The 288,358-nt window shown below is 43.4% G+C and overlaps 1 protein-coding gene and 2 long non-coding RNA genes across 3 annotated transcripts; 1 reads left to right on the top strand and 2 right to left on the bottom strand.

The window, feature by feature from the left end:
• Positions 1-65,001: 65,001 nt before the first annotated feature.
• Positions 65,002-144,440, bottom strand: LOC115031717 (uncharacterized). Its single transcript, XR_003837370.2, has 4 exons — positions 144,235-144,440; positions 78,197-78,601; positions 76,081-76,225; positions 65,002-65,107 (listed from the first exon to the last, which is right to left on the bottom strand). It is a non-coding gene; the product is annotated as an uncharacterized LOC115031717 (long non-coding RNA).
• Pou3f3 (POU class 3 homeobox 3) lies at positions 140,604-142,253 on the bottom strand. The gene has a single exon (XM_021174074.3). It carries the CDS (start codon positions 142,241-142,243, stop codon positions 140,750-140,752), a length of 1,494 nt encoding a protein of 497 aa, XP_021029733.1. The 5' UTR covers positions 142,244-142,253; the 3' UTR covers positions 140,604-140,749.
• Positions 144,441-144,573: 133 nt separating the features above from the next.
• On the top strand, positions 144,574-188,639 carry LOC110290046 (uncharacterized). The gene is made up of 3 exons (XR_003837369.2): positions 144,574-144,678; positions 172,123-172,285; positions 188,400-188,639. It is a non-coding gene; the product is annotated as an uncharacterized LOC110290046 (long non-coding RNA).
• Positions 188,640-288,358: the final 99,719 nt, after the last annotated feature.

Raw genomic sequence — 288,358 nt, 5'->3', positions numbered from 1 at the left:
ATATTTATGTTGCTTAAACCATCCAGTTTATGGTACTTTGTGATACAAGTCACAGCAAAACAACTAGTGTGTCGGTACTAAGCTGTCCAGCAGTATCTGGCCCTCCTTCATTAAAAGGTAGACCCCTTCCTTTAAGGATTAGTATGATCTGCCTCTGAAGATCACCACAGCATGGCAATCCTGGCACAGAACTTCTTGGTCTAGTCACAATGGGTTCTTTGGCTTCCCATCTCCTCCTTTTCTCCTCAGGGATATTTTGGGATATAGCTTCCTGAGAGAGCTTCCTGTTCTCAGAGACACAACTAGCAAGAAACTGAAGATTTCTACTATTATCTATCCCAGAACGGACCCATCCTAATCAAGCCTTCCTATGGCCATAGCCTCTGTCCACATCAGAGCCAGAACCATAGACCTTAGGCACATCACAGACCTTGGTGACATCACTGTGAGATAATATTTTAGACCACTAAAATAGTACCTAATTTTTATGCAGGAATAGATAACTCGTCAACCTGGGAATTGGTTTAAAATTCAAGTTCTTCGCTCTCCCCCACAAAACTCAGGACTGAATTATTCACTTAGAGTGTATCATCAGATTCCATTACATCGTTTATTATTAAGTATTATCACAAAACACAAAACGTTATTACTTTAACTATTCTATGTGTATAATTCAGTGGCATTAGGTATAGTCTCTTTACTGTGTAACCACCACCACCATGTTCACATTTTTGCCTTCTGTCCTTGTTAGGCACTGGGGACATCATCGGTTCTCATTTGTTACATACCCAGACCACTTGAGTCATCCATTCTTTCATCTGTATGAATCTAGCCATTTTAGGAACCTTATATAAATGGAGCCATGTGATGTCTGTCCTTTTATGACTGTCTTACTTCATATAAAAGGAGCACAAAGAGCTGACACTTCAGCTACTTTGTAGCATATGCCAGAATTTCCCTGTTTTTAAAGCTAAATATTGTTCCTTTGTGTAGATGTATGTTGTTTGCCTGATGGTAAATGGATAGACATTTAGATTCTTGTCAGCTTTTTGATATTATAAATAATTCTGCTGTGGATGCAGATGTATTATTTACAAATATCTGTCTCAGTTCCAGATTTTAATTCCTTTGAATATATACCTAGTAATACAATTGAATAATTTTTGTTTTTAATGTGAATAGATTTTTTTAAAACTTCTCTCAACACAGGCAATGCCTACAGAAGAGACTTTGCATTCTATTTAAATCTACGACATGAAAAGTCTCTCATTATCTACATCCCTCCCAGCAAAATAAACAGAATGTGTAGGATAAGAAAATGTGCAATGTAAATTTCCCAGAAATAGTAAAATATTTAGGAAGCAATTTTAGTACAGAAAGGCTTTATGTCAAGTTTCTGTAGTAGTTTTAAAATGAAATCTTATCTGAGCTTTCGAATTTGTTCTCACAAGATGCATGCATATTGCCATATTAATTGAATTTTGATAGATTGAAAGTTGAAGACACTTGTTCTATTTTTACTTTTATTTATATTCTTTGGTTTTATTCACAGTGTGGCTCAAATCCATCCACTTGTGCTCTTTACCTATGAGCTGTCAATTCTGTTTGCTATGAAAGACACAACACATGCAGGGAGCTGTCAGTCAACGCTGTTATGATGCTTCCAGCATCGTTTCTCCAGACATAGTTATCAAAAATAAAACAAATCACGTACAAACAGGGGAACCAAACATGCCATTTCGCTGTGTGACAAAATACCCTCAGTATGTACAAGCTCAGAGTTGATGTGCTTGGGCTCAGTGATTCCTTAACTGTGTCTGTTTCCTTTGGACAGGCTTTGTCATTAGGAAAGATGCGTTTGGATGATTGCCTGGCATGTGCAAGGACTAGTGTTTGATTCCTAGCAGTGTATCTCCCCACCCCCACCCCCATACAAAAGCATGGCAACATTGAAAGAAGTTAGGACAATCAGGGGATAGGTTTTAAAGTAGTGCCAGAGTTGAGGTGTATAGATCATTAAGTGGAGCACTTGACACCCAAACTTGAGGACCTGAGTTTGATCTCCAGCACTTACACAAATAGCCAGGCATCGTTGTGCACACATGGAGTCCTAGCTTTGGGGAGGTGAAGACAGGAGGAAGCTTGGGCCTCACTGGCCAGCCAGCCTAGCTGAATCAACAAATCTTAAGTCCTAATAAAAGATCCTGAAATGAAAAACAAAGTGGATTGATTTGGAGGTGTGAAATCCAAGATATTCCTCAGGCTTCTATGTGCATCACATGCATGAGTAATCCTCTACTGTGTTAAAATGCATGGTATCCTGGCTCACACACACACACACACACACACACACACACACACACACACACACACACCACTGAAGGTTTAACTCAGGACCCTGTTTGTTCTAGGCAAGTGGTCTATTACCAAATTACACACCAGCCCCCAAAAGATATTTCTTTATTATGTCCATGAGCATGACTTTGGACTGGATACCAGACTCTCCTATGCCTGTGATTGATGCTGAATGGATATAAGGAAGAGCCACTAAAAGAGAGTATGTGACCAATAGGTGTTGACTAGAATACTTAGGATGCTGGGACTTTTACAAATCAAAAGAGAAATGAATATAATTGAAATCAGAAAAATAACATAAGATTTGGCAAAAATAGACTTAATGATAAAATTCCAGAAAACCAGAGCCTATATTGAAACCCTTGAGGCATAAAAGAGACTATTTCAGGACAAATGGAGGAGGTACCACTTTACACAGCAGGGAAGGTGACTTAAAAAGTGCACTGCTCATGAGACATGATGGCACCTGAAAATGTAAATAAGGGGAAGGAGGCAGCAGCCCAGGCCTGCACAGTGAGAAACATTCTCAAGTGTGACTTTTGTCAGCTTAAAGGAAGTACAGACAAAGGCAAGAGGGATCATGTGTCTCCTTCAGAAATAGGATAGGGATGCAGTCGGACTGTCGGGACAGTTATAAGACATGTAAAAAATGAAATATATACACCTAACCACACACAAGATATGTGTATCTATATATCTCTAAATATCAGACATATCTATATATCTCTAAATATCAGACATATCTATATCATTCATCTATCTACATATATACATATATATATACCAGATATAATCGATATCGTGTGTGTGTGTGTGTGTGTGTGTGTGTGTGTATCAGTGCAAACATAAAGAACATTAGATGGGGCTGGAAAGATTGCTCAATGGTTAAGAGCACTTGCTATTCCTGCAGAGGACCTGAGTTCAATTCCCAAACCCCACATTTTGATTTATAACTCTCTGTAACTCAAGGTCCAAGGGATTTGACATAATGCTCTGGCCTCCTTGGACACCAGGCATGTGCATGATATATGTACATATGTACAAGCATGCATACATACATGCAAAGGGAACAATATACATAAAGGAAAAATAAGTATTTTTTAAAGGGCATTATATAGCATTTATTGAACACTGTTCTAAATTCCTTAATGTTTTTGTATCATGTGGTTCTAAATATTTTCCCTATGGGGGAAGTTCTGTCAGTGGCGGAGGCATGGAAATGTTCAAGTTAGAAGGGCTGGGGTCACTGCCATGTGCCTGGGATCTGGAGCTCCTACAATGAAGCCAACCCTGCTTTTTGCCGAGTATGGTGAGCTTCCTCGTAGTGTCTGCACGCCAGTACCTTCCTTTCCTTTGCAGGGACCAAGTTCACCTCCGTTGCTCTATCCAGTCTTACTCTCCTGTGTCAAGTACTGTCAGAATCCTCCCTAGTGTCTACCTTAGGACATTATGTTTATCTGTCTGGCTTTGCAGTGGTCAAAAACTGACCTCCTATTTTATGTCTTCTGTGTCAGACACAGTGGTGTGTGTGTGTGTGTGTGTGTGTGTGTGTGTGTGTGTGTGTGTGTCTGTGAAATTCAAACATGGGTGCTTTCAGCTGATCACATACCACTTCTACCACGGCCTTCCCGTTTTTCTCCTTGGTGTCCTGTATCAGGTTGTCATCAAGTTCAGGTTACACCCATATTTTGGGTGGTTATCCTGAGTGGCATACCCTCATTTCCCGAGTCCTTCCCTGTATAGATGTGAGCCTCAGAACCACTCACATTTTGCTTTTTCCAGAAGAATTAGAATTCTGAAGTCCAAAGGATTCTATAGAGACCCTCCAAGAAACCAATTATTTCATGATCTGGAGACATGGCCTAGCCTGTGCAGCATTCCTGCTGATCTGGCTACCCAGCTGCCAAGAGGAAGTAGGGTGTTTCAGAAATTGAGGTTAAGAGGTTAATCTGCACAAGATCTATTTAATCTTTATCAATTTGTATTGAAACATATTTTGGAGAGGCTCTGGTGACAGGAACCATCTGGGTAGTGAGATGAAACCTGACTTTCAGAGACTTATAACTTTAAGGGGAAAGTATATTCACAAAAATATAATTCTAGAGAAACCGTGATAGAATCACAAAAGAATTGCAAAGTAATTTAAGAAAGCAAGAAGGAAAACATTACTTCTCGCCAAACGGACCAACATGACTTTGTTTCCTAAAGTTTTGCAGAGCTGCAAATCAAAATAAAGAACCCGTCTAATTAATTTCTCTACTTTGGTGCAGAACTAATTCTAAACTTCCCAAGAGAGACTCAACTATCCCATTTTTATACCTACAAAGTAGAATTTTCTGTCTCAATTCATCAAATCATGTGATTAAAAATTACCCTTCAATATCCTTAAATGACTCTTCAACATTTGCATGCCACCTTTCCGATTTCCACTGAAGAACATTCCCAAGCTATTTTCCAAGTGTTTTTCCAAAATCAAGAATCAGATCTGGTATCTGAAATTGTGTCCAATTTCAAAGATCGTCTCACTGCCGAGCATGTGATTAAACTCTTTATGAATAGGTTTTGCTGTGATTAAATTGTAAACACCTGCATGATGCTATTTTGACTTTAGACTGTCTTTAAGGAACACTCTATCCTGAGAAATATGGATTTCTTGAAATAAGCATATCATTTTTCAACCAAGCTAGTTAAGGATACATTCTTAATGACCCTTGAAGCTTAGACATACTTACATTTATATAAAAACTCCATGTTTCCTGTCACCCTAATTATATGTTGAACATACAGTAAATATACATGGCTGACCTCAGGGCAAGGAGCTGTCAAATAGTTATATTCTTTGTCATTCCACTTTCATTTGGGACGTCTGTGCCTTATAAACCAAAACTTCAATTACAAATCGACATGCCCATACTGTTTGTAGGATGATCAAATTGATAACATGAATTTGTATGGGTTCTACCTTTTTAAAACAAATATGTACACATTTGGCCTACTGTAGAAAAGAAAGACCTTCAGAAACATAATGGAACTTTAGCCATTGATATTCATTTGTGCATATGGTAATAACAAGAATGATAATGAGAGTTGGTGGGATGGGTCAGTGGGTAAATGTGCTTGCCTCTAAGCCTGATGACCTGAGTTCCGTCCCTGGAAACAGCATTTTTTTTTTAGAAAGAGAAAACTAACTCCCTAAAGTTGTCCTCTTTCTTTGATGCATACATTGTAACCTAGGCACATACACACATAAATATTTAATAAACATTGAAACAAATGTTGCAGATGCATGCCTTGCTAGTAGCAGAAAGGGGCTCTTGTTAAATGATGGGTATGACCATTAAAAAAAAAAAAAAACAAAAAAACCACCTTGCATACATTTGTGTGGCCAGTTGGAGGCAGCAAAAACAACTCTAATTAGTTGCAGTGGAAAAGGGAAATACCTTGCATTATCATTGAAAAGGAAGATGGCCTTGGCCACCGTTGAACTTCTGGAGAACCTCTCAGCCCTGCAATTTTGTTGCCTTTTCCCTTGACAGGGATAATGAAGCTGAGCCCACCTACTCTCAAACCCTGAACTCAGCTAATTTCCAGTCTCATATGAGTGCCTCTGAGAGCCCACACCCAATCACTGGAGCTCTAGATTATCATGTTAGCAATATATAAAAGAAGTTAACTGTTGAACTATTTTGCTTGCTGTTCCAGTACAGGTCATTTTTCCCAGCAGTATCTAGAACCTGCAATGTGTAGTGTGTGTGTGTGTGTGTGTGTGTGTGTGTATGCACACACATATGTATGCACACATGTTTATGAAGAACAGAGGAAAACCTTGGGTGTTCTTCCATAAGAGCTCTTTGTCTTCTTTGTTTGTTTGTTTGTTTTTAAGATAGTGTCTCTCACTGATTAGGGTAGTCTGGCTGGCATTCATCTATGCTCCCCATTTCCCCTCCCAAAATGCTGTGACTACAAATGTATCCAACTATGCTTAGATTTTCCTATAGGTGCTGGGGATGGAACACAATTGCTCATGCTTGCAAAGCAAGCACTTTTTTTTTTTCAGCTGAACCATCTCTTCAGTCTATTGACACTCCATTTCTTTTCCCTGAACCCCTAGAGACCTCTACTTTTTGTCCTTATAAATGTGACTAGGTCTGTCAGAAAAGGAATACAGGGGCTGGAGATGGCTGAACTGTTAAAAAGCATTTGCTGCTCTTGCAGAAGACCCAGGCATGTTTCAAACACCTACATTGAGCATCTTACAAATGACTGTAAGATGTCATTTCAGATCCAATGCAGTCTTCTAACCCCTGCAGGCACTATACATGTGTAGCACACATACAGGCAAGTAGGTATATACACTATCTATATTCAGATAGATAGATAGATAGATAGATAGATAGATAATAGACAGATAGATAATAGATAGATAATAGACATATATAATAGTCAGATAGATAGATAATTGATAGATAGATAATAGATAGATAGATAATAGATAGATAGATAGATAGATAGATAGATAGATAGATAGATAGATAGATAGATAGATGTATTTTTAAAAAGTGAACAAATTCTATGTAATTGTGACTGGTTTGTTTATTTCACTTAGCATAATGTCCTTGGAGTTCATCTCTGCAGTGACATGTACCAAGATTTCCTCTATTCTAAAGACTGTGCGGGTCCCATGTCACCTGAGAGTAGCCTCTTGGCAGAGAAATGTTCCAGAATCCTTAAGGCCCTGGTTCAATCCCAGCACCAAAACTAAAACCAATGGTGTACTTCTATTACACTGGCTTACTTGGCTGTCTATCTGTTGACCGGCTTATGCTTGCTCCACGTTCTCACTTGTAAGTAAGATGCAATGTGGCTACTGTTCACTTGGAAGATTTTTATTTCGATCTCATTCTCAATGTACTTGTACTTCTAGATCTAAAATATCTTAGAGAGAATACATATTTGCAAAATTTATTGGTATTAATGGAGATTTTAATTTCAATTCAAAATAATTCTGTTTTTTACATGTCTTTATAGTTTTTTTCCTATTTCCCATATTGTTGCCTTTTTATTTGGCTAGTTTTTATTATTTGCAATAAAATGTCTTAATTTCACCCTTCCTTCCTTCCTTCCTTCCTTCCTTCCTTCCTTCCTTCCTTGTATGTTCTACAAATACGTTCTATGCTGTTGCCAAGAGCATTACATCTAATCAGTAAAATTGTCAATAAGACATAAAACTCTTTCTCCCTTAACAGTAGTACATTTATTAATGTCACAAAGTTACAACATTTGACATTGTAGGTCCAAACTCCAAAAAACATATTTGTTATGTTTTATGCATTGATTTCTTAAATTATGTAGAAAAAAACCGAAGTGTGGGAGATACCACTACAACAGTACTGACTTTTAGACTCATATTTATTTTTTTAATGTATTAGTCTTAAGTCATGTAGGAAAAATAGATACAAACATATGGCGAAAATAATTAGACTTTCTTTCTTTCCCTCTTTCTGACTGTCTGTCTTTCATTTTGAGAGACAAGGTTTCTCTGTGTAGCCCTGCTGTCCTGGAACTCTTTTTGTAGATCAAGTGGCCTAGAACTCAGAGATCCACCTCCCTCTGCCTCCAGAGCTCTGGGATTAAAGGCGTAGGCTACCACACCTGGCTAGACTATCAGCTTTTTAAACTGCTCATTACCAGTTGCAGGTCATGGCTGTGGGTTATGGGTCCCTGCAGCTTCTCTGTACTTAGGGATGTCTTCATTATTCCTCAAGGCTTTCCTCAACAGCACCTTTCCCTGAGCATAAATGCTCACTTTCTGATTTCCTCAGACATGTTGTGACTTTTAAATGCCCTAGTCTTCAATACCTGGCTAAAGAGAAAAGCACAGAAAAAATAGAACATAAAAAGAATTTAAAAGTCACTGGCCCCTTATATACTCAGAAGCTGTTCTAGACTGAAGGGAGGAGACCTGACACACAATCCTACAATGACAACTCCTTTTTCTGTGCCTGTTCCTCCAGGATCAGAAGTAGCAGTCAGAAGCAGAAGCCTTTGTATTTGAAAGAGAGAGCCTATGTCCTATCCAGACTCTTGAAAAATGCATGCGCCACCAACACACGAACAGCTATGCAGTCTGAGCTAATAGTTGAAAGCTGAAATTGACCAAAGATTAACCATAATTTTCTGGAAGCTTGAGACCTTCAACGGACTCCAGGTTTCCAAAATGGCTACATCTGGGAGATCCTGACAGGATTGGTTCAATTTAATTCCTGTCATGAATGAAAAGCACATTCTCAAGGATAGTTGTTTGTCACTTAGGGCTGTATCTAGCCAGGAATCAAATGCTACAGTGAGTTAAAACTGACCTAAGACTTCTCTTAAGAAGTGATCCCTTCAGAGTAGAAGGAAGGTCCATAATATCACAAGAGCTAGGCTTTTCTAAACAGGGAGGTTGGACTCATACCTGTTTCCATCACTATATCAAATGTCCAAAGTAGTCAACTCACAAAGAGTGGCTGATGGGGTAAAACCACTCATCCGATGGCTAGGAAGAAATGAAAGATTCAAGCCCAGCATCCCATGACCTCCTTTTAAGACATGACCCTATTGACCTAAATACCTCCCTCTAGGCCTTACATCTCAAAGGTTCCACCCTCTCCCAATAACACCACCTGCTTATCAAGCCTTTAACACATGTGCCTTGGGGGACATTCAGAACCCAAGTTATCATACTGAATAAAAGGTTTCATTTTCCACACTTGTCAGTCTGATGACTTTCTTGACAATTAAATTTACTGAAGAATTTTATAGAGAAGAGAGAGGGACTTAAAACAAAATGTCCAGATGTCATCTGTTAAAAAATGTTTTATTGAGACAATAAAAATAACATCAACAAGCACTAAAATTTTAATTAAAATATGATTTACAAGGCTACTTTGCCCCACTACGAGCATTCTTATTGATAGAAAAAAAACATCGCTCATATCCTTAGGACACTGGAACACCTCATTTGACTTTTCCAGCCTTTTACCCAAGAACTGCACTCTGTTCTCTTTTCTATGCCCATGAGCATGGAATTCTCTTCAGTGCTTCCAAATCCACTGACAATATCAATTCCCCCCTTTCATTGCTGGGTACATCATTCAATAGATGTATATTATGTTCTCTCGCCTTCTGCTCCGAATATTCCAAGTATTGCATTTCTGTCAATTCATTGATTGAAGAGCTTCCCTCACAGAATGTTGACAGCTGTTTCAGACATTTACTAAATAACTCCGGCAACAGCTGCAAATGGATTGGCTAAAGAAGATTTGGAACCATGTCATTAGCATTCATCAAAGGCACACATTTCCATTGAAAATCCCCTTCGTCACAGGAGTTGAACATCAGGAAGCTGCTCTCAGGAAGCTTGCTAAGTGTCCAAAGAGGACAGACTAGTGCCTCGCTCTCCACTAGCTGGCTTGAAGCGTATTGATATATGTGCTGTTAAATAAGTTAGAATGCTGTCTATAGCTAAATTTACTTTTGTCTCCGTTGGTCATGAGCAAGATATGGAGAATTAATATGTGGATCACACATACAAATCCGGGGTTCTGGCTCACTGAGGTGGGTGCTGGTTTCATATAATGCACTATAAAGAATCAGATGGAATTCCCCAGACATAAAATGGAAGGGACCTCGGTGCGTCACCCTTTAGTTTTCTGAACACACATGGGAAACAAAAACTTAACTATTTTAGTCACCATTATGCTCAAAAGTCTACTTAAACTCTACAAGTAAACACCCAAGTACTACTGATAATTATTTAGAGTGGTGTAAAGATGGGCAACCTTTCTTTCTTCCTGTATGCTGAAGTACTTTATTGGAATGTATAATTCTTTCATACTTATAAGAATGAACTTCAGATTAAAATCCTTTGAGGATGTAAAGGAAACTACAATTTACCCTCAGTTCCTGGCCCTCCAGCTATTATAAAATGACCTTCAGCTTGAAGGGCTATTTCTCAGGGGTTGATTCCAGAGATCTATAAGTAGATGAAGCAGTGTTTGTTGCATAACTGGTTCAGGGCCTTTAAAAGAATTAGTACTCTATAAGGATAGACGATTCTCAAACATGGGTTCATATTTTAAAAAAATGCTAATACATCATTAGTTTTGAAGCTTCAGATCTGAAAATCTATACAGCCAAACTTAAGATACATAAGTGGTAGGATGGTGTGTTTATCTCAATCTGTTAGGGTCCCGGATATCAGGATTTGTTCAGATTGCTCAGTCAACAAGATCTACCTATCCTAATCTTTCCATTCTGTTTAAATGCTTCAGAGCTTGTTTTGAGCATCACTGATCTGCTCTGGCTTTTCCTAATTCCTGGATTAGGTATTGACCTCCTCTTTGAGTCTTTCTCAGTTTCCTGAACTCCTCTAATACACTGATTTTGACCTGTGTTTATTCTGTCAGCTAGCCTGTGAGCCCTTGACATGGATAATATGAGCACACTATGACATTCATCTTAATTTTTACATGATATCATTGACTAATAGTTCTCTGCTTCAGTAGCTTTATTAGGGGTCTGGTTGACATAGATAAACTGTGCCTATTTAAAGAATACAACTTGATGCATTAACAACATCCTCCCCTATGGAAACCCTCACTATGGTCATGATAAAAGGCATAGCCAACACTCCCTTCAATTTCCTAATGCTGATTGGTAATCCTTCTAAATAGCCCTGGTTCCAGACAGCAATGAGTTGTCCTCACTACAGGTTACCCTGCATTTTCTAGAATTTTACATAAATGGAATCACACTTCTGTTTGGTGATAGTGGGAAGTGGATCTGATTGCTTTAATAAAACTATTTCAAAATTAACCCATGTACTTCAATACCAATAATTTATTCTTTTGTAGCATTAAGCTATGTTCCTGGCAGAGAGTCATATTTTTGATTGATTCGCTCATTGATTAATAGGCATTTGCATGTTCTATTTTCAGTGGATATTAGTTACTTTTCTCATTGTTGTGACAATGTATCAACAAAAGCAACGTTCTGGTCCACAGTATGACAGTAGAGAAGTCAGTGGCAAAGACATGTGTTACACTGCTGATCAGATTTGTCTGCCATCAAGAAGTCATAAATCAATATATGATCAATGAACACAGACATAAGGTTGTTTCCTGTTGCCCCTTGTTACTTAAGGTGGCCGTCTCCCATGTCTGGATAGGTCCTCCGAACTCAGCACACAATGGAGGACTCCCTTTTCTTAGAGGGGCTTCCTCGTCTCTGCCTTTCCATACAAATGAGGCATTTGTAGTACTTTAAACTCCAGCCAGTGATTTTTATATTCACCCTGCAAATTCCTTCCCACTCTTCAGGGTTCATATATAGCCTTTGTTCACCCCAAATAGAATGTATGTGCACGAGCTGTTTCACCGAAGATTGTCTAAGAGAGCTGTCTCGTCAAAAAGAGCTGTAACACTAAAATCTTCAGAGGAGGTCTTCCTCAGAGAAGGCTCCCCACCACCAGCCCCAAGCGCCAGCACTCACCTCCAGCCAGACCGGATCCTGCAGCCCCCACCTGTTCCAAACTCTGCTTCATCCTTTTAGCCTGGTGTGCAGCAGCACCTGGACACCCTGAGAGGAAACAGAAGACGTGGGCCCACAGCTGGTCCCAAAATACAACCGTTTCAGGCATCATAGCTCAAAGCTTATCTCCAAAGACCCACTTCTTCCAGCCAGGTTATACTTCTGGAAGGTTTCACACTCTTCTAAAACAGCACCATTAACTGGGGACTAAGTGTCTAACCACAGGACCTTATTTGGGACATTTCTCACACAAACCACAAAAATTATCCATTTTCTGCTAAGAGTACTAAGCCTGTACATTGAATATATATATTATGCCTTCTGACGTTTTGTTCAGATCAATCTAGTGGGAAGTTTATCAGCTTTATTGACTTTGTGAATTAACCAGCTTTGGTTTCTGGGCTATTTATTGGTTGTACTTTGATTAACATTGTGCAGCTAGTTCCACAGCAACTGAAGATGCTTTTTTTTTTTCTTCTGAATTTAGAGAGTTAAAGGGAATATGATGCACTTAAGATGCTGTATATCAGCTTCCAACCATACATATCACTATTTTGTTGATTTTTTTTGAAGATTCTGTAACTAATTCTTTCTAGGATAAGCCTGAATTCACAGACAATGACCTTCACTCCTGACACGGGTTGCAAATCCAGGGGGTTCTTAAAACCAACCTGAAGTTTAATATTTGCTAGAAAGATCACAGAATGGACTAAAAGATGCTATGCACAGTTTATCATGGAGAAGGATGCAGACAGGAATTGGCCACAAAAGAAGCACCCCAAGATGGGCTGAGAAGGGCTCCAATCACAGAGATTCTGTTGTCTTCTCTGATACATAAACCAAAATTCCCTGAAAAAACCATATCTCTGCTGAAGGTTCTCCAGTTTGGCAGTGATTGTGGAGAGATGGAATGTTATCTTGAGCTATCTTTGGTTTCCTTAATAGCCATTCATTACAAACTTATATGTCATACCTACCATGTTTGTGATTATTAGGTAAAAGCTTGGGAACGTTTTAATTCAGCAAACTATTATTTTTCACAGACTCAGAGCTAAGAATTTTAGAAGATAGCATGGAGCATCTGTAGAAGAGATTCCCCCATTCTGGGGTAGCCACTGCCAGAGCTGTGACTAGTGCTTCCAATAGTACTTTGGTAAATACAACTGTTTATGACTTCCTTTTGTTTGAAGACAATTAGAGTCCATGTTATTTCATCTCCACTGGAACATGTCATTCAGATCAACCTGCATCCAATGTTTTGAGTCTTAGCCTTTTAGACCATGTTTCTATTTTCTGTGGCATACTCTTCCTGGAAAGACATGCATAAACATCTGTCCTCTAGATAGAGCACTAACATACCAAAGAAAACAACTCCCATGCTTAGCTTGGTGATGCGATGGGCTTATTTGGAGTTATTTAATTTATAGGAACATGGATGAGGGGTTAGCTTATAGGAACTTGGTGAACCTATAGGTGCTACAACATTGAAAACCCTACCCTAGTATGGGAGATGATTCATAACATCTATATACCAGGAACTCCATGCTCAATTTGCAGGCAGACTTACAAAAGTGACTCCTCTTCATCAACAATTTTCCTGATTATTGCCTGTATAAGCTCAGAGAAGAGGCTTTCAGTCTCCTAATTTTCTGAGCTTCAAAAGTCTTGTGAGTTCACTTAGCTTCCTGAGTCTTATTAACATCCTTCCTCTCTACAGCAGGGAGTGTTTCAATTCAGAGGACACAGCTACATGGTATTCTCATTGGAGAGAGAGAGAGAGAGAGAGAGAGAGAGAGAGAGAGAGAGAGAGAGCACTGTGTTTTTCCTTTGCAGAGGTCAGGGTGCATTAGTCTTCTAGCGTTGATGTGTGGCAATATGCTAGAAGATTGCTGGCCAGGAACATTCTCCCAAGCTCAGAGTCCAAAGTTTCCATTAGAGGTCTTCATTATATATACAGGATTCATGATTGATTACCCATCTGGTTCACCTACAGGGATGGAGTTAAAGATGCAAGAAGGAAACAGATCAAAGTACTGCTCCTTAGAGTCTGAAACCTGGAGACCACTTGGAATATTGAAAGTAACTAAAGCTCACAATTGAAGCATTGTTCTACTTTTATTTACTTATTTACCTTTTAAAACATACAGCCCCATGTGATCTCAAATTTGCAATCATCCTGAGAACTGGGATGACAGATGCCAGATGCAAAAAAAAAAAAAAAAAAAAAAAAAAAAAAAAAAAGCTTTTAACAAAGGAAGTGGCTAATGAGCAGTTTAAAGGTTTTCTGTGTAAATATATGGTAACCCTGTCTATAAACTTTATAAAAATATACACAGTTGTGGGTTGAATTGTGTTCCTCTCAAATTCACACTGAAAGGACAATGACCTCCTAAGCGCCAGCACTTCAAAATATGATGGCACCTAGAGACGAGGTCTTTAAGTTGGTAATTAATACAAGTTTGCTATCCATCACTTTGAGAAAACATCATGACCACAAAAAGTAACTTGGGGAGGAAATGCTTTATTTAAGCTCATAGTTTATACTCAGTCATGAAGAGAACTCACACCGGAACTAAAGGCAGAAACCCGAAGGCAGTAACTGAAACAAAGTCCACAGAGGAACACTGCTTAGGGGCTGCTTACCGTGAATTACTTAGTTCACTCTTTTATAGACACAAGCGGCCCCTGGATGGGCACCCACAGTGGTGAACCCTACCATATCCACTGATAATCAAAAGAATGTTCCTACAGGCCACTCTGGTGGAGATATTTTCTCGGCTGAAGGTCCTTCTTTCCAGATGATAACATCTTGTGTTAAATTGGGAATAGGGGAATGACAATAATTAAAATGGAGAAATCTAGTGCGGTGTGGTGTGTCTGTTGTTCTTATAAGAAAATATTAAGACAGGCACATGCTTAGAGTGCAACCTCATGGAAGCACAAGAGAAGAAAAGAGTCTCTATGCCACATTGAAGGACCTCAAGAGAACAGAGTCTCTATGCCACACTGAAGGACCTCAATAAAAGAGAACAGAGTCTCTATGGCACAGTGAAGGACCTAACAGAAATCAATTCTACTGACATCTTGACTTTCAGTTTCTGGAACCATGGGAAAATATGTTTCTATCATTCAAAGCAACCAGCTCCTAATGACACGTGTAACAAACTCACATGTTATCAGAACGTAGTTAGCAAAGGTGGCTTAGCAAGGGCATGACTCACTGAGTGGCTGGTGAGCAGAAATCAGTTAGAGCAGGCTGTTCAAAGCAGCACTCTAGAGCCAAACACCACCTTGAGAAATCTCCAAATCTGGAAGAAGCTTCGGGGGAGATTCACACCCGCATGGGAAGTTAGAGCAATATTGTGGAGCCTCGGCTGTGCCATAGACCTTCACCACATTTCCTAACCTAGGACTCTGGAATCTGCTTTGTCAAATACTTGTTTGGATGAGGAGTTGGCAACTGAGGCTAATCAGCCAAACCCTGCTCAATGCTTTGTTGTAAATACGTACTACCACTACAGAGGCCTGTGGGTATATGGGCTCAAACCCCTACTTAACACTTTCAAATACCATGTCACCAATACATAGTCATGCCTGTTCATATGACAGACCCACAACGTGAGGACTCCCCCACGTTCTGACTCAGGAGGGGCGACACCCCAAATCACTCACAAGAAACAGTCTTGATGCAAACTGCAAGAGGTTTATTCAGGAAAGACCAGTGCACTGGGGACGACTCGTATCCCACACAGGGGTAGAGGAGTCAATGATGAGCTCAAGGGGTAAGAGGTTTATAAAGGCAAAAACTGCAAACACCTGGCATTGGGCTATAGCATTTGGCAAGCTAGCAAATTTGCATAACGGGTTTAAGGAACGGTTAGAGTATTCTGTACAAACATTTCCTGAAACAATGGGGCAAGTTCTACTCCCTGCCATTAGTGAGGTCTATTTTGGACACAGGTCTAGGGGCTTAAATAATTTTTCACTCTCTCTCAGGATCTTTCACATATACCCATTATTGCTAGCTGCTTTCATACTATAGTGTCATGGTTGAATAGTTAGAAGAGAGACCCTCTAAAATCTAAAAGATGTTTGAAAGGGAGATGAATCAATCTTATAACAAAGCATACACACACACACACACACACACACACACACACACACACACCTACATTCAGAAGAAGAAACTCTTTTGCTGTTGGGTTTCAAGGCTGGGAAGATAATGGGAGAGTGGTTTGCATTCTATCAGTGTGAATAGCTATAAACTAAACATTAGTGCCTTGCACATCCTTACTTACTCTTTGTCGTCTTCCCTGCTAGGATGTTCTCCAGCTGCATCTCACTTCCGGTCTCAAGCTTTGGACTGCCCATCTCTTCATCATTACCTCATCCATTCACCTCTTTCCAGGCTTATGATACTATCAAGAAGCCAAAAGGCAGGTTACTTTGTAAATAGGGATTTGCTTAGGCTGGGTATCCTGGAAGTGCAAGATCCAAACCCAGGGTATGGGCTTTGATGAGACCCTCCAGACTGCATCTTGTCATGGAAGGAATGTGTGGCTCTAGGTGGTAAGTTTCCTATTATAAAGTCACCAAAATTGATGATTTGGTCAATGAACTGGTCTAATCTAAACCTTTTCATCTCCAAACACCACAGTCAGATTAAGTTTCTGCCCTCTCAATCTCACTAACATGAGATTTTGAGTAGCAAACATTTTTGTGAGTTCTGGGGAGAAAATTCAATATCAAACTGTGGTTTTTCATGGAAGCCAGAATCCCCTTCTGGGTTCTACACTGACCAAGCTAACTATTCCTTTGATTTAAATTTTTCCTATTGTTTTGTGGATACCAGCAACACTTGTAAGGAGGTCAATCTCTTTAGGTCCTTTGTGGGTGATTGGCTTTTTTTTTTTTTCCTATGCACACTTTATTATTACTTTAACAAATATAAAAGGAGGTTGACCAGCAGACTTTAAAAAAAAATGATACTAGAAGGAAGGCCGGCCAGTTGGCTGGATAATAAAAAGATAATAGATAGATAATTAAAAATCCAAATCATAGTACAGTCAAATCAAAGAAACTCGGACATCTCATGGAGATAAGATTTTTGTAGCAATTCTCCCAAGCTTGCAGTATATAAATTCATTTGGTGGAGCTGTTGGGCTTGCTTCATTATCAAGTGAGAGTAAATGATCTGTGTATCTCCCCGACCTCACTCTTCTCATTCTGTGGCACTGTGTGGTGATGAAATTCAGGGTCCACATGTGTGAGGCAAATGTTTGTTCACTGTGTTCCAAGCCCTTAGTGTTTGTCTTAGTCTTGAAAAGATGACATTCATTATTGTTTTAAGTTACTTGATCTTAATCATATCCAGGAGGTAGCAATTGGGTTTTAGTTTTCTACAAGTTGACGCTTTTTATTATGGTTAGAGATAAAGTTTTCATCTATACTTTCTAAAATCGACGACGTGTGCATATCACGGGCTGATGCTTTGGGATATGCTATGCTTACTGACTGCTTGCCACTAAACTTCTTCAGTCCACACTCTTCCGTTTACCACTAAATGTCGTGTGACAAAGGTCCAGACTAAAAGCTGGCGGTTTTCCTTGACTCCTAATTGAGACTTGATAATTCTCAAACATGTTTCTTCAAAAAGCAATGCAGATAAAAGATTACTCCACCTCCAGTCTCCTCAGTCTAACCTAATGATCTAACAACCTATAGAGACTCTTCCTTGTCTGCTCTCTGGTACTTCCCTTCTGTTTGTTTGTTTGTTTTTGCTTGTTTGTTTGAAGATGCTGCTGCAGGCTCAACCTTTCTGCCTTACCCTGTATGCTATGGCTTCTGACCTTGGATGAATTTACACTCTTGTGCCACTGTTTTTGCATCATACATATTTTTGTAAAATGAATATTACATTCACCATGAATTTTTTTTTTTTTTACTTTTGAAGGAGAAGTTTTGTTTTTTTTTTTTTTCCTAGACTAGTTATCCCTGGGATATGTAAGCCAAGGAAGTAGACAAGCTCATAGTCTAAGCTGGCCTGGATTTCTGTGACAGACTTAATGTGTTGTGGGGTATTCACTAGAGAAGACTTCTCAGACTTTCAATAGAAAATCTTTATTAGCTGTCTGGCAATTACACTGGGTGTTCCACATGCCAGTGAAGCCCTGTAGCCTTTTTCAGGGTGAGGTTTTAAGCACAAACACCATGTCTTGGGTTAACATATTTCAGTTAACAAGAATAGTTAGCCAGAAGCAGGGGTACAGAAGCCAAAAAGCAAGGTTAGTAGATTTAGAGACTTTCCTATAACTATGGACTTTGATGGATTAAGCCTTTCTTTCAATTTTGGCAGGTGGTTCTGTCTACTACTGAGTTTTACAGTAGGATTGGCACTTCCATCATGGGCTCAGTTGTGCTAAGGTCTGGGGCCTTATTACATGTGTTCTCTCACACATGACTTCTCTCTGGACACACAGATGTTGGTACTTCAGCCTCTTTCCTTCTCCAGACTTCTTTCCTTCTTCTTCTTCTTTTCTTTTTTTTTTTTTAAACAAAACAAAACAAAACAAAACAAAAACCTGCTGTCTGTGTGATGATTTACCTGGTGTCACCTCCCAGCTTCTAGAAGCTTTCCTTCTATCTGAATCCATGGAGTGCCAACAATACTTACAGTACTTAGATAGATAGGGTGAATTCAGGAAGCGGCCTCACCTAGAACTGGAAGAACAGAGGGGAAAGCCTGAGGTTTTGTAAACCTAGACACAGGCCTGTGAGGAAGTATGTAAGCCCGAGGTTGGCATCTCAGAAGAGAGAAAACAAGACTGGTCGAGACCTCATACACTTTACCCCCATCCACCTTGGCATGACTATGGCTGCCCTTGTTCAGCTCGTGTTTAGGCCGTCATGCTGGAGAGACTTCATGGGTGTAGCTTTTGACATTACAAAGAGACAGCCTCACAGGAAACTCCCCAGTCCACCACAATGCTCCCTGAACTTACTTCCTCAGCATGCCCCACTCATCTGCCTGAGGCTTTGCTGCACGTGGGACCCAAGAAAAAGGCACGCCAAGTTCCTTTCACCCTGCTCTTGGGGCTTTACATCCACGAAGATCCGAGCGGAGTGGAGACAAAGAGCAGTCTTCCCCAAGAGCACATGCTCGCTGCTGCTGGAAGATTTTAACCTGTACTCTTTGTTTTCCAGGGGCTTGCGAGAAGGATCTCATCCCTGGGGCTTGTGGTTTGTCGCTCTGTCAACCCAGGATTTGTTTTGCTGTCCTCTGGCTGTGCGCGGTACAGCTCTGAAGGGAAAGGCTTCCACGGTGCAAATGTAACACGGAACAACCAAGCTCACACAAGATGGTGTCTGCTTCTCCCCTTGTGTGAGAAGCAGCAAAGATCTAAACAGGAAGCAAGCCTTATGTAGTGTTTCTTGGTGGGTTGGGGCGGGGGGGGGGGGTTCCAGGGTGGCCCTGGGATTGGAGGGATTATGCGGCCTGATTTTGGGGTAAGATCAGGGATTTGTGAGAGTTGGTAAGTTTTTTTTTTTTTTTTTCTACTTGGAAGTGGATTTGAACCTTCCATCCTACACAGTAGATGAGAGTTCTTTTTGTTTTTTTTTTTCTTTTTCAAAGAAACCTTCCAGTATTCACAGTTCAGTTTGTCCCCTTAGGAAAGAAGAAGCAGTTTCTGACAAAAGTCAGCTGTCTCCCCGTCCTAGCATCCCTCTACACTGGGGCAGTGAGACAGGGCGGTGAGGCAGGAGTGGATGGGTGGGTAGAAGAGCACCTTCATAGAGGCAGAGAGGAGGGGCTATGAGATGGGTTTGCGGAGGGGAAACCGGGAAGGGGGGGAACAACATTTGAAATGCAAATAAATAAAATAACCAATTTAAAAAATCTAAAAATAAAATAAAATAAAGGTACCATTGCTCATTAACATAAAAAAGTCAATTGAAAAAGTCATCAGATAAAGATTGCTGTAGTCAGTGTCGCTTTAATGGGAATAAAGAGAAGGAGGCCTTTTTGGTGTTAATTTAGGGCATGCCTGCTTTTTTCCCAGAGGGCAGTCATTGTCTGTAAGAAGCAATCCCACAACCAGGCCACTGGGGCTGGTCAGGAGGGTGCCCTGGTCTGCTCCTTGTCTGGTTCTCCTGGAAAGGCTGCCTCATTTGCTTCAGGCTGAGGTGGGTGAGGCAGCTCAGGACCCATGTCCTCACCTAGGTGCCCTTCCTCAAGAGCAGTTGTTTCCAACGTTGCTAATGCTGCAGCCCTTTAGTGCAGTTCCTCATGTTGTGGTGACCCCCCTTCCCCCATCATAAAATTATTCCGTTGATACTTCATAACCATAATTTTGCTGCTGTTAGGAATTTTAATGCAAATATCTGAGTTTCTGGTTGTCTCACACCACTCCTTTGAAAGGATCGTTTGACTCTCACTCCCACACAGGTTGAGACCAATGGTCTAAAGGCCAGGCTGGGCTTGCTCGTAGGTGACAAGAGGGCTCCCTGCTCCAAGAGTTACATATAGCAACAGGATGAGCTCCAATACATCTAGCCTCAACTCTTCGATGGGTAATGAGCATGCCAGATTTGTAATGCGAGAAGTAGGGAGATTAAAAGTCATGGGTGATGTGTGACTAATTTTAGTAGTTTATACAACGTTTTAACATCCTCAATATCTCCTTCTCCACTGTACTGAGAGACAGAAAACAGGATATTGGCAGGAGCCACACCAGTATACATGACAAACCTCACATTATCTCTTTGACTCTCCAGTAAGAATGCCCTGAGAATCGGACATCTCTACTCTGGACAAGGGCAGTCAGTGAGACTAGGAAAATTAGCAATTAACATTAACTACGTTTTTTTCCTCCTTGCCTCATGATATCAAACAAATTGGTCTTTTGTTTTCTTTTACAACTATCCTGTTTTAGAGTCATTTAATCTGGACTCAAAACATTCGATCACAGCTGAAGCTGTGATTGAAGCCATTTTGTAGCACCAGATACTACAGATTCGAGGTCAAGTCCAGAAGCCATGGAGATGCTCTATGATACTTCATGTGTGTCTGGCGCCCCATGTGGCAGGGAGGAGCATTTTCCACTCATGCTCTTAAAAACAACATTGCTGCAAACTCACAGCACTTCAGATTTTAAGAAGGCAGCTGAGTTTTTCCTGACATGTATCCATTAAGAGAAACTTTGAAAAGGCAAATTCTAATCGCACAGAAGTGGGCTTTGCCTGGCTCTCATGTGTGCAGGTGAAGGTTCAGCCTAAAATAACATGGCATAGCAAAATGTTGCCTAATTATTTAAGATGGTTTATTTTGAAACGTTTTCATGGTCTCACTACATAAACAAATTAGCTGGGAACAGCACATTTTTACCCATTTCCCTCCACCCACTCGTGTGGAAGAGCAAGTATATTTTTATAACTTAAGAAATTAGTTATTTTTCTCAGGCAAATGAACGGGTGGAATTTTCAAGGCATTTTCCATTGCTACACCTGCATCCTGGGCAGCAGAAAGAGCCTCTTTGTATTTCAGGAAGAAGGGAAACACCAACCACCGAATACCCCCTTGGCTTTTGCACAACGATGCTATTAGTATGATATGTATTTAAATCATTGAGTTGGGCCAGCGTTTAGGCGTGTGGCCAGTGCATAATCACTGACATTATTGCTGAAGCAGCAAGATAATGCAACATAAGACAGTCGGTGATGAATACTTGATCCAGTCAGTGTACATTTTGGTACTTCCTTAAATACGAGCTCTGTCGGTATCTCTGGATCGATGAGAGAACTGTGCAAGTTATTAGTGAAAGACATAACAAGGACATCCTTTGTGGCTTTGAGTGCGATGCGATCACATTTCATCGTGTTGCTGGGGAGGTCCAGTCTAGTGGCAACTGTTGTTTCATTGCCTTCCTGAGATATAACCCTGTGAGTAGACGCAAGCTGAGGCCACAATCCACAGAGGGAAGTCAGGCAGGAACTCAAGGCTGAAACTTGAAGGAAAACCTATTTGCTATTCTCTGTGCTATTACCTCCTAGCACAGGAACTCCCTCACAGCCAAGAAAGTGCAGTAGGGACAGTGCATCATGCTGTATGCTTGCTGGCTTGCTCATAGGCTCCTGGTTAGAGCTACCTTTCATATATAGCCGAAGAGCAACTGCCAAGGGAATGGTACTGCCCAGAGTGGACTGTGCCCTCTTACATCAACTGAGATAATCAAAGCAATCCCTCACAGGTATATCTACAAATCACCCTGATAAAGATTAACTGGGACTTCTTTTTAAAGCCATTCTAGGTTGTGTCTAGTTGACAATTTGGTGTTACCTAGACACCCACGGTTTTACCAGCTGGACTGCTGAAGTAAGGCTGTTGGATACCATTGCCACATTCCGGTTAATTACAATTATCAGACAGTTGCTTCTTTTGGAGCTTCTTTTGAGCCTTCTCAAAAATCCCTGTTCTGTCTTCAGCCCACCCTACTGACCAAGCTGACAATGACCTCTGCTGTGCAACTGAAGATGTGTTGTGAATGTTCATTGTCATGGCTGAGTTGTGGGTGAAGGGACTCTGCCCAAGCTAGCCTGGAAAATATGGCTTGCCCTTTTCCCCCATTCCCTCTGCCTTGCTAACACACACACACACACACACACACACACACACACACACACACACACACACACACCAGTTAGATTTATTCTTAAAACTAGCTACCAGGATCTATTCCCTTGTTTGGCCACTTCTTCCTTCTGAGGCTGACTTCCAAGGTCCAGCTATCAAAGTATTACAGTCCAGCAATCAAAAGCCCCCTTTGACTCATCTAATTAACATGCCCAACTAAAATTAAACAACTTCATCCTAACACAGGATTTCCCTCCATACTTTTATAAACTGCCATTTTCCCATGAACTGCATCTGTCTTATTCTCCTCCCTTGTTCCCCTCTCCTTCTCTTTCATCCTCTCTCTCTCCTGTCTTTGTCTATTATTCCTGGCCCTTTATTCCATAGGGGCAAATAAACCTCCTTTGTGCTGAGCCTTTGTCTGTGGGTGTGTGCCCCTCTACTGGTCTATCTAGGAGACACCTCCTTGAGTCCCGCTACAACCCCATACTGTTCTGCCAGTACTGGCAGCTTTGCCTTCCAGTACACAGATATAAGATCACAGTCATCTCTAACTTCCTCTCTGCTGACCCTTGTCCCAACCCACCAGGAAATCCAGTGTGAAAAGTAGAGTTCCCTTGTCACAACCTACACTGTACATCAATTTGATGTAAGCCACTCTTGCTTCATCTAGATTGTTATCGTAATGTCCTAAAGTCCTTGTTTACATTGCTGCCATCTTAAAATGTTAGTGCCATATGTCATTCCACTACTCAAGATCTTCTAGTGGCTTGCCTATTGCTCAAAGGCGGGGGGGGGGGGGGGTGGAGCTAGTTTATGAAAGCCTTGTAGGATTTCATGACTTTTATGCAACGGTTTCCTCCAAGATTGAAACATTCTATCCTGCAGGGAAGTTCCTGTTGCAGGGAAGCAAACAGTTAAAAATAGCTTCGGAAGTCCCTGAAACTGACCGGCTTCACCAAGTCCTGGCATAAACCAGTCAAGCTGCCAAGAGTCCTTCTCAGGGAAGTCCAGCTACCAAGGCTCTTAGATGAGCCAAGTTGCAAAGAAGGCTCTGAGACAAGACCTGCTGCCTGGGAGAAGTAGAAACTATCCAAGCTATGTGGAAGAGCTTTAGCCCAACTGCTGAGTCACCTGGAAAGGATGCTCTCCAACCTGTTAAGCTGTCTACAGGCTGTGTCGTGTGTTGCAGGTTTCCAGCGTTTGTGAGCTGTCACTAATGCTGGGGTGAGATTTGGTGATTCAGCTATCTTGGAGTCATTTCTGCCCCTGCAAGTAACCATTCCGTCCTCTTTCTGTAAGCAACCCCAATAAAACTCATGGTTCCTCCAACTGGACTTTGGTGGCATCCATACTTTTGTTTATCATGGATGGGCTCCACAGCTAGGGTGAGTTGACTGTGTGTGTTGCATCTCCTCAGGAAAAGTCTTGTCACGTGGCAATGGTCTTTCCTAACATTGTCTCCTGTTCTGTCCTCTTTGCCAGCCTGTTCCAGTATTCTCCATTATTTATTCACATGCTGTTTCTGAATATACCTGACGTGTACATGTTGGGCTTTTGACTTTTCTTCTCCATTCTGCTGGGTCTCAGATTTTTCATCTCTAGTTAGATAGTCATGAGGTCTCATTATTCCCTCAAGAATATGCTCAAGACCATAACACAGCCTTCTAGTATCTATATCTATGCCCATAATCAGTGCTGCCATCAGCTTTGGTCAGCGGAACTTCTCTTTTGCAGTGGTGGCCTCAGAGATTCATAAGTGGCCAAAGTACTGAGAATAAGTGACTGTTAAATGCCTACTATAAGTGGAACACCTGTATCCTCCAAAGTTTGAGGGATGTTGCAGAACCAGGGGTAGAAAGAATATAAGAGCTGAGGAATGAAACTTATGGGCCACCTCATTTCTTAAGGTTGGTGGGACAGAGAAAGAGAGAGAGAGACAGAGACAGAGAGAGACAGACAGAGAGTAAGAAAGATTTTCTTCAGTAGTGTAGGCCCTGGTAAGGTGCTCATGCTTCTATAAATAAACCCTTACCAGCCCGATTGCAAATTACTGGGTCAGACTTTTTTCAAAAAAAGCAATGAAAACGGAAGCTAGATTGGAAGAGGTAAGGAAATATTAGTGAGGGTGGGGGAGGGGAGAGGATGGGAGAGGGGTGTGTGGAGAGGAATATGATGAAAATGTAGTATGGATGTATATGAAAATAAAACATATTGTATATAATTAATATACACTGATGAAACATTTAAAAGTGTGCTCAGATGCTTCTCATTGATGCTTCTCTGGACCACCAAGAATCTGGAAAGTTTCTGCTCTTCCCTTTTCTACTTATTTATTTACTTAAAATATAGTTGCACCGTTTACCTCTTCCCTTCAACAGCTTACATACTATTTCCCCTCAAACTTATGGTCTCTTTTTCTGTAATTGTTGATACACACACACACACACACACACACACAAATTCAGGGAACATCTATTTTATTTTTTTTGCAAAACATTTAGCCCTATGTATCATAGACTTATTGTTTTATTTATTGTTTGTCCTCAGTTGAGGTGTAGGACTTGAGACGTGTGAACACACAGGATATTTTTTTTCATGGCTACATCTCTAGTGCAAAGAACACATAGTAGGCACTCAGTTAATGCATGAATGAATGGTCTGTGTGAATGAGCGCATACATTTCCTGTGCCTAAGCTCATAGCCTTTACTCATGCAAATGAGCGATAAATGTGCAACTCTGCCCTTGAATACCTTGCCAATGATAAAAAAAATTAAGTCAGAATCTCTGAAATGATTATTGCTGTAAATATAACCAACATATTATGCTGCCGTTCCATGAAATGTAAAGTAAACATTATTTCCGTTGGAAAGGAAGCTGGTTATTTGCATTAAGCCCTTGCTCACCTAGATGTTGAAGGGTAATTAAGGGGGCCAAGCGTTGTGCCTGGAGAACCTGAAGGCAGCCTAGATCTTAATTTTGAGTCAATGGCTTGATTATATCAATTTGTCATCCTTCTGCTTTTATTCCTTGCTGAATGAAAAATGAGCTGAATTTAAATTTTTTTCTTTTACACAATTTCCTGCACGAAGAAAGTTTTGAAATTCAGGAAAAAAATGTGTCTTTTTTTTTTAAGCTCCCTTTAAGTATGAGCTTCTTACCTGTGTGTAGCTTGAGTGCAGAACGAAATTTCAATGATGCCTTTGTGGTTGACAGGTAACTTGACACAGGGAGAAAGGGAGTGTGGCTGGTTGGCTGGTGCTGGGGTCTCTGCTTGGCTGTGAAATTTCAGTGCTCTCCCAACATTCTAAAGTTTTCAGACTATAAAACATGAAGATGAAAAATTGTCACCTTTTCATAAAAACATCATCGTGTTTTATAAACGAAGGCCCGTAAAGTTATTTTTGGGTTATTGTTGAGTTATTTTAAAACCCAAGGAAGACAGATCCAATTTTGACATGGAGTGCTATTATGTATTTAGCAAGTGGGTCTTGGAACCGTGGCTCTGTGTGGAACTGACTAAACTCAAGGCTATGGGAAAGGAATATCAGCATGTGTCCTCTTTGCTCATACAGAGGTCTAGAGCCACCTCTACATCTGCATACTCTAAACTACTTAACACACTCAGGGGTTTACATCATTTCTAGATTACACGGTTCCTTACTTTAGAAAACCCTCCATGTCCTACCCTAAGCAAGGACGTGTAGACCACATCTTTAGACAATGCAAAAGAATCACTTTACTTTAGTTTTGAACCGGAGAGTAATGGCAGGGCCGGCGATGGTAGTAAGTGTGGTAGTGATTGATGGTGGTGCCTTTGTGCTCTAGATGGTGGTATCATTAATAACAGTGCTAACTTGGTGGCAGCGAGCAATAGCATTGGTGATGTTATAGTGATGTTGGTGATGTTTGTGGCGATGGTTGGTGATATTGGTGGCAATAGTAGCGATGATAACTGTGGTGGTGATGACATTAAAATGTTTGTCCTGGCCCCAATTCCCCTCCCCTAAGGTGATCTGGCTCCATTCTGAAAGTCTGGCTCCAATTAATGAGTAATTATCCTAAGAGCCAAAACTCTGGATCTCAATATTTTGACATATTTTATAAATGGTTAGAAAATTAAATCATCAGTAAAGAAAGCATAATGACAAAAGTATTTTAAATGGATTTTCAAATTGAGTAAACTGCTACATTAGCGAGAGGTTCCCGAATAATGAAAATATATTGTGTACTGGACAATGATGGGGTAGTCTTTATGTTCCTGTACTTTCTCTCCTTGTCTCTCTTGCTTTCTTCTGTTTGTTCTCCTGTTCTCTTCCTCACATACCAAGTGAGCAGAAATAAACTGGTATCGATATAATTTGACACTTGTCTAATTTCCTTGGTCAGTGTGTGTTCTTGCCTGATCCATGAGTCTTGCGGGCTTTTAGCTGGAAAATCCCTTTCCAGGCCGTTTGTTCTCAAACGCTCCATGCTCCCGAGTGTAGCCCGAAATATGGATATTATCTGAGTTTATACAGGCTGAGAAGTAGCTATTATCTCAATATGACAGTAAAACAGTTGATTACTTCCTGAAGCACCACTTTAAATCAAGAACCTCTCTAATAAAATCTTTTTAAAATTCTTTTAAATTATAGAACATGGAATTAACCAGCCTCTACACACTGTGCAGGCCTCTCCCAGGCTCAATTCTGAAAAGTCTCCTTTTTGCCCCGAATGGCATGGAGCCGGAAAATGCAGACCTAACACTCACTCACTGAAATTTTTGTGAGAAGTTGTGGGCCCTGTGCCTAACTTGACCAATTATTCAGGGACCAGCTTTACATCTGTTTCTTACCTATGGCCCAAAGCAGTAAACACTCCTTGATCCCATTAAAGCACAAACGCTGACAGAAAAGAGCTCGTGGAAGTTCTGTGTCTGATAGTCCCACTTAGGTTTTAGGTCTCTATTTAAACTATTTAAACTTAAAACAAAAACAAACAAACAAACAAATGAAACAAACAAACACACAAAAACAACCAAGACTAACTCCTAAGAGTTGGCCATTTTCTTCTGGGCATTTTCAGGGTCACTAGGCCAGACACTTCCATATGACAGTGGCTTAATTGCATATATTGGGCTTATGTTTTTAGGTCTGATGAATTCTGTCACTGCAACTGCTGCATTTAGAATCGAGCTCCCAACCAGGTGGCGATGGTGCACATCTTTAATCTCTGAGTTCAAGGCCAGCCTAGTCTACATTGGAAGGTCCACAGAGGGAAATCCAGGACAGCCAGGGAAAGCATGCCTCAAAACAAAACAAAACAAAACAAAACAAAACAAAACAAAACAAAACAAAACAAGAATCCAGCACCCAGCCCAGCAATCACGGAGGCTGATTTGTCTTGGAAGAACTTGCTCACACCACTGTACAGGGCTGCGTTCCGTCAGAGTTGTTAATAACTGTCTAAGTAAACCCCGGAAAGTGTTTGTGCAAGGGATCCCTGCTTGCTTTCGGTTAATACTTAAGTGTTAATTATGACACAGTCACTAGTTTATGAAGTCTTTCCATGTTTTCTACTTACAGCGCCTGCTCTCTCTGCCTGCTCACAGGGCTGGATAAAGCATCATGCTGACGTGAGTCTTGGGTGTGTCTGGTACTTGCCTCCTTATGGCTGCATGTTTATGTTCCCCTAAAACTCACATGTTGAGATCCAGATCGTCCATATTTTGTTTTTAGCCATTGGGATGTGATTAATCACAAAAGCAATGTCCTTGTGAGTAGAATTAGTGCCACTGTGAAGCTGTCCCCAGAGCACTCTCCTGTCTCTTTCACTCATGAGGATGGAGAGGGAGCCCATCGTCTATGAACTCGGAAGTGAGCATTGTCAGGCAACAAATCTGCCAACATCTGGATCCTGGAGTTGCAGGTTCCAGAATGCTGAGAAACAGCGCACCGCTGTTGTTTAAAAATCACCTAGTTTATGTTATCTTGTAATAGCAGCCCCAAACAGACTAAGACAGTGAATGTGCATGCAAATGTAATCTCTCCTTATCTGGTATAAAATATTCTCCCCAGCATCTACGCTAACGAGAATATCTGAAGATAGAGGATGAAATATTCATGACATAAAGCACAGAGCTCTGAATTTAAAAACATTTTGGCATATTTTAGGGAATCTAACAAGAAGACGAATTCTTTGCTGAAAACGAGAATCTCCATGTTCATCCTGTACATGGGAAGGGAAGCCTTTCCCCTTTCCCATCATGCACTGTGCCGCATGCTCTGTGGGACAACGTGCTACATGGCTCATGTGTGGTCAGGCGCCTGCTATATTGATTGACAGAATCCAGACACAGCATCAAAGGGCTTTAGCTTTCTTTGGTTCCAGAATGCAGTCTAGGTCCTATGGTGGCATCACATACGATGCTTAAGTGTCGTAGGAAGGAAGGTTGTTTTTCATTTTTATTTTTCCATGACTCTGGAGGTTTTGAAAGTAACCTTAACAAAAGAAAATAACATTAAATAAACAGTTCTCCTCTCATGTATACAAACTAGTACTGGGAGCACCAGACCAAAGGACAGCATCTCTCAATGATGTTGAAGGATGGAGAGTGGATAGATGAGAGAGCTTCCACCGGCAGACCGCATCAATAAACTTTGAAATGCGGAGGTGCAGGCATGTTACATAGTTCAGGATCTGCCGAGGCACAGAGCTGATTTGAGGCAGAGGGTAAATTCATGCTTTCAATGTTGGCAGCTGATAGTAAGTGTGAAAAAAAGGAGTCAGGGTTGTGAGAAATTGAGCATAGTGTTAAGGTCTGGAGCAAGTTGATTCTTAGGTATAAAGTTGGCTGATAGAGCTCCTCCAAACCAGGAGATGACGATGCCTTTTGTTGTGTGTGGTTTTGGAGTTGTTACTGGGGGGTGGGGCGGGGCTCATGAACACTAAACTTGCACTTGACCACTGAACTACATCTCTAGTTCTGCTGTGGCTCTTGAAGATAACTGGGACTAACAATATGTTTTTATGCCAATAACTTACTTAGCAGATGTTCATTAGATATCCCATATGTGCCAGGCCTACAGTAGGTACTAGGAATGTATTGACTAATTGACTATCTTTCTGGTGGTGGGGGGGGGGGTGGAAGAAGATATCAACTAAATAAATGTCCTTGAGTTATGAATTATGATTGGGCTCTAAGATTGTAAGGGACTAAGAATAAAATTGGAACGATGATTATGGTAGTTGAATTCATGTGTCTAGATTGGAGGGTAGGGTGTGGCAAAGGTAGCTTTTTGAAGAAGTGACTCTTGACCTCAGAGTTAAAGAATGAACAAGGGTTTGATGTGCAAGACATGCAAGAGAGATTTGAGAGGTGTGAGACAGGAGAAGGCAGCAGGTATCCAGCTAGCACAGAGTTGACAAGAGCGAGCTGCCCAAAGGCAGTTATCATCCAAACATTGATGAGACCATGCAGGATCGTTAAGCTCTGTTCAAAAATTCTGACTTTATTCTAAGTGAAATGGAAACTTCGGAGAGCTTTTACAAAGTGGGGAATGGTGGGGGGTTCCTACCTGAGTTTCTCAGTCTGGCCACTGTACAGAGAGCAGATAGGGAAGACAAGTACAGTGGTTTAATTTATGTGTCAGCTTAACTGGGATAAGGAAGGCCCAGACAGCCTGGAGTGCATCAAGCCTGACCATGCATGTGATGGCATTTGCAGAGACTAGCGTCTGTCTCAATATTCCCTGTGATGAAGACCTGCGATCAACAGTGTGGGTGGGTATCATCCACTCAGCTGTGGCTGAAGTCATGACAAGACAGTAGAAAAATGAACATGCTGTCTTGATTTGAGCAAGGATATCTGTTCACTCCTTCAGACACTGGAGCTGCTTAACCTTAGGCTTTTGGACTTAGACCAGGACATACATATGTACCATCTGGCCACCCTCACTGCTGGACCTTAGGGTTAGGTTGATACTGCATACTGCATAGGCAGCTCTCCTGCTCTCCAGCTTGCTGAAGACCTTTCACAGACTCCATACTTACATGAACAAATCCCTCGTGATCTCTTCTCACTTGAGTGTATGTGTGCACACGCACACACACGTGTGCCTATGTATATAATTCTGATTTTTGTTCCATTCATTCATTGGGGATGAAAGATCATCATGACTCAGTTCATAGATTCAAATGATAATCTTCTCTGGGAACATCATCACATGAAGAAAACCAGGATGTGTGTGCATGTGTGAGTGTGTGTGTGTGTGTGTGTGTGTGTGTATATATCTTACTGGTTCCTTTTCTTTGGTGGACTCTGCTATGACCAGGTGCAAGATGACTGCAGAAGTCCAGGTAGGAAAGCTGACAGCAGAGAGAGATGTGATGTGGTGGAAAAGGAAGGAAAACCCAGGTCTCCACATTTGTTCCTGCATGATAAACTGGGAGCGAATCAGACAAGCACCCCACTGTTCGATAGTTTCTTGCACTGAATGGTCAGGGAGTTAGTTAAGCATTGAACATGACATGGTGATGAGAGGAAAGACATGTGAGGGACTCCAGCTATCCAAATGGTGACTGACAGCATGCCCTTCTTTTTAAATGAGCTGTTGCCAAGTAGGCTCTCTCTCCATCTCCCTGTTGAGCAAGTGCATACAAACAATGCCTTGTTATCAGTTGTTAGCTCCTTTTCTACGTGCTATTGTTGGTGAGGCTCTGTTGCCATACTTTCTATCTGCCCAATGCCCTTTCAAGAAACACCTGGTTCACTGTTCAGTTCATGGATTCAAACGATAATCTTCTCTGGGAACACCATCACATGCAGAAACCAGGGATGTGGGTGCGTGTGTGAGTGTGTGTGTGTGCATGTTGTGTGTGTGTGTGAGTATGTGTGCACATGTGTGTGAGTATGGGCACATGTTGTATATGATTTCCAGCAGTCCCCTTCCTTCTCATAATGCATCTGGATTCCTTTCCAGTACCAACTCCAAGAGATCCAAACAATCCCATGGTTAGAACTTGGAATTAAAAGCAGGGGAAAGATAGAGTGGGACTGTAAAAATACTCCACTAATAGTGAGGAAAATGTAAATGAAAAACACTTACCAAGAGACGCCTTTTATAGCACCTACATTATTACACTAACAGAAGTAAATTGTATTTTGATTGTGGCTGGTTGAAAACCACATCCTACACGGATGAGGTATATAATCAGCTTAATCAGTTGCTGATCCCAGGACAATTTCATCTCAGAATATTGGGAAAGTGCAAATAACACGGAGTTTATTCCATTCTTCTTAGTAATTTAAATGTCACTTTGTTAAATGAACTTGAAGACAGATTTGCATTCCTTGAATTCAGGGTTTCCAATGATAATCTTACCACCTTTTCCCCTTCCCGTACCAAGACAATGACTTGATATACACAAAGCAAGCAGTTACATTCAAAACGCCTTTCTCAGATGAGTGTCTTTGGTGCAATGGTTTCCTTTTGTTTGGGGGGTTTATGGTGTCAAATGTTTTCAGAAGGCTTAATAAATATGTCACTTATTAAACTGCTGTCTCTCAGCTTCCTCTTACCCTTGTGTGGTTTGGTGATGCTAGGCTCAGATGTGCAAAGCATGCTTGGCTCCTTGCTTCCCTATTAGCCATTGCCTGCAGGGACTTAAGGGATGGGGAGAAGGATGGAGTCCTTTGGTGATGAAAGGGACCTGGCTACTTCCTTTGCTTCCTGTTCCTGCAGAGAGTCATGCCCTCTTGACTACCTCTGCAGGCAGTGGCAGCTTTTTACAGTGACGACAACTGAATTTAGTGCAGAGATTTCCCAATACATGAAACAACCAGCTTCATCCTAGCCCACTGGAGAGGCCAGGGCCTCGGTAGGCACCTCTCCTCAGAAGCTACTTAGCCTCTAGTGCTAGAAGAGGGAGAACCTTTCAGCAGCGGCTAACCCTTTAATATGCTAGTGTTCCCGTCCCACTTTTCCAGCTTTTCAGTATGTAGGGTGTGTGTGTGTGTGTTTGTGTGTGTGTGTGTGTGTGTGTATGCTTTTACTTTTGATGTCACTACAGTTTTTAGCTAGTTGATGTGGCAGCTTTCTTTATTTAAAAATGTTATTATATTGGGTGGGGGATATTTGCCACAGCACATGTGGGGAAGCGAGGAAAACATTTAGTAATTTGTTCTGCCCATCCACGCTGTCTCTGTCCTAGGGATGGAACTAGAGAGGGGACTCTGCTATAGGCCTTGGATGCTGGCTGACAACATGTATAGTGTTTGGTGGAAAACTAAGGTTTTCTTAATAGACTCTAAAAGGGTTTTTATCTCCTGACAGGCTGTCAGTTTTAGCTAACAGCAGGATGTTTGGATGGATACAGAGGTTGGGGCAAGGGATGGCTATTTAGCAGGCCTCAAACACCCCTAGATAAACTGTAATTAGACTCTGGAATTGCAATATCCCAACTTCTCCACGTCGCTGAAGTTTGAATCAGTCAGTCAGCCCATGCAGACAGCCTCTTGGCAGAGTATGCATTCCGCACTACTCTTTATCATTAAATCATCGCTACTTGAATAGCTTAAATATTTTCAGTTCCCTAGTAGTCACTGGATAACAAAGCCACCGTGTGACTGTCACTTGGAGGCTTTGAGTCTTCAAAGCCCCCAAGACTGCCTGGAATAGGACAGGTCTCTCTGGACTGTAACCTGCAGTCTTAGGTATCCAAGATCATCGAGGGCTTCACGGCAGTGCTACCAAAGCCCCAATGCAACCCTGAAGCTCTTAGCCTTGTGGTTAACAAGCTGCAAAAATCCAAATATTTTTGTTTGTTTGTTACCTTGACACAAACTACTGTCAGACAGGGAAGAGGAAATTCAGTTGAGAAAATGCCTCCATCAGATTGGCCTGTGGGCAAGTCTGTAGGGCATTTTCTTGATTAATGATTGAAGTGGGAGGAACCAGTTGACAGGGGTATCCCCCCCCCAGGGAGGGTATATATGAAAGCAGGGTTGTATATGAAAGCAGGCTGAGCCAGCCATGAACAGCTTGACTTTAGTTTCTGCCTCGACTTCCCTCAATGGACTGTAATCTATGATATGTAAATCAAATAATCGTCTTTGACTCCAAGTTGCTTTTGGTTGATGTTTTCCCCAGCAAAAGAAATCAAACTAGAACACACTCTGAAAATAAAATACTAAAAAAGAATTAGTGTACATACACACACACACACAGGACCTAGTTCAGACATATGTCAAAAAAGTCATTTCTGCCCATAGCTTCTCCACTAGAGACTGGATAATTTGGTGGCTTCCAGTTCCCACATCTGAAAATACTTGGTAGAAATTCTAGTTTTGGGTGACTATTTTTTTGACAATTGACTGGGAGTGTTGGGGACAGCTCAGGACTTGCTGTCTGATCTGCGGACATAAGGAGCTTTCCCTGACCCAGAGCCTACTCTTGTAGCCTTAAGCCTGATGAAAGTGACAGGCAGGTTTTTGGAGATTAGTGGCCATGGAGGCCCAGGTCTCTGAGAGAGGCACTATCTCGAAAGCCAAGATGAATGGCTTCTGATGAACTAAACCTGGGTTAGTCTCTGGCCTCCACATACAACCACATACACACATACACATGTGCATACTCATAAACATATACCTGCACAATGCAGTAAATACCTATCCACATAAATATTACATAATAGACAGACAGACAGACAGACAGACAGTAAATAACTCAACAGACACTTATTGGGCTGAGAATATGTGTTAATAGCAGAGCAATTACCTGTCATATGTTAGGTCTGAAGGAAAGTGTGGTGCCTTGAATAGAATTGGGCCCTTAGGCTCGTGTATTTGAATGGCACTGTTTGAGAAGGGAGTGGCACTGTTTGAGAAGGATTGAAAGCATTGAGAGATGTGGCCTTGGAGGAAGCCTGTTACTGGGAATAGACTATGAGGTTTCAAAAGTCCACCACAGACCAAGCATCTCTCTCTTTCCCTCCTCCTTCCCTGCCCCTCCCCCTCCCCACGGATCAGGATGTAGCTCTCAGCTACTGTTCCACTACCTGCTTTCGTGCCTTCATAGTCCCCTGCCATGATAATGGACTAAACCTCTGAAAACTGTAAGCAAGCCCCAAATTAAATGTTTTCTCTTATGTGAGTCGCCTTGGTCACAATTTCTCTCCACAGCAATGGAACACAGAAGTGAAAGTGACTGAGATGAAAAAGAAAATCTGAGTGGCTTGTGGGGGAGTGTGTACTGCTTGGTCACCTTCTCCTCTCTGAGCATGGACATTTTGTGTGGAAGTCACTAGAGAGAAACAATGAGAATCTCTCTGAGTCTCGGGGATCTGGGGCAAGCTGATCCCCAGCAGAAATTCAGATGAGAGAATATGGAGAGGAAGATGGATTTGAGACAAGTGCTTCTACAGTTGGCCTCTGGTTCCTTTTATCTGAGTTGAGACCTGAACGTATGAGATGCTGGGGGTAGGTCACTCAAACCCACCCAAGAGCAGACAGAGGATCTCCTGTACATGCAGTGCTAGGGCACCAACGTGCTGGCCATAGCTGACCCATTGAGAGAGGAGACTAGGCAGGCCTGGACCTGCCTGCCCAAGAGTGCTTGTGTGAATGCTTCCTAGTGAGGCAGTGTGCTGCCTGTCTCTGGCTGGTTTTTATTGTGATCAGTATAGCATGGGATGGAAGCAGGGGGTCCAGCTTTCTGCAGAGCCTTCTATTGCTTCCACCACTGACTCTCAATGGGGGGCATCCTGGTGAGAAGCTAGGAGATTGCTTGACTAGCTGTTCTTTAAAAAGAATCCACCCTGCACATAAGGAAACACAAAAACAGCTTCACTTGTAGTGGTTAACTGCATGTGAAGACCATTCAGAATCCTGCGACTGGGGCCGTGGAGTTAGTAACTGCATCGAGCTTATTAATGGGTCTCATACATGCGTAAAGCACAGAAAAAAAGCAGGAAAGGATGCCTCAGGATCTAATAGAATGTGTTTGACAATACCTGAGCTTAAAAGGTGAGGGGTGGGGTGGGGGAGGGGTGCACATGGAGGTATGTGAGCCTAGATATGTAGATGTACAGAAAGTAAAGAAAGAAGAGAGGAAGGGAAGGAGAGAGGAGGAGAGAGATGGGAGAGAATAAAGTAAGCATTAGAGAACCTGCTGGATCAGCTATCACGTAGGAGCTGGACTTTCATGGAGACACTGGCTTAGCAGGATCAATTCTGATCGACTATACATCCTTTGTTCACTTTTACCTTCTAGATGATGTCCTATAACATTTCAAAGCAGCCATAAGTAGAGAACTGTGAACAAGCTAGCCTTTCTAGCCACCCATCAGTTGGTGAAATGTCAGGTGAAATGTCAGGTGAAAGACTGAATGGACACTTTCCCAGCTGAGGCCAAAAGCCAGATAATTTATCGTTTCTCTGTTTTCACAGTCCCATGTATTTTTGTTGTATAATAATCTAGAGGTCAAACTGCTGTCCTATTGAAGACTCCTGTTTTTGAGGCTGCTGGAGAGAGGGAACTGGGATGGGTGCCTTGCTTGTGAGAGACCAATTTTTTTTTGGAGGGGGGGCGGTTCAGGCTCCATCTTAGAGAGCCTGACCTAAATTTGAAATCAAGCAAACTAACAGGCTGGTACCTAGCACCAGTTTCTAGGTTATTCTCTCAACAGATTTGCACACCCAGGTTGCAAGCCCACCCCTGCCTAACAACCACCAATCAGGAGGAAAGCAGAAGTTTATGGTTTGGCTTCCAGTACCAGCCGATTATGTCAAAAGCCACAATGGCCTCTAATTAGATCCTTGCCAGGCTAAAAACACTCACCCTTCACTTGCCATTTTCTATAAAGCCTTGTCCCGATGAGTGTTCGTGGTTTTTCTCCACCAGAACTGTTCTGTAGGTCAGCGGTAAGTTTAAGTCCAAGCTCAAGCTTGTGAATAAAGACCCTGTGTGATTGCATTGGATTGGCTCCTGATTGGCTTTTCGGGGTTCATGAATGCTTCCTGGTGCTACATTTGATGATATTCCTCTTTCTTGTAGACATCAGTGCATTTTACCTTTTGACAGATGATAAACCTAGCCCTTCTCTCTTGTGGACACTCATCCACCGTGACCTTAGATTCCCCCTGGTGCTGCAATGAGGATTATAATATTCCAAGGATTGGCTTCTCATAATTGGTCACTCCAGTTCTTGATCTTGCCTATGACTTGTCTGCTACACAACGTTGGTCTGATATGGTTGCTTTCCTTCTTACAGTCTCATAGCAGATGGTATCAGACTCTCATACTCCCATTTCCATGCTCCAAATGGTTGGATTCCATCCTAAACATCTTAAGCGACCAGCCTTACAACCTGCAGAGTCTACACCTGGGAGGCTTGATGATCCGCTTCATCCATCTCTTTGCTCATTCCCTTCTCAGTCATTCTGATGCCCAAGACTTAGAAGGTGAGATTTGTCCCTTGCGTACCCAGGATCATCCCATATGCTAAAGGAAGTCCTCATCTTGGCTGCCTCTCCCTGCTAATCACTCTAGGCAATCCTCTCAGTCTTGATCTCCCTGCAACACTAGAAGGGAACCTTTCCTCTTTCTTGAGGGGTCTGGTCTTGTGAGCCTTGGTTTGATGTGTTTAGGAGCTCTGGTGTCTACTTTGATGGTTCACATATATCTGTCAAGGCCTCCAGACTGCTGCTTGCTGGAGACAAGTCTTGCTTCCACTCTTACTTTTCTATTTTTACTTTCACACCCACTGTGCTTTTCTAATTTGGCTCTTTGGGGCCGTTGATTTGGACTAGAGCTTAATATGCATTATTTCTTATTCCCAGATTTTGGTGGGATTGTTGTTATTGTTGCTTATCTTTTGGCTAAGCAATATGCTGCTGGTTTGAATATTGTCCAAATCACTAAAGACCCATGTATTGAAACCTTGGTCCCTGTGATAGTTTGTATATGCTTGACCCAGGAAATGGCACTATTAAGAAGTGTAGCCTTGTTGGAGTAAGTGTGTCACTGTGGGTGTGAGCTTTAAGACCCTTGTCCTAGCTGCCTGGGAACCAGTCTTCTCCTAGCTGCCTTCAGAGCGAGAAATGGAACTCTCAGCTCCTCCAACCCTGTGTCTGCCTGGATGTTGCCATGTTCCTGCTTTGATGATAATGGACTGAATCTCTGAATCTGTAAGCAGCCTCCAATGAAATGTCATTCTTTTAAGAGTTGCCTTGGCCATGGTGTCTGTTCACAGCAGTAAAACCCTAACTAAGATAGTTCCCAAGATGGCACTGTTAGAAGGCAGTGACGCTTGTTGTGAGGTCTTCAGGTAACTGGGGGGCATGTCACTGGGAATCTAGCTTTGAGATTCATGGCTTGTTAGGCAAGTGATTTGCTCTACTGTGCCTTCCTTCTGTGCTGAGACCCAAAACAATAGTGCTCCTTGACTTTAGAATGGTATCTCCAGAACTATTGGGGTGAAATGGACCTTTCCTCTTATAAGGTAACTGCCTCTGGTGTTATTTGTACATAGTAACACGAAGCTTATTAATACATGGTCTCCAGACCCCTTGCACTGAACCTGATGCTTAACAATGAGGACTCTCAGTAGCGTTTCAGAGGTTTGAGAATCCTTTTATCAATTCTCATTCTCCTCCTCTTTCATTTCACAAAAACCACACTTTCATATTGCCGTGTCAGAGAACGAGGAGGGCTTTAAAAGGGCCATAAGCTGGTGCACATAGAGAATATTGCTGGGATTTAATGTATCTTTGCCTCGATATATTAAATGCATCATTTAGAATGTCTCACATTATTTTGTATTCTGAAAGGAAAAAAGTCTCTCAGATGTGAAAGACAGCCATTAGATGTTAAATGCTGCTGACAGCATCTTACAGGGTGTGTGGGAAGTCACAATTTGGAGACGTCATCTGGCTCTTCCTGGAGAATGCACCCTGAATTTGGTGATCTCTCCACTTATATAAATGTTATTACCTTACACAATGATTTAGAAATAGCCTCACATATAAGAGAAACTCATGTTCAAGAGGGGCCATGAAATGATCTCAGTGCCTTTACCAGGGCAGAGGTCAGAGCCGGTGGAATTTTCTTGTTCTTCTCTTTTTAAAAGAAAGGTCTCTCTAAGTCTCCCTGGCTGGCCTGGAACTCAGAGAGACCCACCTGCCTCTGGCTCCTGGATGCTGGAATTAAAACTATCTATCATGTGCTCAGAGGTGAGCTGGTGATTTTTAATTAGAAATCTCCTATAATATGTTCCTGTAATCATCTGCAAAATGTCACCTGTATTTTGCACAGTGCTTTATAAGGAACACAGGCATAAGAGGTGCTGACTCAGATGAATGTTTGAATTCTAGCATTATGTTCAGCCTCTCAATATTAACTTTTTTTCTCTAGTGGTGTATTATAATCCTGCACTGCACTACCACAATCTTCCCTGCCATTTCTACTAGTTACAAACGATTCCCAGTCTAACCAGAGCTTCACTTCAAACTGGCTACCAATAATAAACGTCGTGACTCAATAGGCGATTCTCAATCATGGTGGACTCCATTGCCTGAGCAGCACCCACCCAATATCTTTCTAAGGGAAGTAAGGCAGGTGTCTTATGCCCATTTTATATTCAAGACGATGGCTAAGAAAAAAGGGGCAAAAGTGAGGAGAGGCTCTTCCCAAGGAAGGAGAAATAGAATATAGTCTTACAAAGAGATAAAGTGGAAACCAGGGTTAAATGAGGAGGGAGATCAGAGGAGACGGTAAAGGACGGGATTCTAGGAGGAAGAACACCAAAGGCCTTTTGAGAAGCCATACAGAAACTTAGTACTATAGAAACTTCCTAAAATATATAAATATGTGAAAGGAATTTAAATGGAGTCACCATATAATGGGGCTGAAACGACCCAGCTAGACATCTTATACCACCAAGTAAAACCTCCAGGGCCGGGAATGAGTTATATTTTATTGCATTGTTGGTCAAGGAGGTTCCATAGATCCCCCTTCAAATACAATACATTATTGTAATTGGTTATAATATAATAAATATGTATTCATATTTTATACTATATAACATATAAGGTATAATAATGTATTATATGCATTATATATTACATAAAGGTATAATAAATATAATAATTTATTATAATATATAATAAAAAAAGTTCTGTCAGCTCTGATTTCTGCTCTGGAAAAGGTGCCGAGATTATTTCATGGCCCCTCTTGAACAATTGGTTTAAATACAATAGACATGGTCACTGGTTACCATCTACATCCTGACAATAAATCCCTATTGTTGATGGCATTACTTACGTATGTCATCAGACATGGAGAAATTGAGCTTGTGCCTCGCTCAAAGCATTGCTCATACTGACTAGAACTCCCGGTGCTGAGAGGCACAGTGCATCCTACCATAGGCAAAGACATCTTCTGCAGGCCCTGCAAGATATGCTGGTGCAGTCACGGCACAAGGGTGATGGGGGTGACCAGCCTCTGTTTAAAACTTGGATTTCAAGCCCACTCCATGAGATAAAACCCAGCAAGTGGACAAGAACCTGAGTCTAGACAGGTCATGAGCCTAGAGGAAGATGTACTTTTATTATTCTGTTTAAGGAACACAGCAGTAAAATGATTCCTAATGCCATACACTTAAGCCCCCTAGGTCAGTACATTGATCAAACCTCACCAGAGAAGTTTCTCCTTTTGGTAGAGGGTAATGAAGACAGGGATCTAAAACTGTATAATATGCAGACTGGAGACTTTGGAGCAGTCCTAAATGGGATGCCTCCATCAAGGCCCTCCCTTCAAGGTTCAGAGATTCATGGAAGAAGACACATAAAGATTGTAAGAGCCAAGGGTGGTGGATGATTCCAAACAAATGTCATCTTGCAGGTACAACAGGGCTGGATATGTGCATGAACTCAGAGATTGTGACAGCGTGTTCAAGACCCACACTGAGTTCAAACCAGATAAAATCCTAGCGCTGAGCAGAAGACACAAAGCTCCACCCTTTATCAAGAAACAATTGTGGGGCTGAGGAGATGGCGGTGTTAAAAACACTGGCTGCTCTTCCAGACGACCTGGTTGAATTCCCAGCATCCACGTGGTAGCTCACAGCTGTCTGTGACTCCAGTTCCAGGTAGCCCAACACCCTCACACAGACAGACATACAGGCAAGCACCAATGTACATAAAATTAAAATAAAAAATCTAATTAAGAAAATAATCTATTTGCAATGGATACTTGCTGGGAGACAAAAACCATTGTTCTCCAATGGAGTGACACTGGGTATATTCACCACACTGCAGGACAGTCCCATGCCTGTCACTGGCCTGCAAGAAGCTGACTCCATGATTTTTTTGTGTGTGTTTTTTGTTTAGGGTATTTTTTTAGCTTATTCGTTTTTATTTGTTTGTTTTTGTTTTAATTTTTTCAGAGAGATGAGGAGGAAAGGGGAGAGAGAGACAGAGAGGGAGAGAGAAGGAGGGAAGGAAGGAGGGAGAGAGAGTAAGAAAGAGAGAGAGAATAAATTTGGACAAGTAGGAAAGTGAGGAGGATATGGAAAAGTTTGGGGGGAGGGAAAGAATATGATCAAATATATATTGTATAAAATTATTTTTAAATAACAAGAGAAAAAGAAATACGCTCCTGTAGTAGCAAGATGGCTCAGAGGGTAAAGGCACTTGATGATAAACTTGATGGTCTATGTTCAATCCCTCATCCACTATGACAGAAGGAGAGAATTCAGTTCCTAAAGTTGTCTTGTAATCTCCACACATACACATACACATACACATACACATACACATACACATACACATACACATACACATACACATACACATACACATACACATACACAAACACATACACATACACACATATATACACATACATACACATACACACATATATATACACACATGCATACATATATACATACATACATATGTGCATGCATCTACAAGGAGTGGTAGGAATGGAAGAATATGTGTGTGTATGTATAAGTGTTGTTATGAATGTGTGAGGTATGTGCTTGCAACTGCACATGGACATGTGTGTGAGCTTGTGGAGGCCCACCGTTGACATTATGTGTCTTTGTTCAATCATTTTCCATCTTTATTTTTTGAAACAGGATTTCTCATTGAAACCAGAGGTCATCAGTTTGGTTATGATGGCTGGCCAATGAGCTTTAAGGTCTGCCTGTCTTTGCTGCAGTGGTCCTCAAGGCAGGGGTCACAGGCACATGAAGCTATGCTCAGCTTTCACATGTATCAGTCTGGGATCCAAACTCTAGTCTTCCTGCTTGCCCCACAGGCACTTGGCTGGCTGAGCCATCACCCAGATCTCACTTTAACATTTTAAATGAAAGAATAAATCTAGCCAATGGTTAGTAATGGCTTCTGAGATGCAGCTGATGGAACCAACACTGTAATGGGTAAATCTGTCTGACAGTGCCTAAACCTATTTATCAAACTCACTATCACATAAAAGGGGTAGTCATATGTCTTCTGATTCTACAAAACAGAAAGAGCCTGACACTGACCTAAATCTTAACTCTCTAAACTTAACAAACCAGTGTGCAGGAAACACAGGACACAAAAGAGACACACTGAAAACCGTGATCAGTGTGTGGCGGTACAGCCTGTAATGTCAGCACTTGGAAGTCTAAGGCAAGAGAATGACAAGTCGGAAGTGAGCCTGGGCTATACAGTCAGCTCCAAGATGCTCCAGACTGCATTGTCACAAATGTGCAATGTGAATCACAAGGGTGGAAAGTTCTCTGAAGCAAACAAGATGGTTTTCTCAACAGATAAAATAGAACAACAACAAGAACAAAAACGTCGTGTGGGGGAGGGAGAGAGATCAGTCACTAAAGAAACTTTGAGCCAGACGGTGGTGGTGCACATCTTTAATCCCAGCACTTGGGAGGCAGAGGCAGGCAGATTTCTGAGTTCCAGGACAGCCAGGACTACACAGAGAAACCCTATCTTGAAAAACAAAAACAAAAACAAAAACAAAAACAAAACAAAGTAAACTAAATAAACAAACAAAAAAAGAAACTTTGAAGACTTAATCAGATAATGTAGTTTGAGCCTTGTTTGAATTCTGATTTGGAAAAACTTGTACGTATTTACTCTATTTTAAATTAATTAACTAATTAATCAAATACTATATGCCCACATGTCTGTGTATGTATTTATTACTCTATCTATCTATCTATCTATCTATCTATCTATCTATCTATCTATCTATCTATCTATCTATCTTTAGTATATGCCTGTGTGTGTGCATGCTAGGAATTGGTTCTTTCCTTCTACCATGTGGGTTCCAGGATTGATTTCAGGTTTGTCAGGCCTGATGGTAAGCACCGCTTGCTAGCCCATGAATAAATTTGAATAGTTATAAACCCAGGTAGAAACTTCTAATGGTAATCGGAATTTGAATGTATCAAAGACATTCTAATTTTGTTGCATATAATAACGATAAGTATCTTCCAGGGATGTTTTTTGAAGTGGTTATGAATGAAATTATATGATGAGCATGGTAATCCACTCCTTCAGAAGCTCAGAGCCAGCCTCTGCTACATAATGAGTTTGAGGCCAGCCTGGGACCCTGTCTCAAAAAAAAAAATGTATGTGGCTATGTGTATGCACCTTTAATCCCAGCACTTGGAAGGTAGAGTCTTTGGGAGTTCAAGTCTAGTCTGGTTTATATATTGAGTTCCAGCTCAGCCAGGGGTGCACAGTGAGACCCCGTTTTGTTGTTTTAAAAGTACACCAATATCTTGGAATTTCCCTTATATAATCTAGTGCAAAGAAATTAACATCCATGTATTGTAGAACAGGCATTCCTAGAGCTTCCTTCTCCAACTGAGAAACTGTCTTATGGAAGCATCAAGGCACAGTGGGAAATTTATGACCTTTGCTTACTAGAGTCTCTTCACTCAGCTCAGCACAGCCCAAGTAAGGACCTTTGCACTGTAGCTGACCTTGTGGCACACACTTATAATCCAGCACTCAGAAGCCTGAGGCCAGAGGGTTACAGGTTTGAAGTCAGCGTGACCCTGTCTTAAAACAAACAAATGGCAACAGCAAACAATCTCTTTGAATTCCCACTGCTCCCTGGGAAACAAGAGGAAAAAAAGGAATTGCATGTAATATTTTGTCCCAACAAGGGACCACTGAAACAATTCGCATGTCTTGCTTGAGTTTAGGCAACAAAGGCAGCAGAGCACTGGGGTTCAGTGAGCCTAAGAACAGCATAAATGAGCAAGAGAGTCTCACCGACAAGAACCAGGATGGAGCTCCTAAGGAGAAACGGGCAGACTTATTCAAGGAGGATAAACACATGCAAGAGCCCAGGGAGCATAGAGTCCAGAGAAGTCTCAAACCATCATCAAGTCTCTAGCCAGACTGACAAGGGAAAATTCACCAGAGCAATGGAATTAGACTTGAGCAGGTGGAATGAACAAAGGCAAAGACACACCATTCAAAATCACCGAGTGAGACGCGAAGACTCACAGAGATGGATGAGCAGGGTGAGGAAAGCCTACAGCAAGATGGGAGAGCAGCATTCAGACAAGCGCATGCGTCCTGTGAGTTCCAGAAAGAGAGGAAAGAAAGAAATGACCAAAGAGCCAATGTAAAGAAGTGGCATCCAAGACCTTCCTAATTCTGTTAGAAAAGGGGGAAAAAAAAGATATCCAAAATCAAATCAAGAAAGTCAAGGAACTTCTTCAGAGAGGATGACCCGAAAGAATCCCACACTGTCGCTCAGAATAATCAAAACGGCCAAGAAGTGAGACAGAAGATCAGTAATGAGAGAAGCAACTTGTATACAAAGGGGCGTCTACAGCATTATTTAGCAGATTTCTCAGCAGAAACCTACAAGGGCTGGAAGAAAGGAGAACAGTGTATTCGTATTTAAAATGCTGCCAACCAAGAAGAGTATACTCTCTAAAATTACATATCAAAAGTGAAAGTATAAAGGCCTCCGGAAAACAGGCTAAGAAAATTCATCGACCCTAGAACTCCCTGATAAGAATGCTAAAAGAAATTCTTCAAGTTGAAATGAAAAGACATTACACAGCAACATATAAAAATATTTTAAAATACAAAGCTCAGAGCTGAGAGATGGTTCAGCAATTAAGAACACTGGCTGCTCTTCCAGAGAACATAGGTCCCATTGCTGGTACCCACATGGCAGCACACAATTGTCTGTAACTGGAATTCCAGAGGATCTAACGCCTTCACGCAGACATACATGTATGCAAAATACCAATGCACATGAAATAAAAATAAATCATTAAAATATTTTTAAAAATAAACCTAATTACTAAAGGTAAATATGATGAAAACAAACACCAGGTATAGCACAGTAATAATCATGCATAAACCACTTGATATAAAATAAAATCTCAAAAACTAAAGATGAAAAAACTATAAAACTATGTTAACAGATACAAGCACCTCTGATTATAATTTATCACCTCACTAATACAAATTCTATATGAGAAGGATGTAAAAGAATTGAGTATTTAATCAAAGTTATCAGCTTAAAATGGGTTGTTACAAAGTATTTTATAATAGCCTCGTGGCAACTTTAAAAAACTTTATGGTAGATGTATGGACAGAAATGAAGAAATAATCAAAGCATTTTACCACAAAGGACCAAGAAAACACACACACACACACACACACACACACACACACAAAAGCAATAAAACAGGAGAAGAGACTGCAAAGTCACCATGGCAGACAAAAGGTAATTAGCAAAAATGTAAATAGTATTTTCCAATCAAGTTTCTTTTAAATGTAAATGAATTGGTTTCTTCAATCAAAAGACATTAGAGAGGCTAGGTGAATTTAAAAAAAATCTAACCATTATTATTATTTTTTTTAATAGAGATTTGCGTCAGGATTAAAAACCAAGGACACTGCCCGAGAGATGGTTCAGTTTTTAAGAACACTGGCTGCACTCTCAGAGAACCAGGGTTTGGTTCCCAGCACCCATATTGGTCAGTGCACAGGCACCTGTAACTCCAGCACCAAGATATCTGCCACCTTCCTCTCAATTCCTCTCAGACACCTGCACTCACATGTAAATAGGCATACAGAGAAAGAAATACAATGAATTAAAAAAAAATTTCAGGACACATATAAAGATGGGAAAATATTATTTCTATGTAAATAATAACCAAAAAGCAAGGAAGAGCCTCACATGATATAAAAAGGGTTTATGTTAGAAACTGTAAAAAGTTTTTTTTTAAAGAATGCTCTATAATGATAAAAGAATAATTTCTCTAGGAAATTATTGCAGTAACACTAATGTTTGCATATAAAATCAGATCATCCAAATAGTAAAAAGCAAATGTTGACAGAACTGCAGAGAAGCAGAGAGAATATCAGAATAATACAAAGCACGGTGGTGGCCTATTCTCAATCATGGATAAAGAAAACAGGTAGAATTCGAGCAAGGAAGCAGGACTGACTGACAGTGGAGACCAGTTGAATTTAGCAGACATACATAGCATGCCACATGACAGAGAAATACACATTCCTCTCATGTATGCAGAACATTGTCCAAGACCATTATTGTAAGCCACGAAACATGCCCCGTTTGTGAGAAGACTGCGATCACAACAAAGATCTTTCCCAGTAATCATGGAATAATAATCAGTGAAAGCAAAACTGTAAAATTTACAAATATATGAAAGTTGAACATCCCTGAAGAAATTAATGCTCCCATGAGGAAGCTCCAAGAAGAGCTACAAGGAATGACAGAACAAAGCTGCAGACCTCACACTTTTAAAAGTGTTGCGAAGTTGTAATAATCAAAACAGCATGGCATTGATGTAAAGATGGACCTGTGAAGCAGTGGAGTGTCAGAGGGAGCCCATAAATAGCCCCTGCATATTTATGGTTAAATCACTGGCATAGTTGCCATGACCACCAAGAAGGACAGTCCCTTCAGCATGCTGCTGGGAGCCTGGGCACTTATGCAAAGGGGAACAGCTAGGAATTCACCTTGTGCCCTGCATAAAAGCTAGCTGAGAATGAATTGAAGACCTAAAGATAAGACTTGAAACTATAAAACTCTTAAAACAAACCCTAGACATAGACATCATGATGTCCAAGTTTGGCAATGACTTCACAGCTCTAACCCCAAAGGGAAAGATAACTAACTGGGACTAAACAAAACTTGAAAACCTTTGTATAACCAGGGAAAAATTATCCAAATAAAGGACAACCTTCAGGATAAGAGAAAGTATTTGCAAGGCATATGTTTCAAAGTGGGGTGGCCAGGACATAAAAAAGAACTCCCAGGGCTCAACAGCATAAGACGAAAAACTCTATTTTTAAAATGGAGTAGTTATCAGAATAAAGATTTCTCCAAAGAAGATATACAAATGGCAATAAACACTCAAAAAGGCATCATCGTTAATTATGATTATCAAAACCATAATGAGCTATCACCTGCTACCTGTACAGAAGGATATTACAAAAACAACAAGAAATGAAGATCTGGGCCTAGTGGCATATGCTTAAGATTCCAGATATTTGGGAAACCGAGGTGGGAAGATTATAAATTCATGAACTTCCTCATCTACAGAGTGAGCTTAAGACTAATCTGGACAATGTACAATGATCCTGTCTCAAGGTAAAATTCAGAATTAGAAAGATAGTTTACTGGTAGAACACTTACCTGGCATATACAGAGAGAGAGAGAGAGAGAGAGAGAGAGAGAGAGAGAACAGAGAAGCTGAAACACGTGTCCATGGTTTCTATGAATTTAATATCGCAATCATAAGTAACAGGGTGGTGATAGAATTAAAGCAAAATTACCACATGACCCTGTGTCTCAGTTACCTTTCAGTTGAAGTGACAAGATGTGAACCAACTTGTAGAACAGTATATTGGGGCTTGAATTACAGTTCCAGAGGATTAGAATCCATGACCATTATAACAGGGAGCAGGACAGCAGATAGTCAGGCATGGTGCTGGGGCAAATAGCTATGAGCTTTCACCCTTATCTGTTATGTAAGAGAGAGAGAGAAGGAAGAAGAAGAAGAAGAAGAAGAAGAAGAAGAAGAAGAAGAAGAAGAAGAAGAAGAAGAAGGAAGAAGAAGAAGAAGAAGAAGAAGAAGAAGAAGAAGAAGAAGAAGAAGAAGAAGAAGAAGAAGAGAGAACTGAGAATATGTGGGCTTCTGAAATCTCAAAGCCCACCTCCAGTGACCTCCACATCCTCCAACAAGGCCACACCTCCTAATCCTTCCCAAACAGTTCCACCAACTGCTGACCAAACAATCAAACACAGGAGCCTACAGGGATGGGAGGTGGGGGTGGGGGTAGGGGGTGGGGGGACTCATTCAAGGCACACACCCTGCAATCCCACTTCTGGCTCAGAGATACTTGTGTAACCATATTTACTGCAGAGCATTTTCAGAATGTCCAAGAGATGGGCACAGTCCACCTACAGACGAAGGGATAAAAGATGCATGGGTGTAAGCTACGCGTCAAATGAAATCTCCTTCAGCTTTCGAAAAGAGGGAAATCTGTCCCAAGTTACACGAAGAACCTTTGGGACATTTTGCTAAGTAAAATAAGACACACACACACACATACATACACACACGCGTGCACACACACAAAAATAAATACCACATGATCTACAGCAACCAAACTCATGGAAATAAAGAACAAAGTGGAAGCTGCCTGGGCCCGAGGGGAGGAGGTAGCTGTTTGGAGGCTATAGAGGCGGGATGGGTCCTGGGATCTGCCGTACAACAAATACAGATGGCTGGCAATATGGCGCTGAGTGCTTAGAGCCCTTACTTGGGGGAATTGTACGCTGGGATGAATTGGCACAATTTTTAAAAACTCCAGTGTGTTAGGGTGTGGGTGACCACTAAGTAGGGTATACTTGTTTGGCCTTTTGTTAATAATCAATTCTTGAATTTGGATGATGAATAGTGGGGGTCTCATTGTTTTGTAGTTTTGTAGGTATTTTATAATAAAACTTAAGACGATTCTAAATAAGTTCTTTGCTTATGGTGGGAAGGACAAACTTCTCTCCAGTTCGTTGAATTAAAAAAGGGAAGGGCTGTTCTGCTATAAAATCTAAGTCCAAACATGTGCTGGGTGAGTGGAGAGGGCAGGGTAGAGTCCAGGCGGGGTGGGGAGTTCAGACTCTGCCTCTGTCCTGAAATGGCCTGTGCCTTGTCGTGCAGCTGCAGCTCACACCAGATGGACCTTGCTGACTTCACCGAGCCAGGTCTTTCTGCTGAGAATTAGCCAGTGCAAAAGTCAGAAAATTCTTCTTAAAATGCACTGTCTTTCCATTCATTTCCCTTTCCCAGAAGTCAAAGGTTAATCCTTATAGAGGAGAATTTGTATCTGTTGCTAGAATTTATATGCCAGGAAATTTTAATAATCTGTTCACAGTAAGACCTGGAAATCCAGCCACACATCTTTGGAAGAAGCAAATCAGAACTGGTGTAGGATCTGCAGGGGACTTAAAAAAAACCTGTATGACTTAAAATAGTCATTTTTAAATGTTTTTATTAGTATGTATTATGTACAATTATATAATAATGGGTTTTATTATGGTATTTTCTCATGTACATAAGTGTATTTTTATACATTCACTCATTATACATTCATGTTTTTAAGCTAGTCTCCCTTCTACCTTCATGTCTTTGGGACCTCTCTCTCTCTCTCTCTCTCTCTCTCTCGTGATCTGATGAATTTCAGCAGGGTTGCTTATGGGAACAAAGGTGTGAGAGTATTTACAAGATCACAGACATCTTACCAGTGGCTGTGCTGCAAATTCCTCTCCCTTTTATGGCAACCATTGACTGCATAGAGATTCTCTGCCGACGGGTCCCAATCTTGTGCCGATAATCATAGCTGTGAGTTCAAGCGTACAACTGCCACGTTAACCCTAGAGGACAGTATTCCCAATACGCCCTCTCTTCTCTCTGCTTTTACACTCTCTCCCATGGTTTTCCCTGAGCTTGGAGGCGGTGATTTGGATGTCCCATTTGGAAGTGAGCATTAGGTAATAATCACCCATTCCCTTCTGTTTGTGCAGTTGTGAGTCTCTGACGTTGCTTGCCCATTGCAAAGCTGAGATAGCACTGATCTAAGCACATAAACAATTATTGTAAGAGGTGATTTGACAGGCAAATTCGTGTCTGTTTGGCAAGACAATAGCAGTAGCTTCCCTATGAGAGTTCATGAATTTTTCTACCTGTGAGCTTTCCACCAGGTTTATAGCATCAGGCATGAAGTCTCGGGGAGCAAGCCTTGAACCCAATAAGGAACAGGTTAGTTATATACTATTTTCTAACAGGCACTTTTTTTTTTCTGGTAGAGCATCATGGCACATAATGTTTACAGCTGAGTGAGCTTACTGTTGACAAGTCTCTCCCACAGCCCACATAGGAGCCTCTGGCACAACGGGGATGGCCAGCAAGAAAGAAGCTCCCAGCTCAGTTCCCAGGACCAAAGCATGAACCTGCTTATAGCAATGGAGTCTCACCATCTAGTCTGATGGCCAATCCACAGCAATGCCAACAGGCTAGCCATTGTTGGAGGAGCCTCCGGAGTCTCCCCGATTGAGGTAGCTCACCCCTTGCATGAAGACTTTTATTTAATAACCTATGGCTTCTGAGAATAAGAGTTGACATTCTTAAAAATAAATAAATAAATAAAAAGGAATGCTCCCTTACCTACTCTGCGGCATTAGGCTGTGATTCCCCTTCGTGAACTTTCCCCCAACCTAGAGTTTGAAATGCCACAGCATTCAAACATTTAAAGATTTTTAAATCTCTTGGAATATTTATGTCTTTAAACCAGGCCTCTTTACACGTACCCTTAGGGCCAGGTGCATCCAATGGTATCTCTGAGTAAGGCCCAATTCACAACGGTCAACTTATGTAAGAGATTGTGAGTCCATCACCATCACCATCACCACCATCATCACTGCAATTCAATTTTGAAGTTTTATAGCATCAACTTTGTAGATATCGCATCACAATGTCCAAAGATTTGAAACACTCTAAATCCTCATCTAGTTATCAAGTTCTTGGGAGTAACTCTGGATCATATGGTATTGTTCTGGCTTCAGTTGGCCTCACTAAATCTCATATTAAAACGTATCCCCTATTGTAAAGTATTAAACTGCTGTTTGGAGATATATCTTTTGGGACATAACTGATATTAACAGAGCTCAGAAGAGTGGGGCCATAATTCAGTGTTTGTGCCTTTGAAAGAAGAAAGAAACTCAAGCTAGCAAGCTTGCTCTGCTCTACCATTAGATGGCCTCGTCCACACGGGGATGCCAGAGGAAGGTGCTCGCCAGGTGCTAAGCAGATGGAAGCACCAAGCTAGTGGAATGCAGAACAACGAACTAAAAGAACTTCTTTCCTTTATAGACACCCAGGACATGGTATTCAGTTATTACAAGAGAAAACAGACTAAGGTAGACTGCTGAGGAGTCGGTGAATTTGCCATCCTCCCACTGCTACAGGGGCAACACACTTCTACTCTTAGATAAATATTGTGAAGCTTAAAATCGTATTTAGCTCTTGACTAGGAACAAGCAAAATGGTAGCGAGAGCCCAACAGCTGTACTGAGTCTGCGCATTCTGCTCCAGTGTTTGCTTTAATCTGCAGACTGTCCCATGGGCACAGCCATGTTCTAATAATTCAACGTCAAAAAGATGGAACGTATGCAGTCGTGCTTGTGTGTGTGTACATGTTCATGTGTGTGTGCATGTTAGTGCATGTGTGTAGAAAGATGTGTGTGCTTGTGTGTGTGTGCATGTTAGTGCATGTATGTAGGAAGATGTGTGTGCATGTGTGTGTGCATGTTAGTGCATGTGTGTAGGAAGATGTGTGTGCATTGTGTGTGTGTGCATGTTAGCATGTGTGTAGAAAGGTGTATGTGCATGTGTGTCTGCATGTTTGTGCATGTGTGTAGGAGGATGTGTGCCATGTGTGTCTGCATGTTTGTGTATGTGTGTAGGAAGATGTGTGTGCATGTGTGAGTGCATGTTAGTGCATATGTGCAGGAGGATGTGTGTGCATGTGTGTGTGCATGTTAGTGCATTGTGTAGGAGTATGTGTGTGCATTGTGTGTGTGTGCGCATGATAGTGCATGTGTGTAGGAGGATGTGTGTCTGCATGTTAGTGCATGTGTGTAGGAGTATGTGTGTGCATGTGTGTGCATGTTAGTGCATGTGTGTAGGAAGATGTGTATGCATTGTGTGTGTGTGCATGTTAGCATGTGTGTAGAAAGGTGTGTGTGCATGTGTGTCTGCATGTGTGTGTATGTGTGTAGGAAGATGTGTGTGCATGTGTGTGTGTGCATATTAGTGCATGTGTGTAGAATATGTGTGTGCATTGTGTGTGTGCATGTTAGTGCATATGTGCAGGAGGATGTGTGCGCATGTGTGAAGAACTGATGTTGAGTGATCTCCTCAATTACTCTCCACCTTGTTTTTTTTTTCAACTTTTAATCATTTCTTTTAAACTTTTTAAACTTTTAACTTTTTTGTGAACTTCACACCCTATACCCCAATCCCACACTCATCTCCTCCCTCATCCTGCCCTCTACGCTTGAAACCTCCCCCAATCGATGAAGGAAAAGTCTCACCATGGAAACTGGAGTATGTCTCAGTGTGTCTCACAGTTTACCCTTTTGCCCACATTTCTTTGCTTGCGGATGCTCGTTTCAGTGACTCTGGTCTGGTTCGAGGTCTCTGGCTTCAGCTATGCTGTCAATACTGGACTTTCACTGGGAGTCCTTCCTGCTGTTGCCTTGGGTCATGGAGATCCTGCAGCTTTGGATCTGCAGGAGAGGCCCCTTCACACACTCCAGCATTTCAGTGGATGTGCATCCACACATGAACAATTGATTTTCCTGGTTTTTCTAACAGTATTACCATATTTGTTTTAAGAAAAACGTTTCACCCTAAATCATCATGATAATTATTTTAAAGTAAAAAACATGTCATTTCAATTTTTCAATTTTTAAAAACATGTGTGCATATATGTGTGCCTGTTTGCCTCTGTGTGTGTGTGTGTGTGTGTGTGTGTGCCACCAGTGTGCAGGTGCCCACGGAGGCCAGAGGAGACAGTTAGATCTCCTGGAGCTGGAGTCGCAGGTGTAAGTTGGTATACATGCTGGGAACTGTTTATTGTTTTGTTGTTGTGTTTTTGTTTGTTTGTTTGTTTGTTTTGTGATAAAACCAAAGGCAACTTAGAAAGGAAAGCGTTTATTTTGCTTTTATTTCCCGGGCAAAGAATTGGAAGGGGGAGCTGGAACTGAGACCATGGAGGAACATTGCTTATTGGCTTGCTCCTTGGGCTTATGGTCAGTTATCTTTCGTATCCCTCCTAGGGTTGGTATTGCTTTCAATGGCCTGGGCCCTCTCACTGCCAATTATTAATTATGGAAATAGCCCCTACAGGTTTGTCTACATGCCAGTCTAATGGGGGCATTTTTCTCAGTGGAGGTTTCTCCTTCCAGATAAGCACGGCTTATGTCAAGGTGACATACAGCTAACCAGAACAAGCAGCGAGTGCCATCTCTCCAGCACCCCTCCCCCACAGCCAGCTAAGCAGATCCAACGAGCCCTGCACTGGCACTGCAAGCACCCTGGGCTGCCCAGTCGTTTCTGGAACATTGAGAATGTCATCGTGCTAGCTTCATGGAACACCGGTGAGTCTGTGGGCAGCCAGCTGATCTTGGCTGTGAATGCAGCTGTCTTCAGAGATCTCTAGACTCCAAAGAAGTTCTTCTAAGTGTGACAAGAGGACACTCAAAGAACAGTGCACGGCACTGTTAGAAAAACTGGGAAAATCAATTGTTCGTGTGTGGATGCACTTGCAAATATGCATATGTGGAGAGTTCAGAGGTCAGCCTCAGGGTTGGCTCTGGGTGTATACACCTCCTTTTTTGTTTGTTTGTTTTTTGTTTTTGTTTTCATTTGACAATCTCTCTCTGGTCTGGGAGGAGTTGCTGACTATTCTAGGCTAGGGTTTATCCTGTCTCTGTTTCCCCAGTGCTTGGACTAGGAGCAAGTACCACCATGACAAACTATTGTTACATGGACTGAACTTAGTCCTCATGAACTGAAGACTGAACTCAGGCCACTGTGCAAACACACTTGGCAAGTACCAATGCTCTAACTCCCCAGCATCTGGTCAAATCAATTGAGTTTGTGATGGCTTGTATATGGTGGTCCCTGGGAGTGCCACCATTAGAAGGTGTGGCCATGTTGGAGTAGGTGTGACCTTGTTGGAGTAAGTGTGTTACTGTGGGCATGGATTTTAATTCACTAGTTCTAGCTCCCGGGAGGCCAGTATTCTGCTAACAGCCTTCAGATGCAGATGTAGAACTCTCAGCTTCTCCTGTACCATGTCTGCCTGCATGCTGCCATGCTCTCATCATGATGATAATGGACTGAACCTCTGAACCTGTAAGTGAGCCCCAATTAAATGTTGACTTTTATAAGAGTTGCCTTGATCATGATGTCTGTTCACAGCAGTAAAACCCTAACTACGATAGCTTTGAATTATTATATTTGCTAATCAGAAAAGGGTATGTCCTTTTCTGTTCACAACCATCAGCTGGGTCAGGTAGCAGATGGTCAGAGATCCACTGGGCTTGGAATGTAGAATGTTTATTTTATTTATTTATTTATTATTTATTTTGGGTTTTTTGAGACAGGGTTTCTCTGTTTAGCCCTGGCTGTCCTGGAACTCACTTTGTAGACCAGACTGGCCTCGAACTCAGAAATCCACCTGCCTCTGCCTCCCAAGTGCTGGAATTAAAGGCGTGCGCCACCACTGCCCGGTGAATGTTTATTTTTTTTAAAAAGAAAATTTACTGGAAGGAAAATGTAAATCACTTGTAACAAACTACTATGGCTACAAGTTAGATGAGTAAGACAGCTTGGATAATGGGGAGTTTTGGGATGGGAGGACAGTCAGTTCCTAAGGAAAGTACTTGTTTCTGTACTGGTTCTGGGAAGGGTGTGGTGCTGCCTAGAAGGTCATGATAAGATTTTGTCTAAAGATTTTTATAACATTTGGTAACGAAACAGCTTGCCATCACTGTTGTTGCTTTGTAGCTAGTATGGTTGTGTTTGTTTGGTTTGGTTTTGAGACAAGGTCTCTATATAGCTCAAGCTGGAATCAAATTCACAATCCTCCTGCCTCATGCCGGGATTACAGGTGTCTCACCCAGCTCCTCCTGACTCTTTTCATCAACAAACACCCTTGGGCCTTGTAATCAGATTAGGATAACTAGGAGCTTTTCTCTAACAGGTCGTTTATCTAATAGTATTGCATTTATTTTAATGTCAGTCTTGATCATAGCGTTGTAGGGAAAGTGGAAGGCGGTACGAGGGAGTGTTCTATGCTGCTTCTCCATGAGCCCGATGGGATTTTAAGATAACAGGTGTGAGTGTAAATATATATGTAGGCCTAGATACACGGAGTGTGAAAATATCTCTTTTACAAAGAGTGCGGTAGGATTTAGGCTACAAAATTTCGATTCCACCTGGATGCTGTCTCTTTGCCCATCTCAAATGTCAAACCTACCCCGGGAAATATTCGAAGAAGGGGCTTTGAAAACTGCATTCCTGTGCTGAGCACACTCCTTGCTCCCTCCTGGAGCACTGTCTGGTCCTGTGGATCAGTTCTGATCTCCCATTGTGGTGTGTCTGCACCTGGCATTGTGGGGCAGAGCCTTGCTCCATCCCTTTTATGTTCCAATCATGCTGCATTCCGGCCACCCATTGAATCAGGTCTCTATTGCATTTCACACTTGGATTAACTCAATCATGCAAATTATGTCAAGCCCAAAAGAAATCAGGCTGTGGGCAAATAAGAAATGCTAATAAAAATAGAAAATACGGCTCACAGAGCCGATGCTCCTTTATGGAACTGCTACCCGTGGTCTCCAGACTCACAGGCTCTGGCCCAGTGCAAAAGGGAAGGATAAACAGGGCTTAATTCTAATATAAGTAAAAAAAAAAATCACAATGTAAATTAGATTTCCAAATCTTGATGTATCTCTTCACAGAGAATAAACTGGTTTCATGAAGATTAGCAGGGTAAGAATCATACCTGGAGCATTCCTTGAAACACTCCATCCGTCCCAAGATGAGATCTCTAGAGGATTGTTTATAAGTTGACTCCTCCCACATCTATGCCCCTGACCCCTACTCAGCTATGTGACCCACCCCCCCATTCGAAATGTGCTGCAGTAGGAACTTCTATCACGCTAACAGTCCTCCAGCGTCCAGTTAAAAGGAACTCTCACAGTTCCAAAAGCTCTCCTGACCGTCCTCAAGTGAGCTCCGTCTTGCTTTGGTGGCTTTTAACATGCATTTGTGTTATTAGAGCTGTGTTTGATACTGGGTAACTTGTTTAAAAAAAGAAACCTACTCAGTTTACACCTTTGAAGGGTGAAAGTCCACGACCAGGTGTTTCTACCTATTTGGCTGCTAGCAAATGCCCTGGCTTCGCCAGAACCTTGTAGAGAAAGGAAAAGGTCCATGTGTGACCTTGCTTTATAGCAGCCTGCTTTCTAGAGAATTGACTCCCTCCTGGGATAACCAGCACCGCACCACAGTGCTGCCGTGTCCTATCCTAACTGCCTCGCATTATAGGCTCCACTTGAGAGATTTATCATTGTGATTCTACAGTCCTACCCACCTAGCCCGCAGCACGTGGACCTCGGGGCATGCACTCTACACAAATGCAAGCCACTGCTGTCTTAGAAAAATCTGTTACTTTACCTAGGGCCGGATAAGCATCCGAGCTCCTTGCTGCCTGACACACAGGTTTGCCACTGGAGAAGCCAGGCTTCCTGACTAGCTCCTGCTAGCTCTGGCTTATACCCACCACCAAGGGTGCTCAGTGAACATTTCCAGAAGAATTGATTGGAGTTTGGGTCTTATAGGAAGACAAGATAATCAGTGTTTCTGGCTCCTAGCTGAACTGTGTGTGCTCCATACTCGGGAGATGTGGTTTCAATTCTCTAGAGGTACAGAAAGAAAAATGACCCACCGTGCGAGTTTCTAAACAAGAACCAGGAATGCGCACAGAAATGCTGCGAGGCACAGCTCAGCTAATCTGCAGCCCTGAGGGTGAACCCAAATGCATAGCAGGCGCTTGGTTCTGTCCCCTGCTCCCTTCTGAGCTGTTGCTCTCTCAGCCTTAAGCTTCCTTTGAGGCTTTTGCCTACTTTAACTTTCAAGCCCCTGACTTAAGATATCTAGCCTACACCGAGAGTTTCCCATCAGCGCTAATGTGGGTGAGATTTATGCTTATTGAGTGCAGAGCCAAGATTTCAAACTTCTCTGTATCAGTCACAGCAGCCAGACCAGAATGGAGTCCAGAATGATGAGTTCAATCGTCATCCAACCAGTGAGCAGGCCTGGCAGGAGCCTTCTGCAAATGCCTTCCCTTCCCAGCGCTCTCCTGGCAGACAGCTTGGGAACACTGTGGGAGAAAGGCTGCAGTTTCCAGCAGACACTTCTTTCCTGGAAGATGGATGGCAACGTGGGATCATCCTAACAGCTATGGCAAGAGGAACTTCCTGTATGCGTCTGACAGGACACACGCTGGGTTTATTCCATTTACACTCATCATTTCACCAAATCCTTATGTACCCCTATAAGGAGTGTGCTAAGGATCCTATACACTGTCACACAAAAGGAAGGAAGGGCTGCTTTGGGGATCTCAGGAACACGAGTCTCACAACCCCTGAATGAGCGGGAAAACCTGCCTTTCCCTTGGCCCTAATATTAACTGTAACTATACCAGAAGCCAAAGCAAAGAGTTTGAAACCTCGATTTCCTCACAAACAGCAATTGTTCTAAAGAAAGGGGCCAGGAGATGCTGTCTCTGTCTTCTGGGTTGCTGTAATCAGTTTGAGTTGAGGATGGTCTTTTCCCTATAATTGGCCAAGAAGCTAAGGAGTATTTGATAGAGGGCTATACTTGTCTGATTGACTTCAGGCACATCCAAACAGTCTACCAGGGTATCCCTCTAAGATATGTCTGCAAGAGCCGCACAGCAGCTCAGAGAGCTGTATAAACGTTAAATCTTGGAAAAGTTATGCTAGCAGATTCTACCGGAGCTCCCCAGCTTTAAGTTCCTGCTTCCCCTCAAGGAACACTATGTCAGATATCAACAATAAAATTATTAATGACGATCGCTTTTCACTTAAACCAAGTCACTTATACGGAATTGCACTAGGTAGGTTTAAAAACAGGTTCACAGTCTGTCTCTCCTTGGAGGTGACTGGCGTGTCTTTTTCTCTATTCAAACTTAGAGAAAATGCCCAAGCTTAGAAGCAAACTTACTTCTCCAGGCTTATTGGAACTCAGAACACATCCCCTTGACAGACACAACAGGGATTAATGAGCCATGGCCAGAAGTTTGATTTTTCTGTCAAGTGCTCCCATCCGTTTTTAATAAACAGAAGAACAACAGCAACCTCACTGCCTGCTCCCCGTCGCATAAGTGGGGCTGCCTGCTCCTGGTAGCCTGTGTGGAGAGCGGCGTTCGGACGGTAAATGATGGACGAATGCATTTATGAGCCCCTTCGGTCCGCTTCTCCTGTGGCTGGCTTTTCCCCCAAGTTCCATTTCTCTGCCTCTATTCAATGTGGGCGGCCCAGAGCTTTGCCAAGGGAAATCGTCAAGTGCGATATCACATTTACAGCTAAACGGCTTCAATTTCGTGCCACTGGGGCACTATCTGTGGTGTAAAGCTGCCAAAATACCCACTGTTTTCCCGTTAAGCCACGCTGGGTACTTTCACAGAAGCCTGCTTCCTGGGAGGACAAGAAGTTGAGCCAGAGTACAGCTACCCTGCAAACAGCAGATCATAGGAAGCAGGTAGGGCTGAAGAGCAACGCCTAGCAACATGGCCCTCCTCCTCCAAGCTTGTGAGGCCTCATTTGATCTCAGTTAAACTGTTGCCAGTAGGTTTTACGCTGTTCACTGTCACTGAAAACAAAAAAACAAATCTCATTGCTCACAAAAGCAATGTTTCTATTGTAGAAACAACAGAGTGGTATTTCTCTTTGCTCGTTATTTCTTCCTTCCTTCTTTCCTTCTTTCTTTCTTCCTTCCTTCCTTCCTCTCATTATTTTACTCTTTCTATTTTTGGTCTTGCAAGACAAACTGGGATTTTTCAGGGGAGACCTCTTTATTCCCCGAGAGCCTGGCTGAGAATGGCTGCCTTAAGCCATACTGACCACAGGATGTCCCCAGCGTTCCACGGAAATCCCATGGAAAGGACATTTACCTGGTAATGCAAAAGTTGTTTCTTAAGGAAGAAAGGTCAGAGCATAGAGAGATGGTCACATCTTCCGTTTCATACCAAGCTGGCTTTGCAGAGGCTGCCTCAGCACCACTGTCGAACATCCCAGCATCATGAGTTGAGGTTGTCCTTGAAGTAGAATGTGCCATCTACAAGCAAAGCCACTAAACCTAACAGCCCAGAGCTGATATTTAATCGCCCCTGAAGAGAAGTCACCCTGAGGCAGAGTTAATAACCAATACCAGACCTTTTTTTTTTTCCTTCACTTTAATTTTCTTTAAAAGCTTCATGCTCAAGCAATGTGGTGACCAATATCTGATGAAATTATATGCTGTTCAAGATGTTCCTTGAGCTGACACATTTATTAAATCCCAAAACGAGCGTCTACAAGAACTTAACAGAGGAACATTGGAAAGGAGCATGAACGTGAGTGTAAAGTTATTGTTGAGTTAAAATAAGATCTTTAAAACCTTAAACGAGATGTAGGATAATCAATCCATCCCTCTACCGCACAGTTTCAGGGGTGATAGAAGAACGCCACAAGAAGACTTCCAGGCTGCCACGAACAAGACATTAAAGGGAAGATTCCAGAGGGAGACGGCACATCCATCAGCCCTTTTGGAGGCTGGGTATAGAACTCATAGAGCTTATGAAATATCCATGTTCTCCTATTTAAGAGGTAGATTACCCCTTTCAGTATGGGGTCTAGTCATCAAAAGACCAAGGTAGCTTGTCAGTTTCCTCCCTGGCTTGGACAAATCTCAATTTAAGCAGCCCTCAACTAGTTTCTGTTATCAAAGCTTCCTGAGTTGAATGAAACCCCAAGTAGATTATGATAAAATTCCTTTGTGCTAACTTAGCCTAGAAGAGTCTGGTTCCACCAGGAGCCTGTCAGAGAACCCAGGGGCGTGCCTTAGGGAAGATATGCAAAGGGCCTAGGTGGTGTCTGCTTCCCTCTTCATTCATTTATACACCCAGCTGTGCAATGCTGAGTAACTGTCATTCCCAAATACTAATGAGAAACCATGCTTTTCCTCACACAGAGGCATTCATGGTCTTCACTGCACCCACTCTGAGTCCCTGACTGCACCTGGGAAAGAGCCTTTAAGGAGGACTTTACACCTTGGTCAAGGTCACTGGTGTGGGGGTCACATCCACTATGGCTGGTTTCCATTAAGAAGAGGAGGTGGTGACATCACTATGCACGGAAAGGTGGGAATTTGTAGCTAGGAAGTTGTGGGAGAAGGCATTGGACACAGGTAAGGCCTCAGGTGAGAGTAATCTTGAGAGCACCCTGATCTTCTTCCAACCCCTCTCTGTATCCATGGCAGTTCTAGAAAATTAATCTAGAGGCAAGATGTCCAGTTTGGGCAAGCTAGCTGTGTAATAGTACCTGTTGTAATAATTAGCTGTGTAATAATACCTGTTGCAGGCTCTTGCGTTAAATGCAGTTCATGACTTAGTAATAATAATGGCTGCAGACAAAGTGAATGCAAGAATCCGACCCACCAAGAGCTTTACACATATACACTTGTTATATTGGAGGCAACTATTCTGGTTGAAAAATTCACTTTTACAAGATAAACTGGGGTAAAAAACTCTGCTCCTCCAGACACCTACACCCATGCTCACTCCCAGAGCAAAGGACACTACCTTTAAAACCAACAGCAGGTAGGGGAAGGAGGAAAGGCAGGAGAGAGACAGAGTCCTTTCCTCCTTAATGTTCTGTTTCATACAATAATTTTAGAAATGCGCATTGTGTTTTAACCATGTATGGGTGGATTTTAAACAGGGTGCACGTCTTCAAGCAAATAAACCAGCTACCCTGGAATGAAACTTGGTGCCCACTCTGTTAATTATAGGGTCACATCCTTTCTCTGTTTCAGGGCACTTGTGTGTCTCGAAATGTTTACCTTCCAAATTACCTAGTGTTTTCAATTCTCTATAGACTGCACCACGTGAACCACGTGATCAAAAGTGAGCAAGAACAGTCAGCCTTCCGAGAGAGGTCTGTGATGTGAGCACCAGCCTGGTTGGTGTCAGAGCCACAGTTTGTGGAGCTGCCCAGGGTATATGCACTGCTGGCTCATTTTGTTCATTGGCTCTTTCAGCACTTTACTGTCTCCTGGGTGATTTGGAGGCTGTGTCTGAGAGTCTTCCTCCCACTCATTCCCACTTCCTCCCACTATGCCCCTATTGCTGCATCTGGCAGGTATACCTGGACAGAGCCACAATGGAAGTCCTCCTTCCTACAGACTCTGATGTCTGAGGTTTGGACCATGAGTGTGACTTGTCAGCCTTTGCTGTGTGTGCAGGACCCACCTGGAGCCGACATGGCTCAGTGCCCAGGGTCCTTACCACATGGCACATGGCTTCATAGAAATATCTGATCTCTCTCTCTCTCTCTCTCTCTCTCTCTTTCTCTCTCAGATGATAGGTAATTATTCTAGTCACAAAGGGATTTGTTACTCTAAAAAGGATCCTCTATAGAGCTTCCTTCAAAATCTAGGCAGCTCACTGTGTGGTTGGGGACTGCGATGGTTTTATGGGGATTCTATTGCTATTCTTAAAAGCTCACAGATTTTTTTTTAAAGGGAAAGGGAGCTGAGAAGATATCATGACTTATCAGGTAGGTTAAAACATTACTTTCTCCAAAGTAAGCCTTTGAGAGAGTCATGACTGAAGAAGAAAGGGTGGACCATCACTTCTCTGAACTTGAGCTTACTGCCCAGTGGACACACACCCAGAAAACTATCCAATTTTCACAGGTCAGAAAACCAAGTTCTGTAGAAGCTGGGTAACTTTTGTGAGGCCAAGTTCCTCAATGACTAAACCCTCTGTGAGCTTAGAAGAAAAGGAGGAGGTAGAGGAGGAGGAAGAGAAGGAAAAGGAGGAGGAAGAAGAGGAGGATGAGGAAGAAGAGGAGGAGGATATTTAAGGTATTAGCTTGGAATTGAAAAGTCAAAAAATAGCAACCACACAGCTCCTGACTCAAAAATAGAGAAATTGTGTAATAACTGAAAATGGAGTTTTAAAGTTCAGTTTGGCAGAGTTTTAAGGGGCCATTTAGGAGGAATCAAAACTCTTATTTTTTTTAAAAAAGGGACTGTCTTCCTCTCTAAGGTATCAACAACAATATGAGGTGAGGAAGGGAGTGGACAAATTGATAAATAAAGTAAACACAAAGAAAATGTATATAGTCTTGACAATTGTAAAGCATACCTTTTAAGGGTAAGGCAAAACCCCATTATTGGTTGGTCACAACCATTTCCAGCTACGATCTCATAGGATGCATATGAGCTCTCTATGTCCTGTCTTCTTTATAACAAGCAGACAGTCAACACAGTTTGGTGTTTAAATAGCTTTCCTCTGGTCGTTGGTCACCTAGGTCTTCCTTTAGTTTAGTAAGTCTGTTGCAAGGGCTGGGGAGATGGCTCAATGGTTAAGAGCATGTGTTGCTCTTGCAGAGAACTCAGGTTCAAATCTCATCACTCACGGGTGATTTGTAAACATTCCTAACTCCAGTTCCAGGGGACCTGATACCCTCCTCTGAACTCCATGAAACTAGGCATGTATACAGTACATATACCCACATGCAGACAAAGCACTCCAGACATATAAAATAAATACATCTTTTAAAATTTGAAAATTAATTAGTCTGTTTCTATAAACCATCTCTGGGCAATGCATGGCAATATTTAGACTTCCTAGTATATGATAGGAGGTTCCTGGGGCTTGGTAAAGGATTGCCTGTTCAGAGATGGGTTTTCATAGGGTTAGGCTGGAAGTATCTACCTGGTTTTGGCATCTACGGTATTTTACTTTCTATGCAGCTGAAGGGAAGTAAATGATTTATAAGAATCACAAAGCATAACACAAGGCCCCACTAGGTGCCTGGCTCCTTGACTCAGTTACCTGATGCTGTTCTGGATGCTAACTTCTGTGACTGCATAGTTACTTCCAGGAACTCACCTGGGTTTCTTTATTGTTCTCAATGCACAGTACAGTTATGCTCAGCAAGCCTTCCTCTGTGTGTGTGAGTGTGTATGTGTGCAAGTATGTGTATAAGTGTGTGTGTGAGCCTGTATGTGTATGAATGTGGGAATGTGTGTATGGTGAATGTGTGTATGTGTGAATGTGTGAGTGTGTGAGTGTGAATGTGAGTATGTATGTGTATGAGTGTGTGTGTGTTCACCCTTCTCCTCAGGAGTGCTCTGGCCATGTCCCTGGAGGGAGAATTGTATATCTGAGAGCAGGTGTAGGGTGGAAGACGAGGCCAGTGAAGGGCTTCTATCAACCTTTGGTGCCTTTTCTAGCACAGTGCTCCCACTAATGAGCAGAGCCCACTAATGAGAAGAGGCTGGGTCTCTCCTTTTCCGGAGACTGAGCCCATTACCCTTTGGGTCCCCACCAGTCTGAAGGCAGCAGGCCTGCTTCCCAAATGGATGGCTTCCAGCTCAGTGTACCACTCCCATTCCTGGTGCCAGTGGCCGTGAATAACCTCACTTTTGTGCTTTTTAAAAAATATTTCTCTACCCCAGTTCTTTACACACACACACACACACACACACACACACACACACACACACAAGCTTGGTGGCCCCATGCGGTGATATTTCTTGAAATGTTAGATTCTTTCTTCCTCTATTCCCCCTCCAGTTCTGGAAGCATTTTGTTTCTGTACTGCTTTGTGAATTGGGTACTGAGTCCAGATCCTTGGGGCTTTAAAGTTGAATTAATTATTAAACAGGAAGGGGGCAGTACTTTTAGCAGGCGCCAAGTAACTAACTATACTTATACTGCAAGCTGGCACCGCTCCGCTATCCTGTGCTGCGGTTTGCTGAAGGCAACTGGAGATTTTGATTCTAGTTTTAATCATGCATTCTGTATGTTTTGGGGCAGTGCAGAGTTGGCAAGCACAGGGCTAGGAAGCCAGTCTCCATCACCTACAGACCATTTTGACCGAAACAGGGCTTTGGGGTTTTGTTCTCTTTTGTTCCTTTTTAAAGAAATCAAAAATTCTTTGCCAGTTCATAAATCAATCTAAAGTTATCCACTTCCAACTGGTTATTTTTACCAGAGACAGGGTGGGCTTCTCTCTCTCTCTCTCTCTCTCTCTCTCTATATATATATATATATATATATATATATATATACACACACACACACACACATACATATACATTATACATGCATATGTATATTTCCCTTCTGGAATTAAAAAAAGTATTCTTGTTGACAATTATTTATATATATACACATATACACACACACACACACACATATATATTTATATATATATAATTTTTCCCCTTCATTGAAAATAGTGGGGTGTTTTGTTTGTTTCCCCCCAAAAGCCATTAGAAGGTTGACTTTGACTTTTTTGCTTTGTATTATGATCCCTTTTTATTGATGTGGGGGGGGGAATAAGTGGACCAGAACGAGTCTTGTCTTTAAAAATGAAGATATGCCACAGTATTTCTTGACTTCCCGAATGTAGACATTGATACTTCTCACAAACTCACATTCCACTAGATCTGCTGGTCGAGCCGGTCCCAGATGCGGCCGCGGCGTGTATGGGGACCAGGCATGTATGGGAAATGACAGAGTCCTGTGAATGCAGCTGTGTTAGTGTTTCCCAGGGAACCCAATCCTGTTTTCAAGGTGATATAATAACAGCCTCTGGTAGCGAGGACAAGCTCTCTGACTCTGCCCGAATCGCCTTGCCCGCCTGATTTTCACCTGGCCTCTGGCTCCAGGGCATGCTTCACCAGGCAAGCTGAGGTCCCTCAGGTCTCACCCTGCGAATGCATGGTGGTGGAGACTGTTGGGTGGAGGTGGGGGTGGGGGCGGGGAGGAAGAGCTCTTTTGAGTGCAGCTGGGTGCGTGGGCCTGGGTGTGAAGCAGCCTCAAGAGGAAAGAGAACAAAGATTTGGTTAAAAATTTAGATTCATGCTTATAAATTTGGAACATGGGGGAGAGGGAGCGAGGAAGCAACACGCCCCATTCTAGACCCCTCTCAGCCGACTGCTGATAAAGTGTATGTGAACAGACCCCTCGGAACGAAGCAGCTCTTCCAGGTTGCCCCTCAGCACAGGCCTCGACAAGCTACAGTACACATACCTTAGAACGCTTTCAAACTTGCAAGATGTTCTGTGAGCCTGGCTAGCCAAGTACTCCTTTGCAGAGCTTATTTTCCCTCCTGGAATTAAAAAAAAAAAAAAAAAAAAAAGTATCCTTGCTGACAATTCTTTCCTCTAAAAAAATATGTAGTTTTGCACCTCCTATATATTATCTAAATCTTGACTGTATAGTTTCCAACAGCTAATACATTTCATTATAATAATCCAATAAATGTAGTTACTGTGAACCAAACCATGAGGCCTAGTAGCTGCTTTTGAAAGATTCCTTAAGAGCTAAGGTTAGGTATCCATGGTAGAGCACTTGCCTCACATGGGATGGGGCCTGCGGCTCAGTCTCCCTAGTACTGGAAAAAAAAAAATCAGTTACAAGAAATCAAGAAAATGTATACCTTTGAACCTTGAAACTGAACCTTTCAACCACTCCTTACACTTTGGGCAGCAACATTTTATTCTATTTTGCCTTAGGGCTACGGCTATGGGCTCCTAGCCTGGCGTGTCCAGCTTGTTCTTGGTATTTAGGGTTCTGTGCTGGTCACACTGGGCTCATTATGCTCCTCACCATAGTAACTAATTTAAGAGCCATCTTGAAAACAGTATCTTTCTCCTCAACCAGTACTTGTAAGATTCACGTGTTGAGGGGATGGAGATGGCACATGCACAGGTTCTCAGTCTCATTCCCCCCTCCTTTTTTAAAAATGTATTCAGAACTGGCTTTACAAATTAAAAGAAAAATTAGATTACTGATCCTTGATTTAGCAAAGGTCCTGGTCTCTCACTCAAATGTGGCTCCTGCTCTTGTCCCTCACCCGATTGAGATTTCCAATTCAAAAATAAAAAGAACACCGACCGCCTTAAATCCACCAGCATAGCAGTAAGTTGTTTATTTGTTTGTTTGGGGTTTTTGTATTTTTTTCATGGCCTAGCGCTGGTAACTGAGAATCTGTACATTTCTCTAAGGAAAGTGTTACACTGTTGGTTGTTGTATAATGAGAATGTTTGTTTAGGAATATTTCGTTTGAGACTTCCTTCCAGGGGAGGGCCTCTTGTCTTACCATAGCACCCTGTGGAAGTGGAAAAACAGCTTCACTTAGCTGGGAACAAAACTAGCAGACAAAAAACGATAACCCTCTTCACACAAAAAAAGTAACTTTAATGTCATGGAGGATATTAATCATGCATGCATTGATTTTTTTTTAAACAGTTTCCTTCCCTTACTTTTAAGGATAATCAAAAAAACAACATGCATACCAATTTATGTTTTCCTGGGGACTTCCTAGGCTGACTGCTAGAGAGAAACGAAGTTGGAAAGTGTGTTTCTGTCTGACCACGTCAACTGTGCCCTAAAAGCCGACCAAGGTCTTCCTTTCCTTGAGATCAGTCGCTGGCCGGGCTATAGTTAGCCTTCCTAGCATGATGCTCCCAGCTGTAGACGATTTCGGGCTTCCCTACTGAGGTCCTGGGTGAGTCCAGCTACTTGCCAAGAGGCTGGCTGAGTCTGCAGGTGTATGAGCTACAGCCCTCGGCAGGGCTGCCTCTGCCTTCCCCTAAGGTCTCCCAGCCTTTCTGCAGTCCAGATGGTTCCAATTGGAGGCCTACACTCCACGCCGAAGCTGTATTGAGTTTCTTCCCTGAAACCAACAAACCCTGTTTCAGCATTTTGCTTGGATTAAAATATTTGTCCCTTTTTTTTCACAGGGCAGGAGGAGGGCTGCCGATGCCTCCGAAGGAAGGAAATCATTACAGGCCCTACAGAAGTAGGGCATGTGCTACAGCTGCTCATAGTTTGAGAGGAAGAAACATCGGACCTCAAACCTGGAACACGACTCTTTCAAAATGTTTGTGAGCTGCCCAAGAAAAACATCCTCCCGAGTCTTATCTAATAAGCGTGATCTCTAATCGCCTCAGTGTGTGCCCGGCTTTCCTTAGGACTTTGCACCTCTTTCCCGGAGCTCAGGAGAGGCTGGGGCAGAACACAGAGAGCCTTAATGAAGGGGATTTAATAGTTTGTGTTAAAGCTAATATGGTCCATTAGGAGCTGTCATTTTTATAAACAATGAAGATATGTTACCCTCTTCTGGGGTGGAAAGCTATCCCTCGAAAGACCTTGTAAACATCCAGTAACGATCTGTGGACCACGCATGACCGGCAATTAAAGTACTGCTCAGAAAGCACGGTTTCCCTCACATATTTGGTTTCTTGCTAAATAAACTCATAAAGATCATACATGTGTAAGCATACACTTACGTTAGAAACAACAACAACATGAGTGTGTGTATTTCATTAAGGAAATTAAAGGACTGTTATCTCGTCAGTGACTCTGGTTTAAGCTCAAGGAGCATCGGCAGGAATTGTTAGTTTAGTTAAGAGACCACTTTTCAGTCTTGATTCTCATGGTTCTGAAACTTTAGGAAGACATAAGATTAAACATCCCCAGTGCTCAGCAAGGCACAGCTCTGACCCTTAATGGCCATAAATAAAAAAGAATGTCCTCAAAACTTGTTACAAGATACCTGGGAGATTTAGTTTGTAGGTGCAGCAAATTCCAGGGGAGACCATGGCCTTTGAGAGGGAAGGAAGGCGCTTGAAAAGCTGAGGTTTCAGCAATCCTCTGACTTTGTAAATAGAATTTGCTCCTTTTGGCATACAAACACGCACATGCACGTGCACGCATCCTTTTTTTTTTTTTTCTCTTAAAGACAAATGATTATTTTTCACAGATTCCAAGTTTGACAGAATCTGATAAAAAATTTGTATAAACCTTAACATTTCCCATTATGCATAGATGTGAAAAAGACAGAGATTGGCCTGGGTTAAAAATCATTCTAGTTGTTCACATATACTTGAAACCTCAAGTGACAAGATTTTTTTTTTTTGGTGTTTTTGTTTTGTTTTGTTTGTTTTGTTTTGTTTTTGAGGCAGCCTCAGGCAGGAACTTGCTATCAAGGAAGGAACAAAACAAAAGCAGATTACAAATCCCTCCTAACAAAGCAAAATCAAACTGCAGATCAATAAGTGCAGCTGGGTTTAAACTGTTTCCTTATAAAAGCCTCAAAAAAACTTTTTTGAATAATAGGCTAAAGGCTGAACGTTCATGCTTTGGAGCAAGCCCCTTCTGGAAGAATCTCTCCTCTTCCTCCAGGGAGCCGCTCTTAGGAAGATCTGCGGCTGCTTCTCTTCCTTCTTTTTGCTGAGCCGAGCCTTGTGTTGTGGCTGGAAAAGGCTGATAATGTGGCTTCCAGAGGAAGGGAAAGGTGGTCTTTGATCTGTACCGAGAGCCCTACATTTCAGCAGCCTTGCCTGCTTCCCACAGCAGGGCTCACTCTCTATGCTCATCCATGAATGATCTGTGAGATAGATGCTCAAACTAGGGTGGCTCTGCTTACAGGAAGTTCAGCTTAGAGTCTAAAGAAAAACCCTAGCCTCCAGATTGTTGAAGCAACAACAATAACAACAACAACAACACCTATGCCAGGCTTGCTGTTTAGGTGGGGACCTAGTCAGGGACTTTGACACAGCGCTCCCAGCATCCTCCTTCATCAGCGACTGAATTCTATCTGGGCTTTAAACCGGAGAGAGGAAAGAGAGCGCACCCATTGAGTGAGCCGGTGTTCAGCTTATTCACATATGCTCCAAATGGTGCAGAGATAAGCAAAAGGCGTTCTGGTGTGGGTTTTTAATGATTTCATTATCACCAGACAAGAATTGAAAGATCGACCAGATGCTATTCGGAAGATAGAGATGCCAGATTAAAATTAATAATAATGATAATGATAATAATAATACACGTGCCTCCAGTAAACAGTTGAGGCAGACCAAGGAGACCCTTGGAGTTAGTAGTTTTGTTTTAAAAGAAAGATTGCAATTATTTGAAAAAAAAAATGGAACTTTTGGAAATTTTGATTTTGCTCTGCCTCTCCTCCTCTCCGGGAGTTTTAGGGCACATTTCAGTCTCAGCAAGTGGGGTAATAGAGTGAAGCCCAGCACATCTAACCTAGTTGCACAGAGGCCTGACCAGTGAGTGAGTGTTGCCCACAGGTGTTGCCTACCAGCAGAAGTTGGAGAATAAAGATTCCTCCTGTCCTCTGACCTTGTCCGTGCACTGCCTCCCATGATGCCCTCCTTCATGTGACATGTTCTGTACTGTGTACAAAGTGCCCAGCTGAAGGAAGTGAGTTTGGTTTGTCCTCACTGGGGAGATAATTGACTATCTAGAAAATGGGTTTATGGTCTATTTTGGGGAGGGGAGGGGAGAATAAACATCCTCTGAGTTATCATCTTCAAATCACTCAGTTAACCATGGTGTATTATTGGGCGGTGATCTTAAAGGTGAATGTAACAACCAGACAAGCCTGCATGGGAAGCCTGTGTGGTGGTACGTGGGGAGTTTGCATGATGATGCATAATAAACTCGCATAGTGACTCACGTGGAGCTTGCATGGTTTTCATGGGGAACTTGTATGGTGGGGCAGGGGAAGTTTGCATGGTGATGTATGAGGAGCATGCATGGTGACTCACGGAGAGCTTGCATTATCATGATAGTATAAATAGACTCAAAGACTCAAAGCCTGGTTTTCGATATACCTTAGCAAACATTGCTCAAAGAGGCCCTGTGTACTGTGAAATGAGGGAAGAAAAACCTCATTCTAAGAGACAAGATGTTTTGTACAACATGGTAGTTTCCAACTGGGCTGTTACAGCCCATCCCAAGCTGCCCTCCAGTTCTGCTAGGGTACCACCCTCCAGTCCAAAAGGAGACCTGGAATTGAGCCTGCAGAGTGCATCACTGTATCACCGTTTGGTCTAGCAGTTACTTCTGCCTGGTCTTTTCCTGACCCACAAGTGTTTGTTTCACAACCTTCTTCTCAGATCAACTTTGTAACCGCCTGTACATTTCACCAACACTTTCTGACCTCCTAGGCATCTCCTTCTGTGCCAGATTTTACACAACCATGACAAAAATAGGTTTTCTTGCTGAAACTTTTAAGTTGTCACTTTTTATAAGATTTGAAAAACTCTAACAATACCCATTTACCTTTTGGCTTCCAAAACTTTAATATTTATTTATTTATCTATTTATTTATTTTTATTATAGGCATCTTCTATTGTCTACAGCTTGTGTAGCCCCTGGAGAATAACTTCTTTAAATAGCCAGAAGCCAGCCAAACATTGAGGTGTGGTCTCCGATCATGAAGGTCCAGCTATGTGACCTACCTAACAGCCAATGTTTCTGTGTTCACTCGATTGACCAGAAGGGCACAGCCTCAACCTATGGACTCCTACTCACTGAGATATTGTTGAAGTTTTGTGTGCTTGTAGGACATATTTTACTGTGAAGCAGCAAATTAGCTTCTTTGATTCAAAACCTACTTACAGTGTGTGCCAAGCACACGGCAAAACACTGCTCACACAAGCACATCAGCTGGGAGAAGGGTCCGCTCAGCTTTTCTTGTTTGTGTTACTAATTGGAAACAGTGGTAGTGCATCTCCCTTACACCCGTGGCATCATTTTTCTTCAGGATTTACACTGTTTCAGGTTTGAGAGCAGGATCATCTCCAGTGGACAACACTCGAGCATCTATTAGTAGAAGAATGGAAACTTAGAGGGTAAAGCAGTGTGGTTTGGGGCCCTCCTCATGATTTCTGGCAAAAGCCAAACAGTCTATCTCACATCTATGACTTGCTCATTATGAGTGGAGTCTTTCTTTTTTATTCGATATTTTCTTTATTTACATTTCAAATGTTATCCTCTTTCCTAGTTTCCCCTCTGAAAACCCCCTATCCCCTCTTCCCTCCCCCCTCCCCCTGCTCACCAAGCCACTCACTACAGCTTCCTGGCCCTGGCATTCCCCTATACTGGGGCATAGAACCTTCACAGGACCAAGGGCCTCTCCTCCCATTGATGACTGACTAGGCCATCTTCAGCTACATACGCAGCTAGAGCCATGAGTCTCCCCATGTGTTTTCTTTGATTGGTGGTTTAGTCCCAGGGAGCTCTGGGGGTACTGGTTAGTTCTCCTATGGGGCTACAAACCCCTTCAGCTGCTTGGGTCCTTTCTCTAGCTCCTTTATTGGAGACTCTGTGCTCCATCCAATGGATGGCTGTGAGCATCCACTTCTGTATTTGTCAGGCACTGGCAAAGCCTCTCAGGAGACAGTTATCTCAGGCTCCTGTCAGCAGGCTCTTGTTGGCATCCACAATAGTGTCTGGTTTTGGTGGTTGTTTATGGGATGGATCCCCAGGTGGGGGCAGTCTCTGGTCATTCCTTCAGTCTCTGCTTCACACTTTATCTCTGTAACTTCTTCAATGGGTATTTTCTTCCCCTTCTAAGAAGGATTGAAGCATGAGTGGAGTCTTTCTTGCCTTTGAGTCACCACGGAGTCTCAGTACTTCTTGCCCAGACAACTTTCTAAAGATTTTTGTTTAAATGATAACTTTGATACAGGGCTGGCAAGCACTGATTAATTCTGGTGAGTACCAGAACTTTAGCTTGTCTGATGGGATGCTTGTCTAAGCGTGCACAAAGCCCTGGATTCAATTCCCAGCACCATATAACCAACCATAAAACCCTCATAGTGTGACACTTGGCACTCAAGATAAATTCAGGAGGATCACAAGTTCAAGGCCATTACTAGCTACTTAGGGAGTTCAAGGGCACTCTGGGGTACATGAGGCACTGCCTCAAAAACAAAATATCTTGTGAAATGAAGATTATTTCATCAAATTTGGGACTTCTTTATCTAAGCACAGGCTGCTAGTACTCATTTTGCAACTCGTCTTAATTAACCCCAGAGCAAATCTGGTCCTTCCACTTTCAGACAGTCTCTTCGTTTTAAATGCCCAGTTCCCCTGTGCTTATTATATTTACATTCTTGTGGGGTGCGAGAGCTTTGTGCGTGTGCATGAGTGTTCGTGTACATGTGCACACGTGTTGCTGTGTGGATGGTGAGATTTCAGAAGGACAGGAGAATATCTGTCTCCTCCTCCTGCTTGTCTCTTCCTCCTGTTTCATCACGAGTCTTGTTCTCACTGAATAGCTATTATCATAGGGGAGCCTTAATAAATGTCAATTTCCTGGCAGACTTTTAGGCAAAATTATTATGAGATCAGTAAAACTTTTAACTGGAAAGGAAAGATGGGTGAAAGTGCCAAATACAGACTAATGCCAGGCTAGTTCAACTTTGGATGTGCACATTTAATTAAAAAAAACTAACACAATGAAAGAGATTAGTAATTTGTTGTTGTTGTTGCTGTTTTTCTTGTTGTTGTTAGTATTCCTTATGTTTCATACTTGCATGCACACTGATGCCATTCACTCCCAATGAGTGGTTATAAATTTTCAATGTCCCAATTTTAAGTAGGGTTGGCAATGGGGAGCTACATAACTTGTCATTAGATAGTGTAATCTCCAGTTTCAGTGTGTGTGTGTGTCTGTGTGTGTGTTGAAGGTTATTCAATCACACATATGATATCAGTTGGCCATTTTATTTGTTCATAGTTGGATAGAAATTTAATTTAAAATTTTTTATGTTATATTCCCTTGCCAGGCAATAGAGCCATCATACCAAACAACAAGCTAGAAAAGAAGCAGGATCTTTTCTGAGGGGAGTAGATCTGAGGGAGAGGGGAGGTGGGGGGAAAGAGAGACTGGGGCAGGAAAGGGAGGGAAAACTGTGGTTGGGATATAATATATGAGAGAAGAATTTTTTTAAAAAGAATTTAAAGCAAAAAGAAAAATGAAAAAAAAAAAGGAGGCATCACCATTTGTCTTACAATCAAAGAAACGTCCATCATTGAGGAAATAAAGAATCTCCAAGCATGCATGAGAGGTTGGAAGACAAAATGGCCGCGCCATCCAGAAAGATGGAGTGGAGCCAATACATTGCCACCCAGAATCCTTAGAGAGGTTTGGGATTTGAGTTTTGAAACTCAGGCAGCTCTATGGAAGTCTAAAAGAGAGTAAAGAGTGTGTTCGAACCCACTCATCCACGCAACAGCTGAAGTCCGCAACTGGGGAGGAAAGGATTATTTTGAGAGAGGCACAAGATGGAGCACTATTAATCCACTAAGAGACTCCTTACCACAAAATTCTGGGAATGCCTGGTCCTTGGAAGGCATAGCTAACGCAGTTCATAGACACAAAGTAAAATTTCTCACTTGGAACAAATCCAGGCTTGTATACATCTGATGCTATTATATTTATCTAGTAGTCAGAAAAAGAAGAAACACCCCAACAAGCTAAATAAAAATATACATCGTTACTATTTTCGTAAGTCCAGTCAAAGGGATGAGTCTAACTTGGGCCTTTGAGAGGCACACTGTGCTAGAAAGTAACAGTAGGAATTGCCTGGCTTGTTGTCTGAATTAAATACAAATTTACACACCCAAATGACCAAAATAATGAAAGTGATAGATTAGTGTATTGAGGCATAATCACTGTGGGGAATGCAGAACTTACCAGAAGCTGATTTTGAGACAATTGCTTGTAATTAAAGCTGTGCTGGTTACAGAGAGAGAGAGAGAGAGAGAGAGAGAGAGAGAGAGAGAGAGAGAGAGAGGCAGTCCTTTGTGTATAACACCAATTAATGACTTTTTTCTCCCGGTGGTGAATAGTTTTTAAATGCCTGTGCAGCTATTTATATCTGACCATGTTTGGAAGTGATAGGAGGTAGATTTCTTAGCAGCCTTCCTAGGATTTCTATTTGCAACTATACTTTGCTGTTGGTTTTCCTTAACTCCATCTTAGAAGTAACAATGACATTCGGGAGATTCTAACATATGAAGGGTGTTGAGATTCCTTCTTCCTTTACAATTAGTAAAAATAAGTAATAGGGCTACACGGTTGTTATCAATTTCTCTTGCTATCATCCGAAGCCGAACAGTGATTGAATTGTGAATAAACTAACTGTTGTTCGGGAATAGCCAGTATCCTTTTCCTATAAATACCCCCCCCAAAAAAAATCTGCATTTGCTTACCCTCAGCCCTGTGAGCTCAAAACAGGTAAAAGAGGCAGTTACGGTGGCTGTTGTTTGTGTCAACAAATGCTATTCTTTCTGGAAGTGAGCCACAGTCAGCTGTCAGAGAGTGGTTATCCCATCCAGCTGTCCTCCCCAATATCAAGGGTGCGGCTCTTCCTCTTTTAGTGTTCTGAGGACTGGTGGTGTAGAAAAGCCACATCTGATCACAACATTTGTTTCTTCCTCCTCCTGACTACTAAGCAAGTTCTGCATGTCTTAGCACCAGGCAAGTTCATTATTTACCGTGTGACTATGGAATGCCTTTCTTGGTGTGGTCTCTATGCGAATACATTCAAAGATTGGGCAACTGAAGCAGCTGTGGTGGTCATGTGGGGATGGGGAAGAGTAGGAGAGTGAGCTACTGGAAAACAAAGCAGAATAAATGTGAATGTGAAGTTTGGAGCTCTCTCTCTCTCTCTCTCTCTCTCTCTCTCTCTCTCTCTCTTGCACCCCTGCAGTGATGGCTGTCTGTTATTGTGACTAACAATGCAAGGCAAGAAGTTACAGGCCCAGCCTCTGTTTCTGACTTTATTCTGATTACTAGAATGTTTAGAGATTTAGCTACCTCTGAGTCCTATCTCTAAATCTACACCAAGGCAATTGTGGTGGTTATGGTAACATGGGTGTTACTTGGAGAGATGGCCCAGTGGTTAAAATATCTTGGGTAAAGATATTTTAGAGTCAGTGAAATGGCTCTGATGAAGGTACTTGCCGCTAACCCTTACAGCCTGAGCTCAATTTCCAGAACATACACAATGTACACAGAGAAGTGAGTTTTGCAAAGTCTTCGTCGTGCACACATCTGCAATAGCATGCACATGCTCAAACATACATGCATGTGCGCACGCGCATACACACCCACACACAAAAACAAGTGAATGTTAAAAAAAAATATTTTAAAAAAGAAAACTTTACAACGCCAATGCAAAGTGATTGATTGGTCATGAGCCTTTGACATTGCTATCAATTGTAGTTTTAAGTAATAAAAACATAGTTTTTCATCGTGATATTGAGTCTCAAGTACTTCCTTTTTACCAATATCCTCTTTAGACTGAGACGTTAGGATAGAAGGTCCAACTAAGTCTAACCTGCACAGGGCAGTCTCTTCTACAGGTACATATGCAGAGATGCAGAGCTTTTATTTATTTATTTATTTATTTATTTATTTATTTATTTATTTATTTATTTATTGGTCTGTGGAAAAGAGCGTGTTAGAAGAAAGAAGGTAAAGTTTACCTTTGTGTCTTCCTGTAACATTTGAACTCTTGCTATGCACCACTACAATCCCAGGCATTAACAGGAATGCACTCTTTAAGTGACTCAAAGATCACTAAGCTCAGGGGGTGAAGAGGGAGAAACGAACGACTCCACCAAAGAAAGTCATGAGCATTACAGTGGCTATGGAAGTGGCTCTGAGTCCCACGCCAGCTCTGAACACAGAGCTCCCTAAAGAAGAGACTCTGGTGCAGAGATCTAGGCTCAGTGACCACTGGTGCTGGGCACAGATCTGGACGTTAGTGATCTCTGAACTGTGCGCAGGTAGGGAGAAGCTGGAGAAAGCTGGGGGAGGGGAACCGTGATCAGAATATACTGCATGGAAAAGGAAACTATTTTCAATTTTAAAAAAGTCTTATCATTTAAAAAGAAAACCACTCCTGGATGTAGTGTGGCTAGTCTTTAATCCTAGCATTTGAGAGGCAGAGTGGCAGGGAGATCTCTGAGTTCTAGACCAGCCTGGTCTACATAGTGAGTTCTAGGAAAACTGGGTCTACACAAAGAGACCTGTCAAAAACAAAAGGAAAGTGCTGATATTTGGTAGAGAGTTAAATCCCTGTTTGTTTTTGTTTGTTTTTCTTATCTCTTCTTTTCTCTGTCTCATCTTCGTGTTAGTGACCGTAGGAAGCCTATTTAGCTCTTAAAGACTAAGCATTTGTTCACACGATGACACCTAACCCTAAGGTGACATAGTATTAAGAGGTACAGTTTGGGGAGGTAATTAGGCCATGAGGGTACAACCTCAAGAATAGGATTCGTATCTGTATTTAGAGGCCATGCAGAGCCTTCTTTTCCTTCTCGGTAACATCCATGTGGCAGAAAGGCTCCTCACAGGACGCTAGGTTTGCTGGTTCCTCCATCTTGGTCGTTCACCGTCCCTCCGCAGCTGTGAATGATAAATATTATTCAGGCCGCCGATCTGCAACATTTTGTCACAACCACCTAAACTGATTAAAACTCTGGACAAAACATTATTTTAAACCAACGCATATCAGGAAATTCTTGGAGTCTGATCCCTTCATCAGCTCCATTCTTCCGGGTTTTTTTTTTCAGAGCGAGGTTCAAACTGATTCAGGGATGGGTTCTCTCATACAATTGTGAAGAGAAATTAAGAGTCTTTCCTCCTTGTCCCAGTTTCTCTGTTAAATTATTACTAGTCAGTTCACTTTCCTTTGTTTTTTTTTGGAACATTTGATTTCTGTCCTGCGCCTCCCCAGGGGTTGCATGAGGCTCATTGGTCGCCACAGTTCGGCATCTTTCTGGGAGGGCGTGGCTTGGTACACTGGCCTCTCCATCTCCCTCTGTTGTGTTTTAAGGATTAGCAGGAGGGTGCAAATTCATAGGACCCAGAGCACTAGGAAACGTGTGACTTCTTCCCCACTAATATGCAGTCAGCTGACTCATCTTCCCAGACCAGGTTTCTTTCAGAACCCGTTCCCATTCTCTTTGGTCATCCGCCTTCAGTCTGTTCCCCTCTTGTATTCCTCAGACTGCATCGTTAATTGCCCCATCTTTAAACTCCATGTTTGCTTTCTTCTGATTCTGAATTCCTGCAGCTGAATTTCCTTTTTCTGTTATTATAACAGAAACTAGAATAACTAGAATTTGTTTCACAATAACTAGAATTTGTTTCCCCCCCGGCTTAAGCTCTCTCTTTCTCTACATTTTCATTTTGTCCTCAAATCATTTTTTTAAATATTCTTTTCCATATCTTCCTTGTCTTCCTTGCATTCTTAGAGTGGTTTCAAGTCAGTTGCTACTATTTTTTAAAAGATTTATTTGTTTATTTTATGCCTATGAGTAAACTGTCAGTGTCTTCAGACGCACAGAAGGGGGCATCAGATTCCATTACAGATGGTTGTGAGCCACCAATGGAATTGAACTCAGGACCTCTGGAAGAGCAGTTAGTGATCTTAACCTCTGAGCCATCTCTCCAGCCCCCAATTGCTATTATTTTATTGATGTGAATTCATTGTACAGAATAATGGCTTCCTTGCCACATGCTCACACGTGTGTGCGTCATTTACTTTGATCTTATTTACCCCCCCCCCTTTATTCTTTCCTTCCCTTATTGGTTCCCTATTCCGTATTCAAGGCTTTCTCTGATTTTAAAGTCTAGACGCTACAGCTGAGACAAAGTATGTGATATCTGTCTTCCAGAGCCTGGCTTATCTCACTAACTCATTGTGTTCCAGTTCCATCCATTTTCCTGAAGATTATGTAATTTTGCTACTTTTACTAGATGAGTAACCCAAATATATTGTATTATAATGTGTTACAATATTGTCATTATTTTTCCCTTAAGTGGATCATATTTTCCTGTTTCTTTGTATATCATGATTTTTACTGTTCTACTCAAAACTGGACAGTTGAATCTAAAAATTCTGGAAATCAGGTTGTCCTTGTTCCAGAGGATTTACTGAGCTTATTTTTGTGTTTGTTTTAGATTTATTTTTATTTTTTATATATACACACACAAATATATATATATATACATACATACATGTATATGTATATATGTATATATGTATACATATACATACATATATATATATATATATATATATATATAGAGAGAGAGAGAGAGAGAGAGAGAGAGCTTATAGAGATCAGAAGCATCAGATCCTCTAGAGTTGGAGTTATAGACAATTTGAGCTTCCCAACATAGGTGTTGGGAACTGAACTCGTCTTCTGCCATGGCCATGGTTATACATATTCTCCACCTGAAAGCAGCTGGGTATGATGTGTCTATGGCTTGAGAGCTGATCCCATTACACCCTAGTAGCGTGACCATTGAAATTGAGTTAGGCAAATTGATGTGTCTGGAATCCTGAATACAAGTTCTGGATATACTCACCAAAGGGAAGAGGATCAGGTTCTTCTTCCTACTTCCTGCCCCTCCTGTGGCATCCTGGATGTAGACTGAATGCTCTGAGAGGAGACTGATGACTCACAGTGGTTCAGAGACACCCACAGTCTTGGGTCACATCCCTCCTGGCAGTTACACAAGTGAGACTAAATGTCTCTGTGACTTGAGTCACTCTTACTTTGAATCCCTTTCAGGTAAGAGCTCTATGTAGAGTGTGGTGGTTTGAATATGCTTGGCCCATAGGAAGTGGCACTCATAGGAGTGTGGCCTTGTTGGATGCTAGTCTTCTCCTGTTTGCCTTTGGAACAAGATGTAGAACTCTCAACTCCTCCTGTGCCATGCCTGCTTGAATGTTGCTTGATGATAATGGTCTGAAGGTCTGAATCTGTAAGCCTGTTTCAATTAAATGTTATTATAAGAGTTGTTTTGGTCAGGGTGTCTGTTCACAGCAATAAAACTCTAACAAGACTTAGAACATTCCTATATTGAACAGAATCTGGATATAGAAGTGCCTAAAAAATCCAGTAGGGGCATCATAGTAAAAACCAGGTTTACAACCCAGATATGAAGGCCATAATGACAGTGTCCTTCCAATAGCTTGGCAAATTGCTTCATCCTTTTCAGTAATCTGGGAGTCAGATCATCACCTGACCAAGTCTGAGCTCTAGGGGAAATGAAATCATGGTGGATAGCCACGGTTCTTTGGTGTTTGGTGCTTTTATTTATTTATTTATTTATTTTAATAATACCTAAAAAATAGAAAGATGATGGATTCAGGCAAGAGATGGCTAGTTGACAAGAGGTGATAGAAGGGGATTTCTTATGGAAAAGAACAAAAGGTCTGACAATCAGAGCCCCCCTTCTGGGTGGGCTGAGACTGCTCTTCCTGGCAGGAATGAAGCCTTTGTAAGCAACACTAAGAGGCTTAGAGGAGATATACTGGTCACACCTAGGGTCATTTTCAGGCATTCTGCTTTTTCCATTTAGGACATTTTTGTTTGTTTTGTTATTATTCTTTTTTTTCCCAACTGAGAAGGAAAAAGTGATGTAGAGTAGAGAGAAGAAAAAGGAGAGAGGGGAGAGGAAGAAGAGAGGGGGAGGGAAGGAGAGAGTGAGCTAGTGCAGTGTTGGGCAGGAAGTAAATACATTCTCTTCCTTGTTAAGTCTCTTGCTAGAGCGTATTTCAAGATGTAGTCACAAGCTTAAAAGGAGAAACGGAAAGAACACATGGCTAGAAGCTGAAAATCTCAAAGGCCTCACATTGGGAACTCTTGGCCATTGGTTGAAGAGTCTTACCTGAAATGCTGAGCTCAAAGGAATGAGTGAACTTTTAAGGGAAGTATATGGTATGAGAAATCAGATGATGCCCTGGCAGTGCCTATGGTCAGTTAAGGCCTTAAGGCTCAGACCTCTGAAATGGCATTGGCAGGAAGTGGTTTGTGAGAACAGGAAGCTTTGTGATGTTGGCGAATGCATGACCACTGGACCCTCTCATTGTCCTCCTTCTAAGTGACCCTGGAGGTACATTACAATTCTTTTGTGTATTAGCTCCCTTGAGATTTCTTCAAACAGTGCAATGAACTTGAGAGTTACCCAGCATACACCACAATGAATTCTATTAATATGTGCAAGTGATATGTGTTAAGAAAATACACAAGTTGCTGGGTACTGTGGTGCATGCCTTTAATCTCAGTGGTCTGGAGGCAGAGACAGGTGGATTCCTGAGTTCAAGGTCAGCCTTGTCTATGTAGAGACTTCCAGGACAGCCAGGGCTACACAAGAAAACCATGTCTCAAGAAAGCAAAACAAAACAACCAAACACAGGAAATAAAAAACATAAGATAAGAAACATAAGTAAGTAAAAATTATTTGAAAGCTCAATACAGAACCAATACAACATTTTATAAACTGCTTTTTAAATATGGAGGATCATCCAAATTCAATTGTGTGGGACTGGGCATGGATAGATATGTAAAGGACTCCAAGGGAGTAGCTATTCTAGGTTTGAAAGAGCCCAGCACCTTAGGGATGACTATCTATAAGGGAAAGGGGGACCTCACAAAATCCAGGAGCAAAAGCAAAATGGTTTTCTAAAGCTCATGATTAGGTCTCAATTAGCATGGTGGTGTTAGAAATAATTTTTACGAGTGAAATGAATGATACTTATGATTTGTGGTTAGCTTGAGGGATTTGGGGTTCTTCCCACGTCTCTGGGGATTTGGTATTGTTGACCCCTGTGCCCTCACAAAAGTAGTCTCTGATGAATTTGGTATGCTGACTTCCACTTGTGTGTAACTCATACAATGAACCTTTCCTTTAGAATTGAGAACAGAGAGTGGGTGCTCCCCTAACCTTGTCTGAATTAGTCTGGGGAATTTTTTCATTATTTATTAGGCTGAAAATGTTTCTGCTACACTTTGGCCAGAGACTTGCTTCCAGTGAAAGAAAGGGCAAGGAGTGGGGAGGAGACAGACAAACAGCCTTGATCTATATTCTACTGCTCGATGTGGCTCAGATTCATCCAAAGACCTTGACATTTTGGAACTACTAAACTCTCACAGAGAGAGTCAAAAGATTGGTTTGAACATCAGGAAAGATGCTGGCCACACAGTCTATTAGATACGGGGGATTCTGTGAACACTTAAAGAGAGTGATATGCCTCAGGGAACAAATTTTCATTTGATTAGCCTAACTTGCTCTATGTCTCTCCAAAAGTGAATTTAGATAGGAATTACTCTCTTGTGATAGCTCAGATACCCAAGTTCTTGCTTCTGGGTCTGCTGAGATCCCAGCCTCCTACAACCTTCACCATAGGCTCCCTGACCTCTGAGTGACCCTGCTGCTACCCACACCTACCACATTATACCATACCTATAAGTTGTGGCTACTGCCACCTGAGGCATAGGCCATGCGGGTACTTCTCTTTACCCACAGGACTCTGCAGGAAGGTCCGCACCTTCTGAAACTGAAACCTTGAAGTGGTCCACCCTCACCACCATCTTAGGACTTCTCACCCTATCTGCTGCTTGTTCTGATGGCAAACCTCCTTCAGAGATCAGAACTTCAGTGGGGAGAGGGGCTGAAGGGCAACGTCTCTTTTCCTTTTCCTTCTCCCCTGTAGAAACTGCCACATGACAAGGCTCCCCTTAATCTTTTCACTAAGGCTCAAGTCCCCATCTTCTTGATTCTGAGTCAGCCTGTATCATTTGATGGCAATGCAGACAGTCCTAGACTTAGACTTGCCCAGTTTACAGTGATTTATCAACTTAACTGTCAATTGAAATGTATACACATGCAATGAGTCTGTTTTTAACTACAGTTTGGGATTCAAGAATCCATGTGAACTTGGTTCTCCCTACATCCCCATACCTCTCTCCCCTGACAACTGGAGCAGGAGTTGTCCCCAACTCTGTTGACTGCCTGTGGATCCTGTTTCCCTAACTAGGCCACCTTGTCTGGCATCAGTGGAAGAGGATGTGCCCTGTCTTGCAGTGACTTGAGCTGTCAGGGTGAGTTGGTTCCCAGGGAGGAGGAGGGGAGGAAAAGGGGCTGAGCAAGGGGGTGTGGCTGGGAGAAGAGGGGCAGCTACCATAGGGCTAGGAAGTGAATAAATAAATATATTAATGGAGAAAAAAAGAAAGAAGACATGTGAACATGAAATCATTCAAATGCCTTATAAAAAGGCTATGTGTTAAGTGGGCTATTCAAGGTAGGTAGGCTGAGCTGTGATGTCCTGTAGGTAAGGTATATTAAATGCATGTCTAACTTATTATATTTCCAACTTTATCCGACATTGAAACGTACCAGAAAAAAAGTATCAGGTCCAGGCATGCCCTGGGTCGTCAGTGATAAGGCACCGTACCCTACTCTTTTCTAAGACAAAAAAAAAAAGAGAGAGAGAGATATTTTTTTTTCTTCTATACATGCTTTTGAGGCCTGGCTTGAAATGGTTAGTTCATGTGGTAAATCAGACCAGGAGCAGTGCTAGGAGTGGAGGGAGGTACACGGAACCGTAACACACAGAGAAAAGCTTCATGTTAATAATTAGCCAGCCCTCTGTTAACAAGTGGATTCACACCATTTACAAGGATGAACCCAAGAATGTGTTGGAAAACAGCCTCTCCAAGACACATTGGGACAGAGCCGTTTGTAACAGATTAACAAATTCTGGCCAACAGACCAGATATTCTGTTGTTTGACAAACTTAATAAAACAGAGACACTCGCTGATATTGCTTTCCCACTAAACAGAAATATCCCAGGAACATATGCGGAAGGATAAATAAGAATGTGGCTTTGACAGAGGACTTGGAGTGAAAGCAGAATGTGAGGGACAATAACAGAGCTGTCTGTCTTTCCCCACACTGTGTAACGCCTCCCTGGCCTATAAAACCTGAATGATCTATGTGAACAGTCCTCTGCTCAGAGACACGGGTTGTGTACATATCCAAGCGAGTGTTCCTCCCAGTTCAAAGATGGTTCATAAACGTGTGCTAAGCCTCTGTCTGTTTTTGAAGTCCATGGAGATAAGAATGACAGGAAGGTGTGTATGCACTGGGCTTGTGTGTAGTTACTGCACAGAATCCATGTGCGTGTCCATGTCCCACGGCTTAGAGAGGTTCGAGCATCACAGTTCTGATTTTCGACTTGGGAAGCCAACATGAGTCACATACATCCTTACCAAGTGCTCCACCTAAGTTCCAAACCTTACTCTATCTGTGTCAGATCAGATGGCTCCAATCTTCTGACAGCCTGTGCTCCAAGCACAGAAACCTGGGGAAAGTAGCACCCTATTCTTAACAGCTAACCACAATTCTCAAAGCTCACCTCTGGTCTGCATGTCAGAGAGCACGACTGCCTAGGGGCCTGTGGCAGTGGCTCAGTGCTTGGGCTATTTGAAGCTTTTAAAGTCTGCTCAGGAAGCCCTGTGACATTTTTCCTCTCCCATCCAGGTAAATGAAGTAATAATTCAAGTGTGGAAATTTATGGGATGAAAACTACAGTCTGGAGATGAGTAATGCTTGAATGTGTTCCAGAACCTTCTGTCCAACACCAACCCAGACGACTTTGCAAGGTGACACAGGCATTGGAGCTGTAAATGTCACACACTTCAGAATCATAAGCTGACATCACTGTGTCTTTGTCCTAAGGAGAGGGGGCAACAGGATGATGGCTCTCTGCAGCTTGTCCCCACCCTGACTGCTAAGCATTATCTCCAGCATACTGGATGCCTCCTGCTGGTGCTCAGTCCTATTGTGGTTAATCCCAGTTAATGATCCCAGCTACACCACAGCCCTCAGAGCTGTTGTTTTGTTACATCAAAATAAGAGAAGACAAAACACTGAAGTTAAGTAAATTCACATTTTGAACCTTCATTTCTAACCTTAAAGAATAAGGGAGAAAAACAATCCTTTGGAATTGTGAAAGGAAAAATGGGGCCAAGACACCATGTCCTGAGACTGACCAGTCCCCCTACACCTACCTGCTAGAGACCCTGCAGGGATTCTAACATACCCATCCCAGCCAGATATTCTGCTATTCTTTATTGTTTGAGAACTTCCTACATGCATGTCTTGATCAGACTCATCCCTCACTCTCTCCCCCTCCACTTCCTCCTCTATCCTTCGTACCAAGCTTCCTTTCCAACTTTGTGCTCCTTTTTAAACCTGAGTCTATTTAGTGATGCATCTATGTGTCTGGATACAGGGACATCTACTAGAACACCGGTAGCCTCTAAGGGCCTGTATCCCTGAAGAAAATTTCCTTTCCTCTTCCAGCATCCATCCTACACGTATGTTTAAGTGTTCTTCTAAATGGCATCCAGTGGTTTTGGGTGGGGAATGAAAGGACTTCCTAGAAGGTCCACCTGTTCCTGAAGATGGAGCAGCCAGTGACTGCTATCTCTCAAAGCCTGCCCCAGTGAAGCTGCACCTTCCAAACCTTCCCAAACAGTATTGCCCACTGGAGACCTAGTCTTCAAATGTCCACGTCTAGGGGTGGGGCATTTCTTATTCCAATTACCATGTCTTAGTTAGGGTTATACTGAGTTGAACAGACACCATGACCAAGGCAACTCTTATAAGGACAACATTTAATTAGGGCTTATGGGTTCAGAGATTCAGTCTACTATCATCAAGGTGGGAGCATGGCAGCATCCAGGTAGGCATGGTGCTAGAAGAGCTGAGAGTTCTCTATATTGTTACAAAGGCAAAAAGGAGAAGACTGGCTTCAAGGCAGCAAGGATGAGAGTCTTAAAGGCCATTCTCACAATGACACACTTCCTCTAAAAAGGTCACACCTACTCCAACAAGGCCACACCTCTTAATAGTGCCACTCCCTGGGCCATGCATATTCAAACCATCACACACTACAATGCCTATCTTGGGATAAAAAGAGGAAAAAAAGTCACATTCTTTCTCAAATTGGGTAGATTCCATTTTCCAATACAACCCAAAATTACTTATCCACTAACTCTGAACAAATTCAAGGACAATTCTTCCACTTAGCAGCTTTGAGCTTCAATTGCAGTGGTAATATCAGCTAACAATATTTACCTTGTCTTTGGTAGTCTGCTAAGCATTTACAAGTCACAGGAAGTTGACAGTAACTTCTCATTTAATCCCTCAAGATCCTACCATGTGTGCATTGAGCCATTAAAGGAAGCCCATGATTATGTGGCTACCCACAGGAGAGGCGAACAGGTAGGAGAAGGAGAGAGAACTTGAGGGGGTTCTTTTATTTTTCCTTTTCTGCTTGATCATAGGCTGGAGAGCACTACACATCCACACTTTGCTCTTCTGAGTCTTAGGGGAGCTGGTGAGATATAGAACCACCACCCTTGCACAACCCCGACCTTATGACTCCCATGTATGACAGCACAGTTCAAAGCAGACCTGGGCCGAATAACCACATCCCACATACCTCACTTCCTAAGTCTCTAGGATATATCATTTTTAGTACTCAGCTCTACAACAAAGACCATTGTAGTTTCCCAGGATACGTTATTATTATCAAACCTAAGTTATTTGTTGCATGTAAACATTACTTTTAGACCACCCACAATATCAAAAATGACTGAGTTCTGGAAATTCAGTGCAATATTTGGTTAGACCTTTTAAAATTCCTTATGTAATGTCCAACAGAGTCAAATCTAATTTTTATAGAATAAATTGGACCCAAGTTCTATAAAAATAGATTTTCAGAGAAAATGGGAAATTGACAATTTCCCTAAGAAGTTCCTATGAAGAAGTAGTGTCTTCCATTTGAATAATGACAACGAAATCAGGCATTCCTGTATTCTTTCCTTTCCCCTTTATTAATGAATTAGAATACACAATTGATTTAAAATTAAATAAAAATCTCATAAGCATCATTCACATCTTCATTACCAGTCACTTGAGCTTTGTAAAACTGGATTTCCATTTAAATGGCTTCATGTCAAAATGGGAGTTCACTGCGGCTGGTGGGAAGCATCTGAGAGGTAGCCTGACCCTGTTCAACCTGCAGCCAGGGCAGTGAGTGCAGACCGCAGGAGTGGGCTCAGCTGGTGGAGACAGCGGTTCAGCTGCAAGAAGGAACACCTGGGGCCACAATGAGCTGGACCAAGGAAACAGTCAGCTGCCTGCAGGGTCGGAGGCTCCTGACGGTTTCCCTCAGGATGCTGCCTCTTGTGTGGATACACACCCTTGTGTATGAAGAGCCTTCTTTGTTTCCCAGGTTGTCATAAGTAAGACTGTAACAAACCTGCTTCTGCCCAGATTTCCAAAGGGACTTTGGAACAGGTGGGACCATGGACATAGCTTTTCCTTCACTAGGCAATTTGGAAATTCTCAGGCAGGAGGATGGGCTCAGACTCAGACTCTGGGGCTCCAGTTTTGAGGAAATTTTTGCTTCATGATTCACCAACCACATTGGAAATGTGAGAACACAACGATACACTGTTAATTCTTTTCTAATTCTGACTCTGCTTTCAAGAAGTGACAGCTTTCAGAATAACTAAATAATTTCTAGCGTCAGGTTTTTTTTCCCCCCAATATTAGTGTTACATGTGAAACCTGGCTTTTCATCACCCATCTGGCTCTCTAGGAATCTTTAAAAAGTAGAACTTTAAAAAAATAAAAAAATTTAAAGGAATGTCTTAGAGTATAGACTGATGATATCCACTTAGTCTACTTTATAGAATTACTCACAGGCCATAACTACCTAAGCATCATTTTTTTAAGACTTTATTCATTATTTTATTTATTATATGTAAGTACACTGTAGCTGTCTTCAGACACACCAAAGGAGGGCATCAGATCTCATTATGGATGGCTATGAGCCATCATGAGGTTGCTGGGATTTGAACTCAGGACCTTCGGAAAAGCAGTCAGTGCTCTTAACTGCTGAGCCATCTCTCCAGCCCCAGCATCATTTTTTTGAATCAATATACAAAATTTATTATAATCAGTCCTGAAGAAGAATGTGTGCCCAGGCCTATAATCCTGGTACACACAGACAGAGGCAGGTAGATTGTCACAAGTTCCAAGTTATATCTAGGTATTATTATTTTAGGTTTAATTATTTATGGAATGAAATTAAATATTTTAGCATAATTGCTGTCTGTGTGCAGTGTTCAGGCTAGGGATGGACTCTTGCATTCTCCACTGTAGACCACTAGGAAGACTTGACTGAAGCCACACTGAAGCAAACCTGTTTGGAAGCACAGCTAGAGAGTGGGGGACCCTTCTTATTCTTGATGAGCGTTGATCCCAAGATCAACTTTCCTTACTTGCTTATGTCTCATCAGTAGCTCACATAGAATCCCACAGTCACAGGGAACTCCACCATTCCCGGCTACAGGCAGGCCAGTGCAAGAGTTCTAGGCTGCTCATTTGTCCTTGGAACAGGTGGTCACAAGCTTTGAGCCTCAAGCCAGATCTGATGGCTCGGACCTATAATCTATGCTAGGGAGCAAGGGAGAAAATTCACTGTCTTTGTGGTCAAGGGGCATTTTAAGAAATTAACCACCAATCATTTATTGATATGCCTAAATGTCAAAATACGTGCTTCAAAGATAATTGTCTTAAGTAGGGGTTCCATTGCAATGATAAAAGCTCATGACCAAAGGCAGTTTAGGAGGAGAGGGTTTACTTCACTTACACTCCCAAGAACACTCTATCACTGAGGGAAAGTCAAGGCAGGAACTCAACCAGGGCAGGAACCTGGAAGCAGGAACTGATGCAGAGGCCATGGAGGGGTGCTGCTTACTGGCTTGCTCATTGATCTATGGATCAATATGGTGGGGGATTTTTCTCAACGGAGGTTCCCTCTTCCAAATGACTCTGGGTAGTGTCAAGTTGCCATAAAACTAGCTAATCATACCCAATGCCAACTTTTTAAAAAATACTTATTTTTATTTTATGTATTTTGCATGTCTGAGGGACGGCTTTTGCCTGTACAATAATTTTGTGCATCATGTGCATGCCTGGTTTATGTAGAGGTCAGAAGAGAGTATTGGATTCCCTGAAACCCAAGTTATAGATGATTGTGAGCCACCATGTGGGTACTAGGAACTGAATCCAAGCCTTCTTGGAGAGTTGCAAATGCTCTTAACTCCTGAGTCACCTCCCCAAAATCTATAATCTTGACTTAAAAAACAAACAAACAAACAAACAACAAAAACTATAGCTGGGCAGGGTGGAGGTGGATCAGAAGAGGTAGGCAGATCTCTGAGTTTGAGGCCAGCTGGGTCTACAGAGAGAGTTCCAAAACAACCAGGGCTGCATAGAGCTTTACTTCCTCAACATGGGAAAACTCTCTCTCTTTCTTTCTCTCTCTCCCTCCCTCCCTCTCTCCCTCTCTCCCTCCCGCCCTCTCTCCCTCTCTCTCTCTCTCTCTCTCTCTCTTTCTCTCTCTCTCTCTCTCTCTCTCTCTCTCTCTCTCACACACACACACACACACACACACACCAGTGTATGCAAACTCTCACACTTACTGAAGTATCCATATCATATATCATGCTTTTCAGTAAGACCTCAATGAAGAGTATTACTAAAATAAATCAGTCAAAGCTTCCTCTTATCTATACTGATACTACTCAATCTTGCTTCAGAACTACTAATTAAAAAGAATTCACGTAACAAATTGAGAAAACTCTGAAAGATGCTCTGTTATGATATCACAGGCTGTAAGAAAGCTACCTCTGGCAGATATGTGGACAAGGGACATTGAGAAGTGGGTAGACACCAGTCTGTGGCCCAAAGTAAAGGAGGTGGCCCAGGGTGACTTAAGGGAAATGGGCATATGTTCTCTCTGCATTTAGATGCAGGAAGAACCAGCAGTTCTTGCTAACAGATTGGTGTGAGGGATGAGTAGGAGGAAGAATGAGGCTGTAACTCAAAAGATTCCATTCACAATTGAAAAACAAACAAAAACACAAAATGTCTAAGGAAAAATCACTGAGGAAATATCCAAAACCTAGGTGACATAAACTCCAAATATTTTCTCAGGAGTTTAAAGAAAAAAGTAAGAAAGGAAGAAAACTAAAAAAGGTGTGTGTGGTAGAGTAGGCTTCGTACTTACAGATGAATACGGATGGTTTAAGGAAATCCAACAGTGTGGTTTAATTACAACAGAACTTAAAAATGACAAAAATGCTGCCAAGGTTCATCTCTTCAGGGTGAAGTTAGGTTAACTCTGGCTAAAGTAAAAGGGACAACAGCAGGAAATAGTCTCCACCAGCTACTAAAATGCAAAATGAAATCACAGTAAAGAAAGGTGTAGAAATTCACCACTTAGGAACAAATAAATGGATTCCATGGATCAAACAGCCCGTCTGGGATGAGACCTAAGTACAGACCCAAAGCAGGTAACTTGTGTTACTATATATATGTGTGAGACGTAGCTGGTTCTTTGACATATAACCAGTTGGAGAAATGGCTCAGCAGTTGAGTTTTGCTGCTCTTCCAGAGAAGCTGAATTCAGTTCCCAGCACTGTCAGGGTGCTCACAACCTCCTGGAGGCCAGGGGAGCTGGTGCCCTTTTATGGCCTCTGCAAGCATCTGTACTGCACACAGGTCTCTCTCTCTCTCTCGCTCTCTCTCTCTCTCTCTCTCTCTCTCTCTCACACACACACACACACACACACACACAAATAAAATGAGCCTTTACAATAATAATAATGAAACATATAACACAGCGTCACTGTTTTAACTTAGAGTGAATTCAAATGTATCAAAGACAAAAGTAAATGAATACCTTTACAATCTTAGAGTAAGGACACACTTTTTATGCATAATACAAAATTTTAAAGCCATGTGAGTAGCTCACATGCAAACTCAAACTATGTAAATATAGAAACCTGCGTGTATGCCAAGAACCAAGCAAGCAAACAAAAACCTCAAAGTTAAGATTTAACTGAATTCATCAAATTCTGGGGTTTTAAATCCCATCTATTTGTTCAAAGTTTCCCAAGGATAACTGCAGCCAAATATCTGAGGGGTTGGATCGTGTCCCTTAAGAAGCCTTGTTTATATCCTACCCCCAGCCCCTGCAAATGTGACCATATATGGAAGAGGGTCTTTGAAGATGTAATCAAATTGAGATTTGATCATACTGGATTGGGATGGGCGCCAATTCACCAAGAATGTCCTTAGGAGAGAAACATTTGGGCAGATGGGGACACACACACACACACACACACACACACACGGAAGGGAGAAGACCATGTAAAGAGGATTGTAGAAACCAGAGCAGTGAGGACGTAAGATAGGAAACACCCTAGTTACTGAAAACCATAGAAATAGTAAGAGAATCGAGGGATGAATTCTTCCTTGGGAACTCAAAGGAGTGGCTCTGCCAGTACCTTGATTTCAGACTTCTGACCTCCATAACAGAAAAGGAGGGATTTCTATTGTTTTGAGCTAATGGTGGTGATTTCTTATACCTTGGGAGTATGCACAGTAATGTCTAATAGGCATGTTGAATTTTATTATAACAAACTTCCTCTCCGGTTCCTTATTTATGCACACATAAGTAAAATTAAACACAACACACATGAAACATTACTATTTGAATAGAAAATGTCCCTCTGAAGCTTGAACTATTGTTTCCCAGCTGGAGAAACTATTTCAGGAGGCTGAAGACACTTTAATCTTTGCTTCTCTATCCACAGTGATATAAATAGCCTCTGACACACCAACTTACCACAGTGGACAAGACGGCTCAGCCATGCCTTGCCTCATGTTAGCCTGAAAACCTCCAAAACCATGAGCCAAAATAAACCTTTCCTTCCCTAAGCCGTCATGTGTATTGTGTTTACAGTGCTACAAAACAAAACAAAACAAAACAAACAACAAAACAGTTACAGTAGTGAATCCTGGAGAATGAAAATAAATGTACTGGTACTTTATCCATATCTACATGGTATTATTATGACAGAAGGCAATTCCTTCCTTCCTTCCTTCCTTCCTTCCTTCCTTCCTTCCTTCCTTCCTTCCTTCCTTTCTTTTTTCTTCCTTCTTTTCTTTTCTTCCTCTTCCTCTCTCTTCTTCCTCTTCTTCTATTTTTTTTTTTTTTTGAGACAGGACAGACTATGGATAGTCTTGGCTGTCCTGGAACTTGCTCTCTAGATCAAGGCTAGCCTTGAATTCACAAAGATCCTCCTGCCTCTGATTCTCTGACAACTTCTGAGTTCTAAAGGCCTGTGCTACTACCACCCAACTAATAGAATCCGATTTCAAGGAGTCTAATTACATGGGTAAGTCTGGTGTCATGTCATGAGCAGAACTCACTACAGTCCTTTGTGTAACGTACAGACTTACTGTTTTGAGATGAACCAAAAATACCTGGCCAGCTCCAGGCTCCAAGAGGTGTAGGTAACCATTTCCAAATCCATCCTTGCCACAGCTGAGCCATGTCTCTGATTGTGCTAGGTAAATAATAATGTAACTGATTCTAGTTTTCATTGCTATATTAGTGAGAGTTCTCTAGAGGGACAGAATTGATGGGAAAAACATATACATTAAAAGAGGTGACTTGGTGGTCCAGTGTTTGAGAGATCTCAAGGGTCCAGATTAATTGAGACTGCTAGTTCTCCTACAGGATTGTCCTTCTCCTCAGCTTCTTTCAGCCTTCCCTAACTCAACAACAGGGGTCAGCTGCTTCTGTCCATTGGTTGGGTGCAAACATCTGCATCTGACTCATTCAGCTGCTTGTTGGGTCTTTCGAAGGGCAGTCATGCTAGGGCCCTTTATGTGAGAGCTCCATGTCCTTAGTAATAGTGTCAGGCCTTGGGACCTCCCCTTGAGCTGGATCCCACTTTGGGCCTGTCCTTGGACCTTCTTTTCCTCAGGCTCTCTCCATTTCCATCCCTGTAATTCTTTCAGACAGGAACAATTATGGGTCAGAGTTGTGATTGTGGGATGGCAACCCCATCCCTCACTTGATGTCTTCCTGCTGGAGGTGGTCTGTATAAGTTCCCTCTCTCTACTGTCAGGCATTTCATCTAAGGTCCCTCCCTTTGAGTCCTGAGAATATCTCACCTCCTGGGTCTCTGGTGCATTCTGAGGATTCCCCAACATCCTATTTTCCGAGGCTGCCTTTTTCCATTCCTTCTGCTGGCCCTCAGGGTTTCAGTCCTTTTCCCTCACCCAATATCAGATCAGGTTTCTTTCTACACCCTACTCCCACCCCCATCCACTTTCCCTCCCAGGTCCCTCCCTCCTTTCCCCCTTGTGATTGTTTTCTTCTCCCTCCCAAGTGGGACTAAGGTGTCCTCACTTGGGTCCTTCAGCTTATTGACCTTTTAAGTTCTGTGGATGATATCTTGATATCCACGTGGAAACAGGGGTTGGGGAGGAGGTAAGGGATGTGGCACACTCAGAGGGTGGCTGGTGGGGGACTGGAATAAAACATGGAGTGTAAAAAACATAAATTTTTTTTTAAAAAAAGAGGTGACTTATAGTCTGTGGTTGCTCTTGTCCAACAATGACTCTCTCTCTTTAGGAAGGTCAAGAACCTGGTTGTCATTCCATTCACAATGGAATGACAACCAGGTTCTTGACCTGGGATTCCAATGTGGACTGTTCTTCAGTCCACATTGGAATCCCAAAGAATCAGGTTCTAACACCAGCAAAGTAAAGTCTCAGCAGCAGGGTAGATGAACTTGTTTTAGAGAATGAGGGAAAGCAGGCAAAATGCAAAAGCTTCCTTCTTCAGTGTCCTTTTATGTGGGCTGACCCTAGAAGATGTGGCCCAGATTTAGGGAAGGTCTTCTAATGTCAATCTATATTTAGGGTGGGTCTTCTAACCTCAAATGATCCAATCAAGAGACTCCTTCACAGATAGGTGTGCCAGGATGTTTGCACTTTAGATGAGCATTTTAGTTGATTTCAGGTGCAGTGAACCTGACAACCGAGGTTAACCTTCACAATCACATTGACTCCTGACTCCTGAGATCAGAGCACAGTTAAAAACGTATGTACTATTTATTTCTGGAACTTAACATTTAATTCTTTTGGATAACAATCAAAACTATGAAAGTGGGAACCTTCAATATAAAAACTGACCAAAAATATCAAATAGTAAAACCCAACATAGCAACATTATTGTTTAAGTCTGATATGTCTTCACAGGATCCTAGAGCAATGGCTCCATTCTTGGCAGTTTTCAGTTTTTTTTTTTAACACCTGTGTCATGGGTTCAACTGGGAGGATGGCCTGAGGAACTCATCAAAACCAGGGTCCCAGCCTTCCTCCTTCCTAAACCACATTGCCTAGCACTGTCTACCAGCCTGGCTGCCAATCTCTTCCGCACCTATTCCCCAGCCCACAACACCATAGTCTTAGGCACTCTAGCTTCTCTCTCATGAAAACTTGGGATGCATGAAGAACAGACACCAGTAGATCCCCTCAGTGTTCATTCTAGTCTGCCTTTCTTCAAGGCTTGCTAAGGACATCTGTGCCAAATTATATATCATATTATACCATGGCCTGGATAGGCAGGATCTCTATGCTAGATTTAGATGGGAATTATTTTACTTGGTCTTTTTATTGTCCTTTCTGTCTAAGATAAATAGAAACAGTCTCCCCTGGAAAAGTATCAAAATATAGAGAGAAGGGAGGGAGGGAGAGATTCTCATACATTTTATTATAATCCAATACTGAAAGTGTAAGCCAAACAAACTTCTTCCTCCCCAACTTGCTTTTTTGGTCATGGTGTTTCGTCACAGCAATAGAAACCCTGACTAAGATGCTATGGTTTGGTTTTACATATAGTAGTTTCTCCTTATCTTCAGGACACAGTTCTCAAGATCTTAATGGATGCCTGAAACCAAAAATAACACTGAATATGTTCTATTTTTCTACACAAATGTTGTTCTATTAAACTAACTATAAACTAGGCTCAGGAAGAGATTAGCAACAATGATTAACACATGCAGGGCAGGAACTCAAGCAGGGCAGGAACCTGGAGGCAGGAGCTGATGCAGAGGCCATGGATAGGTGCTGTTTCCTGGCTTGCTTCACATGGCTTGCTCAGCCTGTTTCTTATAGAACCTATATCCACCAGCCAGGCATGGCACTACAATAGGCTGAGCTCCATTGATTACTAATTGAGAAAATGCCCCACAGCTGGATCTCATGGAGGCATCTTCTCAGCTGAGGCTCCATCCTCTCTGATGACTCTAACTTGTGTCAAGTTGACCCACCAAACCAGCCAGTACACAACACTTCTCGAGATTTTTTATTTTACCTTTTTAAGTCTTACTCTACACTTGGGTTGCCAGTGGTTCTGACAGGGTGACAAGACATCTAATTGTTACAGTCTATATGTCTGGATGAACTAATGATGTCTGATTGCTATTCTGTGTAAGTCTGGATGAACTAATGATGTCTGACTGCTATACTCTGTAAGTCTGGAAGAATGAATGATGTCTAACTAGATCACCTAACAGGACTTTTCCCATTCACTCTTAGCCCAGAGTAACTGACCCTCTAGCAGTCCCTCAACAGCAATTGAGGAAAGGTTATTCCTTTTATGTGTCACTTGGGGCCACCAAAAAACATCGACGTTCCAATTGCTAACAACTTAAGTCTCCTAAAAATGCCAGCTTGGTGAAGCATTACAAATGTTACTCTCCCCACGTTACCCCACCAAGTTCTAGTCCATATAAGATAAAGCCCTCTGGAATGTTCTTGATGAAGCTCTCTGGTATGCTCCTCAATGCAGAAACCCGAGGCTATACAGAGCTTCCAAGCTGGATTCTTTCTTCCTTTGGCTTTCAGTCATTCAAACTCATCACAGGTTTTCCTTGGGCAAGATGGACCCAGAAATGCTGTGAGCATTGGAGCAAAGTCTGAGCATCTGCATCTTAGCCTCACTGATTCAGGCACTAGCCCGAGTGGGAAGCTGCCCTCCCAGCCCCCACCACACAAACAGTTTTCTAGTAGAAAGGTTAAAGAAAGGAGAGGCTGAATGTATTAACTGTCTCCTCAGCCCTGCTGCTGCCTGACTTCCTTTGGGCTCAGCAGACGGATATTAGGCGCCAGACACATATGCAGGGTGCCATTTGCGTGTCTGTGTTAAAGTTGACTTAATTAGGAGGGTTTACCTCAAACACACGCTTAAACGGATTCTCCTAGCGGTGTAACATTCTTGTCTACTGCCTATTGCTTTGCTGAAAAAGAGAAGAGGAACACAGAAAGTGGGCAGCCGCTCCGAAGCCGTGTTTACATGCATTGATGTGCAGCAGAGAAAGAAAATGGGACTGGGGTCGAGCGAACTCCTGTAGGATAAATAGAGATAAATAATTCAGATTCTCATTATCATAGAGGCATATAGCTTCAGTGCATGGGAGCATCCTGCCTTTGTTGAGAATTGGTATGCAGAAGGTATTCAGAGCTATAGCATGTAATCTAGCATTAATATTAACATAAATCCAAGGCAGGAATTAGCAATATTTCTAAAGTCTTATAGGATAACTGAATTCACACTATATTGTCTGGTCCTCCTGGGCATTTTAGTAATCGGATAATAGAAATGTTGAAGTAGTTGAGATGTTCTTTATATTGCTCTGTGAAAAGATCTTAACACAATGTCTTTAGCAGACAGTTTTGATAGAATGTGTTGAACAAAAAGAAATATGACTATTTTGGTTATATGGGTATGTTTCATTAGCTCAGCCTGCAGCGATATGACATTACATTCTAAAAGGAATACAATTAATAACAATGAGAGATTTTTTTCTCTCTCTTTCAAAGAGTGTAGCTGGAGTATTTGAGCAAGGTGTCAGGGCAATTAAGCCAAGGCACCGCGTTACCTTTGTCTGAACACCAGCAACATCACCCTGCCTCAATGCATTGAATAGTTATTTCTTTAGCAGAGAATTTGTAATTTATTTTGATGTTTCCTATAATTCAGACCACTACAATATAAAAACGATTTTTTTCAGGTAAGAAAAAAAATCTTTTAGAAATTAACCTTTCCTTCACTTGGCATAGCTTCCACAGTTTTTTTTTTTTTTTTTCCCTAGAAGGGAATAAATGACTGCAGGGAAAACTCACACAGTAACTTCTGGGGATTAAACTGAATCGAGTGATCCTATTGGTAAAGCAGCGGGGACACACAGGACAATCAGATGTGTGTGGGCCTGTGCCCCATGGAAGAGCAACCCAGGGGGAAAGTTGTACTTTGAGACTATTAAAATCATCACCCCAGGTATTATTTTATTCAGTATTAACCTTTATGCTTTGTGTTAAATGACAGTGAAGGCTCTGAAACATGGGGATTCCCTAGAGTCTCAGTTACTGAGATTTCTTTTTGTCTCTAAAGGGGTTTTACTCCACTCTGCAATGCCAAAACTGTTCCTGCTTCCCTTCGCTGGTCAGTTTTAATAGGTGTAACGATAGATAAGATGTGTTGAAACATGAAAAGTCTGCTTTTTGAAAACAGATGACGAAGAGGATTGTTTAAACTCCCATTTCTGCATGCCCAGTCTGCTTCAAGCTTCCAGAGCCATGGCCGTTTGGGCAAGGAGAGACTGCGGGTGATGGGGAGTAGGAGGAGAGGGAGGGGAACAAACCCATCAATCATTTCTGCTCACCTAAGTTTACCCTGATGGACTTTCCTTGGTGGACATACGGAGCTGTAAGCAGGCATCTAGAAACACCACTATGAGTCTAGGCCTTGGGGTATTAATACCCAACTCCATTTCCACACATGAGTGATGTATTAAAATGTTGTAGGTAATAAATTGTTAATCTGAGAGGCTCTAGGTGGTTTCTTACTCACACAGAGACTTAGTTAATGTAACACCTCGATCATCACTCTGACCGCCTGTTACTTTCTGGGTTATTTTCCTTAGCCATCCTAAAGCAATCAGCTCAACTGCCAACTCCCTCTGCCTGTAACTGCTGCTTAGATCCTGCATATATGCAGATGCACACACCCCTTCAGACAATTAAATCACACCAACCTGCTAGGGGACAGGAGGCCTCCGTGTGTTATGTGAGCAGCCCCCTCCCCCGTTAAGTATTATTGACAAATCCATCAAGGGCAGTGATGCATTGCCTTCTGCCTTACCTAGAAGGACACTAGGGCAACGGTGACATGCTGTCACCGTGGTAACTGCGGCTGAAGTGAACAGCCTGTTAGGATAGGTGACCTCTGTTGGCAGTGCGCCTAGAGATGTAGCACTCACCCGGCTGCCATGTCACGGGGACCCCAAGGAACAGCCCGGTGCCCTCAAATTGATTCATTAGGCCTTAAATGTATCGATCGCTCCAATTTGCAGGAATTTATTATATTGATATTGGACTGATTAACATTTTGTGCCAGACCGGTTCGATATGTGCTTGTAACAGCTTTTAATGATTAATTGACTTTTATGATTCCATCTCAGGGCTGTCAGTGAGCTGTGAACTGTGGGCAGGCCTGTTCCTTCACTGTCTCTCCAGTGGCACAGGGCAGTGATTGAATACCTAGGAAATTAGTGTCCTTGCTGTCTCATTTTATGAAAGATAAATGCTATGACATTTAATGCAGACCTTAATTTAGAACAGAACTAAGCAGATCATTTTGCAATTTAATCATAAACAGGTAAATATCAAAACTTGTTTAGCATTTTACGAGTTAAGCACACAGAAAACGGAGGCGAGGCAGGGAAGGCGACAAGGGAGCCGGCAAGAGGCAAAATAAAATAACGTGGGTTGGAACTGCACGGCAATTTAATAATCACGTAATTTATTAGGGGCAACATCTGAGCCCATTTTTCAGCCCAGAATATACTGCTCTCATTCACTTGGTGGCGAGCCCAGGGCGTGCCGCTTGGCACAGGCTGAAAAGTTAGCATTTACCTTCAGGGCTGCAGGCAACCCTGCAATATTGCCTGGTGAGTGGAGGAAAATACATTGACTGATTTGCCACAAAAGTAAATAGCAGGAAAAGGTACGGGCTCCAGTTTAATATGTGCCCCTGACATGTAATAACGGGAATATCACACTCAACGTGGTTTATGTGTTACCTAAAACAACCATAAACATTATGAAAAGACGGTGGGAGCAATGAGATCTCATTGTGCTCGCTAACAACAGAGAGAGAGGAGGAGGAAGGCTGGGGGATGCCAACTCACACCTCTCGCATTCATATTTAAAGCATATTTTCTGCCTTTCATTTTAATTAAAAGACTTAAGTTAGGTGAAAACTGTCTAAACATCATGTCAAATTATTCATGTTTGTACATATAAGGAATGAGAAGAAATGGTTCTGTGCAGGCTTCTTCCTTTACTGATGAATATTTTTTTCTTCCTTGCTGTGCGGAGTGAGGACCCCTTTATCTGATGTGAGGTTGTCAGGTGATGTATAATATAACCATTTGCAGTGTACATATTGTTGTGGCCCTTGTCTGAGGTCTGCGAAGCAGATTTCCTTTCTCCAATTCTACGATGTTGGAAAAAAGAATTGGTAAGTCTTTCAGCCCTGGACCACAGAAACACCCCCAAATATCTCATGGTTTTGATCACTTCTCAGCTGAGTCTCCATGCCTCACTCATGACCTGGGATTTAGACCTAATATCACTTCTACTGGAAGGACGGCTTTCTTCCTCCTGTGATTTTTTTGGTCCAATAATAAGAAAGAATTAACTGGGTTCCTGGATGTCTGTGTTCCTATACACATCCCTGCATATGCATACACATATACACACCAGTCTTTGAATATGTGACTTTGTGGTGAGGCTTCTCTGTCTGGCCAAGGTTATGAGCCATGCTTACCAACAGTAGCCCTTGGCTATGAATGGCACCATGATCCCACTCTTCTGTGCCCAAGACCCAGCTAGGATGTCTTTTTCTGTATTGAGACCCAGAAAGCACAAACACCCCATTTTAGCTGAATCACAGTCTCAAACAGCAGAAGGCATTTTCAATAAACCCTTCTTTTGACTGGCTTCCAGTCTTTTCCCTTTGGGGCCATTCTTTGCTGAGAAGTCTTCAGCAGGCTGGGGTTATTTCTTTATGCTAAACGCAGTTTTGCTGTGGAGCATTTTGTCTGGTCCAGCCCCACACGAACTGCCAATAGATTGTAGCAGGACCGATGTGGATAATCTCTAGAGAGCTGAGCTTCATGAGGAAGTATCTGCTTCCCTCCATTGTACCAGCATACTAGTTGCCCCATGTACAGAGGGAAGACATGGGTTGTGTTCCCTTTACTCATAGAAAAGGCCATCCTTTTGGCACCTACACCTCCAGCCTCTGCTACGTCTGTTCCTCTCCTTTCTCGTTGAGCTGGTTAGCTTTTCTCATGTCCCCGGCTGGAGTTTATGTCACCAATGCTTTGGGAGGTGGGACTACATGGAGGAAGCATGCCACACCCACACCATGAGTAAAGGGGATGCATGAGAATCCTCAGTGGCAGAGAAGAAGTTTCTGGATACAGATTTACACTAACCCCCATGATCCTAGAAGCAAGTGGAGTGTGTAAGGGAGAGTACTCAGAAGTGTCCTTCCTTCTTGGGAAATAAGTCTTTCTGTATATTAAGAATACTGGTCCTCAAGGCAGCTTCCCTTAAGGCAGAGCCAAGGTGACCCAAAGTCGTGCTCTGCCCTCATTCAGTTAAGTAGCAGATGTGTGATACAAGCAAAGGTGTAGACATATTGTGTGTGTGAGGGTTCTGACAGTTTCCCCCCTCGAGAAGGGCTCATCCTTTGGGGTATCTCAGGAGAATCACACACTCATCTTCTCCCTCTTGTTGGAACCCAGATCTCTTCACCTGTTCAAAATGTATCTGTTTCAGCCACCAGGGAGGGTTCCAAGACCCACAGAACATACTCTTGGCTCCTTCTTTCCAAACACTAGTCGAATGGCTTTTTGTAACTCTTATCTTCTGGTTCTGCTGTCAGCTGAAAGTCATACTATTATAATAAAGTTCCATGATAAATTTAAGAGTGGGAAAAATGTATGAATTCCCCTATGTGGGCAGATGGAATACACTTTCTCCTATTCTGTGCTTAATAATCTTCAAAATGCTTATCTTTCAGTAAACATTTTAATTCAGGCAAAGAAAGGTATAGGGGTAAGAGATGTCTGACTCCAAACTTAACATCCAAGGGAAATATTCAAAAGCAATACCAAGCCAAACCCAGGGTTATTTTCTTTCATTATTTATTTTTTTAAGATTGATCTGTAGAGGCTGAAGAAATGGCTCAGCAGTTCGGACCCATGTTCAATTCCCAGCACCCACATGGTGGTTCACAGCCATTCATAACTTTAGTTTCTGAAAATTCAATGCCCCCTTCTGACCTTCAGGGCACCAAACATGTGTGACATGGTACACATACATACACACAGGCAAAATGCTCACATATAAAATAAAATGAGTAAATCTAACTTTAGAAAGATATATTTTTTTTAAGTTTTATTTGTGGCTAGGATGTGATGGTGCACACCTTTAATGTTAGCATTGGGAGGCAGAGGTGGGCAGATCTGAGTTCAAGACCAACCTGGTCTACAGAATGAGTTCCAGGAGAGCAGAGAAACCCTGCTATCAAAACAGAACTAAGAGACAGAGACAGACAGAGACAGACAGACAGACAGACACACACACACACAGAGAGAGAGAGAGAGAGAGAGAGAGAGAGAGAGAGAGAGAGAGATATTTGAATTATTTGTGTATGCGTATGTGTGTAGCTATATGCCTGAGTATGCAGTTACCTACAGAAGCCTGAAGAGGGCTTCGGATTCTCTGAAGCTGGAGTTACCAGCAGTTGTGAGTCACCTGCCATGAGTGCTGGGAACTGAACTTGGATCATCTGAAAGAGCAGTAGGCATTCTTAACAAGTAAGAGCTGAAAAATAAGTTTAACAGTATATATTTAAATATTTTATTTTATGTGTGTGTGTGTATTTTGCATGTATGTGTGTCTGTGTACCATGTGCATGTTTGGTAGCTATGACGAGGGTGTCAGATTCCCTGGAACTGTTGTTACAGAGGGTTGTAAGCCACTCTGAGGGTGCTGGGAATCGAACCTGGGTCCTCTGCTAGAAGAAATGCTCTTAACCACTAAGCCATGTCTCCAGCCCCATAAAATATTTTTCCCATAGATTTTACTTACGAGATCTAGGAGGGACTAGCATGGTATAGTTTCCTTCTCAATCATAGCATACACAAAAGGCACAAAGCACACTGCATATTCTTGAAATGTTAGCACCACATCTTTTACGTTTTTATATTAACATTTCTGACACTGTTGTAATTACACTTGACAATTATTACCTTCTAAATTGATGGCATGAAAATTAGATAAACATGGTTCCAGCACTCAAATGCCTGAGGCAGGAGGATCAAAATTTCAGGCCAGTTTGGGCTACATAGACTTTGTCTCAGGAACAATATAAAAAATTTTGATGGAATAATCCATCATTGATTTGAAGACTTACTTTGTTTATTCTATAGTCATTTTTGTATATGTCTAATCCAAACAGAGAGATGTCTAAATTAGTAGCTTTTCATCGTTGTGACCTAATTCTTGACAGGACTAACTGAGGGGAAGATATATGTCTGTTTGCTCACCGTTACAGAGGGCTTCAACCTATGGAGACAAGGAAGTCATGTCTCTCTCTCTCTCTTTCTCTCTCTCTCTCTTTGTTCTGGCCACCAGACCACATGGTGAGCTAGGAAACAGATACAGAGAGGGGACCAGACAGGGTAAAACCTTCAAACACCTCCCCTGGGGACACACTTCCTCCAGATTGGCCCCTCTTCCTAAAGGTTCCATAGCTTCTGGAAATAGTACAACCAGCTGGCAGGCAGGTGTTGGAAATATGAATCTGGTGCAGACATTTCCATTTAAGGAATGGCATCATTAGTCTTCCTGGGCGACTACGGGAAAGGCCCACAGGACTACAGGACCTCTGAATAAAGAGAACTCATCACTTACAGTTTGGGAGGTTAAAGATCCACTCTCAGAGTATCTGCGTGGTTCAACTCTGGGGAGGGACCTCTGCAGGTCTGCAGACCTCTTGGCTTCTCATTTGATCGGCTGAGATTCTCCCTAGTTCTCTGGCCTCCTAGGACCACATTAATCACCTTTCTGAAGGCTCCACCCTGACATTAATCACCTGTCCCAAACCATACCTCTAAAAGGCATCATACCGGGCTTTAGATGCCAACATATGAATCTGGGGGAACATGAACAGTCAGAGTTGTCTATAACATTTAGGACAATTTTTTTTTTCCTCAGCTATTTTGGAAGCCACATACGCTGTAGCTTAAAACCTAGCCAAGTTTATCTCCTCGTCTTTCTTCACAAGGCCTTAGAAAGGAAGCCTCTATTGGCTTCGATGTTGTGGCCTTTGAAGAAATGTTGAGAGGTTGGTGTACATTTCTAAAAATCTCATCTTGGTGTGAGTACACAGAAAATGTTTCATTTGGAATCGTGTCTCAGGTGTCATCTAAATATTTCAACAGAGTGCAGGCTGAAGATCTGACTTGCAGGCCACCACAGCCCGATGCTCTATTTCTCCCTGGCCCAGTCATTCCTTTGAATGAGGCTGAAGGACACCTACCTTTCCTGCCTTCTTTTGTATACAAAGCCAGCCTTGCCTGGCTCTGGGTCAGACCTGTGTCCTTCTGGGGAATGTCCAGTGTGCTCTGAAGCTATGTGAGCTGGCAGGCAGTGTTTCTGGGGATGGTGTAGCAGGATGTGTGGTAGCTTTCTCTGCTTCTAGTTCTTCTCCTTGATCTGAGAGGGAAGGTAAAATGAGAGAGCTTCCTTTGGACTCTCTCCCAGGTGTGGCTTTACTGGGATGCATCATTCCTGTGTTCCTGTTAGGTTTGGGGTGCAGAGGCCCTCAGTTCTGGGTAGAGGGATTCCTAGGAGCTTCTTCAAGAATAAAGACTTAGCATGAGCTAGGAAATTGTTTGGGGTTTTGCTTTCAACCCTGACTAGCATGTAGCCTTGGGTGGCTCACACATGTCCTTGCACATACGCCCCCACTGTGCCTCCCACCCTGGTTTACTTCCATTGTAGGATTGCTGGGTGTTATTACGATTCAGGTGTACTTTTAGGTGTATGAGAGAGAAGAGAGGGGTGAGGGGAAGAGGGAAGGAAGAACGCTGTGCTGCTACATCAGAGGACAACCTCAGGCATCATTCCTTACAGAACACAGGGTCTCTTGTTCACTACTATACGTACCCCACATTAGCTAGCCTTACGAGGCTCTAAAGACCTTACTATTGCCATCTCCCATCTTGCCATGGGAAAGCAAGGATTGCAGACAATGTAGGCGACTGCATCTAGCTTTTACATGGGTCTGGGGATCCAAACTCAGGTTGTCAGGGCTTATACCACGCATGCTTTTGCCACTGAGCCATCTCCTTGGCCCAATACTTGGGTTTCAATAGCAAGACTATATAAGTAAAGAAATAAACAGGGTTATTCAGAGCAGCACACTAGCTACTTCTTACTATGACAAAATTAAAAGGAAATGAAGGGTTTGTTTTAGCTCACAGTACCAGGGTACAGTCCATAATGGCAGGGAAATCTTGGTGGTAGGAGCTTGAGGAGTTAAATACGAGGGCAGCAGGTTCCGAAGCACCATGAGTAATGGGGGAAGTCTAGGCTAGCTCTGTAATTCAGGTCTGAGACAGATGATTTGATGATAAAGTCTCAAATTTTCCTATGAGGTGGTGTCCATACCATGAATGAATGAGGTGGTTAAACAAAGAAAAACAGAGTAAATTTTAAGGCACGGGATGTTTGTCACAGACTTACTTCTGACAGACAGGACATTATTTCATATGACCTATATCCAAAGTTGCTGGATTATTGGGGATTGTTGTTCCCACATCCTTTGTGCTGTGCCAGGATGTAGGGGAATTTTAGTCTAGCAACGTGGCTGCTCTGGTAAGGCATAACATCCAAAGATATGATCCAGCCAGAATGTAGATACACCCTGGATTACAGTATGATATTGCTGGAAAATAGACAAGCTCTTAGTACACACCTTTAATCCCCAATGGTGAAGGTAAGGTTAGTCTGTAGAAAGAAGCAACCATGTTTGAAAGTGACGTCTAGCAGAGGGGCAGACAAAGTGACAAGTCAGAGAAAGATCTGACAGAATAAGTCAGAGATAGGATACACCAGACTCAGCACAGGGAAGAGAGGCTACTTAAGAGCAGAGCAGAGCAGAGCAGAGCGAGCAAGAGAGAGAGAGAGACAGAGACAGAGACAGAGAGAGACAGAGAGAGACAGAGACAGAGACAAAGCCAGAGAGACAGAGATTGAGAAAGGTGTTGTAGGTTGTGTGTATGTATGGCAGCTTTACAGAGGCAGGTTACAGAGAGAACAAGATAGACACAGGTGAAGACAGAAGGATCCAGAACATTAGAAGGAGCCAGAAGATTAGGGCATATTGCCAAAGTTAGTACATGGCCAGGTAGAGCCATTCAGTTAGAAGCTGAGAGAGGCTGGACTGAACCAGTCGGCATGGAAGATTAGATTGTATGGAGGCTAGAGGCTTCCAGGCCTAGGCCTAGGGATAGTTAGAACAGAGAAAGAAATGCTCTGGGCTCAGCCCAAGCTGGGTATTTGCACACCTTGGGTACAGCTCTCATTTCATCATGGGGGATGGGGGTGGGGGAGGCGGGCAGGACAAACTCAGGGACCTTTTCAGCCAGGCTGGATCTAATTAGCAAGAATTAGTAAGATCTGGGAGGAGAAGAAACACAAGCTAGAAAACTCTGAGTCATTGTGGCTACCTTGGGATTAGGAAGAAATCCTAGGCATAGCATTCTATTATTTGTTTCTGCCTTTCTCTTAGATGCTTGGGTCCTCAATGTCAAGTTCTACTGAATGCTGATTCCCAATACTAACTGCTATCTACCATGCCTTTCTCTCTCTCTCTCTCTCTCTCTCTCTCTCTCTCTCTCTCTCTCTCTCTCTTCTGTCTCTCTCTCTCTCTCTCTCACACACACACACACACACACTAAAATAAAATAAAACTACATTAGATCTTTAAAACACGGCATCAGTATGACTGATACACAGAAGGGCAGATCTGCATAGAGTTATTTATTCAACACTAGTCATGTCTAACATTTAGTGGCACACTTTCTGGGTGCCAGGTGTAGTTCTTGTGCTATGTGTTTGGTCTTTGCTTAATCCTTACAAAGTCTTTCACAAAATCTTCATAGTTAAGGACACTGTCTTAGTTAGGGCTTTACTGTTGTGAGCAGACACCATGACGAAGGCAACTCTTATAAGGACAAGATTTAATTAGGGCTGTCTCACAAGTTCAGAGGTCCAGTCTGTTATCATCAAGGTGGGAGCATAGCAGCATCCAGGCAGGCTTGGTGTAGAGGGAGCTGAGAGTTCTCTTTGTCTGGTCTGATGGCTGCTAGGAGAAGATTGGCTCTCCAGGAAGCTAGGAGGAGAGTCTAAGAGCCCATGCCCACAGTGACAGACTTCCTCCAACAAGGCCACACCTCCTAATACTGCCTCTCCGTGGGCCAAGCATATATAAACCACCACAGACATTTAGGTTCAGAGAGGGCAGAAGGCCTCTATTGGTAGGGCCAGATGCTGAACACACCACCTGGCCTGCCTTCATCTACAGCAAACGTAACATTTTTAGTGTGATACTATCTGTATCTACAGATTTTCACATAACTTAATACACACATAGTTGTGCCTCAATAGTTATTAGTACTTAAGTGTGTGCTAGGTTTAAGCCTTTTTGCACACACTGTGCCTTAACCCTTGACTATCTCAATTATGCCAGTAGAATAACTGTCCACTCGAGGTCTGTGTGGCTGGTTCTAATCCTAGATATTTCTTTTCTTTTTTTTTTTTTTTTTTTTTTTTTTTTTTTTTTGGTTTTTCGAGACAGGGTTTCTCTGTGTAGCCTTGGCTGTCCTGGAACTCACTTTGTAGACCAGGCTGGCCTCGAACTCAGAAATCCGCCTGCCTCTGCCTCCCAAGTGCTGGGATTAAAGGCGTGAGCCACCACGCCCGGCTGATATTTCTTTTCTTTAAGTAGAAGACCAACCCTTGCCCTCTGTAGAGAATTCAGAGACTACTCCCTTTTCTCTGAGCGTCTGTGTCACATAAAGCATGTGTCTACTTTTCCTACCATCCAAAGGGCTAATAGAAATAGCTGTGAAACAGAGGGTTTCAAAATAAAATCTAGGTCCAAGGTGAGCAACAGAATTTACTTGCTAAGGATACAGGCATGGCTGGGGATCTTCACAGCCTTAGGAGGTCTTCCATCTCACCACTGCCAACTGTGTTTACTCTCCCTTCTTAAACAGTATGTAACGTCCCAAGTACCTCCATTGATTGACTGAAGAACCTGAAACTCAAGCTCTATAGTCATTCTACTTTTTTTAAGATTTATTTATTTATTATATGTAAGTACACTGTAGCTGTCTTCAGACATACCAGAAGAGGGCATCAGATCTCTTTACAGATGGTTGCGAAACACCATGTGATTGCTGGAAACTGAACTCAGGACCTCTGGAAGAGCTGCCAGTGCTCCTAACCGCTGAGTCATCTCTCCAGCCCTATTCATTCTATTTTTATACATAGATATAAAGATACAGATATATTTATATATGAATATAGACATGGATATATATATATATATATATATATATATATATACATATATATATTCTAGATTCTTTATGTGGGAAGAAATGAAATATTTATACTTTATCTAGCTCCATACATTTTCCTATAGCTCTCTTTTTCTCACTCACTTTCTCTCTCTTTCCCTTCCTTCCTTTCTTCCTTCCTTCCTCCTTTTTTTTTCCCCCCCAGAATTTCTCTATATAGCCCTTGATGTCCTGAAATTCACAATGGAGTCCAGGCTGACCTCAGACTCAGAGATCCACCTGCCTCTGCCTCCCAAGTGCTGGGATTAAAGGCATACCCCCATGCCTGGTCTTATTTCATTCTTTTTTTTTTAATGACTAAACAAAACTTTCTTGAGGATGCGTACCACATTGTCATTATTAATCTGTGTGCTAATGGATGTCTTAGCTGATCTGATAATCTATGCCACTTGGATTTAAGAAATGACATGGCCATTAATGGTGTTGGCCAAAAACCAAATTTCATTTGTATAGTCTTCAGGGCAAATGCTGTCTTCCCCACTCTGTATCACTTATTGTCTGTCCATCCTCTTGGCTTGTTACAGTTTGGACCTCAAATGTCTTCCAAAGCTTCATGTGCTTAAGGCTTTCTTGTCAACCTGAGGTGGTGCTGGAAGAGGTGGAACCTGGAGAGGTAGTCCCACGTGGGAGGAAAGTTAGATCATTGGGGGTGTGCTCTTGAAGGGAATATCAGGACCTATTCTTTCTGTTTATGTGATAAACGAAACAAAAAAGTCATAATCCCAAACAACTTGGGAAAGACTATGGAGGAGTGCTTATTGGCTTGCATTCCCTGGCTTGCCCAGCTACCTCTGTTATACAGTCCATCTGCCCAGAGATGGCATAGCTCACAATGGGCTGGGTCCTCCAACATCAATTAGTAATCAAGAAAATGTCCTGCAGACAAGTGCACAGGCCAATCAGATAAAGGCAATTCCTCACTTGAAATAACATCTTTCTGGGTACATTTAGGTTTGTGTCAGGTTGACAAAAACTAGCTCTCACAGGACTTAGAATTCTCTCCTTCCTCCTCTCCTTCTGGCCTCCATGGTAAGCAGCTTGGCTCTTCCAGATGTTCTCATCCACAGTGTTCTGGCTCAGGACAGACCCAAGGCAACCATGAACTGAATGTAAGCGGCCATGAGCTATATAAATCTTTTCCTCTGGTAGGTTGCCCATCTCAAATGTTTTGTCACAATGACAGAAAGCTGACGAACACATGACCTGAAACATCAATCTTTGGAGGGGAAAGATTTACACTGAGATCACTAAGACAGCTTGAACTTCTCAGGAGCCACTGCCCCTCACTAATTCCACCACTAAGTAAACGAGTAAGCTGGAGGCAGTCACCTTGAGTCATGACACATTGGATTTCCTTGCTTTGTGTTGAGTCAGGTCTTCCTAAGTCTCCCCTCATCCTCAGTTGTGGACCATCTCCATGAGAGAAAATGTGACAGAATGTATTCCTCCATCACATGAGAACTGAGGATTGCATGGCCCAGAGCACGGTGAAGTTCCCTTGCATGGTAGGGCTTCACACCCAACTCTCTATCTGGGATTCTGGGTCAGGTTCACAACACTAAGACGGTTTGGTTTGAGCACAGGTGTGCCCTTGAGTTGTATAATGCAAGAATTTTGCTGTTAATGTTTTTTCTGATGAGCAAGATGTGCTTTAGGCTCTGTCTAAATGATGTATTTCTTCAACCAAAGAGTGGAAACTCAGATAGTTTGTACCATATTTTTGTATATTTAGAAACAGCTGTTTGATTGACTGAAGTTTTAATTTTTCATGGGAATGTTTGATGTCAGGAACACCACACTGTCAGAGTCCTCCAGGGGAAGAAAAGATTTATATAGAAGTTTTCCCCCCATAGCTATTTTATATTTCATGAAATGACTGTGAACAGAAATTTGGTGACTGAAGGAAGAATCCTTTTTTCCACACCAAAGTATCCAAAAGTTGGGACTGCTGTTCCCTCTCATGAACCTGCCCGTCTGAACTTGAGAACTCAGAGGCTGTCTCCAAATCCCTCTACCACATTTCAGAACTGGCCTTCCAGTTTGTGACTTATTGTTATGTATATTTCAAATAAACAAACCAAAATATTTGGTCAACCTGCTTAAGCCTCAGAGATGCAAAAAATCAGGCCAGAGACCTCTGAGCTTCGAGCATAGTAGATTCCCACTACCTATTTATCAGGTAGATATTCAGTCAATATTAAGTAGTCATTAATGTTTAACACACTAAAATATTAACACATCATTACTGTTATGTAGTAATAAAATATTGATATAAATTAATATATAATTGCTAATATAAAGTATATTAAACTGAACTTAATTCTGTATCTCACAGTAATACATATGGGTAAGAAAAATGAGTCAAATGCCTTAAGAAATGCTGGCTGGAAAGGACCTAATATTTATTGACTTTGTCTCGGATATTAAGAACAGAACGAGAAGCTGCAAAGATGGTCTCACAGGTCTGTAGCTTGTAGATGGAAAATAAGGTCTTTGAGAGGTGAACGAACTCCCTCAAGAGTGCACAACTAGTAGCCAGAGAGCCTGGAAGCACCTGCTACCACTCCTCCTCCTCCTCCTCCTCCTCCTCCTCCTCCTCCTCCTCCTCCTCCTCCTCTTCCCCTTCCCCCTCCTTTGAGCTAGCTCTCTCATGGGTATCCCCAGAGTGTTTCTACCTGCTTGGAAAATTCTGCTAGCAGACTAGTGTGGGTGAAAAATACTGTGAAACTGCCCATGGTGAAGTTGTGCCTCTGTGAGGCATACGTGAGCAGACCTGTGAGTGCATCCTTGACTTGGCTCCTGAGGGGGTGGGATATAGAAATGGATTATCTGTCTTCTCCTAACAAAACACAGGGTTCACCCTTCACCCTACCCTCCACCACCCCTACCTTCCTTCCAGTGCAAAGTCCAGGCCCAAGCAAGAGAGGAAATGGTGAACGAAGACTTACTTGCTGCAGGCAAGCAGCATAGAGGGAATTCTCAAAACAGTGTCTCCTCACACAGCGAAGCAGCAAAGCAGGAAGCTTTCTCTGGAGAAGTGCATACCTATTCAGATATGGAAGACTGCTCCATGCGTGGGGAGGGGGTAAATCCTGTGCACACTCAATTTGAGGTCATCTAACACATGGTCACCAACAGAAGCAGAGCACCATTCGGTAGAGAATTTAGTATTAAAATAAGGAAAGCTTATTCTAGGCCACTCCAGAAGAATGAGTCAGTGGTTTGAGCTGGATAGTTGTCAATTTCACAGGGCTAGTGGTGGTGGAGCTCTATTTGAAACAAACAAGCACACGAAGATCAAGAACAACGATGCCTGGAGGTACAGTAGTAGCTTTTGCCCTTGTAAGCACAAGTCACCATGTCTAAAAGGTCTGCCTAGCCGAGAACATCCTGTAGGTTTGGCAAGGCTCAGTTTTGGTCTGAGGGGCTCCTCATCTCCCAACATAACTGGAAAGGCATTGAATCAGGGCTCAGGAGACCCAACAAAGCAAGAAAGAAGGAAAAGTTAGCAAGCTCGTGCTGGCACTCAGCACATACACACTCAGCAACATTCCGGGGACAGCACAGGTCAAGTTACTAAGAGTCCTTGGGATTCCTTTCTTCTCTCGTCAGATTCAGCTGTTCCTTGGACAACAGGGTCTCCAGTCTTGGATATTTTATTGGGACTATTGATGGAACAGAGAAGGAAAGAGAGTAAATCTGTCTTGCTTTTGTGGGTTTGAGTGTTTTTGCTGGCATGCATGTCTACACACGTACATGCCTGGAACCCTGAGAGGCCAGAAGAGGCTGTTAGATCCCATGGAAATGGAGTTACAGACATGTGAGTATTGGGAATGGAAACCCAGTGATCTGGAAGAGCAGCCCAGTGCTCTTCACCTCTGAGCCATCTCTCCAGCCGCCCCACCCCACCCTCAGGCCAGGTGAAACTCTCTTATGCCATGTTCCACACTCAGCAAAGAAAGCAGAGCTGCTGCCAATTTTGTGAGACTCTGCATTCAACTTTACGAAGCCTGATCAGAGTTGATTGGAGTTGACTGTCAAGAAACTGAAACTGGAAAAAAAAAATAAAAAAAAAAACCCGTTAGGCCTTTGTAGCAGCCTGCAGAGAAAGTTTCCCCCTCTTTTCTGTGTGTGATTTAGAAGCACTGATTCACAAATGTTTAAACGGTGAGAGGGAGGGTGGCATGGTGCAGGAGAACGAAATGGAGATCTCTTAGCCAAGATCTGCAGGTGTTAAATTTAACCCTCCCCCCAATCAAAGATTGCCTCTCCTGAGCTCGGGAAGGAAATGGACCAGTGGGTGGATGGTGGGCTAGGAGCTGGTAAAATCAAGCCGGAAAGTGAGACTTCGGATGACGCATCTTAGCAGTTACTCCCTCAAAGTTCCTTCCTTCTCCTGAGGGTGAAATTTGTGTATGTTTTCTATAGCCAGATATCAAAACCAAAGCCTGGGAAGCCTTTTTGTTTTTCCTTCCCTGTAATCCAGGCCAGTATCTTTCACAATGCAGGCATCTTTGATTAACAGCAAGATGTACTTTACTGGCTGTGAGGATACTGCCTTCCAACCATGCAGAAGAAAGAAGGGAGTGGTGGAGCTGGCCACCAGCTAGGCCCCACAGCTGTCCCAACCATGGCTGTTAGCATTCTCACCTCAAAACCAGCTTCACCAGCAAGCCCGCAGTAGCTTCTGGTTTTCACTTACCACAGAAGTGAATCTACTGGACCTTCCTAAACAATCTTAACCCTTCCCAAAATAGATCAGGCTTACAGGTGCGGCTCAGGGGTAGAAAGTTTCTCTCATATTTGTGGAGCCTTTGTAACACCCATCTGTAGAGGAATTTCCCTTAATTATCTGATTGGGTAAGAAAGATGACAAATAGCCAATCTCTGGGCTAAAATGAGGAGGTGGGTTTTCCAGGCAAGACAGGAAGAGGAGGGGAGAGGAAGGGGGAGGAGGAGTAGTTGTAGGAGACAGCGAGCTGAGGACAGAGGGAAAGTTATTGAAAGAAAGACAGAACAAAAGCACGTGGCCTAGACAAACTACAAATAAAGGGATTTCATAGCTGGGGAAGAAAGTGGCGTAGAGACATAACTGCATCTGCCCAACATAGGCATATAGCTCTCCCCCCCCCCCCCAAACCCCACCCTCAATACAAGGCTGGGCAGTGATCTAGGCTGCAGCAGTGTGTGAATTATTTGCCTCCTAGAAATCTATAAAATATGCCCATTTCAAGTACCAAGGTTGTCTGCAGGAAAAACAGGGCTTGCAGTGAGTGTTTCAGGTAGTGTCTTTGTTAAGCACACACAGCACTGTTACCAAGGGCGGGTTATATCTGGAGTGGGTGCACTTTGGGAAGACAAAGGGTAATAGTGCTTTGGAGATGTCCTACCCTCCTCCCCGCCCTTCAGAAAGTGCCTGCTGTACTCCATTTGCAGCAAGCCTACAAAAGAAAAATTTGTAGATGTTTTTAAATACCTAACTGTTCCTAATTGCTGTTCAGAATAAAGGCTGAACTTCTTAAGTGTTCCTCGGAAACCTCCTTTGAACCCTGTTTTTAGTATCTCCATTTAAAGCCTGAAAATAAAACATGTTTGCATGTGAATGGCTTGCTGTAAACCTGTGGGGCATCCCTCCCTGTCGGGGCTGCACTCTGGGACACCCAGAATCATGCTGTTTGGCTTCTGTGGGGACCCGGTACATGCTGGCAATATCTGAAGCTCTGCTTGGGTTATGAATGAATGAAATTTCTGGCCCAAACCTCAGGAAGGAAACTCTAACGTCTGTCTTAAGTTGTAACTGCAGCAGTGCTCACACAATAAACCATTTTTTAAATATTTGGCTCTATTGTACAGCTGAGAATATTTTACCATGCAGGCCATTGGACAGATGCTCTTCAGTAACCGAGTTTAAGATGAGTCCCTCACGATTTAAGTCAACCTTCCCTTTCCTGTTCTAATTAAGGACGGGAAGTCTGCTTTTCCCTGCACCAGCCTGGGATGTGACTTCTATATTTGCCAACCCACACCACTCAGCAGTTCCATTTTTAATGGTTCCTACCTACTTACCTACCTAGCTTGTTCCTCATGAAACAATCTACTCCGCCTTTCTCCTTTGCTAAACTTGTTTTTTGGACCACCTCCTCCATAGGAAGGAAACCAGCAAGACTTCCCCTGTACAATTTATTTGACTTCCCCAGCCCCACCTGAGCTGAATGGCCCTCTTTCAGCAGTGCTGAAGTAGCATCGAAGATCCTGCTTTTTCCTCCCCCTCCTCCCTTTTCTCCTCCTCCTCCTCCTCCTCCTCCTCTTTTTTCCTCTCTTCTCCTCCCTCCCCCTTCTCTCTCTTCACCCTCTCCTCTCCTCTCCTCCCTCCTCCTTCTCTCTCTTCACCCTCTCCTCTCCCTCCTCTCCCTCCTCCCCCTCCTCCCCATTCTCCTTCCCCGCCTCGTCCTCTTCCTCTTCTCATCAGAGGTTCTCTGCACAGCCCTAGCTGACCTGGAATTCACTTTGTAGACAAGGCTGGTCTCAAATCCACAGAGATACACCAGAGTCTGCCTCCTGAACACTAGGATTAGAGGCACACACCACGGTGCTTGTCAAGAGGAGTCATTTTTGTTTGTTTGTTTGTTTGTTTGTTTTTTCGAGACAAGGTTTCTCTGTGTAGCCCTGGCTGTTCTGGAACTCACTCTGTAGACCAGGCTGGCCTCGAACTCAGAAATCCGCCTGCCTCTGCCTCCCAAGTGGTGGGATTAAAGGCGTGCGCCACCACTAAGAGGAGTCTTAAGAGGAGTTGTGCTAAGGAGTTAAAGCTAAGAGGAGTCCTCTTAAGCTTATGACAGACATCACACCCTCTGTGAGTTTCCAGACAAGAGGAGGACTTGGCCTGACTAAGGGTCATGTGTAATGGAAATGTAGAAACTGGTTTGCGCGGCCTCCTGAGGAAACTGGTTCCCACCTGAGTGGGTGGGAGGCTAAGAGACTTTCTTGAGTTGATGCTGCATACAAGAGGAGCAGCAAGTGGGCCCCTGTGAGGTACATGCCAGCCCTGTCACTGTCTCCCTTTGGGGCAGGTTCTAAGTTTAGAAGGAATTCTGGAAGTTTTCGTGTCCTTGTCAACAGACACTTCTGCTGTCGGGCAGGTCCCTCCTCCGCCAGCCATCCTGCATTGGGCCTCAGTGGGTTTTTCTCTCTAACCTCAGGCAGGTCCTGTGCTTTGATTTTGACCCTTCTGTTGTATTTCTGCTTCTAGCATGCTATCCATTAGACCCACCGGCACCCTTCCTGTCCCTTCTACCCGATCCTGCTAGATTGTCATCATCTGGTTCCGTGATGAGCGTGACCTCTGCCCCTCTTAGTCCCTATAGCTAAAAGCAATTCCTTGCCATCTGCAGTGATTTCAAGTTATCTGGGATGAGGGAGGCTACAAAGAAAGCTCTTTCTGCCTCCTCCTGTTTCCATTTCCGGTTCTTTCCCTAAGCTGAACCATTCTGAGAAGGTCTCTGCCCAGTACCAGGCTACCTGATTCCCTGAGGACAGTCATCTCTAGTTATCCACAGGACATGGCCTCCAAGACCACAGACAACAACACCCATGTAAGCTCAAGTCCCTTATATAAAATGTAGTATTTGGATAGAACCTAGGCACCTGTTCCTTCATAATTTCAATTTTTTTTCTAAATTACTTGATAGATAAAGCAACGGAGAGGTATTATTAAGGAATTATGCCAAGAGAAAAAAAGTATCCACATGCAGTAGAGGCATAATTTGTTCAGACTTATTCAACAGTTGGTTAAATCTGCAAACGGAGAGCTCAGAGATTAGAGGGCCAACTGTATATGCTGACTTTCTGAAAGCACCTCCTCCTCTCCTGCCCACCCCCCAGTACTCTCCCAACCGTCAGAACAGTGGTAATATTCACTCTGCATGTTTGCAACTTGGAGATACAGTCTGCTCACTTGCTGAGAAGGTCCTGGAAACACACCACCCCCAGATGGGGAGGAGGGAATTACATTTGTTAGAGTCTCCAGATGCCAAAAAGCAGAGACATGGACTGAGAAGGGTGAGCTGGACAGAGCCCAACTCTGGTGTGCAATCTCTCTGACCCTTCTCGGCCAGAACCTGTGCCACAAAATAGCAAATCGTGGGCCCTGCTTCCATAGAGGGAAGGTCTGCTGGCTTCAACAAGCCTAATGATAGACCAACATGCCATCTTGCCCAATTTGATGATGAAGAAAAGGAAAAAAAAAAACCGACCATCAGTGTGCAACTTCTGTTACCCCAAACTAATCCAAAAATTTTAAACAGTTTCAAAAACCTTCAAGGCAGCCACAGGCCTGAGGAGGGGAACTGCCAGACTGGGGGTGGGGGTATTCCCACGATGCTGTTTCTGGTGAAGCAATTCTGCTCTTCTAATGGTCCTTAGCACTTGGCGAGGGCCTCTCACTGAGCATAGACCAGAAAATGCAGAGTCCTTTTCTCTAACACAGTTCCTTAATTTATTTCATGGGTAAAGCCTGCAATTCTCCCCAGGAAAGACCCGATTTCCATGAAGGAAGCCAAGCTCTCAGCCCTCTCTCCTGCCAAGAGCTTGTCTTGCACCTGATGTGAGGACTGCCTTCTCTTAAAATGTAGGTACAGAATTACTCTGAGTCGGGCTATTACTCTCTGATAGCATTCATATAACCTCCCCTGGTCTTCTGGTACCCTCTTTCTAGTCTTATATGTTCAGCAAAGTGTTCAGTCTACACTGTAATATTTGTTTCCTGGGGAACCTTATACTGAAATCAAAGGAGAGGAAGAGTTACATAGGAATGCGCACACAAGGCTAGAAGCATCTGGAGCATGCGTGCTTCTGAACTGGGATTTCAAGCATTTTGGTCATCTGGTATCAGATGAAGATGGCTGAATTTGTGGTAGTGCTTCATCCACCAGTGTCTGGGGTATTAAAAGGATAAACCATGTTTTTGTTCCAAGGTGCAATTGGTGAAGAGACAGTGTGAGGTTGAAGGAAACATACTGAGGACTTCTAATCAGGAACCACAGTGATTAAGTTAGGTCAATATTTGAAATGTTAAACTCAAATCAGACTTGGAAAGCATGCAGATAAACAACCTTTCATTTGGAAACAGCAGATTTCTTAGGAACTTATTTTTTTCCACAGTAGAGTTTGTATGTCCTCATAATCTTTTCCTTTGGAACTGTCAATTAGCTAATAAAACAGGATCTTAGCTTGTTCACTGTTTTCCTAATGTGTGTGGACTTTCTTCCTCTCCAGTATCCACAGGAAGGAAGGAAGAGCAACGGGAGATCATGGGTTGTAATGACAGATACCCTGAGTATGGGCGTCATCGTCCCAAATGATGTCAGGCCAAACCAGAAGTGACAGGAAAGCAGAGACACCTCCAAGCCACCTTTCACTGGCCCAACAATCACCAGGTTTAAAGCATTCAAGATTATTTTACTAAATTCAAGAAAATCTGTTGGGTTTTTTTCCTTATGAACACATGTGATACTGCACCTGAAGAAAGCCAAGGCTACCAGCTGAAATGCCAGTTTGAAAAGAAAGAAATGTGTATGTGTGCACGCATAACTATTTTACAGGAGAGGATACAGCATGGTTAAAAGAAGGTTGGTTGTGTAGGAAATAAACTATGTTTCCCTTATTTGAAAACAACCTAAGATCTATGAGAAATGATATGTCCACCCTATTAATGAAGTAAGTTGTTTCTGACACATATCCTTGCATCATTGACTCTTTAGAGAAATTTAGTGATAAGCCAAGTCTAATTCAGAGACTTCTGCCTCAGGGGACAAGGTAGCAGTGCATGAGTTTATCTAACAGGATTTTACTCAAACCCTGCCCAGATTAGACACATCTTAACCCTACCTGTTGACCCCAGAATAGGTGACAGGTACTGCCAGGCAATGCTGGGAGAATGTTGCTGCAATTCACAAAGAACCAGGCTGGCAGCACAAGGAGAAAACAGAACAAGGTGTGTGTGTGTGTGTGTGTTGTCTCTCTTTTGTTCCCTGACTCCTAGTCCTTGGTATGGAAAAGCAAATAGATCAGAATGGTTCGACGGCACAGGCTGAAAAAAAAAAAAAAAAGACTTAGACTCATCGGAACACTTCCAGAAATGCATGGTCCCCAGCAATAAGTACAAATGTCACAACCTATCAGCCTGATGGAAACAGACAGGTGGGCTACTAGGCAGGAAATTTGGACAGCTGGGGACTTGGGGATGCCCCTGAAATACTGGGTCTCCTATGGTCCCAACTCCACCCAGCCTGGCCAAGTGAATATTTGTACAACAGCCTTCTACCCAAGCACTGAGCCTGGACACGAAGCCCAAGGGAACCTTCTCTTGAAACGCTGGAGAGGGTGCTGTGTGATGGCAGGATGGAGGGGAGTCTGGCATGAGGCATCTTTTCAATTCTCCTGGCTCTGAGGAGAACAGGTGGCCCTAAATCTGTCTGTGTGGGGAGGGGCTGGAGGCAAGGGGGAGGATGAATCTGAAAATATAATGTCCTGAAACGTAAATCCGAACCACAGAAAGGAGGAGGAATAAACTATAAGGTAGCATTCCCAAAATTCTCTATGGAAATATCACTAATGTGAGAAGGAACCGCATGTGCTTGGATGAGAAGGGACAGGTATTGGCCCAGAGCCACCCGGAACAGTCACGAAGTACATTCAGAACCTTGGGGAGAGGGGTTGGGTTTTTTTGTTTTTTGTGTTTTTTTTTTTCAATTGTATGGTGATTTTGTATTCTTTTGTATCACAGACCTGTGATTGTTACCGTGTAAATGCAGAGCCTGACATTGTCAGCTGAATTCCTTCCTTAAGTCCTCCCCAGGACATGCTGAAAGGATTGATTCTCTGGGAAGATGCACCTACTTGCACATGAAGCATAGTTTCTTTTCTTTCTTCCTGCCTGTCTTCCTCTCACTGTGGCTCACTGCCTGGAGCTGAGTGCAACATTGTACCTCAGCCTCTTGTTGAGGAGGGAGAATGGCAGCTGCTTTGAGTCCTGTGTGCCTCAGATGCTCTGACCACGCTGCTCACAACTCAACCTGCAGAGGACAAAGTAGCCACTACCTTAAACATGGGGATATCTGGCTTCTCGTGATTTCTCTTACCTTAGCTAAAATAGATAACCTCCTCCCCCCAGAACACTATAGAAAAAGAATATAAAGAGCTGGGTATGCTGGCACACACCTTTAATCTCAGTACTTGAGGCAGAGGCAGAGGCAGAGGCAGAGGCAGAGGCAGAGGCAGAGGCAGAGGCAGAGGCAGAGGCAGAGGCAGAGGCAGAGGCAGAGGCAGAGGCAGAGGCGGCGGCAGAGGCAGAGGCGGCGGCAGAGGCGGCGGCAGAGGCAGAGGCGGCGGCAGAGGCAGAGGCAGAGGCAGAGGCAGAGGCAGAGGCAGAGGCAGAGGCAGAGGCGGCAGAGGCAGAGGCAGAGGCAGAGGCAGAGAGGCAGAGAGGCAGAGAGGCAGAGAGGCAGAGAGGCAGAGAGGCAGAGAGGCAGAGAGGCAGAGAGGCAGAGAGGCAGAGAGGCAGAGAGGCAGAGAGGCAGAGAGGCAGAGAGGCAGAGAGGCAGAGAGGCAGAGAGGCAGAGAGGCAGAGAGGCAGAGAGGCAGAGAGGCAGAGAGGCAGAGAGGCAGAGAGGCAGAGAGGCAGAGAGGCAGAGAGGCAGAGAGGCAGAGAGGCAGAGAGGCAGAGAGGCAGAGAGGCAGAGAGGCAGAGGCAGAGAGGCAGAGAGAGAGGCAGAGAGGCAGAGAGAGAGGCAGAGAGGCAGAGAGGCAGAGAGGCAGAGAGGCAGAGAGGCAGAGAGGCAGAGAGGCAGAGAGGCAGAGAGGCAGAGAGGCAGAGAGGCAGAGAGGCAGAGAGGCAGAGAGGCAGAGAGGCAGAGAGGCAGAGAGAGAGGCAGAGAGGCAGAGAGGCAGAGAGGCAGAGAGAGAGGCAGAGAGGCAGAGAGAGAGGCAGAGAGGCAGAGAGAGAGGCAGAGAGGCAGAGAGGCAGAGAGGCAGAGAGGCAGAGAGGCAGAGGCAGAGGCAGAGGCAGAGGCAGAGGCAGAGAGGCAGAGAGGCAGAGAGGCAGAGAGGCAGAGAGGCAGAGAGGCAGAGAGGCAGAGAGGCAGAGAGGCAGAGAGGCAGAGAGGCAGAGAGGCAGAGAGGCAGAGAGGCAGAGAGGCAGAGAGGCAGAGAGGCAGAGAGGCAGAGAGGCAGAGAGGCAGAGAGGCAGAGAGAGAGGCAGAGAGGCAGAGAGAGAGGCAGAGAGGCAGAGAGAGAGGCAGAGAGGCAGAGAGAGAGGCAGAGAGGCAGAGAGGCAGAGAGGCAGAGAGGCAGAGAGGCAGAGGCAGAGGCAGAGGCAGAGGCAGAGGCAGAGGCAGAGGCAGAGGCAGGAGGCAGGAGGCAGAGGCAGAGGCAGAGGCAGAGGCAGAGGCAGAGGCAGAGGCAGAGGCAGAGGAGGCAGAGGCAGAGGCAGGCAGATCTCAGAGTTCAAGGTCAGTCTGGTCTACAAAGTGACTTGCAGGACAACCAGGGTTAGACAGAGAAACCATATCCCATAAAAAGCAAAGCCAAACAAACAAACAAACAGAAAATAATAAAGACAGAACAAATAGAATACTAATGAAAAGAAAATTTATTTTCTGGCCTCTTCTACAAGCTCTCACCAGAGGTCACTACGCTTGACTGATGGTGTTTGGCAACAATGTCTTTTATAGGCTCTGGCCTCTTGGATACAGGGGAGAAAACATGATCAGAGCCCAGGGAACCTGAGGCACTGGCCCTTTTGCACATTCTCATTTCTTCTCTCCATACATCTCTGTGTGTATTACATGTATTGTATGCATGTACTAAGTATGTCGGTATTGTGTGTAAGCGCATTCTGTGTATTGTGACTGTGTTTATTTTTTTGTGAGAAGATAGTAAGGAGGAGGTGACTAACAAATAAAACTCTTTGGCAAGTTTACAACTTGTATAAACAGAGTCTTTCCAAACCCCATATTCTACCAAGGTTAAGATGATATTAGATTCATACAGTAAGCAGGAATTCTAAGTGTCGGATGGCCAGGTTTATCATGAAAACACAGTACAGAATCAGAGTATTGAGCTCCATTTGAGAATATGCACCAGGTGGGAATTTATTGAGTCACATCATGCAGCCTATGATCTATGCAGACAGGAAGTGTATCTAGGGATGTGAGTGATGTACCATGGGTATTCCCCACATCACAGTAAAGATATTGGCACCAGGGAGAAAGAATCCACTTAGTTAGGAATAATTCATCCTCATTTCCAGACCAAGCCCGACAATTGAATTCCACCTCTGAAATTTGGGTAAATTGCATGATTTTGTTTCCACTGTGACCTTTTAGTGGGGCTGATGGATGCTGGGTCTGCAAATACAGCTGGCCTGTCTTTATACCAAGCTGTCCTTCTTACCAGTCAGCTCAGCCAGGTGACCAATGACTAACCAGACACTACCCGGTGAATATTTTCTGTTTTCCTGTTCCCAGATGTTTTTTACTGCCTGCCAGGTGGGAACAGAGCACTGTCATTTTCCACCTGTGTTTTGTCTCATCAGGACAGAATGTCACCCTTCTATAGGCAGGGCAACTGTACAACTTAGGAAATACTCGGTGAAAGTAATGGAACCTAGAGACTGAGTCCCCCCAGCTAAGCTCCTTCCAGTCTCTGCACACTGTAGCTAGAATGGAGCCTGTAACCATGGGTGGCATTCATCCCATTTACTGTCTATGGGCATTTCCTCTGCTGGCCACGCAGAAAAGATTCCAAAAGGAAGTATACAGTCCTGGCTGTGGTCCCTGGGTTTATGAGAAGGACATTTTGCAGGGTAACTGTGTGTTAAGGATCCACTTTGGCTATCTCCTCTGGCAGGGTCAGTTGGAGGGAGACCTAATAACTCAGTAAACAGAGAGAAGAGAGATGCTTATACTTAATAAGCCATTGCAAATGGAAAAAGTAAGCTTCCACCCGACATGATTCTCTCTAGAAGCAAATGGCTTGGATCCAAGTACTGCAGTGGGCTTTTAGGATGCCGAGAGGTCTTGGGGTCCCAGGGCCTCCAGGAGCTACTCTTTCTCCTGGAAGCAGCTTTAATGAGGGAGAGGAAATGACTCCTGTGAGCTGCCACAGCCCAGGCATCCTCCTTTGTTTTAAGTTACAGAGCTCCTGAGGCGAAGCATCATCCTTCTCTCTGGAGAGCAGACACAGCAATTAAAGGGGAGGGCCAGACAGATGATCAGAACCCGAGGTACTAAGAGCTGCCTCCACTACCTCCTGCCCCAACTCACTTCCTTCACCCTGCCACAGAGCCCTCACCACCCAGCAAGTGGTACAGTTGGCCTGGTGGCAGAGAGAAGGTGGTGGTTGCTGCCAGGGCTTGCTGCTCTGGCTCCTTTCATCTCTGCCCTGTGCCAACCACCCTGTGAGGTGAAAGAACAGTGTGGTTCAGTAGGCCAAGCTGCAGCTCAGGCTGAGAGCCCCAGCCGTGACCCTGTCATCAGAGCTGTTTCCACTTCTTATTTTGTGCCCACTCTTGATGCTTTTCCTTACATGTGGGAAATAAAAACACTAACCTGTCTCCCCAGGCTGTAAAAAAGGGACAACTAATATAAGAACCGGAAAATAAAAGAATAATAGGTACTTTGTTGGTATACCTCACACAAATATTAAACAAGGCTGGCATGAGGTTACTGCAGGCACAATCCCTGAGGACTGTGGTGAGGAACTCTGTACAAGGGATCCTGCTACAGAAGGACAGGTCTCCTGAATACATAGTTACCATCTCGCCATTTCTCAGCTCCTTTCTAGAAAAAAATCAAAAGGACTTCAAAGATTTCCACCAGGCACCCACATAGCCTAAGTCTGGACCACTAGCTGTCTCTCTCATTTTCAATTTGAATATATCAAAGAATCTAGGAAGACAAGGAAGACCCCTCCCCACCCCATCCTTTCTACCTTAGAGAGGTCTCCTTCTAGTAACAAAGAAACGAATAGGGCTTACTAATAATACGCCCCCACAATTCTCTGGCTTCTGATTGGAAGGATGGATCAAAATGTAATCATCAAAAAAAAATATCCATTTTTTTCTCCTCTATCGTAATCGTTTCTCTTCTTCCTGTTTCTAGACCTGTTTCTAGACTGGAAATCCTTGTCATTATTGAGATATTTCCACTGTTATAACCTACGGATACTTTGCTTTGTTCGACAGGCTTTTGGTACAGACCTGTAATCCCAGACACTTGGGAGGCTCTGGCAGGAATGTATATTTCAGGCCATCTTAGACTGCAAAGTGAGTCCAAGGCCAGCCTGAGCAATCTAGTAAGAGCCAGTCTTAGGGATAAGACTCAGTTTGCCTAGGACGCATGAGGTCTTGTGTTCACTCTCTAGAAATGATATATTGATGTGTAACTGCCCTGTTGATGTCGCCTCATTTTACTTCCGACTTCTTTGTTTGTAGATTTGTTTTGTTTTGTTTTGATGTATCCCTGACTGGCTTAGAGTTACAGCGAATTCCCTGTCTCTCCTTTCTGAGTGCTAAGATAACAGGTATTTGCCACTATGCCCAGCATCCATTTTGCTATGGTTACATCTAAAAATATTTCAAGATGGGTATTCCAGTACTTGGGGAGATGAAGGCAGGAGAGATGAAAGCTTAAAGTTAGTCCATCTCAAAAGAAGGAAGAAAAAGGAAAGGAAAAGAAAAAAGGAAGAGAAGTTTCAGAACTGCTATGGGCTGTTACTTTATACCAGTTACAATGTCTACTATTTGAAAGGGACAGAAACTGGCAAGTGTTGAGGAGGGTATGGAGAAACAGGAATCTCTGTGGACTGTAGATGAGAATGTGAAACAATGAAGCAGGGGCTGGAGAGATGGCTTAGAGGTTAAAAGCACTGACTGTTCTTCCAGATGTCCTGAGTTCAATTCCCAGCAACCACATGGTGGCTCACAACCATCTGGAATGGGATCCGATGCCCTCTTCTGGTGTGTCTGAAGATAGCTACTGTGTATTCATGTAAATAAAATAAGTCTTTTTTAAAAAACAATGCAGCAGTTATAGAACACACCAGGCAGTTTCCTCCTGTAGTTCTGAAGAGGATTGCTATAGTACACAGCAAATCTGTTTCTGAGTATAGACCCAAGAATTGAAAGCAGGAACTTGAGGTTTCTGTATACCTCTAAACATAGCATCACTATTTGCAGTACCCAAAAGTGGAAGATAAACCAGGAATTCATCAATAGATAGATATATAAGCAGGTTAAAAGAGAAGGAAATGCTGGTACATGCTATAACATGGATGAAACTTGAAGATATCACATAAAGTCAAACGGATCAGAAAGAAAAAAATGAATGTTGTATGGTCCTACTAACATGAAGCCAAATTCGTAGACCTTCCCAGAGGCTTGATGGAGGAGATATGGGAATTGCCAAGTAATGGATACAGACTTTCACACTGGCAAGGTGAGAACTTCTGGAAATGGGTGTTGATGAGGCTGCTCAGCAATGTCAGTGTGCCTCCTCCAACTGAACTACCACATGCACATTCAATAGAACAGAGGTGGTAAATGTTGCTGTATGTCACACGCATTGTACCACCTTAATAACGTTCACCACCTTTACACTTTCCACTAAGGAGGAGAACCGGATTTTCTAATGACCTGTGTACACTCCAGAAGGTGGGCAGAAAGCTTCAGTCCTGCCCAACTATGCAGCTCAGACCCCAGCCCAGGACCAGCCACAGATTTGTGGCTGCCTGTAGGCATTTGTTTGTTCGTTTGTTTGTACTTGAGTTGTGGAGATAGGTAGGTCCCTGTGCTGTTAAACTTCAGGGACCAGAGCAGCTATTAAAGCTGCAGGATGGTTTTGGACCTGGGAGTCACCTCTTCTCCCTTCTCTCCCTGATTGCTCGTCTGCTCAAGTCTTTCTGCCACCCACCTACAAGTTCTCCAGGATAATTTCCAGGGTATTCTGTCCTGATTAGGAGGGCCCCAGTTTGGACCTTCCAGGACACAGGACCCTTGACTTTCACATTGACTAGGAACCCTTGGGGGAGAGACTACTAGGTGCCCCTGTTGTATGGTATGTTCCCTCCAAGTTGAAACGTTTGTTTCAGGAGAGAAGGCAAGGCTCAAGCGCATCAGGAGGTAAACAAAAGGTCATATGTAGGGAAAAACAAAAACCTGAAGGATTTGTGAGGTCTTCTTCTAACAATAAAGGTGGGGGGCGTAAGATGGGAAGTGTAAAGAGTTGGCAGGGCCAGTAGAGAGCGACTAGACAAACTTAGGAGAAAGAGAAGTTCCCACTTGGAGATGACTGACAGCTGCAGAGAAAGCTGCAATGGTTAGTTTTCAGATGTCTCATGTCAGGAGCGAGCTTCCTGTGACGTCACCGCTTTTTAGTCACCCCTGTGCCATCTAATTAATACCTAACCTATACTCCTATTAGTAACCCCATTATTTTTTTTTCAAAAAAGAGACTCGTTGATTCACCAAATTAGACAGTGTGGCAATCATTACTTTGGTCTGTCCTGGGCTTCTTTCTTGCAGAGGGAGTACATGGGTACCTGTTGCATCTATCACATGCCTATCACATGGCGCTACCTGAGCTACACCTCCTGGCGGGGGGCAGTGTGGCTTGCCCAGGACATCCAAAGGCTATTCCTGACTAATACCACTTGTGAGACTCCACTAGACTGGCTCCTCCCAAGCCCCAGGGCAGCGCTTCAGTACACACCTTTCTCCCTGGATAAAGGCCTCAGCTCTTCTAGACCCACTGCTAGGCTAAATCTCTAGATTGCACACTTTGAAGTGGTTGCTATTATCTTTATTCTTCTGCCTTCTACTTCCTTCTGTCTGCAAAAGCTTAGGCTCACGGGTTTTCATTTCAGAAAACCAGCGCACCTCATGCGAATTCATGAGACTTCCCATCTCAGGCCCAAAAGAAAACCATAAAGACTTTGAGTGATACCAGAACCCTATTCAGGCAGGTGTGACACCAGGGAACCTGGCAAGCAGTCCTACCAGGAGTGGAAGAGAAGGTCCAAGAAGCAGCCTACAACTGCCCCAGGGCTCTGGAAAGGTGAGCCTTCGAGAGTGGTCAAGTGTGGAGTTCCAGAGGAGAGTGTTGTGAGAGTAAGAGAAGGGAAGTCAAGGCTTGAGAGTGTGGCTACAGTTAGGGAAAGGACTCTCCTGAGCCCAGCCTGGGCACCTCACAGGTCCTAACCTCCACCCACTTTCAACTTTTTGCTGCTCCCGTTAGATGGCGCTCAAGACTTTCTAACCATTTGTGAAAGTGCTCCTGGTCCAGAACAAAAAGAGCCTTATCGAGAGAGTGTGGAGTGGGCGTGAGCGGGTGGGGCGGGGGGGATGTGGGGGTGAAAGCACACCAGGGCGCGGGCGTCGCCTGGCACCAGGAGGAGCGGTCACGGGTCAGCTGGCCCCGGGCGGGGGTGCATCCCAGGCAGGGCCTCCTCCGCAGCGGGCCCAGAACTTTCTCTGCTTCCTCTTCCTTTCCCATTCCGCTTTTCTCCTGGTCCCTGCTGAGCAGTTGGCAGATGGGTTTCGGCCTCCGGAAGGCCGGGGACTGCACATCTACGCAGGCCCTCCGTGCTCTGGAAGAAAGAGGCCTGGAATTGAGCAGTGGCGCTGGGGTCCAGACCAATTCTCCCCACGAGTACCCCCACAAGGATTTTTGAGTTCTCAAGCTCCAGCTTTGCACATCAGCCTTGGGACAGGTGCAGGTTTTGTTTTAGGCTCTCAATGTGATGTTTCCAAGTTCCCATGCATGTTTCCAGCATGTTTCCAGCAATACAGAGCAAACTTTCTGGTCCCCGGGCGGATGACGCCTGAATGAAGTCAAACCACCGTCCTTTTAAAACTATAAAATGAAAGAAAATAATGAAAGGCCCTGGAAACCCTGAAGCATTAGATGTGACCACTTATTTTTAAATAATTATGCGACGAGTGATCGGGGAGTGAGCTTTCCAAATTTATCTCTTCTTTCGCAGTCTCTAGGAAGTGTCTTGACTGTAGGCGAGCGGGTACTCTGATCTTTCCCTTCCCTTCCCTGTTCGCCCAAGTGTTCAGGAGCTGTGTGCCCGGCCACCCCTAGGACTGGAGGGAGCAGACACCTTCCTTTGTGAGTCCCCTTGGCTGGGAACTTTCCCGCGCGGCGGGTTCCCCTTTAAGAAAGTAGCGATTGCTATGAATATTTAATGCGGAGCTGGAGCCCGTCGGGCCGAGGGGAGACCCGGCCCGCGCTCTGCGGCCGGGGCGTAGCTCTAGTTCATCCCCACCAGTTCAGCCACGGTAGGATGAGGAGAATGAGGGTGTGCGGGAGGAAAAGCTTTGGAGAGATGGGGTGCGGGACTAGGGAACCCGCTTGAGTCCAGTAGGCCAGCGCGGGTCATTTCCATAAGAAAGCCGCAACCCAGCTGGAGGCTGCGGTTCTTCATGGCCTCCCAGCCCCCACCATCATTGGCAGCGTGTCGCGGGCTTCTCTGGAGCCTAGATCTAGGCGACTGGTGTGGATTGGTGTTGCTGAGATGTGGCTTTCAACGTTGCCCGACTCAGACCTGTTTCCAGTCTGGATGGAGCGGACCGACTGTGTGGGGTGAGTCCAGGGTGCGGCGGAGCCAGTAAGAGTTGAGGAGAGCGCGGGGAAGCTAGTTCGCAGTGGGCACCTCGGATTAGGAAGTCCTGCGAAGTACTCTGAAGCGGGGTGTGAAGAGAGAGTACTGGGAGAAGGCCTAAGAAGCTAAACCGTCCCTGCCGCCCCTCTCAAATCCCCGGAGCTTTCGCTTTCAGTGGGTGACCCTCTTCCAGCGAAGGGATGGAAAGTGAACTTGGTCGGGCATTTGATCTAGCTAGCAAAGCGGTTCTTTTCTGTGTACATTGAGTACATTGAGTTTCTTCTCTGCTTTCAAGCGCCCGCGATGGACACACATCTTCAGGTCTATCAGACACACACACACACACACACACACACACACACACACACAGAGACACACACACACACACCTCATCTAGAGAAATTAAAACCTAGATCTATAGTGTTCAAAAAAAAAAAAAAAAAAAAGCAAAGCAGAGGAGATAATGTGTGAGAGAGATGCCTTCTATTGGGAAAAGTTGCCTGAGAAGGAGCAGCGCCCTTTACGGATTCTGAACCACCTGTACTTTGCTTCAAAGCTTAGTTGGGTCACGAATAAAACACCAGTTACATGGAGCAATGAAACCAATTACAACTGTTAACAACTTTATTACTTATGATTAGACTTGAGAACTTTAAACCCATACAATATGATCGAGTTATTTTTCAAACCGGCTAAGATTTTTTACACCATCCCTCCCCACTCCACTCCCTACCTCTGTCCCCAAGAAGTAAGAAGATTAGAAATGATATTTCAGGGAGTTTGTATGCATCCGTGGTCAATATTGTATTTGTTTCTTTTAGTAAAGTTTGTTGCTTCTTGTACCTAGTGGTACCTTGATTCCTGATTCTGTGGAGTTATGGAGAGCATACGTGAAGATGCTGGTTACAACCGACTTGGTTTGGATGTGGAATTGGGACAAGCACTCTCTCCCAGTACTCTAGTAATGCTGAAAACCCAAGACTATTTAAAAGGACAAGTTGTTTTAACTTCTACCACAGATGGGACGATGGCTACGGGCTGAGAGGAACAAGTGAAACTCAACAGCTAAGGAGAAAATGAAGAACTAGTGCCACGTTTTCCACATTCTTTTTGCTCCAGGGTTGACTTGGCATTTGGTGAGTCTTTCCTGAGACTGTGGCTGTCTGAAGAGGGGAAAGTATCAGAGAAGTTTTACCAGTCTTAAGGCTACCTTGTGGCTAGGCCTGCTACCTCCAGGAGGCTGTCCGCCACTTCCCTCTGTCTCCTTGCCAGCCTCTTGTTATCCCCAAGTGGAAATCCCTGCTCAGTTGTGTGTGCGAGGCTTGGGGCAAAGGAGGAAATTAAATTGCTGTTCAAGTCCACAGTAAGAAAAAACGGAGCAACTTACAAAGGCTCTTCCGCCTCTAGGAAAGAGTCAAGGTGAGCAGTGGTGCAGTTGGAAGGGGCCAGTTATTCCCTATGTCACCTCTGCTCACAGTCCTGGCTTTCTAGAGCATCCAAGTGTTCAGGGCAAGGAGAATGGAGTCTGTCTTGCCCAAGACACCCACCCAGATCCTCAGCTTCTGGGTGGAAGCCCACAGTACCAACATGCATCTACTTCTGAGATACCTGCCAGGCTGCTGTGGGCATAGATGGCTAGGCTGTGTGGCCCACACTTGAGCTGCTTGGGATTAGCAGCCCCTCTGCTCAGCAGCGTTAAAGCTTTTGATTATTTCTGAGCACTGGGTGGCCTCTTCCCTTATGAGAAGTCCGTGGACCTCCTCCCCACTCCTATTATGTCAGAGTTAATTGCTCTACAGTGGGGTGTCTCTCATGGTGGGACAGCCAAGAAGTGCAACAGGGAAGGACAGTGTCCTCCACAGGTAAGACTTGACATGGAATTCCCTCTGTCTTTGATATCTAAAGGGCACTGAAACTGAAACTTCCTTTGAATGGGATGGTGCACGGCAATTTTTCTTCAGTGATTCCCTAGGGACAACCTTTTTTTTTTTTTTTTTTTTTTTTTGCCTGGCCTAGGCTGATGGCACCCTGTGTGAGGTCCTGAAAGTAAAACTAATGTTGCTTTCAGTGGATAGCTCACCCCAGTGGCACATCTTAATAGGAGAGCTTCCAGGTCAGCAGCAAATGTCCTCTGTTGCTAAGTATCCTGAGAACAAACCCCCTGTTGATGCCATGAAAGGCTGAACAAGAAGCTAAGGCAGGGCTTGCCACAGCTCCAGAGCCTTCCTACCAAGTCCATGGTAGAGTGGGGCAGGGCTTGGGAAAAGATAGGAAAAAACAAATAAAAAGAACAATCACTTTCTCTTTTAGAAATAGTGTAGTTTTAGACAAACTAGAAACCGGTAATATCCAGAGGACAAGAAGCGAGAGTGGCTGGCCCCAGGTCTGATGGCTCTGTGGTTCACTTGTTCTGAGTTTTAGGATTCCACGATAAAGGAAAGGACAGAGCTCTCCCAAAGTAACCAGGAAAACGGATCCTTATACCTGCCCCTATTCCAGAGAGGTCCACAAGATGGGGAACTGAAGGATCTGCCTCTCCAGGCACCTGGTTTGAGAATCTGAGTTGGTTTTTTTGTTTTTTTTGTTTTTGTTTTCCAACTCGTAATTTGCCTTGGAAATAGGTAAGGAGGAAGCATCCTTCCTTCAGAGATAGAAAACCTATCCACTAGTAGGGCATCCTCCTCGCCATCCTCATAGGTAGCCTTTATTGTTCAGGATGCCAGGTAAGGAGAAGTTGACCAGTTCCTCAGCCATCTTGGTATATGAAAATGAGTATTTTCTAAGAAAACTTTCTACAACTTTAAAGATTTCCATAGATAGAATGCATCTACTTTTATCTGGGTTTTCTTGTAGACCAACAATGCCAGCTTCACTTCCTTTTCTTCTTTGTGGTATGAGGTTGCATATTGCAGGGAGGGGAGGTGGCTTCTTTGATGTGGGTTGAAGCTAGTTCCTCTGTCCCTGTCCTCCCCACCTGGCTCTTTGTGTGGAACCACAGTTGGAAATCAACATTACTTTTCTTATGTTCCTCTCCTCCTGTGCTATTCTTTTTTGACTAGAGAAATCAAATCAATGAGATATAGACACATTAAGTTGCATAAAGTATACGGGGGCTGATCATCCAAAATGCATCTCAGTTGCATTTGCATATAACCAAGGGTGAGGTGCCCTGTGATTCATTGCCTCTTGAAATCTCACCAAGCCTGTCTGACTGGCAGAAATTTCTAGAAGTTCCTACTGGGACCACCCCTTAGGTATCCCAAAGCAGTTCAGGTCCATGAGAAGAAGGAAACATGGGTGAGGATTCTGGAGGGCTAGCATCGGAACGGGGCTCCTCTCTGTACCTCAGCAGAGCTGGGAGACTCAGCTGGCCTGGCCAGGGGAGGTCTGTGGCAGTGTCTCTGGGCTTCTTTTTGGATGAGGTAGGAAAGGTAACACCGTGTATCAGAGGGACAGTCACTGACGGTATTTCATATATACTTGTCAAACCTTTTCCTAAAGTTGTATCCTTTTTGCTCCTGGACTTGAACACCAGCTCTGAGCTTTGTATTATGTGCTTGTTGTGCATTGGACTCCACTCTACAGTTCCCAAAGTAATGCTTTTACCACTGACTTGGAGGGGGAGTATGGGAGCTACAACTGGAACTCACCCTGCCTGCCCTGTGGAGATGTAGAGTGGCTTGTTATTGTTTCTTTTTCTCTCATCTGTCTCATTAAGTCCCTGCCAGCCTCTCAGTGCTAAAGCAGTGGGCAAGTTACAGGATTAATGGCTTGGGAACCCTACCTATTCTCTGTGGGTCCCCACCTCATTGTTTGGTGAGGTATCTTTTCCACAGCGGCCTGCTCTTTCCATACAAAGGCCATACTGATGCAGACACCTGTCTACCCTAAGGAGCCCTCTCCATTTGTGAGCCTTCCTCTTCCTCAGCAGGGAGGCCTGCTTCTCCAAGTCAGCCTGCAACCTTCAACCTTACCAAGCCAACCAAGGGTAAGTTGTTTCTCAGCAAGGCATGGGCCTAGGCCTTGCTGGGCTGCCTATAAACAAGCCTCTAAGGACCCAGGCACAGTCATCCACCCAAGCCTCTAGAGGCTTGTGGGATAGCAGGGACCTAGGCTGAGGCTCTGGGTAGCTAGTCACAAACCATGGGCATCTTTTGCTCTCAGCTCTCAAAATAACCAATCTGTTCTATATCCTGGTAGCTAGAGACATCCTGCTAGAGGTGTGTGTGTGTGTGCGTGTGCGTGTGTGTGTGTGTGTGTGTGTGTGTGTGAAGAGCCTTGATAGTAGGTTTGCAGGAAGCCTTTGTTACAGCTTTGTTAGAACAAGCCTTCAGCAGCTCTAACAGACCCTCCACTATCTTTGCCCCTACCCCTGCAAAGGAAAATCTGCCTGGGGTCCACTGCTCTGCTACAGATATCTTCCTACCAAATCCTTGTTCTTCACTCAAAGTCTCTCTGACTGGTCTGGGCACATAAACACAGTTCATATGGCCTTTGGGGCCAGGCTCCCCATACCCATCCCTAAAATGTAAGCATTCTGAAAGTGATCTCCTGCTGTTGCTGCATATTCTGGCCCCACAGCCTGGTCAGTCAAGGGGTAAGTTCCCCTAGCATGGAAGGGGTAACTGAGATTCACAGTCACAGGGTTCAAAAGGGAAAAAGACACTTGACCTCCACTGGCAAGGATCAGGACAGAAGGGGCTGACTGAGGGTGCCAAGTTCTGTATACTACCTGGTATGCTCTTTCCAAATGACAGCCAGGTTGCAGGATTTGTGGGTTCAATTGCTTTTCACTCAATGCCCATGTTGAGCATAAATACTGCTGAGCCAAGGTACAGCTTTAAGCAGGATCCCCGAAGGGCGCTCTGGCACACAGAGGGTAGAAAAACGACTGTTTACATACATACCAGCTTGCATATACAGTGTTCTATAAAGCTTCCCACACCCCAAGCCTTCCTATTTTATTTCTCTTCCTGTCTCTTTTCCAGGCCTTTCTACCTGGAGAAAATCAAGAGTATGTAACTCTCCCTGCAGATGGTCTGTCTGTAAGGTAAGGCATTCACATTGGGATCTCGCAAGTCTCCATGTATATTTACCAGTCACCTGTCTTGGTTTTCTGGCAAGGGTCTGCAGAGGAAGGGAGACACAAGTGAAGTGGAGCTTTCCCTCTCTGGGGGCTTTTGTTTCCCTCTGATGCCCCAGCTCACACTGCACAACAAAGGGAAGAGGCGAGTGATCTCTCCTTTGGTCTCCTGTTCCCTCATTTCCACCTCTCCTCTGCAGGCTTCCTCTTTGAGACCCTGAGGAAAGCCTGGGGAGGAGATGGGGGATCAAGTTCACAACACTAGACTACTGCTGACCTTGCCAGACCCTTCTCCTTGAGAAGCAGAGAGTCCATTTTAGATACTAGCCACTCTGTGCCTTTGAGTACTTTGGCCACTTCCAAAGACTGCATAGTTGAGGCTGATAGCTTCACACACCTCTCTGATTAAAAAGCATTGAGGACAAAGTCTGGTGATTCCTGGAAGCGGTCCTCAAAGGGCCCAACCCCCACCCCAGCCCTGGAGAGCTGCACACCTCAAGCATACCTTGCATATGCAAGGCCCTATATTCTCACCACCGCAGAAAACAAAAACTCACAAAAACTCAGGGGACAGCTATTAAATAACTCTTGGAAGAGGTTAGAGGTCTTTCCCTTGGGGCTGAGAAATTTTAAAGCCCTTTTGGGTAGATCCTCAGGGGATATGACATAGAAATTAAACTTGCTGGCTCAATTTTAAAATCCAAAATCTCTCTCCTCTTAAAACTGTTCATTGAAAACGGATTTTAGATAGCATGTTGTTTGCTGACTGGCCTTCTCGCCATTCTGAGGCTGGAGAGTCTCAGGGCCATGCCACTAAGACTTCAGAGCTAGCTTTGGGGTGCCATCCACTTTCTGATTAGATCTGTTGACTTTGTCTTTAACTCTGCCGGTGGGTTTTCAGACTTGAAAAATGTAAATGACAAGTTAACTCTTTCCCTGCCAGCACATTACAGGAGTCTTTTCTTAGAGGATGCCTGCTTGGCTTGTACTCATAAAAGTGGGCACTGTGTCTGACCTGGGTAGAAAGAGGAGATTTGACACTTTTCATTTCAGGCTCCTGACACAGGAGCCTTTGGGAGCCAGTATCTATTTTGTTTCTGACTGCAAAGTTCCAGCCAATGATTTGGAGGGGGTCCGGCACCTTCTGCTGGGAGCTAGTCCGGGAGGGAACAACTTATTCCTGAGTTCTCTTTCGCAAACATATTTCTTGTTCATTAAAATAATAGTAATAAAAATAAGAATAATGATTAAAAGATGTTTGTGCTTTCTTTGTGCAGCGTCTGTCCCATCGCTTTTTAGCTACGCCCTCTGTAACGTATCTAGTGTTAGACATTTAGAGAAACACAGACACAGTCCAGGTGTGCTCTGTGCTCTCTGTCCTAGACAGAGTCAAGGTGGAAAATTTACACTCTGCCTTTTCCTGGCCTATTCTCATTGCTAGGGGAGGGGGGAAGGGGGCCACTCAGAGGAAACTCCAAAGTAGAAAAGATCAGCTTGGTGCCTCCAAGTAAGTGACTGACAAAGTCACACCTATGTTCTGGTCCCTTAGGAAGAAAACAGTTCAAGCAGGACATTCCATAGACAGTCCCCCAAACCCTGACAGTCCCCAAAACTTTACAGAGACCCTCCCCCATTCTTAGCCAATTCCAGTTATTTAAATTTTCATTGTGTTCCCATGCAAAGCACATGTATAGAGGGGTCCTGTTACCTCACGACGGCTAACACACAAGGGAAGGGTCAAAGAGAAAAAAGGGGCCTCTTTCCCATATATCTTAGATTATTTCATAGTGTTTAATGTGTCCACAGACAGAAACTTGGTCAGGTACCCACTACTTTTTCAAGAAAAAGGTAAACTCCCCCCCTTCTTTTAAAAAAGCCAACAATGTTTCCTAAGCAAAAGAAAATCACAGAGGTCCATTAGCGATTCACACATAGAATGTGGCTTGTCTGGGGAAACTGTATTTGTAAACAAATAGCTCCCTGTTTAATATATCTTTACATCTGTTTATCTGTCCCTCTATCATCCATCCATCTATCTATCTATCTATCTATCTATCTATCTATCTATCTATCTATCTATCTATTTGAAAAGGAGAAAAGGGAGGTGTATGGCCTCCTGAACACATCTTAGAAGAAAAGCTATCTTACTTTCTCCGTAGTTCCCTTAAACGGGCTGCATCTAGTCAGTTGTGGGCTTCTCTATTCCACTTCTCAAGTTTCCAGTTTGCAAAATTTTAAGGGCCGCAGGGGGCTGATTCTCTGGGAATGTTACCAGAACCTTTGTGTGTGAGGGGCGGGGTGGGGGTGGGGTCACATTTGTCACCGGTTTATCTGAAGCTAAGCTCCCCCCCCCCCACATTTGTAAGCTTTAGAAGCAAAGCGACTTCTCTGGTGGGACATTGGGTACACACTTGCCGATTGACATTCCTGTCAGCGCCTGAGCCCACAGACCATGTCGGGTATGGCTCTGTAAGCCTGAGGCTCCACAGTGTAGGAGCTGACACCCAGCAGTGCAGGTGATCTGACAACAGATTGATCACCTCCGCGTCCTTGTGGCCCAAGAGAAGCCAAGACCTGGTCCAAGTGTCCAGAGCTATTCAAGAACACCACGCTAAGGAAGGCCTGCAAAGACCCGCATAGCCCAAAACTCCACAAAGCCTCCAGCCCTGACCCTCCTTGTGCCACAGTCCTAGCTGCCAAGACTTCCACACACAAACAACACGACCTGCCTGCACAAGGTCATTCTTCTCTGACTACTTCACCCTCTGCTTTTGGGCTTTGCGAAAGAAGTCATTTGGGACCCTATTCTGAACCAAAGCATTGCCCTTCATGCTCCGCATCCTTTGGGAGAGGCGCAAAGTTTTCTCCTTGAATACAATAAATCTCAGGCTCTAGTCCCAGGCCTGGGCCACAGTCTTTGAAGACCCAGGGGGTCAAGAGTCTTGCTCGCCTTTACCTTGTCCTGGACCCCAGGCTTCTGGGCTCCAGCGCACTAGGGAGGAGTATTTCTGAGAAATCCCGGATCAGTGAGGCCCTGAATTCAACCGAAGGCAGACGCAAGACCCCACAACAGAAAATCCAAGAACAACAGGCATTTCTATTTTACTCTCCCCATGCCTGACAAAAAGTGATAGCCAGACCTCCAAACTTAGGCCGTCAGAGCCTTCAACAACTCTTCCAACCTTTCAAGGATACTTCCAGAACTTTTCTGATATGCATTCTTTTTCTCCGGCCTCCTCTAGCTAGTGGGCTTGTAGATTACTTCCTCAGCTGCCACAGCCTTTAAGGTGCCCAAGGCCCGACGATCTCCGTAATAGAAATAATAGTACCTAGTTGGGAAGAACTAGGGAAAAGAGTGGGAATGTTGATGAAAGGGGGACATTTCAAAAGGTTTCAGTTGACAATTATCAGTAACCCCGACAGACAACTCCATTTAAAATAGAAAAAGAAAAAGAAAATTTACTACTGTTCCTGAAAGCCGTTATTTATTTTTTTTTACATCGCTTTTAGGAAGATAGATGAACAAAACATCACGTTTCAAGCCATTTTGATCTGTAATTAAATGGCAGGACCGGTTTGTATTCTCCTATGGCTTTTACAGAAGTTGCAGTGATCCAAAGTCGGGTTGCTGTGTCAGAGTGGCATTTTTATTAATGAGAATACAAAAAGCTTGCATATTCTTAGCTCGGCTTGAATTTAGTTGCTAAGCAACCGGTGTATGGTAATTCATCCGCGAAATTTAAATCTTTGAGAAAGGATCCTGCGTTTTGCTGAATGGTCTCCACGAGGAAAACAACTTGTGGGACCCGCAGCAGCTGCCACTGTTCAGCTACTGAGGCCTTGCTGGGCTGAGCCAGAACTGGGCCGCCCCGCCCCCGCGGCCACTGCCACCACCCCACCTCGGTGCCCAGTGCTACCCTCCCTCTGGGAGAGAAGTAGGCTTTTAGTTGCCAGCTGCCTTGGTCCCTCTTGCTAGTCTCCGGGTGCTCCCTGGTTTTCACCTGAGGCAAGCTCTCACCTGACAAAGTCGGTTTCCCTAGGGCTTCCCAGTCCAGACTAGACTATGATTTTCCCCATCTCTTATCCTCACGTGAGTACACACACACACACACACACACACACACACACACACACACACCACAGAGACGGCCAGGAGAGAATGCCTGTTGCCCTCTTCCCAGACCCCTCTGAGGTCACTTCCAGAGCCCACTCTTCCTCGAGGAAAAGCGGGCTCATCAAGAACACAGCCCACAGCCCACCAGAAGGCCAGGCCGCCGCTGGCCGGCAGTGACATCATAGGCTCCTGCTCGCCAAGCTCGCGCCCACATTTTAGGATACAGGAACAAACACGGATGTGAAATCAAGAATGAAAGAGAGAGTAATCTAATTAATAGGCCATGAGCCAGGCTAACAAAATCAAAGAATCTGATTACACAAGTACCCCTCTTGCTATCTCCGCCTCCCCCACCCCCGCTCTTCCAGACTCCTAGCTAATTCCTTTCCTAGGCTGGAAAGTTCAGGAGGTAAACACAGGGCCCTCTGATTTCCTTATTGAAATCACGATCAAGCCTATCCTGGGGCTCCCGCAGCTAGGAGGTCACATGGGTGACCTTCAGGCCATGGGACTAGGAGCCCGGAGGAATTGAAATGGCCATCCAAGCAAAGGGGAGCTTACTGGTCCAGGGAAGCAGGGGGCCCTCAGCTTTCTCACTGCTAACAATAACACCTGCACTGATTACTCCTGTCCTCTGCGGCGGCGGCGGGACCTGGAGAAGGGGAGCTTTCAGTCTCAGCTGTTTTAAAAGGTTCTAAACATCTTTGCTGTCACTGTCAAACCTAGCACTACTGTTTTTCACTGTGTCACCTGAAAGATGTCACTGAAAGACTCAAACTCTCAGGGGCCCTTCCCTTCTTCCCCAGCACAGAAACACAAGTACAGCCAGGTATGGGTTGTTTTGCATTGAAGCATCTGCTCTAAGATCCATAGAGCCGACCCCGTGCATTTCTGGAAAGAACAAGGCTCTTTAACGTCTTTCCATCTTAACGGTGAGAAAAAGCAGGCCAGCATGCTAAATAACTAGTTTCAAACCTGTACCTAGTGCCGGGTACCTGTTGCATTTATTTTACAGTTGATTAATTACCCTGGAACTTGGGCAAACTAAACTCTCTGTGGAGAGAATATTTCTTCCTTCAATTTAGTTCCATAAAGTTACAAGTTATTGTAGGCTCTTACTCTATTTACATACAAATTGGTGCATATATGCCCATCTCTTTAAATGCATTTTGTATAGATATATAAAAGTGTCATTTTTGATTTAGCTTGAAGAGGTTGATCATTTATTATAAAAATAAACGAATAAATACAACAATATATTGTTGCTTCCAACAGGATAAATACTTTACAAATATATAATTTAAAAAACAAATTTAATTGTTAAAATTATTTAAAATATTACACTTATTGATAAAACTATGAATAGCATATACTGCATTTGATATAAGAACCAATTATTCTCTGAATGTTGAAAACCATTCATACAAAACCAGATCATGAGTATGGTAATGAGCAAACACTGGAGGCCAGGAGGAAGCAGAGGGAGTCTCTAAGATCAATAAGAGAGAGAGAGAGAGAGAGAGAGAGAGAGAGAGAGAGAGAGAGAGAGAGAGAGAGAGGAATAACCCTTGGCTAATACTAAGAAGGGAAAACGCAGAGCAACAATAGCAAAGTGACTAATATTTTAAATACACCTTGAATTATTTATTGTACAGATTTGTCAGGGGAAGGTGATTGGTTAGATGGGGAGATCAAAGCTTGGATAGTGGCTAGGGAGCCACACTCTACTGTAAACTATAACTGGGCCTAGTTTGAAAGTAGCCAAGCTGATAGACCAGAACTTTGTCACTTTCCTTTGGGTTGGAAGGGGAAGAGTGGGCCGGCTGAAATGGAGGAAACAAATGGGGCAGTTTACGAAGCACAAGACATTTGTGCTGCATAAGAACACAATGACCAAATTCATTTGTTTTAAAAAGACCTGGTGATATACAACAATATGTTCATTATTTACATGTGTAACTTTATGAGCCTTAGCACAAAAACTCTCATATCTTCTCTGCTGTGTTTCAACCATGAATTTCATTTTGCAAATACATTCAAAGGACTGACTTTAAAACAAAAAGTGCAAGCGTCAGCTTACTTTACACAACACACAATGACAAGCAAAACTGCTTGGTTTGCCTGTCTTCTTCAATCAAAACGTACTCTGCTACCCATAGATGAGGGCGTCTTCCAAAGTAACCAGCAAATAGAAGACAGGGTAAAATCTAACATTAGCTCTTTTGTCATGAGCTAAATCAAGAAAGCAGATACCTCCTGGCATTTAAAATAGACCCATTCCCTTCCTAGTCAGGCACCACTATTCCAGCAGGAAAACAAAACAAATCATCAAACAAAACAAAACAAAAAAACCCCTCACCCTTAAACAAACAACAAAAACAAAACACAAACAAAAACCCACAAGATCCCTCTCGCAAGCCAGTGGTGTGTTCCATTTACAAACAGCCTGGCCCATTCCTCACTTTCAGGGAGGCCTTCTTGGCTTACCCTCAGAGTCTCTAAAACAACAACAACAACAACAACAACAACAAAAACAACAAACAAATAAAAAGATGATGACTCTCACCCTACCCCAACTCTAGGCAGTGTGATAACAATAACAGGAGAAACAGAAAACAAAAGCAAAGAGAAAAATAAAATGTGGTTTCTTATCTGTTCCTTCATGTCTTTTTGTTTAATAAATATGGCCTTTTTCAGGTTTCACGAATCAGAATGCTGGTGACTTTTTACTACAATTTGGTATCTAAAATAACGCAACCCAAATACATGGTTGTCTGGCTGGGCTCAATTTTTGCTATTGGGTCTGTCTGTGAGAAACTATTCCTTGTCCTCATAGTTTCCCAGAATTTTTTAACCCTTGAATCTATATTGGGGGGGAGGGGAAGCCAGCAAAGATTAGGCAAAAGTGGATGGTAGCTGAGATTGGGGAAAACTCCTGTGTAAAAATCATTATTTTTCCACCTAAGTACTTAAAAAAAACAACAAGGATCAACCAATCAGAGCCTTTCTCCTCTTTATCTCTCACAACCTGAGGTGTTGTATTTCCAGCTTGTAAATCCTGATGCATTAACTTGATAAATGTGACCATCCTGCAGGGTCTTATCTAAAAAGTGACCAAAAATAACTAAAGCCTAGGCATTGGTAAGGAAGATGAAGAGTTGCTGTGCCTCTGAAGGACCAAACCACAGAAATGGGCAGCCTGGAGTCTGCGCTAGGGACAGTCTCAGCACAGACCAAAGCAGGGCTCAGTACCATCGTCTTTCATGAAAGAAATATAGGAAGAAGAGCAAATATAGGCTTAATAATTGAAATTTAATCACACATAGGTATCAATGGGGAGTAACTGATATCAAAATACTTCATGAATTTATAAGCTATCCTTCGCAACTATTGATCCACAAAGACAGAAAGAGAAAGAAGAGAGAGAAAGAAAGAAAGAAAGAAAGAAAGAAAGAAAGGAAAGAAGGAAAGAAAAGAAAGGAAGAAAGAAAGAAAAAAAAACAGGGATATATTGGAAGGCAAGGAGGTCAAAAAGAGGCTGACCTAAGAGGAACTGTATTTACCATGACTGGCTGGTGGGCATATTTTCACTGGTGATGTAGCAAAACACAGGTACTTTCAAGAAAAAATGGCTAGTATTTATAGATCACTCAGCAAAAACACTAGAGAAACCCACTGAAACTGAGGGTAAGGAGAATATTGTGAAATTTATGGACCAACAAGATGTGAATAACCACTATTGCTAAAGCAGATATTTTAGCAACCCTAGCTTGTTCTGGAGGTTTCAAACATACCTTTGCGTGGGGAAGCTCCGCTCTCTTAATGCTATGACTTAAGGATCTGCATTAGTAAAAAAATATTTTCTAAAGGATTCTTTTCTTCCCACACAGTGTTTATGCATCAGACACAGACCATTTCATTCTAACAAATTTATTTTCTCAATCAGCTCTTACGGAGTCACTACTCAAATTAAATTACAATCAAATGATCACATCAAAAGATACCCTTATTACCTAACAACTGTCCATATTTTCATTTCATTTTGATTTGTGCTCGTCTGAAAAAAACACGTAATACAAGATCTGGGGAAAAATAAATTACCGTTTTGCAGCAGTTCATAAGTATTTTGAATAAAATATTAAAAGAAGTCATTTAATGAAAATATAAAGCAAATATTTTTAGATCAACAACGGATCTAACGATTCTATATTGCCGTCATTTGAAAAGTCTGTTTATTAAAACCTACCAAAAACACTGCTTGGAAATGGCAGTATTACATAATCGCGTCCGCAGCACCCATTCGATCAAAGTTGGCAACGCACTGAGGGCAGAAGTCAAGGGAAGTGCGCGGTTGGTGCTGTCTTTCCACACCCTTTTATCGGAGTCAGTCCAGAAATAAAAAATAAAAAATGTTAATAAAAAAAATATTAGCGGCGGAATCTTTAGGCATAGTCCACCCCGAGCGGCAGTCAGCAAAGCCCGGGTTCAGTGGTGGAGGCCTGGCCCTTCTGGGCGGTCTCAGAGGCTGGGCCCTGGCCCCGCTTTTGTGCCCTCTCCGCTAGTGGATTGCGGCTGGACATACCTACCCTTCAGCCTCACCCAGCCTTGGCTCTTTCGCGATGCTTTTATTTCCAAGTTTACTGCGAGGATGCTTTCTTTTGGCTTTCTTATTCAGTCTGTGAACTTCAGAAGCGGCGAGTCTTTCCCCCCAGACTCTGTTTCTCCTTTCTTCCCATTTCTTAGTTGATTTATTTGTTCCCCAAAGACTCGAATATGGCCAAAAAAAAAAAAAACAAAAAAACAAAACACTGTCCAAGAGCAGAGTCAAACCTGCAGGAATCCTGGTGCGTCTTTCTTTTCAGGTCGCTCCCCATAAAGAAAGTTTCCATGGATCTTTTAGGCAGCCCTTTTGGAAGAAGTGGAAGAAAGGGGATGGGGGTCTCTCTCTTATCTCCGAGGCAGGTGTTCTCCACCGACGACGCCATGCAGGACATCTTGGTGTGGACAGTACCTCAAGTGTGCAGTTTAGGTGCGTTAGGCATCTTCACCCTTCTTTCAAAACAGAAGCAGAACACCACCACAGTATAAACGAGATGTCCCTGTTGCCCCTTTTCCTCTTCCGGTCTTGTTTGTTATATATGCATATAAAACAGTCTTGGTATTTATTATGCTTAAAATTTTTTTTTTGGTCCCTCCTTTCTTGGACTTCAGAAAGAGTCTCATCGGTCTCCAGCTGTCCTCCCCCCTCCTAGGGCCATGGCTCGCCTGTCTTTGGGCGGAGGGGAGGAGGCCTAGATGCCCTGGCACTGGCCAGGTGCTGGGTCTGCGCGGCGGCAGCGGCGGCGGCGGCGGCGGCGGCGGCGGCGGCGGCGGCGGCGACGGCGACGGCGACGGCGACGGCGGCGGCAGCAGCAGCAGCGGTGGTTCTCGGCGGCGGCGGCTCGGAGACGGCGGCGACGGCGACCAGGGCGGTGCTGACAGCGGCTGCGGAGGTGGCGGCGGCGGCGGCCCTCTTCGCGCTGCGCCCCGGCATTCACTGCACGCTGGTCTGAAGCCCGTGGTGCGGTGGCGGTGTGTCAGCGCTCACGGTACCCACCTGCGAGTAGACATCGTCCGGCGTCTGCTGCTGGATGCCAGGGGGCGTCATGCGTTTTTCCTTTTGGCGTCGGTTGCAGAACCAGACCCGCACGACCTCCTTTTCCAGCTGTAGGCTGTCGGCCAAGTTGGTGATTTCCTGCGCCGAGGGTTTAGGGCACTTGAGGAAGTGGCTCTCCAGCGCGCCTTTGACGCTAACCTCGATGGAGGTCCGCTTCTTGCGCTTGCGGCCCTGCGCTGCGATCTTGTCAATGCTGGTGGGACTGCCAGTGCTCGAGTCAGCCTCCTCCAGCCACTTGTTCAGTAGCGGCTTGAGCTTGCACATGTTCTTGAAACTGAGCTGCAGGGCCTCGAAGCGGCAGATAGTGGTCTGCGAGAACACGTTGCCATAGAGCGTACCCAGAGCCAGCCCCACGTCCGCCTGGGTGAAGCCCAGCTTGATGCGCCGCTGTTTGAACTGCTTAGCGAACTGCTCCAGGTCGTCAGACGTCGGCGTGTCCTCGTCCGAGTGAGGGTCGTGGCTGTTGAGTCCTGGCCCCGCGCCGCCGCCGCCGTGATGCGGGGGTCCCTGCGCGTGGTGCGGGTGCGGCGGGTGCGGGTGCGCGTGGTGGTGATGGTGGTGATGATGCTCCGCCAACTCGGGCGTGTCCCCGCGCACTAGCCCGGGGTGAACCAGGCTCTGGGCTCCACCGCCCGCTCCACCGCCGCCACCGCCGGGCCCCGGGGGCGCGCTCAGCATGCCGTTCACCGTGAAGCCTCCCGGCTGCGAGTACAGCAGACTCTGCGGCGGCGGCTGCTGGCCACCCGCCATGGACGGGAGGTGAGCGGCAGCAGCGGCGGCGGCGGCGGCAGCGGCGGCGGCGGCTGCGGCCCCCCAGCCCCCAGGGTGTCCCTGGTGAGGGGGCGGCGGCGGGGGCCCGAGGTGCGGCGGTCCGCGGTGATGCAGCGCGGTGCCGGCGTGCAGGTCTTCGCGTCCAGCGCCTCCCTTCACGTCGGGGCCCTGAGGCGGCGGCGGCGGCGGCTGTGGCGGCTGCTGGGGGCTGCCGGCCATGCCCACCGCACTGCCCGACCACGGTGAGCTGGCTTCCACGGCAGCGGCGGCAGCAGCGGCGGCAGCGGCGGCAGCGTGGGGCAGGGCGGTGACCCACTGGTGCGCGTGGCTCAGCATATGGCCGCCGTTGCTGGCGGCCATGGCCCCCTGCATGAAGTCGCTCTGGACCATCTTGACCGAGGACGGGTCCCCACGGTAGGCGCCCGAGGTCACGGCGGCGCTACCCGGCTGCATGCCGCCGCCGCCGCCCCCCGCCCCGCCGCCGCCGCCGCCGCCGCCCCCTCCGCCGCCGCCCGCCCCGGCCGCGTCCGAGTGCACAATGGAGCCGGCCGTGAGCAGGCTGTTCCCCGGCAGGTAGGGGTTAGAAGCCGCCGTGGCCATGCCGCTCCGCTCCCGCCACCCCACCGCCGCCACCACCGCCGCCGCCGCAGCAGCAGCCGCGGCCGCAGCCGCCGCCGCCGCCGCCGCCGCGCCCCCCCCCGCCTCCCGCCTCCTCCCCCCGCTCCTCCTCCCCCGCCCCGGGTCCCCGCCGGCCCCGCCGCCTTCTCCGCCGCCTCCTCCTCCGCCGCCTCCGCCCCCGCCGCCGCCGCCGCCGCCGCGGCCCGGGGCTGCAGCTGCAAGGCCGCTTGGCAGGGCGCGGGGGTCGCCGGCTGGCCTCGGTCAGCAGCAGCAGCCGCCGCAGCAGGAGCAGCGCCCTGGGGAGGGGGGATCGCTTCTCCGGGCGAGCTCCGTGGCCAGCCCCTTCAGGGGGGGTCGTGGTCTCCCCCCTGGCCGGGAGCGATCGGCTGGCTCCAGCGAGGCTCGCCCACTGGGGCGGGGACCCGTACTTCGGGCGCTCTCTCGGGGAGCAAGGGCTCCGCGGCTCCTCCTGTCCTCGGACGAGTGCGGACTCTGCCCCGGCACAGGGCTCTGTCCACCTGCTAAGCGAAGGTTTCACGGGAGACAACAAAGGACGAAGCGGTTCCTTTCTTCCTTGGCCAAATTGTGGGTGGCCAGCAATCCGGCCGCTCCTAGTTGGTCCGCTGTCTTCCCTGGTCTTCAGCAACACATCTTACTGTTTCCCCTTACTGTAGTAAAACTTTTCCGGTCCTTACAGGCGTGGTGATGCTGGCGGCTCGCGACTGCGGAGTGGGGAGGCTGGCTCCTGTTCTGCCCCCCTGGTTAGCTTCTTTCAAGTTTTGTTTTGTCCTAGGAAAACTTCTTGCGATGGTGCATTTCTCTGAAGTTGTTATTGCCGGAGCTCTTGGACGTCTCTGAAACAAGAGTCCCTTTTCTTGTTCCTCGCGACACTCAGAGTCTGGTGCGACATCTTTCCTTTTGGGTAGAAATTAGGAAACAAATATAACAAGGCAAAAATTGAACAGGAAAAAAAAATGTCGAATTGTTCTGTTACCTTGTTGCTGAAGGTTGGGGTTGATGTTTTATTTTTCCCCCGGCAGTTGTCTGGAGAAGGAGGAGGAAGAAGAGTGCATTGGTGGAGGTGGAGTTGTGTGTGTGCATACAGGGAATCCTTGATACACAACCAACTCCTGTGGGCACGTTGTACAGCTCCTAGAGTACCCGACGGCGGGCGCGGGAGCAGGCGTGCCGGGGCAGAGTTGCAGCCAGAGCTAGCTCTGCGCCCGGATTCTCTCTCTTTCTCTCTGTCTCACTTTCCCTCTCTCTCTCCCTCTCTCTCTCTCTCTCCCTCTCTCTCTCTCCCTCTCTCTCTCCCTCTCTCGAGCGCCCGCTCCCGCTAGGATCTGACAGTTCGCTCTCCGTCCCTCCCTCTCAGAGCAGGGACTGTCGAATGTTTACCCTCCGCCGCAAGCGCGCACCCACCACCACACTTTCCCAAATACAAGGAAGTCGAGCACCAGGGCCCCTGCTGATTGGCTACCCGCTGGGTGATTGGCAAGCCTGGAATGACTGGCTTAGGACGCCTGGCCCCCCTTCCGGCCGTTCCGATTGGTTGCTTTTTAATTTAGGCAGAGCGTCGTAGAAGCTGGAAATCTGTCGTCCCCCCCCCCCCCCCGCCCCAGCCTCCCTCCTCCGCGCCACTTTCCCCTCCACGCCCCTCCCCCTCCGCCCCCTTCGTCGTCCCCCCCCCTCGCTCCACCCCTCCGCCACATCTTAACTCTTAGTGTCCAGCCCAAACGTCTGCGTTCCCTTGGCGGCTCCCTGCGTTGGCGATTGGTCTGGGGGGTTGGGAGAGAAATGGAAGAGAAAAGGAGGGGGCGGGTAGAAGGGGGACCAGAAGGAAAATGAAGAGGGGAAAAAATCATGAAAAATAGCAGTCTACCCATTCTACCTAGACTGCGTTGTGTCGCACCCCCACCCCACGCGAGAGATTTGTAAAGCGCGCGCCGCGGATGTACGGTTCAAGCTAATACCTATAGACAGATGTGTCCCCACTGGTTTCAAAGTTTCCTCTTCCCTTCACGCGCGGGCCCCCATCTCCGTCCTGCAGGAGGTGGGAAAGGAAGGCTTGCCTCGCGCAGAGCTCCTGTGGCCAAGCTTCTTGGAAATCCGCCACTGCAACTTTGTGCAGCAGCGGCGCGCCGGCGGCGACCCTCTTTGTTTAAGTTCTCGGATGCCATCATCTGGGAAACCTGCAGCCCTGTACCAGCGCGGGGCCCGCGCGTGCGAGTCGGACCGCTTGCTGCGGCTGCTCGCTCCCCCCTCCTCCTTCTTCCTCCTTTCCTCCCTCCCACCCACCCTCCTCTGGGATTTTTGCAAGTATCGTGCGTGCCCTTGTGAGTTTGGAGGGTGCCGGTCAACGAAGCCACGCGAGGTATTTGAAAGGCAATCAGCCCGACCGTCCCCCTAGATTCATCGTAAGTGTATTCGATCCCAATGCCTTTAGAATGCAGTGTCTGCCTCAGCTCGCCTAGAGGGCCTAGGGCTGCTAGCTGCTCCCCGCCGCCCCCACCCCCCCCGTCCCCTTTACCGCTGACTCGTGTGTGTGTGTGTGTGTGTGTGTGTGTGTGTGTGTGTGTGTGCGTGTGTGTGTGTACGCGCGTGTGAGTGTGTTCATTGGTGGGGTTTTCATTCGCTTGCTATTCTTGGGCATGGGGGCGCTTTATTTTCCTCTTTCTTTGGGTCTCAGGTTTGCGAGGTGGCTGTGACCGCTGGCGACAAGTGCTTTCTCAGCCGCAACCCAGCTGAAAGAGTTAAGGGTCCGGGAGGAGGAGTGCGCCCGGTAGGCGGGAGAAGAGGGGGTGGGGTGGGGTGTGTGTGTGTGTGGGGGGGGGACTCGGCCAAGCGGAAACGCCGCACAGAGGAACCTCAGCGAACCAAGAAAAAAGAGAAAGTGGCAACGAAAACAAGGACAAATTAAATCCTCCTTGGGGATTTCCAATGAACTAACCCAATTCGGACATTCAATAAATACAGGACTCTTAATGAGTGTGCGTGTGCTTGCACCCCGCACCCTCAGCTGCAGGGCACCGGCCCGCAGTCTGCAGTTCCCAGCCCAAGCAGCAGCCGAGAACCCGGCGGCCGGTGTGCTCCGAACGTAAAGAACTGGCCTGCCTTCTCCCCGATGCATAATTTCTCTAGAGAGCTCACTTCTGTGAACTCAGTTACAGAGGGAGCTCTCCAGCTCAGCAGCAGCCTCGCAGCCTCTGCGTGATCTCGAGATTAACCGTAGACGCGAGGCATTTATGTAGGATCGGGTCCAGCTCCTGCTTGCTGGGGTGAAAAGATACCATCGTAGAAACAGATCTAAAAGGCAGTAGTAACCAAAGCCCCAAAACAGAACGGATTCCCCCCTCCATTCCAAAAGGTTCCTTTTTATATTTATATATGCGTATATGTATATATAAAAGATGGAACACAGATTTCATTGAATAAATCTGAGATCTCCAGGTGCAGACGTTTGAATAGTCGGTGCCAGCACCCCGTGTTTTCCTTTCCTGCCGATTTTGCTTGGATCCGGCTCAAAAACCGAAAGAGTCTCGTGGTTTTGTTTACACTGAATGGGGAGGATAGGAACAGAGCCATGGGGCCGCCTTTCATTAATATACAGTGAGGATTTTGTCTAAATTACTGCTATGAGTTTCACAGTACACGCTTTCAAAAGCCGTCTCAGGTGGCCTGATGAAACGGGATAGCGCCTCAGCAAACAGATCCACTTTCTCTCTTTGCAAGGAGGGTGTGCACGTTCGGGAAGCCCCCCAAACGCTGTGCTCCTCAATAACAGAAACGCACTTCTGTTCCCAGGTCTGTCCCCTTCTCTTCCCCCACCCCCCACGTACTTAGTTCTCAAATCGCTCCCCAGCTCCCCCCCCCCCAACTCCCGCCCCACCCAATCCTCCCCCTCCCTCTGCGGAGTGTGATTGTTTTGTCTGGAAAAAAAAATCCAAAGTATATAACAAGGGGAGAACAGTTAGTGCTGATTTTCATTTGCATACATTTTCATATATTTTGGTGAAAATAATAGAGGAGAGAGAACCGGGCTTAGAGGAGTCAGTGTAAAGAGAAGGCTAAGGATAACTCGACTCTGGAGAGTAGAGAATATGCCTTCTCTTCTGCCCCTCCAGGAACCTTACTTTTTTTTTTTTTTAAACAAAAAACAAAAACAAAAAACAAAAAACAAAACAAACAAAAAACAACCACCACCTTTTATTTAAAAGTCTAACCTTGGGAATTTGCTGGGTAAGTGGTTTTTTGTTGTTGTTGTTGTTGTTTTGTTTGTTTGCTTTTTCTTTATCTGCTTCCTCTTTTTCCTTCCTTTCTGGTGTATTGTTTATTTATGTTCTTGAAGGTTTGGAAGCTTTATTTTCATTGCTTGGGAGGAGCGGGGAAGGGAAAGTGTGTGGAAAGGAGTAGTGAGTAAGACAGGTCTGACGTTGCTAAAATAATACATAAAAAGGTGGACTGATTCCAATGGCCCTCACAGCAAGAGCTTTACCCTTCTGAGAGAGAGAGAGAGAGAGAGAGAGAGAGAGAGAGAGAGAGAGAGAGAGAGAGAGAGCGCGAGCTATTAATTTTAGTTGTTGATCATGGGAGAGGTAAACCCTAGAAATGAGTTGTTTACTAAACATAAATATTTCTTATTTGGAATTTCCCCCAGATAATCAGGGCTGAAGAGGGAGATGTCTGGCCTGTCGTTGGTGGGGGTGTCTGAATTGTGAGTCTGCCCAGATTAGGACAGGGAGCTGTATGATCCAGTGAAGAGGGGAGGGGGCTGGCAACCAGAGGGCTAGAGATGAAGAAGTGAGGGAGAAGAGGCAGGAAGTCAATGCCCCCCTAGTTAAAGCTGCAAGTGGGGAGCAGGCTGTGTGTGCTGGCTCAGTAGTGAAAACCCATCAGAAAGAAGGTGATCAATCAAAACTAACCAGGATATCCTGGGTCTCCACTCCCCAAGGACGATGGAGCTTCTGTATAGAGTACCAGATTTTCCATGTTTTCTATTTTTGACAGTCAGATCTATCCCTCCTTATCACTATCTCCCGTTTTTATAAAATTCAATGATATACTTACTTAAATAAATATGGCCGAAAGAAATAGCGATGCTAAGTCCAGGCCAGTGTGATTATGTTACTTTAGTGAAATGGTCTGGGGATGATTTTTAAATGCTTCTTGGATTTGTTCTTTTGAAGAAAGCCACATTGGGAGGGGAGTATCAAATGTCTGAAATTATACTGCACTTTTGTATACAGAACACCTTGCAATTTTGAATTGGTAATTTATTTGGAAACAGTTGATGCTAAATCAATGCAGTGGTTTGTAATGAGGGAGGAAGAGGTGTCAGTTGGGGAGGGGCTCAGCATCGCCAGGTTTCCTCCCCTTGTTTACAGCCTTGCCTCTGACTGGGGTTAACTCCGTGTGCTCCATTGGACCAGATGCCATATAGAGCTGCTCCCTGAAGATCATTTGTTTCCTTGATGGGGAACATTTCTGAGCAGAGCATATTGGTTGCCATAGAGAAAGAAATAAAAGGAAGAACACTAGTCACATTAAGCTATATGTTTGTGCACTGGGCTTTAGATAAAAGGACCTTGATTCAGCCAAAGAGGAGAAGCCAAACTAGAGATTTCTAGGACCACTAAAACTAGCTTTATTTTGTTTTGGACTTTTACAGTTGAAACATATAAGCTAATTTTATTGGTTGTTGTTAATTTTATATGACACGGTTTACTGAACAAAATAAACTTTGCTTAGCAGTACACTATTGACTAGTCGGCAGGGGGCGCACTGACTCGACTTAGCAGTAGCTGAGGAAAATGTAGCCAGTTCAAAAGCAAATCTGTCTTTCCAAACTTGCCAGAAGAACAAACACCCTTACCTTTCCTGTGCATGTTCAAGGGAAGAAAGGAAATGATTGGGCAACACAGAGTTTTAAAATACCAGGACAGTGGTCTCTCCCACACTAGCCATGTCTGTAAAAGACCCATGAAGCCAGAGGATATTGAAACTATTTCCCCATTTCTCTCTGGAAAGTGTGGTTAGGGCTGTTTATAAAATGGGCTGGAAGAGAGAGAGAGAGAGAGAAAGAGAGAGAGATAGAGATAGAGAGAGAGAGAGAGAGAGAGAGAGAGAGAGAGAGAGAGAGAGAGAGAGAACAGTTAAAGAATTCCTGTTATGGTTACAGTATAGGTTACTTAAGAAACTATCTTTCAGGCTGATGATGGTGATTGATTTTTGGAATTGAACTAGAAAGCAAAATGAATTCTGAAGTACTATATAGTATATGTAAAAATGATGGTCCTTTCAGCAGGGCATAATCTCACAATTGGGTATAATTTAGGGTCTTGAGAATATAGCAGGTGCCTGGGATCTTTCAGTCCATTTGATACCTAGTAGCTACTTTCATTCTTACTGTTTTCAAAGAGTTTAACAGTTACCCTTGAAGGGCTCTGTAGAGAAAAGAAAATACAAGCTAGACAGAGGATAGAGGTAACCGTGGACTTGAACCTTTTTAAGGACAGATAAAGAGGAATTTTAGTGGAACATAAAGTTTCTGCCCCTAAGATTTTTTTCCTTTTGTGTATGTGTGCTGCCAATGAAAACCCTGACAAAGAACGAAAAAGTTCTGTAGCAAACTAGGAGGTTACCTAAAACAGTGAAGAGCAAATCCTAGTTGGTTTTGAGGATTTAGTCAATTTGTCTTAAACAATTTTCCCAAGGAGATTTAGAGAGTTACTAAGAAAGCCAAGGCTTGAGTGACTAGGGTGTGAAGCTGGCTTCCACAGTGCAGCTGAAGGCACCTGTGAATAAAGGAGTCACAAAGCCTGACCTTTCTGATAGCTCTGCTGCTCTTCTAGGGGTGGGGGTTGTTGCCACTGGCTTCTTTTCAACACTGCTCCAAGCCAACCAGGCTTCTGCCTTAAGTTTTTCTTTGAAACTAATTTTAGCAGGTCGGGATTGGAGTGAAGTGGGATGTGAATTCATCTAGGTTTGAAAGATTATAGGAATCCTGTAAGCAAGAGACACTCGCTCAAATACACGTATACCATATGATTTCACACTGGACCTTACACATTTGGCGTCAGGAGATGCAGTGTCAGGTTTGTGCTAATAAACTCAAGTGGAGAATTGAGGAAGGTTTCATTTGAACAAAACTACTGCCTTTTTCCTCAGCTCTGCATTGCAGACAAAAGATTTCCAGGAGAAGTCCACAGAGTGGGACAAGTCCCAAGCTTAGCTTGCTCTGCATGCTCAGGGCTGCTCAGAGCATTCAGAATGTATTAGTAGGGGTGGGGGGGGGGCACTTTGTTTTTTTTTATTCATCCATATCGCAAAGCATTGGTGAAGGTCTCCGTGTTCTTCATACAGCATGTTCTCCTGTGTTATAGTTCCTTGGAGCTGTGGTGGTCTATGCAGCTGCTCTCTCTCTCTCTCTCTCTCTCTCTCTCTCTCTCTCTCTCTCTCTCTCTCTCTCAAAAATATACTCAAAAGAACAAGGAAGTGGTGGGAACTCCCATGGTCCACTTTCAGCAAAAGAAACAGAATATAAGAATTTGGGGTAAAGCAACAAGTTAATTTGAGGTGACCTGCTGGTTTACAGGGGCCATGTTAGAATTCTGCGATGACTTAGGGGTGGGGATAATCAAGGTGGGTATAAATGAAGATCCAAAGTTCTGGGCAAAAGATACAGACTTAATTGTTGAGAATAGTGACGTTGCTTTTGCCAAATGAGAGAATGTAGAAAATTAACTGAGTCAGATGTGCCCCACATGAAATGGGTACTTCTCCATTTGCTTCCATTTGACAATGACAAGGCAGTCCAATAAAGTACAACACAAAAACAGCTTCTCTTAGCAGTTACACATTAAAATAAATGTTTGGCTTACCCACAGTCTGTACTGTATGGTTTATACAAATGGGGAGGGGTCCGCAACACTGGCTTTTGGTTAGAAAAGAGGCTTTATCTGGTGACCAGTGGATGAGTCATTTCTTGGTATTGCTAAGGTTTTGGAGTATGCACCCCTCCCCCACTTTGTATCTCTTTAATATCTGGTTTATATATTCTGAAGGAAGCGAGAAAGCACTTAGGTTTCTTCAGAACGGGCTGAAGGAGTAATCACGAATTCAAAGAAACTATGGTTCTTTAAAGTAAGCTCCCTCCTCCTTACACTACAGGGCATTTCTAATTGTGCAAAATAAACGGAGAAAGCACAGTAACTTAGTTGGTAATACTGTATGTGCTTTTGAAGCAACCCATTTCCAACTGCTTGCCCACTCTAGTTGTGTGCCTGAACCTGTCAAGTCTGGTAATGCTCTCTCCCAATAGCTGGAGAAGCTGCAACTAATGGATTATTCTTGGCTGCCCTTCACCACCCTTCCTGTGCTCCCGACATCATGGTCTCTTTCAAATTTCAACTCCTAGGACTAGATAACATAGAGCCCAGCTGATAGACTAGAGGTGATGGTGAAAATATGATTCATTAGCGACAAACGTGGATATGTCCTAGCTAGAAAAATAGTTCAAGGTAAATTTGGTGTGTGTGTGTGTGTGTGTGTGTGTGTGTGTGTGTGTGTGTGTGTGTGAGAGAGAGAGAGAGAGAGAGAGATTGTGTGTGTGTGTGTTATAAAAAACAAAAGCCCAGAAATATGAACTGAGTTTTACCAGAGGTGTCTGCAGTTTATATTCTTGCATTGGTCCTAAAAGACTGGACTTATTCTTTGCTGGAGGTCCTCCCCCACCAAGCATTGCTTCTAAGTTTTACAGCATCTTCTCTGTGGCCCAACCAACAGGGCTGGGCTGGAAAAGAAAGCTATTCTTGTACTCTGGTGCCTTTTGTTGTTGTTGTTGTTGTTGTGTTTTGTTTTGACATTTGACCTTAGCTAGTGTCTGAGGAGCCTGGTGTAGAGTGGGCATTTCGGGCATTTTGTGCTGATGGCTGCTGCTCTTTTCTCTCCTGTGCTGCTGCGGGAGCTTCATTCTACAGCTCGGCTCCTTCCCTGGGGTCCTATCCAACTCCCCAACTCCGTGCCTTCCTGGGACAGCCCTACTTTACTGGTGTTTTCAAGAAAATGTAGCTGTTGCTATCCACTTAAAACACACACACACACACAAACACACACATACACACAGTGGCAAGTGTATTCACAGAGAGTTGAGGCTTCTAATACTCCATAGTTTGCAAGAATATAGTTTCTGCCACTGAACTACTTGATGGAAGTCTAGGTGTTAGAATGACGTGACCTTGTTCACAATGGCTTCCTGTGTGTCCAGTATTGCTGTTCATATTCAACTTTCGCCTAAATTTTCTGCTGGGACCCTGGTTAATAAACCCCGAGGAGGGGATCACTGGCTCAGAGTGGCAGTTGATAAACATCAAACATTAATTTAGTATTAAACCAGGGCACCAAATCACCCAGAAGTCACAGCACAGTACTGTCAAATGCTGAGGACTGTGTTCGCCTTATTTTTATTCCGCAAAATCGATCAAGTAAAATTTTGTTTGGAATAAACAGCATTAAAAGTACCCCAAATTAAAACATTGTAAGATTTTATTGGTAGGGTCTTGGCAGCAATTCTCATCCAGGGTTAGAATGCATGATTAGAACTCCTCCCCCCCCAGGAGACTTGAGCTCCCACTCTTCAAGTGGAATGGGGCTTCCATTCAACGGTGTGGGGGGGTGTCCTTCTCTCCTCTCCGACCCTACCATTTATGTGATTTGTGGGAGCCGACAGGGACATTTGCCGAATTCGGCAGGAATCTGTTGGGCCTCAGGGCTACGTCTGTCTTTCTTCGAACGCATTCTAAGGGCATTTTATTTTATTTAGAGTGCAGTTTGCATAATAAAATTAAAAGGCTCCCATTACTTCCCCTTTTCTGCCAGCACTGCCCAGAAAGGTCTTTTAGAGTGTTATTTGAACATAGAGCGGTCCGCAGAATCCGGTTTACAGTGCTTTTCCATGGAAAAGAAAAAAGGGAAAAAAGCTAAGCCTCAAAGCGAGAAGGGGCCGAGGTAAAAGGAGTGAGGTGGAGGAAAAAGCTGGGCGAGATGGAGGAGACTGGAGCGGGCATGAAAGAACAGCAAGACTGGTGAGGATTCAGGATTAGGTAGATAAAAGCTGAGTCACCCAACAGGTCTTTGGGTGGGCACACAAGGAAGAAAACACACACACACGCGCGCACACACACACAAACACACACACACACACGCCCAGAAAAATCTAGGTGCAAATTGTACCCATCTTTGGGGCCTGCTTCTCTCCTGGCCATCAGAGCGCTGCCTTGGAGCTTGGCACCGCCTGCCTGCCTTTGTCACCGGTTCTGAGCGCGGCCACGAGCTCCCGCGGCGGGCTTTGTTCCCGCGGAGCGGGGCAGGACCCCTAGCACCGCCGCGCGATCCCGACCGCCCCTGAGCTGGGGACCGTGGGGGTGGGGAACTCACTACAGAAAGGGGGACCAGAGAAGCTCCGGTGGGCAGGGCGTTTGAGCCCGGGAATTAGTTTCTTTGCTCCTTTCCGTAATTGAGCTGTTCTCTTCTCGCGGAGGGGGTCTTGGTTGAGCAGGAGGCAAGAGAGCTGCAAAGGGGGCGCCCGTTCTCGCCCGTAGCTGGGCAAAGAACTATCCGCACTTCTGTCCACCGATTTGTATGGTATGCATGCATGCATGTATGCATGCAAGGATGGATGGATGCATGGTTGGATTGATGGATGAGGAAAACCATTGAATTGGGTCTTAGGATCTGGGCTCCTGGTTCGGGTGTTGACGACTGCAGGACGTCTCAGGTTGGGGTGGTTGGTTAACCCGTAAGACCTGCTCTCTAGGTGCTTTGGGGCCGCGGGTGGGCGCTGTGTATATACCCTTGAGGTCAAGGAGCTGTACAATCACAGTGTGCAGATCTCTGCTGTGGAGGCCTGTGGCGAGGGACAAAGAAGTAGATACTGGGGGCGAGCAGAGGAGAGGCGCGCACTGGAATCCACGCACTCATTCGCACCCGAGTCTCGGGCTCTACCCCATGAACTCCCTCCCCCCTCCCCCAGGTACCTAGGGCTCTGCGTCTGTAAAGTTCGTCACCAATAGAGCCCTCTCTCTTGCCCTCCTTTCCACACTGCTTTTAGCTAGTTGGGTGTGAAAGAGTGTCACCCTCTTCCCAGCCATCCCCAAAGGTGTGGGCAGATTGCAAGAGTTGCGCCTGTTATTGTTTGTCAAACAGGCCCTTTCTCTTGGGAGATGGTCGAGGGGCGTGAGGCGGATCCTGGGCCAGGATTACATTAATCAAAGCATTATTTCCCCAGAGAAGTCGAACACAAATGAGAATAAATCCTAATAAAATTGGATCGCAGAAAAACGGAATGCTTTGAGTAATCTGTGCTGCCTGATGAAATTCTCATATTTATAAAATGGGGTGTCTCTAAAAATTTTTCCTGCACACCTCTGGCCTTGGCTTGGCTTGGGAAGGCACCAGGAGTCGGGTGGGGAGGAATGTCACTCTCTCAAGCTCAGTTGAACTTCTGCAGCGAGTTGGGGGACAGAGTTACTCGGGTTTGAGTATCACAAAATCTGGTCTGAGCTTTACTAAGACACTTTGCTCCGGCTCTGCTCACTTGTACTTGCAGAAGTCCAGGCTCCAACCAACCTCCATTGATGTCCTTGTGAGGTCCCGAACTTGTTCTTTTGGGAATGTGGTTCCTTCCTTTTCATATGATCAAGATTGTAGGGTGGCCAAAACCTCGTGATTGGGGGCACGATGTCTACAGGGCATTTCCTCCTCCAGCCTAAAGCCCAGCCTGTTTATGAGGTTTCTAAGGGAGACTCAGGTCACTTAGCTTCATCAAAGAGCTTGTGTCCTGTTTGGTGACAGGCAGCGAAGCCATGGGCACAGCTTGTCTAATACTTTCTAGCCATCCCTATGAAGCAAGGTTCATATTTCATCTTTCTGTGTCCCTCCAAGTGGTAGAAAACTTTTCTTGTCTTTCGAGGCTTTTTGAGAGAAAAGACGCCCTACCCTCCCACCTCCATTCCCAAACCCTTAGAGGAGATGTGAACCTGCAGAATCACTTAGCCAGCAGACTATCTCTCCCTGCATCCCGCATCCAGGCATCTTCTAGCTACGGAGCATAGAAAACAAGCAAGCAAACAAATAAAGCAAAAGGATTGCGAACTTGCGACGTCTCCTGGCCTTAGATGGTGACTAATGTGACCATACCATCCCGACCCCTCCGGAAGGAACTAGCCCTAGTGCTCTGGGGGATGGAGGGCCAGTCCCGAGGGCGCCTCCGTGAGGGCGCCCTCTGCAGGCGGGCTCGGAGAGGGCTCGCGCTTGTGCCCAGCCGTGTTGGGTACCTCAACTGCCCGCGTGCCAGCCAGGTTCCCCCATTCGCTCACTCACAGCCCCAACCCAGGCTGTGTGACTAGGCACTTAGTGACCCCCTCCCCCAAGGCAAGTTCCCTGCAGCTGCGGGAAAGAGCAACCAAGAATGCACCCCCACCCCCAGATCCTGCTGTCCCCTCCCGCCGCTGCACGCCCTCCACTGAAAACCCTCTTCAGCCACCTGCCCTTCGTGCTTCTTCGGCCGCGGCCCACGCGCTCCAGAGCCCGCCGTGCCTCTTCGCTCTCTTGCGGGGCTGCGCCATGAAGGACAGGGCTGTCGCCCCTTAAAGGCGGACGTCGCCCCAGAGTCTGGACAGAGACACTGCTGGGAGTAGTGTGCGTGAGCACGTGTGTGCGTGTGCTAAGGCGTGTGCGTGTGAGTGAGGCGCGCGCGCGCAGGGCAGCGCGGGGCAGGGCAGGCCAGGGCAGGGCTTGGAAAGGCAGGACAGGAGGCGCAGCAGGACGCTCAATGCTAGTCGTTTTCCACCGGTGTGGGTACCTATAGTGCAGAGCTTTGAGTCCTCTGTCTGCCCCAGGCTTGTTTCCTATCCACTGTCCATCTCCCTCTTTCGGTTAGGTCATCTCTGCAGATCCTCAGAGATCTCCCTTGTGGTCCCTCGTGGTCCGTGGTCCTGGGTTGTTATGGACAGCCGGCTCCACGTGAGCCAAAGTAAAGCCTAGAGGGACAATACTAGCTAACAAATAGCATCTTACTTTAGCCTAGGGCCCATGCACTCAGAAGCCATGTTTTAGGGAGTTGAGGAGCGGGTTTTCTCTCGCCTTGGTCTTAAGGACTGTGACTAAAAGGTTTTTTTTTTGTTTTTTTTTTTTTTGCTTTGTTTTGTTTTTGTTTTTTTATTTTGGAGGAATAGGGAGGAGGACTGCAGCCCACAATCATGGTCTGTCTTGCAACGTTTCAACTTCCTGGCTCCTTTCCAGTAATGGGAAATTTAGGAGGAAGTAAAGACACCTACCTCTTTTCAGTTCTGAAATAATGACTTCCTACTCTTCTAGTTTATGATTTCCATAATTTCATACAAAACAGGGGTTGTCAATTATCTCTACATGAGAAAAAAAGTGGTCTAGTTGAAGGAAAGTTGGGACAAAATAAATTCCTCTCTTTTAAATCATTAACCAAGAACTTTTTTTCCTTTCCCTCCTGTGTCCCGTCCAGTATGTTCACATCTCAAGGGGAGACAGGACAGGATATTTATAAACACATGAAAGGTTTTCGTCTCCTCTGGGCTGTGAACCTAAATGCATTTTTATAGCACTAGATTTCGGAAGATCATAGAGAGAAACCTCATGACGTGTGCTTACACTTACCCTCTGCCGTACATTTGCATCCGATGATTTCTAATAATTAAGAACTACCTTTGGTATTTTTCAGTATGAGAAAGATTCCTTTTCTTCCGTTTTGGAGCTGCTGCTGTTAGCCATCGAAGTTTGGTCTATTGTACATGGGCATGTTCTATGCAAATGTATTCAGTTGGGTTGTGTATAGATCTTGTTATTTGCATAAACATGTATGGTTGTGCATATGTATATTTACATCAGGAGTAAATGTGGTATATATCTATTTCTTAGACCTCATAATATTAGATGATTCTACAGAGTTCTTTGAAGACCCTCCTGTCCTGGAGAAAGCCCCTGAGTAACTGTGACAGACACTAGCCTAACTCAAGGGGCCATCCCCAGGCAGCATCTTGATACAGTGTCAGTCAGTCCTTTTCATGAGATAATTTAGAGACAGCCACATTTTAACAAAGCATGCTAATGGTGGGATGTTAGTGTTTCAGTGGATGAGTTTTTGTTTGTGAAATCAAAGTTAAGTTTTTCTTTGAATTATTGATCAGGATCTTTGCCCACAGGCTTTCCTAGGAGAAGGTGGATGCAAAGGGGATGGTTCCACTTTTAATTATTTAAAGCAGATGTTAACATAATATTTTAAAACTGGCCTTTTGGAAAACAGGAAATAATCATGTCTGTCAACAACCACCTTTGGGACTGGGAAAAACAAAACCCAAAATATAATTTAATGACTTTGATTAAAAAAAAATGTACTCAGTTAACAGTTAACTAAAATATTGCTTGGCAGTCCTTCGAAGCTCCTCCTTCTCTTAAGTACAGTACAGTTTGGTAATATACTCCACATATTTACACATGATGTAAATATACATATGCACAGGGGTAGATGTTTATGTACAGAACATAACAAAATATATACATACCCCAACTGAATATATTTGCATAGAACATGCCCATGTGCAATATACTGAAGTTCTATGATTAACAATGCATTAAATAGCAGCAACTCAAAGCAAGAGGAACTGAATGTATGATACTGAAACAATTCAAAATTTCTTTTCAAATGTGAATTGGGATTTTGGTAGCTTACACCCAAGAAAAGAATAGATTCCTATTTTAAGCACAGACCATTTAAAAGTGTTATGTACTTAAATATTGTCTTTTATGTAAAATAAAAATGGCAGCATACTTTAAAAATGCACATTTAAAATATAAATATTCATCTAAAGCGATATAACCTTTGTCTTTTTTTTCATATATTAAATGCTATTGTCTTAGACCAAAAGTTAATTCCTAATACTTTGAAAAAAAAAGGCATCAATTTTATTTACTTTTCTTCATTGTAAAGAAATAATTTTAAAGGTACTTATTGTTATGGGCCTCTCTGTGCATTAAAAGGCGATCTGTAGGCAAACACAGTTCAAGAAACAAATTTGAAGCATGTATTTGCCTTTGAAATTATTTGCATGGAGAGAGGTGACATGTTACGTACCTGGTCCTTTTAAGTGATATTTTGAATCTTCAGTTTTTGGAAGCTTCTTTTTTTGTTGTTGTTGTTAAAGATTACCGTCAAAATGAATAAATTGACAGTCATTGGCAGGAGTCCAAATGCTCATTTGTGTCAACCAAATGTAAAGAAATGTCGGACCTGAATTTTCTCTTTCAAGAGGTATTGGTCCTAATTGAACAAATGAAATTGATAAAGTTTTGAAGACTGTGATCAGGAACTTTTTCACAAATTTCATTTATTGATGCGGCAACTATAAAATAATCTTGACTTTTCAAGCCTATGCAAAAGTACATTTGCCTTGCAAAATATATACCTTTCCGAGGACACCGATTCCCCAGTGCGATTCACGGCTGTTTATTTGGAAGATTAAAAGTTAATGGTTCATCAGTGGCCTCCAAATATTAGTGACAAGTGTGTGAAATAAAAACTGGTTTAACCTAGTAATTTTTTGAATTTTATTTCTTAATACCTTTGAAAGCCCAACATTAAAATGATGGCCATAGCACAATTCAAAAATTTAAAAAATAAAATAAAGACAGAAAAGAAGTAAAAAAAAAAATTCTTTAGTTAGAAGTTTAAGATGAGTCGCCTTTTTTTTTTTTTTTTTTTAAGTTTTCTGTCTGCTGCCGTGGTGTGATCTAAGGACATGGGGGTATGTACTAACTTAAGACAGTGAAATGTTCATTCAAAAATTCATCTGAAGAGTCATTCACCACAACATGGGAAAATAACCTTTTCTGTCAATTTAATTAATGAAGTGGGTAAAGAAATAGTTAGGCAAGCTCAAATTGCACATGTAGAGAGATTTGTAAGAATAAAGGCTTTGGCATTCACAGTCTAAAGGCAGACAGAACTATAATGTAGCAAATAAGAAACCCCCAGAATGGAGGCACCAAGATTCCATTTCATTAAAAAATTTGGCAGTTAAAAGAAATGAAGGAAAAATGCTTATTAAATCAGGGTAACTATAAAATGTTGACAGATCTCAAGTTTTATATCCAACTAGGCTCGTAGAAAACTGCAGGGTGTTGGTGGAATTTAAGTTACTCTGTCAAACCGTTTTTCATAAAGAAATATCTTCTCAATAGAAGAAGATATTTCAAATTTAAACTCAAATTCATAGACTAATCTCTCTTTCTCTCCCCACTCCCTCAGCCCCTCCCTCCCCATTTTCTCTTCTATAGCTGTCTACTCTGCCTCACATGCCAAGTCTCTAAGCCACTGGGTAAGATGTGTAGTAGGGCTTTGAGAAACCTAGGGGTTATGAGGCCTTCAATCTCCATCCTTCCTGAATGATGGCACAGAGTCAGTTATCCCAAGACAGCTCTGTAGCCTCTCAAAGTCTATGTTTTTCCTCATCCAAGGAATAGCATCTTTTAAAGGCATGATTAAGCCATGCCTGAAGAAGGAAAATAAATTGGAGAAGTGAGTTCATTATTCATAGAATTCAGGTATTTCTACCTTTTCTTCCTATTTGCTACTAAAAACAAAAACCAACCAAACAAAAAACCATAGTGAAAATTGTACAATCTAAATTAGCTATTCTAAGTAAATTTGGAAGATTTGGACTAAGACTGCCAGCCATCCCGCAATGCTTCTTTCTAGCAATGTTGTCAGAGATGGACATACGGCCCTGTACAGAATTGAGATCCTTGTGCCTGTGGGCATTTACCCCTATTTACATAAAGGGAATTGAGGGACCCAGTTTACCAGGCTTTACCAGGGCTGCTCATTGAACTGTTAGGTATCTGGTCACCTACCTACTTTGACTCAGGAGAGTCATGCACACATCATACTATCTTCGATAGTAAAGAGCCTAGCTGGGAATATGAAGATTGTTTACATTATTAAGCTGTGAATGATATTAGTGTTTTACATGTAATGAGTTAGGGTCTCCTTGGATGATCTGACTTGGAGACATTTGTTGAACAAGTCTTCCAAGCTTTTCTTCTAGGGGCAGCTTTCTTTGGCGGATTTGAAGGTGCGGCCCCCTTACTTTATGCAGAGGACAAAGTTGGGAGCAGGAGAAAGGACTAGGTTAATTATTGTGAGTGGCAATGGGCTGGAGAGCGGTTAATGTCGTCGGTAGGGTAGCATGGGATACAGGTTTAGCTAAAGAACATAAGTAGACATTAATTACAGGCAGTTTTAAAAATGGTATCTAGTTGCGTATATTGTTAGAGGAAAGGGCACCTGGACTTTCTGTTGATAAACTTTGCTTTCATTCGGAAAAATGACTGGCAAATCATGTCCCTCTGCTTCGCAGTCCCCTAATTAAACAAGCTGAATGCTGTTCAGCTACACACAGCATGAACACTGCAAGCGTAAATAAAAATGTGTGCTAGGGGAGAAGAAAGCCCAGCAGATTTCATTTTTGTTACAGTTTCAGGAAAGAGGAGCCGAGTGGACCATGAACCGGTAACACTGCCTACTTATTTACAAAGTTGTTTTTATTATACTAAAGGACCTTGTGTGAACCTGGGGAAAAAGATGGCGATAGTCCTTTGAAATTTCTAATGGCTCTTATTTTCGGTTACACATAAGCATAGAAAAATACTTACCAGATTACATATGTGCCTTCACAGAAGTTAAATGTATAGAAAGAGATTAGTAAATAAGGTGGATCACGAAACAAGTAAGTCTTTATTAGCTACCCCATCCCCCCACCCCCATTGAGTGCAACCCAAAATGTATGCACTATGAAGTTCTTATGGAAGTAATGACTGTTCCTCGTCCCAGAGCCTTTTCTTAAAGTGATCCCACCGCAGAAGGTTTAAGGTAACAGAATGACACACATATTGTCAGGAATGTCTCTGTCTAACTATTTACAAAAATAAACAAATACAAATTAATAAAAGGAAAGAATATTTATTTTGCTTTCTTTCCTTCTCATTTGAGAGGTAGGGCCCGATTCTGCCCATTGGCTGTTGGTCTCTGTGGTGAGGTAGCCATGTAATTTCTTTATCTTTCACCTGCAAATTACACACATTATTTTCCAGCTCAAAATAAGCATTCCCAATGAGTTGCATTCAGTAAATGTCTTTCACAGCATTAGTACAGAACTGAGGTACAAAAGAATATTAATCTAATACATTCCAAAATTCAAATACTTGTGATTAATAAGCATTATTATCTATAAATAAGGCCCTAATGATACTTTGGCAGTGTTGTAAACACAAGAATCAGAGGCAATTATTGTCATTATTGTTCGGCAAGCACTTCCCATGAATACCAAATGGGTATTGCTGTCCAGCTACTTGGCAAGTAAGGTCCCTGTAAGGAAACAGATGTTGGCCAATCAGGACTGGCCACTATCAGCTGCCTTTAGCCTTAGCCTTAAAGAAAGGAAGAAAGGAAGAAAGGAAGAAAGGAAGAAAGGAAGAAAGGAAGAAAGGAAGAAAGGAAGAAAGGAAGAAAGAGAGAAAGAAAGAGAAAGAGAAAGAGAAAGAAGGGAAACCTCAGACTCAGAAATTAAAAACCGTTGTGCTGTGATTTTTCAAAACCTCCCTTTATTACAAACAAAAAGCCATCCTGAAATAATGCTTCTGTCTACTCCTGACATTGGGGAGCTATGGACAGCGGCGACCATTATGTTATGGAGTAGCAAGAGTCTCATTTGTGAAACTCCCAGGCCCTACGTGATGAGGGTTCTTCGAGAAAAATCAATTGTGAACAGGAAGTAAGTTGCACCAGCTAAGAAATCCCTCAGGGGAGTGTGGCCCAGACTGCATCTTTTCTCCTTCTCCAGGACACTCAAAGCTCCCCCTTTTACTAAACACTACCAACCAGGCTTTTCTAACTCTTGTGAGGGTTGGGAGTAACTGCAGTTTGACTTAAGTCTCATAGATGTCTCTCCAGAGGGTCTGGCCTGTATATCAGCTCTATACTCCAAGCCTTAGCCATCAACCCAGGACCAGGTGTATCCAGGAGTAGATTTTTTTTTTTGCTTGCAGTTTAATGACATTGGCTAGCAGCCAAATCAATTTTTGTAGACATTAAAGTAAGTTTTGTATACATCTTTTTCCCCCGTAAAGGACCAGTGCACTAACCATGGAGTATGGTTGTTTTCTCTGCCTTATGCTCTAAAGGTGTTACAGCACTGAGTAGCAGGCCTTGAGAAAACATTGCCTTTGGGTCAATTCAGACATGCCGAGGACTGTCTGTGGTGGTAGGAGATGCTATGAAGAACACTGTTTTTGCTGACTATTGCCAGCCATCAATTTTAGCATGAGGCTGTTCTTAGGGAGAATACTTGGTGGAAGGAATAGCAATCAGCTGGATGTGAGATTTTTCAGCTTAAACTCCTTTTCCCAATAGACATCTCTTTAGCATGCCTTTAAATTGGGTAAGATTTTCCCTTTGTGCCCCCCTGGGAATCAAAAAACAAGCTAAGGCCATTGTTTTCACAATGAACAGAGAGGGAAGCCGAAGGATCTTTCAACATTGGGGATCTTCATTTGGCTCTGTCTAGAATTGTCCTTGTTATCCTCAATCTGCATTTTGCCAAGGGGGTCAGGTGACCATGCCTATGAGCACATGCCAAAGCCATGTGGGAGAAGGCAATCGTGTGGGTCTTCACCTGGCTCCTGCTCCCCTTCCCGTCCTCTTCTTTTGCATGTTGAATCTCTCTGCATGGAGTGGAGGGTGCCTAAACCCACCAGAGCTCAGCATTCCTTGCTCAATTTCCTTTAGAGGAGATGAGGAAAGTTGAATTCTTCGGAGTAAATTCCTCTCATTTGTGAGCAGGGTGACTCGAAGAATTTCTGTCACCATAAAGCCCATATGGGTGGTGGCATTAATAATTAGAATCTTTTACAAAGAACTTACAATGAATCAGTCATTGAAGCTTGTACCTTATGTATATTCCTCTTCTCAGACTCTCTCCAATATGGACATTGTTTACATCAGCTGAGGGACAGAGGGATATGCCACCTGGCAAGGTCATGTTACGGGGACACTATGGTTTTGAAGTTGCATCTTGTCTGCTAAAGACAATGTCTTTCAAAGACAGTTGTTTACTACTTTCCAAATTTGTGTGGATGTGGGTGAAGCTTGTATGTCTCTGCTTTCTATCTCTCTTGGCATCTTGGAGCTTTCTGGACACTGTCCCTTCAGGACACCTCTGTGTTAGTTTATGAGATAGTTCTGTGACATTTGGTGGGTTCAGCCTTCTCCCCTCATTTTGTATCAGAACAAAGGTGGCAAATGTTCCTAAGGTCTCAAAAACCTTCGTAACTGCACTGTCTCTGTACCCTAGACCTTGGTGAAAATGTGGGCAGAAGACAGCTCCCTCATTAACTCTGCTGTGGACCCGCATTTACATGGAAGGAAGGCAACTTAAGCTAAGCATCTTGCCAAGTGCATGATTGCATCTACACTCTCTCTTGTGTTTCCTGTCTGCTCGGAACAGTACTGGCTTCTGTGTCTCCCTGGACCCTGGGAAGGAAATTCACTTACTGACCGGAGAACAACACTCCTAACCATGACATTGACTATTGGTGCTGGAGCTTGGACCATGTTGTGTGTGTGGGGGTGGTCAACGGGGTTTGCTGGTAGAAGTGCACATAACACCACTTTGACCAGTCAGTACCTACCACACAAAGGAGCACTATCCAAGCATCCTTGACATTGCCTGGGAGTCAGTGACAGTGTTTTCAACCCACCCAGTATCCATGGAGGGTGGACTCCGAGCTAGCCTTGCCTGCCGTCCCTCACTGGAGGGAATAAGGACTATGGACTGCTGGTTCAGGTGATGACCGTGTGTGCAAAACTGGTTAGGAAAAGAGAATATGTACTTTCATCTGGAGCCGGAGAGGACATATGTTCATCTTTGGAATTCTGTGAAGCAAGGATCCTCCACTCATGGTGACCGGGATATGCAGTATGCAAAACCTTCAATTATGACTTTGCTTTACAAGAGATTTTCACTGAGGCTACTGGGCTAAGAAGGGCACGATGTATTTGTAAAGGTCAAAGTGATAAGTTGCTTGGGTTTCAGAGAACGATGAGTCGATACTTGGTCCATTATAAAATATTCTGTCTCTTTTCAAGGAAGAATCTGAGGCAGTTTATGGTGAAGAAATGAAGTGGGTGAGAGTTTGTAGCTGTTGAAATGTGGCAGAGAGGTGCTTTGTTCTTTTACAGATTCTTGAGCCTCCTGGAGAAGAGGACTCGTTCTTTCCTTAACAAAAAGAAAAACAAATGTTTTACAAAAAGAGATATCATTCTTTGTAACTGTCATTTATAAAAGGACAAAAACCGAAAATGTTTTCAAGGTGGTTACTGTGGGAGTTGAAATATTTAACTATTATATATATATATATATACATATATAATATTCTGAATATATATTATATAATATACAATATATAATATGAATAATATATATAATATTCTCTGAATATATATATATTCAGAGAAGAGTTTACTGGAACCTTGCATAGTATCATTTAAAAAAGCTCATCTCGAGTCAGATAAATTTTATATCAGAGAAAGCATTACAATATCCTTTGAAAATCGTTAACGCTGACCACTGACGTTTTACTTCCTGCTCTTAGTTCCCATAAGACATTTCGGCATTTTGGAAAACATAGATCACACTTTTTTCAGAGAATCACTACGTGCTATATGCTTTACTTCTGGTTTTGTTTGTTTTAGTGTGCAGATCGGAGACAGCTACAGTGAAGAGCATAGGGAGGCTCCTCATATTCAGGAACTATGGGTTCCTGCACAGCCTCTCACAGTGGCTCAGCACCGCGGTCACCTCAGTGTAACGCTCTCTGGGCTCAGCTTTTCTTATCTGTTAAATGTAGGTGTGGGGTGGAGCTGATTTGGGGTTTGAAATTTTCTGTCATCTAGAGAATCCATGAATGTAGGCCTGGCTTTTCTATATGTGGCTAGATTTTAAGTGATAGGGAACTTGTGGGTGAAGAATACAGACCATTCTGCTGTGTAGCATAAATCAATAAGTGGAGATGTATCCATCGACAGCATTTGTATTTCTCCCCATTACAAAGCAGTGCTATCTCTTTGAATACAATACACTTTTATGCCCCATTAAAGCATGCTTGACATAGCTCTCAACTACTTGCAAATGCTGAGAACTTGAAAAACATAACATTTACAAAAGATACATCTGGTGCATATTTATATGACTTGGAATAAGGAGTCATTTAAATACTGCTGAGCCATTTCCATATTAGGAGAAAAAAGATATTCCAGGTCCATATGTGAAATCGCTAGTGAAATATGTATAGGTTTCAATTTCTCCTGAACATTTTCTTTTCCTTGACACATGTTAAAAATATGGAATTATTGATTAGGGATTAAATCATCTTTCTGAGTTGTTGAAATTGCTTTCCCTCAGAATTTTATAGATCACACAATTAGGACTAGAGTGTATTACAGAGTTGGTAAGTTTTGAAAAAAGAAAAGCTGCTTACTCTGGGGCAGGCAGAATTTCTTAACTTGGGGGCCGTAGATCTGTTAAGCATTAAAAGATGAGGTTTAGGGGCTCTGAGAACCCCCTGAATTGATACCCAATTTTGTGCATGCATACAAGTGTGTGTGTGTGTGTGTGTGTGTGTGAGTGAGTATGATTTACTCTTTTGCAGAGAAGGCTTAACTCCTATCAGTAGCTAGGACAGATTCTTTACTACTGGAAAAACTTTTACTCAGGGAAACCTCAAGAATTGGTTTTTGTAAGGAGTAGGTAAGCCATACCTACTCTCTGTGAGCCTCCTTTGCATAAAGAAAAGAGAGTTTGGTGACCTCAGGTGTCCTTTCCAGCTTGGGCATTTTCGAGTTGAGTGTTGGAGGGAACTTTATATACCCTTCTTGCTAGATCTTCAATCAGCCAACACCATCTGCTTTTATTCTGTGTGGCTGCATTCCTTCTTGGGCTGTTCCTGGGAAGGTTCTGTGTGGAACACAGGTGAGGTCGTTTAGCTGAATAGTGAACACATCGTGTAGAGATGTGATTGGGAGAAAAGACACTTAAAATTGTACAACTCCTTTAAAATGCCCATGTGGTACAGCAAGCACAACAGTCCTCTCCCCTTCAGCTCTCTTTCTCTCTTTCTCTCTCTCTCTCTCTCTCTCTCTCTCTCTCTCTCTCTCTCTCTCTCTCTCTCTCACACACACACACACACACACACACACTGTAACTCACATTGTGGGTTTTGTTTTCAGCTGGAAGAAGCGAGAAAATCAAGGTTAAGGGTGTGATGTTCTCTACCACATAGAACAAATAAGGACGATGTAAGTGGAAGATTTCAAATCTTCTTGTCAATTTCCTATCTGTTGTCAGTCTGAATGATTTCCAAATCAGAAGAACTCAGAGGATCTGTTTTCCCATCAGTTCTGAGCCTAAGGAATTTGGAGCTGGAGTTCTGAGCCAGGAAATGGTCCTGTTTTGAATTCAGAGGCTCTGGGGCTGTGCACGGATGCCAGGCTTTTGATAGATTCCGAAAGATTCCACATGGTATTTCAACCTCAGGGGTCAGAAAGAATTCCTCATTCCTCAGAGGGGCACTCAGAGAATGACAGAAGCGGCCTGGGAGTTTTGTTATTCCTCTGAGAGAGCTGCTCATGCCTCTGCAGGCTTTGGTGACGTGGTCAGCTAGATGCATCCACTCTCCTCATATAGAATGTTCTTCCACTGAGCATGAGCAGGCTTAGTCTCGAGGCTGTTACTGCATTTCTACATATTGGGCATAGTGCCGCTCCAGTTTCTAGAGGGCTCTGGAATCTTCTCACCTTACATTTAATTATTGTGTTATCATGTAGACCCAGATTTCAGAGCTAGTGGGACCCCATTGTGCTGCAGTCCTTGAGAGAATCATTTGAAAGATTTCCTTGGATTGTTTTAGAGCCCCTGTAATATGTCATATTCATGTTTTAGCTGAGTGTGTGGATTAGACTTACATGCATGCTGCACTCCAGATACCAACCATTCTTTTGCCTTTTTTTTTTTTCCTAACTAAGCCTCTGTTTTATATTCTGGACAGATCAAATCTCAGTGTAAGAGGAGGTGATAGCTTCTGGGTTCAGGCTCTTGGGAAGATGATTTTTTAGGAAGATAGACAGACAGACAGACATAGAGACATACAGATACATGCACACAGACATAGATAAATAGATGATAGCTAGATGATGGATATATGGATGGATGGATAGGTAGGTGGGTAGGTAAGTAGATGGTAGGTAGGTGGGTAGGTAAGCTAGAATGATTTCAGGATTGCAATATAGATTAGGGGCATACATCAATGGTATTGTCCTTACCTGGTGCATGTGAGGTCCTGGTTTCTAGGTCTATAACCCTCATTCCCCTAAAATTATGAACTAAAATTCAGCAATGACTGAAACAGAACAGATATGTATATATACCCTACCCTCAAAGGCTATGACTTTTCTTGCCCCTGAAGCATTGTCAAAAACAGAAATATACCTTGCCTCAATTTTCCCTTTAGCACTTTGCTAATTGGCACCATGCATTGTTTTTTTTTTTTTTTTTTTTCTGGCAGAACGATACACTGGCTCTGAGTCCACAGCAAGTTGAGGAGCAGAAGTTTCAATGTGTAGAATTCAGTTCTGTTTTGACCCAGAGCCTAGAACTTACTCTGTAGACCAAGCTAGCCTGAAAGTCACAGACGTCTCTACCTTTCCCTGCCTCCAGAATGCTAGGATTACAGTCATGGGCCACCACACCCTGCAAAAATCTACTTTTATTATTTTCTGTTTCTATGTAGGTACTGCGTATACGTGTGTGTGTATCTGTGTGTATCTCTGTGAGTACCACATTCATGTGGAGAACAGGTGAGGGCGTTGGGATTTCCAGGAACTGGAGGTACAAGTAGTTGTGAGCGGTGGGACAGGGTGCTGGGAGCTGAACACTGGTCCTCTGGAGGAGGAGCCTTAACTGCTGGGCCGTCTCTCCAGTCTGTAGTCAGTCATTTTCCAAAGGAGTGAAAGCTATAGTGTCCATTTTTGATACTATTGAGTCTTTACTGGTGGCAATCTGAAATGGCTATCCACTGTTGGGGGAATCTGATTCCTTTTGTTTTATTGGAGCCTGCCAGTGCACAGCTTCGTTTCTGGCCAGCCTGCAGATCCATTGTGGTTTGGGGACTTGTATTCAGTTTTCTACCTAGGAGTATCCATACTGAAAACTCAACGGGTCTGTCTGTTGTTGATAAAGCCATCAAAGAAGGCAGAGTGATATCCATTTGTGCTAGCTGGTACAAATTTGTGCTGCCCCCTGCAGACTCCAGCATGCCTCTTTGCAGACATGCATATGTATAGCTAATACTGAAGTATGATATGGGGGGAAGTAACACAAAGAAGCATGCAGAAAACCCGCTCTCTCTATAAGTCAAAAGTAGGTACCATTTGCAGTGACTCAGCATTGAACTGCAGCCAACATAACATGTGAGATAGTACGGAGAGAAACAGGACCAGTTCGCTGATGCTCTTGTGTGGTGCTTTGGGAAATGCTCCCAGCCCTAAGGCTGCATTCTGAATGCACTGCTCATTCTTATTGATTTGATTTTGAAACGGGTTCCTCATCCTGTTCAGATGGGATATTACTAATCAGAACTTGGGTGTGGAACACCAGCTCAGGCAAGTTTATATATTTGCATAGGAGGAAGGAGGTCCTTCAGTTTGGTCACTCAGCCTGGGAAATATTCAGGGAGTGGTTTTTTTTTTTTTTTTTTTTTTATGTCTCACGAAAGCATTTCACTGTGTGAATTCTTGAGCAGTTATGCAGAGAAAATAGGAAACAGTTTATCTACAGATGTTATACCACTGTGTTCTTATTCAATGAAAACCTGAATATCAGAATTGTAGATTCTTCTCTAGATGATATTTAAAAAATGTGTCCACAGCATTACAAAGATGGTTCAGTTGACAAGGAAATGTTCTTTTTCAGAGGTGCAATTCGCTGCATGAAATTATCTCTCAAACTTTAGAATTTATGGGTTGGGAGTATAGAAGTGAATGTTTGTATGGCAGGAACAGGTCTGAAGAGCAGCCCTGTGGTCAATCACTCCTATGAGGAAGTAGCACACATTAATTAATCCTGAGAAAGATACATTGTGTATCCTATGCTTAAATGGCTGGCCCATTTTGTTTAAAGTGATTGGTACATTCAGCTAAAAATTCTTGTGTGATGGAGGGAACCAATCAACTCAGGCAACAGATTCGGAAGGGCTAAATTTTGAAACAAGAGTGGCAGGGTCCAGGCAGCTATGTCAAAATCAAAGAACAGCATGGAAAGATGTGGGCACAGCCCCCCATGCCTTTTGCAAAGTCATGGAACAGATTGGGAACATCTTTTGTGAGGATTTGAGATGAATGTGAGCTTTAGGGGTAGGAAAATAAATGGAAAGGCTTTAATCAAAATCTAGAGGTTTACAAAAAAACCCCTCCCCTTTTATTTATTTATTTAGAAATCTACATGTGTTTTGAATAATAAAGGGCTTTACTTTCTCTGAGTTGTGCTGGGCTGTGAGAAGAGATAATGTATTTATCAGCACTGGCTCAAATGATGCCGTCTGTGCTGATTCTTCTTTTGCCTCTGATGTTCATTTCAGCGTGTTTTCTAAGTAACCAGTACTTACTGACTTTGTATGGAGTTATTTGTGATTGGTAGAGATCTCCCAATTTTTTCCTCCTCCTTGGTGGTGGTTTAAATGCAAAGTCAGCCCGAGTCTGGACATTTGAATATCTGGTCCCCAGTTGCTGGATATTTGGGGAAACTTAGCATGTGTATCCTTGCTGGAGGAAATGTGTCACTTGGGGTGAGCTTGGAGGTTTACAAGACTTATGCCTTTCCAAGTTGGCTCTCTCTGTTTCCTGTTTGTGGTTCACTATATGAACTCTCAGCTGTTCCTGCCGCCATGCCTGGTGTCTGCTACTATGCTTCCCTGCAGTGATGGTGACAGATTGATCCTTCCTGAACTGCAAGCCCCAAACCAACAACCCTTCCTTTTATAGGTTGCTTTTCCTGGTGCTTTTAACATAGGAGTAGAAACATAACTGATACACTGCTCAAATTCTTCTCTTCCCTTAAAAGCAACCTACTTTTCTGATACTGTTCTTCCTATCACCATGTTTCCTTTCTTCTTCGTGATTTTGCTGAAATTTCTTCTCTGCCTCATACTCTATTTCCCTCTCCATATACCTTAGGCATCTTTTGACAATCTTTAGCTATGACCTTCTTGCATCTCAATTCTCTTTGCTTTTATGGATGTAGTACGTCATGTTGATTCATGGTGGTTTATTTTGAAAATTCTAAGCTACTGATAAATTCAAGCCCACATACACCACTGGACAGCTACATCTCATACAGTTTGCATTAACTTGTCAATTGGATTCAATTATAAGCCACTTTTCTGTGGTTGACCAGATGGCTCTCTCTTCCCCATGGTCATAGACATTGTGGGTTTTCTTTTCTCCCTTTGTTTCTTCAAATCCTACTTTATTTGGCAAACTTGAGTGCAAGCCCTCAGTTGAGATTTCTGCCTAGTTGATAGTGATAGAAAGTTTAGTATAGTCTTCTCAACAGTTTTGTTGATGATTGTGGAGGCTTGTATGTAAAGTGTCCCTCAATACATGTCTGTGTTGAAGACTTAATTCCAAGTTGGTGGTCTCTTGAAATGTCATTGAATCATGAGAGCTTCGATGACATTATATTGAATGTTTTACTACTGTGTGAGGGCTGGTGGGAAGGAGTAGGTCATAGGGATGCATACTTGAAAGATATATCTTGTCTTCAGTACCTCCCCCTTCCTCTTCCTCCTCCTCCTTCTTCTCTTCTTCCTTTTCTTCTTCCTCTTCTTCCTCCTCCTCCTCCTCTTCTTCTTCTCCCTCCTCCTCCTCCTCCTCCTTCTTCTCTTCTCTTCTCTTCTCTTCTCTTCTCTTCTCTTCTCTTCTCTTCTCTTCTCTTCTCTTCTCTTCTTCCTTCCTTCCTTCCTTCCTTCCTTCCTTCCTTCCTTCCTTCCTTCCTTCCTTCCTTCCTTCCTTCTCTTCTTCTTGTTCCACCTCTGCCCAGCTCATCCTGTCTACCATGAGTCAAACAGCTTTGCGTTCTGTTCTGTCTTTCCACCATGATGTTTCTGACGTTAGCCTGAAACCTGTGATAGAGTGAGTCAAACAAATGCTCTCTCCTTTGTTTACCTTTGGTATTCTTTCATAAGATGAAACATAGGATCTTGTTATAAGATGACAACACCACAGCCATTTTTTAAAAAAAATCAAACATGCCTGAAGCTGGAAGACACAGATAGGAGTAGCTGCTGTGTGTAATGTTGTGTTTATAACTCAGGCTCTGCAACCACCACTGAATATATGCTCCAGGTGAACCACTGAATTCTCAACCTCACTCTGCATTCTCAGATATAATAGAACCCAACTCAAAGGTATTTTTCTTTCAGGATTTTGTACTGGATATATATCTAGCAAGTACATACATTTTCTGTTCTTGTTCAAGTAGAGACTGTACAAGCGAGACAAGGTAGAGGCCTGGCATGGATGGAATAATGCCCCTTGTAGTGTGTCAAAGCACACACACATGCCATTCACTTTATTGTGACTTGACAATGTTCCTGAACACTGTTCAAGACCTGATGCCTCTTTGTGGGAAGCCGGGACATCTCTTTTGGCAACCATGTGATTCATTTGGGAAGGAAGATGGTGACCATTAAGGAGCCACTTGGATACGATGAAGGCAGTGGCCACTGAGAGGTCAGCTCCATTGTGGAGAACTGGAGCCATTCAGCCTGGTAGAAAACAGGAGGTCTATGCTTATTTTTCAAGTTCAGAGAAAAAGAAAACCATCTCTTTTCTCCCCTCCCTGTTGTTCTTGGCAAGACCCAGTCAGTCTTCAACTCACAAATAAGGCTGGGCCAGGTCTTCAAAGAGCCTCTGTGCTTTGCATGCACTAAGGTTTTCAAACCCAGCTCCAGCTCTGTTGGGGGTGGAGCTTGTGTGGAGGATGGGAAGGCAGGCTCAGATGGGATTTTCTCATCTACTGCTCCAGTTCACATACTGCGAGGTACTAGCTTTGATAAGATCTGGTTTTCTGGGGGAAAAAAAAGTCTGTTAAAGGTGGCTGACACTTTGAACAGTGTGTGTTTAAATGGGCAGCTCTGGAAGTGACTGGGGGCTGGGCCTGTCTGCTTGCTTCATAGGAAGAGGATACTTTATTGTTTAAAGTCAAGCAGGGCTTGAAGAGATTCCTAAATTCAGATAGAATTACTGGTGTGTGTGTGTGTGTGTGTGTGTGTGCGCGCGCGCATTAAAATGGTTTTTCCATCTCTTACCAGTTGTGATACCAACTCCTCCCATTGTGTAGGCTCTTTTACTCTGAAATAGATTTTCTCTGAAAAGGAATCAAAGTTTCAGAAAGCCTTGTTTATTGTTTATTGTTGAGAGAAATGTAGATTTCTTCTTTTCTTTGTGACCACAAGTAATTTCAGACACACTTATTTGGGCCATTGCTGTCTGTTAGGATATGGAACGCTGTGGTTTACCACCCAAATCTAAATGGCTTAATATATCAGGCCTTTAATTCTCACTCTATGAGTCTCCTGTAGATCAGAGAGAGGTCCGATTGCCACGGAGATTTTGATTTCTGGAGTGATGGAGGCTCCTTCTTTACCTGTTTCTTCTTTCACCACAGGGAGAAGGAACTAGGTGAATATTGCCCTGGGTCCTGGTAATTCTACCTACTGAAGACAAAAGCCCCTTCTGCTCATATTTCCTGAGTCAACATGGCCGTTCCTAACTTTGAAGAGACTTTAGACATTCTTTGTTACAATGAGCCCAGAAGAAAGAAGAGAAATGTAAGTGAACTGTGCCATGGTTCTCCCCTGATCCACTAAATATCACTAGTCTATAATGTATTCTCTTTATTATCATAACAAGTGCTGTAAGTCTGAACTTCAACTCCCCCAGACAGTTCTGACATTGCTAGAAGAGTGTTGTCACATGGCTGTACATGACTCTCCATGACCTGAGCTCCTCTATCTTTGGGAGCTTACCATATAGCATCTTCAAGGACTCCTGGTACTTTGAAATGTTTTCAGTGACAATGATCATGATGAAAGTCATAGCTAAGAATTAAAAAAAATGCACGTATTGGCTTGATTTCTGCTTTGTTTTTCTATTCCTTTGAAAGTGTTCTTCAAATCATAACCAATAATAACATCTTGGGGTTAGAAAGATGGCTCAGAAATTATGAGCACTTTCTCTTCCAGAGGATCCAAGCTTGGTTCCCAGCACTCATATTGGGTGGCTCACAACTGCCTGTAACTCCAAATCTCTTTTCTGGCCTCCATGGTTATCTACATTCATGCACAGAGACTCAGACACAAACCCAGAGATAGACATAGACACATAGACACAGACACTGGTAAAGGACAGTGGTATCTTCAACTCTTGCCTGTGACCCTTATGTTTTTTTTTTCTTTTTAAGATTTATTTATTTTATTTTATATATGTGAGTACACTGTTGCGGTCTTCAGACACACCAAAAAGAGGGCTTCAGATCCCATTACAGATGGTCATAAGCCACCATGTGGTTGCTGGGAATTGAACTCGGGACCTCTGGAGGAACAGTCAGCACTCTTAACTGCTGAGCTATCTCTCCAGCCCGACCCTTATGGCTGTTAAAACCTTATCGTGAGATTCTCATGCTTTGGTGCCTACACACATCCTGGCTCACTTAGGAAATGGTAGTAAGTTGAAAGATTCTGGTTGAAGGCTAAAGTCTAAGAGCTATACCCTCCCCCCTTTCAAATATTAATAAGATAACGGTGTTACTAAATCACCAGTCCTTTTGAATGTTTGTGATGAATATCATGTTTCCACCTCACATAATACATTTCATTTATTTTTTCTCTTGGGGAGTTGATCTCTGAATGCTTGCTTCTTCATGGTCCAATCACCACTAAATAGAATTCCCCCTACCTCTCATCCTTAACCACACAGTATCATTGCATGAAAAGAAACAAATATCGGGAAATGATAGGCAGTATTTGAAGGTTGAGATCTCTAAAGAACACTACCTTGCTTATGATAGAGAATGGGAAGTAATTAGGACTCAGTGCATTAAAACATTGAGCGCCCACCATCTTTCCTCCATTTTGTTGTAAATAAAAATAAAACACTGTCTTCTAAGGAAGATGGGGAGATTGCTTACCAAGCCCTAAAAGTGAACCACTGATGAGTGCACTGGTGTGGTTTCAGGAAATAGAGAGAGGAAATGAAAACTATTTATTTTACTGAACCAGCCATCCCCCTGTAGATTACAGCGACTGTGCCCGGGACTGTAAGACGGATAAGACCCAGCAGGTTAGTTTCTGTTTATTTAGTTTCTGACTGTCAGCTTGAACTTGAGTTGTTTAAAACTGTAGCTCACTGAATATGTTAAGAGAGTTTCTTGACTATAAAATGAGGCTATCTCAGATTGTATTTTCAGATAAAAATGTACTTAGCTTGATTATTTGAATAGACAGATAATATTTTTATACATTTTTGAAATTCCTTCAAACCTTTAGGTTGGTTAAGAATTGGGTACATTGTAGAGAGAAAGATCATCTATTTTGCTCAAGCTAATTTGGAAAGTTTCACTGTGCTGTTTTAGAACACATTTCATATGAAAACATTTTTTATAGGCATTAATTTGGAAATCAGGGCTAGCTATTTTCATTTTAGGCTTCTGCTTCTTAGCTATGTGAATCAGAGCATGCTATTTAAGCTGGGTTGTGTTCGGTTTAATCGTTAGTATTTTCCTTGTGGATGTAGAATGTAGTATATATTTAACTTTTGTTGTTGTGGCTTTATAAAGACTGGGATATTTGAAATGGAACAGATTACACCCAAATGGGGATTCTTTGCTCAAGCGAGGCAGATAGTAGATAGGATGCCACTGTTCACTTCTTGGTTTCTGTGGTGCTGAAATCAAACACAGGGTCTCATACAAACCAGATGAGCACTCTAGAGTAGCTACATCTGCGGCCCTAACTTACATTTGAATGAGTTCCTCAGAACTGCTTCAATCTTGAGCTAAATAATTTTATGTGCATTTCTGGTGCACAGCAGCCCTATTTTGTGGCAATCATAATTGCCATCAGTTTTTACTGATGACAAAACTGACAGCGGACACAGGAGACTTAACTTTCCTATGAACCTCTAATGGTCAGGACCAAACCCAGGATGCTCCCTCAATGCCAGGCTGGGTGTTAACAACTGTGGGAGGCATCTGTTATAATGGATAGTAGCCTTGGTACGCATGTCAAGGTGTTTTTATGTAGACACTTGAACCCAGGGCTTGCTTTGCCATTGAATCGCATGCTCAGCCAGGCCAGGGTTGTTAAATCATTGCTTTAAGTTCCTAGGACAGAAGATACAATGTGCAAGTGTGAAGCTTGGGTTTCTCCATGGTGTAAATCTCTCCAGAGAACAGTGGGGTTTCCAGCTAGCTTCCCATAAAAAAAGCTAGTGTGGACACACTCCAACTGGCCATTCCCACGATGCCTTCACAGAGGTCCCCATACAAAATTACAAAGTCTAGGCCAGAGCCCATCTTTATTAATGTTTTGAAACAGTTGCTCTGGCTTCTTCCTAAGCCATATCAAGTTCAAAGTCACAGTGAGGGTGGGAGCAGCTAAAGTTGAAATGGCTTGAATGTTTAATGTAGCCTTAGAGCGGAAATTGTTCTCAGAGTTGGGAAGCAGGCAGAATATTCATAGGAATTTGAGTACAGGGTATTGAGTCAGCGTCAAAACAATATTCCATACCAACTCACTGTATTTTTAACACTGGCTTTTCAAGGCTGGTTAAGAGAGAAGGAAGAGAGAGGAGTAGCTAAGCTTCTCCAGTCTTGGGAAAGGTCTGTAGCATTGCTCTTCCTCTTTTTTTGTGGGAGGGAGGATCGTCTCTTCAGGACATAGCATTTTGGTGGCAGTGATGGGATGCAGATCTCGAGCTTTTGGAAAGCCGTTTTCAACTCAGCATTGATCCCATTCCTTCTGTGTTGTGCTTGAAACAGAGGAATCTATAGACAAGAACTTGGGTGATAGTTTGCAGTGGCAGGGGTAATGATACCATGTGCTTTGTTCTTGTGATGTAGACAGTGATTTAGAAAAATCATGAAGGTATAGACTATGGTGGGCAAATTTCAAGACTATGGAATTATATTTTGAAATTAAAGAGTTCAAAAACTGATGACCTAAATCTTTCCCCAAGAATTAACAAATCTCTCATTTTGCCCCCCTAGGATTGCTCCTCATCTGTGGTTAATCTTAGAATTAACATGTAGCAAATTGCTGCCGTGGTGCCTTCAGTGGGGAATGTGCCTGGTGGCTCAGTTGATTAGAACCCTGTGCTAATGAGGTCACAGGTTCAGTCCCCAGGAGACAAATTCACCTCACTCTGGTCTCCCTTCTGAACACCCAGCCTGGTCTCCGAGTGGACAAGTGGCCTTCTGAGAAGGAATCCGCATGTGTTTTGTGTGATTTGTGGAAAAAATAACTCTAGCAGATGCATTAAATTAATTTGGAACATTTCAGTGATCATTTAGGGTAACAAAACGGTACCCCAGAGGCTGCAAAGACTTTTTGAAGATTGTGCCAGGTGTCTCATTTCCTGGGTGTCTTCTGGGGAAATTGACTGATGTGTGTTGGAGGAGAGAGCTATCTAGAGCTAGGAGGTTGGGGGTTTATTGAAGCTGCATGCTCAGAAGGATGTTTAGGAGAACAAGCCTAGTTGCCCACTGGTAACTTATGCAAAAGATGGATCACCACTTTTTTCATTTAATACATGCACGCAGGTGTCGCTCACCATTTCCCTCTAGCCTGCCACGAGTAAGTGGCTCTCATTTATGCATTCTTTCCATTTTCACTTTCAATCCCACCTCAGGCATCATCTTTCAGGTCCCGTTCTGTGCCGAGGAGGTTAAGTCTCTCCCGATGGTGGCTGGATGCACTGCTTTCCTCTGAGGCCATTTGTTGGATTTCAAGAGACCTTCCTTCCTCACTCATAATTCCCAGAGGCTTTTGTAAGTGGCTTCCTGAAGTCTTTGTTTTGAGACGAGGAGTCACTCCATGTTGCTGAGCGTGTCAGTGAATTCCTCTGACTATCGTACTGAGGAGATCCTCTCACCTCAGCCTCCACGTCCCTAGAAGTTGGTACCCTGAGTTGACAGCACCACATCTGACTTAAAAGAATAATTAATTTTTTAAAGCAATGGCGCCCTCCCATCTAGCAGAATGGATTGCATACAGTAGGTGTGCATAGCCTCCATTTTATATGCCATTGTAAGGATGAGTTCTGTTTGAAACCTACAGAGCAAAGCACAAGTATGTGGTTCAAACGTATGATCTGGCAGGGTGAGAACAGAAGGTACTGACTGAGGAGGTGTAAGTTACCATTTGCCAGACAATAGATGGAGAAAGGAGTAAGGAGGAGGGGGAAAGGGTCCAGGTGGAAAGGTTGATGACTTTGGGAGCATCGAGGGAACAAGGTAAGGTTAGAGACAAAATTAGGACTGGCAATTGGATGGTAGATCCAACAGGAAGGGGTGAACATAGAGATAGGAAGCTAAGAGTCTGGGAGGTATACAAGGCAGGCTACCCCTCAGAACCACGTGAGAAAGAAAGAGATGGAGAAAGAAAGAAGGAAAGGAGGGAGGGAGAGAGGAAGGAAGGAAGGAAGGAAGAGAGGGCATCTGTCAATATCTAGTCAATCCTGGTATGCTATGGGCAGTAGGAATGTTTATGGGCAGGAAGGTGGGGTTAGGGTAGAGCACAGTGATAAAGAATGCTTAGCAGGAACGAGACCCTGAGTATCATGTCAGCACACAAACAAATATCTCCTCAAATCCTACAATAACATCATCATCACCACCATCGTCATCATCATCACCACCACCACCATCGTCATCATCATCTCCACCATCATCGTCATCATCATCATCATCAGCTGCAGCAGCAGCAGCAGCAACAGCAGAAGTCCTAACAGGAAGTGAAGGTGACTGAAGGCAAACATGGTTCTCTGGCCAAAGTACACCTGTATTTTCTAGAAAGTGCTTAGAATAACATACCTAAGAAAGGTATGGAAAATAGATGGGTATTAAAGATACAGTTATATGTTTACAACCTCCGGCCATCAAAACCTTATTCATATGAAATAGCCTACGAGGCATTACAGTGCGGTTACCATGGGCTACATATTGTTTGCACTATCCCTCAATGTAGATATGTGCTATGCTTGTACACGGTGATCTCAAGAGCAAGATAATGTGGTAGGGCAGGGAGACACATCTACCTTTGCTTTTATTCACCATTTAGAGTGCTGTAACAATCTGTAGTACTTTCCTAATCTGAAAATAAAGGAGAAAAACAAGTTAAAGAATAAAAAAGATTTAAATCGGCTCCCATCCTTCGCTCTCAAGTGGAAATCAGTTAGGTAACAGGACTAAGTTCTGGGCTGTTACACAACCCCCGCTAACTAGGAATAGAGTCCCATGAACAACAAGAGAGTCGCGCCTGGCTCCACAGAATGCAGAGCTCACAGCCACCACACACATAGATAGCAAGGGGGCATTCGATGACCAGGTTAGTTGTATGTCCTCAGAGGCAGGATGTACCAACGTGTAGGCTATTTCAAAGGGATAAGAGCAAACTGTCCCTTTAGACTGTGTGTGTGTGTGTGTGTGTGTGTGTGTGTGTGTGTGTGTGTGGTGTGGAGGGGCATGGAGAAAGTTAACTGCAGAGAAAGAACTTGAGCTTGGAGAAGAGTAGCATCGGAGAACTTTCTTCTGATCCAGTTCCAGGGTGGCCAACGGTAGCGGGTGAAGTCAAGTACTGAGGGTTGTGTTGTTTATCTCGGATGTACTGTTTTAAGGCAACCCCCTTGGGATCTTAAAATCTGATTCGATTAGAGATGAGGTCTTGCTATGTTACCTAGGCTGAGACTGACAATCCTTTTGCTTCAGTATCTGCAATAGCTGGGATGATAGCATTCAGAACTCATGTAAGGCACAACTCATTCCCTAGAGACCAAGAGGGAACAGTGCAGAGATGACTGCTCTTCTCCCGAATTAAGAGAATGGATAGTTCACAAGGGACCAATAGAGGACTGTCTTTATTCACACTAGAGATAGCCCCCAAAGGAAATCCCTTGGGATGTGCTTGGAAAAATCCACACTTAGAAACCACAGCAGGTCTTTCTGAGTCAGGATTGGAGAGAAGGAGGCTATCAGGACACAGGAAGATCCAGGAAATGCAAGGGATGGGTGTTGTCTCTGGATGCCACATGGAGAGGTTCTCAGGTAGGGGACAAGTGACCTTCTACACAGTTTCTGCTCAAGCTCAAGAGTTTGAGTTTCATCCAGGGAACAAAGGTGTGCTTAGGATGGTGTGTTTTACTTTATTTCCAAACTTCAGCTGGCACATCTGCTGACAGAGAGATCCCTGCATTTTGGATCCTATTCCCATGGGGTGACCCAAGCACAGTGATGCGAACAGCGTAGTGTTTTGCCCTGTAGCTGAAGGTGGAAAGAGGAGATATGGGTAAGGCTTCCCCGTGTGAAAGACTTTCCTGTGTACTTCCCTTAATGAAGTACTTTCGCAGATGGGATCTGTCTCCTGCCCTTCTCAGCACCCAGCATAGTAGCCTGGGTAGCCATTCACATTTCTTCAGGTTGTTCATTGATGTATGAAATGGTCACAGGCACTCCTGAACTTTGTTTGTGTCTCAGTTCTGTTAAGCTCTCCCAGAATTGAGTCCTGGGGAAAGGCTTCCAGTAGCCACACTAGGAACTGTTTGGGCTCCTTCCCTTGACTTCAGAGGACCTGTCGGTGAGAAAGTCTGAAGTGAACAGAGAGGCATGTATGAAAAGCTATGACCTCTGCGATTACCACTCGCAGGCAGTCAGCTTGGAATGGTATATGCTCACTGGACAGACAGGAGGTCACCTTCTAATCTTCCTCTATGGCCTGCATATCCACAGCAGACTTTATTAGGTCTCCAAAGTTCTGATGTTGGGGCGCAGGTCAAGTGGGTCAATGGGAGTTTTATCCAACCCCCTATTCCAACACAAGTTTGAAGCTGTGACGATTTTGGATTGAGTTGCCTGTCCATAGATAACCATCATCTTGGAACATTCAGTGCTTTGTGACTTTGCCTAAGTAATTGCTATGGTCCCAAGAGTCACTTCTGAAGTTCTGAAGTGTGTCAGTATTTTGTGACACATACATGCTATGCAGACTAGCAAGTGTACAGATCTCCATCTATGTCTGTCTTTCCCGACAGGTTAGAGAAACCTCTAGGACAACCAACTTACTCAGTTTGATCATCCAAGTGTAGAGTGTAGTACCCTTTATCTGAGCTCAAATTAGAAGACCACACTCCAAGGGTCTGCTTCTCTGTCAGAATGCTAGGCTATGAACTTGGCATTTGAAATGGCATGTGAGTTTGAGGCAGACAGACAAGTGTTGGTTGTGGCACTGGGTGAATGGGTTCCTCTCTTTGCACTTCCTGTCCTAGGACTTTGGAGTAGAGTTCTCTTAAATACATCTTTCACATGAGGGTAATATCATCTACCCTGTATATAATGAAGGGTTAAACAGAATAATTATCACGCCTGGCATCCAAACGATGCCCGGTACTTACGCCAAAGGCCCCTTTACTCTTGATAACAGGGTTACTCCTTCTCTAAGTAGAACGTTTTCCAGGTAGCATCCTACCTACTTGCTGTTAACAGGACATTCAGAGGGATATGAAATTTCTCTGTTTAATTTGTGTTCTCACTTTAAAAATGTAGAGTGAAATCTTGTAGCACATCAAAACATTGAGCTTTAAAAAGTCTTTGTTGCCGGGCAGTGGTGGCGCACACCTTTAATCCCAGCATTTGGGAGGCAGAGGCAGGCAGATTTCCAAGTTCGAGGCCAGCCTGGTCTACAGAGTGAGTTCCAGGACAGCCAGAGCTACACAGAGAAACCCTGTCTCAAAACAAAAACAAAAACAAACAACAAACAAACAAACAAACAAACAAACAAAAAGACTTTGTTGAGCAACAATGCAAAGAATATTCTTAATGCATGTTCTTATAAATGAAGCATCACTCATCAAATATTTATATGTAGCAGCCAGAGAAGCTAGCACAGTGGTTAGCAGGGATATTCCCCACATGTAGCATGGGATGGCAGAGGCAGGGGAGATCCTTCAGTTTTGTGTCGTGGTAGTTTGGGCCTCCAGCATGAGCAATGAGTGGTATAGTTTCTGCTCTGGAACCTGTCAGAACTCCCATGCAGCTGATCCTTGTAGGAGACTCCCCTTGAAGTCCATGGGAGTTCTTTGAATGGAAGACATTCAAAGAAGATTCAGGCCTGATGTAATCTTGGCGTGAGGGACTGCTCACCCAAATATTAGCGTTTTAGCCTGGAAACTGGGTTTTGATCAGGAGATAAAAGATTCTTCCTTCCCCTCCGTAAGGCACACAGTACACCGACAACCCAAACCTCACTATGTGCACACCCAGGAGAGGACAAGCCTGCTAATTACTGAAGAGACCTAATTAAACCTCAGATAAGCACTGTCGAGCTTCACTTTTTACCTTAAACATATGAATAGGACAAACATTCCCAATTTCAGGGCAAGTTGCTAAATGAAAAACAAAACAACCCCCGCCCCCCAACAATGTTACTCTCTGGAAATATCACTCACATGATGTGGTAATTTAGAAAAATATATCTATTAGAGATAGTTAGAGATATATGTATTTTTTTTTGGGGGGGGGGTTGGAAAAGCTTCGTCGAGGCACAAAGCTGAAAATTGTAGACAGGTTAAGTAAATTAAATCACTCACTGTCTTTTTTCCCTTCCTCTTCAATGGCTTTAAAAGTTAAAGGTAATTTGCAAAGAAAATGCTCAGTTTGAATTGGTTTGTAATATCTGTTAATGATCTTGGAAAAAAAAATTCACGCACTCTCAGTTCTCTCCCCAAGGGAACTCCAGTGTGCTTTTGGGAAAAATTTCCAAAGTCTGAAATGTCATTAGCTAGTGATTTTCTTGAAGTAAAAAGCCAGGAAAAAAATGATATAAGGTATACAAGTGCACAGGACAATCCCTCTGGTGAATAATGTCTGCGTTTTTCATAATGTTTCACATGTAAAAATGCAGCAATTGAAAGCCAAGCTTCGAAACTCTAGAACTGCATGAGTTAGCTTGGTGTAGTCATCCCGTCTGTTTACTTCACACATATATTGCGTTCTTCCGTATATTTATAGATTGTTGTTGTAAAAACAGTAGTGTTAGGAACAATTTTGATTATGTTCCTTGCATTTACCTTTTAGAAACACAAGGTGTAGCCTAAATACAGACCTACAGGTGCTGCCTCCCCAGGTTAAAACAATAACTTGCTTCAGAGCATTCAGCCAGGTGCCTGGAGTGGAGGTGCGAACACTAGGCAGACTGGAGAGCTGTTGGGTATTAGGTAACCGTACTGTGAAACACTATATTAAGGGGGAAATATCCCGTGACCCCCGGCTGGTGGTGGGCTTTTGCCCGTATGCGCAGGAGGCTTTGTGATGCAGTGCTACCTCCGTGTAACTGCAGATTCCACCCTGGCTGCTGGAGTTGGGATGGGGGAGGAGTTGGATTTTACAAACTCTTGCTGTGTTGTCACCCAGACTCGGGCTTGTTCAGATATACATTGTATACATTGCATGAATCAGCGCTTTGTACATAGTCTCTATTTGTTGCTTTTTAAACTCATTTTGCACGCTAGCAAACCCTACATGATTGTTCTTAGTGTTTGTTTAAGTATAACAATTTTTTTTAATTTGAGAATTTCATGTATACATACAATATATTTTGATCATATTTATCCCCTACTTTTCTGCCTAACTCCTCCTACATCTGTCTATCCCTTTCAACTTCAAATCTTTTTTTAAAAAAAATAACCAACTGATTCACATTTGTGCTGTTTATATCCTTGTGGTGGTGGTGGTGGTGTGGTCTACTGGATGTTGGTTGGAGTAGGGTTGACTTATCTGGGATCACACCATTAAAGAAAACCAACTGTTCTTCCCTTACAAGCTGCAGACAGTCAATAGACACATGGTAGAATGTGAACTGGCTTGATCTCATGCAGGCAACCACTGTGCTGTGTGTGGCGTGGGGGCGTGGGGGACTCTGGTCATATCATGTCCACAAGCATTGTTTTGCTCTGGTTCCTTTTGACCTTGAGCTCTTAAAAGGTTCCTCTTTCCCTTTGCATGATGGTCTCTAAGCCTTCAGGAAAGGGTGTGATACCAATGTTTCACTGTAGCTGACCACTCCACTGATGTTAACCAATTTTAAGTTTCTGTATTAACTGCCATTATATTGTCCTTATCTTTCTTACATTGAATTTTTACTTCTTTCTCTTTCTTTTTCTCTTTCTGTTTCTCTCTCTCTTCTTAGTTCATTGTAAGACATTCTCTCCCTTTGAGTCTAGCTGGACTAAATCCATTCTTCCTGTTTTCTGTCTATTTTACACACACACATGTTGAGTGACATCATGAAGCAAAAAGAACATTTGGAATGTTTAAATTAGGGCTTCGTTGGAGTTCCACATATGGAAGATGTGAAGAGCGCAAATGTGGCATTCAACGCATTGATCCAGCATTAACACATTCCCTAACCACGCCCACCCATGACAGGAAAAGTAAGATCAATGACTGATATTCCCAATTGCTCCTATGATGAAATGCTATCTCCTTTTTCCTCAAAGGCATCCACATCCTAATTTTTGACACCATAGATTTGTTTTTCTTCTCCCCCTCTTTCTCTCTTTGAAGTTCATATAAGAGGAACCACACAGGAGATAGTCATTTAAAAAATTATTTTGCTATGTAAGATATTCTTAACATGGAATAGATATCATCCATGCTTGGCTTTCTCTCAATATTATGTTGGCTACAATTGTAGTTTTTTTTCTTACTTTGTCCACAAAATACCATATATTGCAAAAGCGTGACCATCTTATTTTTATGAATGCTTCAGTTGTTTTGAGTTCTAGACGATTTCAGAGAGCTCCCCTGTAGGCGTTCCTGAGCGCATCTTGCTGAGTGTGTGCATGCGTTATGCTTAGTCTATATTTTACACTGAACAGGAAATTGCTAAACTGTAGGACAGAGCTCTTCAATGTTCGTATATAACACTGAGTATGCATACCTTTCCAAAGAGACCGTGTCAGTCTTGAGGAGTGACCATGGCTGCTCCAAGGGAGGCTCTGTCCGCGCTTACTAAGTCATTCTGGCAGTGTGCAGTAGGCTGGCTTTTTGATCTTAGGTCTACTGGGCATTTGGTTGTTGTCTTTTCTTAGTATTCAAGTTGCCTGCTCTCTCTCTCTCTCTCTCTCTCTCTCTCTCTCTCTCTGTGCTCGCTACCACATGCATGTGGTAACTAGAGGAGAACATGAGGTGTCTTTAATATGTCTCTGCCTCATTCTTTTGAGATGGGTTGTCTCACTGAGCCTCAACCTCACTCTTTTGTCTAGGTTGTCTGGTCAGCATCTCTTGGAATCCACCCAACTTTGGCCCTACTGTACTGGGGCACAGGAGGCTGTATTTAGCCCTTAAGTGGGTGCTGAGGATTCAGAATCAAGTTTTTATGCTTGTGAGGCAAGTGGGCTTATCCACCCAGCCATTGCTCCAGCCCTGACTGCTTATTTTAATATTGAATTTTCATCTCTTCTTGCTGATTTGTATGAGATGTGCATGTAATTTACGTATGGATTTCTTATGGTTTCAAGTTTCAAGGGTTGAGAATGTTACAAGCCTTCTAAACTTGACTTTTCACTTTTTTTTACAGTTTCTGTGAATGGGTTCATTTCTTTAAGGTTGGTACCTTTGTTATCTGGAGAGTTTTTTCCTTATCTCCAGGCTATAAAAACATCTTAATGATGTTTTCTAGTAAGTTTGCCATTTCACTTTTTATATTTAAATACACAGTCTACATGGCCTTCATTTCCCCTCTGCCTCTTTTCGTTCCTTTCTCTAATTTCTGTATTTTCCCTGTCTGGTATTTCTTTCTTGTGACCAGGACTGAACCCCAAAGATTCCGTGAATGCCAAATGTTCTACACCACAGGGCTGTCTTCCTGGCCGATGGCACTGATCAAGGTAGCCCTTCTGTTGTGTCTGCTTCTGCACTGATCACAGGAAAGACCTCTTTCTCCAGTGCTCTGCATTGACATTGTTACCATAATTTAAATATTCCCTTCGTGCACACTGATGGTATGTCCTTTCCTCTTTATTCCGCCTGTGTGACAAGTTGTTCAGCGGGTTTCACTCACACTTTCACCATTTCATACACATACACAACGGCTTTTAGTCGTTTGCACACTCCGTTCCTGCCCTCTTCCACAGGAACTCTTCTTCTACCCAACACGGTCCCTGCCTGCTTTCCTCTCTTGTTTTCCAATAGGTTTTTGAATGTTAACCAACCTTGTATTTTGGATTACACCCAATTTGGATGTGAAGGTTTTATTTTACATCCCGTTGCATATGTTTTCTTCATTTTGGCAATATGCACTCTTATAACGATGTCTGTGAATTAGGTGTGACTACAAGTTTCGGTAATGTCCTCGTCTGTCACGTCATCAAGTTCAGATTCTAAAGATTGAGAAGAGATATATTTTCTTCAGATTTCGGTCAAAGGGAACACCCCGGAAGTAAGTCTAGGGAACACACCGGAAGTCTAGTTCAGCAGAGCAATCTAAGAGCATACTCTGAGCACTCGCCACAGCTTTCCCTCCTTTCAACCTTCTGTGTATTTTAACTTAGACTTGAAGTGGGAAGCTGGCTCTGTATGAGGTTTGCAGAGGAAAGTAACTATAACTGGACTGTTTGCCGAGTTTCCAAACGCCGTTCAACAGTATGCGCTTATGTCAGAGGCTGGGGTTAGTTACTCTGTTTTGATTTTGGAAGCCACGAGCCATGGCCATGTAGGTTTAAAAGAAAACCTACGATAGGAGAAACCTCCCAGGACAAGAGATGAACAGTCAGCCAAAACATGGTCCTCATGGTGAATCTTCAAAGCTGTTTTTTTATCTCTGACTCTGACGCTTCAGACACCGCTCCTGAGAAATAATTTTAAAAACAGGCTCCAGTCCTATGCTGTATAGGACCCTCCTTTCTTGGTTGGTGTCACCCTAGTGCAGGGCCAGCCTGTTATCACCAATAGGCTGGATTCTGTCCTGGCCAGCTGACCACATTAACCCCTGGCTGAAAATCCTGAGCTGGTTTTGTATTGTTTTGCAATGTGAATGTAAGCCTGGCACAGGTTCGTTCACCTATGACCTGCAATTTTTTTTCTGTGTAGGCTGCTTTAGCACCTCCAATCCTTAGACTAGAGCATTTCTTGTTTTGTGCTGTTGAGGATCAAACCAGAACCTTGTCCCTGCCAGGCAAGTTCTCTGCCTCACCGCCTCACTCTTGGCCATGGACTGGATAGTTTATAAATACAAGAAAGGTACTTATTGCTCATAGTTTTAGAAGTGGGGAAAGTCTGAAGTGCCAACAGCTGCAGTGTCCAGTTAGGGCCTTATAAATGGTGTCTTGGCTGCATTCTTGCATCGTGGAAGATGTAGAGAGCCAGTTTGTACCTTTTTTTTGTTTGTTTGTTTGCTTATTTGGAAATGAGGGCACTATTCTCATTCAAGAAGGTATAGGAGACCTTTAACCAAAGGCCCCACCTCTTAACATTGTCACAGTCTGTATTGGCCAAACCAGTCTGCTAAATAGTTTTTATTCACACAACCTAGAGTAACCTGAGAGAGGGAACTGAATAATCGCTGCAATCGTGTTGGTATATATGGCCATATCTGTGAGAGATTATTTCAATTGACAGTTGTGGGAAGGTCCAGCCCACTGTGGCTTGCCCCCTTCCCTAGGCAGATGGGCCTTGGCTGTATAAGAAAGCCAGCTACACATGAGGCTGAGCAGCAGCCCAGTAAGCAGCATTCTTCCACAGTTTCTGCTTCAGTTCTTGCCTGGCTTCCCTCAGTGATGGACCTGCACATGTAAGGGGAAATAAACCCTTTCCTCCCCTAAGTTGCTTTTGATCAGTGGTGTTTATTTATTTTTATTTTTAATTTATTTATATCCATTTTATGTGCATCAGTGTTTTGCCTACATGCATGTCTGTGTGAGGGTTTCAGATCTTGGAGTTATGGACAGTTGTGAGCAGCTGTGTGGATGCTGGGATTTGAATCTGAGTTGTCTGGAAGAGCAGTCGTGCTCTCAACTGTTGGACCATCTCTTCAGCCCCAGTCATGCTATTTATTACAGCCACAGAAACCAAATCTGAACAGCTACCTTGTGGTTTTCAGTGAGAGGTTAACATGGTCAGATTTCCACTTAAGAGTCAACAGTTGAATGCCTGAGAAAGAGTGGATCAGCATCCAGACCGTGTACTGGGATAAAGCAGGAACCTGAGAAGACACCAATATTCAAACTACAGCACCTGGCTGTGCCTTGGCTCTCCAGCTTGCTTTCTTGGCTACTTTAGTCTCTGGTTGTTTATTCTTATTCTACTCTGGCTGTGTCTACTGATAGCTGTCTGTGAACCAGGGTTCTAAGTGTCTCAGCTTCTGTTCATGCTGATCTTTCTACCTACAACAAACCATCTATACATTTTCCACTCTTGAATAATAAATAAACTTAGGCTAGGTAGCCTTGTCTCCATCCAGCTGGGGCTGCTGGCTCTTAGTTCTGCCCACGATTTGTCTGTGAGAGTAGACAGATGTGGAATTGCTTGTGGCTGAGTGCTGGCCCCAGTGATCTGGATGGATCTGGAATTTTCTGTGTGTTTGTGTGTGGGAGGGGGTGGGTGCTCAACTAACATTTACAGATACACACAGCACAGACCACAGCAGCCAGCTGTCAGCTCTGGGTTTCATTTTGTTTCTTTGTATAAGACTGGGATGGAAGTAAGAGGTCTACCTGCACAATCAGCCTGAAGGATGGAGGCCAAGGCTGGGGGCAGGGGTCTGTAATTCTGTATCTCAGCGCTCTCCCCGTGTAACAAAGTGCAGTCCAGTTATTAAAATCTTCTTATGATGGATGCCACCATTTACTGAATAGATTAGCAACAGGGTTCTTCTGTGAGGGTAGATTTCTCCTGAGCAATTTAAAAATTCAAACAAAAAAAAAAAAGAGTCCTGCTTAAAAGGCAAATTGAACAAGATCCTGCCCCTGTCTCTTATTAATAAAAGAGTTTACACAGAAACTCTTTAAGAGGGTATGTGAGGGATTCACAAGGATCATTAAAGTCTACTAGACATTCACTTTCACTGTGTAAAATTGGCCGTGTCCTCAAGATGGTATCACATAAAAATGGGCTTTCTGAGGCTCTTCTCTGTGAATGGGCTCTGGCTGCACAGTGGGGCATTCATTTTATTTGGCCCATTTATTGCAAGTACATTCTAAATTTGGCCTTAATTATTTTTCCTTTCACAAAAAATATTTTGTGGGATCTTTTTGAACCCTGACTACTTCCTTCTTGCCCCTTAAAACAGAAGCCAGGAGTGTTATTTTTGTTCTCTTCTAATTAAAATAATTGCTTGGTTCCTTTTAACTAGCTTCATGCAGTTATTAGCCTAATACATGGATGGGTGCCATGGGGTGCTTGAGGAACGACATGAAAAGTGATCACGCAGCTTCACACGAGAAAGAATCCGTGGTGCCAAGGGGAATGATTTTCTTTCAGAAGGCGTTTCAGAAGGGCCTTTCGTAAACCTGCCCTCCCACAACCGCATTGAAGACTGTTCAATGAAAGAATAGTTCTGTCTCTTTCTGGAGGTGTACAGCCAACACAGTCCGATGTGAAGAGGACCACTTGATATGCTGAGCACAGCACAAAGACCTGGGTCTGGCTTTAATCTCTGCCCCTGCTTTGTCTTTCAGAATAACTGCCATGGAAGGATGCTCCTCCTGCCAATTGGCACTTATCAATGACATCGAGGGAGAGGGACAGAGTGCCTAGGTATGAGCCTTCATCAAGTAGTATGAAGGCCCTACCCCAACAGAAAGTGCTGATGTGAAGAAGTGATGCTTTGGACAAGACTTTTCCTCCAAGTTGGTCCTATCCAGAGGTTGGCAAACAGGGTCCCTGGACATCATCCCTGTTGTGTACTATTATGAATAAAGTTCTATAGGACACAGACCTGCCTACTGTTTTCTGTTTTGTTTATAGTGTTAGTGTATTTACATAGCACCGAATGGCTGTGGCAGAGACTGTATAGTCTAAGAAGCCTCGCTGTTCTGTACAGAGAAAGTTTAGATCCTGATATCTGTCATTTAGTTCAGTATGTATCTATTAAACACCACTGAAGACATAGATACATGTGTAGCAATTTCCCTTTGTTCTCCCCCCCCCCCCCCGCCCCTGCTCTGCCACTGGAGATGGCATCTTGGGCTGAGCCCTGTGCTACTTGTCTCTTGTACACATTTTTACAACAACTTTCATTTAACAAAACTACTCATGGCCCTTGGTGGTTCAGTAATTTTATGAGTAGGAGTGGTATGCCAAGGGAAGGAAGTGAAGATTTAGGGGAAGGAGTCAGAATTAGAGATAACCATGGTTAGTTCGCTCAGTGGCGGAGGCAGATCATGGCAGGCACTTCCTCTCTCTGTAACCATGGAGAGCTAGACAAGGCAGGAACTGTGGATGGATGATGTCTTTCTTGATGAGGTCTGTACTTTAGGATCAATATTGTACAGTTATGCTTCCAAACCAAAAGATGGACCTCTCTGTTGGGTGTGGCATCACACAGATCTGAAGTCCTAGTGTTCTAGATACCCATAGTTTTGCCTAGCTTAAGCTACGTGTTGTGATGCTCTCTTAAGATATGGACACCCAGTTGGTTGAATCCATCAATAAAACCATGTTATTTTCTAAATAATAAGCCATTGTATTGGTGGCTAATAGTATCTATAACAACACCTATAATATCTATAGTAATATTATCTATAAAAGCATGTTATCATCACTATTGGGCATATGAGGAATAAGGTAGCTAGGCAGGCAGGCTCTAAAGGGCAGGTCTTAGACTTTATGTTGCCGTTCTTTCTAATATGCTGTTTGTTTACATCATGTGTCTTTTAGAAAGGTCCTGTACTTAGCTGGGCTGCTCAGCAGTAGAACACCTTGTCTAGCAAGTGTGAGTTCCTTTGTTTGATTCCTAGCACTAGGGAAACTCCCACAATTCCACAACAGTTCCTTCAGTCCTTAGGTTGCTTTGTGCGGATATCCATTCATTGTATGTCATTATTTGAGAGCTGGCTGTAAGTTGGGAAACATGAAAGTTTTCAGGCTTGCTGACGTTATGTAAAGAAGAGCTGGAAGACTCCATAAATAATTTTGATCTGGTACCCATGTCTAGAATCTTCTAGAAGTACAGAGGTTCACCTGTGGAATTTCCCTGGCTGGAGTTGGCTCTTTTCTGTGCAGGGGAGAGTACTGAGACTTGAGGGGGCTCCTCTACCTGCTGGAATTTGACTTGGATTGTGCTTCCAAAGCACCCATAGAAAAATCTGGGTCCCAAATATGGCAGGAACAGGAGGTAGTGGAAACTTTAGAGATCTGGAACCTAATGAAGGTATGCCACCGAGGAGGAGAGTGGAGGGTTTTCCTCCTCCTATCACTCCAGCTATGAGACAGAGAATCCTGCTTTGTTCTGTAATCTCCACCAGAAATGTGCTGCCTCAAAACAAGGACAAAGTAGCAGGGTTGGCCTGTGGTAGGCTGAAAACCTCCAAACCACAAAACTTTTTAAAGTTGATTATCTCATATGTTTTGCTACAGTATCATGGCCATTACACAAAGTGTTGTCCCGACACTTTGTTCACATTGTGTGTCTCTCTCCACATCTTTATGTATGTTTAAGCCAAAAGAGAAAAGGAAAGAGCACTGAAATTAGGGAAGCGCATCACTCTAGCTATGAGCAGACAGAGACAACATAGGGTTGGGTGATTGAAAGTAGGCTGTTAAAGGAAATCTCTCTGAGAGAAATGATCCAACATGAGCTGTCCAGCTCATTAACCCTTGTTAAACATGGCTGTGCCAGAATTAGGTGCCATCTACCGGGCTCCTAAACACGATCAAGTTCCACTCATTGGACCTTACACTCTTGGAGATGGTGGTGGAGTATTCAGAAGACGCCTCCAGTAATGTCCGTCTATTCCTCGTGCTTGCAGAAGGTGTGTTGATGGTTTCTGTTGTTTTGGTATTTGTTCTTTAAACAAGAGAGGTTTGATGCTGTTTCAGAATGATTGGCTGCCTGCCTATTCTTTTCAGAACCTAAAAGTTATTCAGAGTTTCTGAAACAAAGCAACCAACAAAGTTGCCTGGTGGAAAAAAAAAAAAAACAACAACAACAAACTTCCAAATTCTTTGATTGCACAAGCATCACTTCTGAGGGGTGTAGTAGAAAGTTCTACCTTTTCTCCGTCTATAGGCAGGAACAACTCCACAGCCTGCATATTCTGAGATCTGTCAATGTTGCTTCCCAGAAATGCTCAGGACCCAGGACATTGCCCATTGGAGAAGTGCAGGTTGCTTTTGCATACCAAAGGCATATTTGTGGCATAAGTGTGGCCATACCTAGTGACTCTTCAGTGAGCTCCTCTGCAGTGAACTTGGACACACTCATCAGTCTGTGTAGGTTTCTTTTAGCAGAGTGAATTTCTTTTCATCTTGGTTACTTTCTTATTGCTGTTGTAAGACAATATGGCCAAGGTAACTTATAAAAGAAAGCATTTAATTTGGAGCTCATGGCCATTGTATCAGGGGGCATGGCAGCAGGTGGGTAGGCATGGTGCTAGAGCAGTAGCTGAAAGCTGACATCTGATCTACAAGCATGAGTGACAGTTAACTGGGAATTGCATCGGCTTTTGAAACCTCGAAACTTACCTCAAGTAACACACCTCCAAAGAGGCCAAGTAGTGGCTTGAATATGCTTCGCTTAGGGAGTGTCCGTGTTGGCAGAAGTGTGTCACCGTGGGTGTGGATTTTAAGACCCTCATCCTAGCTGCCTGGAAGTCAGTCTTCTCCTGTTTGTCTTTGGAACAAGATGTTGAACTCTTAGCTCCTCCCATACCATGCCTGTTTATGAAAAATAAAATTCTGTTTATAATTGCATCCAAAGAAGAGGTATCCTATCTCCAAACTCACACTGTTGGACATTTTGTTTTGTTTTGCTTTGTTTTGTTTTTTAGGCTGGAAGTGAACTTTTTAACAGAGTGTAAATTCCATATATTCTCTTGGTGTTTCAGCCTCTCTTTTCACAATTAAACAACACCAGGAAAGAGGTAAAATCTCTGTGAAAACTCTAGGCATCCTTGTATTATGGCTTCTATCATCGCTCCCACTCTTGGCATGTAAACTTGTCTTCCTGGTTTACAAATAGTACTTTGGGCTCACCAGAAAAGGAGAGCTGGAGGATCCTCATGCGATGCCTCCTGATGGAGAGGTTGTTCTGGGAGCAGGAAGAGTTTTGGGCACAAGAGCTGGACCCCCAAAAGAAGGAACAAACAGAATGGTACGTTGTCGATGTGGGAAGAGGGTAAGGGAGCAGGACCAAGAGAAGAATAGAAGAGCAAGAGAATGAGGAGGGGGCAAGCAGCTCCTTTTATTTTTTTTTTATATTTTAAATTTTTAATATTTTTTATTACATATTTTCCTCAATTACATTTCCAATGCTATCCCAAAAGTCCCCCATAGGGCCCCCCTCCGACTTCACTTCCCTACCCACCCATTCCCATTCTTTTGGCCCTGGAATTCTCCTGTACTGGGGCATATAAAGTTTGCGTGTCCAATGGGCCCCTCTTTCCAGTGATGGCCAACTAGGCCATCTTGATACATATGCAACTAGAGTCAAGAGCTCCGGGGTACTGGTTAGTTCATAATGTTGTTCCATCTATAGGGTTGCAGATCCCTTTAGCTCCTTGGGTACTTTCTCTAGCTCCTCCATTGGGAGCCCTGTGATCCATCCAATAGCTGACTGTGAGCATCCACTTCTGTGTTTGCTAGGCCCCGGCATAGTTTCACCAGAGACAGCTCTATCTGAGCCCTTTCAGCAAAATCTTGCTAGTGTATGCAATGGTGTCAGCGTTTGGAAGCTGATTATGGGATGGATCCCTGGATACGGCAGTCTCTAGATGGTCCATTCTTTCATCACAGCTCCCAGAAACGTTGTCTCTGTAACTCCTTCCATGGGTGTCTTGTTCCCAATTCTAAGAAGGGGCACAGTGTCCAGGCTTTGGTCTTCATTCTTCTTGAGTTTCATACATTTAGCAAATTGTATCTTATATGTTGGGTATCCTAAGTTTTGGGCTAATATCCACTTATCAGTGAATACATATTGTGTGAGTTCCTTTGTGATTGTGTTACCTCACTCAGGATGATGCCCCCCAGGTCCATCCATTTGCCTAGGAATTTCATAAATTCATTCTTTTTAAGAGCTGAGTAGTACTCCATTGTGTAAATGTACCACATTTTCTGTATCCATTCCTCTGTTGAGGGGCATCTGGGTTCTTTCCAGCTTCTGGCTATTATAAATAAGGCTGCTATGAACATAGTGGAGCATGTGTCCTTCTTACCGGTTGGGACATCTTCTGGATATATGCCCAGGAGAGGTATTGCTGCATCCTCCAGTAGTACTATGTCCAATTTTCTGAGGAACTGCCAGACTGATTTCCAGAGTGGTTGTACAAGCTTGCAATCCCACCAACAATGGAGGAGTGTTCCTCTTTCTCCACATCCTCGCCAGCATCTGCTGTCACCTGAATTTTTGATCTTAGCCATTCTGACTGGTGTGAGGTGGAATCTCAGGGTTGTTTTGGTTTGCATTTCCCTGATGATTAATGATGTTGAACATTTTTTCAGGTGCTTCTCTGCCATTCGGTATTCCTCAGGTGAGAATTCTTTGGTCAGTTCTAAGCCCCATTTTTTAATGGGGTTATTTGATTTTCTGGAGTCCACCTTCTTGAGTTCTTTATATATATTGGATATTAGTCCCCTATCTGATTTAGGATAGGTAAAGATCTTTCCCAATCTGTTGGTGGTCTTTTTGTCTTATTGACGGTGTCTTTTGCCTTGCAGAAGCTTTGCAGTTTCATGAGGTTCCATTTGTCAATTCTTGAACTTACAGCGCAAGCCATTGCTGTTCTATTCAGGAATTTTTCCCCTGTGCCCATATCTTCAAGGCTTTTCCCCACTTTCTCCTTTATAAGTTTCAGTGTCTCTGGTTTCATGTGAAGTTCCTTGATCCACTTAGATTTGACCTTAGTACAAGGAGATAGGAATGGATCAATTCGCATTCTTCTACATGATAACCACCAGTTGTGCCAGCACCATTTGTTGAAAATGCTGTCTTTCTTCCACTGGATGTTTTTAGCTCCCTTGTCGAAGATCAAGTGACCATAGGTGTGTGGGTTCATTTCTGGGTCTTCAATTCTATTCCATTGGTCTACTTGTCTGTCGCTATACCAGTGCCATGCAGTTTTTTTTTTATCACAATTGCTCTGTAGTAAAGCTTTTTAGGTCAGGCATGGTGATTCCACCAGAGGTTCTTTTATCCTTGAGAAGAGTTTTTGCTATCCTAGGTTTTTTGTTATTCCAGATGAATTTGCAGATTGCACTTTCTAATTCGTTGAAGAATTGAGTTGGAATTTTGATGGGGATTGCATTGAATCTGTAGATTGCTTTTGGCAAGATAGCCATTTTTACAATGTTGATCCTGCCAATCCATGAGCATGGGAGGTCTTTCCATCTTCTAAGATCTTCTTTAATTTCTTTCTTCAGAGACTTGAAGTTTTTATCATACAGATCTTTCACTTCCTTAGTTAGAGTCATGCCAAGATATTTTATATTATTTGTGACTATTGAGAAGGGTGTTGTTTCCCTAATTTCTTTCTCAGCCTGTTTATTCTTTGTGTAGAGAAAGGCCATTGACTTGTTTGAGTTAATTTTATATCCAGCTACTTCACCGAAGCTGTTTATTAGGTTTAGGAGTACTCTGGTGGAATTTTTAGGGTCACTTATATATACTATCATATCATCTGCAAAAAGTGATATTTTGACTTCATCTTTTCCAATTTGCATCCCCTTGATCTCCTTTTGTTGTCGAATTGCTCTGGCTAGGACTTCAAGTACAATGTTGAATAGGTATGGAGAGAGTGGACAGCCTTGTCTAGTCCCTGATTTTAGTGGGATTGCTTCAAGCTTCTCACCATTTACTCTGATGTTGGCTACTGGTTTGCTGTAGATTGCTTTATCATGTTTAGGTATGGGCCTTGAATTCCTGATCTTTCCAAGACTTTTATCATGAATGGGTGTTGGATGTTGTCAAATGCTTTTTCTGCATCTAAGGAGATGATCATGTGGTTTTTGTCTTTGAGTTTGTTTATATAATGGATTACTTTGATGGATTTCCGTATATTAAACCATCCCTGCATCCCTGGAATAAAACCTACTTGGTCAGGATGGACGATTGCTTTAATGTGTTCTTGGATTTGGTCAGCGAGAATTTTATTGAGGATTTTTGCATCTATATTTATAAGGGAAATTGGTCTGAAGTTCTCTATCTTTGTTGGATCTTTCTGTGATTTAGGTATCAGAGTAATTGTGGCTTCATAGAATGAGTTGGGTAGAGTACCTTCTACTTCTATTTTGTGGAATAGTTTGTGCAGAACTGGAATTAGATCTTCTTTGACGGTCTGGTAGAACTCTGCACTAAACCCATCTGGTCCTGGGCTTTTTTTGGCTGGGAGGCTATTAATGACTTCTTCTATTTCTTTAGGGGATATGGGACTGTTTAGACCATTTACTTGCTCCTGATTTAACTTTGGTACCTGGTATCTGTCTAGAAATTTGTCCATTTCGTCCCGGTTTTCCAGATTTGTTGAGTAGAGCCTATTGTAGAAGGATCTGATGGTGTTTTGGATTTCTTCAGGATCTGTTGTTATGTCTCCCTTTTCATTTCTGATTTTGTTAATTAGGATATTGTTCCTGTGCCCTCTTGTGAGTCTAGCTAAGGGTTTATCTATCTTGTTGATTTTTTCAAAGAACCAACTCCTCGTTTGGTTAATTCTTTGAATAGTTCTTCTTTTTTCCACTTGGTTGATTTCACCCCTTAGTTTGATTATTTCCTGCCGTCTACTCCTCTTGGGTGAATTTTCTTCCTTTTTTTCTAGAGCTTTTAGATAGGTTGTCAAGCTGCTAGTGTGTGCTCTCTCCAGTTTCTTCTTGGAGGCACTCAGAGGTATGAGTTTCCCTCTTAGAAATTCTTTCATTGTGTCCCATAGGTTTGGTTATATTGTGGCTTCATTTTCATTAAACTCTAAAAAGTCTTTAATTTCTTTCTTTATTCTTTCCTTGACCAAGGTATCATTGAGAAGAGTGTTGTTCAGTTTCCATGTGAATGTTGGCTTTCTATTATTTATGTTGTTATTGAAGATCAGCCTTAGTCCATAGTGGTCTGATAGGATGCATGGGACAATTTCAATATTTTTGTATCTGTTTAGGCCTGTTTTGTGACCAATTATATGGTCAATTTTGGAGAAGGTCCCGTGAGGTGCTGAGAAGAAGGTATATCCTTTTGTTTTAGGATAAAATGTTCTGTAGATAGCTGTTAAGTCCATTTCATAACTTCTGTTAGTTTCACTGTGTCCCTGTTTAGTTTCTGTGACCAGGATCTGTCCTTTGATGAAAGTGGTGTATTGAAGTCTCCCACTATTATTGTGTGAGGTGCAATGTGTGCTTTGAGCTTTACTAAAGTGTCTTTAATGAATGTGGCTGCCCTTGCACTTGGAGCATAGATATTCAGAATTGAGAGTTCCTCTTGGAGGATTTTACCTTTGATGATTATGAAGTGTCCCTCCTTGTCTTTTTTGATAACTTTGGATTGGAAGTCGATTTTATTCGATATTAGAATGGCTACTCCAGCTTGTTTCTTCAGGCCATTTGCTTGGAAAATTTTTTTCCCGCCTTTCACTCTGAGGTAGTGTCTGTCTTTTTCCCTGAGATGGGTTTCCTGTAAGCAGCAGAATGTTGGGTCCTGTTTGTTTAGTCAGTCCTTTAGTCTATGTCTTTTTATTGGGGAATTGAGTTTATTGATATTAAGAGATATTAAGGAAAAGTAATTGTTGCTTCCTTTTATTTTTGTTGTTAGAGTTGGCATTCTGTTCTTGTGGCTGTCTTCTTTTTGGTTTGTTGAGGGATTACTTTCTTGCTTTTTCTAGGTCATTGTTTCTGTCCTTGTATTGTTTTTTTTTTCTGTTATTATCCTTTGAAGGGCTGGATCCGTGGAAAGATAATGTGTGAATTTGGTTTTGTCGTGGAATACTTTGGTTTCTCCATCTATGGTAATTGAGAGTTTGGCCTGGTATAGTAGCCTGGGCTGGCATTTGTGTTCTCTTAGTGTCTGTATAACATCTGTCCAGGCTCTTCTGGCTTTCATAGTCTCTGGTGAAAAGTCTGGTGTAATTCTGATAGGCCTGCCTTTATATGTTACTTGACCTTTCTCCCTTACTGCTTTTAATATTCTATCTTTATTTAGTGCATTTGCTGTTCTGATTATCATGTGTCGGGAGGAATTTCTTTTCTGGTGCAGTCTATTTGGAGTTCTTTAGTCTTCTTGTATGTTCATGGGCATGTCATTCTTTAGGTTTGGGAAGTTTTCTTCTATAATTTTGTTGAAGACATTTGCTAGCCCTTTTTTTTTTTAATATTTTTATTACATATTTTCCTCAATTACATTTCCAATGCTATCCCAAAAGTCCGCCATAGCGCCCCCCACTTCCCTACCCACCCATTCCCATTCTTTTGCCCCTGGCATTCCCCTATATTGGGGCATATAAAGTTTGCAAGTCCAATGGGCCTCTCTTTCCATTGATGGCCGACTAGGTCATCTTTCGATACATATGCAGCTAGAGACAAGAGCTCCGGGGTTCTGGTTAGTACATCATGTTGTTCCAACAATAGGGTTGCAGATCCCTTTAGCTCCTTGGGTACTTTCTCTAGCTTCTCCATTGGGAGCCCTGTGATACATCCAATAGCTGACTGTGAACATCCACTCCTGTGTTTGCTAGGCCCCGGCATCATCTCACAAGAGACAGCTATATTTGGGTCCTTTCAGCAAAATCTTGCTAGTGTATGCAATGGTGTCAGCGTTTAGAAGCTGATTATGGGATGGATCCCTGGATACGGCAGTCTCTAAATGGTCCATCCTTTCTTTTTTTTTTTTTCTTTTTTTTTTGATTTTTAATATTTTTATTACATATTTTCCTCAATTACATTTCCAATGCTATCCCAAAAGTCCCCCATAGCGCCCCCCACTTCCCTACCCACCCATTCCCATTCTTTTGGCCCTGGCATTCCCCTATATTGGGGCATATAAAGTTTGCAAGTCCAATGGGCCTCTCTTTCCATTGATGGCCGACTAGGCCATCTTTCCATACATATGCAGCTAGAGACAAGAGCTCCGGGGTTCTGGTTAGTACATCATGTTGTTCCAACAATAGGGTTGCAGATCCCTTTAGCTCCTTGGGTACTTTCTCTAGCTTCTCCATTGGGAGCCCTGTGATACATCCAATAGCTGACTGTGAACATCCACTCCTGTGTTTGCTAGGCCCCGGCATCGTCTCACAAGAGACAGCTATATTTGGGTCCTTTCAGCAAAATCTTGCTAGTGTATGCAATGGTGTCAGTGTTTAGAAGCTGATTATGGGATGGATCCCTGGATACGGCAGTCTCTAAATGGTCCATCCTTTCATCACAGCTACGAACTTTGTCTCTGTAACTCCTTCCCTGGGTGTTTTGTTCCCTATTCTAAGAAGGTGCACAGTGTCCACACTTTGGTCTTCATTCTTCTTGAGTTTCATGCGTTTATCAAATTGTATCTTATATCTTGGGTATCCTAAGTTTTGGGCTAATATCCACTTATCAGTGAATACATATTGTGTGAGTTCTTTTGTGATTGTGTTACTTCACTCAAGATGATGCCCTCCAGGTCCATCCATTTGGCTATGAATTTCATAAATTCATTCTTTTTAATAGCTGAGTAGTACTCCATTGTGTAAATGTACCATAATTTCTGTATCCATTCCTCTGTTGAGGGACATCTGGGTTCTTTCCAGCTTCTGGCTATTATAAATAGGGCTGCTATGAACATAGTGGAGCATGTGTCCTTTTTACCGGTTGGGACATCTTCTGGATATATGCCCAGGAGAGGTATTGCTGGATCCTCCGGTAGTACTATGTCCAATTTTCTGAGGAACCGCCAGACTGATTTCCAGAGTGGTTGTACAAGCTTGCAATCCCACCAACAATGGAGGAGTGTTCCTCTTTCTCCACATCCTCGCCAGCATCTGCTGTCACCTGAATTTTTTATCTTAGCCATTCTGACTGGTGTGAGGTGGAATCTCAGGGTTGTTTTGATTTGCATTTCCCTGATGATTAAGGATGTTGAACATTTTTTCAGGTGCTTCTCTGCCATTCGGTATTCCTCAGGTGAGAATTCTTTGTTCAGTTCTGAGCCCCATTTTTTAATGGAGTTATTTGACTTTCTGGAGTCCACCTTCTTGAGTTCTTTATATATATTGGATATTAGTCCCTTATCTGATTTAGGATAGGTGAAGATCCTTTCCCAATCTATTGGTGGTTTTTTTGTCTTATTGATGGTGTCTTTAGCCTTGCAGAAGCTTTGCAGTTTCATGAGGTCCCACTTGTCAATTCTCGATCTTACAGCACAAGCCATTACTGTTCTATTCAGGATTTTTTCCCCTGTGCCCATATCTTCAAGGCTTTTCCCCACATTCTCCTCTATAAGTTTCAGTGTCTCTGGTTTTATGTGAAGTTCCTTGATCCACTTAGACTTGACCTTAGTACAAGGAGATAGGAATGGATCAATTCGCATTCTTCTACATGTTAACAACCAGTTGTGCCAGCACCATTTGTTGAAAATGCTGTCTTTCTTCCACTGGATGTTTTTAGCTCCCTTGTCGAAGATCAAGTGACCATAGGTGTGTGGGTTCATTTCTGGGTCTTCAATTCTATTCCATTGGTCTATTTGTCTGTCACTATACCAGTACCATGCAGTTTTTATCACAATTGCTCTGTAGTAGAGCTTTAGGTCCGGCATGGTGATTCCACCAGAGGTTCTTTTATCCTTGAGAAGAGTTTTTGCTATCCTAGGTTTTTTGTTATTCCAGATGAATTTGCAGATTGCACTTTCTAATTCGTTGAAGAATTGATTTGGAATTTTGATGGGGATTGCATTGAATCTGTAGATTGCTTTTGGCAAGATAGCCATTTTTACAATGTTGATCCTGCCAATCCATGAGCATGGGAGATCTTTCCATCTTCTGAGATCTTCTATAATTTCTTTCTTCAGGGAGTTGAAGTTTTTATTATACAGATCTTTCACTTCCTTAGTTAGAGTCACGCCAAGATATTTTATATTATTTGTGACTATTGAGAAGGGTGTTGTTTCCCTAATTTCTTTCTCAGCCTGTTTATTCTTTGTGTAGAGAAAGGCCATTGATTTGTTTGAGTTAATTTTATATCCAGCTACTTCACCGAAGCTGTTTATCAGGCTTAGGAGTTCTCTGGTGGAATTTTTAGGGTCACTTATATATACTATCATATCATCTGCAAAAAGTGATATTTTGACTTCATCTTTTCCAATTTGTATCCCTTTGATCTCCTTTTATTGTCGAATTGCTCTGGCTAGGACTTCAAGTACAATGTTGAATAGGTATGGAGAAAGTGGACAGCCTTGTCTAGTCCCTGATTTTAGAGGGATTGCTTCAAGCTTCTGACCATTTACTTTGATGTTGGCTACTGGTTTGCTGTAGATTGCTTTTATCATGTTTAGGTATGGGCCTTGAATTCCTGATCTTTCCAAGACTTTTATCATGAATGGGTGTTGGATCTTGTCAAATGCTTTTTCCGCATCTAACGAGATGACCATGTGGTTTTTGTCTTTGAGTTTGTTTATATACTGGATTACGTTGATGGATTTCCGTATATTGAACCATCCCTGCATCCCTGGGATGAAACCTACTTGGTCAGGATGGATGATTGTTTTGATGTGTTCTTGGATTCGGTTAGCAAGAACTTTATTGAGGATTTTTGCATCAATATTCATAAGGGATATTGGTCTGAAGTTTTCTATCTTTGTTGGGTCTTTTTGTGGTTTAGGTATCAGAGTAATTGTGGCTTCATAGAATGAGTTGGGTAGAGTACCTTCTGTTTCTATTTTGTGGAATAGTTTGTGAAGAACTGGGATTAGATCTTCTTTGAAGGTCTGATAGAACTCTGCACTAAACCCATCTGGTCCTGGGCTTTTTTTAGTTGGGAGACTATTAATGACTGCTTCTATTTCTTTGGGGGATATAGGGCTGTTTAGATCATTAACCTGATCTTGATTCAACTTTGGTACCTGGTATCTGTCTAGGAACTTCTCCATTTCATCCAGGTTCTCCAGTTTTGTTGAGTATAGCCTTTGGTAGAAGGATCTGATGGTGTTTTGGATGTCTTCAGGATTTGTTGTTATGTCTCCTTTTTCATTTCTGATTTTGTTAATTAGGATGCTTTCCCTGTGCCCTCTAGTGAGTCTGGCTAAGGGTTTATCTATCTTGTTGATTTTCTCAAAGAACCAGCTCCTTGATTGGTTGATTCTTTGAATAGTTTTTCTTGTTTCCACTTGGTTGATTTCACCCCTGAGTTTGATTATTTCCTGCCGTCTACTCCTCTTGGGTGAATTTGCTTCCTTTTGTTCTAGTGCTTTTAGGTGTGTTGTCAAGCTGCTAATGTGTGCTCTCTCTAGTTTCCTTTTGGAGGCACTCAGAGCTATGAGTTTTCCTCTTAGAAATGCTTTCATTGCGTCCCATAAGTTTGGGTATGTTGTGGCTTCATTTTCATTGAACTCTAAAAAGTCCTTAATTTCTTTCTTTATTCCTTCCTTGACCAAGGTATCATTGAGAAGAGTGTTGTTCAGTTTCCACGTGAAGGTTGGGTTTCTATTATTTATTTTGTTATTGAAGATCAGCCTTAGTACATGGTGATCTGATAGGATGCATGGGACAATTTCAATATTTTTATATCTGTTGAGGCCTGCTTTGTGACCAATTATGTGGTCAATTTTGGAGAAGGTACCATGAGGTGCTGAGAAGAAGGTATATCCTTTTGTTTTAGGATAGAATGTTCTGTAGATATCTGCCAGATCCATTTGATTCATAATTTCTCTTAGTTTCACTGTGTCCCTGTTTAGTTTCTGTTTCCATGATCTGTCCATTGGTGAAAGTGGTGTGTTGAAGTCTCCCACTATTATTGTATGAGGTGCAATGTGTGCTTTGAGATTTACTAAAATTTCTTTAATGAATGTGGCTGCCTTTGTATTTGGAGCATAGATATTCAGGATTGATAGTTCCTCTTGGAGGATTTTACCTTTGATGAGTATGAAGTGTCCCTCCCTGTCTTTTTTAATGACTTTGGGTTGGAAGTCAATCTTATCAGATATTAGAATGGCTACTCCAGCTTGTTTCTTCATGCCATTTGCTTGGAAAATTGTTTTCCAGCCTTTCATTCTGAGATAGTGTCTATCCTTTTCTCTGAGATGAGTTTCCTGTAAGCAGCAAAATGTTGGGTCTTGTTTGTGTAGCCAGTTTGTTAGTCTATGTCTTTTTATTGGGGAGTTGAGTCCATTGATATTAAGAGATATTAAGGAAAAGTAATTGTTGTTTCCTGTTATTTTTGTTGTTAAAGTTGGCATTTTGTTCTGGTGGCTGTCTTCTTTTAGGTTTGTTGAGGGATTACCTTCTTGTTGTTTCTAGGGCGTGGTTCCTGTCCTTGTATTGGTTTTTTTCTGTTATTATCCTTTGAAGGGCTGGATTTGTGGAGAGATAATGTGTGAATTTGGTTTTGTCGTGGAATACTTTGGTTTCTCCATCTATGTTAATTGAGAGTTTGGCTGGGTATAGTAGCCTGGGCTGGAATTTGTGTTCTTTTAGTGTCTGTATAACATCCGTCCAGGATCTTCTGGCTTTCATAGTCTCTGGTGAAAAATCTGGCCTAATTCTGATAGGCTTGCCTTTATATGTTACTTGGCCTTTTTCTCTTACTGCTTTTAGTATTCTATCTTTATTTAGAGCATTTGTTGTTCTGATTATAATGTGTCGGGAGGTATTTCTTTTCTGGTCCAGTCTATTTGGAGTTCTGTAGGCTTCTTGTATGTTCATGGGCATCTCTTTCTTTAGATTTGGGAAGTTTTCTTCTATAATTTTGTTGAAGATGTTTGCTGGTCCTTTGAGTTGAAAATCTTCATTCTCATCCACTCCTATTATCCGTAGGTTTGGTCTTCTCATTGTGTCCTGTATTTCTTGGATGTTTTGAGTTAGGATCTTTTTGCATTTTACATTTTCCTTGATTGTTGTGCCGATGTTCTCTATGGAATCTTCTGCACCTGAGATTCTCTCTTCCATCTCTTGTATTCTGTTGCTGATGCTCATATCTATGGTTCCAGATTTCTTTCCTAGGGTTTCTATCTCCAGTGTTGCCTCATTTTGGGTTTTCTTTATTGTGTCTACTTCCCTTTTTAGGTCTAGTATGGTTTTGTTCATTTCCATCATCTGTTTGGATGTGTTTTCCTGTTTTTCTGTAAGGACTTCTACCTGTTTGATTATGTTATCCTGTTTTTCTTTAAGGATTTGTAACTCTTTAGCATTGTTCTCCTGCCATTCTTTAAGGGATTTTTGTGCTTCCTCTTTATTGTCTTCTGCCTGTTTAGCAGTGTTCTCCTGTATTTCTTTAAGTGTGTTATTAAAGTCCTTCTTGAAGTCCTCTATCATCATCAGGAGATGTGCTTTTAAATCCGTGTCTAGCTTTTCCGGTGTGTTGGGGTGCCCTGGACTGGGCGAAGTGGGGGTGCTGGGTTCTGATGATGGTGAGTGGCCTTGGTTTCTGTTAGTAAGATTATTACGTTTACCTTTCGCCATCTGGTAATCTCTGGGGTTAGTTGTTATCGTTGTCACTGTTTAAAGATTGGAGCAGAAGCTGTGTTCCACTCACCAGCAGTCTCTAAATCTTTCGGCGGGGGTCGTGGGTAGCTGACGGTACCCCGGTGCTGGTCCAGCCGGAAGAGGCCTGTGGTCCTACTCAGGCCGGTTTCTGCTTCCCTAACTAATGCAGTCTCAGGTCCCGCGCAATTGGATTGGAGCAGAAGCTGTGCTCCACTCACCAGAAGTCCCAAAATCCTGCGGCGGGGGTCGTGGGTAGCTGGCGGGTGTCAGGCAACCCTGTGCTCCCGCTACCCCGGCGCTGATCCGGCCGGATGAGGCCTGTGGTCCTACTCAGGCCGGTTTCTGCTTCCCTAACTAATGCAGTCTCAGGTCTTGCGCAATTGGATTGGAGCAGAAGCTGTGCTCCACTCACCAGAAGTCTTAAGATCCTGTGGCGGGTGTTGTGGGTAGCTGGCGAGTGTCAGCTGACCCTGCGCCCCAGCTGCCCTGGTGCTTTTCTGACCGGAAGAGGGTTGTGGCCCTATGTAGGCCGGATTTCTCTCTCCCCAACCAGAGCAGTCTCAGGTCCCGCGTGATTGGACTGGAGCAGAAGCTGTGTTCCACTCACCAGCAGTCCCAAAATCCTGCGGCGGGGGGTCCTGGGTAGCTGGCGGGTGTCAGGCAACCCTGCGCTCCCGCTACCCCGGCGCTGATCCGGCTGGATGAGGCCTGTGGCCCTACTCGGGCCGGGCCGGTTTCTGCTTCCCTAACTAATGCAGTCTCAGGTCCCGCGCAATTGGATTGGAGCAGAAGCTGTGTTCCACTCACCAGCAGTTCCAAAATCCTGCGGCGGGGGTCGTGGGTAGCTGGCGGGTGTCAGGCAACCCTGCGCTCCTGCTACCCCGGATCCGGCCGGATGAGCTTTTTTCCACTTTTATTAGATACTTTCTTTATTTACATTTCAAATTTTATCCCCTTTCCTCATTTCCCCTCTGGAAACCACCCTATCCCATCCTCCCACCTCCTGGTCACTAACCCACTCACTCCCACTTCCTTGTCCTGGCATTCCCTTACACTGGGACATCGAGCCTTCACATGGCCAAGGGCCTTTCCTCTCATTGATGTCCTATAAGGCCATCCTCTGCTACATATGTGGCAGAAGCATTGAGTCCCTTCTTGTGTACTCTTTGGTTGGTGGTTTAGTTCCTGGGAACATCATGACGCTAGAAAGATGGGCAGGCACTGTCTCATTTCTTAGCAAGCCTGTGAGGTATGCATGACTGTCTTCATGTAGAGATAGGAAAATGGAGGATGGTTTCAGGCACCTTTCCTAGGGACATGGGAAAGCACTTAGCTTCTTGAACTCTTTCTGCTTATGACTACCTTTTACCAAATAAAGTTTTACATGTCCATGGTTCTATCTGTCTGTCTATTTATCTATATATTTATCTATCTATTTATCTATCTATCTATCTATCTATCTATCTATCTATCTATCTATCTGTCTATCTATCTTCTATAATCTTTATTTATATATCTATTTCTATTATATCTATTTCTATTACACAGAAATCAAATACTGTTAATAATCATAAAGAAACAGAATTTTACCATTTATTAAGGGTGAAAACAAATTTGAATTCTAATAAGTTGGAAGAATTAAATTTCATGAAGAATTATATCTCAGCTGAATATTTGATTCTTTGGGATGGTGGCACAGTCTCGTTGTCTCTCTACATTGACTGATATTTTTATTTCATAACTGTCCATGCAAAGGATGCCACCAAACACAAATGGGTGGCACAAAATGAAAGAAGTACGTTTAAGGTCATTTCAGAAATTGTAAATTTTATCCCCGTGTCGTACCTACATTCATTTAGTGATTTTAATGAATTTGCAATCCAAAGGTACACTAGTTTGATTCATGCTGAAGCAATGCAGTCGGAAAATAACAAGTCTTGATTCTCTATATTTAAATCATTATGTTTCTGAAAGAACAGAAAACTTGGCATACCCAGTAAAAAATGGTTGTTCAACTCACCGTACATGAGATCGTAGGAGAGTCACTAAGTGACAACACAGGTACAAGCATCAGCTTCTGAAGTGATACTGTGGCATTGGGGCTTCCAGGCAGTCCACTCAACACTCCCACTGTTTCCTAGGAAAGAACACGCACTTCAGTTCCCCCTCAGCCCCCCAACAAAGCTACATGATCAGGGATGATCTGAAGTTTTGCAGCCACGAGCAGGTTGTCTTGTGTGCTTAGCCTGGGTAGCCTTGAAACTTAGTGGATTCACCTTTTGCATTTGCATTTGAGGAGGATGTTGGTTCTAATTCTTTCTCCATATTACTTCTTCGAAAGGTCATTTATCATCCCTTTCTCCCTCTCCTAGAGAAGGGAACTTCTACTACATCACCAGGTCTTCCAGAAACTCGGTGAGAATGTGGCAGGCCTGAATTCCCCATTGAAAAGTTGAGTAAACTGAGATCTTTCAAGACAAGAGTTTCCTTTCCTTTTTTTTTGTTTCTTTCCCTGACTCTAAAGGTTTATCTATCTATGAAGAGGGAGCCTGAGATGGGTCCTGCTCCAGTCTCTCTGCTGCTGCCCTGTGCTGGCTAGTTTTATGTCAACTGTCTAGACACAGGCTAGGGTCATTTTGGATGAGAAAATCCTCAATTGAGGAAAATGCCCCTAGTAGAGGAAAAAGCCTGTGTTGCATTTCTTTCTTTCTTTCTTTCTTTCTTTCTTTCTTTCTTTCTTTCTTTCTTTCTTTCTTTCTTTCTTTCTTCTTTTTGGATTGATGATAACTGTGGGAGGGTCGATTCCATTGTGGGTAGTGTTGACTCTGGATGCGTGGTCCTATGGACTATAAGAAGGCAAAGCAAGGCATTGTGGGCAAACCAGTGAGCAGTACACCTTCATGGCCCAGTAAGCGGTAACTCCACTTCATGGCTTCTGTATCACTTCCTGCTTCCAGGTTCCTGCCCTGATTTCCCTGGATGATGGACTACGAGCTGTAAGGTCAAGGAAAGTCTTTCCTCCTCAAGCTGCGATTGGCATGGTGTTTCACCACAGCAATAGAAGTCAGAATGAAGACACTCTCCAGGGCAAGGTCTCTGATGACAGCTTGCTTCACTTAGTCATGTACTGCAAAGGACCCCCTCCCCTTCATTCTTCTCCCATGATCACATTGCTGGGGACAGAGATAAATGCTGTGTACTTATCTGATTAAACTAACAGTTATTTTAAATCTATTTCATAGAGGCTTCTTCCTCTGGTAGACATCTTGTGACACAACAGATTAAACATTATATCCCTATGACAGACTTCCTCTGCTGTGCTTCTATGTGTGTGTGTGTGTGTGTGTGAGAGAGAGAGAGAGAGAGAGAGAGGGAGAGAGAGAGAGAGAGAGAGAGAGAGAGAGAGAGAGAGAGAGAGAGAGAGAGACAGAGAGAGAGACAGAGAGAGACAGAGAGAGAGAGACAGAGAGACAGAGATAGATAGATAGATAGATAGATAGCATGCACACTAACTCCATATGACTGATAGATAATCCACAATTATGAAACAATTGTAGTGTTTAGAAAAACAAGGTTAAGAATTTATCTTATTCACCAGTTTTCTAACAGAACCCAGTTATGTAAAACACCAAAAGTTCAGATTGTCTGAAGATGAGAAGGCGCACCTAGGAAAGGCTCCCCATCAGTGGGGAGAGGGAGGCAGGAGGATCTTAAGGCTAACATTGGCTGCATTGTAAGATCCTGTCTCAAAAGGCAAAACACTCAACTCAACCCAATCCAAGCAAACCAAAACAGCCCCACTCTCGGAAAATCAAGGGCACACTTCTTGTCAAAGTCATTCTGTCTGAACAACAGACTTTCTTGCTGAGTTCAACAAGCCTCACTTCCAATCCTGTTCCCTCCTGGTTTTGCCTTTTCCTGGGGCCAAGGGAACAGGACTGCAAATGTCTCACTCAGCACTGGCTGGATGCTGTCATTAGAACCTCCATTAATTGTTGAGTTCTTTGCCCCCATTTTGCCCAAAGAATAATGCCTCCCTAGAATTACACAAAAATCAATGGCAAAGTTAATTGAAAGCTGGGTCTCTGAATGTTTCTCTCTTTCTTATGTGATGGCTCTGTTTCTGAACAGTGAGGGTAGACTCACTGAGCAGCTTTCGTTGAGGGATGGGTAGACTGGTGAGAGAGAAAGGGGAGGTAGATGATTCTCCAAAGGACAGGGACAGTGTTTACATTAGGGTTTCATTTCCTTTTAAGTCTTACACTGGGGCTTAGGGAATATCAGCAGCTGAGAAGAGATCAGGGCATTTCCACAGCACAGCTCCTTGCTCTATTGTCTCCTTAATGACTGACAGGGCTCTGAAAGGAGTAGGCCTGGTCCCTTCCTCCCAGGGGGCCAGAGGGCTGAGAAGGAAAATTGGCATCAGGAGAGAGGGTAGTGACCACTGGAAGGTACCAAGCTTCTTAGTTAAATAATTTGTCTGATTCCCCATCTTTCTAGCCATGGTGATATTCATATGGCAGACACCTGGGCCTTTCATTTGGCTTCCTGCAATACACTTTATATTGGCAACTGTTTATAAAACCAAGGAGACACTACTTCATTGGATTCTCCCATCTGTGTGCCAAGGCAAATGGGACAGATGCGTTTACCTTTCAAAAACTATACAGGAGTTAAAGGAGGCTCCAGTGGCTTGTGGATTATCCAGTGCAGCTGAACCAGAGGTGGAGATGGGGGTTAAGAGCCTTCAGAGGCTTCGAGGAAGAAATAGGGGTTGTAAAGTCACAAGCTTACCTTGATGGCGCTCCTGACAGCAGGAAGGCAGAGACAATCTTCAGCCAGTTGGGACTCATTACAAAGACCCTGTAGCATAGTTGTCTTGCTGCATGCACATCCAGACACTGGGTGCTGCTGTTCGCAGCGGGTTCCAACTCTCCTTTGTATCTGTAGCTTCTAAAAACCCAGACAAAGGACCCCGAAGGGCATCTGGTCAAGCTTTGTGCGAGGAGAAAACTTATCCTCCAATTCCCGAAGCCCTGAAGTCAGGGATTTGATTATGCTTATCATGATCTCAGCTTCCACTGCTCTAAAATGTGATTAGTTTTCTAATTAGTTAATGTCATTACCTGTCATCAAATCCAGACAACACTGATCTCAAAAAAGCTCCCGTGGTAAAAAGGCCCGCATCTTTCCTCCGTTGACATCTTTCCATGGTTGAGCACAGTTTGTTGAACGATCTTGGCAACTGTTGCCTTTACTCTTAGTCCTGGGGCCTGGGAAGTGTGGAGAAAGCCATACTTACTGTAGTCTTGAATTAAAGGTGGTTTAAAATACTGTATTCCTCCAACTTCTCTTCACTCCAGCTAAAGCATACAGAGAGACTCTCACTGCAGACATTTTAGCCTGTTCTATTTTCTTTTGTATGTATCTTGGCTATATTCCTTTAGGCAGAAAGGACAAATTAGGAGTCAGTTTACCATAAGGAAGCACCCTGCTAAGATAGCTTTGCATTGCAAAAATGTTGCCTGTCTTTTATTTCCTAGCCATTGTTGAACATTGGGCCAGGAGGTCCTTTATTGTTCCTGTCTAATCTTTTAATAAATCTGTCTTTGAATACCTTCAGTGTACAGGGATTTGGGATTTTTGGGACCCAAGGTTAAGCCTGGCTTAGCTGGGGACTTCCAGTGAAGCTTATGTTTAGGTAGGGAAATGGATGCCAGGATGGAAGTGTGTAGTCTGTGGGCTGGACCCTTTCCATTTGTCTTCCTTACCTTTTCCCTCTCTCCTGCCCTGTGGAGAACCCTGTGGCCGAGGGCCATGAATGTTAGCATCAACAATAGCTTTCTTGTTTTTAGGCTCCAGCTGCGTTAGATTTGGGGGTGGGGTGAGGTAGTTTCCGGAACCCTGCCAAGGAGAGGTCCACTGTTCCCAGTGGAGGGAGTCCTCCCAATGGTGGTAGTTCCAGTGGTGGTAGATTGGCTTTTCTAGTGGTGGGGTTAGCCTTCTCAATGGTGAGATTCAACATTGAGATTCTTCTCAATGGTGGGAATCAGTCCCTCAGTGAGAAAAGGCAGCCATGCTTGGGGGGGAGACTCAGCTGGAAGAAATCAGCCATCTTCAATGCAGGATTCAGAGCTCCCTAGTATGGCCTCAGTCTCAGAGGTGACAACCAGCCAGCATTACGGTGACATTGCTAACCCTGACTTTATTTCCATACATAGATCCTTGGCTTCTCCCTAGTTACCTTACTGAGTGGGCTCTCAGTGTCCCCTTGGTTAGAGGGAGTTACACGCTATGCAAGTAGTCATCATTCCTTCCATCCCAAAACTCGCTGAAAGGATTGCTTCTTATTGATACCAGGACACGTTTGAGTTCACTTTTGTGGGCCGTCAAGCCACAGTACCCTTCAATTACTTGTTTTGCTTGTTTATGGAGATAGAGTCTTGTGATGTGTTCTAGCTTCACTCGAACTCATGATCTTCGTGTCCCAGCTTTTCGAGTGCAGGGATTATAGGTATGCACCGTATATTAGGACTACTCATTGGTAAGTCATTGGTAGTCCATCATCCTTATACATAAGGCAAGAGAACCTTTTCCATGCACTGTGTGAAAGGGATGCTACCCATGGCTTATTCAGCTTCAATAATCCTCAGCTACATGGTAGCACCTGGAGGTTAGTGACCTCAATGTGCACAGCCCAGGTCAACAAGCTCCTACAGCCTGCAGCCTGTTACTTCCGCACTGGAGCGCTCCCGAGGCCATGCATAGCCACCACTTCTTCCACTTGGATGCTCCTTATCATTCCTTTGGGAATAAAGATCAAGCTATCATCTCCAGGACCCTGTCTGGTTCGTCGCTTTGATAAACAGAAACCTCCCTTTTACTTTGGAAGAGACACATTTACACACGTGGCAAGGTTGTCTGTGTCTTTTGTTTTCCGAGAGATTTTTCCAGAACTCTTTTGTGGCCAGTTGTCACTGGCCTGAGTCTCTTCCAGGTGAGCCAAACAACACCTTTTCCTTCTCTGCATTGAACTTCACGGCACAGCTCAGCACAGCACAGCACAGCACAGCACAGCACAGCACAGCACAGCACAGCACAGCACAGGGGAGCATATCTTGGACCAGAGGTATGTAGTTTATTACGTCTTCTATTTTGAAAACATATTTCAAGGACTGAGGTGGTCTGGAGCATGCCCCAGGTTTGCTGGCGGTATATATACATCCAAGTCTCCCGCTGGAAGCCCCAGATGGATGCCATCCGGCCAAGGGGCTTTGTTCCTCTGCTCAAGTTTTCCAGGTCGCTCCATGACTTCCCCCCTGGAGAATTCAGGCTGTGTGAAGGCCATACTAGAGTTTCCTGTGCAAAGAGCTCTTGAAATGTGGAAGTCTCCGCTCCTCTTGATGATAAAAGTGATGCAGAAAGGGGGAACCACCCCCCCCCCCCGGCTCAGTTACCTGATGGTGCTTATTAGTGCGTTCTGCCCCGAGCTGGTGCTGAGAGATTTCATGTGGATACAATCCCACTGTGGGGGGAGCTGGTCAGCAGAAGCCACCGAGTGGACAGCCTTCACTTGGAGGGTATTTTTCTCTGTAATAGATGAAATGAGGGCTAATAGATCTCATTTCATAACAGAATCAAGATTCATTCAGTTTAATTTTAAGTCTAAAATTCTCAGCTTATTGCAGCCTATTTAAAAAGAGAGAGAGAGAGAGAGAGAGAGAGAGAGAGAGAGAGAGAGAGAGAGAGAGAGAGAGAAAGAAAGAAAGAAAACATGCCAGCCTGGAGAAGAAATATCCTCAGGAAACCAGCCTGGAGGAAGAGAGACGAAAGCATGAATGAGCCATTTAGCTTTTCTTGGAAAATGGCATAATTCTCAGATGAACGGAAGGCCAAGCATTCCCCACATTTTTTTTGTCAGACATGTTTGCCAGTCCACAAGGTACTAGAACCCCAACCAGGGAACATGGACTGACTCCAGTTTCAGTAATTCAGGTGTTTGTGGCATAGAATAAACACCACCCAAGAAGGGAATATCCTGAGTTACCAGAAGTTCCAGTGTGTTATATAATACTAGCCACATTTCAACTTTTCTACAGAAAGAGGTAAGTTAGTAATGAATGGCTAACATATAAGCAGAACATTTTACTAGTTAGAAAAAAAGTGGAATCTGCCAATGTTTGGAACTAATCTTTCGAATAATTTGTTTTTCTAAGGTCATGTAGAGCTGATTTTAATCCATTTCAATAAATCAAAGAGTGTATGTTGAGTGCATATAGTAAAGCCCCATTGGGTGAGATATTAGCAGCTGCCAGGACTATCTGCTATGGGAGGAGGTCATAGCATAATCAGCAAGAGAAATGCTCCTGAGATGGGGACCACCATACTACATCATAAACAAAGAGAATCAAGCACAGGATAAGAATGGAGAGAGACCATGGGTTGTTTGGAAGAGACTTTAGGCATCAGTGGCATTTAAGAGCCTAGAGAACTCTAACTTCAGGATGAGGAGATGGGAGGTTGAACAGGGACACAAAGAACAGAGTGAAACAAAAATAATCTAAATAATTTTGTCAAGTGTTTCTTCATAACAAATAAACAACAAACAAACACACATTCCTTAGAACTTCACATGAACTTGTGAATTTAATTCAAATAGTTATAAAATAATTAAGATATGTTAGCTCATACTTGAAAGGTGATCAAATTAAGTCCTAGGAATGTTAAGTACTTTGGTCAAGAACTCATGCAAAGAAACTCATAAGCTAGAACTCTCTTGGGATGGAGGAAGAAGTCTGTACATCTGTGTCCCTCATTGTACTCAATTGCTTTTCTCATATTCCTCTTAAACATTCTTAAACAGTGAAACATGAGCCCAAGTATGTGGGCAACTCTGCATAGCTTCAATGACACAGTTCTTCATGGACCTTTGCTTACTCCTCCAATGGCATCCCCACTGGACCAAGCAATGTCCTGCAGCTTCAAGAGCTATTCCAGAGGAAGTCTGGATCTCTTCATTACCACCTAAAACAAAGCATCATGCTACCCTGCACTGACCAATAATACCACAGTATTGTGTAATAGAAGAATTGATTTCATCCTGTGAATGGATGAATTTCAAGTCTTGGTCAATATATGACCTTATATTTGACCTTGAAGGATCTAGAACTTTCTCAGACTGACAAGTTAATATTGTCTTCAATCACATGTATTGAATAAATGTAGTACGAGTGCTACTCAATTTCAACAGACTTCAATAGTGTGCCTTCTTCCCTTTTTACATCATTCCATAGACACAAATCATAGATTCTGTTCCTGCTCCATGCTAAATACTGGTAATGCCAGCAAAAGAAACATGAATTTATCTTCTGATGCCATGATCAGGTAATGTCACTGTGAGTTGGTATTTTAACTGAGCCCAAAGTAAAGAAAAGAAACAAAGCATACAAGAGGTGGCATGCCATTTCAAGTCCAGAGACAAGTCTAGGTACATGTAAAATCCCTGGAAAGAAAAAAAATTCCTGGACACAAGGAATGGAAAGCAAGAAGAAGGCAAAGAGACACTGTATAGGAGACAGGGCTTATTCTTCATTAGACATGAAGTTACTTGTAGTGTGTAGTTTCTACTACTCCACTTTCAAGATCTGGGCAGATGGCATTACCAATCACCACCCTGGTTCCCTTAGATCTGTGTATGAAACACAGACACACAGACACACACAGACACACAGACACACAGATACACACACACACAGACACACAGACACAGACACAGACACAGACACAGACACACACACACACACACACACACACACACACACACACACACACACACACACAAGCTTATTTGTAATATGCTTTTTAGTTCAATGGCCAGGCACTTCTAAGCCTCTTGTGGCTAACATGCCCTTGCCTTCACTCCCAGCTCAACACCTCTAAATCTGCCCTCAGCTCGTTGCCTGGTTATCTTCTCCTTGTTCAGCACCCTAAATTTGTCCTCAGCTTACTTGTGCTCCTAATCTCCTGCCCGCTAGCTACTCTAGTACCAGTCAGGGAAGCAGCCAATGGCCACTCCACCTGAGATCTCCCAAGACTGGTGGTTCTCTCTCCCTCTGAAGCATGGTGAATTTTCTGTTCCTTTAGTGTCTCCTAGCATGTCTGTGGAAATCTGGAAGTCCCGCATCTTCCTCTCAGCCATTGGCTGCTAACATCTTGCTTCATCAAGCAAGAACCAATTGGGGAACAGGACCTTCAGCTCTCATGCACAGATTCCCGATCAAAGCATCAGAATGACTCCCTACAGTTACTGAAAAAATTTAAGCCAGACTTGTGGTAGAAGGCTAGGTCACTTGAATGTCTTAATATATTTACTGCTTTGTGGACAAATCCCATGACAAGATATGTGTCTGCAGTTGCTCCTGGTAAAGTGCACTGGCTCTTGTAGTTTGAATGTGAATGTATCCTGCAGGTGCTGTGGTTGAATAATTGGGTCTTCATCTTGTGGTGCCATTTGAGAAAGTTAGAACTTTTAGGCAGTGGAACTTTGCCCAGGAGGAGGACATGCATCAATATAGGTGGGCTTGGAGAGTTTAAAGCGTGCTCCCACTTCCTCATTGCTTTCTGTTGCTGGACTGACGATGCAATGTGAGTCAATGGCCTAGTTGCCAGGCCATGATGGACTAGTATCTACCCTGGAACATATAAGGCATAGAAAACCCTTTCTCTTTTAAATTACCTGTGCGAGGGCATTTTGTCACAATAACAGAAATGAGACTTAACAAAGCTTTTGCAGGTTGAAAACGTTGTAAGCAAAATCAAGGAAGAATTTCTGTAGCCATATATTTAAACTTGTCCATAGTTATAAGCAGAAGCTGATTTTCTTAAAGATTCCATTGGAAGAAAGGTTTCTTAAGCAGCATGCTGTCCCAATTTCAAATGGCTGGAGGTGCTGCTTAGGAGCTCAGGGTGATGTCACCTTCAGTGTGCCTGCTTCAGTGGTGTGGGCCAGGCTGATGAAAGAGTTTCCCTAGAGGTGCTGAGCGTTGCTGCTGCTTCTGAATGATGTGAGAGTTGTTGCCATGGGGATTAGAAAGCTCCTAAGGGGCCTGGACTTTGGAAGTTCTTCTAAGTTTAGAGACAGTAAAGAAGTGGAAATACTGCAATTTAAAATTAAATAGTTAAGCACACTGCAATATATGCTTGATGATAACATATATTTAAATTAAACATAATCAAAACAAATACTTTAAATTACAAATCAAACCTTCCCAGATCATTAAAGCTACCTATTTTTACAGGCAACTGAAACCTATATTTAAGGGCTTCCATTTTCTTCAAATATTAATTGAATTTTTCTTTCAAAGCTACGGATGGAACCCAGGGTCTCAGTCACGTACGTAGTCAAGAACTTTACTATGGAACTTGAACCCCAAAGTATTAATTTTAAGGCAAATATTACTTCTTATAAGGCCAATATTTGGGCTGGAAAGATGGCTCAGAAGTTAAGAGGACTAGCTGCTCTTTCATGAGGACCAGAGCTTAGATCCCTGCACCCATGTTAAGAAGGTTACAAACACGTATGACCACAGCTCAGAGGGATCTAATGCACTCTATGTCTCCTGTGGGCACCTTCATACCCATGTGCTCATACACTTGCCCAGACACATGCACACTATATAAATAAAATTAAATGAAAATCAAGAAGCAATAGTATATCTCTTTTGACACGATTATCAACAGGGAAGGAGCTAGTTCCATCTCCAGGTTCATAGTGTGATGCAGTCAGTCCTGGGCCCTTCATTCTCAGCTTGTTAATGCCCTCTGAAATAGAAAATTGATTTTTTTTTATTAAAAACCAGAGAAGTGATGTCAGGATTTGAATTCATTCCAGTCAAGTCTATTTAGAGCAGTGGTTCTCAACCTTCTTAATGTTGCAAACTTTTGATACAGTTCCTCATGTTTTAGTGACCCCCTCATCATAAAATTATTTTTGTTGCTACTTTATAACTGTGATCTTGCTATGGTTATGAATGTTAATGCAAATCTTGGTGTCTTTGATGGTGTTAGGTGACCCCTGTGAAGGGGTCAGGACCCACAGGTTGAGAACCACTGATTTAGCGACTTCTTTGTTTTTGTTTTTCTAATCTAGGAAACCTAAAAGAACAGAGGTCTACTGTCAGCATTTGCACAGGAGGAAGTATTTAGAAGCCCCCATCACCTCGTCTGGCCTTATAGACCTGCTGATGAGGAAGGCCTTCTGCTCCCCTCCCCCAACCCTTTCCTCTTTCCATCTCTTGCCTAAAGGCTGCTCTGCTTGGGGGACTGTGCCCAAGGTGCTGCATGGTTGACCGACCCCAGAGAAAGGCAGGCATCATCATCTCAGCTGCCTGCTCCCTCTGCTCTAAGGACCAGGGACTGGGAACATTCTGGCAAGAGAAAGTAGGGGGGCCAAGCTTGGAGTCACACATGGCTGCATTTCGTATGGCAAGGCTTTCTTGTTTGTGCTTTCTTCCTATGGAAAAAAAAAGGCTCTGGAAGGGGCCTGGGGAGCCAGATCAAATGTTCAAATGTACTGGCAGGGAGCCAAGGCTCAACTTCTCTGCCAGGAACTCCACGTTCTCAAGTCTTCACTGCTGTTGAAACTGATAGGGAAGGTTAATGAGATTAATATGGCTAAACACTGTGGGCTTCTGGGAAGCAAACAGCCAGGTAGGGAGGCCCAGTGTTGGACCAAGGTGGCTGGGAATAAGGCATACAGCCCACTCCTAGTAAAGCTTGAGTGTTTTTACCGGACAATCTCTGTGCCGGGGTTGGCGAGGGAAGCACACAGAACTCTACGTCATTGCTGAGGGTGAGTGAATGTCCTGGTCGGTTTTCATCTCACCAGCTCTGCCTAGCACTTGCCACCTATGTAGTTCCCTCAGTGGCTCCTTCCTAGGTCTCTTTTATTTGCAAAAGAGTTTGAGTGTTTCATGAAAAATGGTGAAATAACACAGCCATAGGGAAAAAAATCCAACTGGGCATGGGACAGAAAGTTGAAATGTCTTTATTTCGGGGCATGCCTTGAATAGAAGATTTTTGAGCAAAGAGAAGAGAGTTCTCTCTCTCTCTCTCTCTCTCTCTCTCTCTCTCTCTCTGTATTTATGAGTATTTAAAAAATGATATATAAGTGGAAAGACATGAAGGAAGAAGAAGTTTGGGTAAATCTATAAAACCGCCACAATTTATGAAGAGTTTAAAAGGCAATTTCTTTTAAAGGGGCAAATTCCTAATTTCCCACATAAAAGTATGGGAATTGAATGGTAAATCCTTCCCCACCGACAAGCCCTCTGAAAGAGGCATGAAAAAGAGTTACTGTTCCCGTCCATTCATGCCTCCTGAAAGCCATGGATGTGACACTCACTGCCCCGGAGCACACAGCCTGTGGTTTCAAAGCTGCCGGGTGACTTCTCAGAAATGATCTATTGTGGCGCTTTGTTTCGTCCGGGTCACCCTCGTTTTGTTCTGCGAGCACTGTATTACTCTTCTGCCTCTGCCATTAATCCACCCTGTCTTCTCTTCTCTATTCAGAGGCACATTTCACTCCTCATCGTGCCCAGAGCGGGGATGAAGTGTCTGAGAAAGGCCTAGTGCTCTGCATGGCTGCCGAGAGAGAGAGAGAGAGAGAGAGAGAGAGAGAGAGAGAGAGAGAGAGAGAGAGAGAGGAAGAAAGGAAGGGGGCCATTTGAGGGGTAACCAGGGTGGAAAAGGGAGTGTTGGGTGGTGGCTTCTTCCACTTAAGTGGACTCCAGGTACCCAGCTACGCAGCTTTTGCATCTCTGGGGAAGGGGCATCCTGACACAGATCTCATGGGAAATTGTCCTTATTTTTCATCTTTGGCTTGATCTACTCACTCATAGTTAGACAAATTCAGACTACCTGTAGCTCAAGGGTTGGCAGGCTGGAATGGACTGCAAAAATGATACAATTATTTCCAAAGGAAAAAGATTAAGAAGAAAACTTAAACCTCAAACCTGCCATTTTGTTAGTATCTCAGATCGTGTTTGCATCCTCCCATCTCATTGGAAACCTCCTCTTATCTGATTTTATCCAAAAATTACCTTCTGACACCCACCTTCTGGGTCACTTACTTTTAATACAGTTGGCAGGGACTATCCGGAGGTCTCCAAGGATCCCATGATAACTTTGTTAAACCATGCCAATTATCAGTGGATCTGATGTCTCCTTTGTACCCCATGCACAGGGGTTGCAGGTTTTTGTCCATCAGATCATACAGAGACTCCAGACAATGGTAGCCATGGACTAAAGAGGGGCATCTGAAGCCTTTCCCATTAGTCATCCAATTTCCTTTATAGATGGTCCAGTGGTTGGTCCATTTCACTGGGCTTAGGCTACTCAGCTCTGATATCCTGAAGACAAGAAGCAGCTACGATTGGCACAGACCCTGAGCCCTATGTGTTTCCCAGGGATGAACAGTGGGCAAAATGACAACCAGGGGAACAGCGAGGTCTCAAAATTCAGCTGAATGGTGACTCATTTTCACTAAAGTGTGAATCTAAGATTAACATTTTTTAAGTTGCAGCAGTTAGGGAGACGACGGCTCCGTGAAAAGGAACACAAGCTTGTGAGTGTGAGTCCAGAGTTCAAATCCCTTATAAAACAAAAACCAATTAAAAACTCACTGTGTGACTCAGAGATAGACCCTGACTGAAGGCAAGAAGGTGGGGAGCCACACAGGCAATACCAGACATCTTCGGTGGTCGCCATATATGTGTACATGGGCACACATGCTGGCACACTCATATGCATGCAACATATACCACACACACACACACACACACACACACACACACACACACACACACACAGCATAGATGAAAGATGCATCAACTTGAAGAAAATAAAAGAAAATGAGCCATTAATCTCAGTGTTCACTCCCATTTGAGCTTTGCACCCTCAGTTGGGCAAATGACCTACTATGCTGGGTCCCCAATTTCACCACAGAGAAGAAAGATCTGTGGATTTACTTTAGTGGCTGCTATATGTGGAAAGGTTTCAGAGATGTGGCAAGTGCTTGCTCATCACTCCTGCAGGGTCTTAGCCTCCTAATATAGGAGGACCAGGTGGGGTTGAAGACCCTGCATGTCTACCCAGGCCCCAGAGCTGCAGATGATCCAGAGTTATACTGTGTGGTGGTTTCTCTGGGAACTCTAGAGCCCCATCTGCCTACACAGCTCAATTTTTCCTAGAGTGGATGAGACAGAGCAAGGTTGTGTAGCAGGGACTGTGAAGTCCTCCTGTGAAATTTGAAGAGGACACACTATGTCACTAGCCCTTGACCTTCCCTGATAGTGCACAGGCACACTGGGCTGATGCATATAGTTTAAAGACACAGCTCAATTACAAGATGTGGTCCAGACAGCTGCCCTTATGGGGACAGAGCCTGCCACTAAACTCTGAGCAATTACTTAAAATTAGACTTGTCAAATTTGTTTAGGGCGGCCAGGCAAGTACCTACATTGACCCAATGTCACTCTTCCTGGAGAGATGTTGTAATGATTTTGTGTATCAGTCAGACTATTTAAATACTAATGCTGCTTTCATGCCCTGATCAACATTCCAGTCAGATGTCATTTTTAGAAGCCTTTGGGGAATTTGCATGCCTTAATTATTCTTCAATATCCAAGCCAAGCATTCTTTAATTGGTGTAAATTGAACAGTGTTCCAATGCAAACAAGAAGAGGACACAGTGATCAATGATTCAGGGCATGTCTATTGGAAAGTCATTGCCGTTAGATCAGCTAACAAAGCTTTAGCGGAAACACTAGTTCATGGAGCTGAGAGACCCTTCCACTTAAGTCACTGCAGCTGGTACGAGTGGAATGAGGTGTCATTCCCAAATTTTGACATTTGAGGAAAGGTTTGGGGAAAAAAAAAAGAATGGAGAGATGCTTTGTTTTCATGTCAGGAATTTTGCAAGGTCCTTTTTATGAGAATTTAACTAGAAACAAAATATTTCTGCCTTTGGCTATCCCCTCTCTCGACTGGGAACAGTCTAAAAATTTGTTAACTTGTCAGCCCATTTTTCATTGTGATTTTTTTTCTTGGGGGAGGGGAGAGGAAGGGCAGGGAGAAAAGAGAGGGCAGACTGGGGAAGGGAGTGAAGGGGGAGGGGAGAGAAGGGGAGAGGAAGAGGAGTGAAGGGAGATGGGGAGGGGTGTGGTGGGGAGGGGGAGGGGGAGGGGGAGGGAAAGGGAAGCAGAGGGCAGCTCTAATAGAATGCAATTCTTCCAATCACAAACCTGAGAGTGGTGGAATTCAAATGAAAATGATTGGAAAAACAAGAAAACAATCAGGGCAAGATTCTTAAAGCCCCCCCAGAAAATCCTCACATTTGCCTTTCACGCTTCCCACTGGCTCTCTCAAACTCATTATTTATTCCTGAGATGAGAAGAAAAAGGAAATAACTGGCCTATCATACACTCCTGGCCCAGATCTGCCAGCCCACGCTCAGGAAACTGTACTCTGATGTTACCTGAGGTGTAGCAGATACGTAGACAGAGAATTGTTTTAATGTCTCTGGTTTGTGATAAGAAGTGCTGGTTTAAGGGAGGGACTCTTTCAAGTTGATCTGAGTTTGAATTTTAAAGCAGACCAGAGTGGAAATCTTAAAATGAGCGAAAGTGGAAGGGTAGGGGCTGTCAGCTTCCTTGACAATCTTTGTGGACTGGCTTAGACTGACAGGAGTTCTTTGGTGGGTGGGCTCCTCCAGGTGGCCTGTCTCCATTCTTTATTCTGTCATTTACGCAAAAGCCACGGAAAGCATACTGCTTCAAGTCAGTGATCTAACCAGGGGGCAAACCTCATCACTCGGGGTTTCTGTCTTTAGGGGTTCACTTTCTCATAGGAAGAGTGGTATCCAAATCACCTTCCTAGGCTGTTTGGAGTCCCAGATAGCCCAGGCTACCCTAAGTTTTCAATCCTCCCACTTCTGGTGAAGATTTGGGGGTGTAAAATCATACGAAGACACACATTGAAGATGGGCAGTTAAACTGTATGCATGTACACTAGTGAGGATGCTCTCTCTCTCTCTCTCTCTCTCTCTCTCTCTCTCTCTCTCACACACACACACACACACACACACACACCAACAGTAATTAAGACGTTGAGGCAGACAGCACCCCACACCCTGTCTGTGGAGTTCTTGCTGATACTCCTATACGAAACTATCATCTGAATTCAATGTGACTGAACCCCCCTGGAGCCTAACACCAAGCACACCCTTAATTCCTTTGTCTGGGCAGGGCCACAGATCTCAGACTATGGGGCCAGGCTTGCAAGAAGGTGGGAAGGCATCGGACTGTGGAAAAAAGTGGGAATCTAGGTTGGTCTGTTTTGCTTGCTTGGGGTTGGAGCCCAGCCAGACTCTCTCAGCTGGTTGGAGCCAGCTATGAGAGAGAGCAGAGCTGGGCTGGGCTTGAAGGAGTCAAAGCTATTCTCAGAGAGGAAAGCAGTAGCCAGTCAGCTCTATCTTTTCCTGTGAGGAGACAGAGCTGAGGAGCTTCTGGAAGCATCTGGCTCTTGTGCCATGTCAGGATGTTCTGTGTCATCAGGGATATTAAATCAGAGACTTAGGGAGTCACAAGGAGGGAATTTGTCCTGCTGCCTCTGGCCCCAGGTGCTGGCTCCTATCTTCTCCCAGTAGCCCAATCTGAGCCCTTTTGTGCCTACTCTTCACTCTAAGAATTTTTTTTTTTTTATTGATGTCCATTTCAATTTGCCCAAATATTCGGGGCAAATGCCAGTTTGAGTTACCATGTGGCTGTAGTTCCAGACCTGGAAGCCTGGGGCGGGGGAGATCTCATTGAAGGACCCTTACCCAGCATGGACTTAGGGAGTGGATAACAGCCAGACAAATGTTCCCAGCTCTGCAGCTAAGAATGCCAGCCACCGCGAGAGGGAGAGGCATTTCAATTTAACAGTATACCCAGGGCAAATCAACCACTCGCCAGCGGAAGACCACACATCCGAGAATATTTGGGTAGTACAAATTGATCTTGAAGGATTAAAAATAAACAATCAAATAAGACAGAAAATTGGGTAGGTAGGGAAGGGAAGGGGGGGTCAGCAAAGAGTTAGGGGAGCAGATGAATATTATGAAATGTTTTGTGGGTGAATATTATCAAATGCAAAATCTCAAAGAACGAATAATTTTTTTTTTTTTTAAAGAAAATAAATATCCTCCCAGCCCATCTCAGGAGGGTGGTTCTTTGGGAAACGCTTTGTGCAGTTTGACCTTGAGGTTTGACCTTGCTGTACTTTGGAGTCCAGAAGCTGTGCCTTAAGCATCTTTTCTAATATTCGTTCTTGCTGTATGAACAGAGTCCTTGTTCTCTCCCCTCCTCTTCTCCTCTCTCTCAGAGGCGCTTGTTTTCTGGGCTAAATATTTTTAATGTGGGGCTCTCTAGTCCTTACTAATAAGAATAACATGGGCCCCTGTCAGCTCCCAGAGCCCCACACAGAGCTGGTGTTTGGCGCCACGGCCTCACAGTGTGGAGCCCCCAACCCCCTTTTGCTGAGTCAGCAGTCCTGAATCTATTCCCCCAAACCCTCCTCCTTCTCTCTTTCACTTTCTTCTCTTTAAAGGGCTCCAAACAATTCTGATTTCAGTCATGTTTGGGGGTACAGTGTTTAGTTCAGGGTGCTTGTCGTGGAAGCTCTGGGGGCAGCCTGGGAAGCTGTCTGGGCACGGGGCAGCTTTCACAGTGCCGACTGGATGTACTTTAGGACCCCTGTGTGCAGACAGGGTTAGACTCTGGATGCTTTCCAACAGACTCCGTATCCTATGGAAGAAGTCTCTCGCCGTGGCTTCCTACCTTGGCTGCATGTTAGCGTTAGCATTCGCGTTAACTTTACATTGATTGCCGAGGTTTGACTAAGCCTCCCCTTGAGGCTCATGCGTTGTAATTGATACCCAGTGTAATACTACTGAGAGACAGCTGGACCTTGCGAGTGGTCTTTTGATCTTTGGAACTATGTCCCGAAAGGGAATTTTGGAATCACAATCTCTCGCTAGCTTTCTTTACGCTCAGCCACACATTGAACATCTCTCTGTTACTCTGCCTGCCCTGTGATGCCTTGGCACATGAGACCCCCTCCCCAAAGTTTCTTTCTTAAGGTGGGTCACCTCTGGTGTTTTGGTACAGTAACAGCATGAACTGAACATACCAATGACGTCGTCAAAATATCTATAGGCTCCTGGCGTTCAAATTTTCAAAAAGCCTTTCGAGTGAATCTGCTGTGCAGCAGAGCTGGCTTGGGAATGCGGTTGTGGCTTTGACTCAGTTTACAAATATCTTCTCATTATGGTTGGGAGGTGGCGGAGCCCTTCAGGGTGTGGCCTAACAAAGGACTGTGCTGGCTGGTTTTTATCACAGCTTGACACAAACTAGAAAGATTTGAGAAAGGGAAACCTCAGTGGAGAACCCCCCCTCACCAGGTCAGACTGGGAGAAGGCTGGTGGTGTATTTTAATGACTAATGATTACTTTGGGAGGGTGCGGCCCATTGCGGGCAATTCCGACCTTGAGCAGGTGCTCCTATGCAGTGTGAGAAAGCAGACCGTGCAAGCTATAAAGAGCAACCTAGTAACCAGCGTTTCTCTATGGCAGTGGTTCTCTATCCGGGGGTCGTGACACCCCAGGGTTGCGTGGCCCTTTCACAGAGGTCACCATCAGATACCCTGGAGATCAGATATTTACAATTCACAACAGTAGCAAAATTACAGTTATGAAGAGACAAAAATGTAATTATATGGTCGGGGTCTCCACAGCATGAGGAACTGTGTTAAAGAGTCTCAGCATTAGGAAGAGTTGAGAACCACTGCTCTGTGGTCTCAGATTTGTTCCTGGAGGTGGGGAGGGGCCACTTGCACTTTGCAAGTCTTTGTGCTTCCTTCTCTGTGAATAGGCTTCTACTCTCTACTCTCCTCCAAGAGATGACCAGCAGAGAGCACTCTCACTGGGACCAGCACAGTGATGCCTGGACTCCTGGACTCCTGCACTCCCAAACTGTGAGCTGGAGACACTTATTTTTTATTAATTTAATTAGCATGCAAATTATTATTATTAATTATTATTATCATTATTATCATTTTGAACTGCCATTACAAAACTCCTTTGATTCTCTTCCCTTATTCACCGTCCACACCCTCTGTTCCAGTCTCTTCTCTACCTGTAACATGTCATTTTGCCCCCTCTAACTCCTTGATAGACATCTCACTTTCCCTCTAGTGGTGTCTTTTCTTTCTCGTTTCATAGTCTATACCTAAACTCACACCCACATTATAAATATAAATATTGTAAGCTAGGCTCAGCATATGAGAGAGATCATGTAATTTTCTTCGTTTCCAAGACTGAGTCATCTCTCTTAATATAATACTTTCAGAGTCTATCCATTCATTTTTCTTATAGGTGAATAAGTTTCTATTGCACCCACGCATCATATTATTGATTCATCTGTGGATAGGTATCTAGTTCTTCGTTGTTATGAATTGAGTAGCAATGAACTTGGCTGTGCAGGTATCTTTGTGATAGAGCATAGAGTCCTTTGGGTGTATGCCCAGAAGCAGTAGAGCTGTGTTACAAGTTACTTCTATTTTTAATTTTATGAGAAACTTTCATTCTAATTTTTATAGTGGCTATATCAGTTTTCCCTCCCCTCCCACCAGTGGTGAGAAAGGGACCCACTTTCTCCACATCCTTGAAAATTTGCCAGCACCATTTGTTGACTAGCCTAGCCCTTTTATTTCTCTTTTTTTCTTCCAGTGCATGATTTGACATCTTTGCCACAGCTGGATGAAACTTTCTTGTACATCACACAGCCTCAGACATTTTGTTACAGCGGCAGAACATGAAGAAGGATGGAGGCCATGGGCCCAGCTCTATTGGAGTTTTGAAGATGAACAGCAAAGCCCCCCTCTCTCTTTCTGCAGTGGGAATTTATGGTTTTGTTGGAGACTCAGTTGTGCCGTGCGATGCTCTTCTGGAAGCTGTCTTATAAGAGGATGTTTTGCTGAGAAAAGACACGTAGTGTTTTATGGAAACTGTCTGATGAAGGGGCATGTGATGCTTTGACTGGAGCAGATGCTTGAGAGGACACGTGATGTTTGGAAAGTATATGACTATAACCCAGCAGACAGTGGGTGATGCTCTGGCATGGGTTCGCCTTCTTTGCTGATCATTGCTTGTCGTGACTTCATAGACAGAAATGTACCAAAGAACTGGTGGTATTCTGTCTGCTCCTTGTTGTTTTAGCTGACTCATTCCGATTAGCAGAGTTTCATGGTTGTTTTGTGTTGTCTTAGACTTTCAAAACTTACTTTAGTAAGGGTTCCTAAATGCTTCAACCTCCATTCTAGCCCACGACCCACCAGAGGTAGTAGAAAAGAAAGTTCAATAGGAAACTGTGGGTGTGGACCTGTTTAGAAATGGTTCTTTGGGGAAATTCCAATCTTCGTTGCCAGCTATTCAATTTTCTAATAAAACGCCAACAAAAATCAGCAGCTGCAGTCTAGTCCACTCAGCAGTCACCACTCACAAGTCAGCAATGGCAGTTTGATCCAGAAGTAACAGCAAGGCTCCACCAATTGGCACAAGTCCATGGAAGCAGCAAGAAGCTTCAGGAATATCATGTGAAGTTCTTTGTTGAGTTATTCTCGAAGAAGTCACCACAAGCAAAGATGAACAGCATCATGTGAGGTGAACCAATACCAGAGCATCATCAGCTGAAGACTGTGAGGCAGAGCAAGGCAAAAGCCCCCTTCCATTGTCTGTAGGGTCATATTTATGTTCTTTGTAAACATCATGCATCCTTTCATGTGTCTGCTTCAGCAGAACATCCTCTCTCCTGTGTGTGCTTGAGCAAACCATTCTTTAGTGTGACTGCTTCAAAATTCTTTCACATGGCTGTTTCAGCAAAACATCCCTTCATCTGTGTCTGCTTCAGCAAAACATCCCTTCATCTGTGTCTGCTTCAGCAAAACATCCCTTCACCTGTCTGCCCCAACAAAACATCGTATGAATAACTGAGTTTCCAAAGAAACCAGATATTTCCACTTTAGTTTTGCTAGTGACAACGAAAATTGGTCTAAATAGGTCCACATCCCCTTTGTTCTATTAGTCATTTTCCTCTCTTGTCTCTGGAGGTGATGAGTTAGAAGGGAGGGTGAAGTGTAAAGAACCCTTATTGAAGTAGGTTTTGAACAATCCAAGCCTATCTTTCACTGAAGAAATGATGCTCTCTCCCCCCTTTTTTGTGGCCGCTATCTAGACTCCACAGAAGTCTTCCCAAGAGTTCACCCTGGTGAGTGGCTTTAACGAAGACTCCTTGTCTCTCTCTTCCTCTCCTGCTGACACTGATCCAGAAGAACTGTTCTTAGTGCCCTGGGCCATCCACAGAGTAACAGTTTATTCATTGTGAGGGAACCATGGCTGAAGAATAAGCCACTGACGCTGGCAAGGATCCCAAACTCCAGATACAGAATGGGATAAGAAAGATTTATTTACCAGACAAGGTGGTGTTTGGAACCTTGGAAATATAGAGCATTTTTTTTCTCTCTCCTGATATCTTAAAAGACAATTGCTCAAACACACTAGCACAAAGATGCATTCTGCTAACTCTTTCCTATCTCAAGTCCTGGCAACAGGCAGCCCGAGGATAGAGAGGAGAGTGGTGGGTGAAAGGACCTGCCAGGGTGTATAAGTTTCACTGGCAACAAAATAATTCCACTGTCCCGCTCTCTACCTTATTTTCTCCTAGTCACTGGCTCACCCCTTTGACTTTGACTTTTACAATTTTCAGTGTGATTTGAGCCATTTATTTTCTGTGCATTTGTCTCAGTGTCTTTGGTTTGTTTGTTTGTTTTTTACATAGCTTAGTATCCTCAAGCTAATTCACATTGCACCGGGCACTAAGATCTTCTTCCAGCTAAAGTCTGTACAAAGTTCTATCACAAGTTTGTACCAAGTTTCTTGTTCATTTATCTTCTAATTGACATTGGTGGCTTCTATTCCAGGGCTCTTGAAAATAGTGTTCATTGACCATGGGAATGAACTATCTCTTTAAGATCACAGTTCTAGCTTTTGCATGTGAACCTAGAAATGAGAGGCAGGGCTCACAATTGTTCATTTTTGAATCTTTTGAGTAGTCATCATCCTGTTTCATGGAGGTGTCACATTATTTCAACACTCCACATTCCAGGCAACACTCTACTGTTTGAGCTACACCCGTAGCTCTTGTTGTTATTGAGTTGTAGTTTTCATGTTCTTGGTAATAATTTCTGACTAAATATATGCCTTGAAGGTCTTTTTTTCAACCAGTCTACATACTGTCCCTTTGGTGTGTGAGGCATTTTCTATGCTGTACAGGATTTTTGTACAATGTGGTTTCACTTGCCTATTTTTGCTCTCATTGCTTGGGGTCAAAAGCAAGAATGGAGAATGGGCTCCTGTGTCAGTTATGTATGAAGTGAGGCAGAATTCTGTACATGGTTGCATGTGGATATATACTTTTGAAAGCACTGTCTCTGGATGAAGCCATCATTGCTCCCATTGTGCCATCTAGACACCTTTGCTGATCATAGTCTCTTCTTGTTTGAATAACAATCCTCTTTGTTGTTGAAGGAACATTCTTACCCACCCAGGGAGCACTAGAGTGTTTGACTGGTATCCTCTGCATGGAGCATTAGAGTGTTTGGCTGGCATCCTCTGGATCCCACCCATGGAAATCTTGTATCAGTTCCTCTTCAGTTTCTTCCCTGGTACTCAATAGCCATTTTTTCATCTTTGAGTATTTCCTTGAATCGGTGCCTTAAAAGTCCTCACTTATGAATCCCCTTGCCTTGCCTTACTAAAAAAACAAATTTTCTTTATAAATAAGTCAAAGTACCAAAATCTTCTAAAGCCCTTCACTGAGTATAATATGTGTCTTGACCATGAAATTTTTATTTTGATAGTTTTTCTATGTAGAAAAAAATGTCTAATTTATACTTCCTTAGGATCTTGTAACTCTGAAAAGGTCATATTTTGATAGGACATACAACTAACCCAGTTGTCTCACCTCTTAATATGTGGTCAGCCTCCTATATTCATGGGCTCTATAACCAGCCAGGTATTAAAACTATTTGAGGGGAAAAAAACTGTGTCAGTGTAAAACACATGTAGACTTTTCAATATCACTGTCCCCTAGGGAACAGACTTCTCCATAGCATCTTCCCTTAGGTAAAATGTCACATCCATCATTTGCACAGGGCTTACTTGTACTGAGCATCCTAAGTCATTTAGACATGACTCATGTATTCAGGTGGATGTATGAAGGTCCTATGCTATGCTATCTCATGTAAGGTGTTTGAATATGTTTGGGTTTTATATCTATAGGGGGAGTTGTGTTGGTTTTTAAATCAACCCTCTTGGATGCTGAAAGGCAAGTGCATTTAAAATATGTAAGAACTCTGATTGTGGACCCCAATCAGTTCTTCCTTCCCATGATGGAGCAACGCTGGCCAGCTGCTTAGCACTTCTTGCTGTTAGATGAGTCCATGAAGATGGGCAGAGGGAATACAGAAGGAAAATGTTACCATCAGAAGGCTGTGCTTCAAAGAACAGCAGCTGCATCTCCTCCTTGCGTTCTTACGTACCTGGCAATAATATCCTTCCAAATGGTCCCTGAAGAGTCATCAGACCTCAGAGTCCCTGAGTCCTCAGACCAGAGCTGTCAGTACTGGATTCTTCTTGCCAGATAAGCACAATCCTTGGTGCCATGCAGACCTTCTGAATGTTTTTCTGCCTTTTAAACAAAATGCACCTTAAAATTTGAAATAGGCTAGTCAAAGAGGATGTTGGAGTCAGTTCCCCAATAGGAAGATTTGTGTGAGGAACTGTTCCTTCAACTTGAGTTGTACTGTTAGATAAACAAGAACTAACTTGCGTGTTAATCCCTCAAGGCTTGAGGGTGTTTGTTACTCAGCCTATCCTTTCCTAACCGATTCACCCTGGCAATTGATTGCTTACTAGTTTAATTTTTCTTATGCTGAGATTAAACCAGAGGCCTTGAACTCACAAAGATCCTCTGGCTTCTGCCCTCTGGGACTAAAAGCGTGTATCACCACCACCAAGCCAAAGGACTTTATTTGTAAAATAGTCACTTCCCCCTTCTACCTCTTGGCCAGCATCATTCTGCCTTACATCCACTGGATTGATCTCTTCTGGATATTTCAAATATTTTAATTCACATATTTTACGTGACTTTTCATATCTGAGCTTCATACTTCATGTAATATTTTCAAACATGTTTCAGTACTCCACTTCTTTTTATGGAAAAGTAATATTCCACTGTTTTTCTAGTTGTTTTCTTAAGGTTTTCTTGAACATGATCATTATTTTACACTCAGTAAGGCAATTAATGCGTGCTGCTGGCAGACTTCCATAGTTGTAACACAGAGAAAATATACAGCTTGCAAATACCAAAATATTCACTGTCTGGTCTTAGACAGAAAGTATTTGTTAATTCCTGTCTTCAAAACCACTTATGGGGAATGTTACTGACGACACTGCACATAGAAAGTCTACTCTCAGTCAATTTGACTTTTAAAATTATGATCTGATTTAAAGGCTCATCTGGACTCATAAATATAAAGGAAAGATTACACAAACTTTGGAAAAGCTCGAGTCACTGGGGAACACTTGCCTTGTGGCATCGCACAGCCTGTCCTGGAGCTATAGTCACAGACATAAGTGGTCTGGTGTAGCAACAGACAGGGCACAGAGGTGGCCAGGAAGACAGGAAGGGACAGAAATGCAGCCAGGAACTTGAAAAAAGTTCTCGGTGGAACTTTGACACCAGCTATACAGAAGAAAAGCCTGGATCAGCTTCTTACTCTAAAGTAAGTTCCAGAAGAACGTAAGGATGTGCAAAGGAAGCTGGGAACACACCAGCAATAAACATTACATAGAAAATCTTGGAATAGATTCTGTGAGCTTGACAGAAAACAGAAACATAAAGCAAAAATGTAATTGTGGCTAACTGTACTGTCTGGTTTTATGTTAACTTGATACAAGCTAGAATCAGCTGAGAGGATGGAGACTCAACTGAGAAAAATATCTCCATGAGATCCAGCTATAAGGTATTTTCTTAATTAGTAATCAATGGGAGAGGGCACAAGCTATTGTGGGTGGTGCCATTCCTGGGCTGGTGGTTCTGGGTTCTATAAGAAGCATACTTAGCAAGCCATGGGGAGCAACCCAGTAAGCAGCATTCCTTCATGGCCTCTGCATCAGCCCCTGCCTCCAGGTTTCTCCTTGAGTTCCTGTCCTGACTTCCTTGGGTGGTGAACAGCAATGTGGAGGTGTAAGCCAAATGAACCCTCTTCTTCCTAGTTTGATTTTTGCTCATGGTGTTTCACTGAAGCAAGAGAAACCCTACCTTAAGACACTAACATTCAATAAAATACCCTCAAATGTAAAACTTTCACGGGGAAAAATTCTATATGCAATGCAAAAAAGGATTGAACAAAACCTGGGGAGTTAACGTCTTCAACAGTAAAACTAATTCTTACAAATGAATTTGCATCTAAACAGTTCAACTTAGATCATAAACTGTGGACAACACAGTGAAGGTCATTGTCTACAAACATATTGTGGTGGGTGCAAACCTTACAGATTATCCATGTGACAGTCATGGAAATTAAACAATTGATGCTGGATCCTTGATGTAGAGGAAAGGCCTCTTTCAGATGATGAGTTCAGTGGTTAAGAAGAGATCATATTCAGATCATATTCTGAAATGCACATGCTTTCTGACCCCACATCTACATCATGGACACCTGACTTCTAGAATCTGTATTAAAGTTGTTCCTTGCTGCATTGGAATTTCGGACACTGTCTCAATGCCCATCAATAAGTCTCATCACTTAAACGGAGGCATATGCAGAGAATGGATCTCGGGAAACACCTTCTAATATGTTGGATATGTCCACACTGATGTCAGCTGTGGACCCCCTCTTGTTCTTTACCAGACTTGCTATTATACTTGTCTTCTGCTTCTACTTAGGGACAATTTGATCTGGCTTAGTGGATAAAAAACCTTGCCACTCAAGTATGAGGATTGGCATTTGGATTCTGGGAAACCATAGGAGGGCAGGTGTGGAGGCTACCTGTAATTCTGGCACTTGGGAGACAGAGATGGGGAACCTCCTGTCCCCTCTGGAAGCTAGATAGAAAGATTAGGCAGAATTGGCAGGCTCTGGATTCTGTGAGAGATCTTGATCTAGAAAAATGAGGTAGGGAGGATTTTAGGAAGATATCTTACCTCAACTCTAGAACTCCACATGCACACACATGTAGGCACACACATGCAAACAGACATACATACACACATACATGCCACATAAACTTACACATTTTGAAAGAAAATGGCAAGATTTCCTGTATTTTTAAGGTACAGATAAATCCTAGTTGGCATCTTGATGAGAGTGGCACATCTTTAGAACGTTTGCTCCAGATTGTGCTTTCTAGAAGCTACAGCATGAAACCCCAACAGTGTGGCTACGCAAACAAGACTTAAACAGTGACAGCACCAGTTGGCCTGCTAATGTGGATGAAGAAAACCTCACGAGGCTCCAAACCTAGATGAAGACCTATGGGTGATTAATGACTGCCGAGAAAGAAAGAATTATTAATCTCCAGGGATGAGAACACTAAATGGTTATCCAATACCAAGCAGGCGACCCTTAAAACGTACACACAGGGCAACACTAAACAAGCTCAGCAGCTTGCATTTACATATTTACTTACGTATGTGTAATAATAACAACTGAAATGGACCCTGGATTTGACAGAGAGCTGGAGGAGGTTACAGGGAGGAGAGGTTGTGATGAAAATGACGTAGTGACATTTTCATTAATTAAATAATAAAACCTCGCTTATTTTTATTAGCTGAAGATATTATAGTTACAGCAATAGGTTTAATGTTGTGCTCAGTGTCACAGACTCATGTGTGTGTATGCATGAGTACATGTGTGCTTGTTTGTGTGTCTATAGGTGTTTGTGCATGAAAGTTTAAGGCTCTTAGAGCACCGAACACCAGCTGAGGCTACAGCCATACCGCAGCTCCCTAAACACTTATTGCATGGTTTTATGCTCTTATGATCCCCCATACCATGTGTGGGTCCTTTGGTCATTAGTAGACTCGAAGTGGATATGAACTCTTTGTCCTTCCTCATGGGCCAGGGGTCCTTCCATACAATCCTCTGCTGTTCAGCTGTCTTCAGGGCTCCTGTGAAGCTCAGGGAACATGCTATTGCTGAAAATGACCTGGGAGGTTTTTCTACCTCCTTTTCTTCCGTGCTCTGTGCTCTTTACTTTTTCCTCTCTCTTGTGTTTGTCCTTATGTATGTTGTATTTTCTGGTGTGTGTGTGTGTGTGTGTGTGTGTGTGTGTGTGTGTGTGTGTGTATTTAGACGTGGCTCACCAAGTGCTGAATGGACTCCATGGCTTCCTCGGCTATTTTAGGGTTGGCCTTCTCTTCCACAAATCCACAAACTATTTTCTTATGGCCGTGAAAAAAAGGACCACATCCCAAGCAGTTTACTAATTCTTAACAGAAAAGCAAGGGAACCAAGCTGCACTTGCTGGGATGTGTGTGCACTTCAGAAACACATGAGGAGCAAAGCACACTTGGAGGGTGCCTGGGGATAAGCTTGTACCAAGTCCCATAGATGAGGCCCCTCCATCAGTGCCCAGCAAAGAGGAGCAGCCCGCTGGATGGATGAGAGATTCAAGATCTGCGGTGGATTGGACAAGACCTCTCTTTGGTTTGCTCTGGTGTGGGCTCTGGCCAGGCACACTGGTTTGCTTTCTTTCCAAGTGGGTAACAAGATGCAGGGAAGCCACAGCTCAGGTTTTACTTGATTTTGCTGAAAGCTAGACTACTGGCCAAGACATGCTCAGGATGTGCTGAGGTCATCTCCAGCAGTTTCTCTCCAAAATAGGCTTGGATCCCTGATACTCCTGGTGCTAGAGACTGAAGCTAGCACCTTCATGTGTTAAGAAAGTATTCTCCCACTGGTCTACCTCCCAAGCCAGGGCATGTTCTCATGAGACTCAGTTTAATCTTTGTGTTTTTCATGACCAGACACACTTCTTCCTGATTACTCTCTCCTCAAAATCTTCTTCATCCTCAGGTCCCCTTTTCCTACCACAAAGGAACCCTCCTCTGCTTTGGTCTTCTCCCTTTAAACAGAAGAGAATTTGAAGTTGGCAAGATGGCATAGCGAGCGAGTAAAGGAATTTTCCATGCAAGGCTGGTTACATGACGTCAATCTCCAGAATCCATCTACAGGTGGAAGCAGAGAACACCACAAAGTTGTCCTCTGACCTCTATACCCGCATTATCACATATGTATAACACACACACACACACACACACACGCACAGCACACAAACTAAACCGTTTTGAAGCACACATAATCCAAGTGTCAATTGCACTTACATCTGTCTGTGAAAGCCCTACAGAAGTTTTCCACTCAAATATCTGACACTCTCCTTTTCCCCCTTGCAAGCCTTTGGTAGGCTCTGTTGTATTTTGTATTCCTAAGGGGTTGACTAATCTACATCCCTCAAATAACTGGAACCACACAGCAGTGTCTTTTGGTGACTGTTTATTTCACTTGGCACACTGACTTGAGGGTTTTGCACATTTCAAAGTACTGCACAGCATTTCATTGTGTGAACGAACCAAACCACATTGTCTATGCATGTACATCTTTTGACGGATATTTAGAATGATGGTTCCTCTTGGTTGTTATGCACAGCTATCTAATGAACGCTGCTTTGAACTTTGAAGTCTGGATGTATACCCAGAAGTGGAACCCTGTAACCCTGTGTCACATGGAGATTCTGTTTTTGTGAGGAACTAATATATGTTTTTTTTTTTTTTTCATGGTAGAGTATCCATTTTACAATCTCAACAACACTCCACAAGGGCTCCTGTCAACAGAGCTGTCTTCTGTCTTCCTTTCCTGTTTCTAGTTTTGGTAATCACCATCCTAGTAGATGTGAGGTGATGTCTTCTTGTAGTTTTGATTTACGTTTATAATCATATGATGATTAAGTCATCTTTAGCTTCTTCTCTATGTGTGTATGCCTCTGACCTCAGGTGTGTATGTGTGTATGTGAATGCAGTTATATTTGTGTGTATGTAGGGGTGTGTGCCAACAGGTGAATGCAGATGTGTATGTGCAGAGGTATGGGCGTGTATGTGTGTATACATTTTAGTTATTTATTTTTTTTTACATGGTGTAAGGTAAATTTAGCGCTCTCACCACCATTTGATGGACAGAAAGTCCTTTTCCCATCAAATGAGCCTCTCCTTGAGGAAAGCCATTTAACTGTACAATGATGAAATCCTGACTCCATGAAACGAAACCTATTTCACTGGTTCGTGATTTCATGCATGCACATTGCTTTACATTTTGTAGTTGGTACTATGTCTTGATATCAGAAAATAGGAACCAATTTTGTTCTTCCTTCCCTAAAAAATGTTTATTTGGGCTTCCTTGTGATTATGTGTGAATGCAAGAGTGGGTTTGGAGTTTTACAGACATTACGCTGACTCTGTAGATTTCTCTGGGTGTTATTGATGCATTAAGTATTCCAATCCACGGGCACAAAATATCTTCCAATTATTATTATTATTATTTTTAGTGTCCTTCATTTATGGCATTTGCAGAAATTTCTGTGCCTTGGTTTTTCCAAATATCTTATCTTTGGATGTTATTGCAAATGGAACTCATTTCTTAATTTCTGTTTCAAGGCTGCTTATTGCTATACTCTATAGAGATGTGGTGGAATTTTAGGTCACTTTCATTGTATAAGAAACTCACCTACAAATACCAACACATTCCATTCCTTGTTTTTAACTTGGATGCCTTAAATGCAATTTTCTTGCTTAATTGCTCTGGCTGGAAGTGTAGCATGGTGTTGCATAAAGATAGCAAGAAACATCTTCCATATCTTTGAAGAGGGTGTTTCAGTATTTTCTTCTTGAGCCTCATGATGACTGTGTGCCTTGTGTGTTCTTTGTGACGTGGGCATAGTTTGCATCTATTGCTATTTTGTTTCCCCTTGGAAACAATTTTAGTTGGCTGTTCCCTTCTCAAAGTACGTTGACGCAGATAATCCCATGCAAGGGTTTTGTTTGACTTCACACAGGCCCAGGGTCTTCAGTGTCAACTGTGGTATGGCCACTGTGATTCATCCAGGGGAAAGGCCCATTTTAGACTTCTAGGATCAAGAAAATTGTAGCATGCGATGCAAAATGGAAGGACAACTGTTTATCTCAGAGTAGTTATGCAATGTATTATGCATAATGTAGCAAGCCTCATGCAAGAAACCTACATTATCTCTACTATTGACTTTCTCTCTCCTTGACTCCACACTAGTAGAGGATCTGCCACAGACTGCGCTATAGCTGTATGATGGTGGCAAAGTATACTTTTGTTCCTTAAGCAATGCAGTGTAACAGTTGTTTGCATAGCAGCAGTCTAGACCTGAGCTAAGATATATTAGAGGACATGTGTGGTTCTATGTAAATTCTTGTCATTTTATATGAGGGACTCGAACACCCTCAGGTTTTGGCATCTCTGGGGATTTTGAAACCAGCTTCTGTAGATACCAAGCTCAAGGTAACATGATCAAAGTCACACCATGTGAATTTCTTCAGTTATCTAAACAATGGAGAACTCCAAATGTGAAAAATGTCACTGTCATTGAAAATTGTGGAGGTCAGAAAGAAAACTGACTGGGAGAGACCCGGCCTATACGAAGGGCCCTGGAGATGGGCATCTCGTTCTTGACTGATACCCTTCTGCTGGCTTCTTTTTGTTTGTTTGTTTGTTTGTTTTCTTTTAATTTTTATTAGGTATTTTCCTCATTTACATTTCCAATGCTATCCCAAGAGTCCCCCATACCCTCCCCCCAATCCCCTACCCACCCACTCCCACTTTTTGGCCATGGCGTTCCCCTGTACTGGGGCATATAAAGTTTGCACGACCAATGGACCTCTCTTTCCAGTGATGGCTGACTAAGCCATCTTCTGATACATATGCAGCTAGAAATATGAGCTCCAGGGTTGGGGGGGGGTACTGGTTAGTTCATATTGTTGTTACACCTACAGGGTTGCAGTTCCCTTTAGCTCCTTGGGTACTTTCTCTAGCTCCTCCATTGGGGGCCCTGTGATCCATCCAATAGCTGACTGTGAGCATCCACTTCTGTGTTTGCTAGGCCCCGGCATAGTCTCACAAGAGCCAGCTATATCAGGGTCCTTTCTCTGCTGGCTTCTTTTAAGAGATGGTGCTGGACATGAGTTCCATGTACCTCAAGAACAAGCTATACGCATATTCTTTGAGCATCTGAACTTGGAACTGGTGATGAACTCCAGTATAGTGAAGCTCCTCCAATCCCTGGGCAGCAAACCCAGCCCAGAAGCTGGTGAAGAGATCAGAGGTGGCTCAGGTGATGTTTGGCCTCTCTCATACTGGGTATAACCTTCTCACCCTATGCTCAGGCTGGGACCTGGGCCTTTAGGCTGCAGGTGCCAGGGTGCCTTTCTGTGCTATGGTGACAGTTTGATTGGAAAGGGAAGCTCCTGGAATGTCTGGGAGCAGCCTCTGCAGGGAGAAACAGAGAATCAGCCTTCATAAACTGAGTTGACTAGACAATGGTCAGTCACTCCAGTGTATTCTCTCTCTCTCTCTCTCTTTCCTACCCTCCCTCTCCTTGTTCAAAAATCCTTGTTACCATGGCTGAGTCTGTCTTCACATGAGAGGAATCCACAATTAGATAGAAGTAGCCTGTTACCACTTACTGCTGACCTCAACCTGCCACCTGCAGAAGGCAGGGACTGGATTCTGCACATGTGCTCCAACTAATTGTGTAGTTTTTTTTTTCCTCTAATAAAACAGAAAAGTCCATGAAACAAAAGAGAATAATAATTCCACTCCAACAAAGCCCTGCAAAACCCAGCCTCCATTACTGTCATTTACTAATTCTTAGTCAATTACATATTTCCTTACCTGGATGAAAACAGAGACAGGAAGTTGTGGGTGCAGTTTAAACCATCTCATGTGTGTGTGTGTGTGTGTGTGTGTGTGGGAGTGTGTGTGTGTAGACCTGAGGTTGATGCTGGGTGGCTTCATCAGTTGATGTCTCTCTTATGTATGGAGGCAGGATCTCACCCTGAAGAAGTAGGCACACAGTGCTTAAGTCTGGTTAGCCAGCTTCTCCAGGGATTTTCCTCTTGGCTTTTATGTGGGTTTGGGGATCCCAAGTCAGGTGCCCATCCTTGTGCAATGAGAGCTTTTCCAGAGGAGCCATCTCTCTAGCCCCACCCCTTTTTCCTCTCCGTGCAGGGGATTGACTTTGGGGCTGTACTTATGAGAAAGTTATTTTCCTTTCCTGAGCCTTTTTCTCCTCTTTTCCTCTTTCCCCACTTTCTTTCCTTCCTTGTTTCACTGTGGGTTCAGGCTGGCCTCTGACTCTCCATCCTCTGGAAGGATGCTGCCTGGCATTCTAGGCACCATTCTTACTTTTTTCCCTCTATATCTGTTATCAGCCAGTGGAGAATTGTGGGAAAACTGAAGCAATCCAGATCTGAATGCTGATTTCTGTCACATACTTAGACAACAGGACAAAGTCATCAATACAAGTGACTTGTGTGCCTGGTACTACCCTAGTTTCATCCTGCTATTGTGATAAAATACCAACCTAAAGCAACCTGGGGAAGTCAGGGCAGGAATTCAAGTCTGGAACCTGGAGGAAAGACCCAGGATGAATGTTGCTTGCTGGAATTCTTACAGGTTCATGTTTAGTTAACTTTCTTATAAAGCCCTGAACTACTTGCCCAGGGAGCAGTGCTGGTCCACAGTGTGTGTGATCCTTGTACATCAATTCACAATGAAGACAGATTCCTCACAGCCATGCCCATGGACCAATGTGTCAAAGGCAACTAACTGTTCAGCTTAAACCCATTTCAAGTGACTCCAGGTTATGTCACATTGACAATGCTAAGACAGTGACCAAGGCTTCCATTAGGACTTGTGGGTGGAGCTTTGGCAGTGTCCTTAAGCCAGGTTACACATTGTGCTTTGAAAAGAAGGGGTGCTTCAGCTCTCTGTCCAAAGCAAACAATTGTTTTCCTTAGATGAGCACAGAAGGTGAAAATTCTTCTTTTCAGGTGAAAGACATCTCCTTCTTGGGTCTTGTTGCCAGCCCCATCCCCAGTTGCTACCTCTCCCTTCATGGTCTATATTCCAGGACGTACTTGGCATTCTCAACTTGCCTGGGTAGCATGTAGCTCCTGGAAATCACACCCGCTATCCTGAGCATCCTTGTGTGTATCCCTTATGGAACACAGGATCCAGTCCTGAGCCCTGCTCTGGTATCTTCCTTTCCCATTAATCCATTTCATCATATGCGTGCTGAAGAAGGCATCTCTCCTTTGGACTTCCATTTCCTCTCTAAAATATCACTTCCCTGCTATGAGCAGACAACAACAGTTCTTCTTTCTCAGCTGGGGAAGAGCTTGTCTTCATGGAGCCTGCTTCCTATGAAAGCAGAGAAATACTGCACGTGCACAGGGATGAGCCCGAGGAGTGTCATGACTAAAATACAACAGAGATTTTCTTGCTTGACTGTCCCTGTAGACCATGTATCAATGTGTACATTACAAATCTGGTACAGAACAGAGTACCTTGTTACACAAGGTGTCAGTTACTGGCTGGTGAGCCAGCCATGAAGGGATGCTTACCAGTCTCTGAACTGTGTTTCCAATCCTCTGCACTTGAGGCAAAAGGCAGGAAAGGCGGTCTTGCTTGTTTTTATAGTGGGAAAGCTTTCTCAGAGACTATTTCTGCAACATTTTCAGAGATATCAAGGAGTTTCTAGGCTGATTAATAAATGAACAGTTCTTATAGCCGGGCTCATGAGTATAAACTACCTACCTTCCTGGCAACCAACCATAATTCGGAGATATCACTCTACCACAGGAAGCAGATGACGGCTCTGCACTTCAGGTTTTTATTTCTATTAAATTCCGTGGCATATGATCTCGAACAAACATTTGTTGTCAATATTTGACAAAAAGTCTGACTCAATCAAGTAAATAAAGCATTAGAAAAAATAATTTCATCCCTTTGCCTAACTAAATCCATTAAGACTCTAACAGAAGTAGGAGTGAGGACAGAGGGTACCCACGACAAAACAGGGAGACCCATTGCACATTTGCATTTCAAAATTAATTCCTGCCCTAATTATTCATCAGTAGAGCATAAATTAAATAAATACAACTTAGAGTAAGCTTTTAGACACCCAGAGGACTCTCCTCTCGAGAGTTAATTGTCATCGTGCCTCATGAGACTCTTGGCTTTTGTTGTCTTTCTGGGACTGAAGAAAGGTAGAAGCTGGGGCTGGAGCCATGTGGAAATGAATCAGACTCAAGGGGAAGGGCTGTACACAGTTGTGGGGGGAGGGCTGTACACAGGGGTGTGTGTGTGTGTGTGTGTGTATGGGGGAAGGCTTCATATAGGTGGAGGGGGAAAGTCTGTACACAGGTGTGTATATGGGAAGGGCTGAACACAGGTAGGGGGAAGACCTGCACATAGTTGTGTGTGTGTGTGTGTGTGTGTGTGTGTGTGTGTGTGTGAGGGATGCATACAGATATGAGGGAGAGGGCTGCACACAGGTGGGAGGGAGGGCTGTACACGGGGGGGGGAGGCTTCACACAGGTAGGAGGGGGAAGAGCTACAGGTGTGTGTGTGTGTGTGTATGTGTGTGTGTGTGTGTGTGTGAGAGAGAGAGAGAGAGATAGAGAGAGAGAGAGAGAGAGAGAGAGAGAGAGAGAAAGAGAGAGAGGAGAAGGGCTTCACACAGGTGGTGGGGAAGGGCTGCACACAGGTAGGAGGGGGAAGGGCTGGACACATGGGAGTTGATTGTCACCTGCCTTATGGTTTGACAGACCCATGTTTAGAATGCTGTTCTCCAGCTGGGGGGTGAGGTGATACATACATACACCTGTATGAAGCCTTCCCCCATACACACACACACACACACACACACACACACACACCTGTACAGCCCTCCCCACACAACTGTGTACAGCCCTTCCCCCACCTGTGTGCAACCTCTCTCTCTCTCTCTCTCTCTCTCTCTCTCTCTCTCTCTCTCTCTCTCTTTCTCTCTCTCTCCCTCACTCCCTCCCTCCTTTCTGGTGTTTTTGTCAGACATTTTGGTCTCAGCAATCTGTGAGACATGAGGTCATTGGAGAGAGTGGGGACCCAAGAGCGGGCTGGAAATTCTTACTGAAGTTATAACTATATATATATATATATATATATATATACCTGTCCTCGAGTTCCGTGTGATTCCATGGCTCCAGAATGGAGCCAGAAAAGCAGTAAATGTAATTTAGAATGGTGTTATTTACCCAGCTTTCTGTAAACACAATAGGTTGAACGGCACATTTGCTCCATCTGTGTTCTCTCCATACATTCAGGGTGCTATAAATATAACATAAAACAGAAAGTTCACACGACAGTTTGTTCCTCAAGAGTTTGCAGGCCCAGCAGTCCAAGATCAAGGTACTGTCTGATCAAAGTTCCTGGTGAGGGCTCTCCTCCTGGTTTGTCAACAGCTGGCTTCCTTTGTTCTTACATGGTTGGAAGACCTAATCGCTTCCTAAACACTCCACCAGAAATTGCCCTGTTGGCAGTTAGGGCTTTACCATGAATTTCAAGGAGCCACATACTCAGTCAACAGCAGCCTCAATCTGTGTCCACAGAACTGCAGGAGGCATTCAGCACAGCTGGAATCATTTCTTTGTCACGTAATCAAGCACACATTGTTGGCGATCTCCATCAAAAGCTTATGAAACAACACAATGATACTGAATAACAAACAACCCCAAATCTCAGGGATTTCAATTAAGCATCTTCTATGCTCATGCTTCCTGGGCGGCAGGTCAGCTGGAGGCAGGCGGATGGAGGCTGGGCTCAGCTTGGCAACTTTCTTCCCAAGATGCGCTGCTCTGCACTGCACATGCGCAGTGTGGACAACTCTGCTTTCCACTGTAGGTTTGCGCTCAGGTCTGTTTTACCTGTTTCACAGAAGGCCTAGCTAGAGCTGTCTGGCTTATAGATGTGTGTGTGTTACTGTGTGTGATGTATGTTACTGTGTGTGTATTTATGTGTGTGAGCGTTACTGTGTGTGTATGTATGAGTATGTATTACTGTGTGTGTATGTGTGTTACTGTGTATGTGTATATGAGTGTTACTGTTTGTGTTCCTGGATTTTTACATGCTTGGTGGAGATTCAGGTCCTTGTGAGGTTTTTTCTTATGTAGCTTTCCCAGTCCTTGGCTTATGATTCTTTGAAGTGCAAGGAAAAGCTTATAGTGGGGTGAAGATCAAGGCTCCATATTGGTACCTGGTTATCTTCCTTTACATTGGCAGAATAAGTTTCAGGCTCAAGGTTAACTGCACTGGTACAAAACCAAACCCTTCCTGTGGAGATCTGTGTTTATGTGTCAAGATGTGAGCCTTGAATGTTTGCTGAAAAATAATTCAATCTATCACGATTATCAATATTTAATGGAAGTCCTTTATTTACAAATTTAAGCATTTACACATGAATTATTTAGCATGCTCTCCCCTTTATTTCTTTCGGGTTCTCCCAAGTTTGTTAATTATCAGTATGTTAGATTAGGTAGAAAGATCTTTTCACAGTAAGGAAGCTATGTAGAATTTTTAAGAAGAGCTTGATTTTGAATGAATCTTTTTACAAAACAGCCTGAGGAGGTCCTCACCCCCCTCTGTGTGAGGAAGGGTTCCATGGGATGTGGGTCTGAGGGTCTTATTTGGTTTCAAGGCCATGCGCAGAGCCACCTGGTACAGGCCAGACGTGTAAGCATCCCACCTCCCCAGATGTGTGCAGGACTCCAGTGCTCTGATTACAGCATCACCTCTCCCCTGTCACCAACTGGCAACTCAAGACGAAGGATGTTTTTCTGATCATTTTGCACTCATTAAATGCAGCTGTCACAACAGTGGATGCCGGGATGCATGCAAAAACTCTCCTGCCATGTCAAAATAAGCTGAGATGCCTTAAAAAAAAGACACAAAACCTTTGAAGCTTATTCTCCAAGAGTACTGAAGATTCCACCTTTTGTCGTTGGTGATGGAAAGTGTTCCACATAACCAAGATTAAATCTTGGCCCAGTCTGAAGAAGCATCATGCATCAGAGATACGTAGCAGAAGCACTTGGTGAAGCCTTTGGGATTTCATCGTGAGGTTCCCCAGTCCCATGGACTGGTTTTCATTGGTTTGACTAATGCTTGCAAAGAAATGCTGCATGAGTCACTGCTGACTTAGCTCTCAGGTGAGAAGACAGACCTATCATGATTCTGATACGGCCCCTCAATCCTTCCCACTCATATACATGTCCACATGGGAGCCACCAACAAGGATTATAGATGTGACTGATGGGCCTGCTGAAGCTCTCCTAAATCGTCCTGTGGTTTACTCTGGATCAAATCAAAAGTTGACTCTGGACTTTCCAACTCTGGGAAACCTTCCTAATATAACCCCAGGCTGAGTGACAGGACCATCTTCTCTGTCGTCTCTGTCTTCTTTGCCCATTTGTTCTGGAGTCTCTCCCTCATGGATCTGTGCCAGCGTTAGATTTTGAAAGTAGGTCTGCCTGGTTCAGCATTACCCGTGACTCATAGAACGGTTGATGAAGGGCAGAGAGAAAAAAAAAAGGAGGGAAGGGGAAAGGAAGGGAGAGAGAAGAGTAGAATGAGGTAGAACAGCGGGAACGGGAGGAACATCTTTCAGCCTCTTGCTGATGTGTATATCAGGTGGCACATGTATGACATTCTTGTCTTTATCTGTTTCCTCTCCATTTATGAGGGTCTCAGCACAGGATTCTAGGCATTTGGGAAGCAGTTCTTACTAAGCAATAGAAGCACTGACACTCTGGGTGAGGAGTCAAACACTGCCCTCTCTTAGATCCTTGCAGAAGAGCTACTTTCTGCTTTGCAACCCTCATTCAAGTTGCCCCCTTGGCATATCCCAGCAGAGAGCCAGGAGACTGTAGCACCCTGGCAGTGACGGCCAAGTAGCTGATCAGTCTGGATGCCCCCCACTCTCCTGTCACAAGATGGGCTATGCGTGTCAGTGACCCGAAGCCAGCTCACAGCAGGAGCTTTACTTCCCTCTGCTCTGCCTCCTGGTGACAGTTGATGGTTTTAAGGAAAAGGTGTAAGAACCCAGAATGTGGCTCCCACCACAATGCCATGCTGGTGAGAAAAATCTACAGACTAGCTAGACGCATTGAAGTAGATGGCGGAGTTACAGATGAGAGCCTGGATCCTCTGTGGTCCTGTTGCTATCCCAGTGTGTACTGGAGACTGAGAGGAGGTAAAAAGGAGCAGGGTCCAGGTCAATGACAGTGCAGGGAGCATTCAGTGTTTTGGGGTGTTGGAGATGTCACCAGGAAATGTGTCCTTTCCTTCCCTAAACTCTTACACCCACTGGGAAGTAAGAAACTTGTTTGCTTTATCTCTGTACAAGCATGTTTCCTCTCAGGCTCAGTTCTCTTACTACATGTTGTAAGTGCTCTTATCTCAAATTCCAGGAAGCAGAAGAGTCACAAATTTGTAAGAATTCTGGAATATTTGCATGTTCATACGAGATGACTTGGGCATGGGACCCAACTCTGAAAACAACAACAACAACAACAACAACAACAACAACCCTTGTATTTCATGTATACCTTATAGACAAAGGCTGAAGGCTCATTTTGTGCAGTATTTTTAGATTAACCATGTTTTCACTCTTCACAAGAAGTCAGGAGTAGATCTTTCCACCTATGACATTATATCAGCCCTCATAACATTTTGGGTTTGGGGGCATTTCTGGCTTCGGAATTTTGGAGTAGGGATAACTTAAATGTATTAAAGTGCCCAGAAACAAAGGTTTATCTGGTAAACTTCTATCAGTTAGTCAAGTATCACTATTTGTATATGCTCAGCCCAGGGAGTGGCCCTATTTGAAGGTGTGGCCATGCAGGGGTAGGTTTGACCTTGGAGTAGGTGTGCCACTGTGGGAATGCAGGTAGGTGGCCATGTGCAGGAACAGGGTAGTTCCCTGACTTCCCTGAGGGAGAAGAGGAGGAGGAAGAGGTGGAGGAAGGGGAAAAAGAAGAGGAGGAGGAAGAAGAGGGGGAAGGGAGAGGAAGAGGAAGGAGTTGGGAGGAGGAAGGGGAGGGGAGAAGGAGAAAGAGAAGGAGGAGGGGGAGGAGGAAAGGGAGGAAGACAAGGGAGGACAGAGGAGAGGGAGGGGGAGGATGGGGAGGAAGAGATGTGGTGAAGCAGAGTGGGCTGAGACAGAAGCAAGACCATCATCCATGGCTTTATGAACTATGTTCTCTCTACTCATGGTGGGTTTTTGATACTCAGACCAGATGTCTAGACCTGGAAGGACATGTGGGGATGATTGAAGAATCAGCCTGTTGGCTGCAAGTCTGACTGGCTGTATCTTGGTCCTTCTCTTGCCCTGTCCTTTGTGGTCTGCACTCCTCTAATGTCAAGCTGACTTCTTTGTCCCTCAAGAATGCCAGCCCATATGCCATTCCTTCGGTGTACCAGCTATTTATTTCAATTATGTTGTTCATGCATGTCTTAAAAGGACAGCCTTTTATATTGAATACAACCATTTCACAGTTCAATATAACTGGAAATAATTTTGAGTATTGTTCAAAAGTTTTTAAGTATTGTTTAGGAAGCCTCAAGGTACAAGCAGTTGCCTGGAGAGGGACTCTGAAGACTGCAGATCAATTGAAGCCAATGGCCAACCCCCCAAAGCAAGGCAGGCAGAGGCCGGGTGTACTGCGGACCACTCCACACTCAGGAGACTTTAGAATTTGTCTTTTCATTAACGAATGCTTTGGAAAGTGCGCCGTCCCTAATTCCCTTCGTTGAAAGATGGAAACTTTAATGTGCAGTTAATTAAATGTTGTGTTGATTCACAAGCCCTGAGCTCTCTGAGGCCTCAGGGAGGTAGAGGCAGGTTTAGAAATCAAACAACTGGAGGGCTGGCTGGCCCCATCTGACCAAAGAGCAGGCAGCACTGTTTGCCGTACATGCCCTGAGGCCTTGGAGTCTTCCCAGTTGGGAGGACTGAGTTCTGAGCCCCGTGATCCCCACTGTGGCCTGCTCTGTTTACTGGAGAGAGAAGAGGATCTGAGGTAACAGGTCTGGGCCTTAGGAGAAGGGAACTGGCCCAGGCCTTGCTCTCTCTGCATGGCTTTTAGATGAATGTTTTCTCCCATTTTCCCTTTCCCTGGTGCTTGAACCATCTTTATGTTGCTCAAGCATCCCTCGTCTTTCCCTTCTTCCTCTTCTTTCCTTTTCTCTTCTTTTTCCCCTCCTCCATCTCTTCCTCCTCCTCCTCTTCTCCCTCAGGGAACTCAGGGAACTACCCTGTTCCTGCATATGACCCCCTGCAATAGATTGTAGCTGTACTCAGCTCTAAGGTACACATCTCACAATGGATGCTTGAGCTGTGTGACACTGGAGTTCTTTCACAACAAACTAAAGACCCTGGTGCTGGCTGCAGTCCACAGACCTGATGGCTTTTGTGACTGGGAGAATAGGAGATTGCTGAGGTGGGCTGTGTGTGTGTGAAGCACAACAGTAGCCAGCCTAGGCTAGAGGACATGGGCATCACACACTGGGGTGACATCGGGGTGTGTGGCAGAAATACAAGTCTTAATGATAGAAGGCTGTGTGGGAAGACACTTCCCTCCCTAACCCTCATTTTCTTTTTTGTTTTCTTAAGGGAAATTTGTCCAACATCTAGGATGGTCTGTAGGAATGGGATAGTGTGACAGTTCTACATATCTTACAAAGATCAAATCAACACAATTCATATTTCTGTCGGCTTGAGCAATGACTATTCTATGTTTTGGAGACTCTGATCCTTTCTCTTCTAGCTCCTGGTATAGACTATAATAAGCTGTTGTGAACTTCAGTCGCCCTTCTGTGCTGAAGGGCATGGGCACCCAGTCTTCCCAGCTAGCCGAGTTCCAAGACAGAGAGTGTACTTGGGAAAGGAGTTGCTTGCTCCAAGTGCTAAGTGCCTGTGAACATTGACTAACTTCCCATGCCCAAGAACTTCTCATCCGTTTGGCCCCAGCTAAAGACACAACTTATGTAGCTACCAAATGACAACTTTCCGGGTCATCTGCCACCAGAGCCTGCCTCCCTCAGCCCCATACGTGGCACTCACAGCTGGTGCAAGTGAGCTTGCTTGTCCTCTCATCATCTTGGCACCATGTCTTCCCCTCTGGTCATCTTAGTAAAGCCCCAAAGAACGGGCAATAATGTGAGAGCTGAAGGCTCGTCAGTGCCACTATCTTTCTTATTATGAATAAAAAATTTAAACCCAAGCTGGTAAACATATTTTTTTCACACTGAATTCATCAGGAATACATTAACATTTTCTAAAAGGTAAAGGGGGTGGGGGAGAGAATTGATAGGAGAATTGGGATGCATTTGCCCAGTAGGATCTTTGTTTTCCTCAGCCACTGTTTCTGAGCCAGGGCGTCACTCCCATAGCAAACACACTGAGCGAACCTATAGACCCATGATCACTCCTGCTGAGTAGAACAGAATTGCTTTCCAGGGAGCTCAGCCTCACTCATCCCTGGGATGAGGCACCGAGCCGGAGCACACAGAATGCTTTACATAGGTTCCGTGGAAGGATCCAGGCGAAGCAGGCTTTGCAGTGTTAGTTATGATCATATATGGGAAAAGCAGTTACTTTCTGGGGTGACATATGGCTGAGTTTGGTCTGCTGCCCAGGAATCTCAATGTCCCTCTCGGGAGGGTGAGCCCCAGCTCCATCCTTTGTCCAGGACATCCAGAGGACAGATCTGCACAAGATCACCAGTTATAGGATCACATCCACCTTTGCCAAGACCAAAGCGGCTTCGGTCCCGGTGCTTGGCAGTTGCTGAGTTCCCTTCTGTGATGGTGACCTTTCCTAAATCAAAGGAATTATGAATGGAGCCAGAACCCATCTGTGTAAACCCCAAGCATGGTGAGAGCCCACAGCAAACAGCAGCAGTCACTATGACAATAGAACAGAGTGCTTTTTTTTTTTTTTTTTTTTTTTTACCAAAGGCACTGTCACCTGCAAAGGAAGAGCCACACACCTGGCTCTGGTACTGCAGCGTAGCGTCAGCCTCCCTGTGTCTGGTTCCTGCCAAGAAGACACAAAATCTGCCACCACTCAAAGTCGTGACATTTGTCAACCCATTCAGTTTAGCTGACCATGAATTTACTCAATGAACTTTCTTGAAACTGGCTCTGTGCTCAGAATAGGGGCACCAGACAAGGGTTATTCAGGATGGACTCAACACTTGAAGGTAACCTTGAGAACTGAGTGGGGTTGGGAGGGGTTGTGCCTCTGGGCTGGTTACTGCTTAGGGAACTGCTGGACCACTTCATATATATATATATATATATATATATATATATGTATATATATATATATATATATTCCTTTAACTTGGGACTCCCCACACCTTAGGCAAAGGTCCAGTTCTCCTTCTTGCTGCTGCCACCACTGGTGGGATAGAAACTTCATGGCAGAGTTTATCAGGTCCCTGGGACTCCTGTTGCTCAGAAAGTGCTAGGTGGGGAGAATTTGGGAGGAGTAAGGCTGCCCCAGAGCTGTGCTGTGGCATTGAGAGCCATGTTCAGCAGCAGGATGACTCTCCAGTCTAATGTTCTTCCAAAAGAACTATTTTGACCACTGGTGTGTGTGTGTGTGTGTGTGTGTGTGTGTGTATGTGTGTGTGTGTGTATGTATGTATGTGTGTGAAGATTCTTTTAGACTAGAGTTCCAAACAGAATGCTTTGGAAGCATTTTGGTCAGTGAATTACAAGAAGGAAAGGCAAAGGAAAAGAGAAGGGTAGGCGACAGAGAGAGAGAATGGGGAGAGAGAACGGAGAGAGAGAGAGAGAGAGAGAGAGAGAGAGAGAGAGAGAGAGAGAGAGAGAGGATGAGGAGGGAGGAGAGGGGGAGAAAGAGGGGGAGGAGGAGGAGAGAGAGAGGGAGGAGGGAAAAAAGGATGAAAGAAAACAGAACAGAATGAGATGTTAAGGGTAATGATGATGACATTGTATAGATACAATGTATTAATACATTGGATCATTATAATCATTGACTGTAACAATCAGGGAAACAGGCAAAGAAGGCTTCCTACAGAGGAGGAATGGAATCTATGAAAATGACAAGCACACTGACATCATTTGTGAACTTCCATGCAGAAAGGGTCGGCTAGGATGGGTCCCATTTTTCCACCTCCCTACCATCACTTTGGACCCCTTCAACACCCACTCAATGGCGTTTGTTTCTGTGTCACAGGCCTAAGTCAGAGCAGGATGGGAAGGAGGCAAATGGCTTGTCTCCACTGCCCCACGACAGAAATAGGTTTGAGGATCAGCTAAGTATGAATATGAGAGAATCTTGTGGCTTCAGCTGATACTTCTGTTGGCCTGCCTGCTTCATAATGAATGTATCGGAGGAGGTGGGGTGAAAGATGGAGCTGCTGACCTGGCTGTGGATGATAGGCACACAGAGTGAGTCTTTGGTGCCCAGCAGCTCTGTGGCTGGAGGTCTTTGGAGGCTATTATCCCTCCACTTCTAGCCGGTTCCTTCTGGACAGTTGCATCATGGGATCTTGGTCACTCCCATCATGTTGGTTTTGTATCAGTACCCCGGGGTAGGCATGTGCCACCTGACTTGCTTTCATGGATTTCATTCTCAGTCATTCCTTAGCAAATGGTTCCTCATGCCGTGTTCTGTTCCAGTGATACGAACAATAGGAGGGACCCTGTGCCTAGCACCCTTTGTCCAGCTGTGACCTCTCGATGGCAGCTTTCCAGGAAGGCAGCAGGTTGCATTCTGAGGACAATGAACTCATCCAAATGGGAGTCACAGTTCACTAGACCTTTGGTAGTGCTTGTCTGGGCCTTTGGCTTAAGAGGCCCCATGGTGGCTCTATTTCAGACTAGTTTGCCATTCTCAAGAGCCTTGTTTTGGGGCCATGTAGAGGGCATGGCCTTCACACAGAAAGTCTAGTTCTGTACAGGCATTTCAGTAGTGCAAACCTAATTTCTGTAGCTTTATGAATTTGTGATCAATTTCCTTTGAGCACTGTATACAGGGTAAAGGCATGGGGCTTGGAACTGCTGGACCTTCCTCAAGTCTTCCCACCTGATCTTTGGATGGAGTGCATCCAGGAATCAACGGTCACATGGCTGGTTTACAGTCCCATGGGTGCAGGTTTCGAACCCTCATCTTTGGGTTCTATGTAGAGCACACTTACAAGAGGCTTATGGCCTCTTTCATAGTTCTTGGTTTCATGTCTTACTTAGCCACATTGGCGGATCTGTGGTAGAAGAGAGTTTGAGTGATACTTCCAAATGAAGTAGAAAAAAAGGCCTGGCTGGCTTCTTGGTGTAGTGCAAACCGGTCATTGTATAAGTAAGCAGACTGTGCCGTGCATCTGGGAAATCTTTTCCTCAAAACAGTGATGAGCAATATGTAGTCTTCCGCTTCAGGAACAGGCCTTGATCTAGGAGCAAAAGGCTCAGTTCAGAAGCGGAAGCCCACTGGACGCATACTCAGTTCAAGCCACAGTGAGCTCTCCAGCTGTGACTGACTTGCTGGACTGGAGCTGTGGGGATGCCTGACAGCCTGGAACACACAGAAGATGGCCTAGAGATATGGCATCCGAGGTCAGGTACATGCCACTGGTGTCTTGAATTAAAGAGCAAAGGGCAGGTTGCCCGTCCTTCCCACTCATCCTCAAAAAGGATTGATCAAAGACTTTTCTCCTTTTCATGAGTGGCTCTCAAAGAAAGAAATCTCTTCTAGAAGGAATTTTGCTACTTTTGCTGTCCATGTGCTCAGAATACTCCGTATGTGTGAGTTTCAATAAATTTTGTAAAATATATAGGACATTGTTGTGTGACAGACTTTTTTTTCTGGGAAGATGCAACACACACACACACACACACACACACACACACACACACACACACAGAGAGAGAGAGAGAGAGAGACAGAGACAGAGACAGAGACAGAGACAGAGAGAGAGAGAGAGAGAGGTAAGCCTACAACAGAGCAAATTACAGATACTACCGAATTCTAACTTGGTGAACTGATTAGTTATTTTGGAGTTACTTTCAGGAGTATGAGTGCAGGGTCACAAATAGAAGCAGAAATACTCAAAGACTACCCCCAGGTTGAGGGACAGCTTAACTTGGAGCACACTGCACAACCTACAGGCAGCTCAATGACTTGGAAAGTATGCTTTCCAAGTGACTCAGTTTGTCTAAACCTCTTTCAAGATGCGCTGTGGGTTCCAGAGTCTCCTAAGCCTTGTCTGAGAGTAACTCTCAGCTGTCTTTATTATTGTAGAAGGAGGGAGGATCCTGGTTAATCTGGTCAGCTTCAGGGACTTCTGGAAGCCTTTTGAGTTGTTTACCTTCTGTCTTTAGGAGTTTCCTTATTGGATGGAATTTTTTAGTCTCAGAGGAAACTGCTACACAACAGGCATAAATATGTAAAATACTTTGTTTTCAGTAAGATATATTAGCTATATACTTAATGGGCCTCAGCTTGATATTTCAACAATAAAGCTTAATTTTTTTTTTCTGAATTATGTTCATGCACAGAAAGACATACCTTGACCATGGAGTGATAAGAATGAAGAAAATGGTCATTTTAATTGATTACTAGTTTTGGCAGATGCTGCAGGCTACACCACAGAGATTAGTATCACCACTGTGATGGGGTTGGTTCCAAGGTTGTCTCCCATTGGGCCACCAAGCCTTCAGGGACTCAAGCCTCTTACATAAAATGATGTAATACTCGCATATGGCACACACCCATTTTCTTAATGTACCTTTACATTTTACTTCAAATTTTGAACCCTGAGAAGATAGCTCATTTAGTAAAGAGTGAAAGATGAATTTGATACCTAGAAACTACATGGAAAAATCCAGATTCAGTAGTGTGATTTGAATAAGAACAGCTACCAGAGGCTCATATACTTGAATGCTTGGTTCCGAGTTGGTAGACTTTTTGAGAAGGATTAGGAGATGTGGCCTTGCTGGAAGGGGTGTATGATTGCGGATAGGCTTTAAGGTTTCAAAGGCCCACACCAAACCCAGTTTTTCTCTCTCTGTGTTTCATCCTGCCTGCTGATCAGGATGTAAGCTCTGAGCTATTGCTCTGGTACCGTGCCTGCCTGCCTGCCTGCTACCATGCTCCCCATCATGGTGATAAGGGACTCACTGTCTGAAATTGTAAGCAAGCTGCTAATTAAATGCTTATATTTAATTATAAATATAATTATATATTTGTAAGTAGCCTTGGTCATGTTTCCTCCTCCCCCCTGCCCCCCTACAGTAATAGAACTACTACTACGGAAGCCTATAATCCCAGAGCTGTCCCTGTGGAGACTGGAATACCTCTTGGGCTCACTGGCTAACTGGATTATGCTAGTCAATGAGTTCCTGGCCAATGAGAGACCTTGTTTAAAAATTGGTGTTGGTTGAAGGGATTGCTCATTGGTTAAGTGTACTTCCTGCTCTTACAGAAGACTGCGGTTCAGTTCCCAGTACCCATGTCAGGTGGCTCACAACTCCCTATAGCTCTGCTTCCTGGAATCTGGCATCAGTATACACACACACACACACACACACACACACACACACACACACACCATCTGCACATAATTTCAAATGATAAAAATAAAAATCTTAAAAAGAAACTAAGGTGGAAAGTACCTGAGGAATTATACCTGAGGTGGTCGTCTGTCTGGCCTGCATACATGTGCATACATGTGCATACATGTGCATACATGTGCATACATGTGCATACATGTGCATACATGTGCATGCACGTGCTCGCTCGCTTGCTCAGACATAGACATGCACCCATGAACAAATACACTCATACGTACACAGAAATAAAAATTAAAAAAGCATAAATTCATCCATATATTTTAAATCAACTTTAGATGACTGAAAACACACAATAAGGCCTGTGTTGTACCATAGCATTTAGTCGGAGGATAGAGACAAAATGTTCACATTTTGTTTATGGGAACAATTTGTCTTTTAAGCATTTTCAATCCTGGCTGGTTAAATCTGAGGGTGTAGAAGCTGTGGATATTGAGGCCAAGTGTGCATGGATTATAGAAACTAAGGCCCGTTTGTATTCATGGATTGGGAAATGGAAGGCAATTGTTTACCCTTTCTGACATTGGAGGTGTGTCTGAGGCTCCTATAAGTGGGTGTGTGTTGTCAGATTCTTGCCAGTTCAGGGTAGGTGTGTGGTGGCAGTGATGGAGTCAGCATATATGACCTCTTTTAGAACAGGCCTTAGTATTGACAAAGCCAGGCTTCTCCCTTTAAATCATACACCCTATTCTAGCTACTCGACTCTTGTAGTCCCTGATGTGACTTCTGCCATTTTCTGTAATTTCTGAGACCTCCAGCATAATTACATGGGCCTGATATTAAGTCAACTCAGCAGATGGTGAAATAGCAGCTAGAGCCACCCAGATCTTATTTCCACAGTGACTGTAACCTTGTTGAGCCTACCTTAGCATTGTAGAGAGACAGCAAATGCACTGAAAGAACAAGTTGGGTCACAGCACCAGGAAGATAGCTAGCACAGGAGTGAAGGTCAAGCCGTTGGCAGTGCTTCCTCAGGAGCTCTGCACGCTGGCTTGGCTTGGCCTTAGGTTGATGTGTCAGCATTGCCATGGGAGCTGAGAGCTCATGATGCCTCATCCCTTCCAGGCATGAAGACTGTGGTGGGTATATATGTCAGTTGTTCTTTGAAGACATGTGACTCATGGAATAAAAGGCACTCTGGGACCGTTGACCCTTTGCATGGGCAGACACTGGTCTATGGTTAGATGGGACATCTAGTAAGGACGCAAGTGGAGGGAAGTATGTGAACTCTCTGGCACTTACAGTCCTCTGACCTTTAACTTGCTTCTGTGATCAAATTACCTTTGTTTAAATATTTCATTTGTGGGGAAATCCCTGTAACGAAAATCCTAACACCTGAAAATATCATAAGTATCTCTGTAGCTTTCTTGTAACCATCTAGGCTTCAGGGAATATGCTGACCCATTTGTATCTCATGCAGCACTTAATGGGGACCCACAGATGTAGTAGGAAGCACCCTAGCAGGTCCTTCCACAGCCTCTACTTACCTTTGCCACCAGCTTGGAAGAGGCTCATGGTCATCATTTTTACTGCAGAGAAAACTTGAGGCTGTATGTGATTTGCTCAACTCTCATAGGGTATGTAAGACCCTGTGATAGCCAGTGGAGAGCTGGCCTTGGCCTGAGACATGCTGCCTCTGTCCTCTTGCCCATGAACTGAAGGTATTCCAGACATGTAGATGAGCAACTTTGAGGGTCTGTCTGGCAGTTTTTCTTCTTCTTTTATACTTATTTATTTTGGGGTCTATATCCAATACTATAACACATGTGTAAATGTCAGAGGAACACCTATCAGATCAGAGTCAGTTCTCTTCTTCTACCACGTGGTTCTGGGGATCAAAGTCACACCATCAGGTTTTGTGGTATGTACCTGTACCTTCTGCTCATTTTGGTGACTCTTCCCCCTTTCTTCTCTACAGGAAACAGAGTTCTAAAGTCACCAGGGAAGGATTCCCACCTTGAAGGACTGTCATCCTATTTGACAACCTATTGCACTATCCTAATGATCTTCATAATCAAGAACACTTTTCCAAATTGCTTTTTATTTTGAAAAAATTAGTTGTTAATTGATCGATTGTGTGTGTGTGTGTGTGTGTGTGTGTGTGTGTGAAGGCCACAGAATAATTGATAGCAGTTGTTTCTCTTCTTCTACCTTGTGGAGCCTGGTGATTAAACTCAAGTCTTTACACTTGGTCATAAGCACCGCCACCTACTGAGTCACCTCGCCTCCTGCTGGGTCACCTAACAACCTACTAAGTCACCTCACCACCTGCTGAGTCAGCTCACAATCTGCTGGGTCACCTCAGCACTTGCTGAGTCATCTCATCACCTACCAAGTCACCTTGCCACCTGCTGGGTTACCTTACCACCTGCTGAGTCAGCTTACCATCTGCTGAGTCACCTCATCACCTGCTGAGTCAGCTCATCACCTGCCAAGTCAGCTCACCATCTGTTGGGTTACCTTACCACCTACTGAATCACTTCAGTACTTGCTGAGTCACCTCACCACCTGCTGAATCACCTCACCACCTGCTGAGTCAGCTTACCATCTGCTGAGTCAGCTTACCACCTGCTGAGTCAGCTTACCACCTGCTGAGTCACCTCAGCACTTGTTGGGTCACCTCACTACCTACTGAGTCACCTCACCACCTGTTGGGTCACCTCACCACCTACTGAGTCAAGTCACCACTAACTGAGTCAGCTCACCACCTGCTGAGTCACCTCATCACTAGCTGGGTCACCTCATTAGCCCATTGTTTCTAAATCCTTCTCACTCAAGTTTAAGACCTGAGCTTCTCACTGCTAAAAGAGAGAACAGATGGTTACAAAATTCTGCATACGAATTCTTCGTTCTTTGGGAACAAACACACATATGTATGTGTGTACCTTGAAACACATACCCACATCCACACAACCCTGATCCTGTGCGTCCATTCAGTGTTATACAGTGAAAAGTTCAGCATTTCTTACCTTTTGGGTATTTTTTTTCTTTTGAAATATGCATTATTGCCCCCATCGCAACTCCACAGGAGGACCTCATAGTTGGTACTGCTAACCTGGTGTAGGTTTCTAAGTCAATGACTAGGAAGATAATAGACCCAGGGGAGTCAGGCTGATGGGCAGGGGTTGAATCAGTCACTGTTGTTTTGCTAAATGGACATGTTGTTCAACTACTCTCTATCTATATACCCGTAGATCACATCCTTGGTTAAAGATGCTTTTGCTTGCCTTGGGACATAACTGGTCCATGTGCTGAGAAAAGGGACTCTTGGGTACTCAGCCCTATGTGGGACATCTGTATAACACATCCCCAGAGCTCAGGTAATATCCTGGGGGAATATAAGAGCTATAGGATGGGAATTGGTGCTACAGAATGCTGTTTGTGGATAAGACATGGCTGATGCATCCATAACTCAGAGCAACAGTGGTTACTTGCTCAAGACCTTCACAAGACTGAGCTGTCAACCTTCTAACCTGGATGGAAGACGGGGTCGTAAGATCCCATCCTTCCATCGGAGCAACAGGCAACTAAAACTTGCACAGGGAAGGAAGAACTCTTTATACTGCCGAGCCACGATTGCATTGCCCTCACCCAAATAAATGTAGGAAACCACAATTAAATAAGGTGAGTCGTCAATAAACCACAAACAAACAAACAAACAAGCAAGCAACAGACATAAAAGTTGGAGGACTGAGGAGAAGAGATTTATTGGGAGGCGATAAGAGAAGATGAGGACCACGAGGCAATTTTGATCAAAGAATGTGCGAAACTGTAAAAAAAAATAGTAAATATGTTAAATACATAAAAATAAAGACAAAAATACCACAGATTAAGTACAAACTAAGCGTTAGTTCCTCACAAGTAATGCATGCTAACAGTTTGCACTGTGCTTCTTACGGTGCAATAGTAGATGATGCTTACCAACTGAATCCTTGCCTGTTGTTTTCAAGTTTATCAGTTGGATTCCCCTCCTGGAGACATGCATACTGCATATAATAAATTCTCAGATGAACGTGTCCAGAAGCTGCCTGGTTATACAATGTTGTCTTCCCAAATCTTAAGACATCAAGAGATGGTTTTAAAATCTGGCACAAGCCAGAGGGTGTGATGGTACATGCCTTTGGTCAGAAAGGTAAGGGAAACAGATGTTATGAGGAAGGGTCCAGAGCTGGGCAGTCTTTGGTCAGAAGATCACATTTGGTTTTGCTTCAAGGGAGAAAACGTCAGATTGCCGAAGGGAAAAAAAGAAGAAAGGGAGAGAAGGGAGAGGTTGGAGAGGACAGGAAGGGCAGAGACACAACGAAGTGCAGAGAGAAGGCCAACTTGGGTGGGGGTTTTGGCCCTTAGGAGGCTCAGTCCCACCACTCACTCTGTGGGGGTTTCAGCGCTGAAGGCAAGATCAAGGGAGTACCATGCTTCCAAATTTTCCTGTACCTGCCTCTAACCAGCCTTCGCAAACTGACCCGGATTTCTTTATGCCAGCTCTTTCTCCTTTTGCCTCCCTCAGCCGCATCACCCCTCAGCGTACACACAGCCCGAACAGTTTCCTGATGCAGCCACGCCCATCTGCCACCCTGTGATTGGCTGCCCAGAAGTCTCCCTAGACAGTGTCCACAACTGCTGTGCACTGCACATGGGGTTTAGTAAACCTGAAAAGAGAAACGACCATAATTCCATTAGCTTATATGCATCCCATGCAGGGATTCAGCCCTCAGCCTTTGAAGGCTCTTCCATGGGCCACAGAAGCAACAGCATTTTCCGAAGTAGCACACTGAAGCCTGGCCCGAGGGCTGGCAGGTATATTCAATAAGGAAGGGTGGGGATACAAACGAATATCTAATACATGTAGCATCTCCTAGCCACCAGGCTACATTCAGTTCAGTATGGATACTCCTTGCAGATCTAAGGTACTGTGTTTTTTGTGCCAAGTTGTCATATTTCCATCCCTAGAGTGGCAGGTTTTGATCAATGTTTAGTCAAGTAAAGCAGTGCTCTGTATCTCACAGATTTCTGTTCTCCAAGTCACAGTGCTTTCCCAGTCTGATACGGTGTCTCTCACCTGAATCTTATTCATTGTCAGTTCTGTTCTTCGGCTCGCAGCTGTTTTTTGCCTTTGCCTCACACAGAACCGCTGACAAGAAAGGCTCCAGAGAATTAGTTAAGGATGAAGAGGAAGGAGAGACAAAAGGTGCCCCCCCGCCCCCGCCCCCTCCAAGAAGCAGGGAAGCACAAGGGAAAGAAGGTGTTGGGAACTGGATACAGCCTTGTCCGTGGGCATGCCTACAGATGGCTTCCCTCCCCATCCCTCAGGCTCAGTGGCTCTCCATCATTTCTCAGAATCTCTTTGGAGACAGAGACATGAAAGGGAGCTGTGGGTCAAAGGCAGGGATGAGGGCTCGGGGCTCCTTTGTCCGTGGCCTCATATCGCCTTTGTGCCCTTGCTTTCCCCAGAAGCAGGTACCTTCTGCTCACCATGCCACTCACGCCTGTCCTTTTGGATGACAGCATCACACCTTCACCATCACCTCATTTACATTTCAAACTGCCTCCCACCCGCTCTTGTTTAATTATTTAGTAACCTAGCTACTACTCTTCAGTGTGTGTGAGCTCATATTTCACGTAAAAGGTTCAACTTTTTTTTTTTTTTGGTCTAAACCTTCCTTCCTTGAATTTCATGTGACTTTCACAGTGAAATGCCACAGCCTCCCTTTTTCAGGTACCATACTGGACCATGGGTTCTCTCTTGGTGGCAGACCACCTGGACTGAATCCCCTGTCTGGGTGTTCCCCTACCTACCCTAGATTTGAGTCACTCCATTTTAAGCACGTAAATAACAGTGTTTAGGAAGCCCAATGTAAAGTTTTCTTAAATTATCAGTAACACAAGCAAGGGATGGGAACTTCAGAACTCAAAGGATTTTGTAGTATCCCCAGCTCAATCACTGTTTGTAGTAATGAATGAATAGTGAGCATGCTCTGTCTGTACCTTATTTCCATTATCTCTTCAAGGGGTATAAAAATGTGTATGTGTGACACAGTTGTCAGAGGAACACATGGACTGGAAAGGGACAATATTGCCCAGAAACTCTGAGACATAATCATTCTCTCTCAGTGGGTGTCTTAGTCAGGGTTTCTATTCCTGCACAAACATCAGGACCAAGAAGCAAGTTGGGGAGGAAAGGGTTTATTCAGCTTACACTTCCATACTGCTGTTCATCACTGAAAGAAGTCAGGACTGGGACTCAAGCAGGTTAGGGAGCAGGAGCTGATGCAGAGGGCATGGAGAGATGTTCTTTACTGGCTTGCTTGCCCTGGCTTGTTCAGCCTGCTCTCTTATAGAACGCAAGACTACCAGCCCAGAGGTGGTCCCACCCACAAGGGGCTTTTCCCACTTGATCACTAGTTGAGAAAATGCCTTACAGTTGGATCTTATGGAGGCATTTTCTCACCTGATAACTCCAGCTGTGTCAAGTTGACACAAAACTAGCCAGTACAGTGGGAATGAAAGTTGGCACAGAGGCAGCCCCCTTGAACAATCAGGGAGTTTATTATGTTATTATATTATTATTATTTTACCTTTATGCTGTGCAAAATTTTCTTACCAGTGCTGGAGTGAGGAGGCCAGAGAACTTTGCCAGCGTGCTTTGAAGTTCTGAGTTCTTGTTCTGAGTCTGAGTTCTAGAGAGCGTTGTTTTTCTGGACCTCAGTTCTCTTATCTGTGAAATGAGCCATACTCTGGGTACTATGGAAAAAAAAAGTTGATTGGCCGGGGTGAGTAAACTTGTGCCACATAGTAGGTGGTCAATAAATGATTTTGCTATTTTCAAATCCAGATGAGTGGGGGCTTGCCTGTAAGAAAGTTGCTCAGCTCTGCTTTCAAAAGACAAAAAGAAGGTTTTCCTTACCCAGACGATTATCAGCTCCTGAAGAACACAGGACACATCCCTCACCACACAAGAAAAAAGGGATTTACGAGAGGGGAGGGGAGAGAGAGAGAGACTTGATGGAGCAGCCCTATGTACTCTCTGAGCACATTGCGACTTCTCTCTCTGTTGTAGAATTTCTGGAAACTGGGAGTTCTTCAGACTCTGTTGATGAACAGTTCTGGAGCCTGGAAGGGAGAAGTCTGTGATGGTCTGGTAGGACTCTTGTGTTGACTGACTTCAAGCTCACATGTATGAATTCCACCTGCAGGTTTGCTCGGGAAGCCAGGGTGGTGCTATGTGACTGTCTCTGTCTGACCCACAGGCTGACCCCTCAGCAGAGGGCAACCAAACCCCAAACACTGATTCACCTCTCTTCGGCTGTGCAAAATCAGAAGCAAAGGCCCATGCGTCACTTGCATCCTCATGAAAAGAACAGCCAGGTTACCCAGCGCCCATCATGCGTGAGATTGCACACTTCCACATTGGCTCAAGACTCATCAATGTGTGATGTTTTCTAGCCTTCAGCAGATGACTCCTTGTTGAGTTTTGGGCTTGAGCCTTAAATCTTGACTTCTTTCTCTAGTTTGCTTTCTTCATTTCCCTTTACTAAGGAGTCCTTAGATGCTTAATATAGAATACAAAGAGAGTAGACTTTTTTACTTGTTGGTAATATGTGGCATTGCGTATTTGGATTGCTATCAAGGAACAAAATGAATTGCATCTCTCTGTTGACATAAATAAAAAAAGCTGGAGTAAGATTCTGAAGTAAAGTCAGGGATCCTAGATGGGTCAGAAGGTGTGCAACTCCTTGACTCCATCTTGTTGGGGCTGCCAGCTGCCTGTGGGGCATCAGTTTTGAGAACAGGTCAAGGAAGAGAGCCCAGGAAGCCCAGCCAACCTCTTCTGTCAGTTGTTTTCTATGGTAGAGTTTCAGTTTCCCTGGTCACTACTGGATGCCCTGGGCCACCTTTCCACACAACAAGATTCTATAATAATAATAATATAATAGTAATAATATTCTCCTATAGAAGCCATCAGAGGTAACCCTCAATGCCCTAGTTTCTATATTTACTTGTGAAGACACTCTAGGGAACACCTGTGTAGTATGATGAAAACATATATTAACCTAAATGCTTCAGGTGTTAGAAACACCCCTACCAATTGTGTAGTTAATGGATTCAGATATGAGGCAGACAGTAGCAGCAGTCCCAGAGGAGGGGCAAGGCCCTGGAGCTTGTCCAAGGATCTCAAACAGTCATGGAAGGTGGCAGTTTGTGCCAGTGCTGAGCACCACCTGGCTGAGAATGTTTTCTGCCCTTTTCCTTCTCCCAGCCTCTTGCTGGCCTGGGTGGGCAGCTCAATCTGCTGTGCCTGTAGTTGGTGTCTGAGGGAGAGGAACCGTCTGAATGTGCCAGTGGCTGCAGCCAACCTATCCCCTTATAAGGAGCAGCCCTGCATTTGGTGATCTTTGCGAATCAACTCTCACCCAGAAGGAAGACTGATGAGCGCTGGATACAGAATGCCAAGTTCCTGAGAGATGGCACTTCTGGGTGAAGGGAGCCTGGAGCCTTTTCCAGCAAAAGTTGTTGGTATGTACTCCTGAGGCATAAGGTGTCACTTAGGCCAGAGACTAGAAAATCTGTGAAGCTTTGCTGTGCCTCTCTCAGCCTCCCTCCTCCCTCTTTTAACTAGGTCTGCAAACGGTTGTTTCCATGCCCGGGCAAGATGGACAATGGAAGTTCTGCTGTTCTATTTTCATTCTGATGAGCCTTTAAATGGGAGGAAGATTATAAAGTTGTTAAAATAAGATTAATGCTACAATAGCCACTACCCTCTAAGCAGAGTTGACCAGGATTATAATGAACAGCTCAGCTAGTTAGTAGAAATGCCATCAGTGGTCACATAGGTGGAGTAAGTTTCTACCTATGGAGATCAAACTGGACCAAAAGTAAGAGTAATTCAGCACAGTGGATGTTTGTCTGTCTGCATAAAAATCTTGGCTTAGATATCCAAGACCTCTGCTACTGCCGCCACCTTCCTTTCCTTGGGTAACAGTGGCTTTCCTGTTTAAAACACTAGACTGCAGGGTTGGCTGTTCTCCATGTTTTAATGCTCCTTTCTATCATTTTCATGATGTGAGCCTGCATTCCCAAGAACCACAGCGTGATCCAAAAAGACAATGATAGTGGGCTTCCATCATACCTGATTCCTGGCAGCAGAAAGAGCTATGGAGCAGATCTAGTAAGTGTATATACCTGCTATATTAAAAGGCAGGTTCCAGAGTCAGGACACTCACTGGCCATGCTTGAGTTTATAGTTGGGATTATATGGTTACGTCCTGTTGGCCACAGTCTACAAACAAAGAGGTGCGAACCACAGATGGCCTCTCTATCTGTGTAACTTCTGTTTCTCTGTGAAGAGCTTCTAACATTGCTCATCTATCCATGCTCCCTAATCAACTTAACAGATACCCAGTTTCCTCTCAAGTCCTCAAAGTAGACTTGCTTTGGCTATGGCCACCTCTAGCCCCTGAATGGTTTCTGTTCTGGGTCTTTCCTCACTCATGTTCCCCATTGTCTTAAGAACTGATAATAGAGCCAATCATATTCAGGATACAATATTTTGGTCACTCATGTCTATAGAGAGCCATAGTTATTTGTAGCAGCCAGCATTGGTTAAGACTTCCTATTTGTCAGCCTTTGTACTCAGTTTGTTCCCCATTTACCAACACAGCCTTGGGAAATGAATGCTGTTCACAGAGATGAGGAATGTATGTTCCACATACAGGAACATGTGGTGGCTGGATGGCAGGCCTGGACTGTAGTCCTCCATCCCATTTCTGAACTCAGTAGCTTTATCAAAGGCTAGGAGGATTTCTCTCAGGCTGTTGAGACCCCTGACCCAAGTTAACACATTATCAGCTGAACATCCCTCCAGACTTTGATTTTCTGAATTCTTTCTGCTATTTATTTCACCGCTGTAAAAGATTGGGGGGGAAAAAGGGTAGAAACACTAACACTAACAGAATCTGAGTGAAGCGTTTGGCAATAAAGTTCCCCTTAGTATCCCTGAGCTAAGCCTTTGTTGGCCTCATAGATGTGATATCATAGGAAAGTTTAGTGCCATCCTTTAGCAGGTTAATTAAGAGAGGAAAGGGGTGTTGAGCCCATATGCCAACACTTGCCTTCCAGAAAATCCAAGAATCCAAGGTTTTCCATCATTGATAACCACCAAACGTTACAATTAAACAGTAATGTAGACAGTCCCTAGGGAGTACTGCACATCTCTTCTGCTTCATTTAGAAATTTCTCAGAACATTGGCAAAATGAGATGGGTGGGATAGAGGGATGGGCACTCCAAAGAACATTTGGATAGTAGAAAATCCAACACCTTGTGCTTGGAACTGTGTGTCTGAGATGGTGGCTCATAAAGCACAAACTATTTACCAATTCAGTGGTCATTGTGAAGTAAGCATGGTTATGCCAGGCAGCTATAGGGACTGCTGTCTAGAAGCCCATCTTGGGTCCTAAAGAAAGAATGAGTGGATTATACAGTGCCCGCACTGATCAGAACACATTGTGTTGTGCTGTAGTAACAAATAAAGGCCCAGGTACAAGGAACCCAGTCCAGCAGATGCTTAATGCCCCATTTTTACAATGTCCATTGAGGGTCAGGAGAGACCTCCTCTACCTGATGTCTCAGGGATCAGAGTTCCTTCCATTCAGAGATGTTGTCACCTCAGCATACAGCTCCCAGTGGGGGAGAGAACATGGGCAATTCATAACTACTTTTGATTGAAAACACACTTCTCCACTCAAAGTCCATTTGCTGTGTGATTTTTACAGTGATGACTCTAGGGATAAGAGGGGACCTCAGAAGGACCAGCTAAGGAAGCCTATGAAATTTCCAGGGAAGAGAAGACTCTTCTAAAGAGCTGGACACAAGCTGGGCAAGGGGCTCTAGGGATGCAGCTTTCGTGATAAATCACCCATGCTGGGGTGAGAGATTCGGTGATACAGCTGCCAGAGACTCATCTATGCTCTGGTAAGTAACTCAAATAAACTCATTCATTCAAGTGGAATCCTATCTTCAGTTGTTGGTTCCCTATCTGATATGAATAGTTGCTTGTTTGTGTTAATCCTGGAAAAGCCATGCAACACCACTGGGCAGAACTAGCTAGCCTTCCCATGCATCAGTGAAGAGAGATGCAGACATGCTAAGGATGAAGCATCTCCAATGCTTTTGCCAGGTCTAACCCCACTCACTCACTGTGAAGCAGACTGTTATCCAGAAAAGCTCACTACCTGGTAAAGGTTCTGCGAGATGAAGCCTGCCAATGCAGTGTGACTTCCTATGGTGACTGGGGTTTAAGTCTGTGTCCTATATTCTCTGAGCTATTTCCTGCTTATGTGATTATTCTAGCTAGAGAACAGCAGCTGTGCCTCTAGAAGGGTCTTTATAAATCCAAACAACTAGTGAAAAATGCATGCGGAAAATCTGCTTCCCATAGACTACCTGTGATACGCAGAAAAAATGCCCTACAGGCTTGCCTAAGGCCCCCCATCTTGGGAAGACATTTTCTCAAATCAGTTTCTCTCTTCATTCCTCTATATAGACATGCAAAACTGACCCTGGGATATAAGAAGCTGTACTGTACTTCAATTAAAAAAAAAAAAAAAGAAATGTTTGTTTTAATGCTTTCATCTGAGGCAACAGAGTCCTGTCCAAGTAATTTCTTATTTTCCAATGTGGTCCAGTAGTGTATCTTTAAGGACAGAAAGTACCTTTCTTACCCTCTCACTTTTTATAGAAGTATAGTCTGTTCCTCCCATAGATAGGGAGTTAACAGGTTGCATCACGTGTACCAGGAATCTTGCCTTTGGAAGGTGAATGCTCAGAGGTTCCCTCCCTGGGCCACTCTGTCACTTCTTCAGGTGAGTCGCTGTCAGCTCTCTCCTTGTCCTACTGAGAAAGGAAAGCCTGGGTATGTAAGCCCTCTTGGATGGTCTGTGGAAGAGTCAGGCTAGTCTCATTCAACAAACCACAAGCCAAACTACACGGCCTCATGTCCTAGACGTCCTATCAGCCATGACCAGAAACGAAGGTTGTGCTAGAATCACCTGTGTGGCCTTCACATTCCTATAATGACTAGCCTTAATCAAGACCAATCCTGAAAGTCTGTCAGTGATCTGTGTGAAGAAGAGGCACTGGAAGGGATGTCAGGAGTGTAAACTGCGGCTGATTACGTCATCTCTTTGGAACTGATTCTCATGAATTTGCTACAAAGGAAGGTGCATTAAGTTTGCCTCTAGTCACCAAAGACTATAAATCCCGAGAATTCACGCTCCCAGGAACATGTGCGCTGGTAGGTATGTATTTTTCTATATTCTTCATTAACCTTTATGGACTTGTTAGAAAATTCTGAACCTCTCCTTCAACTTTACTATCTAGAGCTATTACTGAAGACCCAGACTCAGAAGCTTAAACACAGGACTTGTCCAGGGTCTGACTCCCAGCATTCTCCTACCAAAGTGCGTTATTTCACTCACACATTGCTAAACATAAGAATTAGATCTAGGTGATATGCTTGTGTAGTTGTGAAGTTCTTAAGTGGAGCATTTTCATAAATGGGTGAGTGAATATTCCACTTATTTCATACTTGTTGGAGCCAAATCTAAAATGATAAGCTTGCCCATTGCAGGGCAAGCCTCGTTCTGATTGCCCCTTTTCTTTAACGAATTATATCACAAGCTTGGACAAATAAGCCAGTCAGTCCTAATCCCAATGTCATCCAAAAGCAAATCATTAAACCCAGTCACTGCCTCCCAGAGAAGTTTATTGAGAAGTAATGTATGCATGCGTGTTATTCATCGTAAAGAAGATAGGCAGCCCATACAACACTAGTATGCAAAGCCTTTCAACTGGGCTTTCCCTATGTGTGGTCCATCTTTTTTGATAAAATTGAGAGCTACTCTCAGTCTCTTAATCAGTTTTGATTCTCAGTTCCAAGTTGTAACTTTTTTATTACTTCTTTCGTTTGTTGATATTATAATTACATCATTTCCCCTCCCCTTTCCTTCGTCTAACCCCTCCCATATACCCCTATTTGCACTCTTTCAAATTCATGGCTTATCTTTTTAAAATGACTGTTACTGCACACACACACACACACACACACACACACACTCCTAAAGAAACCTGTTTTGTCTGTGTAGTGTAGCTTGTATGTTTGTTTTCAGGGATAGCTATTTGGTATTGGATAGCCAGTTGGTGTAAGGATCAGGGAGTTCACTGCAAAATTGCTTCTCCAAGTAATGTCAGAAACCACACTCATAAAATCTCACTGACATGACCTGCCTAAACACAACCCAATCGAGGACAATAATAGAGGAGCCAAAGTGGATGGGGAAGATTGCAAGGCCTCAGTCCTACACTGAGGACTACAGGCAACTAAGGAATGCTAAGAGTAGGTAGTGTCTTCTTCCCCAGGGATGATTCATTTGGTATTTTAAGATATTTGGTCTTTATAGGTAGTTATGTTGTATATTCAGACAATGGCCCATGAAAGAGCTACAACTTAAAATTCTTCAAGTTTTTTTTTTATTAGAAAAAAAATGGCCTAGTTTTTAACCATGATTATAGTCCTATTGGTCCCGCTCATTTGTCAAACACCCCATTGAAAGAATAAGCCCCTACATTCCCATGGTTAGATTCTTTTCTAACATTGTGGATGGCTCGGTTTATATCCTTTACCCTCAAATGAAAATTGGCATTCTCATTAGACTTCTTTCAAAGCAGATCTTTAAAGCTTACCCAACCTATGTGGAAATTGAATCTTACAAGGCTCCAAGACCAGCCAGCAGGCTTTAGCAAAGACTAAATCTCAGAAGTGCAGATCTTCAGTTGTGCAAAGGACAGTGCTAAACTTCTGGCTTGGAAGGTATCCTGATATACCTAATTCTATTTATGAAACTGCATATGTGCTTTGCAACTCCGTTTAGATCCAGCTCTTTCAGCTCGAGATGGAAACCATATGTGTGTCTAAGGCCCTTATGTTTTGCCTTGGAGAGTCTCAGATTTTGTTTTGATTTCCAACTTGGCATCATGGATAGATTTGAAGGTATCCTGGTTATGTCCTTGACCCCCAGAGTCACCTGGGAGCACTTTTGTTACCTGTAGTTATCTTCTTAAAGGAAATCTCATTTCTATATGCCCAAGAAGGTGCTGGGGCCTTTCTTCCTCAGAGAGCTGTTATAAGTACAACAGATATCTGAAGAAATATGTGTAAATTCTGGATGACAATTTCATACACAGATAAAATAGGTTTGTTTTTGAAATTATTAGGTCGTCTCTTCCCCATGAATTATTATTTCCTACTCTGGTGTGGTCATCAGCTTCTCCTGTACTAGGAACACAAGAATCAGGGTCATGCACTAGTGTGACACATAGCCTTCCTTGATATTTGTTGCCAAAACATGGAACAGTCCATGCTTACCTCTGAGCAAGCTCTCAGTGGGAGCATCAGAGCACAATGGTGGACTGGACACAGATTCAGCCTAGGTACAGCTTAGCCTGTTATTACCTGAGCCTGGTAACTATAAAAAAAAATAACAAAGGGTTTATTTGGCTCATGGCTCTGGAAGCTGAGAGCTCTGGTTGGCATCTGTTGGGGGCCTCCTCTTGCTTCTTAACATGGTGGGGGACATCACGTGGCAGGCAGAGAGGGTGTTAGCAACTCCTCTCGTCTTATTAAGCGCTAATATCATCATGGGTGCCCCACCCTCATGACCTCATTAAGTCTTAATTATTTCCCAAATACCTCACCTCCAAATGCCATTAACATATGACCTTGGCAATTAAGTTTCTAACACATGGACTTTTAAGGGAGACATGCAAACCATGAAATCCTCTAATGGCTTCAGGGAGCAGAGGAGTCTGCCTTTCTATCTGGGACTTTCTGCACGAAAGAGGAGAAAACCCATTGGTACTTAATATTAGTTTTCTTCTCTAAGGTCATGCAAAAGGGCTCAGAGAAACAGCCACTCCTTCTTCTGTTTCTATAGAAATCCTGTGCTGTTCAGGACTGATTTCAATGGAAACTAGTTTTCTGCCTTAAAAGATGATAAGATCTGATTGGGAAAGATTGGTCAGTTCTGTTACTTGACCTCATGGTTTTAGAGTCAGAAGGATCATTAATACCTGTTGTATGCAGAAATGCTCTATTGCCCTGCTTACCAGGTGCTCATTTGCTCTTTGCTCATGAAATTAAGAGGGAAATCAGGTTAATGATAGAGGAAATCAGTTTAAAACTTTCTCTTAGTGAAAGTGTGGGTGATAAAAATAAGCAACAAAAGAGACCAAGGTTATTCTGAAGGAAGAAGGGGAGTGAAGGTCTTTTCATGGGCTTAACTGAGAAGGTAGCAGGCATTGGTGGGCAGTGCCTGGGGTTTGGAAGGTGATACTTAATGGAACTTGAGTCTGTGACTTGACAGAATTTGGCTCTAAGTTTTTCAAATACCCATCAGTAGGACTGACACTTGTTTACATTTGGTCTATTACATAGATATTATCTACATGCCTCTTGACACGTAGTGTAGTGACTCTATTCCAAGGCTGGTGGCAATTTGCTGGAGGTGCCCATGGTTGAGTGACATTACCTGGATTTCCATGCTATGGTGGAGATAATCGACTGTGCACAGGAGCAAGGGAGGTACGACCAGCCTTTCTGATTGGCTGCTCACTAATTATTCAAGTTGGGGAAGAACCACCAAGATGTGCCAAGGTATTTTAAGATCTCAAAAAGTTAAAATGTTTTTAAACGTAAAAGTAAAAATAACTTTACATATATTTGCATTTTTTGTGTTATTTTAGGACCTGTATTCTCTTCTATGTTTAGTATTAGACTGACAAGAGTATAGTCCAAATGAATATTTGAATATGTAGGGCCATACCAGTAATAGTTTTATGATTAAAAAACATATTTGCTTCTCTCTCCTCCTCCTCCTCCTCCTCCTTCTCCTCTCTCTCTCTCTCCCTCCCCCCCATGCCATGGCACATATATGGAGGTAAGATGATACCCTTGGGTGTGGTTCCTTGTCTTTAATCTCGTTTGAAACAGGCTCTCTTTTCTATTTTTGCTGTTACATATGGCAATCTTACTGGCCAATGAGATTCTAATAATTCTCTTGTCCTGGCCTCCTAGCTCCCTGTGGGAGCTCCGAGATGCATGCTGCTGCTCCTGCATTTACATGGTCTCTAGGGAGTCTGTATTCAGGTCTTCACTAATGTGGGGCAAGCACTTTTACCTACCAAACCATATCAGAAGACCTTGAATATTTATTATGGAGAAAAAGGAAGCAACATGTGAATATTCTGTAGATAGATTCTATATTCTTCTTTTTGCACCATATGGTTTAATAAGCTGGACACCACTAGAAAAATACTGTAAGCTATGATAATAAAGATACTGATACTTTTGACAGAATTTCTACTTAGTTTCCCCTGTATTTCTCTACTTATGATTTTAGCAGCAAGATCACAAGACTTAGCTACAATGAGACCAGGAGGAGTGGCTTCATCCATGGCCATTCTAGACTAGCACTGCAAGATTCAAGGTTTGTTCTCTTTTTCTCTTTGTTGTCTCTTTTCTTTTTACTCTTCTCTCATACAATACCTCCTCCTGCAGTTTCCCCTCCATTCACTCCTCACAGTGGCCACCCTCTCCATCTCCCTTCTCCCCCATATCCTCTCCTCATTAATTTCCATTCAGAAAATACCAGGCCTCCCAGGGATTGCAACCAAACATGGATGCACATTACAATAAGACTAGACACAAGGTCTTATCAGGACTGGGAAAGGCAACCCAATAGCAGGAAAAGGGTACAAAAGTCAAACTTTTATACAAAAACTTGTAGAAAGTGATATAACTCATTCTTATATATCCTATCTCATGTGACCTCATCAATATTAGACATTTTAATGCAATTATCATGTAAACCCACTAGCTCTCAGATTATATTTGACCCGATCTTTAAATATTTTAAGATTATTATCTTGTTTGAGATTTCCAACATTATCAAGAACATGAGACTCATATTGCTGGTTTTGTGTTCTAACTCTAGTTAAGAGCTAGGAGTCTCACAGACACACCAAGCTAACAACTATACCATATTTTCAGAGAACTTAGTGCAGGTTCCATGATTGTCACTTCAGACTCTGTAAGCTTCTGTGAGCCTTTAGGCAGATCTCTGCTGGTGTTCTTGACCACTCTGGCCCTACAATTCTTCCTCCCCTCTCTGTTGTGGGGTTTCCAGAGCTCCGAGGAGAAGGACACAATGGAGATTTCTAATTTGGGCTGTGTCCAATTAATGTTTGACTGTGTGTCTCTACATCTGCTCCCATTAGCTGATAAGTCTCTCTGACACTGGTCTAGGGAGGTTCACGTTTTTATAATAATGTTCTTTTGGGAGAAAACTTACTCCAAGTGGCCAGTGATTGATTGTCTTCAGGAGTGAGCCCCAAATGACCTCAGCTTATCCTACCAGGATGCACAACTTGAATTTTCTCTTAGTTTTAGTATTTCCACAATGAGGACAAGATCCTTTCTTTATTTATTCTCCAAGACAGGAATCATTGAGTAGAGAGCTGTTCACTTTCCATGAATGTGTAGGGTTTCTTGTTTCTGTTGTTGAAGTCCCGTGTTAGTCCATGGTAGTATGATAAGATACAAGTTATTATTTCAATTCTCTTGTATCTGTTCAGGCTATGTTCTCTTGTGCTTGGGCAAAATGTTGTGTAGATATCTGTTAGATTTATTTGATTCATAATGTATGTTACTTTCATTATTTTTCTGTTGGTTTCTGTCCAGATGACCTATCAACTAATGAGAGTGGGGTGTTGAAGTCTCCCACTACTAACGATTGGGATTTGATGTGCCATTTAAGCTTCAGCAATGTTTCTTTTACAAACTTGTGTTTGGGACATAGATGTTCAGAATTGAGATGTCATCTTGGTAGATTTTTTTCCTTTGATAAGTATGAAGTGCCCTTCCCTGTCTCTTTTGATTAATTTTAGTTAAAAGCCTATTTTATTAGATATTAGAATGGATACTCCAGATTGCTTCTTGGGTTTGTTTGGTAAACATCTTTTTTCAGCCCTTTACTCTGAGGAAATGTCTATATTTATTGCTAAGGTGTGTTTCTTGTATGCAGCAGAATTATGGATCCTGTTTTTGCATCCATTCTATTAGACTGTGGCATTTTATTGGCAAATTAAGTCTGTTGATGTTGAAGGATGTTAATGACCAGTGATTGGTATTTTTGTTACATTGATATTGGTGGTGTTAGTATGTGTGTGTTTCCCTTGTTTTGTTTTTGTTGGTACAGAATTACTTATTTTCTGTATTTTCTTGAGTTAGAGTTTTTCTTCTAGTATTTCCTATAGGGATGGATTTGTGGGTAGATATTGTTTAAATTTGATTTTGCCTTGAAATATCTTGTTTTCTCCATCTGTGGTGATTGAGAGTTTTGCTGCGTATAGTAGTGTAGGTTGGCATTTGTGGTTTTTTAGAGACTGCAAGACATTTGTCCAGGTCCTTTTAGTTTTCATAAGAACTATTGAGAACTGTTGAGAAGTTGGGTACAATTCTGATAGGTCTGTCTTTGTATGTTACCTGGCTTTTTACAGCAGCTTTTACTGTTCCTTTGTTCTGTAGATTTAGTGTTTTGATTTTTATGCACCAGGAGAATTGTATTCTTTTCTGAAAAAGTCTAATTGGTGTTCCATAAGGTGTTCTTGTATGTTTATGGACATCTATTTCTTTATGTTGGTAAAGTTTTCTTCTGTGATTTTGCTGAGAATATTTTCTGGTCCCTGAAGCTGGGACTCTTCACCTTCTTCTATTCCTATTCTTTTTATGGTACCCAGATTTTCTAGATGTATTATGTCAGGGATGTTTTGGACTTAACATCTTTTTGACTGATTTATCAATTTCTTCTATTGTATCTTCTACATCTGAGATTCTTTCTTCCATCTCTTGCATTCTATTGGTGATGATTGCATCTGTTGTTCCTGTTCTCTTCTGTAGGTTTTTCATTTCCAGGATTCCTCTAGTTTGTGCTTTATTGGTTCTATTTCCATTTTCAGATCTTACACAGTTTTATTTATTTTCTTTATGTGTTTAATAGTATTTTCCTGTATTTCTTTAAGGAACTTATTTATTTCCTCTTTAAAGGCCTGTATAATCTTTATGAGATTGTATTTAAGGTCATTTTCTTGTGTTTAGGCTATACAGGGGTTGCTGTAGTAGGTTACCTGTGCTTCTGTTGATTGTGTTCTTATGCTGGCCTTTAGCCATCTAGTTGACCCTGGATGTTCCTGATGTAGCAGGTATTAGGATGGGGACAAATCTCTATAATCCTGGTGTGGTGGGTATTCTTGGGCTGGACAATGGAACTCAGTGGTCAGTGCAAGTCTCCTAGCAGTTGGATATACCTCTAGAGACACTCTGAGTAGGGAATCAGTGGTTGGGGGGGGGGTGAACAGAGAGAAGGTGGTACTATGGAGCTCTTGGGGACATTAAGCTGCTCTGGGTGTGCCTCAGAGGACTCAGTGGCTGGGGAAAATGGGTGCACAGAAAGAATCTAACCTGTATGCTTCCGGATGTATAGGTGTGATGAAGGCAGGAGGAGAGGTGCCTGGACAATGGAGGGCTGGTGACAGCAGGCTTGTGTAACCCAGTGAGGACCAAGTTCCTAACCCTAACACAGGAAATTGTTGGGGAGGAAGTACCTCTAAACCATTGTAGCATGTGAGGAGTCTGCTTCTGGCTTGGAATATTGCCCTGTCTGGTTTCAGGAAGCCATTTGACTGATCAGTTTTGATAATCATTGAAGCATCTTCAAAAAAAATTGCTTGACAGGTAAGATTCAAATCATAAAGTGCTCCTTGATTTACTACAGTGATCAGCCTCCATTTATAAGTTGATAAGAGAACAAGGGCCCAGCATGCAACCCAGTTGTTGATTATTTACTTCTGTTGCCTGTTGTTTTCATGGCTGTATATAAAGTTGTGTTTATAACAAATAGAATAGGTTCTAGACACAGAACCCAAATTCCAATTCTACTAGTAATATAAATAATGTATATAAAAATTTACAATCATCTGTGAACACAAATACATTTATATAGACTTGGAAAGCTGTGAGAACATATTGTATGGCCAGAGTGGCTTGTTCATTCATGTGCAAAACAGACTTTGGAGACTGATTACCCTGTCTATAAATTCAATTTTTTTTGGCTCCTTGACCATCCATTTTGTCAACTCTGGCCACGAATCTTAAGTGTCAAGAATAGCTATTAGAACAAGATGGTGCGTCACTGTTATAATTCCAGGTAAGATGATTCAAGTCTTCTATTGTGATGCCCACAGAAAACATTCTGATGTGATGGAGAAGCTGCAAGGATCACTTTTCTTCCTCCATCTCAAATGGTGAGTTTCTGTTTGAGCCTTTTATAGTTCTGTCTATAGAATGTCCCTATTGGAGATGTTTCATGCTTTCCTTCTGATGCTTGCTTCATTTACATTCCATATCAGGAACTCAAGGAGTGTACTTGCCCTTTAATCTCTCCCCCTTTTAAATAATGTCCATCAAATTCAAGATGTCAAAATCTGATTGTGTGACATCCTCCTCACTTCTCCTTCTATTCCTGTACCCAATGCAAGTGTTCCCCCCACCCCCCGTGGCCAGAGAAACCCCAACACCAACCCTCCTCTACCATCTAGCAATCCAAGCAGTCAAATCTCCACTGTTAGTGGCATTGCTACTGTAGGCACCATCACTTCCCAACTGACCTTTCTGTTTTTCAGATCTCCTGTGACCAGAGAACTTGAGCAATGTCCCTACAACTTGTCTCCTCCTTAGTACTTGCCTTGTCTTGTAGTGATACATTTCTGTAACTATACTAATTTCATTCCCTAACAGTGAGGGCTTGAACTGGACACTTTCATTTGTGTGGTCCCATCATGTTTCAAGGAGTAGAAGTTCTATTCAAAAGTGTAGGGTGGGTAATTGAATCAAATTAAACTGTCCTTCTGTCCTCTTTCCCATTATGTATTCTCTCTCTCTCTCTCTCTCTCTCTCTCTCTCTCTCTCTCTCTCTCTCTCTCTCTCTCTCTCCTTACTTTCATCCTCTCCATTTACCATCTTGCAAAACAGCATGAACATTTTGAGACAAATCTAGGCATGCCATGCTCCTCAACACCCTGCAGTGAGTGCTAAATCTGGGTCTCCCCACATAGCTTTGGCACATTCTGACTCCCACTGATCTTTCCAGCCTTGTTTCTTTAATTTCTCTTCCCATTTTAGTACAACCACTTCATTTTTTCAATATTCTGACCTCTCCTCACCTTGTGTCTTCATCAGCTGGGTCTCAGGTTGGCTATTGCTGTCCAGGAATCTCAGTGGTATTCCAGAATTATCATCCTTTTATGTTGTGAATCTACTGTCATTTGCACATGTCATAGCTCTTTGAATTATGACATTGATCTGTTCTGTGATTTTTATCCCACTCCCCTGTAGCCTCTGGGGGTGTGTAGAGCTCAGGGCCTGAGAGGAAGTGGATGATCAATATGTGACACTCAGTTTCCAGGGACAGGATATATGATGGTGATGTGGCTCAGGGCCCTGTCTTTAAGTGGTAGTATGTCTACTAGTGGGCTCATTACTCTGATACACACTCTGATATACTCCTGAGATAATCTCATAAAGGGATCAGGTTTATTTATTGGCATACTGTTCAGAGCCCATGAATGTTTGGCTGTTGTTTGGGGTCTCTGTCATGGTGAAAAAGTGTGTACAGGAGCCTCAACTATGTCATAGCTACCTACTAAAATGACAAATATGAGAGACCAGGGTTCCATTTTGAGGGTGCATTCTGCAGTGATCAATGATGTCACTCTAGGCTTTTGGTAGGGCAGGGGCTTCCAGACACCAAATGTCAGCAGATAGTGGATCGGGATTGTGTAGTTTGTGGCCATGTTGGGCCAATTTTCCCCGAAAAGGCTGTTCCCAACTTAGCTGCATGTTCTTGGTCCTTCTGGGAGCCTTTACTTCAGTAGAAAGTGAGTGTGGTCAGGATGAGGGTAAAGGTAATACACACAGCAGGAAAGAGCAATGAGTGAGGGCACTCCCTAAATGCATTGCTAGACAGCTGCTGGGGTCACCGCTCATGATCATCCCAGTGATTGTGATCTGGCTGTCACAATGTGTACAACATCACCTGTAATGGCTTCTTTGACTCTGATGGGATATAATCACTATGTGAAGAGATCAAAATGTCTTCAGTGTGGGTCTTGACTCTCATTATTATATGAATCATCTTTCCAATTCTGGCAAATCAGAGCTTTCTTTCATCTTCTCTCCGTTTCCCTCATTTGGCTTAGCTGGCATTGAGAGTTCCAGGGACTACCAGGTCCTTTTGATTCAAGCTAATTTTGAGAGACACAGAATCCTGTTTAATATTTGAAAATGTGAACAAATAAGCTGTAGAATTTTTGCTTTCACCCATTTCAACTGTCAGAAAATTATGCCATTTTTTCTCCTTTGGAAGAGATGATTTTTTTATTGTAAACAGTCAAATGTATGTAACGTCTCAGTCACGAACCTTTCATGTGGAAAGAGTCTTTAACCTGAGTTGTTTTCATAATAAGAAGCAGAAAAAGTTTTGAGAAACTCACAGAAGAAACAACACTGACAAACTCTAGGGATCAAAGGTGTTTTCTTAGTTCAGGAAAAAACAAGACAATTCATAACTTCAGAGTACTTCCTAAGGTGAATATGAGAAGACAGGCCAGCTTTCCAGACCAAAACTACGCACATCTAGGGATGGAACAAACCAAGTCAGCTGAGTTGGCCTGATTCTTTGACAGCAGCAGTGACCTCTGGTTCAGTTTGAGCAGCCCAAGTTCAAAGGCAACCCTGGGCAGGAAATGATTCTTTTTTCTACCAGTCACTCACTTGCTCCATACCAGCACCCTCATCACCACTGTGATCCCGTGTGGAAGGCAGCTCAGTCCCAGTTCAGAGAGTCATCTCACGATGCAAAGTCAGCACATGTGGGAAGCACACTTTTTTGTCTTTTTGTTTTTGTTTTATCTGAGAGCAACATGTTCCCAGGAGGCACCTGTGACTGAGCACTTCCAGATCTCTTCTTGCATGACGAGGCCCCAGTCAGGACAGACACCAGCTGAGCCCATTTCTTCTGGACTCAAATAGTTATCCTTGCCTGACTTCTGAGTCTCCTTGACAAGAGGAACTTGAGCACCCCACTACTGTCCTCACAGGGACCAGGATGGAGTAAGTCTTCCTCACTCTGAAAACCAGAGTGCATTCTAGTGTGGTGCTGGGCTTTGCCTGCATAATTCTTGGTCACTTTCTCTTTACCCCATTTCTTAGATTTTAAATTTTCTGTTTGTTTTCTTAAAGTGAAGGTATTCTACTGCACCCACAACAGAATAAAATACATGGCATATATTGGGGAAGCATTTCTACAAGAAGGACAGGTGCCAGGAGCATGGTCAGTATCTCAGAATCTGTGTTTTCACCCACTCATGACTTCCACAACACTGTGCCACTTAGTATAAACACTAGCCTATGGATAGCTTAAACTATGAGTTTTGGGAGAGCAAGTGAACTGATTTTAGACATTTTACAGTTAAGTTATATGTAAGCCTTGCACATGGTTGGTGTGTAATGTTCCGGGGTTGTGCAATTATCAGTGACTCACACATCTAAATCGAAATACTGAGACGTGTAGGAATGATGGGATGAGAATTGTTTTTAAAAAAGAGCTTAGGGAAAAAAAACACTTTAAAGGGATCCCATTACCTTTAGCTACCGTGCTAAGCACACCACAGCCCTGACTTTTCCTCAGTGGAGGTGATGCCGTGTTTGACAGCGAGGTCCTCAGGGACACCCACACACACCAGTGGCTTGGTGAGTTCCACTTAATTTTTCTTGAGGAATAGGGAGCTAGGTATTTTGGGAAATAAAACATGGTCATAAGTCCCAGTACTATGAAGACCCCTGAATCACATAAAGAAGAGTTGTTAATTCCTACAGTTACTTTGGCAAATTACTGCAAATGAAGTGGTTTGCTGAAAAGAGCACCAGTTTGCTATCAGAAGTCAGGAGTGATCTCAGAGGACAGGGAGCTGGTGCGCGCTCACAACTGCTTCCCCTGCAATCTCAAGAGAAACGTTAGTCCCTTGATGTTTTCTGCTCCTTGGGTCACCCACAGTCCTTGGCTCAGAGCTACATTACTGACATCTTTCTGTGCTTCCACTTCTCTGATCTGATGCCTCTTTCTGACTTCTGTAAGGATTTCTGTGACTGCACTGGGCTTCTTGCATCCAGGTTTGACTCTCCCTCTTGACATGTTAGCTTCAGCACACATACTGGAAGCATGTTTGAAACCACAAGAGGGGACATGTTCGTAGGGCTCAGGGATTAAGTCATGCAAATTTTGGGGGTCAGAAAGTTTATCACAACATTTAAACAGGCAACTCTTTGATATTGGTGTGTGTGTAATAGTTTTGTGTGTCAACTTCAGAGGAGCTGGAGTTATCACAGAGAGAGGAGCCTCCTTTGAGGAAATGCCTCCATGTGATCCAGCTGTAAGGCATTCCCTCAATTAGTGATCAAGGGTGGTGTCTTAGTCAGGGTTTCTATTCCCACACAAACATCATGACCAAGAAACAAGTTGGGGAAGAAAGGGTTTATTCAGCTTACACTTCCATACTGCTGTTCATCACCAAGGAAGTCAGGACTGGAACTCAAGCAGGTCAGGAAGCAGGAGCTGATGCAGAAACCATGGAGGGATGTTCTTTACTGGCTTGCTTCCCCTGGCTTGCTCAGCCTGCTCTCTTATAGAACCAAGACTACCAGCCCAGAGATGGTCCCACCCACAAGGGGCCTTTCCCCCTTGATCACTAATTGAGAAAAAGCCTTCCAGTTGGATCTCATGGAGGCATTTCCTCAACTGAAGCTCCTTTCTTTGTGATAACTCCAGCTGTGTCAAGTCGGCATAAAACTAGCCAGTAGAGGTGGGAAGGCTCATTGTGGGTGGTGACATCCGTGGGCCCATAGTCCTGGGTTCTATAAGAAAGCAAGATCAGCAAGCCAGGGGAAGCAAGCCAGTAAGCAGAACTTCTCCATGGCATCTGCATCAGCTTCTGCTTCCAAGTTCCTGCCCTGTGTGAACTCCTGTCCTGACTTCTTTGGTTGATGAAGAGCAGTGTGGAAAGTGTAAGCTGAATAAGTCCTTTCCTCCCCAACTTGCTTCTTGGTCATGGTGTTTTATGCAGGAATACAAACCCTGTGTAAGACTACATGTATATGAATATGTGTGTGTGTGTATTCTAAGTAGTATGCAAGCAGCAAACACATCTATGAACAGTGTCTGAACCATACAACCTGAAACATGCACAACAATGTTTTACCAGGAATGGAAAGGTCTTTGAGTATAACTGGCTTTGCAACTTTGCCTTGGCATGTGGGTCCCTGGAGAGCTGAAAGTGCAAAGACTCAGGCTTAGTGTGTTCAGGAGGATGAAAATGGTTCTAGAGTTGGGTTTGGATGAAGTGTGTGTGTGCATATGTGTATGTTACATGTCCCCTTATGTAAAATGACAGCATTGCTCTATAACCTATGCACCTCTGCTGTACTCTTCACGTAATCTCTATATTGCTTATAACAGAGATACAATATAAACGACATGCAGATAATGTAAGACCACAGTGCCAGGGAACCACCAGAAGAAACATCCCTGCAAATTCACTACAGATACATTAAAAAAACAAAAACAAAAAACAAAAAACCAAAAACATACTTTCCAACTGCAGTTCGTTGGTCACGTGACACAAAACCCTGCCTGTATCAGCTGGTTCTCACTGTCCTCTTCAGAATGGTAGCTGGTTCCATCAGGTTGGAAGCTTAATGTGCCATGCGTGCTTTGCTGCACATGTGGTGTGGAAGCCGAGCCTGGAAGCCAAGCCTCACTCTCTGGGAAGGCCCCAGGCAAGTGTCACCGCCCCAAATAGTGGTTTCCCAAGAGCCAGGGCTGTTCTTCCTTGAGTGCCAGGCCTCAGTGAAGGAGACTGGCTAGGGTGCACCCAGCTCCCCTCCCCTGCTTGCCACCCTCAAGACTTGGATTGGTTTTGAATTTGTGCTTGGGTGGCAGTTGACTGATCTGAACCTGCTGCCCTGCTCTGTAACTTCACCCTTCTTATTTGTAACTAAATTTACAACTTATTATAACTAATTTATAACTAAATCCTTCTTATTTAGCTTTCATATTGGTAAACATTACTTTTGAGGATTTTGTTTTGTTTTGTTTGAGACACGGTCTTGCCTCTTAGCCCCAGCTAGCCTAGAACTTACTATATAGACCAGGTTGACCTTTGTGTTGGTTAGTCTTCTTTTTTTTTTTTCTCCCAGAAGAAACAACTGCAAATATATTTTGATGTTCACTAAAGCAAACCTGATATCAACTGAAGCAAATAATTCACAGATATATCCGATGGTAATACCTCAGCTACTATTAAGTTATCACAAAATTATATGCATCTTTAAAACAATTTGTCATGTGAGATAAACAAAGTAACCCGATATAGCATTAACACATATGTTTTCAGCAGATTAAAATAACTACTTCTCCATGTCCTCACACTTCAGTTAACACTATGGCTTGAAGATCAATTTTTCTCTCACAAAAGTTTGTATCGAAATGTTTTTAAAAATAGATTCTCAGTATAAGAAGCAAACATATAGTGTTTTAAAGCTAACATAAATACATCATAGACCAGTTGGCTTAAACAAGAAACTTATTGGATCAGGGGATCCAAGATGATGGTGCTCACAGTCAGAACTCGAAGATCAGATTCCTCCCCTTTGTGCTCTCACAGATAAAAGCAGAAGGATAGCCGGCTTTCTTCTTCTCATGAGGACACTCATCCACCCTAGGGCTCTTACTCTCGGTCTCACTATTTCCCAAAAGTCCTGTCCCCTCACACTATCTCATGGAGTTTAATAACTTGTTTAATTAACTGTGGGGAATGCAGGAAAATTCAAAGTATCTTGTACAGATGTATTAACTGTTAAGCAGATTGGTATTAAAACTCATTTGGTGTTATCCTTCCTCAGCTCACGTCTGGACAGTTACGTTAGCAAGACTTTGTGGGTGTTGCTTCTAACATTACTGGGAGGCACAATCTCACAGCAAACTCCCTCATCCTGTGGTTCTTACTATTGCTCTGCTCCCTTTTCTGAAATGTTTTCTGAGCCTTACGTGTAGGAGTGTTTTGTAGATGTATTGACGGGCATGAGAAAGTGGATATGGTTTAATAAAGCCCACAGTAGATCAACCCTACACAAAGAGCTAAGGAGAGATGGGATCAGGAGAGACTCTATCCCTAGGAAAGAGCACACCAATGGATGGCCCAGTGCCAAACACTCAATCCTGAAAGCATACTTGAAAGAGAGTGGGTGTGGATACATATGGGGGCATTGGGAAGTAGGAAAGGAAGAAATTTGACAATTGCATTATAATCTTGAAAAAGCCCCTCACAAAATCCTCACTTTATTTCCAGAAAGTATACGCCCCATTCAGCAGCTTTGGCTTTTGCCAGTATGTAATGAGTATCTACCAAAAGGTCTTATACTTAAATGGCATTTCAAAGTCACGAAACCTTTTAATTTGCTCTCGAAATCTATCTTCAGGTTAGATAGGTAAATACTGATATTTAATTGGTTTAGATTTGATTCCACATTGTGAGAGAGAATCGGATGATACCAGAACAAATTTAGAGTCCCTACATCATGAGCTTAAGCCTGATACTTGCAGTTAGCACACTTATGTGAAACCAAAGCCATAGGAACTAAGCAAGCCTATATTTTAATTCTGGCTGTGAAGCGCTTCAGTTGCATAACTTCTCTGACTCCTTTATGCCAAAAAGAATTTTCCAAGATTTCCTGACATTATTTATGATGGAAGAGATAGTCATATTTAAAACATTTTAGCCCAGGACTGGAACCTAGCAAGCACCCAATAAACCCTTACAAATATGGTTTTATTTCCTTACTTCTCACAGCTCCAGAGTCCTAATGACAAAGAAAAGATGCTATCAGGGTTGATTTCATATATGATTACATATATATATATATATATATATATATATATATATATATATATGAGTTTGTGTGTGTGTTCCTTTTTCTAAGAATACAAATTCTATTAAATTACAAGGCCCTCCCTATGGCCGCATTAAACTGTAATTACTTCTGTCAAGATAATATCTTCAAATACAGGGAGTTAGAGCTTTATATTACCTTTTAGCATTAAACAGTTAGTGTAAAACACCTATTGCCCCATGTTGGGACAACCCAATAGATTGAGCATATAAACATTTGCATTTGCTTAGGCTACCAGAGCAAGGTCTCAAGAGACAGAAGATAGGTTTGGGGAGAAAGTCACTTATGGGTGGCTGTAGATTGAGGGTAGTCCACTGAGTCCCTGGAAAGTGTACAAGATACTTCAGAACCTTGTGTTTTTATCCAGATGGTCAACACCTTTGTTCTTCTCAGTTGCTCTTGCCAGACAACTGAGCAGATTTTGTGACCACCTCTGACAGCAGAGGCGCACTTAGTAGGAGATGAGAGATGTGGAGATAGATGTGAACGGCAGCTGTAATGTCCCACCTGCTCTATGATGTGGCATCTTATCTGGAGCCAACTCCTGCAGTCAGGCAGCACTGGAGCATGCAGGTATACATAGAAGAATGCCATCGAAATGAGTGCAGCAAAAAGCATTAGGAACACCGGGAGCAGAGACCACTCAGGCTTCGAGGGTGATAGAGACCTCAGTCCAATCTAGTTGCTATACTAAAACACCAAGAGTGGTGTGGTGCCTCCATAACAGAAATTACTTTTATATTACATAGATCTAAAGATGAGAAGTTGAAGGGAGCCAGCAAATTCAGGTTCTATAAGGTTCTTCCGGGGCAGGGACAAATCACCTCAGGCTGCAAAAAGAGAGTAGAGCTGTCTGGTGTTCCTTTCATACTGGCTGTATGAACCAGGATCTGTACTGTGCTATTTGGTGACAGCTCTCACCATGCTCTGGACGTATACTAATGATTTTCTGGGTCCATTATGAAGGATGATATTCTTGAGGTACAGCTGGCTTATGTTGTAGAGGTGTTGCTGACAGTGTACAGGCATTAAAATCTTCCATTGGCTTTTTAGACCAGAGTCTGTGGCACAGGTCCCCAGAGGAGAGAATGGGGGGTTGTGACATGCCATAGGACACATGTTACATGTGAGAAGCTATTCTAGCCCTGAGAGCTGGGGGATGCCATTCCTGTTGCATGTAGATAAGAAGCTCTACTACAGGAGTCCAAGAATGACCCGCCCTGAGGGCAGGGTCTCTGCCCTTTAACCATGTCACACAAGAGGCTGGAGGTCTTGTCACCTGTAATCTTGATCACAGAACTTGGAGTCTTGCTTCCTGTTTTGTTCTGTTTTCTTTCAAGCTCTTCTCATCAATGGGTAAGTAGCATCTTCCAAGTTGCCAAATAGAGATACTATTTTCTTCCTCCAGGGTATACACATTCTGCCACATCACCCTGGCTCCCATCAGATAAAGACCAAGTTGGTCATGGGAAAATTAAAATCAAACTAAAACATATTTGTCGAAACATAAAATATCAGGCATAGAAGACTTGATACATTATGTTACAGATAGGCTATAGTCAAATCTTGACTGTGTAACCTGTGCACCCTGTAGGCTACACACTGAAGTATTTCCAACTCCACAGATGGCTGGGATGGTCATCTGAACCTCGACTCCCTCCCTTTTGTTCTCCCAACTTCTTTTTCTGAAAACTGTCCCGTGCATCCTCTCCAAGTTAGCAAGCCCTTTCCTTTCTGCTAGTCTAAATTCTTGACAAACAGCCAACACCAGTCACTTCCCACTTGTGGTCTTTGCTGCTAACTTATTTGAAAGCTGTAGGACAACAGGAGCACACTTCAGCTTATCTGAAATTTACATTTCCCCACTTGTAGTTCTCATCAGCCCAGATAAATTCTCATGTCTCAAATCAATTTATGCCTCAGTTTCTTACAGTGGAAAACTCTATTGTCACAAATACAGGACAATATTTTCACTGTTTACTTTGGATTTGTAGCATGTGTAAAAGATAATCATTAAATAAATCTTTTAATATATTTCCCAATATTTTTTAATACTTCTAATGTTAACCTAGTAGACAGTTTTTCTGTTAAGATTAATGATATAAAAAAACATGCATGCTGGCTAATATTGTGTCAGCTTGACACAATCTAGAGTTATCTGAAAGGTGGTAACTTAATTGAGTAAATGCCTTTATAAGGTACAGTTGTAGGAAGCCAGGCAGTGGTGGCGCATGCCTTTAATCCCAGCACTTGGGATGCAGAGGCAGGCAGATTTCTGAGTTCAAGGTCAGCCTGGTCTACAGAGTGAGTTCCAAGTCAGCCAGGGCTATACCGAGAAATCCTGTCTTGAAAAAACTGAAAAAAAAATCCCCAGGAAAAGACAGAAACAAACAAACAAACAAAAAAGATACAGCTATAGGGTCTCTTCTTTTTCTTCTTGTTATTCTTCCTCTTTCTTTCCCTCCCCCTATTTCTCTCTCTCTAAACTTTTATTCTCTTATATATTACATCCAGACTACAGTTTCTCCTCTCTCTCCACTCCTCCCAGTTCCTCCCCCAACCTCCTCAAATACACCTCAGTTTCCCTTCACCCTTTCACACACACACACACACACACACACACACACAGGGAGAGAGAGAGAGAGAGAGAGAGAGAGAGAGAGAGAGAGAGAGAGAGAGAGAGAGAGAGAGAGAGAAAGAGAGAGAAGGCCTCTCAGGGATATCCACTGAACATGGCCTGACAAGATACAATAAGACTGGGCACGAACCTTCATATCATGGTTGGGTTTGGCATCCCAGTAGAGGAAAAAGGGTCCCAAGTGCAGGCAAAAGAGTCAGAGATACTGCCCCCCAATCCTATTGTTAGAATTCCCACAAAAACATCAAGCTACACAACTATAAGGTATATGCAGAGGATCTAGCTCAGACTCATAAATAAGGCATTATTTTACTTACTGACTGATGGAGGAGAGCCCAGCCCATTGTGGGTAGTGCCATCCCTGGGCTGGTAATCCTGGGTTCTATAGGAAAGTAGGCTGAACAAGTCACAAGGAGCAAGCCAGTATGCAGCACCCCTCCATGGCCTCTGCATCAGCTTTTGCTCTGTTTTGCGTTCCTGTCCTGATGTCCTTTAGTGATGGAGTAAGTTGTGGAAGAGTAAGCCAAATAACCTTTTTCCTCCCCAACTTGCTTTAGGTTATGTTGTTTCATCAAGGAAGTAGAAATCCTAAGACACACATGGTTAAACAAATTATGATCAGACTTAATATAGATTAGAGGGGTTAAAATATTGCATACTGATTAAAGTAACCTGAAATGCATGTGTCCATACCATGTTTTAAAACATAAGACAGTTTGATTCCAGGATCAAGCTCCTATCCATTCCTTTTTTTTTTCCAATAAGTATTTCAACAGTTACCAGAATAATAGGTATCTTCTCTCTCTTTCACCAAAATACTGATTTTTCCCCTGTTAAGAAAAAAGAAATGCAATTCCTAGCCATAATGAGTTCTAAAGGCATACTATAAATTCGGTATGCCTCAAATTAAGAAAGGCAGACATTTAAATAGCTGACCTCACAGAGAACATAAATTAGAGGGTAATTACTTAAGTGTTCCTCAGTTTGTGAAAGGATTTACAACAGGGTTCCTCTAAATAGCTAACTCTCTAGTGAGTTAAAATTACTAGTGTGTGCTTTAAAATGATCCCCTCCCCTCCCCGCCTTTAAGAAACACACCTGTTGCATTCCACAAGCAGTGCAGGAGTGAAGAAAGGCCAGGCTTTTCATTCGTGCTCAGCCCACTTTCAGCTGATGCACAGCTCAGATTCAGTGGAGGAGTGAAGCAGCAGTCGAAGGCAAGCTTGCATCTGTGTACGGTTCTTTTCCTGTCTGGCCCAGGGTGGGGTGGAGTCTCACAAAAGACCCCAGGGTTGGAGCTTCCATGAATTTTTCGCTGGAGATGGAGTCTAGAGAAAGCTGAGTATTTGGGGGACCCCAGAGCTGCCTTGAGCTGAGTCCCTCTGTCCTGCAGTTACTATAGGGATGACGGGATAAATATGGTGACTGATAGTGAAGACCACTGAAGAAGGAGGAGGAGCTGAACCAGTGTTGCCTGGACCCCAAGCTCTGTGACACTTCTGGCTTTAACCATCTGACAGGAAATATAGCCAAGAGGAGAACTCTTCCCTTTAAGGTTTCATTCTGTGTCCCCATCTATAGCTGATCAGAATCCCTAGGATAGTCTACATTTCAGGAATGCTATTCTGGAGGAGTCTGATCTTTAAAAGTCATAGGGAAATCCATGCTTCTTATTGTGTTTGTTGGAGGTGGCTTGACTTCCTACCTGGCTATGTCTGTCTCTCTAAGTTCAGGTTCTGTGAGAGCGATGGATTGGCTCATGTGTTTGCGTTCAACCAGATGTGTTTTTTTCTTAGGGATGAAAGGAGTATGTTCGGGACTGAGACCCAGATCTTTGATCCCCAGCCTTGGACTACTGATGATCATTTACCCACAGAGATTTCCGTTTCCTGCATTGTATCAACAGTGGCTCTTCTTGCTGGGACACAGAGTCAGAGTCAGCCAAATCCTGACATATGCTGCTTTATGTGTCTATACATCTAGGAGCCCCAAGTGAGAGGAAACATGTAACATTTATCTTTATGAGTTGCATTTAATTTGTCTACTATGGCTATCTTCGGTTGTGCCAATTTGCTTATAAATCACATAACTTCATTTTTTTTCTCTTGGCTTAAAAATTCCAATATACAGGGGTAATGGGGGAAGGATTGTGGGAGGAGGTGATTGGGAGGAGAACAGTGAGTAGGATGCAAAGTGAATAAGTAAAAAATATATGATAATTATATATATATATATATGCACAGGAATATTATAGATGGGTCTTGGTAGATTGTATTTTAGTATTTAACAGAGCCCCTGGACTGATTTCCAAAGTGACCTGAGTCAGGCACATCACTACTACTCTTGACATTTGCTTGTCAAGGTGTACCCTTGCCAGCATTTGTCATTGTTTTCTTTTAAGATTTTATCTGATACTTTATTACGAAATAGTTGCTTCCTTCCATTCTTTTACAAACATTTTATTAATTCTCTGGATATTCATTCATTATGATATGATCATACTCATCTCTCCGCAAACCCCTCGTAGATCCACCCCCACCATTCTGTACCTTCCTACCTCCTCCTCCCAAGGTTCCGGGTTCCTTGAGGAAGAGGGGTTGGAAGGACTGAGCACCAGAGGTAGTAGATGTAGATAACAGACAAAACAGGGCAGTTGTACATAAGAATTTACAGTGGTGTGACAGCACCCACAGGACCTGCACAAGATCAAGCCAGACAAACTTTCAGCACTGGGCAGAGAAGGCAGGGGTGAAATCTGATCCCTTGTTCAGGAGCCATTGGCAACTATTGGAAAAGGGGAGCTAGGGGCTTTTTTGTTGTTGTTGTTGTGGCCCCTATATGTTGACTGTGCTCCAGTGAATAGTCACATCCAAGAGTATACAAGCATACAACTTGGATCTAATGAGTTAAAAATAAAGATTGCTTGTCTCCTTAATGACTCCTATTCTTACAGGGATGAGAGGAAGTCTCAATGTGGTTTTAATTTGTATTTCTCTGATGGGTAGTGGTATTGGATAGTTTTACATGGTTATTTTTATTTTACTCCAGTTTTCTTAGAATGTCTTTATTTCCCTAGCCGATTTTTTAATTGGATTGGTTTATTTTACAGAGTTCTTTGTATATGCCAGATATTAATCTTTTATCTGATGTATTGCTAGCAAAGAAGTTTCCCCATCCTATAGGGTTTTTTCCCCTCAATTAACTTGTATTTTCTGTGTGGATATTTCTTAATCCCATAAAATGCATTTGTCAATTAATGGCATTATTCCTGGAGTAATTAGTCTTTTTTTTCAGAATGTCTGTGTTAAATTGCTATATCGTAAGTGCTTGTCCCTTAACAGTTTCAGGGTCTCTAGTCTTATGTTCAGGTCTTCCATCCATCTGTAGTTTAACTGTACAGATTTAGACATACCTACAAAGTTTCAACTGAATTCTCTTGTTCATACATTCATGTGTAAGTATCTAGTTCTTCTAACCCTATTTTGTTGAACAGGAAATGTCAGGCTACAATCCTTGTCCTCCACTCCAATCATGACAGAAGTGGTAACCTCTTAGGGAAAGGTAGACACTAAGCTGCACTTCTTCATTGGTTTTCTTTGAGAAGGACATATTCCCACTACATTCTGGAAGATTATCAAAAGGCAAAATACTCTGAAATTTCATACTCAGTCACCATTTGTTAGTGGTTGATGTGAACTTGGCAATTTTATGGATTAAAATAAGGATACATATGTGCAAATTCATCTTCTGGACTCATGAATTTATTTCTTTTCTTTGGGAAGGACTCTAGTAGAAACTACTGTGTTAAAGAGCATGCATCATTTAAGGGTTAGGGGCTACGTCTTCTCAAATGAGCTTCTACTGCTTGATCGTTTTTCAAACAGTAGCAAATAACCAAAATCAAAATGACTACCGAAGGAAGAAAGGTACAATCAGTCATTGCAGCCATTGGAGGGCTGGAGAATCTCTTGTAGGTGAAGCTTGTGGAAAAGGAGTCCTGCAGTTTCACTCTCTGTACTGTCTGTCATTCAGAAGTCCAGTACTTTCAAGGCTTTTAGTGGAAACCCAAGTAACCCTGCTAACATTTGTACAGTCAAATAAATGGAAGCTTTGTCAGGGCCACCAAGGATGTTTGACAGGCATCCTGGAATTGTGGAGAGATAGCAGTTTCCAGTGACATATCATCTATCACAGCTGAGATCGCTTCTGAAGGAATTACTCCCTAGGAACTTCTGGAAAGCTAGAGCCAATACCTCAGGTGTAGGAAGCACAGGTGTAGCGGGTGTGTTATGTAGGGAAACCTGAGAATGGCAGGCTCATTTTTTTTTCCTTGGATGCCTGACTGATGTTTTTCAGCAAGGGGAAACAGTGTCAGACACGGATTATTGGTTCTGAGGATATATTGGCCCCTGTGGAATACACTCGTCATTTTTCTAGGTTGCTGTTTTTCATTTGCTGTAACAACTAAGGAAGACGGCAGAAATGAAGCCATCAGACCCTCATGGCTCCTGGCCAGGGACGGCACTACTGCATCTGACTCATTGAAGGAGGTCCAGTTCTCACTCATCTCTCCTCTTAGCTGATGGTTCTGTTGAGCCATAAGTTCAGAGACAAACAGCGTTAGGGGAGTCCTTGTGTCCCCTCCACATGCACAGTTATAACCACTTATACGTGAACACATGAGGAAGTGTTAGGGCTCTTGAGGAGAAGTCCTGGCAAACACTGACAGGATACTCTGTTTACTCCACTTTCTTTTTTTTTGTTCTTGATCTTACAGCAGAAGCCATTGCTGTTCTTTTGAGGAATTTTTCCCTGTGACCATATCTTCAAGGCTTTTCCCCACTTTCTCCGCTGTAAGTTTCACTGTCTCTGGTTTTATGTGGAGTTCCTTAATCCACTTAGATTGGACCTTAGTACAAGGAGATAGGAATGGATCAATTAGCATTCTTCTACATGTTAACTGCCAGTTGTGCCAGCGCCATTTGTTGAAAATGCTGTCTTATTTTCACTGGATCGTTTTGGCTCCCTTGTCAAAGATCAAGTGACCATAGGTGTGTGGGTTCATTTCTGGGTCTTCAATTCTATTCCATTGGTCTACTTGTCTGTCGCTATACCAGTACCATGCAGTTTTAATCACAATTACTCTGTAGTACAGCTTTAGGTCAGGCATGGTGATTCCACGAGAGGTTCTTTTATTCTTGAGAATAGTTTTTGCTATCCTAGGTTTTTTGTTATTCCAGATAAATTTGCAGATTGCCCTTTGTAATTCCTTGAAGAATTGAGTTGGAATTTTGATGGGGATTGCATTGAATCTGTAGATTGCTTTTGGCAAGATAGCCATTTTTACTATATTGATCCTGCCAATCCATGAGCATGGGAGATCTTTCCAACTTCGGAGATCTTCTTTAATTTCTTTCTTCAGAGACTTGAAGTTCTTATCATACAGATCTTTCACTTCCTTAGTTAGAGTCACACCAAGGTATTTTATATTGTTTGTGACTATTGAGAAGGGTGTTGTTTCCCTAATTTCTTTCTCAGCCTGTTTATCCTTTATGTAGAGAATGGCCATTGACTTGTTTGAGTTAATTTTATATCCAGCTACTTCACTGAAGCTGTTTATCAGGTTTAGGAGTTCTCTGGTTGAATTTTTAGGGTCACTTATATATACTATCATATCATCTGCGAAAAGTGATATTTTGATTTCTTCCTTTCCAATTTGTATTCCCTTGATCTCCTTTTGTTGTCAAATTGCTCTGGCTAGGACTTCAAGTACAATGTCGAATAGGTAGGGAGAAAGTGGACAGCCCTGTCTAGTCCCTGATTTTAGTGGGAATGCTTCCAGCTTCTCTCCATTTACTATGATGTTGGCTACTGGCCTGCTATAGATTCCTTTTATCATGTTTAGGTATGGGCCTTGAATTCCTGATCTTTCCAAGACTTTTATCATGAATGGGTGTTGGATTTTGTCAAATGCTTTTTCAGCATCTAACGAGATGATCATGTGGTTTTTTTTTTCTTTGAGTTTATTTATATAGTGGATTATGTTGATAAATTTCCGTATATTAAACCATCCCTGCATCCCTGGTATGAAACCTACTTGG

This window comes from Mus caroli, unplaced genomic scaffold (assembly GCF_978045245.1).
Source record: "Mus caroli unplaced genomic scaffold, Mus_caroli_1 scaffold_1, whole genome shotgun sequence".
In the NCBI taxonomy this organism is placed as follows: domain Eukaryota; kingdom Metazoa; phylum Chordata; class Mammalia; order Rodentia; family Muridae; genus Mus; species Mus caroli.
Note: the sequence above shows the minus strand (reverse complement) of the source record. Positions and strands in the feature narration are given on the sequence as shown.

Coding starts and splice junctions, on each gene's coding strand:
- Pou3f3 (XM_021174074.3), bottom strand. CDS start 142,243: ATGGCCACGGCGGCTTCTAACCCCTACCTGCCGGGGAACAGCCTGCTC.